At 34.6% G+C, this 288,358-nt stretch overlaps 20 protein-coding genes, 3 long non-coding RNA genes and 1 pseudogene across 37 annotated transcripts; 13 read left to right on the top strand and 11 right to left on the bottom strand.

Moving 5' to 3' along the window:
• The first annotated feature begins 4,875 nt into the window (after positions 1–4,875).
• LOC131614604 (probable glutathione S-transferase) lies at positions 4,876–5,923 on the top strand. Its single transcript, XM_058886171.1, has 2 exons — positions 4,876–5,321; positions 5,432–5,923. Exons 1-2 carry the CDS (start codon positions 5,013–5,015, stop codon positions 5,789–5,791), a joined length of 669 nt encoding a protein of 222 aa, XP_058742154.1. The 5' UTR covers positions 4,876–5,012; the 3' UTR covers positions 5,792–5,923.
• Positions 5,924–14,747: 8,824 nt separating this feature from the next.
• LOC131614610 (probable glutathione S-transferase) lies at positions 14,748–16,348 on the top strand. Its single transcript, XM_058886175.1, has 2 exons — positions 14,748–15,204; positions 15,306–16,348. The coding sequence occupies exons 1-2, from the start codon at positions 14,896–14,898 to the stop codon at positions 15,675–15,677; spliced, it is 681 nt and encodes a 226-aa protein (XP_058742158.1). The 5' UTR covers positions 14,748–14,895; the 3' UTR covers positions 15,678–16,348.
• Positions 16,349–19,195: 2,847 nt separating this feature from the next.
• Positions 19,196–23,155, top strand: LOC131643873 (replication factor C subunit 1-like). Of its 4 annotated transcripts, none has more exons than XR_009296317.1 (7): positions 19,208–19,546; positions 19,629–19,749; positions 20,596–20,649; positions 20,819–20,988; positions 21,556–21,646; positions 22,258–22,375; positions 22,494–23,155. XR_009296317.1 is itself a non-coding variant. In XM_058914218.1 (6 exons), the coding sequence occupies exons 2-6, from the start codon at positions 19,705–19,707 to the stop codon at positions 22,264–22,266; spliced, it is 369 nt and encodes a 122-aa protein (XP_058770201.1). In that variant the 5' UTR covers positions 19,208–19,546; positions 19,629–19,704; the 3' UTR covers positions 22,267–22,481. The 4 variants fall into 4 exon arrangements, 1 of the variants encoding a protein (XP_058770201.1); XR_009296318.1 differs by having other exon boundaries at positions 22,918–23,154; XR_009296319.1 differs by having other exon boundaries at positions 19,196–19,546; positions 20,596–20,720; positions 21,556–22,375.
• A 3,995-nt stretch (positions 23,156–27,150) lies between these two features.
• Positions 27,151–46,209, bottom strand: LOC131651802 (splicing factor SF3a60 homolog; annotated as a pseudogene).
• An 18-nt stretch (positions 46,210–46,227) lies between these two features.
• On the bottom strand, positions 46,228–47,007 carry LOC131651811 (uncharacterized). Its single transcript, XM_058921519.1, has 3 exons — positions 46,933–47,007; positions 46,750–46,851; positions 46,228–46,539 (listed from the first exon to the last, which is right to left on the bottom strand). Exons 1-3 carry the CDS (start codon positions 47,005–47,007, stop codon positions 46,228–46,230), a joined length of 489 nt encoding a protein of 162 aa, XP_058777502.1.
• An 822-nt stretch (positions 47,008–47,829) lies between these two features.
• Positions 47,830–52,162, bottom strand: LOC131614616 (uncharacterized). Of its 2 annotated transcripts, none has more exons than XR_009287656.1 (3): positions 49,250–52,162; positions 48,669–49,049; positions 47,830–48,519 (listed from the first exon to the last, which is right to left on the bottom strand). It is a non-coding gene; the product is annotated as an uncharacterized LOC131614616 (long non-coding RNA). The 2 variants fall into 2 exon arrangements; XR_009287655.1 differs by having other exon boundaries at positions 47,832–48,519; positions 48,669–49,090; positions 49,250–52,161.
• Positions 52,163–83,474: 31,312 nt separating this feature from the next.
• On the top strand, positions 83,475–84,714 carry LOC131643875 (probable glutathione S-transferase). Its single transcript, XM_058914220.1, has 2 exons — positions 83,475–83,941; positions 84,041–84,714. Exons 1-2 carry the CDS (start codon positions 83,633–83,635, stop codon positions 84,410–84,412), a joined length of 681 nt encoding a protein of 226 aa, XP_058770203.1. The 5' UTR covers positions 83,475–83,632; the 3' UTR covers positions 84,413–84,714.
• Positions 84,715–87,143: 2,429 nt separating this feature from the next.
• Positions 87,144–88,465, top strand: LOC131643876 (probable glutathione S-transferase). The gene is made up of 2 exons (XM_058914221.1): positions 87,144–87,859; positions 88,021–88,465. The coding sequence occupies exons 1-2, from the start codon at positions 87,551–87,553 to the stop codon at positions 88,378–88,380; spliced, it is 669 nt and encodes a 222-aa protein (XP_058770204.1). The 5' UTR covers positions 87,144–87,550; the 3' UTR covers positions 88,381–88,465.
• A 361-nt stretch (positions 88,466–88,826) lies between these two features.
• LOC131643874 (uncharacterized) lies at positions 88,827–94,739 on the bottom strand. Its single transcript, XM_058914219.1, has 7 exons — positions 94,608–94,739; positions 94,386–94,484; positions 94,006–94,140; positions 93,783–93,872; positions 92,250–92,399; positions 90,245–91,830; positions 88,827–89,885 (listed from the first exon to the last, which is right to left on the bottom strand). The coding sequence occupies exons 1-7, from the start codon at positions 94,668–94,670 to the stop codon at positions 88,922–88,924; spliced, it is 3,087 nt and encodes a 1,028-aa protein (XP_058770202.1). The 5' UTR covers positions 94,671–94,739; the 3' UTR covers positions 88,827–88,921.
• A 19,579-nt stretch (positions 94,740–114,318) lies between these two features.
• Positions 114,319–122,204, top strand: LOC131643877 (uncharacterized). 3 transcript variants are annotated; one of them, XR_009296320.1, is made up of 11 exons: positions 114,319–114,589; positions 114,744–117,442; positions 117,527–117,823; positions 117,921–118,007; positions 119,157–119,309; positions 119,658–119,821; positions 119,901–120,048; positions 120,359–120,481; positions 120,602–120,689; positions 121,542–121,829; positions 121,928–122,204. XR_009296320.1 is itself a non-coding variant. In XM_058914223.1 (11 exons), the coding sequence occupies exons 2-11, from the start codon at positions 114,912–114,914 to the stop codon at positions 121,727–121,729; spliced, it is 3,480 nt and encodes a 1,159-aa protein (XP_058770206.1). In that variant the 5' UTR covers positions 114,319–114,589; positions 114,744–114,911; the 3' UTR covers positions 121,730–122,204. The 3 variants fall into 3 exon arrangements, 2 of the variants coding, with proteins under 2 accessions (XP_058770206.1, XP_058770205.1); XM_058914223.1 differs by having other exon boundaries at positions 114,744–114,918; positions 115,218–117,442; positions 121,542–122,204; XM_058914222.1 differs by having other exon boundaries at positions 121,542–122,204.
• A 1,454-nt stretch (positions 122,205–123,658) lies between these two features.
• On the top strand, positions 123,659–125,948 carry LOC131614621 (uncharacterized). The gene is made up of 5 exons (XM_058886186.1): positions 123,659–123,817; positions 123,900–124,026; positions 124,189–124,429; positions 125,453–125,575; positions 125,663–125,948. The coding sequence occupies exons 1-5, from the start codon at positions 123,723–123,725 to the stop codon at positions 125,785–125,787; spliced, it is 711 nt and encodes a 236-aa protein (XP_058742169.1). The 5' UTR covers positions 123,659–123,722; the 3' UTR covers positions 125,788–125,948.
• A 16,337-nt stretch (positions 125,949–142,285) lies between these two features.
• On the bottom strand, positions 142,286–142,894 carry LOC131651830 (AT-hook motif nuclear-localized protein 29-like). Its single transcript, XM_058921539.1, has one exon. It carries the CDS (start codon positions 142,892–142,894, stop codon positions 142,286–142,288), a length of 609 nt encoding a protein of 202 aa, XP_058777522.1.
• Positions 142,895–146,821: 3,927 nt separating this feature from the next.
• On the top strand, positions 146,822–151,096 carry LOC131643878 (uncharacterized). Its single transcript, XM_058914224.1, has 5 exons — positions 146,822–147,166; positions 147,262–147,442; positions 148,649–149,054; positions 149,727–149,807; positions 150,093–151,096. Exons 1-5 carry the CDS (start codon positions 147,089–147,091, stop codon positions 150,586–150,588), a joined length of 1,242 nt encoding a protein of 413 aa, XP_058770207.1. The 5' UTR covers positions 146,822–147,088; the 3' UTR covers positions 150,589–151,096.
• Positions 151,097–151,801: 705 nt separating this feature from the next.
• On the top strand, positions 151,802–156,399 carry LOC131614629 (E3 ubiquitin-protein ligase SP1-like). Its single transcript, XM_058886191.1, has 10 exons — positions 151,802–151,932; positions 152,019–152,109; positions 152,199–152,251; positions 152,355–152,473; positions 152,563–152,691; positions 152,832–152,942; positions 153,053–153,118; positions 153,244–153,356; positions 153,438–153,509; positions 153,623–156,399. The coding sequence occupies exons 2-9, from the start codon at positions 152,036–152,038 to the stop codon at positions 153,502–153,504; spliced, it is 732 nt and encodes a 243-aa protein (XP_058742174.1). The 5' UTR covers positions 151,802–151,932; positions 152,019–152,035; the 3' UTR covers positions 153,505–153,509; positions 153,623–156,399.
• Positions 156,400–166,569: 10,170 nt separating this feature from the next.
• LOC131614637 (E3 ubiquitin-protein ligase SP1-like) lies at positions 166,570–169,503 on the top strand. 3 transcript variants are annotated; one of them, XM_058886204.1, is made up of 10 exons: positions 166,570–166,620; positions 167,087–167,180; positions 167,270–167,322; positions 167,592–167,710; positions 167,826–167,954; positions 168,197–168,334; positions 168,445–168,510; positions 168,956–169,068; positions 169,147–169,231; positions 169,378–169,503. In XM_058886204.1, exons 2-10 carry the CDS (start codon positions 167,098–167,100, stop codon positions 169,384–169,386), a joined length of 795 nt encoding a protein of 264 aa, XP_058742187.1. In that variant the 5' UTR covers positions 166,570–166,620; positions 167,087–167,097; the 3' UTR covers positions 169,387–169,503. The 3 variants fall into 3 exon arrangements, with proteins under 3 accessions (XP_058742187.1, XP_058742190.1, XP_058742182.1); XM_058886207.1 differs by lacking the exon at positions 166,570–166,620 and adding an exon at positions 166,660–166,816; XM_058886199.1 differs by lacking the exon at positions 166,570–166,620 and adding an exon at positions 166,884–166,983.
• A 4,916-nt stretch (positions 169,504–174,419) lies between these two features.
• LOC131643880 (uncharacterized) lies at positions 174,420–176,500 on the bottom strand. The gene is made up of 3 exons (XR_009296322.1): positions 176,385–176,500; positions 175,648–175,934; positions 174,420–174,691 (listed from the first exon to the last, which is right to left on the bottom strand). It is a non-coding gene; the product is annotated as an uncharacterized LOC131643880 (long non-coding RNA).
• Positions 176,501–176,610: 110 nt separating this feature from the next.
• Positions 176,611–177,754, bottom strand: LOC131643879 (uncharacterized). Its single transcript, XR_009296321.1, has 3 exons — positions 177,478–177,754; positions 176,896–177,365; positions 176,611–176,806 (listed from the first exon to the last, which is right to left on the bottom strand). It is a non-coding gene; the product is annotated as an uncharacterized LOC131643879 (long non-coding RNA).
• Positions 177,755–183,884: 6,130 nt separating this feature from the next.
• On the top strand, positions 183,885–187,526 carry LOC131643881 (E3 ubiquitin-protein ligase SP1). Its single transcript, XM_058914225.1, has 11 exons — positions 183,885–184,197; positions 184,296–184,348; positions 184,485–184,603; positions 184,724–184,819; positions 185,087–185,224; positions 185,361–185,426; positions 185,914–186,026; positions 186,099–186,209; positions 186,315–186,358; positions 186,439–186,541; positions 187,008–187,526. The coding sequence occupies exons 1-11, from the start codon at positions 184,118–184,120 to the stop codon at positions 187,108–187,110; spliced, it is 1,026 nt and encodes a 341-aa protein (XP_058770208.1). The 5' UTR covers positions 183,885–184,117; the 3' UTR covers positions 187,111–187,526.
• An 8,834-nt stretch (positions 187,527–196,360) lies between these two features.
• Positions 196,361–202,067, bottom strand: LOC131643882 (protein FAR-RED IMPAIRED RESPONSE 1-like). 7 transcript variants are annotated; one of them, XM_058914231.1, is made up of 8 exons: positions 201,794–202,067; positions 199,502–201,657; positions 199,328–199,405; positions 199,182–199,239; positions 198,949–199,091; positions 198,288–198,370; positions 196,920–197,691; positions 196,361–196,820 (listed from the first exon to the last, which is right to left on the bottom strand). In XM_058914231.1, coding segments are annotated over exons 1-5 (2,307 nt in total). In that variant the 5' UTR covers positions 201,795–202,067; the 3' UTR covers positions 196,361–196,820; positions 196,920–197,691; positions 198,288–198,370; positions 198,949–199,077. The 7 variants fall into 7 exon arrangements, with proteins under 7 accessions (XP_058770214.1, XP_058770210.1, XP_058770213.1 ...); XM_058914227.1 differs by having other exon boundaries at positions 196,920–198,370; XM_058914230.1 differs by having other exon boundaries at positions 198,288–199,091.
• Positions 196,484–197,468, top strand: LOC131643884 (uncharacterized). The gene has a single exon (XM_058914234.1). The coding sequence runs from the start codon at positions 196,571–196,573 to the stop codon at positions 197,210–197,212; it is 642 nt and encodes a 213-aa protein (XP_058770217.1). The 5' UTR covers positions 196,484–196,570; the 3' UTR covers positions 197,213–197,468.
• A 63,573-nt stretch (positions 202,068–265,640) lies between the features above and the next one.
• On the top strand, positions 265,641–270,396 carry LOC131643885 (RNA demethylase ALKBH10B). Its single transcript, XM_058914235.1, has 7 exons — positions 265,641–266,339; positions 267,886–268,016; positions 268,105–268,222; positions 268,385–268,486; positions 268,620–268,735; positions 268,823–268,977; positions 269,478–270,396. The coding sequence occupies exons 1-7, from the start codon at positions 265,859–265,861 to the stop codon at positions 269,959–269,961; spliced, it is 1,587 nt and encodes a 528-aa protein (XP_058770218.1). The 5' UTR covers positions 265,641–265,858; the 3' UTR covers positions 269,962–270,396.
• Positions 270,397–271,644: 1,248 nt separating this feature from the next.
• Positions 271,645–273,437, bottom strand: LOC131643886 (BSD domain-containing protein C22A12.14c-like). The gene has a single exon (XM_058914236.1). The coding sequence runs from the start codon at positions 273,252–273,254 to the stop codon at positions 271,818–271,820; it is 1,437 nt and encodes a 478-aa protein (XP_058770219.1). The 5' UTR covers positions 273,255–273,437; the 3' UTR covers positions 271,645–271,817.
• Positions 273,438–276,428: 2,991 nt separating this feature from the next.
• LOC131643887 (probable galacturonosyltransferase-like 4) lies at positions 276,429–278,288 on the bottom strand. Its single transcript, XM_058914237.1, has one exon. The coding sequence runs from the start codon at positions 278,102–278,104 to the stop codon at positions 277,043–277,045; it is 1,062 nt and encodes a 353-aa protein (XP_058770220.1). The 5' UTR covers positions 278,105–278,288; the 3' UTR covers positions 276,429–277,042.
• Positions 278,289–278,781: 493 nt separating this feature from the next.
• LOC131643888 (auxin-binding protein T85) lies at positions 278,782–282,936 on the bottom strand. The gene is made up of 5 exons (XM_058914238.1): positions 282,704–282,936; positions 282,472–282,578; positions 280,462–280,665; positions 279,215–279,282; positions 278,782–278,986 (listed from the first exon to the last, which is right to left on the bottom strand). Exons 1-5 carry the CDS (start codon positions 282,804–282,806, stop codon positions 278,881–278,883), a joined length of 588 nt encoding a protein of 195 aa, XP_058770221.1. The 5' UTR covers positions 282,807–282,936; the 3' UTR covers positions 278,782–278,880.
• Between the last annotated feature and the right edge of the window lie 5,422 nt (positions 282,937–288,358).

Below are 288,358 nucleotides of genomic sequence, written 5' to 3' on the forward strand. Positions count from 1 at the left end.
CCTCTCCTTTAGCCGTGGATTCATCAATGCATATGAATCTCCCCCATCGTTCCGCCAACGCCGTAAAAAAATCAGAACTCCAAGCATGGAGAGGTATCCCGTAAATCCGTATCCAAACGTCTCTATGCTGATCCACCGCCTCAGGTTCCCATTTTTTGATCTCCGAAAACCAAGTCTTCCACCACACCTCTCCTTCACCTATGAGGTCTTCAATAAATCCCTCCTCATTTTCTTCTAACAGACACCAATTGCTACCCATAGGGGACACTTTAACAGTGAATACTCCTTCCATTTCGAATTGAGTTTGAATGACATGAGCCGAACCCGGAATACGGACTTTGCCCACAAAAGCTCTCTCCAACCTGCCTCTTAAAGCTTCCGAGGATTGATGCACCAGCATGATTTCCGCCACTTTCGAAACGTTATCCTCTTGTCTCCCTCCCACTGCCTCAGCATAAGATTGACCCATCCTAAACTCAGACCTTGGGTTACCATTTCTGCCAGGATGAAACCTGTTTTGTGGAGCCCCAGACTTGCCCAACACAGACTCCCCATGAACCTTTACTCTCCTGAAAGAAGCCCTGTTGAACCTTGGCAAATTGACGTGTATTTTTTTACCACCTATAATGATATTGTCCAGACGCACAGCTAAGAGTCTACCATCGGTTACCTCCACAAACCGAGCAAATCCAAACCGTTTCCCAAAAGAATTCCTCTTCGGTGAAATCGCCAACTCCACCACCGAACCATAACACCCAAAGAGCTGAAACAGATCCTTAGCTGTTGACCCTTCTGGGAACTCCGACACGAACAAAGAGGTAACTTCCCCTAGCGAAGCTGACGGATTGCGATTACGCCCACCAAAAGGAAAAGTGTCCCATTTCGGAACGAAACGTTTCTTATAGAAAACATCTGTCCAGCCACCGCGATTCATCGAGAACAAACGGGCAAAGATACACACAAAACGGAAACAGAAATGAAGAAAGGAAGAAAAGGAGCCGGTACCGCCACAGAGAGAAAAAAAACCACCGCAGAAAGAAAGAAAGAAAAGCGAGAGTGGAGCTTCTCAAGACCAAATCAGAGCTATAACAACCCAACCCCTCAACAAGGTCCCTGACCCTAAGGCCAGGAGTTTAAACCAAAATTGAAGAGAAGATGCTTAACCTTAACCTGCCTCTAGAAACCCACCGCAAGAAAACAACGATAGCCTATGGCGCTGCACCGGCGGCCGCCCTACACCGGCTACTGAAGCGGACCATTCGCGTGAGAGATGTTGTTAGATAAAAAAAAACACACATTTATTATTAATGTTATATGTTATTTTTATTACTATTATTTCAAATTATTTATTATTTAATAATAATAATATATTAGTATTATTATTATTAATGTTTATTTAAAAAAATTTTAAGTAAAAAATTCTACACATTTATTTATTAGATCAAAATATTGTATTAATTATTTGTGTGAGCAATAATGAAAAGGAGAATACAAAGTCATTTTTTCCTGTAATGAGTCTTGTAAGACTGATTTCAAAGATTGCATTAATGTTTCTAATCTAATATGGTCATTATTTAAGATTTTTTAAATATTTTTTGCTTTATTCCAAACGGGTGCATTAATGTTACTAATAAGATATAATCATTATTAGATTTTCTAAATATTTTTTTTTCTTTTATTCCAAGGAGCCGCATTTTTTATCTCTTTGTTTCACTTAAACCATTGAGGCATTTGAATTTATTATGTTAATTTATTTAAACAGTTGTCGCCCTTAGTAATGATACACATTTTATTTTTATTGTTGTTATTTCAAATAAAAATAAGACTGGTGTCCGAGAATATAAAATAATAATAGGTTCGAATTAATCTAATTAAACAATTATTTTCAATTTTGTGAGATAAATATGTTATTAATAACTTTTTTTATTTAATGGGTTGGACTTAAAAATGGAATTTAATGTTAAGAGTCTTTTTTACAATTTTTGGTTAAAGAGTAATTTTCTCTTATTTTAAATATAATATTATTAAAAGATTAATAAATAAAATAAATCTATTTTATTTATTGACCATTGTTGTTTTAAGTTTTTCAATAATTGTTATTTGTCTAAGATTTGTCAGAGATGGTTATAAAACTTAACTATGTTTAAATTTATTTTTATTAGATGATAAAATCATATAATATCAATAGAATTCATACATTTACAATACAAAAGAATTTAAAAATTATAGGTATGTCTGACGGGCCGAACCTATTTTTTTGACGGGCCGACAAAATATTTACTTAAATTGATCAGATATTAAGGATGATGCACTTTTACAATGGCAGCCAATGACATTGACAACCATGCATCCCGCCAAGTCATACTGTAAATTTTAAAATACTTTTATGATTTGACACTTTAAAATATTCTAATTGAATGTCTGTGTAATATTTCTTTATACTGACGATGCACTACCATTAAATCATGAAATCAAATCAATTATTAAACAAATATGTTTTTTTTGGTGTATAATATGTTTTATTTTATAATAATGTTAATAGAAATTATAAAATTAAAATTATTAACAATTATAAAAATTATAGGCATGCCTGACGGGGCAAACCTATTTTTCCACCATATATTTAATTTAATAGCAATTATCAAATTTATGTATATCCTAACAACTACTACAACTTGATAAATTAAATTAATATTTACAATTTGATAAATTAAATTAATATTTATTATAGGATAATTAACATTGAAATATTTTTTCTGTTAATTCGTATAAATTTATATATATATATATATATATATATATATATATATATATATATATATATATATATTTTAACCATAACTATAAAATATTTATTTAATATTTATATCGACTTTACGCGACCCGTACGAATGCACGGGTCCTTTGCTAGTTTATTCTGAAAATGCAGTTCCGGTAAAAAACCATAAATGTATTTTTCGTTTTTAATAAAAGGCATGACCCAAATGTATTTCTCGAATAGATGTTAATTTATATGTTAAGTAACATTTTGTTAATTTATAATTAGTTAGTTAATAATATAATTGTTAACTAACATTTTCGGTTTTAAAAAAGGCGCGTATCACAAATATACTTTCAGTTTTTAAGGGGTATTTTAGGAATTGCATGAGTTTTTTTTCACCATTAGGTGAAATAAGAAAATCCCAAAATTAATTTGGTTTCATTCGTTATGAATCGGTGCTCTTGTTGGACTGTTAAGTATACCCACCGACTAGGAATAGAAATAGGGCAAATCAACTAACAGGAACCTATGACCTAGCATACATAGGCTCAGGTCATACTAGACTAGACTTTTTTTGGGAATTGCTTTTCTTAGCCTAAGTGGTAGAGAAGCATCGTAAGAAAATTAAAAAATGACAATACAAATTTGAAAATGTATTTTCAGACACACCAATTTCACGCCGAACATGCATAAATGAGTAACCTCTATTATTGCCTAAAATTGATTTGAAGATGCAATTTTGTATTAACCCTATGCACACTCCATGCATTCCTAACCGAGTCACAGTCATTTTGCTTTAAATTGATCTGGAGATGCATCTCCGTAGCAGGTTACGAAGATGAACTTCCATATTACTATGTGCAACCCATGCATTCAAAATCGAGACGCTCATTTTGGCTTAAATTGATTTGGAGAAGCATCTCCATAGTCATCTATAGATATGCACTTTCTTATTCACCTTAGACACTAAATCTTGACTTTTTTTATTGAAATACACTGATGTAATAGATCTTGTATTATAACTATACTATCATAATAATATTTTTTATAAATTAAACCATACACTTAATGCACAAGATGAAAATGTCATATATGAGTAAAATCAACCCATAATACACTCAAAGTAACAAAGTAACAAATGATAATAATATCCATAATTTCTAATACAAATACTACACAATGCTAATTAATATTGCACTACTGCGTATGTTGGACCCCCCTTATTCTTACGCTGCCTCATGTACTGCATTTTCGTCCGTGCCTTAGCAAGAATGACAACTACAATGTCTTTCTCAGGAGAGCCTTCCGGAAAGAATCTCATGTCTATACCCGCTTGCGCAAGATTCATAATACATCTATATCTAGACAACACATCAACAACATAATCTATCCTTACCTATTGCTCCTCTAATATCTCCTGATGAGCTAACCTAGATAGATCTTCCGGTGCATATGATATTACATAAGACTGAAACTCTGAAATATAACTAAATGTAGCAGAATGCACAAGAGAAATGCTAGCAACACTCTCTTTTAAACACTCTCTCAAACACTTTCTCTCTTATTGGTTGAAACATGTGTGGGTCCTACTACTTTATGTGGGACTTATTTTCAAAGTGAGAGGCCCACACCTGTATCAACCAATAAAAAAGCAAGTATTTGAGAGAGTGTTCAAAAGAGAGTGTTGCTAGGACTCCTCGAATGCACAATATCCCGTCGCTAGGAGCTAATGTATATTGTGCCTCGGTCTATTCTCACTCCTACCGCCTGCCCAAATGAAACAAGTATTCTACATGATTTCATAGCAAAATGAGATTCAATGAAGAAATAGGTTGTATTGAATTTGTTGAGAATTATCATTTAAAATACTTAATATAAGAATAAAAATGTATTTTCTTTCAGCAACCACTAACCAATATGAGTTCTCTAATCAACCACTATTTGATATGTTCTTAAGTACGTATCTGTTAGTGATGCAAGCACTTACGACGACAACGACACCAATTATGAAGAAACTAAAAAAATAAAGATTCTTTCCAAAATGAAAGTATAGTAATACTTAATACTAGTGGGGGGTCACATGGTGCTATAGTTAAGTCTGACTATTACTCTGTCAGATGTAGCAAATAACAAAACAAATTCAACTTTTTTTTTTTTTTTTTTAATTTGACTTGTTGAACAAACCAAATGACTCCATGAAAATCACCTTCTACAAAAGGGCTAGTCTTGAATTATGAAAACATAAGCTAAGATGGCAGAGGTGAAACTGTATGGATTTTGGTATAGTCCTTTTACTATTAGGGTTATATGGGCACTAAATCTGAAGGGTATACCATATGAGCACATAGAAGAAGATCGTTTCAATAAGAGTCCTCAACTTCTTCAATATAACCCTGTATACAAACAGACTCCAGTGCTAGTTCATGATGGAAAACCCTTATGCGAGTCCATGCTCATTGTCGAATACATTGATGAAATCTGGCCACAGAATCCATTGCTTCCAGCTGATCCCTATGACAAAGCTCAAGCCCGGTTTTGGATTAAATATGCTGATGACATGGTACCATTTTTTAAACCTTAATCATCATATATATGTATACTTGCACATATATGTTGTAACTGTTCCGTCTTGATTCAAACTAACAATAATATTTTGATTGATATTTAAAGTTTCCAGGAATTGAGGCGCACTATCGTAGCAGAAGTGATGAAGATCGAGAGAAAGCAAAAGAGATTATATGGGAGAGACTTGGAGTTGTTGAGGATCAGTGTCTGGGAGATGAGAAGAAATTCTATGGGGGAGACACCTTTAACATTGTAGACATAGCTCTTGGATCTTTTGTCCAAGTTATTGAGGTTCAAGAGGATATGTTTGAAGTGAAGATCTTGCAAAGTGAGAGGTTCCCACGCTTGAAGTTATGGTTTAATAATTTCAAGGATGTCCAAATCATTAAAGAAAACACCCCTGGTCAAGAGGAACTGATAGGTTTTTTAAAGCCTCTTATTGAAAAAATGTTGCAAAGGAAATGATGGCTTCTTGAAATGATATACTATCATCATGGATCATCTCGTCATCATGTGTATTCCTTTATGTTGTCTGGTTTCATTTGTTTTAATATTAAGAGTATGTACGTCAAGTTTAATAAAGTTATGGTTTACTTATTTACTACCTTATACTTTGGTTTGTATTTGGTGGAAGAATATTTAATAATTAAATATATAATATGATTTATATGAAGAAGTATGATGAAACAGTGATATTTAAATAATATGAAGAGGTGTTGTTTAAATAATATGAAGGGGGAGTTCAAAAGATTCTATTTTGCTCTCTCAATCCTAGTCGTCGTCATTTTTCTTCTTCTTTATCTCTTAGAGAGAGGGGTGATTTAGAATCGATTTTGATCCAAAATACCCCCTCCAAATCGTTTTTGTTTTTCTATTAATTAAATAAGTGATTTTCACATATATTTAGTATTTTTTTTAATTGTGACTTCGTCATCTTATTGCGTCGTTGTTTGTTTTGATTTTCCATCTTTGTGCGGTATATTTTTTTTTTCCGTCTTTGTGTGGTGTTCATTTGTTACAGGTTGAAAGATGAGTTTCAGTCTAGTGCAGATCCAATCTATGACCTTGGTGCCATTATCATTATAGATCCGGAGGCATGAATATTTCGGACATTTTAATATATCCATAGTTATATTCGTAGGCATATGCAATTTGCCGTTTTATGCTATTAACATGAATGAGTTTATTTGCAGATTCATCCTTTTTGTTTTTGGCAATTTTTAATTTGTATTGCAACAATGTACTCTATCAATTGAAATGAATGAATATTTTTTTAGTAAAAAAAAAAATGAAGGAGTGTTATTCAAATATCACGTGAATCGATGTTATTTAATAAAGTGAAAAAGTGTTATTTGGGGTATGAATAACATCTATAAATACTGATGATTTGATTGGAGTAAAACACAATAATTGAACAAAGGATTTTAATCCTTCCATAATAGTTTATCTATCAAATAGCCATCAAGAAAGGGTTTTGAGAAAGAACGAATAGGAAAGGGATATATTAGGTATCAATGAATTATGTCACAGAGAAAAAATAGAGATTAAGCTATTGATTAACTTAACTCAAAAAGCAAGAGTCGCCACTGAACTATATTGTTTCTAAAGGAAAGGGAAAATATCGATAAAATCCAACGTAAAAATAAAGCAAAAGAGAGATCTGGATACGGGGGTTGGTTATACAAGGGGAATGTATTAGCATCCTCTAACATCTATGATACTCCATAGGAACCTCTTGAAAATCTGTGTTATGATAAAACCAAGTTGTTTGCAAAAAGATTGAGGTGATGAGAAAAGAAGTATTTTATTAGTTTTTATTCTCGCCAAGACTTCAAGAGTCTTGTGCCTACGTATTCTCCATGTGCAATGAAGAAATTAGAGCCTTGTAGTTCATGGTAAAAATAACCATGAAAGTTTGTTGATTGATTTTAAATGGAAAAGACATTTCGTCGTATTCAGGTGAAAAACACAACTTACTACCCAGAAGTATGAGAAATTGAGCATTTGCATCATCTTGATATGAAGAACTTTTACTTAGACTTTCTCACAAGCACATCTCAACATTCAAGCGGAAAATGTCAATCACTTCACTACACCTTATAGAAGTATAGAGGTTTGCATCACTTCAAGAATAGACTAATGTCATTCCTTTGAGAAAAGGTATTCAAAAAAATGCACAAAAGCATAAAAAGAAGTTTGACGAGGTTTGTCTTTTTTTAGATATTTTTGAAAAGAGCTTGAATATGTTTAAATGTCTTAGTATTTATTAAGAAAAATATTTTCAGGATCACTTGACAAAGTCAAGGTTTATTGTGAAAATATTTGAAGCTTAAAATAAAAAGTTTTGAAAATAGGGAGGAATTTTAAAAATTGAAGAAGTGGGTAGGAGATGAAGAGACTATCTTAAAGCATAAAGATAAATGACATGAAATAAAAGGTCTCATTGTAAGGTAGCCCAAGAGAAAAGCTTTGTGTGTGCAAGTGTATTAACCACAAGATGGAGCAAGCATTTGACATTGGTTAAAATGAGCGTTCATTTCCCTTTGAATTAAGCCACAAGATAAGCAAAGTAAGCAAGAAATCACATGAGCAGATGAATCCTTAAGCAAGCAATGAGAGCATATGAACATCACAAGCATCAGATGAATATCAAAATCACATTGTAACTGAGGAAATCCCAAGTCTTCAAACAAAGATCACAAGTTTCTCAGAACAAAGTTAAATCTTGAATTGAAATCTAAAGGTCCAAATGAATCTCAAAGTCTCAGATACAACATATCCAAGCAAGGGAAAAAACTAAGTTCTAAGGTCTAAAGTCCTAAATATACTCCTCAAGTAAGGGATAGTAACATCAAGTCCACAAGATTAGAAAGAAGTTTTTAAGGGTTTTATCCATTTTATAATGTTTTTGGTCTTTTTGGAGTAATAAAACTATAGAAGCAAAAAGAAGAAGCATAAAGTAAAAGGCAAAATAAAATGGAATATAAATGATGTTGTGAAAATAATGTCGGAATAACAAAGCATAATTTGTTTCTTTATCGGCAAGAAACACACAAGGTAGAAAAGAGGGAAGCAAGAAGAACACAACTAATTGATTATAAACGGTTATTCTTTACTTTCTCTTTTAAACAAGATTACAAGCGTTACAGAATAACAAATAACCTCTCTCACCCTAATTAGGAATTGAAGTATGCAATGATGAGAGACTAGTATGCTATTTATAAGAAAACCAACACACTAAACAAATGAGATTTTACACACATATCCATTACAGAATCTAACTTAGAAAACAAGTTAACCTAAACAATCAGACATAACAAACAGACCCAATTCGACATGCTAACAATCCTAGCATACTTCGACAGCAAAATCAAGAGTGCACATAAGAGGGAGGTGAATTAGGACTTTGAAAATTTGTCAATTTTTAGAAACAAGTTGTTCTTATTTTTTTGGTTTGGTGCAAGAGTTTAGAAATGTGTTACTTTCTTTTTTGGTTTATGATTTGTGATGAAAACGATAAATGCAAAAAAGTAAAGAACACGGTGATGTATTCTGGTTTCCCTCATAATTTGAGAGTGCTCTAGTCCCCTTTCAACATAAAAGAGATTTCACTATTGTTAGATATTTGTACAAGCCCTATACCAAGACTTCTTCTACAATCTTCTAACAACAACACCACCAAGAACAATCCTCTTGAATCAACCAAGTTGAAATGAGAACAATACTCTCACTTTCAACCTCTTGCTTCCAACAATCCTGGACAGCAAGGAAAATAAAACCAAGTAATCTTAATTTCAACAATCCTGGAAAATAAGATATGAACACAACAAGATTTTTTAAGAATATGAAATTTGTAGAATAATTATCACTTTGAGTGATGTATCAATATAATTGATCTTCCCTTCAAACAAGTAACTTATAATGATAGAATATAGTGCTCAAGTGTTTGTAAATATTATATGATTTTTTTTGGACTGATATGGAAATACATGCATAAAAATTCTTTGTGAAAGTTCAAGAACACAAACACTTGTTTTGAAACTTGAATGATAAAAATGATGTTAAATTTATATTAAAGAGGTTAGGTTTTCAAATCTAAAAATGTATAGTTTATATAGTGCCTTAACACCCTTTTGAAAGTGTACAAATCATTGAAACAATGCAATTTTTAAAAGGTGTTATTGTGAAAACGTTCATATTTGAAAACAGAAAAAAATGGCTCTGTCGACTCAGGAAATTGATTTCCATATATGAGTAATCGATTTCCTTTGAAAAGTTGCAATTGAAAATTCAAATTTTTGTGACGGAAATCGATTTCCAAAAATGGGGTAATCAATTTCCATGCCTAAAAAATGATTTCCTGAAAAGACATGCTTGCTAAAAAATGAAGGGGAAATCGATTTCCACTATTAGGGTAATCGATTTCCTGAAGTAAAAAATGACAAATTATTTTGTCTTGAAGCCAAAAACAGTTTTGACACTTAACCAAATGGATCATGGATCAAGCATGCAAGTGAATATTTGGAGTATTTTTTAGCACTAAGTTATCAATATATATTGCATGCTTGTACCTTAATCAATCAAGATCCATGCTAGTCTTCAAAGTAAAAGTCTTGAATAATTTGATGCTAGCTTTCACACATGATGAGTCTTGAATACTTGAATTGATAAAATGTACTTGAAGCTTTTTCCATACTTTTTGACATGATCATTTTGTTTGTACTTTGTCTTCATCAAAACACATTGAATGAAGAGTCTTGACTTCACATTGACTACAACATGAGAACAGACTTTGACGACATGTTATCATAATGTTGAATTCTCAAACCATGAAGCTACCTTTCAACCATACTAGCTTTCTTCATGCAACTTTATCAACGACATACAGTGGAAAAACTTGCAACTTGGCAATGTCTTGGTGATCATATCAGTAGCATTGTGATTTGTTGAAACCTTCAGCACTTGGACTTCTCCATGCTCAATTACCCCTCTACCGAATTTTAGCCTCACATTGATGTGTTTGTTTCGTTCATGATAGGATGAATTCTTTGACAGTTGTATAGCATTTTGACTATCACATTTAACAATGATAATTTGAACTTGAAGTTTCATCTCCTTAGCAAAACCTTCAAGCCACAATGCTTCTTTTACAGCTTTAGTGAGGGCGATATATTTTGCTTCAGTGGTTGATAAGGCAAAAGCATTCTGAAGTGTCGCTTTCCAACTGATTGTTGTGCCAAACATAGTAAAAACATATCCAAAAATAGATTTTCTGGAATCCATACAACCTGCATAATTAGAGTCGACATACCCTTCAATTAGTGCTTTTATATCTTTAACACAAGCTCCGCCAAAAATTAGGACTTTGTTCACATACCCATTTATGTACCTTAGAACCCACTTCATTTCTTACAAGTGAGCCTTTCCAGGATTCACCATGTACCTGCTTACAAGACTTACTGCATATATTGTGTCGGGTCTATTACAGACCATCACTTACATAAAATAAACCTAATATGTTAGCATATGGGATGCTATTCATATAAGCTCTTTCGACCTCAATACTGGGACACTGATCTATACTCAGCTTGAATCGAAGGTTTGTTTAAGTCACCACAAGCTTTGAATTCGACATACCAAACTTGTCGAGAATCTCTTGTAGGTATGTCTCTCAAGATAAGCATAATTTTGACTGTTTTCTATCTCTTCGGATGTAAATCCAGAGAATCCTGGATGCAGCTCTCAGACCCTTCATTTTGAACTCCTTATTGAGTTCAACCTTCACCTTCATCACATCCTCGACATTATTGCTTGCTTTGATAATATCATCCACATAAAGCATCAAAATAACAAATAAATTTCTAGGTCAAAATCTTAAGTAAACACAGTGGTCGAACTGACTTATAATGAAACCTATGTGTGTCATGAACTTACTGAATCTCCTATTTCATTGTCGAGGAGATAGTTTCAGTCCGTATAAAGATCTATTGAGTTTGCACACATAATTTTCCTTTCCCTTTTCTATATACCCTTCAGGTTGTCTCATTGAGATTGTTTAATTTATATCACCAAACAACAATGCAATTTTCACATCCATCTATTCAAGTTCTAGTTCGAACTTCGCCACCATAGCTAACAACATTCTGATGGGATCTATGTTTTACAATAGGTGAGAACACATCATTAAAGTCGACCCCTTATTTATGAGTGAACCCCCTTGCGACCAATCTTGCCTTTTATCTTTTCGACATCAATCCTTTGATTCCCTCCTTAACCTTGAAAATCCACTTACAACTGACTAACCTGACCCCTTTAGGTTTCCCGATCAGCTTCCAAGTGTTATTATCATGAAGAGATTCCATCACATTATTCATGAATTTCATCCATTTAGTCTTATTTTGACTCCTCATAACTTCCTTATAGTCTCTAGGTTCTTCATCTAGAACCTCACATGCACAGATTAAGGCATAAGCTATGAGATCTGCATACTCAAATCTCCGAGGTGGTTTGATGATTCAACCAATAAATAGAACATGGGGCCTACTATGATGCCAACTGAAATTCTGGCACTTGCAATACATGCCAATATTGATGTTGCAACATCAAAACATAATATCAAGACAGATGTTACAACATCTGTTGACAGACAAAACCAATACATCAAAACTGTAACTTATGCAGAAATAAATTGCAGAATAAAAAATAAAACAATCAATTGCTAACCCAGTTCGGTGCAACGTCACCTACTCTAGGGGCTACCAAGCCAGGAAGGAAACCCACTATGATAATATTAGTTCAAATCCTAAACAATACTAGCTTACAACTTCTCGCTTAATCACTACCTTGTGCGACTTCTACCTAGAACCCTTCAGATATGAGATCCCCCTCTCATTTCCTACAACCAATCACCTCAGTGATAAAAACAGTCACAACCCGTGACAATAACCGAAACAGAAGATTACACTTCCAATATAGAAACAACTCAAATTTGCTTAAAAGCTTTTACTGAGAGCAGTACTCAACTTTGTGCTTAAAAACTTCAAGAGTGGGAACAATAACTTGACAAACAATCAAGTAACATTCAGTCTATCTCATTGTATCAAAAGATACATGGGTGACATACTAAAACACAAGAAACTCTTAAAATCTAAGACTCTAAACTTCCCTTAATTTTACAATTGTCAAAGCTTGATTACATTAGATTTAGGTTTCTCTTGAAATACTACTCTGCAATCCATGGACTTTGAAATCTTAATATTACTTGATCCACAAGTTGAGGGTTGCACCAATTATGCAGAAAAATATCCTTAAATCTTGGAACTAAACATTATGTTTCCTAAATTGTCTCAACATCCAAATTTAGAAACTTATGTACAAGTGAAGATCAAATCACTTGTTCTAGATTAAATCTTCTTGACTTGCGAAAATAAGTGAGATATATCCAAAAGGAGTCTCACAAAATCAAATCAAATTTGTCAAGAGATAAAACAACATGTACTAATGTTATGGTACAACATTTATCATAACATCTATCTTCAATGAACCTGACCAACATGTTAGGACATCTTCCATAACATCTTGTTGTGAATCATATTTTAGCGAGATTGTTGTCAATCCTAAAACCATGATAATAACAAATACAGTCAAAATAACAAAGTAACAAACGATAATAATATCCATAATATACAATACAAATACTACACTACCGCGTATGTTGGAAACCCCCCCCCCATGTTCTTACGCTTCATCCTGTATTGCAATGTCGTCCATGTCTCAGCAAGAATGTCAACTACAATGTCTCTCCTACGAGAGCCTTCCAGAAAGACTCCCTTGTCTATACCCGCTTGCGCAAGATCCATAATACGTCAATATTTAGACCACCCATCAACAACATGATTTGCCCTAATATGTTGCTCCTCTAATTTTTCCTGATGACCTGTCCTAAGTGGATCTCCCCATACATATGGTGTTACATAAGAATGTAAAATTCTATAATATAGCTGGACGTAGCCGAATGCACAACGTCTCGTTGCAAGGAGCTAGTGTATATAGTGCTTCAGCCTATTCTCACTTCTACCGCCAACTCAAATGAGTCGAATGCACGACGTCTCGTTGCAAGGAGCTAGTGTATATAGTGCTTCAGCCTATTCTCACTTCTACCGCCAACTCAAATGAGTCGAATGCACAACGTCTCGTTGCAAGGAGCTAGTGTATATAGTGCTTCAGCCTATTCTCACTTCTACCGCCAACTCAAATGAGTCGAATGCACAACGTCTCGTTGCAAGGAGCTAGTGTATATTGTGCTTCATCCTATTCTCACTTCTACCGCCAACTCAAATGAGTCGAATGCACAACGTCTCGTTGCAAGGAGCTAGTGTATATAGTGCTTCAGCATATTCTCACTTCTACCACCAACTCAAATGAGTCGAATGCACAACGTCTCGTTGTAAGGAGCTAGTGTATATTGTGCTTTAGCCTATTCTCACTTCTACCGCCAACTCAAATGAGTCGAATGCACAACGTCTCGTTGCAAGGAGCTAGTGTATATAGTGCTTCAACCTATTCTCACTTCTACCGCCAACTCAAATGAGTCGAATGCACAGGGCCGGCCCAAGGGCCAAGCTGCTCAAGCTAGGGCTTTAGGCCTCAAAAATTTAGGCTTAAAAGAGGCCTCAAAAATTTAGGCTTAAAAGAGGCCTCAAATTTTTTTATTTAAGTATAAAAATATATAATGACATTTCAATTACATATATTATTCTAGTTGAATTGGTAAAATATATGTCTCTTTTTCTTTTGGTCTTTAGTCAACTCTTAACAACCACAAAATTAATATTTTGAAATACATTTTAAAGGTCTCACTTTAAAATTTGCTTTAGGCCTCTAAACGGGTTGGGTCGGCCCTGCGAATGCATAACATCTCGTTACAAGGAGCTAGTTTATATTGTGCTTTCGCCTTTTCTCACTTCTACCGCCAACTCAAATTAAACAAGTATCCTACATAATTTCATAGGAAAATGAGATTCAATGAAGACATAGATTGTATAGAATTTGTTGAGAAATATAATTTAAAATACTTCATATAAGAATAAAAATGTATTTTCTTTCCGCAACCACTAACAACCGATACATAAAAAAAAGGAGATATAAGAATTGCATAAGTTTTTACCCTTAAAACAAAATGTGATTGGTTACATACTTTATATACATATATAATATGACGATATAAAAGTCTCCTTATAACATAGGATACGAAACCAATACGAATTCTCTAATCAACCACTATTGGATGTGTTCTTAAGTACTTATCTGTTGGTGATGCATGCACTTACGACACCAATTATGAAGATACTAAAAAATAATTATTCTTACCAATATGAAAATATAGTAATACTAGTGGGGGGTCACATGGTACTAGTTCAGTCTGACTATTACTCAGTCAGATGTAGCAAATAACAAAACAGATTCTTCTTTCTTTTTTTAATTTGACTTGCTGAACAAACCAAATGACTCCATGAAAATCACCTTCTACAAAAGGGCTAGTCTTGAATTATGAAAACATAAGCTAAGATATGGCAGAGGTGAAACTGCATGGATTTTGGTATAGTCCTTTTACTATTAGGGTTATATGGGCACTAAATCTGAAGGGTATACCATATGAGCACATAGAAGAAGATCGTTTCAATAAGAGTCCTCAACTTCTTCAATATAATCCTGTATACAAAAAGACTCCAGTGCTAGTTCATGATGGAAAACCCATATGTGAGTCCATGCTCATTGTTGAATACATTGATGAGATATGGCCACAGAATTCATTGCTTCCTGCTGATCCCTATGACAGAGCTCAAGCCCGGTTTTGGGTTAAATATGTTGATGATATGGTACCACTTTTCAATGCTTAATCATCATATTTGTATATACTTGCACAATACATGTTCATCTTGATTCATACTAACAATAATCTCTTGATGAATATTTAAAGTTTCCAGGAATTGTGGCGCACCATCGTAGCAGAAGCGATGAAGACCGAGAGAAGGCAAGAGAGATTATATGGGAGAGACTTGGAGTTATTGAGGATCAGTGTCTGGGAGATAAGAAGAAATTCTATGGTGGAGATGCCATTAACATTGTAGACATAGCTCTTGCATCTTTTGTCAAATTTATTGAGGTTCAAGAGGGTATGTTTGAAGTGAAGATCTTGCAAAGTGAGAGGTTCCCTCGCTTGAATTTATGGTTTAATAATTTCAAGGATGTTCCAATCATAAAAGAAAATAGTCCTAGTAAAGAGGAACTGGTGGCTTGTTTAAAGCCTCTTATTGAAAAAATATTAGCAAAGGAAAGGATGGCTTCTTGAAATCATATATCATGGGTCATATCGTCATGTGTATTCCTTTATATTGTCTGGTTTCTTTTGTTTTAATATTTAGAGTATGTACGTCAAGTCTAATAAAGTTATGGTTTAGTTTTTTTTTTTTTTTTTGATAATCAAAGAAGGTATTATAAAAAAGCACAAGGGGTGCTAACCCATGGTTACAAAAGAAAGAGGCCTAAACCACTCCCAAAAACACAAAAAAAGAAGCCTCCAACCACACCCAACTAGCAAGAGAAACACCTAGACGGATTCGCACACCAATCCACCCATTTAATGGATTCTCTACCAATATAAGAACATAAAAACCATTCCCACGCTACTAGTTTCATCAACCCAAATGCATCAAAATTTTGCATCAAAACATTATTAAAGGAAATCTCATTCCTACACTTCCAAACCCCCCAACAAAAAGCTAACCCAAAAAGCCAACTACTAGCCATCTTAAAATTTACTCTACAAAAAAACTCCAAGGAACAAAGGCGGTTAAAAAGATTACCCGAAAAATTTGCTTCATCAATCCGGAGCCAATCACAAAACTTTTTCCACCAAAGACAAGAAACCGGGCACAAGACGAAGAGATGCTCAACATTTTCCTCTTCCAACCCACAAAGCGGACACAACAAAAGAGACGGATCCACCAAAATCTTCCGCTTCACCAAATTGTCCTTCGACGGAATTCTATTTAATAAAAGTCTCCAACCAAAAATTAAGACTTTACTAGGCACTTTTGATTGCCAAAGGCCATCTAAAGCCTTCAAAATAGAAACATCAATAGGAGGGCTCCTACCATTTCCTTCCAAAATCATAAGATAAGCATTCTTCACCGAAAACCCCGATGAATGTCTCCACCAAATGAAAGTATCATCCACTCCAACTTTTGGAACATGAGCACCTAAAAAAGAAATTAAAGAATCAACATTTTCAACTTCCGTTTCCCTTCTAAAGGCTTCCATAAAATTGATGCGCCAAGCCCACGCTCCGGAAATCCAAAAACCATTATCACTCACTTTTGAGCAATAAGGATCGGCAAAGCGAAAAAGAGACGGAAAACGATCACAAAGGGGAATACCACCCACCCACCTATCGCGCCAAAAATCTATAGAATCGCCATTACCAAGTTTGCAAAGAATAGAGGGAACAAACCAATTCTCCAACGGACCTTCCCCACCCGAACCAACCAAGCAAATATCCTTCCACCAAAGGGAGACTTTATTTCTTTTATGAATCACCGAATCGGAAAGCAAACTCCTAATTAAATCGCCATACCTGCAAGAAAGAATGTTAGTCCATAAAAGATTTTTTTCGTTCAACATCCTCCATCTCCACTTACTAAGTAACGCCACATTAAACTTCCCACAATGCTTCACTCCTAAACCTCCCTCCTTCTTAGAACGACAAACCGTATTCCAACCAATCCAACTCACCTTCCTCTCCCCTTCCACACCACCCCAAAGAAAGCACCTTTGAATCTTAATGATCTCCTTGATAACCACTTTCGGAGCTTTATAAAAGGAGAAAAGATAAATGGGAATACTAGACAACACCGAATTCAAAAGAACAACTCTACCACCAATAGAAAGATGCTTATATCTCCACGAAGCCAATCTTCTCCGCAACTTAGAGACAATCGGTTTCCACATCTCTTTCCTTCTATGATTAACACCTACCGGAATCCCAAGAAAAGTAAAGGAAGTGGAACCCACATCACAATTGAGAAAAGTAGACGCCGCTTGAACTAAATCCGCCTCCAAGTTCACCCCCACCAACCGGCTCTTAGATAAATTCACACGGAGACCGGACACTAATTCAAAACCTCTAAGAATGGCCTTAATACTCCAAAGATTTTTCCACGATCCATCCCCTATTAAAAGCGTATCATCCGCGAATTGAAGAATATCAAAATGCAAATTATTACCAACTTTGAAACCACCATACTCCCCCAAAGACGAAGCCTTTTTTATCAAAGCCGTCAACCCCTCCGCTACTAAAAGAAAAAGGAAAGGAGAAAGAGGATCCCCTTGCCGAAGACCTCTAGAAACGCTAAAATCTTTAGTCGGACTACCATTGATTAAAAGCGACATTGAACTATTAAACACCAAAGCTTCCATCCAACTCATCCACCTACCACCAAACCCCATTTTTCTCAACAAAAAACGCAAATAATCCCACGAAACACAATCATATGCCTTCTCAAAATCAACTTTCACCAACATACACTCCATATTGTTCCTTTTGGCCAAATCTAAAATTTCATTAACCACCACCACACCATCCAACATATTCCTTCTCGCCACAAAAGCCGATTGACAATCCGAAACTAACTTTCCAATCACCTTCTTCAATCTATTGGCAAGCACCTTTGCCAAAATCCGATACAAACTACCAATTAAACATATAGGTCTAAACTCATCCAAACAACTTGGATTTTCCACCTTAGGAATAAGAGCAAGAAAAGAAGCTGTAATTGCTTTTGGGAGAGTAGCAAAAGCAAAGAACTCAGACACACAATCCATAATATCATTCTTTAAGAACGGCCAACACACCTTATAAAAACCCATATTAAAACCATCCGGCCCCGGATTGATTACTACCTTATACTTTGGTTTGTATTTGGTGGAAGAATATTTAATAATTAAATATATAATATGATTTATATGAAGAAGTATAATGAAACACTGTCATTTAAATAATATTAAGAGGTGTTTGTTTAAATAATATGAAGGGGTTTTTCTTTTTCTTCTTTATCTCTTAGAGAGAGGTGATTTAGGATCGATTTTGATTCAAAATAACCTCTCCAAATTATTCTTGTTTCTTTATTAGTTAAATAAGTGATTTTTGTTATGAATAAATATTACTGTGGATGTCCATATATATTCTTATCTTTCATCTTCATATTCCCTATTAAGTGGTATAGTAAGGTTATGATTTTTCACCTTCCTAATGTTCTATAAATAGAGATCACTTTGCAATGTAAAGAGAACTACTTGAAAGATGATAATACAATATTACATTTTCTCTTCTCTTTCTCTCATTCATCTCTCCTTCATCTCTATATTTTTTTGGTTAATCTCATAACACGTTATCAGCACGAAGCTCTACCAAAACTTGGAAAAAAATTTCACTACTAGAAATATGGTCTACGGCCACGCTAAATTTTTCCACAACTCAGAAACTGTGGCCACATATATGATTTGGCCATGGTTATCAAAGCGTAGAATTATGTTATAAAATATTGAATCCGGAGTATGAAACTGTGGCATTTACTTTAATTGCTACGGTTATACAACTGTGGATATTTTAAGCAGCAAAGAAAAACCGCGGCCTTATAATTTTGACTAAAAACCGTGGCCCAAGTCCAAAAAGTTAGTGTCCGCCATGTTTTTCCCCCTCTTCTTTTCGTTTCCCTCTTTTCTCTTGTTTTATATTTTTTTTAAGATTAAAAAAAAACTAAAACAAATAATACATTTCTCTTGTCCTCTCTCGATCATTTCCTTTCCTCTTTTTTTTAGTTTCCCTCTCATAGTTATTTTCTTTTCTAATTTTTTTTAAGATTAAAAAAAGAAAAAAAAAATTGAAAAGGTAAATATATCTTCACCTCTTCCATCGAATCATAATACTTCTTCAGATTTTCCAAACCCTAAATTCATCTTCGCCTCCTCCACCGAATCAAACCCTATAATCAATCTTCGTCTCTTATCATTTCAAATTCATGTGTGTTGTTTCAAATCCGTAACTGCAAATCTCTCTCTCACCTCACGCCGCTGTGAAAGCTCTCGCTGCTTCACTAAGATCTCTCCAACGACTGCTACTGAAGAGAGGATTCAACAGAGAATTCGTCGTCGCAATCATGGGTAAGTCAAATCACATTGTAATGTGATTCTGCTATTTTCCTTTGTTCATAATCAATATCGATTTATGAAATCAAATTTTCAGGTAAGATTCACGGATCACTCGCTCGTGCCGGTAAGGTGAGAGTCCAAATAGGGCAAGAAGAAGAAGCCTCGTGGTCATGCCCACAAGCGCTTGCAGTACAATCTCAGATTCGTCACTGCTGGTATGCATTGAAACCCTAGTTTGTGTCTTTAATTTTTTGAGATTTGCAAACCCTAACAAATAGTTTTTATATTGATTTATAAGTTAGAAATTTCTGGTTTTTGATTTGTGATGATATGACTTATTGTAGTGGTTGGTTTTGGCAAGAAGAGAGTACCCAACTCATCTGAGAATGTGTAATTCCTTAGGTTTGAAAGTGTGTTAAGAACATCAATTTTATTTTCCTTTTTATTAATAAACTACACAATTCAGTTCCAATCCATGAGCTTCATTTGTGTTTCTTTCCTCCTTGTGTTCCCACTACTGTACATATTTTGTTTTGGTTTTATCAGTGTTTCTCTTCACAGGCATGCCTGGGTCTCTGTCTCTATTTACATGAAGTTCATGATAGGGTTCCAAACAAAATTCCTTAAATTCATGTACATTGATTAATCTCTAATATTTTAGTGTTGTGTATGATCTTGACCTTGAATTAGTTTGCAATGATCCGAGTTTTTTTACCATTGATGACTTAGTTTGGCTGTCTGTTACCCTTAAGTGAATCTAGATAAAACTAGTAAATCTTATATAGAGAAAGTAACCCAGTCTCTATCCCACTGTTTTCACTCTGCCCCCTAATAAAAGATGGGGTGTATTTCTGAGTAATTTTTTTGGTTACATCCTCATGGAAGCAACTTTCGTTGCTACTCAATGACATATGGTCTATCATATATGAGTGTATAGTTAAGTTATTTATTTTTTTTATCAAACCCGTTTACTCTAGCATGTATACAACTTGTAGCTTTACATGTTAAAACAAACATGCTGAGGTGTGGTAGCTTATAACTTAAATTTTTATTTATGCCAGATGGCAAAGAAGTTTATGGAGGTTGCAAAGGCTGAAAGGCTTCAAGTTAATGAGGTGATTTTTGCAGCATAGTTCATCTTATATCTTGGAGAGTTTTACTCTACTTGATTTTGTGGGCTATGAGGGTACACATTTACTTTGAATCACTGATATCCGTCTCAATTTTTTGTAAGTTAATATTGAATAAAGTACTTTTTTGAATCATTCACCATGTGTGTTTTAGATTGCTCTTGAGGAATTAGCAGAAAGAGTTAATGGAGATATGCGAATGGCACTAAACCAGTTACAATATATGGGCCTCTCCATGTCAGTTATCAACTACGATGATATCAAGCAGCGCTTACTTACCAATGCGAAAGATGAAGACATTTCACCATTCACAGCTGTTGATAAGTATGACATATATCATCTAAGTGCTGCTCTTAAAGTCTTAAACCATGCTTCAATGTCATACTCTTAATTCTAATTTCTTGTTGGCCTGCATTAGTGTATTTCTTTATTTGTGATTACTTGTTTGACTTTCTATTTTTCTTCTTCATTAAAACTGTTGCATTTTATTAACCTTTTTCAGTGGCCACACCCCTAATGTCTGTTAAATCATGCAATCAGATTGCTCTGATATATGCTAGTAAAAATAAGGATGGCTGATGAGGATATATTTATATAAATTGAATGAATATTTCATGCTTTCATTCATAACATTGCAGTTTCATTGTGCTTATAGGAGGCCATTTATAAATAATATTACAGGGTAATTAAAAGTGCGTTGAAGGTAAGGGCTCAATTGATGTGGCCATGTGTAAATAAAGTAGGGTTTTATTTCATGTATAAAATTCTTATAGAATATGGTTTGGTTTCACTATCTTTTGTTCCAGTAAACAACAGTTGTCATTCTGGGTAGGCTTTTTGGTTCATGTATAGAATCCTTATAAGATTTATGATTCTTTTCTTGTCTTGTAGGCTTTTTAATTTCAATGCTGGAAAGATGAGAATGGACGAGAGGATTACTCTTAGCATGAGTGACCCTGATCTTGTTCCTCTACTTATCCAGGTTCTCTAATCATTTCCAATTTCGTATGCTTGTTTTGTTTTGGGTTATCTTTTATGCCCAATTATGTACTGGAATTTATACTTAGTAGCAGTCTAGTGTTTTATTCCATCTCTTGCATTAACCTCATTCAACTTTGATAGTCTAAATAATTTGGCTTCTATCTTGTAACCAATTTAGCCATATATGTCTGCATTTAACCACATATCTTATAAATAAAAGCTCTGTTGTTGAAAACCCCAACTCCACTTTTTCTCAAGTACGAGTTTATGTTTTGTTTTGATAAAGCTCTGTTTCTGAGTAGAAGTTTAATAAACCATGATTTTTGATTTGAAATCCTAAACTTCCTCTGCTCAAGTTCGAAATTGTTAGATGTAGGGAAAATGGATATCTAGTTTGTTTTATCTGGTTTGCTTATATCATACTTGTCTTAAGTATGTCAAGATTGTGTGGTGAATATATAATTAATGGCAGGTTTGTTGTAGAGGCCAATCACAGGTTTTTGCATATAGAATCAAAGCAAAAGTAGTTTCTTTATCACTTTGGAATCTAATATTACATGTAATTCAGTCTCATTTTTATGTTGCTGTAAATTTTAAAACATATATACTCAGGTGATATAATAAAGAAGCTTATACTCAGACTACTGCAAGCATCAAAGACAGGTTGCAATTGGTTTCTTGATTCTAGTTTATAGTAATCAAGAAAATGCCCAGCAACATCATACAAAAGGTAAATTTATATTAACTAGAGTTTGACAACAATTCAATATTTGACGACATAGTCCTGCTGAATTGAATGCATTACTTATTAGATAGACTCTTACCGCATTAACCTTGATTCTTCACAGGTGTTGCTGCTCCTTTCTTCCTCCAATCAACTGTGGATGAAATTGCAGTTTATTTTGTTATTCTGACTACAGTTTAATTAGTCACTTTTATTTGTTTATATTATGTTTGTCTTTTTAATTAGTCACTTTTATTCTGACTACAACTATTGATTTGTATCTTCAACTACATGGCAGCTAGCTAGGTTAACATGTATTTTCAATCATTCAACAAAATATTAAAGTATTGTGAACGAATAATAGAATGTGGAGAATGTTTCTTTTTCTTTTATTTCTCTTCATTTCTTATTTTAAGTATTGTTTTTCTAATCTATAACAATGCTGCTAGTATATGGAAAGCAAAAGATATGCCAATGAATAATGATATTTGTTTGTTTGAATGAATGAATTAGTTACACAGTGGCAGCTTCTAACCTTTTCGATGCAGGCGGTGAATTCGTTGAACATGGAGGAGGACGGTTTCGAATGGAATCAGAATGGGGATGGAGTTTTTTCGGTTTCGAGCGTGTCCAGACATAGTCCTGCTGAATTTAATGCATTACTAGTGATGATAGGGTTCTATCTTAAAATATGTAAATTAATTGAGGTCTGCTAAATTTACAGGAGTCAGCCCTCTTTGTAGTTCTGCCAAATTAAAGTTAATTATATATATATATATATATATATATATATATATATATATATATATATATATATATATATATATATATATATATATATATATATATATATATATATATATATATATATATATATATATATATATATATATATATATATATATATATATATATATAATGACATATTTATGTAATGATACAGAAATAAACCGTGGCAAGATAAATGGTTTAGAAAGCATAACATATAACAACGGTTTTAAATAGGTGGTCATAACCAAACTGTGGCTATATCTTGAACTAATACTGTGTCGTAAACGTTAAAATGAAGCCGTGCTTTACCATATAGCCACAGTTTTGCAGTCATGGCAAATACAAACCGCGGCCTTAATCAAGCTGCCTAAACCGTGGCCTAAAAAAGCCACGGTTGTAAAAAAGGCGTGGTCTATACCAAAAAACCGTGGACTTTACTTTAGGCCACGGCCGCATACTCCACAGTTGGATTTCCGTGGCCTCAGTGTTACGCCACGGTTATTTTGCATATAGCCTCGGTTTCCTGGGCGTGGCAGGAGACTTTTTTTTCTGTAGTGTTTGAAGCCCTAACTGTTAGAGGTAATATTAGGTAATTATTTTATTATTTTTCTTTCTCATTATCCGTGTTGAATTTTGATATTATATCTTATTAGATTATTAATATTCTCTAAAGGATTACAAAACAACGTGTTTGTTATATAGTTCATGAAGAACTTAACAAATATCCATTAAAGATAGTATTAAGTTTGTTATATAGTTCTTGAAGAACATATCAAATATCCTAGAAGGATAATATTGAGTTTGATATATAATTCCTGAAGAACTATAGAATGTGATTAAGTTCCTGAAGAACTATTGTGATTGAGTTCCTGAAGAACTACACACAAAAAAAAAAAACTTGTTATCACTACGAAGATCATTTGTGATATATAATTCCTGAAGAGTTAAAGTTTTAAAATAAGGATTTATCACACCTTAAAATATTGTATCTATAATATTAGAATAATTTCATCATGATATTAATGAATCCCAGAAGGATTGCATCTATACTAATAACATATCCCTGAAGGATTGGACAAAGAATAATTTTTCTTGACCGTTGTTTATGGAAATAGTTTGTGATGTGATATTTGTAGAACTAAAGATTAATATTAAACTATCTCCAAATTATTGTTACAAGATTGAGTTTAATCAATTATTGTGTTTATAATAATTGATGAATTCCAGAAGAATTCAACGTTCAATCACCTTTAAAAGGCCGCATCTATAATATTATTGAATCCTAGAAGGATTGTATTAATTATGTTAAAAATTAACAAAATGATTGCTTCAATAATATTATCGAGTTCTAAAATGATTGAATCAATAATAGTGAAGTATCCCAGAAGGATTTCACAAAGAAATTTGATTTTTCTTTTATTGATGATGTAAAGTTGTAACCTACATTTTTGAGAAATAAAATTTCATAAAAATGATCCAATTTTCTTTCATAATTTAATGGTATGCATCTATGAAGGATTGCAAATATTGTAATTTTCTAAGTAAAACGAAGCTCTCAGGATAATATCAATTGTGATCTTCATGCATCCCAAAAATATTGCAAAAGTAATATTAAAATATCCCTGAAGGATTTCATAAATTTTTGTTGTTGTATCAATCTAAAAATTTATAATTTATAATATGCTCATAAAAGATTGTCATTTCAGAAGAATAACACAAATAATTTTAACGCATCCCAGCAGGATGGTTATATGTTTTCAATCATTATTTATAACAAATTATTTATATAGTTACTGAAGATCTTATCAAGCATCCATGAAGGATAGTAAAACAACATAATTATATGATCATATAATTTTGATGATATAATTTTGTATAATTTTGATAATTATATGATAATATGTTCATATGCGTGTGTATGATTAAAATTATTAATCATGGGATACTATCATATTGGTTTTGAATATATTGCCAATCATTATACAAATTAGATATAGTTCTTGATGCTCCAAAATTAGGATGATCAGTGTTTAATTTATGTACTCAATTGTAATACCTCATATTAAACAAAGTCTTGCTGATATAATTTCTTTATTCATATTATTTCTAAATATTGATATTTTAATAAGAGAATTAAGACATTGCAATCTATTAAAGAATATATCAATAGTCTAAACTTGCTACATATTTTAAAGTTGTTATAATAGTGCTTAGATTTCTCATATAAATCTTAATTATACTATTCTTTTCTTTTTACAAGTATAGTGTATGGATGACATTTGTTAGTCCATCTTAAAGGCACACGAAAGTAATCTCATATTTTGATAGAGTCGAGATTCGAATGAACTTTGATCCTTTATATTTTCTTTTTGTGTGTTCTCTTTATGTCTTGCCAAATATTTTCGTCATAGATAATTCACATGAATTATATTGGAGGTATTAAATATCTTTGTATTACACAAATGAATTTGGACATAAAATGTATAATAGAAAAGCTATCGACTTTTCCCTCGGGCTTGTACTACACTTATATTAGTACAATCGAAGCACATGTCATTGTAAACCAGTAGTTTGCAAATTACACTTAAATGTATTGTTGGTAAAATCGGTTGGGTCATCTAGGATATAATACGATGCGAATAATTTGTATTGAAGAACTAGAAGTTTCTTCAATCGAATCAATTTTTGTGTGTTTCTAAAGGAAGATAAAAATTTGAGAAAATGCGTTTTTATGACATTAATTGTTGCATTGACTAAAATATCATGCATATGTCTCTATTCACAATCAGAAGTTTGTGAAATTATTTTCTCAACTAATTAGACTAAGATCTTGTTTTCTGGATTTTTTAGAAATTCTTGTATCAGTATCACATATATTATTAAAATTGATATTGAATATCATGTAATATATGTTCATAAAAAGAAAATGGACCCGAAGATCCATTCTTTAGACGTCTAAAGTTAATTATATGGTTGATACTTATGAGATCATCAATTCTAAATTATATATTTGAAACACCCAAAGTATGATATTAAGATATTTATTCGCATTAAGCCAACAAGATACTATATCTTAGTCCTCCCTAATTTATTCTAATATTTCTCATCTTAGTGAACATTTGGATGTGTTGTGTATATTCCAATTGCTCCAATATAATACATTAAGATGAGTCATGAAAGAATATTGAAAAAATATAATTAATATGAATCTCAATTTTGAGGATATAATTTGAGAAAATAATCAAATACTTGATTACAGCCCAGTAGGCTGATTATCACTTGATAAATTAATTTTCCCAATATTAGGGGGAGGGAATATAAGCAGCTAAAATCATGAACAAGAAGTTCAAATGAACAGCTGAAATCATGAACAAGAAGTTCAAATGAACAAGTTAAAATAAATTGTTGTCTTGATCCTTGTACAAATCAATATGAACCAAAAGTCACTATGCCATAAAAGACCTACGACAACGCTTTTTTAGGCTTTAAAAGCGCTGCCGTAGGTGGCGCTGCTATAGGTATTAGCAGCGCTTTTTGTTTAGGCAAAAGCGCTGTCGTAGGTGGGCCTAAGGCAGCGCTTTTTCTTGAAAAGCGCTTTCATATATTGGCCTAAGGCAGCGCTTTTTCTTAAAAAGCGCTTTCATATATAGGCCTAAGGCAGCGCTTTTGATGAACCTATTATTAGTGTTTTTAATAAACCTATTATTTTTATAATTTCTAAACCTGCATTTTTGGCAGCATTATTTCAACAAAAAAGCGATTTCAATTATATACAAAAAATGCATTATAAATTATACCATTACATTATATACCATTGTAATTAATTCAAAATATATATACATCGATTCACATATTTCTAACATGACCAAAACAACTAAACCAATTCACATTACATTATAACAATAAGAAAATCATCCCTAAACAACTAAATCAACTAAATCGGTCCTGGTCCTGCAAAGTATGAACATCATTCCCATCATTCCAAGCCATGTTCAATAAAACCTTTTGATTCAGCAAGACCTAGTAGCCAGGACTAATGCAGCAACAATGTCCCTAAAAGGCAAAAACAAACACAATGAAACAAATCGATTAAAATAAAATTAGAAAAATAAAATAACACCAAAATTAATCTAATGACGTAAAAATAGAATTTTGAGAATTTTTTCGATTTTTTTTCGACTCTATGAAAACAGTAAATAATTCATTAAAAATAGGAAAAAGGGTTTTTTGGCGATTTGAAGCTGGAATCTCGTTTCTTGATTGAGCCTATGATAATCAACTTGGAAGGACATGGTAAGAATACATCTCTTATTGAACTTGTTTTAACATTAGTGGGTAAAAATCACCTTGGTGAGGAAGAGCCTATCTGCGCGTTGCTGCACAGTTCCGCCAGTTTTAAGTCCCAATATGCAGCCAGTGCCTAGATGAAAAGTCGGAACAGAAAGGCGTAAGAATTAGTCAGTTACCAAATATAGAGTTCTGCTAAAATTAGTGACTGGCAAGAAAAGATGCTTAATCTTTGTAAATGAATATTGAAATTCAAGATATTAAGTTGATAAAAGAGAGTGTGAATCCTTGTATTACATATAATTGATTATAATGTTGATGGAATATGAACACCTACGTTGCATGGATAAAGGCACCTGGGTATGGTACTGATAGAGTTCTTAAAAGTCTAAGATACAGGTGCATTAATATAAACTTTAAAAAATATACATACACAAGAAAATTGAATTTTATATAAACATCTAAATTGCATTAAAGATTAAAAGAAAAACACAAATAAGCAGAATACAGATAATAAAAAGTACTTATATATAAAATAAAAGAGGCTAAATTATAAAACACGACGACAAAACATGTCCTAATGAAAACTTCAAATGGATCCCATAAATCTCATATCCCATATTTTGCTTTCACACTTATTTTGCCAAATTACATTGCTTTTTTATCCATCAGGACATGAGTACTTAACAGTCTTACCCATTAACCCAAATTGAGTATCCAACTGTTTTTTAAAATTTGAAATTGTACTGTTTTTTAATATTTTGAAATGTAATCATTACATAGATGCACACATCATGTACAACAACAAAACTAATATGTGTACGTCTTCAGTGTTAGAATACCAGTGTTTCACACGCACACACAAACACAATCTTCAATTTACCTCTTTTAACCTTTCAGGACCCACTTCCACAAGCTCTTCCACTGTACTGTAATAATCAAGATCAATTGCAGTGTGCTGAGCAGGTACATGTCCATTCTCCGGATTGACATTCTCCCATCCATGTACCGTTCCAGTGGCCCAATTTTCTTCAAACTCGTTTGTGACCTGCCATAACTATATCAGATTCCAGAAAAATAGAGAAGTGCAACAAACTCACGAGAAAACTCAATTATGCTAAAAAACTACAAGTTGAAACCATGGCAAAATAAAATAGATCACCTTTGAAAAGATTCGATCAAGATCTTGCAGGGGTTCTGTCCGCTGGAAAAAATATATCAGATACTCCAAGAGATTCTCCAGGTACTCCCTGTACTGCCTGTCAAATTGAACATCAAGGATTTAGAAGACGTTAATATAAATACTCCATATAAAACTACGATGCCCATAAATGCCAAATGATCCACATATTAGATGAATATAGAACACAACTCACCTGGTCGTTTTCATTTTTCATGGAATCTTATCTGTTTCAGAAAAAACATCAAGGTATGCAGAATACTCAGCTGGCTCTCCAAATTTGGAATTGACATACTGATGGTATAATTCATGCATGTCTAAGTATCGACCAAAAGCTTCCTGGAAAGCAATTTTCATATAATCAGTGATCAGAAAAAGTTGCAGGAGCATAAATTGTAAGTATTTTACATGAGATATTGTCTCTCTTAACAATATAATATTTTAGATTTTGTCCTACACAACCAATGTAATTGTTTTCTACATTCCGAATGTATAGACATACTATTAAAATGTTCAATCACAAAGTCCGGATTTGAGGTAAACCTAAAAACCCTAATGATCTGTCACTACTATTCTGAAAAGGTGAAGAATTCTGGAATTCACCATTCACTACAACACGGAAGGCCTTCTAAAGCGCTTATTTTGGGCTTTAAAAGCGCTGTAAAAGCCAGCGCTGGCGTAGGTAACAAAAGCGCTTTTGAAAGCGCTCTGGTAGACCCCCCTATAAGAGCGCTTTTTCAGAAAAGCGCTATTGTAGACCCCCCTATAAGAGCGCATTTTTGGAAAAAGCGCTCTGGTAGCTCCCCCTATAAGAGCGCTTTTTCCAGAAAAGCGCTCTGGTATCCCACCCTATGAGAGCGCTTTTTCTGGAAAAAGCGCTCTGATAACCCCCCCTATAAGAGCGCTTTTGCAAAAGCGCTTTCGTAGGTTGCGTTTTTTTTTATTTTTTATGCTTTTTTTTTAATATTTGGCAGCGCTTTTTGTTATAAAGCGCTTTCGTATGTGGCCCTTTAAGAGCGCTTTTAAAAGCGATGTCTTTGCTAAATGAGGTATTTTAAAGTGCAGCCTGTAATTTAAGCCTCCCAGTTCGACCTGTAATATTTTCGACCTGTAATATATTTTCAACCTGTAATATTTTCGACCTGTAATATATTTTCGACGATATATTTTCAACCATAGGTAGGACAATATATATATACTAATATAATACCATTATAATTAATATCCAAAATTATATATATACATCATTATAATTCCTGTCAAACAAACTATTCTCTGTAACATCAACAATATTATACTTCAAATATTGGCAACAGTATGAACAAAGTTAGTAACCATATATCCTAGAGTACTATAATTTGATACTTCAAATCGACACAAATCCTACATGAATAGATGATGAATATAAAATTGACACAAATCCTCTTTGATTTCTTCCAACTTATGTTTCGTGTAAGAAGCAGCACGGAATTCGTCAAAGTACTACAGAACAAAAACATAATATCAATGATTTAGTTAAATGTAATAAATTATAAGAAGTTAACTAATTAAGTTATAAATCCATACCGTGATTGGAATCTCTAATTGATTCATTTGAAGGATTTCTTTCATAAATCTCAAAACATAGTATCCGTAATCTGAACTGTTTCGCTGTATCGGACACTACATAGAAAAACAAATAACATTTTATAGTTGTACGTCTTGTTTTATCAAGTAGCATAAATATTATAAGCAAAATTGTGAAAAATAATGTACCTGCACTTTGATCCAAGTAATGTTGTTTGATTTTGTCCGGGATACCTGTGCGTCTCGTTGACTTCGGGACACTTATATTGATCTAACAAAAATATAAAAGCAATTATTTAGATCAATCTCACAAATAATTAAATATATAAATATACAAGAATATTTAGAACGATCCCACTTACAAATCAATCATTTCCTTCATAGCCGGATAATTGCTCCACTCACCATCTACCGAATTCAGAAAATATACCACTTCTCTTATCGGGTTGATAGCAAGCAACAACCAGTGTGCTCTATAAATTAAAACAATAGGTTATATGAAAATTTTGCTACGCAAAAGAAAAAAAGATTAGATGAACCAAGAATGAGAAACTAACCCTACTGGTCGGGTATTATACGCCCAAAGAATCAGACTTTCTGTATTGCCGGAGGACATGAATCTATCGAATAAGCGCTGTCTAACTGATTCCGTTTCCGAAGCAATTGTCATTCCGCTGCAATGGGCGGAAGACACGAAACGGAATCTGTTTGACAATGCAGTCCCGCGCAACACTCTGTCATGCAACAACCTTAAATAAAAACATAATAAACATATTAGATTATTTTCATTGAAATGTGTAAATAAATTGTTCGACTAATTAAATAATATATCGGATGAGTGAATATTACCGGATGTATGAGTGCATATTAGCGACACCTAGTTGTTCATGCGTAAAAACCTCTTCCAAGTCATCTATTGCAATATGTGACATGAATTCAACACCAAAGATACCTTCATCCATATTGATATTACGGAGAGCACCATCCTTCAAATCAGACATATCAACAAGTGTTCCGAGCGTCGTCCGGTATCGAGGCACAAAAGCACCACCTTTTTTTGCCGCTTGCTTCGGAGGACCCTTAGGTGGTACGCTACGAACTTGCTGTGTCACTTGTTGTGACCCCCGAGCAGATGCCTAAAAATCATATAACAATCGGTAAAATATAAAATCATGCAGTTTTAGATTCAAATTATATATTAACACCTTAAATGTACCTCTTTTAGTGATGCAACAGACTCCTCCTCCTGTAAAATCCCTTTACCCTTAATTGCGGGTTTTGTAGGAGCAGTCTAAAATTAAAATGTAAAAAATAATTAACGTAACGGTGCAGAATTGACATTCGAAAACTAAATGATTCATAATGGTTTTCAATATACCTCATCACCAATGATAATGAGCTCCGAGGGCCATGCAACAAATGACCCTATTGCATCTCGCATCAATGTTGTCTCTGAGACCATGTCAGGTACCGGTAGCACCGCATCATGATCTAATACAACATCAACTGATACTTTTAGGTGTCCATCCGGGAGCGGTCTATGGTGAAGTAAATCTCCCATAGTGTTGTGCACTTTTGCCTTGCCAACTAGGCGATAATTCGGCGACGATAAGTATAGTTGGCAAGAAGAAATGCCCTAAACCAATAGTAAATATAAAGTCATTATCATTAATAAAATAGAACAATTTGTAAGGAAAAGAAATTTATAATTACCTCGGGAAGTTTTCTTTGACAGTTGAAACTAGGTTTATCACTAGTTTCTTTCACCGATGCAGTATTGCACTTTTCTCTCATATACATATCTTTATCTCTTTGCAATTCAGAGACTTGTGCTTGCAATTCCTGCAATTTTTGCAACACTTCTTCATTGGAAGGATTTCTTCTCCTAGGATGCTTGTAAAAAGAGGTTGGAGTCACACCATGACCCTTACCCCTCACCCGACCGAGGTACTCAGGAGCATCTAGTGCTCTACTAAGTACACTCCTATCATCCTGGTCCTCACCGGTGGATACCGATTGCGACAAGGTCTCCTGTAATTCATTTACATTTCAATAATTATTAGTGGAGACAAAAAATCATTTATATATTAAAAAACATTTAATTTAATTAAAGACACAGTATTATACTTACACATTCAGCATAAACTCTTTGACCATCGGGATCGACAGCTTGATTCTTGCCCACACGAGCTTCCTTCCACAACACATGTACAAGAAGTGAGGTTTCCTCACTTTTAGTCTCCTCTAACTATGCATTGACACAAATGATAAAATCATCAAATAAAACACATTTAGACAATTAATTAAAACGCATTTCTATTTACTTACAATTTTATCCTCTAAGCGTGCATATCCCAAACTCCCTTTTTTGTATGGATACGCGGGTTTTGATGCTCTCGCACTATTTGTGGCACTCCTTTTCCGAAAAGCTTCATCTCTTTGCTCTAAAAACTTAGCCCAATCATCTTCATCAATGAATAGCTCATATTTTTTTGGCCGTCCCGGTGCCTCTTCAAGAAAGTTTCCATTTTTATCCTTAAGATAGGTGTTTGTCAAAAAAGCTTTCCACCCTCTATATCTTTTTCCGGCCAAATTAAGTATGTAGCGTCTACGCTCATCTGGTATGTCAAAAGTCCTCTGCAAAAAAACATATGCATAGAGTATGTTAGTATAAGTAATTTAAACAAATTATCGTCAAGATAATAAGAACAACCATATATGATACCTTAAGCTCGTCCCAAATCGCTTTTTTTTCCGCATCCAACTCTTCGCTTTTCAGATTCCATTTAGCTACGGAGACTGGAATATGCATACGAACAAGTGTACCAATATAGCTTGTCAACTTTGCAGAATTAGGACCAATTGGTTGGTTATCAGAATTCCATTCCAAATGGTATATTAATCCTTGGTCTCTATGTCGAATGATTCCCTTCATAATGGTGATGCCTTGTGCAACTTCTTTTGCTTCAGTATCAGGTGGAGCATTTGTATCCGGAGCATCTCTTTCTTGAGCATCTCTTTCTTGTGAGTTTTCTTGTGAGTTTTCAGGTGGAGCATCTCTATCCGGAGCCATTGAACCTGTATCAAACAAACTAAAGCACATTAGTACACTATTAATAAGATAACAATCTATACAAGTCAAATCGGTGAAATCAAAATAAGCGTCAAAAAAAGAAATTTGTCGGAATTGAACGAAATTTACATGGCTATGGTAAAACGTCCCCACAGACTCAAAAATAAAGTCGGTTTTCCGAAATTCAGACCCTAAGCCCGACTTTTGATTACGGGCAGAAGCAAAACCGATAAAAAATAGTCTCGAAATGTAAAGATAAGTGCATGAGCAGCTCCGAAATCGTCAAAATAGTATAGTTACATGTAAAGAAGTCGACAAACGGATACATGGTTCAAAAGTTATGTACAAAACGAAAATATGCACCAAAATTGAATAAGTATACTATTGAATAAAACAATCAGTACAAATTGAATAAAGCAAATTAGTCGGAATATGTATACATGGTTGAAAAAAACTATACAAATTGAATATATAACAATCGGTACAAATTGAATAAAGCAAATTAGTCGGAATATGTATACTATTACCTTTATCACTAACGTCTCTTTCTTTTCTTGGTAGGATTGTGTTCTACGCGTCTCTTAACAACGCGAACGGTTGGATTGATCCAAATACCCTCATTATGATCATTTCTAGTACAAGATTCATTCTCATTTTGATCGTTTCTTGTACAAGATTCAATGCCAACACCAATATCACATTGATCTTCAATGTTTTCATCAACTATTTTGTTAGATAAAAGCACTATAGACCATTTCGTACTTGTCGGATCATTGACATAGAACACTTGTTTAGCTTGAGAGGCTAGAATGAAAGGCTCATCTTTGTACCCTACCCTATTGAGATCCACTTGCAAAAATCCTGACTTATCCATTCGTATGCCACTATTATTTTCAACCCACTTGCAACCAAATACAGGAATCTGAAACTTCGCGTAATCAAACACCAAAATGCGCTCGATAACCCCAAAATATGACAAATTTGCAAATTTCGGATTTAATTCATTCGCACTTGATATGTGCATTGCTTCAGCTACCAAGGTAACACCACTATTTTGCATAGTACTTTTATCATCATGTTCTTTGGTATAAAATGTGTATCCATTAATTGTGTATGCGCTATAAGAAAACACATTTAAACTTGGACCATAGGCTAAACATCTCAACCTTTCTATTACTGAAGCAGGATCTGAACGATACTTTGAATAAATATGTTCCCTAAACCACGGTATGAAACTTCGATTGTGCTCTCGTACTATCCAGTTCTCATTTCTATTCGGATTTAAATCTCGGAGAACAACCTTGTGCATTTCAACATACAGCTCAACCTCAATCTCATTGTGCAGAACATACAAGTGCGCTTGATCCCGTTCGACCATTGATACTGTCACAACTTTATTTCCAATTAGCCTTTTTCCTTCTTTTTTTTCGACAATATGAGATTTGGGGAGTCCAATTGATTGAACATTTGACAAATATTCAGTACAAAACTCAACCGCTTCTTCAACAACGTATCGTTCGGCAATACAACCCTCCGGTCGACTTCTATTTTTCACGTACCCTTTTAATATTTTCATATAACGTTCAGCAGGGTACATCCATCTCATATAAGCTGGTCCGCACAATTGTGTCTCTTTCACAAGATGAACGACTAGATGAACCATTATGTCAAAAAACGAGGGAGGAAAATACATTTCAAGATCACATAAAGTAACAACTATCTCTTTTTGCAATGTTGGTAAGATCGCGGGATCGATCACCTTACTGCAAATTGACCTGAAGAAAAAACACAGTTTAGTTATTGCGCTTCTTACTTTTTCTGGCAGAATAGAATGTATACCTATTGGTAAAAAATGTTCCATTATAACATGGCAATCATGCGTCTTCAAACTCTTTAACTTGAGGTCTTTCATGGACACAAGTCTTCTAATATCTGAAGAGTAGCCTTCTGGAACTTTAACTTCACTGAGGAACTTACACAATGTTTTCTTCTCCTTTCTAGATAGAGTGTAAACAGCAGGTGGCAGATATGTTCGTCTTCCTTTCGTCACGGGTCTCAATTCAGTTCTCATCCCCATGTTTACCATGTCATTCCTTATGTTAACGCCATCCTTAGACTTTCCTTGTATATTGAGTAACGTACCTATAACGCTGTCAAATACATTTTTTTCAATATGCATAACATTTTTTTCAATATGGAAGTTCAAAAAAAATTGACTTCTTCTTCCACCCACCCTTGACAAGTGAATGTGCAAAAGGCTTGCCAAATTGAGTGCTCACATCTTTCACCTTTTCAAAAATTTGATCACCTGACAAAAAAGGCGGGGCTGTACGATGTTCGGCCTTTCCATTGAATGCTTTTCTCCACCCACGGTAGTGATGATTAGAATTTAAGAATCTACGATGGCCGAGAAAGACATTCTTTTGACAAAGCTCCAATTGTGTCGTATCGGTTTCATCTTCACAAACAGGACACGCTTTTTGACCTTTATTGCTGTACCCGGATAGATTTCCGTATGCTGGAAAATCATTAATTGTTCCAAACAACATTGCCCTCAAGTTGAAACTTTCTTTCCTATACCCATCGTAAACCTCCACACCGTTCTCCCACAAAAATTTTAAATCTTCGATTAAGGGTGCCAAGTATATGTCTATGTCATTCCCTGGTTGTTTAGGCCCAGAAATTAGCATAGATAACATCATGTACTTACGCTTCATACATAGCCACGGAGGTAGGTTATAAATCATAAGAATCACAGGCCAGGTGCTATGCGAGATACTTTGAATACCATGCGGGTTCATTCCATCAGTAGACAATGACAAGCGAAGGTTTCTTGCTTCTTTTCCAAATTCCGGATAATCAGTATCAACTTTCATCCACTGTGGTGAGTCTGCCGGATGTCGCAACTTTCCATCAATAATTCTTTCATCTGCATGCCAAGTCAAGTGTCTTGAATCGGTCTCACTACGATACATGCGTCTAAATCTCGGAATTATAGGAAAATACCATAAGACTTTGGTCGGAGACAACTTTTTCTTATATCGAGGGGCACCGCATTTAGGACACTCATTCAACGATGCATACTCATTTCGAAACAAAACGCAATCGTTTAGACATGCATGTATCTTATCATAGCTCATGCCAATAGAGGACAACATCTTTTTGGCTTCATACGTTCGATTGGGAAGAACATTATCCTTTGGTAGCATATCTTTTATAAGGGCTAAAAACTCTGTGAAACTTTTATCCGACCATCCATTGTCCGCCTTTAAGTTGTACAACTTTAACACCGCAGACAATCTTGTGAATTTTGAACACCCATCATACAACGGTTTCTCTGCATCGCTTACCAACCTCTCGAACATTTTGGGACAATCCTCAAGATCTTCTTCAAGCGCTTCTGCAATCTCTTCGACTCGATCGCAATCATATGTGTCTGTGCAATCGTCGTTTGAAGCATACTTCCTATTACACCTCGACTCAACATTCTCGTTACTTTTCTCACCATGCATTGTCCAACATGTAAAACTTCTATCAATTCCAAACCGTAGTAAATGCGATGCCAACTTATTCCCGTCAACCTTATCCCCATAACAGCAACCCAAGCAAGGACACGGCATTCGAATCGGGTCTTCGGAGTGCGCAACCGCAAACTCAACGAATTCCCATACCCCTTTCTCGTACTCTTTCGACAATCGGTTTGAATTCATCCATGTCTTATCCATGTCTTAATTAAGCTAAACAAATGCTTCTTGGTTTCTCTATCAGGTACAAAGGAATTCTGTCAAGATAATAAATAGCTATCATCATTATGTCTTGATCAGAATACCTAATGAGATCTTATAAAGTGTGAATAATAGAATACCTAATCAGAATACCCGATTTCTTAAAGAAGACATTACCTTATTTCAAGGTAATATAAGTCCACAAACCAAAAAATTGATTGAGAGACACTAAATTGAAATTAAATAGAACCATAAACAATAAACTATAAGCAGAAAACAACAAACTATAAGCAAGAAGAAAGGGATAGTAACCTGAGTTAGACTTGATGTGGGAGATGGGTAGGTTTGAATCGGCGTTGTACAAGTAGAAACCAGAGACTTCAAAGTAACTGTAAAATTAAGCACACACACGATGCAGTTAAATACACCACTACTAACAAATATCAAAATAAACCCAATCTAGAACTCAATTATTTAAAATGATATGAAATCAATTATCAATTAGCTAGTAACTACAAACAAGAGAAAGAACAGATGCATACATGTGTACCACGGCTTGTTCAACATACATTGGTTCGTAAATGAGAGGCTAGTTCATTAGTCCTAACAATTAACCTCAACTAACAGTCTAACTTTATAACTAACTTACAACATAACCACTAGTAGGATTAAGTGACTTAGACTTTTAAAAGTAAAACATGAAAGTTGTATTATAAAAAGAATAGACAGGTGGATTCTATTGTAAGGTAACTCTATTATAAATGCTTAAATTTTTAATAATCGGATTTAGATAAAAGCATGGATAACTTATGAAGTTAAGTTGTGCAACCTACTTAGTTGTTATTTGTTGCTATCTTTTTAAAATAGAAGAATAATTTTTTTTCATACATTACTTTTAATATGAAATGAAATAAATATCGAATTAGTAATGCTTTGAGAAATAAAACAAATGATTATTCTCTTAATAATCATTTGGTGTAGACAAGTTAACCCTCAATTGAACTACCCATTACAATTCAAATAACTCAATGATATGAACTGGACTTTTTGAAGACATAACAATTGTTTAATCTATCATAAAGTCAAACCACCTTGGATTCTTTTAATCAGATTAGTATTATCAGATTGACTAATATGTGTTCTTGGCATGTGCAGATCAGTTCCACTTTGTAGAAAATAATGCAGTAAGTAGTTCTATATCATAACAATTGACAAAGAAGAAATTGACAAAGAAGAAATTATGCAGTAAGTAGTTCATGCTTTCATAATATACTATAGCTTTCATTTCATATCATTTCCAGTAGTATGTGGTTTATGGCTTAAATCAATACGTGTCCCAAATCATTAAAACATATAAAAACGAAAATGGCACTAATGTGTTCTATTCTTGACAAATGAGTTTGCAATTTAGATATAAAAATATCAAAGTTCTGTTTTTAGCTAAAAAATGTTTTGTTTTTAGCTATAAAAAAATTGTGTTCTTCAGCACAACACATTCAGTACCCAACAACAAAGCAGCAAGAGATTTGATTTGTTCATGGATTATAACCTATTAAGAAACATAGCCAGTCGAACAAAAACAATTACAAATAAAGCAAAAGAAAACAAGCTGACATACATGAAGATGACGGCGGCGGCGGCGGCGAGATGGTACACGGCGGCGGCGGCGGTGAAGAGCTTTGATATACAGAGTTGTGGGAGACGAAGTGGGGGCGACGATGGTTTTCTGGGTGAATGGTTTTTGCAGATTCGAAGTTGAATTTGTGGAAGATTGGTTTTCTGGGTTTTCTGGGCAGTTAGCGTCAATGGGAGAAAAAAGATGAATTAGGGATTCTGAAGCGCGTAATATCAAATTTTGGTTTTAAAAATTTTAATTTAAAAAGGCTATGAGAGCGCTTTTGAAAAGCGCCTTAGTAGACATAGTTATACCAGCGCTTTTAAGGGAAAAGTGCTCTTGTACCCTACCCCCTGTAGCAGCGCTTTTGAAAGCGCTTTCATAAAGCCACCTATAAGAGCGCTTTTGAGAAGCGCTTTCGTACCCCCCATATAAGAGCGCTTTTTGAAAGCGCTTTCGTACCCCCCCTATAAGAGCGCTTTTTGAAAGCGCTTTCGTAACCCCCCTCTTCCAGAGCGCTTTTTTTGCGTGTTTTTTTAGCGAAACCTATACCAGCGCTTTTTCCTAAAAGCGCTTTAGTAGGGGTGCTACTAAAAGACAAATTTGGCATAGTGATTTAACCATGTATCCCACATGCCATAACCCAGGGCAAAGTTAAATTTCAGCAAGTGCAACCAGCAGCCTTTTAATGTTCACTGAAGCAATGATGATTTAACATACACAAGTGAAGAGAGAGATAGAGAGAAAGAGCAATACCTCTCCGCTGAACTCAATTTGAGGTTCCTCTTTAAGAATAGCTTCAGAATCGTCATTAGCATCAACAACACGTGCAACCGGATGCTTCCTATGATACTCTCGTATCTACACATACCACAAAACAACCAATCTGTTACACACACAATGGATTCACAAATAAATGAGAGAACTCATCTTCACCACATCCAATTATTTAACCTAAAATCTAATATTACAGTTTCCTTCCCCCTAAACAGAAAAACATGTAAAGCCCTAAAAATCACAACAATTAGAATAGTCCAAACTCCAAAGTCCCAATCAATGCTTCATCTCTTGAAACTAAAATATTATAAGAATAACAAAATTTGAAGAAGAAAAAAAAGTAAAACCTCTTTGAGTCTATCGTAGAAGGCGCTGAAAATATTAATTCCAGTAGCAGTTTGTCCTCCCAGTGCAGTAATCTCATCCCTCCTTGCACTGTCTTTGTCCTCGTAAATCTCAACCTAAAACAAACGACCATCATGATAGGAACAGGATGTAATAAAACCTAAAGAGCAAGCAGCTTACAAGTTCTTTGGTGGTCGAGGTGATGGATTGCAACCGTCAAGGTTAAGCTTAACATCGGCGTCACGGTTAAGCTTCTCCGATTTAATTTCTCTGGCATCAGTCGTCACACATTCCCCAGTCGGCTTCACCGGCTTAGCGGAATTTCTCTCCCCGGAGAAAACCAAACTGTACAACACAAATAAACTCAAAACGGAACTTAAAATCCAACCGAGCAAATACAGATCCACTATAAACCGATTCAGATAAACCTCGCTGGAAAAACAAGTTACGACGGTAACGACGCCAGAGATGAAAACAGGTTTCTTCGTCGGAGAGAGTGTGATGGGGTTTCAGCGGCGGAGAAGAAGAAGAACTGAGAAAATATGGAAGATGAAGAACGGTGACTTTTAGGGTTTCAGCGTCAGAGAAGAAGAGGAACTGAGGAAGTATGACAAAATGCGTGTTTGTTTTAATTTGTTTTAAAAATTTTAATTTTAAATGAGCTACGAGAGCGCTTTTCAAAAGCGCCTTTGTAACCAGACCTATACCAGCGCTTTTTAGAATAAAAGCGCTTTCGTATCCTACCCCTATACCAGCGCTTTCATAACACCCCCTATAAGAGCGCTTTTAAAAAGCGATTTCATAACCCCCCCTATAAGAGCGCTTTTTTCCGTGTTTTTTAATTTTGTTTTTAGCGAAACCTACGAAAGCGCTTTTTCCTAAAAGCGCTTTCGTAGATGTGCTGCTAAAAGACTAATTTGACGTAGTGAGTTCAAAATATTATTCATTTGCAAAGATTATGAAATAAATTATCAGCTGGTAATACTCCACTCAAAGTGGATTCTCCTATTGGATAATATAATATTGCGAATGAGTTGTATCTGCGCCTGAAGCGTGGTATGAAAGTCGGTTCCAATGTTAAAAGTCCTCTACTAAGAAAAGAAACTAAAGATGACCCAAGTGAGGATATGAAAATGCTAAGAGCACTTTGATCTAATTTAATTTTCAGTTCCAGAAGAACGGATCAAGTACTTGAAATATGAAATAAAGAGATCTCGATAAATTATGTCATGGATGAAATGGAATGGAACCGAAATTGAGATAACTAAATAAATTGAATATTTACAATGTCTTTGTATACAATATAGCGCTAAAAGTGATCAATGATAACGAGGATCATGAGTCAAAGTCTATTAAAGATTGTAGACTAAGTGAGAATTGGCCAAAATAAATATATTCAATTGAAGAAGAATTAAACTCACTTTACAAGTGACTCACTTTTGGACATGTAGTCCGAACACTTCAAGGTGTGAAACTAATTTGATATAAATGAGTTTTTGTGAAAAAGAAAAATAAGAATGATATAAAGTTTGATTTATTGCTCAACGATTTTCACAAAGACCTAAGATTGATTTTGATAAAACATATTCACCTGTTGTGGATTCAATCGACTTTTGATAATTAATTAGCCTTGTAACACATGAAGGGCTTAATTCGAACATGATGAATGTTATGACATATTATTTATATGGTTCACTTAATAGTGACATTTACATGAAACTTCCTGAAAGGTTCAATATACTAGAGGCACATAATTTCGGATCTCGAGAAAACTACTCCATCAAATTGAACAAGTTTCTCCATGGACGCATGTGGTATAATAACCACAGTGAATATTTACTAAAGGATGGATATACAAATAACTCAATTTTCCCTTGTATTTTCATAAAATGATGTGGAAAAGTATTTGCAATAATAGTTGTCTATGTGGATGACATAAGTATTATTGGAACTCCTGAAGAGCTTCCAAAAACTATAAATTGCTTAAATAAAGAGTTTGAGATGAAGGGCCTAGAAAAGATAAAATATGTCTAGGTTTGAAAATTGAGCATGTGGACAAAAGAATATTTGTACATCAAGAAGGCTATATAGAAAAGTGTTGAAATGATTCTATATGGACAAATGTCATATGTTGCCTACTCCAATATGGTTGTTAGATCATTAGATGTGGAGAAAAATCTTTTTAGGCCTCGAGAAAAGGATGAAAATTGCTTGGTTCTGAAGTACCATATCTTAGTGCAATTGGAGTACTAATTCAACTTGCTAATTATAAACATGATATATCATTTGCGGTCAATCTATAAGTAAGATAGAATTATTCACCTACACAAAGAAATTGGAAAGCGGTCAAACATATACTTCGTTTATCTTAGAGATGCAGGTTACTTGTCAGATTCTCACAATGGTAGATCAGAAAGAGTTTGTTTGTTTACATGTGATGGTATAACCATTTCATAGAGATCTATGAAACAAATCATGGCAACAACTTCATAAAGTCTCGCATAACTATTAGCACTACATGAAGTCACTTCGAAGAAGACATTTTAAGTAACTACTACAAATAATATCGTCTCACATATAAATGTATGTATGAGGGGGAGAAATAAATATTTTCTGCACTCTTTTTTTCTTCACCATGGTTTTGTCCCACTGGGTTTTTCTGGTAAGGTTTTTAACGAGGCAGTTCACACTTAAAGGATATTGTACTCTTTTTCCTTCCCTAGATTTTTTCCCACTGGGTTCTCTAGTAAGGTTTTAACGGGCATATCCTCAATGGACATCCAAGGGGGAGTGTTATGAATAAATATTATTGTGGATGTCCATATATATTCTTATCTTTCATCTTCATATTCCCTAATAAGTGGTATAGTAAGGTTATGATTTTTCACCTTCCTAATATCCTATAAATAGAGACCACTTTGCAATGTAAAGAGAACTACTTGAAAGATGATAATACAATATTACATTTTCTCTTCTCTTTCTCTCATTCATCTCTCCTTCATCTCTATATTGTTTTGGTTAATTTCATAACAATTTTCATATATATTTAGGGAATTGGATCCTCTCCAATTTTTTCTCTCATGCCTTCTCTCATGTGCAATTATGTACCATTGGATTAATCTAATGGTTGACAATAAAGAGAAAAAACATCATTTAAAGAAGAGAGAGAAATATATACTAGTTTTAATTTTCTTTTATTTTATTTTATGCAAAAATGAATAAATATATTGATTGTAGCTAATTAAATAATTGTTTCAAAATTAATTTATAAAAATTAAAATCATTTTCACGGTAGATAAAGATAAAAAAATTTATAAAAAATTAAAATCTATTTTCAATACAATAAAAAAACGATGGTCTCTCATAATCTCATTTTAATGCTATGTGATTAAAAACTAAATATTATAATTAATTCTTTAGTTACAACATTTGCTACGTGTGTATTTTTATATACATACATATTATAACAATTCTTGTTTTTAATTAGAAAATATATAATAATAAATTAACTAATTATTTATGATTTATGATAAATAAAAAATTTTAATGTGTAAGTTATATGTTTACAAATTCTGAATGACTCATTTTAAAAAAAAAAAGTTATACAATGAAGTATAGTAAATTATAATTGATGTATTATGATTGTTTTTTTATTTTGACAATATTATAAAATATTAAATTTAAATATTTTTTACTTACATAATTTTCCTATGATGTGATGATAAATAATTATTTTTTTCATTTTTTATTAAATATAAAAATTAATTTAATTGATTGATTAAATATATATAAAAATAATTTCTTTATTATCAAATTAAAATATATAAAAAAAAATTATTTGATAAAGACTATTAAAAAAACGACATACACACAAATTATCCTCTTGTCTTTTATTTTTTCAATTTAAGTTATATAGTAAATAAAAAATAAAAAGAAAATTAAAACTCAAATATATTTCTCTCTCTTCTTTAAATGATTTTTTTTTCAATTGTTATCAACTATTAGATTAATCTAGTAGTTCATAATTGCACATGAGAGAGGGCATGAGAGAAAAAATTGGAGAGGATCCAATTCCTATATTTAGTGTTTCTTTTGTTTTTTTTAATTGCGACTTCGTCATCTTAGTGCGTCGTTGTTTGTTTTGATTTCCCATATTTGTGCGGTGTATTTTTGTTTTTCCGTCTTTGTGCGGTGTTCATTTGTTTCAGGTTGAAAGATGTGTTTCAATCTAGTGCAGATCCAATCTATGACCTTGGTGCCATTATCGCTAGCTACAGATCCGGAGACATGAATATTTCAGACATTTCAATATAGTCATAGTTATATTCGTAGGCATATGCAATTTGCCGTTTTATGCTATTAACATGGATGCTGTGAGTTTTTTTTGCAAATTCATTCTTTTTGTTTTTCGCGATTTTTTAATTTGTATTACAACAATGTACTATATCACTTGAAATGAATGCATATTTTTTTTAGTAAAAAAAATATATGAAGGGGTGTTATTCAAACATCACGTGAATTGATGCTATTTAATAAAGTGAAAAGGTGTAATTCAAATAAAATGGAAAGGTAATTATTGTGAATCAACATGAATAATATCTATAAAGAAAAAGTGTTATTGGGGTATGAATAACGTTCTATAAATAGTGATGATTTGATTGGAGTCAAACACAATAATTGAACAAATGGCTTTATTCCTTCCATAATAGTTTCTCTATCAAATAGCCATCAAGAAAGGTTTTTGAGAAAGCACGAATAGGAAAGGGATATATTAGGTATGGATTATGTCAAGATGCAAAAATTGAGAATAAGCTACTGATTAACTTAACTCGAAAAGCAAGAGTTGCCACTGAACTTTATTGTTTCTAAAGGAAGGAAAATATCGATAAAATCCAATGCAAAAATAAAGCAAAAGAGAGATCTGGATACATGGGTTGGTTATGCAAGGGGAATGTATTAGCATTCTCTCACATCTATGGTACTCCATAGGAACCTCTTGAAAATCTGTATTATGATAAAACCGGATTGTTTGCAAAAAGATTAAGGTGATGAGGAAAGGAATATATTATTATTTTTATACTCGCCAAGACTTTAAGAGTCTTGTGCCTATGTATTCTCCATGTACAATGAAGAAATTAGAGCCTCGTAGTTCATGGTAAAAATAATCACGAAAGTTTGTTGATTGATTTTAAATTGAAAAGACATTTCGTCGTATTCGGGTGGAAAACACAACTTACTACCCACAAGTATAAAAAAGTGAGCATTTGCATCATCTTGATATGAAGAACTTTTACTTAGACTTTCTCACAAGCACATCTCAACATTCAAGTGGAAAATGTCAATCACTTCACTACACCTTATAGAAGTATAGAGGATTGCATCACTACAAGAATATACTAATGTCCTTCCTTTGAGAAAATGTATTTAAAAAAAATGCACAAAAGCATAAAAAGAAGTTTGTTGAGGTTTGTCTTTTTTAGATATTTTTGAAAAGAGCTTGAATATGCTTAAATGTCTTAGCATTTATTAAGAAAAATATTTTCGGGATCACTTGACAAAGTCAAGGTTTATTGAGAAAAGGTTTGAAGCTTAATAAAAAGTTATGAAAATAGGGAGAAGTTTAAAAATTGAAGAAGTGGATACACTACAAAAAAAAAAGCTAATTAGTGACGTGAAATTCACGCCAAAAACAGAAAAAACACATCACAAAGCATAATTTACGACGTGAAAATTCACGCCGCGGGAGGTAAGGTGGCAGCTAAGTAATGACGTGATTTCCACTTCACTAATTAGTGAAGGGAAAATCACGTCGCTAAATCTGGACCATTATTTTATGCAACTTGAGTCAGAGCATGCGTTGCAGGATTTTGGCAGAAAGAGAATCTTAATTTGCGACGTGATTTTCATGTCACTAATCAGTGACATGAAAATCATGTCACTAATTTTTTTTTTAAAATTAAATCAAATTAAAAGCAGATCTTGAGTTGCGTATTCAAAAGTTGCGACGTGATTTCCATGTCACTATTTAGTGACATGTAAATCACGTCACTATTTTTTTTTTAAAATTTAAAACAATTATATATATATATATATATATTAAATTAATAAACTAAATATATTAAAATTAGTAAATTAAATTAATAAACTAAATATATTAAATTTTATAAATTAAATTAATAAGCTAAATATTCTAAAATATATAAATTAATAAACTAAAATTATAAACCAAATATTACTAAATAGAATTATAAATTAATTAATATTTTACACAAATTCAAAATCAAAAGTAACAACAAAATAAAAATTAAATTAAATCAACAATCAGTCTGGGTCGGGAAACTCATCATCATTTTTGTCCTCCTGATCAGTCGGCGCATGACCACCTACATTTCGGTTTCCACCAAACGATTGCATAAATTGTCGCATTTGGGCCTCCATATCCGCTTGTCTCTTCGCCATGACCTCCATTTGCCGCTGATGCTCACTCTGCATTGCCTCCATTTGGGCCTTCAAAGCCGCTTAACGTTCTGCCGCATCGCGTCTCGCCTCATTTACCGCCAATTGTCTTACGGTTTCTTGTTGTTCCGGTGTCAAAGTTACGAGACGTGAACCTCCTTCCCCGTCAATAATTCTTTGATATAGAGTTCTATCATCTGGTCTCAAGGTGCCTGCCAAATTTCCACCACCAAAAAAATACCCGTTAGGCCCCTTGCCTCCAATGACTTTACTCCAAAGATAAAAATCCACATCCGGATGAAGCGGCTCTCCCGGTCTTGGAGTATATTGAGGATTAATATTCAAAAATCGTACAAGCAATGTCTGATAATCATCCTACGCATACAAAAACAAATTTAAATATAATTTAAATAAAATTAATTTGACTTAATTAATATATGAAAAATAGCCATGTGATTTTCACGCCGCAAATTTAGTTGCCACATGATTTTCACGCCACAACTTCTCACATGCCACATGAAAATCACGACACAAAAGTTGCCAACAAATTAAAAAAATTTGAACAACGTAAATTAAATAACTTACCATAGCTTTTTGTGTACGCTCGTCAACAAAACCTCTTGTTTTCTTTGTCCAAGTCCTTGCAATCAACTCGGTCATCAGAGGTTGTCTATTCAATTCCTTAGCCTAAATAATACAATTAACTATAATTAATAATATCTATTATTAAATGAAATTATAACTTTAAAAAATGGTAATAATTATTACCAGGCGTCGAAGATGCTCAGCAGTGCTTATACTTCCAACAGCATTAAGGCACCCCCCTTTTTCAGATGCTCTCATCTTTTTTGCATTTTCAGATTTATCCAGAAACTTATCACTCTCCCAGTATTTAAGAAGTTGCTCAAATACTTCTTCTCCTATCCAAATGGGACGGATTCCATGAAGTTCCTAACGCTTTCTAACACGTCGTAGCATGTCAGAAAGTCGTCTTGAAGTTCTGTCATAAAAGTTAGATAACTCTAATGAAAAAGTCATTTAAATAACATAAATTAAACAATAAATTAAGTATATCTGAAATTGCTTAAACCAATGTTCTCTATCATCTCCCTTAACATCTTTAAAAGTCTTTAGAAATGTTTTATAATTCTGCTGAATTACATAACTTATAACTTTGACAGCAGTCCGACTCGGCGAGAATCTAAACAACATTAATTGAATTAGCATTAATTATAAAGTTATTAAAAATGAAAACGTATATTAAATACAAATTGATAAATAAGAAACTTACGAGCTTCCTTCGGGCTTAATGAAAAATTTCCCATCAATGATATGAATCTGTCTCGGATCATTATTCCCTCGAAGATCGCTCTCATCCAACTCATCATCCCCAACCTCATCCTCATCCTCCACCTGATCATCATCCTGTGTGGGCGGTGTAAAACTAGATCCTCCGGTTGTTGCACCCCAAAATTTGCCCTCTTTCCCTGTGCTATAAGTTATCAAAGACGTTTATTTCGTCTCTCAAAAATCCAAAGAAATAATAAAGAGTTTTTATTGTTCGAGGTCATTAAGTCAAGAGGCTTGTAGTGTGAATTGCAAAGGAATGAGTCATGGTACAAGGTTATGAGCTTAAGGATAACATTGTGTTCAAGACGCCGCTTGGTTTGAATTAAGGGATTGAGACTGAATTAAGGTCACAATGATTTGAGGATGAATTTGATGATCTAATTGCCTTTATTATTCAAATTTTGTTCAAGGTATTTTGTTCATTAAGAATCTAATTCAAGCTAAGGTACAGGATGCAAGAAATAAGGTCGTGAATTACTTGTGATCAAAGCTCTATCATTTCTCTCATTGATTTGTTGATTGCGATGCAAGGAGAATTGTGTTGAAGATTGAATTCAGGTTTTTATGCGAATTGAAATGGGAATACAAAGTCCTGTAAGGCTTTTCGTTGATTTCATTCATCAAGTCATTATTCATCACTATCCATTACAAAGTCAAATATTCCATTGCAAATTACAATCAAACACAATTTCAAAAGTCCAATTAACATTACATCATGAGAAAATATACATCATTATTCATCCAAAAAATTCAAGTTCTCATTCAAATGTCCATTAGAAAACAATCAAACTACAAAAGAAGTACACAAAAAATATTCTTAGTCTATAGAAGTTCCATGCCATAGCTTGAGCTTCATCAACGACTCTACATAAAAAATCCTGCATACTTCAAAAACGAACCAAAATTACAGCAAGAAGGAAAGATTGAACCGCATCAGTGAACCACAACTAAATCGACCCTACACTTCTCCAACAAACCGTAGCTGCAACAAATTCAAACAAATCCCTGCATAACCATAAAAAACCGGTTCACCCATTGGTTCAAGAAAAAGACGGTTCAAAGAGGAAAGAATTGGTATCAGAAAAGGGGAGAAAAAAATCAGTAACGAAAGGTAACAAACTCAGAGAAAAATTCATAACATAATGGGGACTCACCAAAGAAAACTTGTAACAAACTTTCTGAAGCTTTGAATCTTCTTTCTCCAGAAACCTTCAACCTCTTCACGATTCCACCAGATAATCATCTTCTCCCTCACTCTCTCTAAGTCTCTGAACCGAATTCACTCTTCAATCTTCATAGGATTCTTCACACAATCACGTAACATACAAATCCTTAACTTCTCTTCATCATCTTCATCATCTCTTCTTCAATCCTCAGAAAATCACCAAACTCTGTGCTTCATCATTCGTTCTTGAACCTGCAGAAGAATCACAATCTCCATACACAAAAATATCACGTGAACTCTTCACAGCGGCAATCGCTCGACGTCATCATTGCTCCACAAGATCTTCGTCTTTCTCCATATCTTCAACGCACTGCAAATAACAATCGGTAATCATTCAACGCTTATCATCACCTGCAATAACGTTCCAGAACACGCACGAAGATTCAATTCAGAGTAAAGAAGAAGAGAGCGCGTCTGAATTTTCATCAACGAAGCAACAACAACGTATCAACGGTGTTGAACCTATCGGAATCGTGAAGAAGAAAAAGAGAGGTCAAGGGAGGCACGCACCTGGAGATCTTTGCATTTCTGTTATTAACATCTTGAAGAGTCACTGGAGACTCCTTCGGTCGGAGCTGTGAGACAATAAGATTGAATCGAAGAGAGTTGATGAGACGGGAGAAACGTGGTTGATTCCGTCTGTAATATGGTGAACTGACTTTATCAAAATGTGTGGATAGCAAGAGTCGCCACTGACTTTTATTTTATCCAAATATCAGAAAGGCTAAAAGAACAGGAAAAACCTTTTAAATAAAAACTGAGTTCGGGGGTAATTATGCAAAGGGAAGGTGTAAAGCACCCTTTGCATCCATGGTTATCCATGGGCTCTTAATTGCTTTGCTCTTTAGTTTTGAAGCCAAAAGTTTCAGAAATGTAGAAGAAGAGAATACGGACTTTAGCTCGTAAATGAGCGTAGCCATATTGAAGGTTTATGAAAAAGTGTAAGAAAAAGATTTTAGCCAGAGCAAGGCAATTAGGAGCAATTACCTTAATAATGTAGAAAAACAAGTCTTTTAGCCTTTCAGGGTGAAAGGGTATATCCATGCCATAAGAGGGCAGGAAGCCTTTCATTTGGAGGTTGAAGGGTCGTCGCAATATCGTTCGCCATAAGACTGTCCCATGCCATAGAGAGGCAGGTAGTCTAAGGGAAGGATCAGAATAGCCTTTCGTTTAGGCAACCAGAGGATACCTCAGCCTTTCGTAGGCAACTTCCGAGGGAAGAGATCATATTAGTGTATCGAAGGCATCATCATTAGGGACTTATGATCTTTGCATTAATCGAGGCAACATGGCTGAGATATCCTCGTATTCGAGGGACATGGCTATTCTGCAAAAAAAAACACAAGGCAACAGGCAACAGGCAGTAAAAGAGGTTACCAAAAAAGTGTGTGTGGGTGCAACAATCATGTGATTCAATTCGAAATATATTATCTTGTAATTAAATGGCTCTAATTCAGTTCAAGGTTGCACTCCATAAATTACTAACCATGGCAGAAAATATAAAACAGTCTTAAGTGCCTTTAAGGCCAAACAATACAAACCAGGAACAGATACATGAGAATATGGGGAAGGGAAAAAGAAACCAGCGGGTTTGACATAAGTAATAATTAAGCAGAAAAATAAAAGAGATTAGAGTTTTAGGGTTACCGACTATTTGAGCTTTGGCGGTTGGCAAACCCTGAAAATGTGGGAAAAATAGAAACCAAAAAGGGGTGAGTGCATTATTAATTCAATGGCAGGTACGGTTAACCCTAATCAAAATAAAAAGGATAAAAGAAAAAAAAAGAAAATAAATATAGAAACTTAGCTTTGATTGATAAGGTTGATAGTCGGAGGTTGCCTCGAGCATTGACTCTGAACATCTGAGAATTAACAGGAAAATAATAGGAAGTGAGTGTATGGACAATTCTTTTAAATTAGCAAGGCAAAATAAATAATTAAAAAGAATAAAAGGCAAAAATAATATTGTATTAAATAAAAAAAGAAAAGGAAAAATAAATAATAACGAGAGTTGAATCGGGACTTAGCTTTGTGAAAGGCGTGGCGCGTAATCGGAAAGCATCTGAAAACAACCCTGAAAAGGACACACAAAAATATTTTTTTAGTGTAGGGCAATATTCTCGCTAACCCTGATTCGGGCGTAAGTTAACTCTAGTTAATAGAATAAATAACATTGATTTAATTAATTATTGGTTTTTCAACCTAATTAATTAAATCAGTGAAAAGACAGGCTTCGATTAAATATCTAAACCTAAAAAATTATCTACCTAATTAAATAAATAACTTAAACAAATTAAATCAAATTTAAAACAATTAAAATAAAATTATTTAATAATAATCAAATATATTATGTTTTTTTATGAGAAAAAAAGAAATTTTAAAGGAGTTTTATTCCTTAAAAAGATTTTTTTTAAAAGGATTTACAAAATAAACAAAAAAAACAAGTTATATAATCAAATGAATAAATAAAACATGAAATAAAATAAAAAAAATTAGAAAAATGTGCTTAGCTGATCCCGTGTGGTGCATTTGAGAAGTCCATGGTAGACTTGCAGTTGATGAGCGTTGGATTTGCATCTCAGGTGATCGGACGGTTTTGATATGCAGGCGTATGGTGTTCCTTCAGAGACTAGGGACGCTGGATCCGAAACAAAACATTATGAAAAAACATAGCACGACGCTGGGATCGAACCCAGGTCGTCTCAGTTCCAAACAAACGTGCCATGCCAATTCAGCCAAACATGTTCGTTGTTAATTATATGAATCAATTAAATAATATATAAAAAATACATAGCAAAATTCAAACCAGAAATAATGGCGCCAGATACCCTTCGTCTTCAACCTTGGTGTTCTCTTAAAACACAAACTTTAGGCCACGGTTTTTTAACATGGCTGTATGTCACAAAGCTCTGATCCTGCAAATTAAAATCAACAAACACAATACAACAACCCAGATCGAACCTATGCATCCCCACGAATTCAATGGGACCTCTAATTTGGTCTGAAATCGGGTATAACCAGGTTTCCCCAAAATCACTAACCTAAACCCTAGTCATGGCCGAACGTGATCCCGTGAGTTCTACAGCGTGATTCTGAACGCGTTGATGATAGGTGATGGTCTGAAACGCTTCAGGGAGTGCCAATGGTCGAGTTGCAATCTTCAGAATGCTTTTAATCTACCCCAATCTCCAGAACCGAGCTTCAAATTTCTTTGAGTTTCTTGAGTTTTTCTTTGATTCTTTTGCTGCAAATCCTTGTCAAAAAATTCCCACCATGCTTTTGATCAATAACATATATATAATGGATCATATTAGGGCACTAAAAATATGGGTGAATCTCTATTGAATCAAGACTTGAATTTGATTGAGATTTTATTTTTATTCTTCCCAAATTTGGCCAAAATTATTCTTTTCTATCACCAATCTTGTACTCCACGAAATTGACTTTAAATATGTAGTATTTGGATGATAGAAATTGTTTAAGAATTAAATCCTAATCAAATATCTTCATGCCTTCTTCATCATTTGACTTAAATCATATTTTTAATGAATAAAAATTCAATAAAAAATAAAATAAAAATCAAATGATCGTGGATTTGGACATGGAGCTTCTAGATGACTTGTATAGCAAGATTGGGTCATAAAATATCGGGCCTCTTTGCAAAGAAATCAATTTTGAAGCCTTTTCCTTCACATTTTTCCTTTTGAAATTGCTCGACTTTGACGAGGCATATCTCCCTCAATTTTTAAGATATGGAAGAGTTCTAGGACTTTTTAGAAACCTCAAGATGTCCCCTACAAGCCACTTTGGAAGCTTATTTTCATTTGAAGATTTTATCTTGATGATATTGGCTTTGACAAAAAACTGCTTTCGGTTGACTTTCAAAAAGGACCTATAATCTTTTGATCCATATCTCTCAAATGAAGCATTTTTGGACTTGGCTTGTGAGAGACAAAATTGTAGAGAATTCAATTTCCTTCAAGATAGGCTTTGGTTGGGAAATTTCTGATGTTCCATGTAGGAGTTATGGCTGGTCAAAGTTTAGTTGACTTTCTCCTATGAAAACCCTAATTTAGAAACTTTTGGAATTGTTGATTTCTGATCTTTCCTTGATGAACCATGATCAATTCTTGATCAAATGGTGAATGATACTTCAAAATGAGGATGTTGACAAAAAATCGGGAGTTTTGACTGTACTTTGACCACAATTGACTTTTAAGTCAACTAAGTCGACTGTTGAATTTTTGAACAATTGAGTGATCAATCTTTTGAATTGAGATCTGAAACTTGTCATGGAGGTAATGTGGGGTATCATAGACCATGTGGGATGCCTTGGAGCTTTTGATCCATTAACTTCTTCGCAGAACAACAAAACCCTAATTCTTTGAACTTTGTTTAGGAGAGGGTGTCTTTGAACATTGTACCTTGATTTGAATTTGAACAAGGGAAATAGCATGGGCAAATTTTAGGGTATGACACCGTCATTGTTGTTTACGGCGGAGAGCGGAGGGTCGAAGGAAATGTAGTGAAAAGATGAGTGAGACATGGTTGTGGTGGTGGCCGGAGCACTGTTGCGATGAAGCTCGTCAAAGGATGATTGGTGAAGATGGCTTGCTGTAACCGGCGTCGTCGTCGTCGTGGCCGGAGCACTGTCCCCATTTAATTTCCTCTTTGTATCAGCATGAGCTTTGGTGTGATTAATTGGACTTAATTAGTGTTAATGATTATGATTAATGAAAAACCTGTGTATTAATCAGTATTACATAGAACTGGATCATCCTGGATCATCATCAGCTTTGGGCCTCACGATTTTATTGCTATTTCACACCCCGAGGGAGGCCCATGCGCCACTCCTTTTTCTGAATTGCAAACAATACTCTTTGGGCCATCACAGAAAATGCTATCCATACCTCCATGAGCCCAATGCACATCTGTTTTGACACAAAAATCTGAACAAAAAACTGTTGGGCTTAATCCCTTGGGCCCTTGCGCCAGTTTGCTGTATACACCATTGTTTTACACAATGAACCCCTCTGTGTTCATAGTTTTCTATCTTAGATTTGGTTTTTTTTATCTAGTTTGTTCTCCATCATTTTTAGTGTAACAAAAACATAAAATCATAATAAACTTTGTTAGACTTAGGATTTTAATCTTGATATTGTTTTGTTAGATTTTAGAATTTAATCGAATAGTTTGTTTCGGTAGCTTTTGGTTGAATAAAATAGCATAAAAACAATTCACTTTGTTAGACTTTTGCTTGATAATAAATGAATAAAAACAAGTACTATATTTTCCTTATTAGAATTTAATTGTCTTGTTATATAGTTTAGTCTTTATCGTTTTTACCCGATTTTACCGTTTCGGTGTACCTTTTGACTTGTAAATACTTGCTTTGGTTTCCATAATACTTGTGTACATATTTGACTAACATTTGAGTGCTATTTTTGGTTGTTATCTTACTTTCACTCGATTTATGTTTAAAAAGTGTGTTAATGTCAAATTTCTCATTTCGTTATCTTTTTTCGGTGTAAAGCACCGACGTAATTCCGATTGCGGTGTTTTTTATCTCTAACTTGTGTGCTAGTGTGCGAGGCATTTGGATAGTCACTGATCGACGCTTGTTACTTGAGTGTTCCGCTTTACCTGCGGGACACAATCTCATTCACTTGTATCTTGTTCTCATCCTGGAGACATGCCTTTATTGCTTTATATCTGCTTGTTTGGTTTGCTTGTTCCTTTTGCAGGTGTATTGTGATTATGCTCGACGCGCATGTCGACCTTTGTGTGATTTCATGGCTAATCGGTGTGCTGACTATCTGCTTTTGCTTTGCTAGCTCGCTCGCGGGATCCTAGTTTCCTTGCTCTCTTTGCTTTAGTTTACGGATCATCATCCGTTTGGTATTGATCCCTTTTTCATTTTATTTTTCTCTCACTTTATCGCTTTCTCGCATCATCCTTTAACATGAGAAGTAGGACTTAGACATGCATCTGGCCAAGCCCTCGAAAGAGGCTCTGTTTTTGTTGGTGTGTTTACATTTGTGCTTCGCTGCAGGGAGTCACGGTGTAATAAGTCCTATATGGCGCTCCGTTAAGTCCTCATGGAAGGCACGCGGAAAGGGTTAGTAATCAACCCCCGCCTAGTCTCATCGAGTCCGTTCGGTATGCTCACGCTACGCGTTGCTCGCTTCCGAACCTGCACAAGATCTTGTTATCGAGTATGTCAGGAAAAGGGTTCATGTAGCCGGACCCCCGCCTTTCCTATAGCTCGCGTCGCTCGACGTTGATGCTCTGTGTACGCACGCACCGTTTTCCTTTCAGATCCGTGACGGCTTGGTTGCTGAGAGGGACTCGCTCCTCTTGTCTATGGCCCGGTCATTTTTGCGAGGTCTAATGCTTGGTTGACTCCGGTGATTCGCTCCCCCTGGCTATGGCGGGACCGCTTTTCTACCACTCGGCCAGTGTCGTTGGTTTGTTTGTTGTACGAGTGAAACTCGTTTGTGTGTGTTATACCCCAAAATTTGCCCGCATCTTTTTTCAAGAAAACTCCAATCTGAAAATTAAGAGTCTCATATAATCATGGATTTTTTTCAACAAATATCCTGACATATGAAATACTTAGTTTTTAGAATTTTTTCTTATACAGTAATTTGGCTTGCAGTTGAATTTATTCTTACGCAAACGCCAAATACTGTTTATTACTTCACACATGCTATTTATTTATTTACAGATAAATAGTACTGACACAATTGGTACAGAGTTAAATCTTTTTGCAGGCGCAGAATCAGGAAACTCAGACTGTACTGGTAACAAGTAGATTATTATTATCTTTTGTTTCCCACTAATTTTTGTACTATATTCCATTATTTTCAAAAATCTTTTTAAATCTCTTTTTCAAAAATCAAATCCTAACTTTATTCTCCACATCTCTCTTTTTCCCAACACTATCATACACTTTCTTTCAAATCTTACTTCCACTCAAATTTTCCTTTTGTACGGAATCACATCATTCCCCAACGTCTCTATCCTTCTTTCCATTCTATAAATACCTCCCATTTTCTTCCATAAAATCTCACATCAAATTCTAATTCATCTCTCAAATTTCCACTTCATAATCCATCCTTTCTTCTTCCCCGACAAAATGGCAAAGCGGTGGGAAACGTGTTTTCTTATGGTCATCACCATTGCTACGGTGATCATGTCTTTCTTCTGTCTACATAGCCCGGAACACTGTGGACCTGGGATGCTTATGCTCCCAATCATCTACATGTTACTATTTGTAGCATGGGTTATCAATCGTCATTTTTAAGATTTGCCGTATTTCTTAAATGTACCGTTTATCCGTCGTACTGTTCAATATAGTATGTAATATTTGTACTGTCAGTATTAAATGTTGTACTATTTGTCATAATATTGCTTAATTACTCAGATAATATTTTATGTGTTTTCTGCCAGTCAAATATTCATTTTTCTGGGCATTAAATGATTTTCAGGGTTATTATCGGTAATTTTGCCCGCATACAGTAAATATTAGTTATTTATTATGTCTGTGTTTTTAACAAGTCATGTAAATAACTTTCATTTTTCACATAAAACAAAAAACAACAAAAAAGAAAATTAACTTTGACTGTTGATTTTTCACTCTAACTGCTACATCAATACCTGAACAGTCAGTCGACAGCCAAACTGCTGGCAGTACAATTCTCAGTGTTTTGTACCATCAATCAAATCAATCTTTCACAATTCAAAATTCCAAGATTTTTGTTCTAGAAGTCTTCTGAATATCACGCGATTAGCAGAGACTCAACACTGCACAAAAATCAGGTACGCTTAACTGTCTCCTACATAAACAGTCCCTGACTAGGGTTTTCTTGTTTTTACAGGAGAAACAAGTTTTTGAGAGCTCAAATGGATTTCATACACATCCATATATCTCAAAGTACCATCATACAAATTTTCAAACTTCAATTCACTCAGACGCACCGTCAGCAGCTCAAACAGTCAACAGACGACCCGTTTGACCAAAAAAGTCAACAGACAGTCAAAAATGAATATTTTTGTCAAAGTCCATATTTTGTCAAAGGATTCATCATTTGATCATTGGATGATCATAATTCATCAAGGAAAGATCAAAAATCAACAAAACCCTAAGATTCAAAATTAGGGTTTTTGCCTGAAAAGTCAACTCAACTTTGACTGGTCATAACTCTCTCATCCTTCATCCAAAAAATTCAAACCAAAGCTCATTTTGAAGGAAATTCAATTATCTTTCAAATGCCATTGATCCCATGGTCATTGGATTCACCATTTGAAAAATATGATCAAAGACATTACAGGTCATTTTCAAAGTCAACAAAAAGACACTTTTTTCAAAAGGACACACAAAGAGCATCAAAAATCATTTTGACATGAGACCAAAGACATTGGTTATAGGACTCTTTGAGGTTTCCAAAAAGTGCAAGATCTCCTTCATATGACAAAAATTGAGGGATTTACACCTTGTTTAAGTTGGCTAAATTTTGGGAAAATGCATGAAATCAACATTGCTCAAAAATGTATTTTTTCCAAATGGGGCCAAGTTTTCATGGTTCAAACATCTTTGCCATGTTATTATGGGCCTCCCACGACCAAGACAAGGCCCACACCATTTTTATTCATTTTTTGCTTGATTTTATCTTATTTTAAGATTAAATAAAAAGTAAAAATGGAAGGATAATGGATGGCTTAATTTCTAAGCATGACTCATCAAGGGAATCAATTAAACTCTGCCCCAAGCCAAAGTACAGCAGAAGGAGAGTTGAAAGTCAAGCCATGGTAGCTTGAATGCAAAGCCATAAGTGTTGAAAAAGTCAAGAATTCAACAAAAGCCCTTAATGCTTTTAGCTTAGTTTTTAAGCACTACAATGTCTATATAAGAGCTATAGAGCTTCAGTAACAAAGGTCCACAGAAATGGCGACTCTGCTGGGGAGATACTTTCAAAAACAAAATGTTTTCAAAAAGGGTTACCTTAAGAGAATAGATCACTTCGATGTTTTCAATTGTTTGACTTGATTGCTCTATTTTTCAGAGGTTTGTTTGGGTATTTTGCTTGTGTGAAAGATTCTAACCCGAATCTCGAGATACCTTAAGTATATGACAATAGACCAAGGAAACTGTACAGCATGTACCGATACGGTTGATCTGGTAGTCATCATTAGTGCGATACTTTGGTTTATACTGATGTCCCTTGAAAACGATCAAGGAGTATATTAGGCTTCCGAAATGTCATTAAACACTAATTTGTCTTAGAACCTTTTTAGTTGAACTTGACTTGTGGCCTATTAAGTGGCTAGCTTTGAAATTGATCGAAGTTAGTTATCCTCGAGGAATATTTTGATCGGCCGCTCGAGCGCCGTATTGAGATGTTACTTCCAAGGATCATAGAACCCGAATACTATTCTAGGACAGGTTTTAACCAACTCAACTTCAGTGGGGAGGGTATCACCTATCAGCTCCATGCAAGCCTTTAAACCTAAGGCTATTGTTTGATTTGTTTTTGTGTGCCACATGTTTGCATCATAAGCATATCATTTTCTCACAAAACACTTCAAGGATCAAAGAGTTTACCTTTGTTTTTGCAGGTAATGGCTCCCGCCACCAAAGATTACATCCGAATCAACATCTCAACGGTACCATCTGAACTAAAAGACTTAGTGTCAGAATTCCCCAGGAATGTTCAATTCACCGAAAGGCATGGTCACCTACTCCATTTGGTTACCTCAAAATTTGAAGAAGACATGATACGGGTCCTGTTCCAGTTCTTTGACCCTGAACATCATTGCTTTACCTTTCCTGATTACCAGTTGGTACCCACTTTGGAAGAGTTCTCTGAGCTAATTGGATTACCTATTCGAGATCAATTACCTTTCACTGGTTTAGAAAGGATTCCAAAACCTGAAGTCATTGCTGCTGCTTTACATTTGCGGAAATCAGAAATCGAGTCCAATTGGGAAACAAAGAGTGGAGTTAAGGGTTTGCTTGCCAAGTTCTTGTTGGAAAAGGCTCGACTACTGCTAGAAAACAAAAGTTATCCAGCTTTTGAGGAAGTTATGGCACTTTTGATCTATGGGTTGGTTTTATTCCCAAATCCCGACCAGTTCATAAGTGTACACATCATCAACCTTTTCCTAATCCGTAACCCGGTACCAACATTGCTGGGAGACATTCTACATTCTCTACACACTCATACCATGAAGAAACGAGGAACTCTCATGTGCTGTATACCACTACTGGCTAGGTGGTTTACATTTCATCTTCCCCGATCAGTGTGGAGAAATGAACAAAGAATGCAATGGTCTCGCAGGATTATGTCTTTGTCTCATTCAGACATCCGGTGGAACAACTTCTTTCAAAGAGACATTACTATCATTGATCATTGTGGAGAGTACCCTAATGTGCCACTCCTTGGCATCAAAGGAGGCATAACTTACAATCCCTCTTTAGCTCTACGCCAATTCGGATATGCAAGGAGCAACGGTCCTCATGACATGATTATCCATGGCATTGTGTTTGATTACGAGAATGATTCTCATAGACACCGACGAAGGTTCATACATGCATGGGGCAGTGTCTATAGAATAGAAAGCAAAACTCTGGGGCAATGGAATTCTATCCCTATGGAACCCTACCTCAGATGGGTCCGCACTCATGCTCAGAAACTCCTTATGCCATATCCTGCTGTTCTACCTGTGACTATTGAACCAGAGGTCGAAGGATATGAACCTCAAGTTATTCTACACCCGGACATGCCAAATGACCTAGAAGAGTTGCAAAAATCTTGGGTTCAACTCAAAGAGGAAAGAGACACCTTCAAAGCATACTGTCAGGACTATGAGAGAAGGATATTGGAGCTCACCGGACAGCTTCAAGAAGAACAGCAGGTCAACACATTCCTGGGGGCAAAGAGAAAGCGTCCACGGGAGACCTGAAGGATCATTTATTTTATTTCTGTCTTGTAAGCCCAAATGAGGCAAAGAAAAAAGAAGCAAAAAAAAAAAGAAATAAATTGATTAACTAACGTTTGTTTCTTCTTTAACAAATCTAAACTCTAAGATCCTTGAAACATTGCACACACATTTCACTTCATGCATGGCATATACATTTCATACATTGCATTCATATACATTGCACATACATTTCATACATTGCATACACATGGCATCCAGTCATACACATTGCATAACAGGTTCACATGACGGATTTCTCATCTTCTCGCTGTTTATTTCAGTCAGAAGAGATGGAATCTGAAATGAGCATCAAGAATCTCGAAGCACAGAATGCCCAAGTTCAAGTGGCAATTCTGGAACTGGCAAAGGGGCAACAAGAACTGAAAGCCCTGATAATCAAGAAGAAAAAGAAACCCAAAGGATCTGTAGGCGTGAGTCACCTGAAAAGGAAGATCAAAATCCCAGTCAAAAAGTTCAAAAAGCCACCGATCCCTGAAACAGTCGGTGATGATGAACAAGAAGACAATCAAAGCAACCAGGGTTCTGCTAAACCCTCTCTCTCTTCAAATGAAGAAAATGATCATTCTGGGGACGAACCGGATGATGAAAAATACCAACAGCTGGAAGACCGTATGAAAGCTATGGAGATACAAAAAATACCTGGCTTAGATTTCAATGATCTGGGGCTCATCTCGGATGTTGTTATCCCTCCAAAATTCAAAGTTCCTGTCTTTGCAAAATATGATGGAGTTTCTTGCCCGAAACTACATCTGAGATCCTATGTAAGGAAGATACAACCTCATACAACGGATAACAAATTGTGGATTCACTTCTTCCAAGAAAGTCTGTCGGGTACACAACTCGAGTGGTACTATCAGCTGGAAAATACCAAGGTTCATACTTGGGAAGAATTAGCTGCTGCTTTTTACAAACAGTACCAATACAATGCTGATCTTGCGCCAACCCGTACTCAACTAAGGGGCATGTCTATGGGACCAAAAGAAAGTTTCAAAGGATATGCACAAAAATGGAGAGATATGGCTGGAAGGGTTCAACCACCCTTATCTGATCGCGAACTAGTCGACATGTTCATGGGCACTTTAACTGGCCCTTTCTATAGCCATTTGCTAGGAAGCTCATCATCAGGTTTCACTGACCTAATACTGACCGGAGAACGTGTCGAAAGTGGCATTCAAAATGGAAAAATTCAAATAGGTTCCACCTCTGGTACTATAAAAAGGCCCATCAGCGGGAGAAATGAGGTCAATGCAACACAAATTCAGAAAAGTCGCAAAAGTGAGCAGCATCAATCTGTAGGGGCAGTTCTGATCTCCGCATCTGCACCTCAAAAAGATCAACAGCCAAAATATACGCATCGACCAGATGCACCAAGAAGAAATTTCACCAGAATCAACATGCCAATCTCTCAGGCATTGCAGCACTTGCTAAAAGCAGATCTGATCACATTAAAAGGTCCTCCAAAGAATGTCAACACTTCCTCTCCAAATTATCGCCATGATGCGACATGTGCCTATCACTCAAACTGTCCAGGACATGACGCAGATCACTGCTGGGCCTTGAAAAATAAAATACAAGATATGATAGATGCTGGGGAAATTGAGTTCGATCCTCCAGAAACTCCAAATGTCATCACAGCACCTATGCCAAAGCATGACAAAACTGTTAACGCTATCCTGGACACTATTTACATCTATGATGTGAACGAATTATCAACTCCACTCTGCGAAGTCAAAGGGAAGCTAATCCGAGCTGGTTACTTTCCAGGGTGTGACCCCGATTGCTTTTATTGCTCATGCCTGCCCAATGGTTGTGAAAATCTGAGGATGGGAATTCAAAAATGGATGGATCGCCGTATCATTATGTTTGAGAGGCTCCCTTATATGGACGTGTTGTGCGAAGTCTTTGCAAACGGGATGAGAATAGAGGATGCCTCAGTGATCTCCAGCTTACCATTCAAAATCTCTACCAAGGCTCCATTCAAAATTTCTGCTACACTCAAAGTGGCATCAGTAGTCATTGCTAGTCCAACTCCATTTCCATACTCCTCAGACAAAGCTGTCCCATGGGGATATGACACTAATGTTTATGTTCATGGAATTAAGCAGGGTACCTCGACTGAAGAGACCGCAAAGTTATCTACTCCAACTATGGGTAATATTGTGGGTACCAGCAAGATCACGAGAAGTGGAAGAATCTTTTCACCAGAAATTTCTCCAAATGTTGCTGCTGGTCCAGTCCGAGTCCCAGTTCCTAATCAAAATGTCAACGCTCGAGGCAAAGAGCCACAAGTTGAACAAATTCAAACCCCGGTGGAGATCACCGCTGAGGATCCATCAAAGCAAGAAATGGAGGAAATATTGAAAATCATCTGCAAAAGTGATTACAATATTGTTGAGCAACTGGGGCACACCGCTTCAAAAATCTCAATGCTATCTCTGCTAAAATATTCAGAAGCTCATGCCAAAGCTCTGATGAAGTTCCTGAAAGCTGCGCATGTGCCTCAAGAGATCTCAGTCGACCAATTTGAGAATTGTGTTGCCAATCTAACCGTGAGCAATGGTCTCGGTTTCTCCGATGTGGATCTAACCCCTGCTGGAAAAAATCACAACAAAGCCCTACATATCTCCCTTGAATGTAATGGCACCACTCTATCTCATGTGCTAGTAGATAACGGTTCTTCTTTGAACGTGTTACCGAAAACAGTACTAGAAAAGCTTGACTTCGAAGGAATTGTGTTACAGCCAAGTGATGTTGTGGTAAGAGCCTTTGACGGATCAACCAGAACGGTATACGGAAAAGTGAATCTCCCAATCAGAGTGGGTTCTCAAATCTTTGATTCTATCTTTTACGTAATGGAAATTCACCCAGCATACTCCTGTTTACTTGGACGCCCTTGGATACATGGGGCAAACGCTGTAACTTCTACCCTGCATCAGAAGTTAAAATATCCCGTAAAAGGAAAGATTGTCACAGTCTATGGCGAAGAGGAATATGTGGTTAGTCACCTAAGCAATTCCAAATATGTTGAGTTGGAGGACGAATTCATCGAAACTCCATGCCAATCATTTGAGATGGTCTCTCCAGATGTCTCTACCACCAAGCATATTCCTGCTACTCCAACTACAACTATGGCTTCTCTCAAAGATGCCAAAGCCGTGATTGAACAGGGTGATTGCACAGTATGGGGACAACTTCCCGATATACCCTACAAGTCTGACAAACTAGGTCTGGGCTATGATAGTGAAAATCAAAAGAATGATCAAAGTCCTCGTTCTAAAGGATTGATGTCACACTTTGTCCGCCAAGAAGTAAACGCTATTGAAGATGAAGGAGTGTTCATGAACCATATCCTTCAGCCATATCCAGATGAGATTCCACCCATTTCCATGGGAATGTGGGATGCTGTGGGAGAACCAAACGGCGGATATAACTATCAGTATGCCGCACCTCAGAATTCTTATATTGCTATGGAAGACCTTACCCCGACTGGATGGGGTGATCAAATTGGAAATAACGAAAGTTTCACAAGTCCTGTCACTGAGCAATATCAAAATCCACCCAAAGAAGTATGGGACACGCTAGGAGAACCCAGCGGCAAATATGACTATATGGTGAAATATTCCGCTCCTCCGAGCTCACAAATTGCCATGGAGGACATTGTCCCAACTGGATGGGATGAACATTATGATGACAATTTCGCTTTCAAAGAAGCCAGGGAAATACCAAATAACGAGGGTTGCTTTCTGTCAGCATACACTCCTCATCAGGATGCACAAGTCTCTATTCAAAACATCATCCCGACTGCATGGGACGGCCTTATCAAGCATCTCGCTCAGCCAACAGAGATATCTCAGCCTGGGCTCTCGTATCCAGCAGAGTATATCCCTTATCCCGAAGGATCACCGGCTCATTTTCCCACTAATGAAATCAATGCTGTGGAAGATGAAAAATGCAACTGCAACTGGAACAGCTGGATACTCCCTGCTCACAACAGTGGATTGAACAATTGGAAAGCTGAGGATGTGATCTCCTTTGACCAGGAGTAAATGCCATTTCCTGTTTTCTTTGTGTATATTGTGCAAAGATAAAAATGGTTCTTGAACAATCGAACCATGAGCTTGAAAGCCGTGTGCCTTAGCACACCGGTCCTTCTATAAGGGCTTATCATATCATGATCATGCGCATTCAATAAAATCATGGGACGCTTGCATATTTAAATTTTGTGATCCTTTTTCCTTCTTTCTTCGCTTTCAAATAGCTATGTTTTTTCTTCACACATACTCACATAATTAACATGTAGATTCACATACACTCTGGATCCAGTCAACAACGATTCTGCTATTGCCCGTCATGACTTTGAAAATCCGATCTACCAAACTGAGGACGAAAGTGAGGAAGATTGTGAAGTGCCAAGAGAACTTGCAAAGCTGCTAGAACAAGAAGACAAGGCCATACAGCCTCACGAGGAGCCAATTGAGGTCATCAACTTGGGCAGCAACGAAGAAAAGAAAGAAGTCAAAATAGGGGCTGATTTAGAACACAGCGTCAAGCAAAGACTGATTCAAATGCTGCGAGACTACGTCGAGATATTCGCCTGGTCCTATGAGGATATGCCAGGCCTTGACACGGACATCATAGTTCATCGCCTGCCAATCAAAGAAGGTAGCACTCCAGTCAAACAGAAACTACGAAGGAGTAGGCCTGATATGTCAAAAAAGATCAAAGACGAGGTTGAAAAACAGTTCAATGCCGGATTCCTAAAAGTTGTAAGTTATCCTCCTTGGATAGCTAACATCGTCCCTGTACCTAAAAAAGACGGGAAAGTCAGAATGTGCGTGGACTACAGAGATCTAAACCGGGCAAGTCCCAAAGATGATTTCCCTTTACCACATATCGATGTACTGGTTGACAATACCGCACAATGCAAGGTATTCTCCTTTATGGACGGATTCTCAGGGTACAATCAAATCAAGATGGCACCCGAAGACATGGAAAAAACAACCTTCACAACACCCTGGGGAACCTTTTGTTACAAAGTAATGCCCTTTGGTCTGAAAAACGCAGGAGCAACCTATCAACGTGCAATGGTAGCGCTATTTCATGATATGATTCATCAAGAAATAGAGGTGTATGTCGATGACATGATTGCAAAATCCAACACCGAGGAAGAACATCTGGGTCATTTACACAAGTTGTTTGACAGACTCAAGAAATACAAGTTGCGACTGAACCCAAATAAGTGTACCTTTGGAGTAAGATCCGGCAAACTCTTAGGTTTCATCGTCAGCAGCAAAGGTATTGAGGTTGATCCCGCCAAGGTTAAAGCCATTCAAGAAATGCCTATACCTCGTACCGAGAAACAAGTCAGAGGATTCTTGGGACGTCTAAATTACATCGCCCGATTTATTGCCCACATGACTACTACTTGTGTGCCGATCTTCAAACTGTTGAAGAAAGATCAAGTGGAAAGGTGGAATGACAAATGCCAGTTAGCCTTTGACAAAATCAAAGAATATCTCCAAAAACCTCCAATCTTGTTGCCACCTGTGGAAGGCAGACCTCTGATAATGTACCTAACTGTGTTAGAAGACTCAATGGGGTGTGTACTAGGACAACATGACGAATCCGGCCGAAAGGAGCACGCAATCTACTATCTTAGCAAAAAGTTTGCCGATTGTGAAACAAAATACTCACTACTCGAAAAAACTTGTTGTGCCTTAGCTTGGGCAGCTCGCCGACTAAGACAGTACATGCTAAATCACACCACTTTCCTAATCTCCAAGATGGATCCCATCAAATACGTGTTCGAAAAACCTGCTCTCTCTGGAAGAATAGCGAGATGGCAAATGATCTTAACAGAATATGACATTCAATACACTTCACAAAAAGCAATCAAAGGAAGTGTGGTAGCTGATCATCTGGCTCATCAAGCAGTGGATGATTATCAAGCATTGAACTTTGACTTCCCAGACGAAGACATTATGCTAGTCAATGACTACAAACAATCAGGACCAGAAGAAGGACCCGAGCCAGGATCCCGGTGGACTATGGTTTTTGACGGAGCTTCTAATGCACTTGGCAATGGCATCGGAGCTGTGATCATTTCCCCCGCAGGAAGTTACACACCGTTCACTGCCAGATTATGCTTCAATTGCACTAACAATATAGCCGAATACGAAGCATGTATTCTGGGTCTTAAAGCTGCAATCGATCTAAGAATCAAATTCCTGGAAGTCTACGGAGACTCGGCCTTGGTAATCTACCAAGTCAAAGGGGAATGGGACACGAAGCACCCGAATCTAATTCCTTACAAAGAATATGTGCTGAGTTTGATTCTTTACTTCGAAGAAATCACTTTCGAACACATCCCACGCGAGGAAAATCAACTAGCTGATGCTTTAGCTACCATGTCATCCATGTTCAAAGTCAGGTGGGACAACGAGGCGCCTATGATCACCATTTACAGGCAAGATGAACCATCCTATTGCAATGAGATTGATACCGAAGGAACCGAGGAAAAACCATGGTTCCATGAAGTAAAAAGATATCTCGAAGCTCAGGAGTACCCTGAAGGGGCATCCATTAACGACAGAAAGTTTCTAAGGAGATTTGCTGCCAAATTCTTTCTAAGCAATGGAACCCTATACAAACGCAACCATGACTCGACTTTACTTCACTGTGTAAACAAGAAGGAAGCAGAACAGATCATGGAAGAAATACACAATGGTGCCTTCGGTACTCATTCCAGTGGACATACAATGGCTAAAAAGATCCTGAGAGCAGGTTATTACTGGTCTACCATGGAAACAGACTGCCATCATCACTCCCGAACATGTCACAAATGCCAGATATACGCTGACAAAGTACATGTACCTCCAGTTCCATTAAGCGTCCTGACGGCTCCTTGGCCTTTTGCAATGTGGGGTATTGATATGATTGGAGAAATCAAACCTACTGCCTCCAACGGACATCGCTTTATCCTGGTCGCTATTGACTACTTCACAAAGTGGGTAGAAGCAGCTTCATTTGCTTCTGTTACCAAGAATGTGGTGGCCCGGTTCATCAAATACAATCTCATTTGTCGGTACGGCATCCCTGAACGGATTATCACGGACAATGGCACAAATCTAAACAACAGAATGATTACTGAACTTTGAACACAGTTCAAGATCAAGCATCATAATTCCTCTCCATATCGACCAAAGATGAACGGCGCGGTGGAAGCTGCCAACAAGAACATCAAGAAAATCATACAAAAAATGACAGTAACCTACAAAGACTGGCATGAGATGTTGCCTTTTGCTCTTCATGGTTATCGCACATCTGCGCGTACTTCAACAGGGGCAACTCCATTCTCCTTAGTCTATGGTATGGAGGAAGTTCTTCCAATTGAAATTCAGATTCCTTCCCTAAGGATTATGAAAGAAGCCAATCTAGACGAAGACGATTGGATTCAAACACGGTTGGACCAGATAAACTTGATTGATGAGAGAAGGCTCGCAGCTATTTGTCATGGTCAGCTATACCAAAAGCGTATGATCAAAGCCTTCAACAAAAAAGTCAAAAGTCAAGCATACCAAACTGGTGGCTTGGTTGTCAAACGCATCATCTTACCACAAGGTGATCCCAGAGGCAAATGGACTCCCACCTACGAGGGACCATTCATAATCAAGAAAATATTCTCCGGCGGCGCCATGTTGATTACCACCATGGATGGCGAGGATTTCCCACACCCTGTGAATGCTGACATAGTCAAAAAATACTTCTCTTAAAAAAAAAAAACAGCTCGCTAAGTTGAAAACCTGAAAGGGCAACTTAGGCAAAAAAAAAATGAGCGTCTCGGTGGATTGAAAACCCGAAAGGGCGGTCCAGGCAAAAGTTAGAGACTAAACAAATACTATCCCGGTAGGCTGAAAACCTGAAAGGGCAGCCTAGGCAAAAGTTAGGGAATGAAGCATACAACTGTGTTCCGTTCAGCTGCCTACTCACCATCAAGATTCAACACCTCAAAGACGCCGATCAGTCCAATCACTTTCTTCCAACAAGTGAGGGATGAGATGCTCGAAGACAGATTGGCAATAGCAGAGTTGAAACTTGACTGGCATCATTTTCACATAGCTATTTATCTTCATAAATATTTTCCAAAACTTTCTGACAGTTTCCTACTTCTAGGATTGTTGTCTCCCTGTGCTAACCAGCCTATCATGGCTCTTTTTCAAAAATCAATGCAGCTTAGGCTCAAAAATCACTATTTTCACTTTTTTCTGTTTTAAATACGTAAACGTCCCAATGATAATTTTGAATGAACATGTGCATTTGAATATGATTGATGTTTACCAGGAAAAACAGGAATAGCATTCAAGAAATGTCCCAATTATCTGGACATCATCCCATCAGAAGAAAATCCCCAAGAGAAACGCATTTCTCAGCAAAGTCCTCAAAAAGATTTTCTCTTCAAAAGAAGTCTTATCCCCCAGCAGGGTTGTTCCAGATTACTATCTTCAGAAGGTGTGATCCCCGCACCCGGACTTGGTCAGATAGTGCATCGGAGGATTATGTATCTTCCTCATTCCCATTTGAAAGGGCATCAGAACTTCCAGCTACCTTTCATTCTCAAGAGATATTCAAAGATCCTTCAACAGAATACCAGGGTTCTCAAAGAATTTCCCCAGCCAAGGGTACTCAAACAAGACAAAAGATCATCAACGATCACAATATAGTCATATCCAGATGACTGGTGGAAATTTATTTTCCCAAATAGAAGCTCGACATCTCACATTCATACATCACATATTCATATTCATACACCATATTCATACATCATATTCACACATTCATATTCACATTCATACATCATACATCATGCATCATGCGCATATTCATACACAACATCACATGCATATTTCTCCGGGAATATCTCACATTTACATGCATCATAAACATTGCATATCACTAACTTGATTTTTCAGGTAGACGGATATCTTCAACAAAGATGTTCTCAATCACATGCAGTGTTCACCTGAATTCCATGAACGGTTCTCTCAGATATAATCAAGTCGAAGATTCATTCTGATCACTTACCAACTCAAAAACAGACATCACAGATCTAAAGTTGATACCTCAGACGGTTCCAGAACGATCTAACATCGCAGATCTAAAGCGATACCTCAGACGGTTCCAGAACGATCTAACATTGCAGATCTAAAGTTGATACCTCAGACGGTTCCAAAACGATCTAACATCACAGATCTAAAGTTGATACCTCAGACGGTTCCAGAACGATCTAACATTGCAGATCTAAAGTTGATACCTCAGACGGTTCCAGAACGATCTAACATCGCAGATCTAAAGTTGATACCTCAGACGGTTCCAAAACGATCTAACATCACAGATCTAAAGTTGATACCTCAGACGGTTCCAGAACGATCTAACATTGCAGATCTAAAGTTGATACCTCGGACGGTTCCAAAATGATCTAACATTGCAGATCTTAAGCGATACCTCAGACGGTTCCAGAACGATCTAGCATCACAGATCAAAGCGATACCTCAGACGGTTCCAGAACAATCTAGCATCAAAGATCTAAAGCGATACCTCAGACGGTTCCAGAACGATCTAACATTGCAGATCTAAAGCTGATACCTCAAACGGTTCCACAATGATCAACTTTCAAAATCTAAAGCAGAAAAACTTTGGACAAGTTCCGTAGCAATCATCCTCCAAGACTTAAAGCGGTAACCTTGGACGGTTCCGAAACAGTCAACACAAAGACTTTCAAATCCTTCATCAAGATATAATCAATGGATTCATTCTGATGAACAAACCCTCAACCCATTTACCAGGTGGCATCTGAAAGCCCATCTCAGGTAATGTGTCAATCTGCCAACAACACTTCGCAGACGACATTCAAATGCAACTTCCAACATCTCTTCTGATCAAGGTAAGTGCAAATTTTCAGGGCATCTAAATATTCAATCATCTTCTACCTTCAGATTTCAGACAATCTCTTCAGGTTTAAGAAGATTGAATAGGGGCAACTGTTATACCCCAAAATTTGCCCGCATCTTTTTTCAAGAAAACTCCAATCTGAAAATTAAGAGTCTCATATAATCATGGATTTTTTTCAACAAATATCCTGACATATGAAATACTTAGTTTTTAGAATTTTTTCTTATACAGTAATTTGGCTTGCAGTTGAATTTATTCTTACGCAAACGCCAAATACTGTTTATTACTTCACACATGCTATTTATTTATTTACAGATAAATAGTACTGACACAATTGGTACAGAGTTAAATCTTTTTGCAGGCGCAGAATCAGGAAACTCAGACTGTACTGGTAACAAGTAGATTATTATTATCTTTTGTTTCCCACTAATTTTTGTACTATATTCCATTATTTTCAAAAATCTTTTTAAATCTCTTTTTCAAAAATCAAATTCTAACTTTATTCTCCACATCTCTCTTTTTCCCAACACTATCATACACTTTCTTTCAAATCTTACTTCCACTCAAATTTTCCTTTTGTACGGAATCACATCATTCCCCAACGTCTCTATCCTTCTTTCCATTCTATAAATACCTCCCATTTTCTTCCATAAAATCTCACATCAAATTCTAATTCATCTCTCAAATTTCCACTTCATAATCCATCCTTTCTTCTTCCCCGACAAAATGGCAAAGCGGTGGGAAACGTGTTTTCTTATGGTCATCACCATTGCTACGGTGATCATGTCTTTCTTCTGTCTACATAGCCCGGAACACTGTGGACCTGGGATGCTTATGCTCCCAATCATCTACATGTTACTATTTGTAGCATGGGTTATCAATCGTCATTTTTAAGATTTGCCGTATTTCTTAAATGTACCGTTTATCCGTCGTACTGTTCAATATAGTATGTAATATTTGTACTGTCAGTATTAAATGTTGTACTATTTGTCATAATATTGCTTAATTACTCAGATAATATTTTATGTGTTTTCTGCCAGTCAAATATTCATTTTTCTGGGCATTAAATGATTTTCAGGGTTATTATCGGTAATTTTGCCCGCATACAGTAAATATTAGTTATTTATTATGTCTGTGTTTTTAACAAGTCATGTAAATAACTTTCATTTTTCACATAAAACAAAAACAACAAAAAAGAAAATTAACTTTGACTGTTGATTTTTCACTCTAACTGCTACATCAATACCTGAACAGTCAGTCGACAGCCAAACTGCTGGCAGTACAATTCTCAGTGTTTTGTACCATCAATCAAATCAATCTTTCACAATTCAAAATTCCAAGATTTTTGTTCTAGAAGTCTTCTGAATATCACGCGATTAGCAGAGACTCAACACTGCACAAAAATCAGGTACGCTTAACTGTCTCCTACATAAACAGTCCCTGACTAGGGTTTTCTTGTTTTTACAAGAGAAACAAGTTTTTGAGAGCTCAAATGGATTTCATACACATCCATATATCTCAAAGTACCATCATACAAATTTTCAAACTTCAATTCACTCAGACGCACCGTCAGCAGCTCAAACAGTCAACAGACGACCCGTTTGACCAAAAAAGTCAACAGACAGTCAAAAATGAAATTTTTTGTCAAAGTCCATATTTTGTCAAAGTATTCATCATTTGATCATTGGATGATCATAATTCATCAAGGAAAGATCAAAAACCAACAAAACCCTAAGATTCAAAATTAGGGTTTTTGCCTGAAAAGTCAACTCAACTTTGACTGGTCATAACTCTCTCATCCTTCATCCAAAAAATTCAAACCAAAGCTCATTTTGAAGGAAATTCAATTATCTTTCAAATGCCATTAATCCCATGGTCATTGGATTCACCATTTGAAAAATATGATCAAAGACATTACAGGTCATTTTCAAAGTCAACAAAAAGACACTTTTTTCAAAAGGACACACAAAGAGCATCAAAAATCATTTTGACATGAGACCAAAGACATTGGTTAGAGGACTCTTTGAGGTTTCCAAAAAGTGCAAGATCTCCTTCATATGACAAAAATTGAGGGATTTACACCTTGTTGAAGTTGGCTAAATTTTGGGAAAATGCATGAAATCAACATTGCTCAAAAATGTATTTTTTCCAAATGGGGCCAAGTTTTCATGGTTCAAAAATCTTTTCCATGTTATTATGGGCCTCCCACGACCAAGACAAGGCCCACACCATTTTTATTCATTTTTTGCTTGATTTTATCTTATTTTAAGATTAAATAAAAAGTAAAAATGGAAGGATAATGGATGGCTTAATTTCTAAGCATGACTCATCAAGGGAATCAATTAAACTCTGCCCCAAGCCAAAGTACAGTAGAAGGAGAGTTGAAAGTCAAGCCATGGTAGCTTGAATGCAAAGCCATAAGTGTTGAAAAAGTCAAGAATTCAACAAAAGCACTTAATGCTTTTAGCTTAGTTTTTAAGCACTACAATGTCTATATAAGAGCTATAGAGCTTCAGTAACAAAGGTCCACAGTGTGATATTATTGTTTGCTTTCGCTTTTCCCCGTAGGTTGATAGGTTAGTTTAGACTTGTACCCTTTGTATGATAACATTAGGTAGCAAGCTTTCCCCCTTAGCTTAGGTCTTCCTCATGCATTCTTTAAAATACAAACCACACTCTTTGATTTTCTTTTCTTAAGAGCTTGTTATTTCCGCTCCATTCCCAAGCCTAAGCCTCCAAAGGTCGAGCAGCGGGGTGTGAATGTAACTTGTTCACCTAAAAAACATAAAACAAATAGAAATTAGTTAGCCGAGCTACGGTACCTCTGATTCCTCAAAAAGGATACGTAGGCAGCGGGGTAGGGCCCGTGCGAGTATAACTCTTTCTTTTCCCTACATTTTGCATGCATTTTAGTCCAGATTAGCGTAGTTTGTTTACACATCCATAGATTTAGACACTAGCGTGGATACCATCGAGTACGATGGGCGTAAGGGGTGCTTGTACCTTCCCCTCGCGTAACCGACTCCCTTACCCTTTTTCTCTGGTCATGAGACCGTTGTGTTTGTTTTGTGGTTTGCTGGCATTCCCTTCCTTTTCAGAATAAATATGTTAGTGGCGACTCTGTTAATTTTCGCGGTAGCGACACCGGTCTCCTGGAATGATGGGGGCACATGTGGGGGATGTGGGGTGCGACCAGTCTGTATGGGCGGTGAAAAACTAGATCCTCCGATCTATTTAAAAAAATAATTACATTCAATTTAAAAAACTATTTTAACTATTTTGTATTCAATCTAAATATAAAACAGAAAATTTAAAAAAAATCAAATATTTTTATCAACTCCAAAACATATAAATCATATAAAATAAAATTTTATAACTAATATAATATTTCTAACATATATATTAAATTTATAAAAAAATAAAAAACAAAAATACCTCTTCTTCTCCTTCAACCTTCTTCCTTCTTATCAATCTTCTTCTTTCAACACTCTTCTTCTTCAATCTTCTCCTCAAAATCTTTAAAAAAAAAAATCAACCACAAATAAACAAACAAAATTACTTATTGATATGATAATATAAACGAAATAATCGACAAAATTTGAATATAAATTACCTTAAATACAAGAATGGAAGAGATTTGGGGTAAAATTTAAGGTAAGAATGGATGAAATATGGAGAAAGGGTTTGTTTCTGTTTCACAAAGAAGAGAAAGGGTTTGTTTCTGTTAAGAGAAAACGCGTCTGGGAGGGAGAAAGAGAAGGGTGTATATATAAGCCTATCAGCGACGTGAATTTCACGTCGCAACCTAGCCACGTGGAATTCACGTCGCAACCTCCCCAACAGTAAATAATCTTCTCTCATTGCAATAAAGGACTGCATGAGTCAGCCTTAATTGGAAGGCGTGAATTTAGAAGCCAATTAGTGACGTGAATTTCACGTCGCAACCCAGCCACGTATAATTCACGTCGCAACTTCCCAAACAGTAATAAATTATATTCTCTCTCTGCAATAAAGTCTGCACAAGTCAGCCTTATTTGGTAGACCAAAGCCTGCAAAATGGTAGCGACGTGATTTTCACGTCACTGCTCAAATTTTGAAAATGTTCAAATTGCCCCCATGTGAATGTCCCCGCCTATTTAATTTTATATATTAGTTTTAAGGTTGCGACGCGATTACCACGTCACAACTATTTTTTTAAAAAATAAAAACCTGACACACAATATTTTCGTTATGTGTGATATTTTATTATTAAAATTATTAGTGACGTGATTTTCATGTCGCAACCAATTTATTTATCTCACGTGTTTTTCACGTCACTAAATCACGTGGCTAGAGACCACATTTCTTGTAGTGATAGGAGATGAAGAGACTGTCTTAAAGCATAAAGATAAATCACATGAAATAAAAGCTCTCAATGTAAGGTATCCCAAGAGAAAACCTCTTTGTGTGCAAATGTACTAACCACAAGATAGAGAAAACATATGACGTTGGTCAAAATGAGCGTTCATTTTCCTTTGGATTAAGCCACAAGATAAGCAATGTAAGCAAGCAAGCACACGAGCAGATGAATCCTTAAGAAAGCAATGAGAGCATATGAACACCACAAGCATCGGATGAATATCAAAATCAGAATGTAACTGAGGAAATCCCAAGTCTTCAAATAAAGATCACAAGTTTCATTTATATTCGTTCATGCTGTCTGGTTTCATTTGTTTTAATATTAAGAGTATGTACGTCAAGTTTAATAAAGTTATGGTTTAATTATTACTACCTTATACTTTGGTTTGTATTTGGTGGAATAATATTTAATAATTAAATATATAATGATTTATATGAAGAAGTATAATGAAACAATGTTATTTTATACGGAGAGGTGTTGTTTAAATAATAGAGTTAAATTTTATTTTGCCCTCTGCCATTTGGGGCAAATTCCAAAAACAATACTGTAAAAAAAACGCAGATTCCATCATTACCATTTCAAGATTTTCTCATTTTAAACCTTTAGTGGATTTGATCACTTAATTTATTGAGTTGGAAATGACACGTTGGCAATGCTTTTTAAACTGAGTCATATGTGTTATTTATTCCAATTATTTATTTCTTTAAAAACAAATAATTTTTATATTTTATTAATTTATACAATTAAAATCAAATGGCAACTAATCCCCTTCACTCACCCCTATGAAACCCTAATTTAGAATCCTACTCAGCTTCAGCTTCTCCATCGCCTCTCTTCATCGCTTCTCCATTGGCAAGTTCCTGAAGGTTTGTAGTGAACGATTTTCACTTATCCTAACCGTGTATTAATTATGATTCTTAATGCATGTTTTCCATTTGTAGGAATGACACTATTCAACTTAAGCTTTCACCATGGTGGTGAGTTCGTGCGTGATAGCTTCGTTTTTTATAGAGGAGGAACTGAAATGATTGTTACTGGGCAAGATTTAGACACTTGGTCATACTACGAAGCTATGAGCTTAGTTCTCGAGTTTGGCTTCGACGATAGTGGAATCCGAATGTGGAGGAAAATAGAATGTATTGATGAAAACTTCTTTCACTTGACTAATGATGTCCATGTTACAGAAATTACAAATCATTCTATTTTGCACAATGTTGAGGGACACATATGGCTTGAACATTTTGTTTGAGACAACACAAAGAGGGTTGAGAATTCGAATATAGTTGAACTTGATGTTGGTGAAGTGAGTGAAGATGAAGACTCTGTAGGGATAAGGTTTGGAGACAGCGAGGAAGAAAGAGTGAATAATGACAATGAAGGATTTGTGGTTGTGGAGGTTGATAGACTGGATGAAGGTAATAGGGTTGAAATTGCAGGTAAGAAAATAAGGTACAAGTTAAGAACTATCAAGGATACAACAACTTTAAGGTCACCTAAAAAACTGAAGTTGCGTGTTCCTTCAAGGGTGATTGGTGGTAAACCTAGTTCATCAAAGGTTGTAGAGCAAGATGGAGATTATGAAAGTGAAGAGCTTGGTAGTTCTGATCCAGATGTTAGTGACAATGAAAGAGGCCCAAGTATGAGAAGTTTAGAGGAGACTTACTCAACAAAGACTATGAGTTCAAACTAGGTATAGAGTTTAGCTCTCTTGTTGAATTTAAGGATGTCATAAGAGAATGGTCTGTTTTAAATGGAAGAGGGATTAGGTTTGTGAAAAATGAAAGTAATAGGGTTAGGGTAGAATGTAGGGGTAAATGTGGTTTTTTAGCCCTTTGTAGTAAAGTTGGCGACAAACACACTTTTCAATTAAAAACTTGGGTGGGGACCCAAACATGTGCTAAGGTTTTGAATAACAAATCAGCAAATTTTAAGTGGGTGTCTAAAGTTGTGGTAGAAAAGAGGCCTCATAGTGGCAAGGTCAAGGTTTCAAATCTAATGGTTGAACTAAGGAGAAAATACTCAGTTGAAATTTTCAAGGGGAGGGAATGGAGAGCCAAACATATAGCTGAAGAAATTATTGAAGGAGACTCTTATAAGAAATATTCTATGTTATATAGTTATGATGCAGAACTTAAGAAACAAAATGAGGGAAATACTGCAAAGATAAATGTGGAGAGGCCAATTCCAACACTTCCACCAAGGTTTGGTAGTTTTTATTTTTGTTTTGATGGCTGCAAGAAAGGATTTCTCCATGGTTGCAGACCATTCATTGGTGTAGATGGCTGTCATTTGAAGACAAAGTATGGTGGCCAGTTGCTTATTGTTGTGGATAGAGATACAAATGATTAGTTTTTTCCTCTAGCATTTGGTGTTGTGGAGACAGATACAAAGGAAAGCTGGAGATGGTTCTTGCAACTCCTTATGAAAGACATTGGGCAGCAAAGAAGATATGTTTTCATATCTGACCAACAAAAGGTATCAATTTTGTTGTATTACTATGTATAGTTATGTATATGTGATAGTTTCTAGACTAATTATGGTTGTCATTATCATAGGGACTTATGGCTGTATTTGAAGAGATGTTTGAGTCAATAGAGCATAGAATATGTCTAAGGCATTTGTATGCCAACTTCAAAAATAAATTTGGTGGAGGCAGTGCAATAAGGGATATTATGATGGGAGAAGCAAAAACAACATATCTATAGGCTTGGGAGAAAAAGATGTCTTAGTTGAGGCTACTTGATCATAAGGCTTGGGAATGGCTAGTGGGTGTTCCTACTAAACTATGGTGTAAGCATGCTATTAGTTATTATCCAAAATGTGATGTCTTGAGGAATAAACTTAGTGAGTCTTTCAATAGTACCATATTGCAGGCTAGAGATAAACCAATTATCACTATGTGTGAATAGATTGGGAGTTATCTCATGAATAGGGTATCAGTTTGTTTAACTAATTTAGACAAATGGAAACACAAGATTATGCCTATGCCTAGGAAAAGAATGGACAAGGAAATTGTAATGAGTGGTAATTGGATTCCTACTTGGTGTCAAAACATGGTATGGCAGCTTAACCACACATTTGATGATCATCAATTCATTGTAGATCTTGGTAAAAAAAACATGCACATGCTGTTTTTGGGAGCTTGTGGGTATTTCATGTAGGCATGCCATAGTTGCCATGAGCTATCGGAAATTGGATCCAGAAACATTTGTGGATGATTGTTATAGTAGGGAAGCATACACTAAGTGTTATTCATATAGTGTGAGTCCCACTAATGGCATGGATATGTGGCTAATGTTGATGTTGAGGATATGCTTCCACCTTCATACAAGAAAGGTCCAGGTAGACCAAGAAAACTTAGGATTAGTGATAAAACTGAATCTCACTATGTTTTTTACTCGAATATCACATGTTTTCTGTATTTTTTTATTATTTTTTTCGGGTATTATGCCCGTATCTCCTTTGTTTTCAGGTTTTATGTCCATTTGGAGCCCTTTATGAAGAAACGAGCGAATTACACACATGGCGTCTAGCTCCGCACCAGCTGAAGGAGACGCGGTGACGTGGCCCACTTCACCCAGTGGCCAACTGCCATGTTCCCCACGATTTGCCTATTTGCACACTCCGCGCCCGCGGCTTTCACAAATTGGTTCCCGCTCAAAAGGAGTTGAGGGGCATCCTGGTCTTTACGCAGCTTCCAGAACTTATATAAATAGGAAGTTCATTTCATTTTCGTTTTTCATCCAACCTTAGTGACTTCTTAGGCATATATTACTACATCTTGTAAAGTGATAATCTTCTCACATCGGGGAGTTATCACACCATTGAGTGAGTTTGTAATCAAGTTTGGAGCACTTTGGTTGAAGTTCATCATACCATCTTTTACATTTCCGCAATTTACCTTTCGTTGTACAAGATTGAAAAACTCCGATTGAAGCAGGTTCTATTTAATTGCATTTACTTAATTGCTCTTATCACAGCCTACACGTTTTATAGGTTCGAAATATTTACTTAATTGCTCTTATCATAGCCTACACGTTTTATAGGCTCGCATTATTTACTTTCTTGCTCTTATCATAGCCTACACGTTTTATAGGCTTGCACAACTTCTTACTTTATTTATTTTCTCGCTCTTATCATGCCTACACGTTTTTATAGGCACGTATTTATTTCCATGTCTGGCTAACTTTATAAGGGTTAGAATGTAAGGATTGTATCACAATTGTGTTTCGATGTTATACTAATAGAGACACTAGTGGGGATGTTTTAACCTTTAATACTAGTTTACTATGTTTAATGTTTATGGGTAAAATCGAAAGTCGTCCATACTTAAGATCAAATTAGATTAGTTCTTAACCAAACGAAAAGAGCGAAAGCAGTTCGTTTGGTTAATTAGGAATTTTTAACACCTTTTTAGAAAACGATTTTGAAACTGTTTTTGGAAACGTTTATAGCTTTAAAATTTGACTCTTGGTCAAAAGCCAAGAGTCTCTTTAAGTTAAGTTTTCCAAGTTAAAACCACTTTTCTGCTAAGACAAGTAATTAATTTCTTAAAAATAGGCTTTCATATTTTAACGCGGAAAGCACCCTTTTTTAAGTGACAATAAAAGGACATGATTAAAGTGTAAACTCGGTTCTTAGTACGCGAAAGCGACAAGTTCCCGTTAAATTATTTCTTTCTATAAGTAGAAAATATTGCCCCAGAAATAATTCTATACATGTATAACTGGAACATTGTCTGATCTACGTGATTTACATTCAATCTCGTTGTTTTTTATCTGCTATTAAGATCGCTTTTAACTGGAACATTATAACTTTTGACTGGAAGGTTGCTTGGCTTCAAAAGAACCGCCTTGACGTCTATCTCATTCCATGTGTTTGAATCGAGAATCGATTCTTTGAAGAAGATCTCCGAATTTACAATTTACTTGAAGTTATACAGTGAAAAAGTGTGTTGAACCACTGTTTCTCGGACGATAAAAAATTCATAACTTCTGTACCGTTTATCGTCTCCGGGTGAAATTTTAACACAAATTCCATCTCGATGTCCCGAAATTTCATATGTTCGAACCGAAGGCTAATTATGCACCAGAAATTTCAGAATATTGCAAGATGAGATTCTACATAATTCCAGAATACCGCCAACTCAAATGAAACAAGTATCCTACATAATTTCATAGCAAAATGAGATTCAATGAAGAAATAGGTTGTATAGAATTTCTTACATGAAATATTTTAAATTATATTTGTTGAGAAATATAATTTAAAATACTTCATATAAGAATAAAAATGTATTTTCTTTCCGCAACCACTAACAATCTATACATAAAAAAAGGGCTTAATTGCAATTTTGGTCCCTCTATTTTCTCTTTTTCTGAGTTTTGATCCTTCTATTTTAAAATTCGAAATTTTGGTCCTTTTTTATGTTTTTTTTTTTAATTTTAGTCCCTGGATTTATTTTAGAGTTATTTTTTATGACGTGGCAATTGAATCAATGATGTGGCATGACTTTAGTGACAAAAAATAATTTCCACATAATTCATAATTATTTTTTATTCTTACTCTTTTTTTTTTATTTCATATTATTTAGGTTAATATTTTTTAAAAAACTTATTCATTTATTTTTAAAAGAAAAGATTAAAAAATTGACATTCATGTACGAATACCTCTCACCTTCCTGTTCTTCATCCAGATTGTGTTCCTTTAAAAATAAACTCTTGCAAAACCCAATATCAGTCTACTACTAATTCATTTTTAAATAGCCAAACAACAAAAACCCCTTCTCTCTCAAAACCCATTAATCTTCTTACCTCCACTCCATACCCATTTTCATACCTCCAATCCATACCCAGAATGTCTACTCAATAAACATTGAAATTAGCATTCTCTTGTTGAGATTTGAAAGAAGAATTTTTTAGAGTTTGTTTTGTTCCAAATAGAGTGTTAAGGATTTCAATTTTTCCTTAAAACCTTGATGTGGTGGTTGTTGTTTTTGATTTCCATTGCTCTTTTAGTTAGATCAAGTTGAAAGTGTCACCGTAAGACTTGTTTTTGCAATGTGTTCATCAATTTTTAAGAGTTTTGTTAGTGTTAAATGAAATTAAGTTCAAGATTTAGGTTATGAAATATATCAGTGTTTTGGGAAGGAGAAAAAGAAATTTAATTTATTGTACTGGTTATTAATTTTACCAGTTTAAAAATACAACCCAATTCTCATTTTTTGAGCTTCAATGTAATTGCAACTTACAACAGACGACGCCGACGTCAAGTTTTTTTGCCTTTGCTTTCCATGAGCTTCAGGATAAACGACTACGGCGAGGCACCATTTCCGAGAGAACAAGAAAATTTGAAACGACCCATTGTGAAAAATTTAATCAATAAATAGAGCAATCTTCAATTTTAAAAGAGTTTAAATATTTTTAGATAGGTAAGTTTTTTTTGGATGTGGTGATTAGATTTTTTGGGTTTGGATGTGTATTGAAGGGGTTGAATGAGAATGGATTAATATTAAAACAAAAAATAATTATTTAATCTAATTTTTTAATCATCATAATTTAATTTAAGTTTTTTTAAACAAATATATTTATTATTATTATTATTATTATTAAAATAAAAATAATTATAAATGAGGTGGAATATCAATTATGTCACATAAGGTATGCCACCTCATCAATTCAATGACACATCATAAAAAATAACACTCAAATGAAGTGAGGGACTAAAATTCAAAAAAAAACTTAAACAAGGAACTAAAATTTCCGATTTTAAAATAGGAGGATGAAAATTAAATGTAGATATTAGAATTGCGTAAATGTAGATATTAGAATTTCTGATTTTATAGGCCGATTTGTTTGGTGGGATGCATGTATAAATTCATGGCGAAGATTTTGGCGGGTCGTTTGAAGTTGGTGTTGAATTCTATTATTTCTCCGTGCCAAAGCGCTTTTGTGCCGGGGAGACAATTGCTTGATGGGGTTTTGGTGGCTAATGAAGTGGTGGACTTTGCGAAAAAAGAAGGTAAACCTTGCTTACTCTTTAAAGTTGATTTTGAAAAAGCTTATGACAAAGTTTCTTGGAAGTTTTTGAGACAATTATTATTATTTATGGGTTTTGGTGCTAAGTGGAGGGGTTGGATGGAATTATTGGTTTTCAAGAGTGATATGTCGGTATTGGTTAACGGGAGTCCTACTAATGAATTTTCGGTGAAGAGGGGATTAAGACAAGGTGATCCTCTTTCACCTTTTCTTTTTGTCATTGTGGCGGAGGCTCTTTCAAGGTTGGTCAGGAAATCCATAGAGGTTGGTGAATTTGAGAGTTTTCATTTTAATCGGAGGTGTTGTGTAGATATTTTGCAATTTGCGGATGACACGTTGTTAGTGGGAGAGGGATCTTGGAAACACGTAAAGGCGGTCAAAATTGTGTTGAGAGCCTTTGAGTTGATTTCGGGCCTTGGAATCAATTTTCACAAAAGCAAATTAATTGGGATTAACGTTTCTCCGAACTTCTTGGAAGCGGTTTCTTTTTACCTTGCTTGCAAGGTTGAAAAAAGTAACTTTTATTTTCTTGGAATTCCGATTGGCTTTAATCCGAGGAAGGTTTGTACTTGGACCCCGCTTTTAGATAAGATGAAGATCCGTTTGATGGGATGGAAAAACCGTTTCTTGAATCTTGGCGGGAGGATTACCCTTTTGAAGTCTATTTTGAGTTCTTTGGCCATATTCACTATGTCTTTTTACAAGATGCCGCTAAAAGTGGTCCGAACTTTTTCCATGATGCAAGCGAAGTTTCTATGGGGAGGAGTGTCCGAGAAAAGATGTATCCATTGGGTTAGTTGGAAGGAGGTGACATTGCCTTATTTAAAGGGGGGATTAAATATTAAAGACTTAAATGATTTTAATCTAGCCCTTTTAAACAAGTGGAGGTGGAGAATTGCTAATGGGGGGAGACTTTTGTGGATAGAGGTTTTGAAGGCGCGATATGGAGATATTAATATGTACTTATTTGGAGGAGGGGGTCATCATAAATTCTCATCTTCTTCCTTTTGGTGGCGTGACTTGTTAAAGGTTGGTAATTTCTCCTCTTTGCATAAAGATCCTTTTCTTGAGAATAGTTGTTTTATTGTGGGTAATGGCTTTAGCACTCCTTTTTGGGAAGTTTGTTGGTTGAATGACATTTGTTTGTCGGAAGTGTTTCCGGATCTTTATGGTATTTCGTTGTTGAAAAACGTTTCCGTTGCGGCGATGGGGGGGTGGAAAGATGGGTTGTGGAGGTGGGGGGATTTGGGAATTTCGTTGGTTGATGTGGGGGAGGCGGGTTTATTAACCGAGTTTTTGTCTTTACGGAACCTTTTGGAAACTTTTGCGGGTTGTAATTCGGAAAAGGATTCCGTAAGATGGAACATCGAGAAGGATAAGATTTTTTCGGTTTCTTCGTGTTATGGTCGGTACGCTTTTCGTCGTATTCCTTTTGGTCCCATACATAGGAACGATGAAGTGTTGGAAAAGATTTGGAGGATGGAGATTCCTTTTAAAATTAAAGCATTTGCATGGAGACTTTTTGTGAATAGGCTTCCAACCAAAGATCTTTTGAAGGTTAGAGGTATCGCTTTTTCTACTCCTAATTTTAATTGCATTTTTTGTGGGACACATGTGGAGGATAGAGATCATATTTTCTTCAATTGTTATGTAATTAAACTTGTTTGGAAGGACATTGGTGAGTGGATGGAATTTTCGGGTTGGAAGGAGGAGGAATGCATTCCGCTTTTCATGGAGTGGTACGCTATGTGCCGTTCGAAAAGAGTTAAAGAAGGTAAATTGGGAGTGTTTTGGTTGGCCACTTGTTGGACTATTTGGTTGACAAGGAATGGATTTTGCTTCAAAAATGAAGTTTGGAGTATAAATGATATAGTTTGGAAGATCAAATTCTTGGTGTGGAGATGGTCCTCTTTGGGTGATATTACATACTCCAAGTGTAACTTTTACGATTTTTGTAAAGACCCGTTGTCTTTTTTATCGTAATTGTATTTGGTTTGTAATATTACTTTTTTGTCGGTTTTATGCCGCTCTTGTGTATCAAGGTTGGAGAACCCTTAGTTCTCCCATTAATATATCTCTTGCTTAAAAAAAAAAAGAATTGCGTAAGTTTTTACCCTTAAAACAAAATGTGACTGGTTACATATTTTATATACATATATAATATGACGACATAAAAGTCTCCTTATAAATTATAATAGGATACGAAACCAATACGAATTCTCTAATCAACCACTATTGGCTGTGTTCTTAAGTACTTATCTATTAGTGATGCATGCACTTACGACACCAATTATGAAGATAAAAAAATAATGATTCTTTTTGTAATACTAGTGGGGGGTCACATGGTACTAGTTAAGTCTGACTATTACTCAGTCAGATATATGTAGCAAATAAGAAAACACATTCTTCTTTCTTTTTTTAATTTGACTTGTTGAACAAACCAAATGATTCCATGAAAATCACCTTCTACAAAAGGGCTAGTCTTGAATTATGAGAACATAAGCTAAGATGGCAGAGGTGAAACTGCACGGATTTTGGTATAGTCCTTTTACTTTTAGAGTAGTATGGGCACTAAATATGAAGAGTATACCATATGAGCACATAGAAGAAGATCGTTTCAATAAGAGTCCTCAACTTCTTCAATATAACCCTGTATACAAAAAGACTCCCGTGCTTGTTCATGATGGAAAACCCATATGTGAGTCCATGCTCATTGTTGAATACATTGATGAGATATGGCCACAGAATTCATTGCTTCCTGCTGATCCCTATGACAGAGCTCAAGCCCGGTTTTGGGTTAAATATGTTGATGACATGGTACCATTTTTCAATGCTTAATCATCATGTTTGTATACTTGCACAATACACATTCATCTTGATTCATACTAACAATAATCTCTTGATGAATATTTAAAGTTTCCAGGAATTGTGGCGCTCCAGAGTAGCAGAAACGATGAAGACCGAGAGAAGGCAAAAGAGATTATACGGGAGAGACTCGGAGTTGTTGAGGATCGGTGTCTGGGAGATGAGAGGAAATTCTATGGTGGAGATGCCATTAACATTGTAGACATAGCTCTTGCATCTTTTGTCAAATGTATTGAGGTTCAAGAGGATATGTTTGAAGTGAAGATCTTGCAAAGTGAGAAGTTCCCTCGCTTGAAATTATGGTTTAATAATTTCAAGGATGTTCCTATCATAAAAGAAAATAGTCCTAGTAAAGAGGAACTGGTGGCTTGTTTAAAGCCGCTTATTGAAAAAATCTTGGCAAAGGCAATGATGGCTTCTTGAAATCATATATCATCATGGGTCATATTGGTGGAATGTACATTACCCATCTTTTTGTGATGGGTAGAGAAGTTGTCCCATTCCTTTATATTGTCTGGTTTCTTTTGTTTTAATATTAAGAGTATGTACTCAAGTTTATTAAAGTTATGTTTGGCTGATTACCACCTTATACTTTGGTTTTCCTCCAAAATAGAGGTATTTGGTGTAAGAATATTTAATAATATAATTTATAATATGACTCGTGTGAAGAGGTATTATGAAAGAGTGATCTTTAAATAATATGAAAAGATGTTATTTAAAAAACATGAAAGGGTATTATTCAAATAACGTGAAGTGATATTATTTAAATAACATGAAGGAGTGTTATTCGAATAATATGTGAATTTGTGTTATTGAAATAAAGTGGAAATGTGTTATTCAAATAAAGTGGAAATGTGTAATTGTGAATGAATATGAATGACATATAAGAAAAAGGTGTTATTGTGAAGGGTACGAAAAACATATATAAAGAGTGGTGACTTGATGGGAGTCGAACACAATAAACAAAGTACTATACTCCTTCCATAATAGTTTTTTTTTTTACCAAATATCCATCAAGAAAGGGTTTTGAGAAAGCATGAATAGGAAAGAGATAAATTGAGTATCGGTGAATTACCATCGTCTTTAATCATCATCATAGAACAAGGTACACATTTTAATATATTTATGTTTGTGAGAATCATATATTCTAAGATTTATATAATGATGATAAGTTCTTTATGAATTATATATTATGAATGAAATATAACTTATATTTGGTACACAAGATTACTTCACAAATCTGACTAATTATCATAGATAAGAGCTTAAACAAGAATGTCACAGTCCAACTAAATAATTATAAAAAAAAATTTAATGTGTTCACTTAACTTAAACATCGAGTAAATGAACGTTGGGAGTAGTTGTTTTGCTACATAAATATTGCTCTGCACCATAATTATATTTGATCAGAGAGGATGAATTTACGGCCTGTTGTAGTGGTTCAAAACTTATGATACAGTAGAGAGGAGGTTGATCTGCAAGATTAACACTTCAACACTTAAATCAGTAAGAGAGTGAACGAATTTGATTATGTATGAAATTGTGTGATTTCTTGTATAAATAGGAGAATTTGTAAGTAACCAAACACGTGTGATGATGCGTGAGATACAGTCAGTTGTCAGATAGATTTGGACAGCTAGGATAGGGCTCGCGGGAGTGATTATCTGCTTGGTAGGGAAAAGGAGCACATATGTTCTGTTCAAAACATCGCCCTTCATCATTATTGGAATTTCACGCTAATGGGCCTTATGGGCGGCCCGAAACATTTACCTCCCAAACCATTGTCTTTGTTTTTTAGGGTGAGGGTTTGTGGCATGTGTCTTTGCACGACCGTGGAATCTAGGGACGTGGAGGTCTTTGAAGGGATGTCATCGCTCTTGGGAACAAGTTCATTAAATGTCTTTCTTGTAAGAACAATGTGATGTAGGGAATGATTGACTTGTCCCTTTACTCTAATCAGTAATGACGTTTCTTCTTCCTTTAGGGTACTTGAGGTCTTTTTGAACCATTTTGGGGAAATATCTATCATTGATAGTATGAAGTAATCATATGATCCTATTAGCCTGAGAATTTGAACTTCAATTCTCGATATGAAAAGTGTAAGAAAGAATCTGTAACATCCCTATTTCTCTAAGCATGAGAATAAGTTTGTGAGACCTAATGACAATTAATGTCAAGATATTATTATTTAGTTGGAATCAAAATGGTATGGTTAGAAATGAACAAGGGAAAACCAGTGAATACCATATGGTGAAGGGGTACTATGGTCATTGACCATATTAAATGAATAACATAAAGGGTCGTTTGGTTGTGCACTTATGTCATTCTTTTGGACAAAACATTTTGTTGGAAAGAAAGAAGAAGAGAATGTGAAACAAGGAAAGGAAACGAGGAAGCCCAACTTCAACATTGATCTTGCATGCATCAAGAGTTCACCATAATCAAATATTCCTCTTCATCTCCCTCTTTTTCAGCATCATCATCTCTATCTAAGGTGAGTCTCATAGTTAGAGACTTTGGGGATTTGGGGAAAATTGTATGAAATATGGTTTTGGGAAGTTTTGGTGATTTTGCTATTGCATGTTGTTAATCTATGCTCTTCCTGTTGAAAATCCTGCTATATTAGTGTATGAACACGTTTTGGATGATATTGGAATGTTGGGAGCATTTGGATTGAAGTTGGGTTGGAGTTAGTACCTTAAAAATGCAAAAAACTTGGGACTGTCGGCGATGTAACCGGTTACATGGTTGATGTAACCGGTTACATGTGTGAAAAGGGTGAAAAATGTAATTTTTGGGTCATGTGACCGATTACATGATTCATGTAACCCGTTACATCACTGTTTTTGGCAGTGATTTTTTAGGAGTGATTTTTACTAATTTTTTTTAATTAAAACATGACAAATGTATTTAAATATTATTTAGGAAGTGAAAATAGGAAGAAATTGCATGTGTAGAAGAAAAGTATACATTTATCATATTAATGAAAATAGTAAAACCCACACTTAAGAAATTGTATCTAAATTTTCTCCATGTTTGTATAAACTAGGAGAAGCTTGGACTAATTTAAAATAACAACTAACTTATTCTAACAAACTTTGAGAGAGAAACAAATTAGTAAGTAAGTTATAGATAAATCTAATCTCTAATAGATGTACTCCTTATGGTAGTAAGAAACCTAGTATGAATTCTATAATTAACGTACTCCTATCTCTATCAAGTATTTATCTCCTAGTGATGCAAGCACTTACGACATCGATTCAGAAGACACCAAAAATAATACTTGTTTACCAAAATGAAAATATATTAATGCTGGTGCCGGTGGGGCTGAAAAATAAGCGTGTGGAAAACAATGCCCCAAGAAAGGTAGTTGAAGAATGAATGAATCTTATTAAAAAAAGTTGACTATTACTCTGCTATCTTTTTATCTGTTATAATTTCATGTGGTTAGGCTATCACTTGATGAAATTTCCATGGGAGAAAATTTCTTCCCATATTCTTCTGTCCATGAATCACCATCTATAAAAGAGCTAGAATTGGTTTAGGAATACATAAGCTAAGATGGCAGAGGTGAAACTGCATGGATTTTGGTATAGTCCTTTTAATTTTAGAGTAGTATGGGCCCTAAATCTGAAGGGTATACTATATGAGCACATAGAAGAAGATCGTTTCAATAAGAGTCCTCAACTTCTTCAATACAATCCGGTATACAAAAATATTCCAGTGCTAGTTCATGATGGAAAACCCATATGTGAGTCCATGCTCATTATTGAATACATTGATGAGATATGGCCTCAGAACTCATTGCTTCCTACTGATCCCTATGACAGAGCTCAAGCACGGTTCTGGGTTAAATATGTTGATGACATGGTAACCATTTTTCAAAGCTTAATCATCATATTTGTATACTTGCACAATACATGTTCTGATTATTTTATAGATCTAATCATTAATAATTTATTTTACTATATATGTTGTAACTATACCAGCTTGATTAAAACTAACAACAATATCTTGATCAATATTTAAAGTTTACAGCAATTGGGGCACTCCTTGATAGCAGAAGTGATGAAGAACGAGAGAAGGCCAAAGAGAGTATATGGGAGCGACTCGGAGTTGTTGAGGATCAGTGTTTGGGAGATCAGAGGAAATTCTATGGGGGAGACACCATTAACATTGTAGACATAGCTCTTGGATCTTTTGTCAAAGTTATTGATGTTCAAGAGGATATGTTTGAAGTGGTGATCTTGCAAAGTGAGAGGTTCCCACGATTGAAATTATGGTTTAATAATTTCAAGGATGTTCCAATCATCAAAGAAAACACTCCTAGTAAAGAGAAACTGGTTGCTCTTTTAAAGCCACCTACTGAAAAAAAATTGGCAAGGAAATGATGGTTCTATGAATTGATATATACAAAGCATTAGTATGTCTTTTTGTTGTCTACAATAATAAAAGATTAAAATGGTTTTATTTTAATATGGTTTTCTTTCTTTTAATATTAAGAGTAAAAGTTATAGTTTAGTTGAATAGTTTTGTTTTAATATTAAGAGTAAAAGTTATAGTTTTGTTGTCTTATACTTTTCTTTCTTTTAATATCTAGAGTAAAAGTCATAGTTTGGTTGTCATATACTTTTGTTTTCCACCAAAATAGAGGTGTTTGGTACACAAGATTACTTCATAAGTCTGACTAATTATCATTATTTTTTCCAACTAAATATTTATTCATTATTTTTTAATGTGCACACTTAACTTAAATATCGAGTTAACGAACAAAGGGAGTAGTTGCTACATAAATACTAAATCACTAGAATGTAAGTTAAAAAGGGGTAAGCAAGAATTAAAGTTTGCTTAACATTTGACACTTCAGAAACATACAGTAGATTCCGTTGATGTATCAGATTTCTTTACAATAAAACATGCATCAACAGGCAATCAACCTCGCAAATTGCTTTGAATAGGAGATAAACATACCTCACCACTCCCAGCCAACTCCTCAAAGTGCATAATTGCATCTTCAAGTTGAGAAAACTGGGTGGAATATTTGACATGCAGTTCATTGCTTTCAAATTGATTAAGTTGCCACTCTGAAAGGCCGTCACTAATAATCTTCAAACCACTTTTCAGCAATTCCACTCCTTTGCTAATTCCATCTGGAAGTTTCCTTTTTTTATTTGATTGGTTTTTGTCGTCAACTTCCATGTTATTTGATTGGTTCTTGTCATCAATTTCCATGCCCTCACATCCCTCTCTCTGTACAGCACTGACTGGAATGTTATGAACCATCTGCTTTAGTATAAGACCTTCTCTTTGTAGCAGCTCAAGCTGTTCAGGACTTGGTGCGATTGTCAGAAGAGCAATTTGCTTACTATAAAATGCTTTAAGCTCAGCCATAAATCCCTCATTACTTGCCTCTAATCCTGAAACTATATCATATGATAGTGTTGCATTCTGTGGAAGAAATCTCCATAGCTGAGTGCAAGTTGTGTTGGCAGCAAAATGTCCAAATGCGGTTATTGCCAAGTGAGTGAATGCCCAGTGCCGATCTGTCAAGATCAATTGAAATAATTTCCATGCACCACGGCTTTTTGCATCAGAGTCGTCACTTTCTAAAAACTCCATCTTAACAAGTCCCGTGAGGAAGCGAGCCAAATGCGGTTTACATTTGTACAGAAGGACCGGAGGCTCAGTGATAAAGATATTTTCAATCTCCACTATGGCTTGTTCAATATCATTCAACATGTACAGATGTTTCAGATATGAAATGATCACTAGAATTTCACCAAAAAGCCAAAGAGAATGGTCCTTTATTTTTTTGTCTACTGTACTTTTGCAGATAGAACTAATTGAAACCAAAAACTTTAAGGTCCTTGCATCAATCTCAGGTAGTCTATCCTGGCTGCAGAAAATGGGAACACAATTCTTAGAGCTGGAATCAGTTTGATAATTCTTGTTCAGTGAAAGAATAAAAGGAATCGGTTCTAAATGAATGCAAACCAGGCCTATCAATAAAAATTCAAATCAGTTTGAAACATGCCAGGGGAAGATTAAACTCAATTCTGATTTCTGCTTCCAAGATTTAGGAGTCTTTGATATAAAGAAGCAGAATAAATTTATGACAAACTGATCATAAGAATTGTGCAGACATGCTGTAAGAAGACTACAATTAACTGACGGAATGATACACAGGAATTAATAGAAAATAAAGTTATATATATAGGCATACAATAATGAATATAACAGAGGCAAAATACTTACAGTGATTGCAAAGAAGATTGCAAAGAAGCAGAAAAGATAAAAATTGGAATGCCTAACAAACCAGAGGAAGATGCCATCAATGCAGCTTCATCAAAGTTGTTGATTAAGTCAAAATAGTTAGATGTAATTCTTTGAATGGTAGTTTCTCTCAATTCATCTGAAAGCAAATCAAGTGAGAACCCTTCGATGAACAGAGCCAAGCACAAAATTGATGACATCTGTGATTTCCCATCACCAACAATAGACATGAACACCTCATCAACCACTGGTTTTTCACAACAGGTTAGAAGCAAGCAAATTGATCTTGTCAATTTCCTGAAGGAAGAATGAGGCAGGAAAACCGAGTCGGGGGATGCCAGCAGCTTAAGTAATGAACATAGTTTGTTAATAATGTTATTTGCCATTGGTGTTTCAGCATGTTGCAGTACGAAACACCAGCATTCCATCACAATCTCCCAACAAAGGAAGTGAGGATGAAAGAAATTCTCTAGTAAGAATGACTCCAACTCCCCCCAAGCTGTACTTGAAGAGATCACAATCATGAAAATTTTGAATGCTTGCAAGAGGAGAGAAAATATAGGCTGCCACACCAGTTCAACTGCTTTTCCAGAGCCAGAGCATAAAGGAAGTTGCAAAACAAGCATTCGAGAATATACATTTTCCTCAACTAAAGTTTCCAAAAACCAATTAAGCTTCTTAGTAATTGCTAATTTCATATCTCCATCAAGCTTTAGAGAATATTTAAGGAGATTAATAAACAACACAACTCGGCCAAGTATTAGTACTCTTGATCTGTCTATACCTTCACAACTACTTAAAAATACTTTATTAACCAGTGTAAAGTTACAATCAGTTAATGCTGGATCATCATCAAGGCCGGAATAAGAATCACCTTCATTAATGAATAGAAATTCAATTAACTCAAGCTTCTGTTTCAGTTTCAGTTTATCAGAATTTATCAAAGACACCACCAGATCCAAGGTTGTTTCCTCCAATAGCTCTGCAATTACTGCAGTTGCATTTTTCAGAAGATTTTCATTACTTGCAAAAATCCAAAAAGAAGTGATAATGAGAACACATTGAGTAATCTCCCTGTACATTATGTAGGCCTGATGAGGATATAGTGAGCATATTTTAACTGCATTAATCAGGTAAAATTTCACTGGGACAAATATCCTTTTAGCTTCAGTTACGGAAATGGTTTCATTCAGTGATGATGACCAAACCTCAGCAGCACATTTAAAAGGCTCAGTTATTAATGCAAGCAAAGATGCCACTATATTTGCTATATTCACTTCAGTTAAATGTCCCCCGCCAATTTGAAGCAAAGAAACAACGCCTTTCCAAGAGATACTAAGAATATTGACTAAACTTCCACCATCATTTGCAGCAAGAACACCGATTTGAGACAGCTTTTCTATAGTGTATTTTGTCATGTTGATAGCATGGCAAACATTAATAGGTTTGTGGTTTTCATTGCAAGCCATCCGGTTTATTAATTCAAAACGCGCCTTGCATAGTTTTACAACCACATCAATGACCATGTGTGCGACCTTCAATATTTCTGATCCAAATGATTTAATTTTCTGCTTAGGATCAAAAACAAACCATGCTTAACAACACATACAAAATTTTGCAATGTAAATATGAAATGAACAGCAGAAATTTCATCAATGGCACAGTTTTTTGCCCTTACTGATACTAAGTTATCTAGCATTCACTACCATCGAGCATCACCCGACTAAGAATATTGAAATGATAGATTTAAACATTCAAATACTTCATTGAATTTTGGAGACACAAATGTCAATATTAGAGGAACGTCAAAGGACTGATAAATCATTGGGTTCAATTTTGATTCTCAATCAGAGTTTTATTACACTGCACTGAATCATGTATCCACATACAAACTTCATATTTAAGCAATTGTTAGGAAAAAATATCTGACAGAACTACAATAATAAAAATTATATCTTCATATTGCCAAGTTTCATAAACACATTACCTTGGCTTCTGATACGGAATCTTTAGTTAAATTTAACACTTCTATAATGAAGGTTTCAACATTGTCCATCAATTCCTTGTTACTATTATCGGTGAATTTTAACAAGGCTGAAAAAGTTGATGAAGAAAACCTAAGGATCTCCAAAAGAAGCTGCACAGAAGATATATAAATGACTCAGGTAAAATATGATGTCACTAAAATGAATGTTTAGACCAACAAACTAGTAGATTCCTCAATGACCTTTGCAAAATTCTCAAATCAGTCAATACCATCAAAATAACATTCCTTGTTAGAAAAGGTGTTCACACTTTGGACCATTGTGTTTATATTTGTTTAAATTATAGGGATTTGACATAAAAGACTAAGCACTATCCTTATTAAATACGGAAACATACAACAACAATCAAGCCTTATCCCATAAAAATGGAGTTGGCTACATGGATCAACAATGCCATAATGTTCTATGCAAAATCATACTTCTATCTACCTAATTAACCTCGAAATCTTTCTTAATAGATTCTCTTTTAGTTTTTATAAGTCTTCTTCTACCTATAGCAGTTTGACTACTATTTATCTGATCTACTCTTGTAACTAAATAATTCATAGGTCTTCTCTCTACGTACCCAAAACACCCAAGTCAAGTTTCCCCCATATTTTCTACTCCAGGTGTTACCTGAACTCTCTCTAATGTTGTTGTTTATAATCCTATTGTGTCTAGTATTAACACACACCCAACACAACATTCTCATTTCCGGTACACTTAATTTAATTTTGTGTTGGTTCTTTACAGCCCAACACTCTGTTCTATACAACATTGTCAGTTCAACCGTTGTCGAGTAAAACATAGATGGCATATAGGACAACCAAAGTTACATTATCACATATAATTATACACTAATGTTTTAGTTTATATTGCTTGCAAGAACATTTGACAGGGAAAAAAAAAAGCAAGTGTAGATGTGGGAAGTTTTACATGAATTCATAATTTGAATAGTAGATGCAGTTTTTGGAAGAATAGTACTCCCTCCGTTCCTTTTTAAGTGTCATTTTAGCAAAAAGCTCTTCTACCAAGATAGTGGATTATTAGAGTTACTTTTCCTATCATACCCTTATTTATTTTTCTCTTTCCAAATAAATTCATTCATACATTCTCTTTTTCCAATAACTAATTAAAAAATGTGAGGTGGAGTTATTGAGAAAATAAGGGTATAATTGACAAATTATAACATTAAATTATAAAACGACACTTAAAAAGGAACAAAAAAATTCTTCTAAAACGACACTTAAAAAGGAACGGAGGGAGTATTTATTAACATTTAGTTTATGGTTATAATGTTAGATAACTACAAGTAGTAACACAAGAGAAAATAAAAACGCAAATCCAAAAGATGAACACAGTTGTTTGGCTACACATTTGGCTAAAAATATGCCTAGATTAGCAACTACAGAATAGTTATAGTTCTGTACTATTACTTGAATGAATTAAGTTTCAAGGACTATTTGAGATCAGAATTCATTAAAAAAAAATCCTACCTGGTAAAAAACAGAGTTGTGTTCGTCATCTTGAGATCCTTCTGTCGACAAAAGCGTCATTTTTAGATGCTTGCCACACCATATACTAGCCTAATCATCAATATCACATTATCAAAAGTCAGAAAAGACATATCTTCCTGAATAGGTTAGGAGATATAAAACTGTGCTGTTGTGTATAAATGATTAAAGAGAGAATAAAAACAACACACAACTAAAGAAATACCTTGACTCCAAGAGTGAGAGTTTGAAGTAAACAACTAGGAAGATTAAGATCTATATTTCTTAAAGCAACCTGTAGAATGCTTCTATTTAGCATGCACTGGGTAACATCCAAACATGTGTAATTTTCCCAATAGGTCAAGCTTGCAGTCAAGGTGGAAACAACAATGCAGACAATTACATAACTATATATAAACTATAGACGCTACTTAACTAACAAATTTAATGATAATCTATAATAATTAACATATTAATAACAATTCCTAATACTTGATTATCCCAATCTACATGATTAATTAATTGAATAAATTAATCTAACAATAATTAGTAACATATAATTAAACATAACAAGTAATTGTGGAAGATGAAGTGAAGAAAGGATACTACAAGGCAATTCATGATGGAAGCATGATCGAACTCAGATACGTCCTCGAAGTTTAAAGCTCCTAGATCGGTAAACAATTGAACACGATCCTCAACAACCTGCAACGAATTTGTAGAAGAAAAACGAAATGAAAATTAAGCGTGAAACCCTAAAATGTGGGAACGGAATGAAAGAGTAGTTGATAGGTAAGAAAATGGAAACGAGAATCGGAAGAAGCTTGCCTCGGAAGATTTGATGGCGGTGAGAATTCTCTGGATATCGGTGCAGGAGCTTCCTTCCGCCATTTTTGAGTGACTATTATCTTTGAACTTTTTCTTTATTTGCTATTTATATTTCGATTTCGGTGTTTGAATGGCTTTGTTGTTTTTTCGTTTGGCTCTCTTTTTTTTCCCGCTCTTTTCCCAAGGTGTGAAACTGTGGGTGATCACGGTCCGGTTCAACCCGGTTCAATATAATGTGAACTATCCATAAATTTAGTTGATTTATGTTCGATTTATGCTGATTTCACACTCTAATATCAAATTACACCTTATGTTAGCCTTTTAAAAATTCAATTATGTCCCTAAATTTCTTTTCGTTCTTCGTTTTCCTTTATTTATTGTTTAGTTTTATGATTGGTTCTTTTAATATAGTTTGAGTTTTTGTGTATTTCTCTAAATTTAGATTTTTTACGTAAAATATATTTTCTCCGTCCCAAAATAAATGTCGCATTTGATAAAATTATTTTTCCCAAAATAAGTGTTATTTTAAATTTCAAATGCAATTTTAATTTTTATCTTCCAATTATGCCCTCTAATTAATACTCTTAATTTATTATTCTCTCACTTTACATTTATGATCATTCAAATACACCAATAATAGTTTTGTAAAAATATTATTTTCTATTTCATTTATCACATTTTCTTAATATGTGTGAAATGACCAACTATGACATATATTATGGGACGGAAGGAGTATATGTTATGGTATGTGTATATAAGACTCAACTCAAATATATTACCTATTATTTGTTAATAAAGGAAAAAAAATTTAAATAACCAGGTTTGATAAAAAAAATACGGAAAAAACCATGTTTTCGGGGTATTTACCAAACTGTCTAGGTTTGGGATATCAGAATACTGAATGCGCCAAATAAAATGGCGTATAAGTGTAAATTTTGGGTGCATGCGCCAAATGAATTGGCATGCCCTAAAATCCAATATGTTTGCGCCAAATGGAATGGCGCATAAGTCTAGGGTTTTTGCCCTAGAAGCCAAACCATTTGGCGCCTTAGTTCTAGGGCCTTTTTTTTATTTTTTTTTTCATTTTTTTTTAATTAATTTTAGTTGAATATATTAAACTTAAATTTTTTTTTTATTTTATTTGTTATGATATTTACAGAAATAAATTTGTAAAATATTTTTTTCGCCTTATAAATGTAATGCAGAAAACGAAAATCAAAATTGTAACATCGATTACAATATAATTTAAGAACTAAACATCGATTACAATATAATTTAAAAACTAAACATCGGTTACAATTAATTTCAGAAACGATACCAAAGATTAATGAAAAATACAACAACATGATCAATGACGTCCATCACCAAGATAGCCATCCGTTCCGCAACCTGGTCTTGTAATGACACGTTTACCGCGATCGTTGATTCCGCCGCGAATATTGACACCGCCTCTTGCCCTAGCTCTACCCCTACCCCTGCCCCCTTGTGCTTCTTGTTGGGTTTGTGTCACGGGGGCTGGTACTGGGATGTCGCGTGGATCGCTTTCTATGAATTCGTCGACGCCCCCATAATTATCCGGAAAACCGCTGTTGTAAAGTCGGCTACCCATTCCCTCAAATGTGTTTATTCGTGGTGGTGGAGTGGGGTGGGAAAAGACCTCCGGTTCATAGCATCCCGCAGCACTAGAACTACCTTGGTTAAAGCCGAATTGGTTCGAAGGTGTTGCGAATCCGGAGGGGGTGCCACGGTAAGAGGATTCACCATGAGGACCATCGTCGGGACTAAGATGAAGGCTAGATGAACCGGGAGTTAGGTTTTGGCCGAATCCCCTTGAGGACCCAACAAATGTTGCAAATCCGAATGGTTGTGAGTGGGTCTGATATTGGTCCGAGGAAGGATGGCGGTCTTCATACCCTTGTAATGGTTGAGATTGGGATTGGAACATATTTGATTGGCGGATGTTGCGTGCGGAACGGGATGGAGTACTGAAAATATTTTGTTGTTGTTGCTGGATTTGTTGTTGTTCCTGGAGTTGTTGTTGTCGTTGCTGTTGTAGGAGTTGTTGTTGGCGGTGTTGCAGGCTTTGTTGTTGTCGCTGCTGAAGTCGTTGTTGTTGCCGGAGTTGTTGTTGTTCTTGTTGTTGTTGTTGTGGTTCTTCTTCCGGTTGTTGTTGTTGTGGCAAGATGTAGTTCTGTGCACGGGGATCAATCAAATAGAATGGAGCTGCAAGAAACAGGTTAGGGGTTGTGGCTGTACGATACCAACTCATGTACTCAGGAGAAGGTTTCATTTCATGGTCACTAACGGGGAAGTTTAGGACATACTGGCGACGGTTCTTCCACATCTGGCGATGATCGGGTGCAAAATCCTTCCAGTGTTGGTGTGTCCATTGATGGTTCACTCTTTTTAGGTGCCACACTCCCAAGTCAACAGGAGGGTCGGGTATCCGTTGACGCATCCCAAATTGAAGCATCACCCGGTCACTTTGATGCATTTCTATTATGTTGTACCGGATTAAGCAGCACTTTGTCGTCCAGATTTCTGCATCCTGAGCTCTAGGCTCATACTCACACTCGAGATACGGTCGCCATATGAACTGGATGCATGAGATTTATACATTACTTCGGGAAAAAATATTTAAGGAAAATACTTATAAAAAAGAAGAAAAGAATTAGAGATAATACTTGATGGGGTCCAAGGTGATCAATTAGCGTGCGGTACATTGTGATATTTGACCGCGGATTACGTGTGAAGTCCATTTTTTTCACACAATATCTACAACAAAAATATAATGATTTAGTTAGAATGGAGTAGAATGTGTAAGGAGAAAATGGTATACTAAAAACTTACCTCAAGGCATACGGAAAGTCCCAACTTCCGTTGTTAACCGGGGCCAGTATGGGCATCCTCCACCACCCCACACCTGCACCAACAGGGCGCATCCATAGAATGTGCAGGACTCAGCAACCGCGTTTTTGCATAGTGACTGGTACAAGGTAGCCAGTACCGCAGACCCCCAGCTGTACAGACCTACTCTACTAAAATCCATTAGCAAACGAAGATACATAAAGTTAACCGTGTTACCCGTGCTATCCGGGAACAAAACGTTTCCAATAAGCAACAATACATAACACCTAGTTTTCTGCAGTATGGTCTCTTGGGGAGACGCATCATTCAAGTGAAAATTTTTATAATGCTCCTTTAACCTCTTGAGGTTAACACCTTGCCCCCTAGCACCAACGGCTCCTTCTATCAAGTCTATTCCAATTGCCTCTTGGCATAAGCTATTCGCCTGCATAACACAACCATTAATTGCCTTACCATCAACAGGAAGGTCGAGTAGCATATGAACATCTTCAAGGGTGATGGTGCACTCCCCTGTTGGAAGATGGAAGGTGTGTGTCTCGGGCCTCCAGCGTTCTAGCAAAGCAAGAACAAACTTGTGGTCAATAGAAGACTCGGCGATCCTGCTAATCGGACCGAAACCAGCAATGTTCAGGTATGGTATAATGCGGTCGTCCGGAGCGATGGTATGTTTACTACGAGTGCGAAAACGTTGAACGTTCTGAAAAGAATAAGCATGCCCAAAAAAATCAGTTAGTTTATCAGGGACAGTTGCATGATTTTAAAGTAATACTAATACACTTACGAAGGTTGCGATGTTCTGGGGGGTTCCTCTGTGTGTTTCGCCCATGGTTAGGAGAGACATGGTTGAAGGCTGAAAATTCGTAAGCTGATTGCAAAAGGATTGTTCTAAGAGTAGATGAGTGATAATGGTGATGTATCTCCAGAATTCCAAGTGCTTTATATATTGATGAGGAAAAAACGGTAACATCATGCATGCTTGACATGTCAACACAGCCATAAGTGTTTGGTGTTGCTTCTGCAGGATGTGTTGGCATGCATGCAGTCAAACTATCGGTGACAAGGCATGGTGGGATGCATGCAGCTCAGGTCTAGGTGACAGCTCGGGTAGCATGCATGCAGGAGTAGGAGGAATCCTGGCAGGAAGCTGATCAGGAATCTTATCAGAAATTTTTGCAGTCGCATGCTTGTTAACAGTAACTCCATGCTGGTTTACAGTAACTCCTGGAATCGTTTCAGAACATGCAGGTGGGGACCATGTGGGACCAGGTGGGCCCCTGGGGGTCCACACATAATACATATGCGCCAAATGATTTGGCTTATTCTCCAAAAGTTCCTTCTTATGCGCCAAACCATTTGGCGACTTGCAGTTGATTTTTTTAACTAATGCGCCATTCCATTTGGGTTTACGTGTATGCCTTGTATACGAAACCCTAATTGCGATCCAGACCTAAGGCAAGACTTCAGACCCTCTATAAATTAGGGTTTACTGTGTGCATTAGTACACACAAGCAAAAAATGAGATCTCGAATAAGGTCAGATAGCTCGCACTGGACTACAGAGCCTCCACCCCCTGTGAGGCGTTTCGACTATCAACCGGACTATCGTCGAAGGACTGGATACGTCATTTTCTCTGCCGTCAAACCTCCTATGCAGGTGTTGTTTTGGAACATTCAAACCATGGACCAGCTTAAGAGAACCCTCTTAAGGTTTTTGGACGGAGAGTGGAGTCCAGGCGAACAAATCAGATCTATCAAGAGACTTAGAACAAGGGGCGGTGTTTTTCTTGAAAGACAGCGTTGGTGGGAGACTATGGAGGACGACATTCAATGCACTCGAATGATGGAGGACAGAGAAGACATTGTCCTAACCGTTGTAATTTCCTAGATGTCGCAATTTCTTTACCCTTTCTATTACTTCTGTACCGTCCAATTAAATGCTCTGAGCATATATTAATAAAATGTTTTTTTAACATTACCAAGTTTCCTATTAGTATTTAAGTTATTAATAATTAACAAAGTTATTTTCCTCAGTATTTCACCCCCTATAAATATAGGTATGAGTGCGTGGAGTTGAAGTACCAACTCTTTCTTCATTCTTACTGCAGACACTAAAAAATGAACTCAGTTTGGGCTGTCGTTTTTTTTGAGGAAGGTAGGCACATGCGTGTCTGCCTTAACCCCCACTGGAATTTCCAGAGAATTGTTAGAGCCATCAACACTGGGTTTCGTCAACTAGATGGTCCAACCAGAAAAGTTAAACAGATAGATTACCGTTGTCCATACATTACGTTGACGGATAATAATCCAGAAGGCACCTACATGTATTATTGGGACCGTGTGAAAGACGATGTGGACGTGGATCTAATGTTTTGGACATACAGTGGAGAGGTTAACCGAGGCGTTGAAGATCCACTTGTTCTTGCAGTGATACTTGAGTAGTTTAGATTAAGTGTTGTTTTCTTTGTTACAATGATCGAGCGTGTACTACAAGTTTTTATTTGTTATTTTGTGGATCTAATATTGTGATATACCGGTTGTTTTGGGTTGCCAAAACCGGATCGTTCAATTAAAATTAATGTGGTCGTTGTGTTAATTATGGTTTTTTGAAGATTAATTACGCTATATAAATAAATAAATAAATAAACATATATATATATATATAAATATATATATATATATATATATATATATATATATATATATCTATATATAAATATATATATATATATATATATATATATATATATATATATATATATATGTATATAAATATATATTATGTATATATATAAATAAAAACATATACATGAATATAGAAATAAATAAATATATATATATATATATATATATATATATATATATATATTTATATATATATATATATATATATATATATATATAAATATTTATTTCAGAACTAGCTGCTAGATGTAGGGCTGCATGCATGCTTTGTCTAGGGGAAATCGTTGCAGGAATCTTACCAGGAATCGTTGCAGGAATCTTATCAGGAATCGTTTCAGGACATATGCAGACGCATGCTAGGGTACATGACATATATAAATAAATAAATAAATATATATATACATAAATAAATATTTATATATATACATAAATAATTATATAAATATAAATAAATATTGATATATATATATATAAATAAATAAATATATAATTATAAATAAATATAGATATATATATATATATATATATATATATATACATAAATAAATAAATATATAAATATAAATAAATATTTATATATATATATATATATATATATATTTATATATATATATATATATATATATATATATATATATATATATATATAAATATTTATTTCAGAACTAGCTGCTAGATGTAGGGCTGCATGCATGCTTTGTCTAGGGGAAAATCGTTGCAGGAATCTTACCAGGAATCGTTGCAGGAATCGTTTCAGGACATATGCAGACGCATGCTAGGGTACATGACATATATAAATAAATAAATAAATATATATATACATAAATAAATATTTATATATATACATAAATAATTATATAAATATAAATAAATATTGATATATATATATATAAATAAATAAATATATAATTATAAATAAATATAGATATATATATATATACATAAATAAATAAATATATAAATATAAATAAATATTTATATATATATATATATATATATATATATTTATATATATATATATATATATATATATATATATATATATATATATATATATAAATATTTATTTCAGAACTAGCTGCTAGATGTAGGGCTGCATGCATGCTTTGTCTAGGGGAAAATCGTTGCAGGAATCTTACCAGGAATCGTTGCAGAAATCTTATCAGGAATCGTTTCAGGACATATGCAGACGCATGCTAGGGTACATGACATATATAAATAAATAAATAAATATATATATACATAAATAAATATTTATATATATACATAAATAATTATATAAATATAAATAAATATTGATATATATATAAATAAATAAATATATAATTATAAATAAATATTGATATATATATATACATAAATAAATAAATATATAAATATAAATAAATATTTATATTTATCAGGAATCGTTGCAGGAATCGTTGCAGGAATCTTATCAGGAATCTTATCAGACGCGTGATGGGGTACTTGACATAGATCAGCGTGTCTATGTGTTGGCAAGGATGTAAGAAGCACAATTTATAAGGCCACCCAATATTTTCTAAACGTTACAGCCCACACCAACAATTTTATCCAATCTGACTTGAGCTTACAACACCCAAACACTTTCCCAGTCAAAATGGCTTCATCAACCCAGTACCTTGTGCATGCCCATCTGAACGGTGAGACCTACTCTCATGAGATAGCCGGTTTTGTGATGAGAAACACTCAGGTTGTACCATTGTTGTTGAGCAAACGAGCAACATTTTCGTACTTCATTCAGCGACTATACTCTAAGATTGCAATGGGTCCTATTGCAAGCGTTTTTTACCAATGTCCCAATTTCAATGAAGACAACACCGTCAAGTTTTACGAGATGGAGATTGCCAATGACGAAGACTTGCAAGATATGTTTACCACCCACGAATACTCTGGGTTGGATTCCATCGAGCTGTACGTTACTCTTCGGGTTGAGACACAAGAAACTAATGTTGTCCAGTCACAAGTTATTGACCCCCTAGTCAACGAGCAAGACGAGGTTGACGTCATTGACGAGGAAGAAGACGATCTGGAAACTGAATTTGACGACATGGTCAACGAGGAATCCGACGACGAGCAGCAAACGTTGGTGCCTCCAGCTCATGCGTACGCACCTCCAGCACATATGAGTAACTTGAACCTCCAAGGTGACGAACCATCATCTGACATCTTCTTCACACCCTACATACAAAATGACGAAGAATTAAAGGAAGGAGACAAGTTTCCTTCTAAGGAGGCATGTCTGAGAAGAATAAAAAAATGGCACATGGCGAACAACGTTGATTTTGAAGTAGACCGTTCAAACCTGGAACGGTATGTAATCACTTGTAAAAATCCAGAGTGCGGGTTCAGACTGTTGGCCTCTTATAGGAAGAGAAGTAATGCATGGAAAATAGGGTCGATTACGCATAAACACACGTGTGTCAACGCTAACAATTCCCAGGATCATACAAAACTCAGTGCCGATCTTATATGTCAGGAGATCTTGCCTCTCATAAGCTCTGATCCGTCTCTGAAGGTTAAAAATATAATATCACACATCGTTACAACCTTCAACTACACTCCATCTTACAGAAAGGCGTGGGTTGCAAAAACAAAGGCAATTGAGACAGTCTACGGCAACTGGGAGGAGTCATACAAAATTCTTCCCCGATACCTCAATGCGCTACACAGTTACGCACCTGGCACTGTTACTATTCTAGAGACACTGCCCGCGCATGCACCGGATGGTAACCCTGTCCAAGGAAACGGAATATTCCATCGGCTTTTTTGGGCGTTCAAACCTTGCGTCCGAGGTTTTGCACACTGTAAACCCATACTTCAAATTGATGGGACATGGTTATACGGCAAATACAAAGGAACAATGCTCATGGCGGTTGCACAAGACGGGAACAGCAACATATTTCCAGTGGCGTTTGCTATCGTCGAAGGAGAAACTGCGGCGGCTTGGAGTTTCTTTCTAAGGAACCTCCGAGAACATGTTGCTCCCCAGCCAGACATATGTTTAATCTCTGATAGGCACGCTTCCATAGAGAGTGCTTACAATAATCCAGCGAACGGATGGCATGACCCCCCTTCAAAACACGTCTATTGTATTCGCCACATCGCCCAAAACTTCATGCGGGAGATCAAGGACAGACATCTAAGAAAGGCCCTAGTCAATGCTGGTTATGCATTGACCCAACCCACATTCCAGCATTATAGGAGTGAGATTGTAATGACAAATCCAGAGGCAGGTACTTGGGTAGATAATCTTTCCAGGGACAAATGGACAAGGGCATACGACAATGGCGTGCGATGGGGCCATATGACAACTAATCTTGTGGAATCCATGAATGGCGTTTTCAAAGGCATCCGTAACCTTCCAATCACAGCACTTGTGGAGGCCACATACTTTAGGATGGCTTCACTCTTCTCAACAAGAGGCAGGAGATGGGGTGATGTTAGGCAAGCTGGTCAACTATTAAGCGATAGTTGCATGAAATTTATGCAACAGCAATCGGCAAAAGCGAACACTCATCAGGTGACTTCTTTCGACCGATTCAATCGCACGTTCAGTGTGCGCGAGACAATTGACCACAATGAGGGACTGCCAAGGCAACAATATAGGGTTCTTCTCGACGAAGATTGGTGCGACTGTGGAAGGTTTCAAGCTTTTCGTATGCCTTGCTCACACGTCATAGCTGCATGTGCGTATGCCCACTGCGACGCTATATCACTACTGTCTCCGATTTACAAGACTCGGACATTGCTCAGAGTTTACAGTGTTGCGTTTCCTGTGGTGGCCAAGGAGGATTACTGGCCTGAGTATGATGGAGAGGTAGTTTGGCACAACGACGCAATGCGGCGAAAGAAAAAAGGGCGTCCCAATAGTACACGGATTAGAACCGAAATGGACGTCCGCGACAAAATGGAACGAAAATGCAGCATTTGCCGTCAGGTGGGGCACAATATCAAAAGATGCCCTAATCGTGGCTCGACATCGTCGCAAGTTTAGTATAATCTGTATTTTTTTTAATGCAACGTATCAGTTTCGCTTACCGCCTCTTGTAACCTTGCCTCCGTTTTTCATCAATAAATTGTGCTTTAGTGAATAACCGAAATTGCCAAGGCAAACAATATTCAGACATATTCTTCTGTTTTTCCAAAATCGATTTTTCAGACCCTTTCCAGAATCGATTTATCAGATATATACCCGAACCGGTGTGCGAAAATACAGGAAACAAGTAAAATTTTAAAAAAAAAAGACACAACACATAGTAGCCAAATGAAATGGCGCCTATGTGTTGTTATAGGAGTGCATGCGCCAATTGGATTGGCTACTCCCATTTGCCCTAATTTTTTTTAGGGTTTACGCCAAATGGATTGGCTAGTTGGGTATATATGCGCCAAATGGTCTGGCGCATTCACTTCCAATCAGTCCCAAACCTAGACAGTTTGGTAATTTACCTGAAAACATGGTTTTTCTTGTATATTTTTTATCAAACATGGTTATTTTAATTTTTTTTTCTTAATAAAGTGTCTTTTAAAAATAAAACATACTTAAACTTAATATAATTGAGGTCTAAAGTCACAGTATCCAGCTTGATGTTTAAGGATGACATAAGGCATTAATCTATCCCTGATGTCATTTTATAAAATTATAAAACTAGACAAAGCATATATTTAAAAGCATTGACATCACCTTTTTTTAAGCTATATAAAGCATATTTAAATTAGATACTACATTTGTCTTACAATTAGTGATATGTTATAAAAATCTCTTCTTTCTCCCTCAAAATTTTAGTTATTGTATTCATATCATAATTCCCTCATAGATGGAAGTATGCGCTACACCTGCCTCTTAATAAGGATCTTGTGTATCAGAAAACATCTGACCATTGATCCATACTACAGTCCTTGTTGTTATGAAATTTCAGTTTTAATTGTTAGTCTGTGTTATGTCTATGGTTGGCTTTTGATGACGAAACAGTTAATGTTGGGTTTCATGATATGTAAGGCTCCCGAACAGTGTGGTATCAGAGCCTGCACAGAAGGAAGGGGTGCATATGATATGAATATAATAGAGAGAGTGAGTAAGGGAGAAAACCTCTTATACATGGAAACACCTGAAATAAACACTCAACCTATTACTACTACCTCTTATTCATCGCTTCCAAAACTCTGTAAAAAGACTTTGTCCCATAAAATAGAAAACCTTGTTGAGTACTCTCACGTTCCAGAAGATGCTCAAATTGCCGAAACAATACCTCCTCTCTTAAGTCCGTACAACATCTTCAAAAGACAAAGAAGTGTCACCAGAACCATCCGAAATCTCATCTCTACAAATTGCCCTCATATCAAAGAATACGTCCAGTCATCTCGATTAGACCAATGCAGCTTAAGAGCTACAAACCAGGAACAATATGTAGATCTAGAAATTCCTCAGTATCTCATTAACCACTGGAAGACTGAAGGATAGACAGCCTTACACTTTGGAGCTGTTAGACTCATCCTCTCTCTTCATGGAAGGAAGAACTAACCTGTTTTTTGCAAAATAGCTCTACTGGACTCCAGCTATCTCCACTATGAGAATGTTGTGATAGGAACTGTTCTTACCACACTTCATGCAGGAAGCGTGGTTCTCACCATCTTTCCAAACTATAATGTGAGTCTTAATGATAGTACTTTGTCCACCAGACTGAAAGTACAAGTCCAGATCACCGGATCTGACCAAGTTCCAGAAGCCATGTCAGCTACCCTCCATCATCAGATAATATACCGCTTACAAAATCACTCGATAGATCTTCCTCTCTCAGGATGCTCTTCTGATTCACTATTAGTTGTCACCAACAGAGAAGAAGATGTACCATCCATAGTTCATATTCCAAGAAGAATCACAAGGGAAGAATTAACCCAGCTAATTCCTCTTGAATGGATAACCAACTACGAGAAACTCCATGCTGACAAGAGACCTATCCAATCTCAAGAAGCTACTTTCAGAAGATCTGTTGACAAGAGAGTCAAAACGATTTGCAAAAAGCCAGACGAAGGATCGAGCTCGATATCTCCGATCTTCCAGACAATGATGACTCAACCAATTCTCAAAGAAGACTGATGTCCTATCTATGTTGTTACAACAGAAGGAAAACCCATCTACACTGATAAAATAGATGGCCATTTGGGATGTTGATCCAACAAAGTGCGACCCAGATTGTGACTGCTGGATGCACGACAATGATATTGACCGAGATATCATTTTTCCCAAGACAAAGAAAAAAGGAAGGTGTAAACCCTCCCCATCTCCTCAAATGAGATCTGATCAAGACAATGGTCCATGGGTAGGAATCCATGGGAAAAAGAAACCCCTCTGCATCTATGAGGAAGGACTTAAAATCCTCAAGAGAGAAGGGTTGTTACCACCAGATGATCCAACTCTTATTACATGGTCACCAACAGACCATTGTAAGCCACTACATCCTCCGGCTGTTACTCAGCCAATTCCTTGTTTTATGTATTCCAACGCAACTCAGGAGTACGACCGACAATTCCCTACTTTGGAAAGAAAGATGGATCCAATCACAGGAAGAACATATAAACCCTTCATTCATCCAAGTGAAGTCCAACCTGATGGGAAATTTAAACCATCAACTCAAGCTGAAGAAGTTCTCAACTGGCAATCAGAAAATATGGTTTCTCAAAACGAAATTCTTCAAAACCTTGATAAAAAGGTAGATAAAATTGCTGAAAAAATAGACGAGACTGATGAGAATCTCACAGTCTTATCCTAAAAAATACATAAACATTACAGAAGCCTGAAAGCCCAAGTTTCCCAGCTGGATCGAGACTTGCGACAGATGTTAGAAGAAAGAACTTTTGGCAAGACATTTGACCAAAAGGAAAGAGAAATTAGAAGTCTACAAGGCCAAGTAAAAGAAATAGATGATTTCTTAAGAGCCTCTCATGAATGAAAGCCCAAGCCGGTTGAAAATTCTTTCTTTAACCCTCCTTCTTTTCCTACATATTTCAAACAACTAGAAAGGCCTTCTCCTTTCTATCCCACCTATATTTCACCACCACCAGACCAGGCAAAATACATACCTACAGCCTACAGACCAAGATCTTCCAGAACCACCTCTACCTCAACCTTCAAGACGAAGGGGAAAGTTGCCTGCTTAAGCGCTTCATCCTCAGACTCCCTAGATATCACTGAAACACTTCCTCCAAATATCCAAAAGGAAGAAGAAGCTCCTGACAAAGGTTTCCAAGCCATGGCAATCACAACAAATTTTGAGTCTCCCCAAAAAAATTACTCCAACACATCAAAACAAAAGGCGGATGAGTCCTCCTCAAATGGTGACAACGACTCTGATCAAGAATCATCTTCTGATGAAACATTAAAGTCTTTTTCAAATAGATCAGAATCTGAAGACAACTACATTCCAAGACTCTTCATGGCAAATGTAAAAGATGAAGAATCTTATTTTGAAGAGGAGACTCCTGAAGAAACCTTACTCCCTAAAAAGACTAAACCAGATGGCGGTCCTTGTTTCACCTTTGATGATATTCCGCCGAGCCGTTGGAGAAAGAGACTACTTGAATTTGGAGCCTGGATTGACACCCAAATGATGAAAACAAGTTCCGACAGCTATAAGATCATTGAAGAATTTTGCTGTAGAATGACATGCACGATGAAATAATGGTATCACAACCTTGGAGCCTTCAAACAAGATGAGTTACATCGTCTAGAAACTACAGCTAATATTCTTGGAGTTCTTCACCAAGAATTTATCGGTGACATGGAGATATTTGATAGGAAAAACAGACAAGAATTCTTTGAGATGAAGTACTGCTCTCTCAAAACAAAGGACCTCGACAAACATTATCACAGGATGGCACATAGGTATTACGTCCTTAATGTATACAATGACCCCAGTCTCAAGAATACATATGTATCATCCCTACCACAAGAACTCCAGCCAGAAATTCACAGGATGTTAGCCGCAGCTCAAAAGGATATTAAAACCATGAGTCTTAGACAGATTCATCAGGTGACGTTAGAAGCACTTGAAAAGCTTTGCAGTTTTCATCACCAATTTTCAGAAGTGATAGAACAGAAGTCAAGGTTCACCCAAGCATGTAAGAAGCCTTACTTGGAGATTAAATGTAAGGACAAAAGGTGTAGCTGTACAACAAAAAAGAAGTATAAAAAACACACCAAATCTCACAGAAACTTCAAAGGAAAGAAAAGAAAAAATATGAAGTTCTTTAGAAGAAAGTCTTTCAGAGGGAAAGGGAAAAATCAGAGATGCTTTATTTGTGGGAAAAGGGGCATTTCTCTAAAGAATGTCCTAATAATACCCATAAAGCTGCAAAACTGATTAACTCTCTTCAGCCTCTAGAAGGGGATTTGAAATCTTTATACTCTGAACAAAGCTCGGCTGATGAAGAAACAGTCTTTGCACTTCAAGACTCTTCGTCTGATGAAGCATCATTTTCAGAGTCAGAAGATGACAAACATCTCCCTGTTTATTCCTTCAAAGAGATAAGCAATTCCTTTCCTACTACCCCACTTCCTTGTGTTGAAGTTCACGTCCTTGCAACAAAGTATTCTCGTCTGAAGAAGGTTATAGCTTATATGGACACTGGGGCTCAAATTACAATGATGAATCCCAGCATTCTCCCAGCAAAATCATGGGAATCACATGCCGCATACTTTGTAGCAGCAGATGGAAAAGTTTTCAAGACAAATTTAATGACCAAGGAAAAAATAGGAATTAAATTTTTCCCAGACTGCATAGTCTGGACCAAGGTCATCGGCAGTAATCTCCCTAACAAAGACATTATGGTAGGAATGGATGTCTACTCGGCAACAAGTAAGCTTCAGATTCTCCCCACTGGAATCAAATTTAAAAGAGAATTCAAATCCTATTCTGGGATATTGAAGTTATATTCACTTGCTAAGATTCCTGCTGGCTATGAGGAAATCAAGTCCAACCTTCTCAAACTATGTGCAGATAGCCATGAAAAATTCCAACACCCAAAACCTCTGTGGAAGAATAAAGACTTTTTTGTTCAACTTCCTTTCAAGCTCAACGAAGATGTTAATCCAACCAAGGCAACCCATCCAGGAATGAGTCCATCAGAATACAAATTAGCCAGAGAAGAATGCAATCAGCTGCTCAAACAAGGCTTGATAGAACCCACTAAATCAGAATGGGCTTGCCAAGCATTCTATGTAGAAAAGAGGTCTGAAAAGTTGAGGGAAAAAAAGAGGCTAGTATTTGATTACAAACCTCTAAATCATTTTCTAAAAGATGATAAATTTCCCATTCCAAAAGCCTCATCCTTGAATGTTTTCATCAAAGATGCTCAGATCTATTCTAAGTTCGACCTCAAGTCAGGATTCTGGCAATTAGGTATTGATCCCGAGGATCGTTACAAGACGGCGTTATGCATTCCTAACGCCGAGTATCAGTGGACGGTATTACCATTTGGACTTAAGGTAGCTCCATCACTCTTTCAAAAGGCCATGACCAGAATTTTTGAGCCCATCCTCAACTGTATCCTCATCTATATTGATGATGTACTGTTATTCTCCAAAAAATGAAAAAGCCCATAAACAATTATAGGGCCAATTCCTTCAAATAGCCCAACAGCATGGAATGATGCTCTCTGAAAAGAAAAGTCAATTAGGACGGACAGAAATTGATTTTTTAGGCATGCACTTCTCCCAAGGGAAATACCAACCCAACCTCATATTGCTCAAGAATTGTTAAACTTCCCTGATGAAAATCTCACAGTTAAACAAATCCAACAATTTCTCGGTATAATTAATTATATTCGGGATTTCCTGCCAAAACTGGCAAAGTACACTAGTCCTCTATCCCAAATGCTAAAGAAGAAACCTCCGCCGTGGGGAACACAGAAAACTGAGGCGGTGAAAGCTTTGAAAAAGATCGCACAAACTCCTCCTGCACTGAAAATCCCTGGAAATGGCAAAAGAATTCTACATACTGATGCTAGTGATCACTATTGGGGAGCAGTTCTGATAGAAGAACTCGAAGGGAAAAGATACTATTGTGGTCATGCCAGTGGCCAACTTAAAGAAGCTGAAAAACATTATCACACCACCTACAAAGAAGCCCTTGCAGTAAAAATGGGAATCCAAAAGTTTGACTTCCACCTAAGAGGCTACCAATTTGAAGTCCAGATGGACAACTCTTCATTCCCTAAGATCCTTGAATTCAAAAACAAAATGCCCCCTGGTCCTCAAACTCTCAAGCTCAAAGATTGGTTTTCTAGATATGATTTCTCGGTAAAACATATCAAAGGAACTCAGAACCTAATCCCTGATCTACTATCTCGACCCATGAAACCTATCCAAATCATCACGGCCAAGCACACTTTCCCTCCAATTCTTATGGTTAAACCACTACCAACCCGTGCATCCAAAACAAAGAATCTTCCTCCAGGAATAACAATGTCTTCTTCACCGTCCCAGCTCAAACAATATGTCAGGAACAACCTCTTTTATTACATGACAAAGATCATAAGGAATAAACTGCCAGATCATAATCCTTATTTCCCAGATACACCATTCCTCCTACCAATCCTGATAAACCCAAATACTAAATTCACAAAGAATCATTTGTGGTATATCTGGTGTGCCACCTGTTTGTATTATATGCCTGTTCTTATTCCCACTGAGGCCATGTATCAACATATAATGGATCCTGAGAAACACAAGTCTTTGATTTGGACTACTCTTGAATGGCATTCTTCCATTAAAATGGTGGAAGGATCAATTAAAACTAGTCATGGATGAGGTCACAGAACGAAGATTATCTTCTGAAGATATTGGTAAACTCAAGTCTGTTTTCTTTCTACACAGGCCCTATATGACAGATCCTACAACAAAGCTGCTTAATTACAAGAGTTATGTTCACCTATGGGAAACCATTGATGAATATCCTCCCAGTCTAAAAGTTACAAAGGAATTGTTGGAGTATGTTAACTACATCAATCTCCATGATCCAAAAAGCTAAGATGATAGTTCTACTTGCATACATCATGAAAAGTCCAGAAAACCAGAAATTGGGGAATGCTCAGCCCAAGCTACACAAGAAAAACCAGATTCGCCAATGGAAGCTGAATTCTCTGAAGGACAGGTGGCAGAAGCTAATGCGGGATTAGCAAATCACACTTACATGATGGACGACATCTGGCTGAGTGAGTCATCTCAATATGGAGACTGCTCTTCTGATGGAAACTTATCCGATCAGAATATGTCCCCCTCTTATGAACCCATTATCAAAGACTAAATGGACAAGTGTTCATTAAAAATCACAATAAATGGACAAGTGTCCTCCAAAAATCTCTAGCATGTTCATGAATAGTAACTTTTGTCTTTTTGTATAATAAGACTACAATAATGTAATCCATAAGGGATAAGTGTGTCGTAAAAGGCATTTATATAATTTGGAATGCCATGTTTGTGAATAGTGTGACTTTTGTCTTATTTTTCTCTCCTTGGCTATAAAAGGAGCACTCTTGTAACATATTTTCATCAAGCAATAACAAATAAATTCTCTTGTGTGCTTAAGAACAAATATGTTCTAAAAATCTCTTCTTTCTCCCTCAAAGCTTTAGTTATTGTATTCATATCATAATTCCCCCATAAATGGAAGTATGCTCTACACCTACCTCTTAATGAGGATCTTGTGTATCAGAAAACATCTGACCATTAATCCATACTACGGTCCTTGCTGTTATGAAATTTCAGTTTTAATTGTTAGTCTGTGTTATGCCTATGATTGGCTTTTGATGACGAAACAGTTAATGTTGGGTTTCATGATATGTAAGGCTCCCGGACAGTGTGAATATAAGAAAAGTTACTTTCTGGATTTCCCAAAAATATCCTTAATCTAGCTTAGTCTAAAATAATAATTTTGGGGCAAAAATTGTCTTTTTCTTAGTTCTAATGTAATAATTTTGGGTGTTCAATTTAGTTGGTTAATATTATTCTAGCTTTTAATTTTTCTTCACGTTTTATTTATTACCCCTCAGGTTTTTTTCCACTCTTAATAATTATGCTTTTTGCTTTTTTTCCTCGCCTTTTTCTCACTACACGAAATCCTAAACCCGTGCAAACCAGATACCACTCTTCTTCCCCAATTTTCTCTCGAAACCATAACAAGTTCTGCCAAAAAACTGCTCCTCCGCCGTAAACATGAGCATTTCACACGCAACCTTCATCATTTTTATGCTACACACTCAACTCTACGGATTGTCTCACCAACAAATACTCTAATCTGTCTCCACAACAAATACATCCATCTCTTCTCCATCTTTCTACGCAATAAATCCAAACCGCTGTGAGCTTCACAATGGCAAGACCTTGTGCTAATCTGAAGGAAATCAATGATAGTAAGGAACTATGGAAAATCGAAGTCAGAATCCACCACAAATGGACAGTGTTGTAAAAGACCAAAAAGCACTTCGAATTGATTCTGGTTGATAAAGAGGTATGTCTATTTTTCCTTTTAAAAAATATAAAAGGGTTGATTCTGGTAGATTAATGTTACATTGTCAACCAATGACGATCATGTATCCCGCCAAGTCAAATTGAAAATTTTAAATTACTTATATGACATGACAAATTGATATATTCCCATTGAATGACAATGTAAAACTTTTTTACACTGTTAGTGCATCTCCACTAAACCTTTTAAAAAATGTGATTATTCATTAATGATCGCAGAGATCATTTCAATGAAAATAGAAAATGCATGGAGTGGATATAAGTCATACAACCTTATAAATAAGAGTTTACTCTTAGGTATGATCACTCAATTAACACGCATATATGTTATTTACTTACACCTCACTTTTGTTTGTCATCAAAGTGTTTATGCATGTAAACACTTATTATTTGGAGAAGAAGCGTAGTACATGAAGAAGACGAAAGTATCAAAGTACCATTAAACAAATCAGAACATGTGATGATATGATTGCATCACCTACTCGGGTGATCTGTCTCGTAATTGTATACAAAAACATTTGATTCCACCATATAGCATAATCACTATTATTAAAATCTTGACATTCAACCACCATATTAGTAACCAAAATCGAAATGTGGGTCACGCCCGAACCACTATAAGGCATATTGAGTCAATGGAATCATAACTCCTAGATTAATTAATCCATACATAATAACTCACCAACTCAAAAGTGTGTTGACGGAGATGAAAATTCCACCTCTCACTATTTCCGGTCACAAAGGAGAAATTGAAACTAAGGGATCCAAAAGATATGGAACGTGGCAACTCGCGTAGCATGGGTGCGACGAGCAAATATCATATAATATCATGGGTGTGATGAAAGTCCATATCAAGCAGGTAAAAAAGAAGGTAAAGTTGATCAAGAGGATCTGAAATTGCCATAACAACTCATCCCCTGGAATATGACGACTATGACAATGACTCTAGTTGAGTTTGGAAGTGAGGCATATTCCGTATGCGTAACAAGGAGAAAAGGGGAGAAGGAGACAATATCAAGGCAAATTTGACTTCCACAATAGAGAAATACAACAAAAATATAAAGAAATAAATATAAGTATTTGACATTTTTCAACATCAAGATCAAACTTCAACGGACATTTGAAATGCATCGATTACACATGTGTCCTACAAAATATTGATATCTTATGGTTCTCGAATGTCCCAAATAAATCCATTAAATTGTGGAAGAACATGGTTGAGATCTCTGTGTCCAAATTCACCACAAACATTAAGAGGATTTGGTTTTAGTAATAACATATTGATGTAATTTAGTCTAATATAACTTTCAAGCACGTGAATCATTTGCAATCTTTCATGATAGTATAATTTTCAAATACTACTTTATTAATAATCGTCAATTTATATTCCTCACGACTTTATTTTCCATACTATTTTTTTAATAAGGAAAGAGAATCCACAACCCAACAAACCTCACAACAATTTTTATTTTTATATTTATTTTTACAACTAATTGACACCAGAAATAACTGCCTTTCATGTTTTTGTTTTCATAATTTAAAAAAATGGTAATAAAAGATAATTTTCCCCATTTAAAACAAACATGATGTGTGCACATATAGAAGAGAAGAATATCCCCTTGTTTTTCTCAACAGTCCAAATCCATTCCGCGCCATTTTAAGCAAATATTCTTCTCCAACATCTCCGATCCTCATGGAGCATTTTCACCTCTCTCTCTCAACGACCTCCTCTCAAACAAACCCTCTCTTTCTCTCTCCCAATTCCCAACAAAATCTAACCTTCAACCCCATTTTCCCCTTTGGGTTCCTCCAACCCTACCCCAAAACCTCGCATCCCCAACACAACTACATTCCCATCTCAATTCACCTTCTCTTCATGGACACACAATCAGGTACATTTTCGCAAATCATTGCTCTGCCGCGAACGCTTCCTAATATTGCTTCGTTCATAATTTCATTGTTTCTTCCGATTTAATTTGAAATTAAACGGGTTCTTCTACATTATCTCAATTTACATTGTTTTGATCAATGTCTATGTTATTGTAGGGTTTAAATTCTCAAGCCCGTTTATGGAGCTAGGGTAGGGTGCAACTTCATTTTCAGGACAATGTACATGATCATGGTGATTTCAATGATAATGACGAGCCTTCGTGTTTCGGATTATGTTTTTAACGGACTGATTATGTAGAATTCCTTGGTTCTCCATTTTTTTTAATGAAGGGTAAACATAATTTTCAAGTTTCTCCGCAGATTCTAATTTTGTTTACAGAGGGATTTGGTTATTATGTCACCTTCAGGATATACCAGTTGAGACTGGCACAGATAACATAGGCCAAATATTGAATTGTAGTGTGTTGTATGTTGCTGCGATAAAAATTAGCTTGAGTGATAGGGTTAAGGATTTATCTGTAAAATGTGGATAGGCATTGAGAATGTTTTAACAGTCTATTGCAAAAGGTTGTTAGGTTGAGATAAGTGTATAATCTTCCACCATGAATAATGAGGATCCTGGAATTTCAGGAAATCAATATAGAGTGAATGTTGGGTTTAGTGACAGAACACCTGATAAAGATGATGAGGACAATATATGTCTACAGACTGGTGAAGAATTTTCTGCCGAGTTCTTACGCGACCGGGTTGGCTTAAGAAGGTTTCCTGTTATAACTGATGTAGAGCAGCAGCACATGCCAAACAGAATGGACTTCAATATTAATATTAATAACAATTATCAGCCGGTTTACGAGGATCAAAAACATGTCCTTGGGCTAGGGAGAATGAATTCTGATAGCAATTTGGATTTGTCTGATATTGCTTTTGCTAGAGGCTATGTTGCTGAAGCTGACAACAGGGCATATCATAATAATTTGGGCAGATACCAGTGTGAACATGGTGGTATCAGACAAGCATCAAGTGTGTTTTCTAGACAATTATCAACTAGGTTATCTGACGGATGCGATCAAGTTGCCTCGGGATCAAATACTCCTCATTCATGTCAACCTTATGGAACAGTATTCTCAGAAGGTTCCTTCTACAAAAAGATAAAGTTTCTTTGTAGTTTTGGAGGTCGAATACTGCCAAGGCCAAATGATGCGAAGCTCAGATATGTGGGGGGAGAGACGCGGATTATTTCGATCAGAAAAAACATCACACATGAGGAACTTACGAGGAAGACTTATGATATTTGCAATCAAACTCACATTATCAAATACCAGCTTCCTGGAGAGGATCTTGATGCTCTTATTTCTGTTTGTTCTGATGAGGATCTTCATCATATGATTGAGGAGTATGAGGAGCTTGAAAGAGGTGGAGGCTCGCAACGACTGAGAATTTTTCTCATAGCTTCAAATGAATCAGAGAGTCCTAGTTCTAATGAACCAAGAGTCAATCAGCAAAGTGATGCTGATTATCATTATGTTGTTGCTGTTAATGGTATACTAGATCCAAGTCCGCGAAAGAATCTTAGTGGACCGAATCTGGCAAGCCATGGAAGCCAGTTTACAACTGCCTCTGATTACAACAGTCCACATTTCCATAGGGAATCATCCACATATGCATTTGCTTCAGAGGGTTTGGATTGCAGCCCAACCTCTTCGAATTTGGCAGGCATAATGTCAAAACAAAGTCCATTTGTAACATCAATGGCGGGCAAATCGTTTAATCAAACGCCACCATCTCCCATTTGTGCACAGCCTAAAGATCCAAATATTTCTAATGTCCAGTTATTTACGGATCAACCATACAATGTTGTTAATGAAAACATTATTCCCTATGTCATGGAAAAAATTCCACGTGATAGTTCTTTGTATGTAGACAGTACCAGTTATGTTGATCCCATTGCATATTATAACAATCTCCCCCAAGGGCCTCCATGTGTGAACCACCATCCTAGTAATCAATATCCATTGGAGTCTGACCAAATCAGGAAGTCTAATGCTGATTTTCATTTTCACAGACGAAACAATAGTAAAGAATTTGTTTCTTCTGCAATTTCTAATCAGACTGATATGAAATTTGAGAGGCCTTTAGTAAACAAAGAAGGTTCATACCATTTTAACAAGATTGTCACTCACCCACATCAGTCATCGGGTGTATTCTCAGTGTCTGGTGATAAGGATGTTTCTCAGTACAGAATGTTGCATGCACTCTCTGACTCAACGCTTCTGGAGAATAGTGAGAACTACAAAGGTCACCTGCATTTTCCGCTTAATGTTGAGAGAGACAAATTGTCGTCACTGGGAACTTCAAGCTCTTTGGAAGAATGTTCAATGCAGCCAGAAGAGATAAGTGATGGGAAAGAACGTACAGTTTTGCATCAAAATTGGCCGACTTTTGGAATGACTGATAGTTGCAAGCGATTGTCAGAAATCGGTAAAGAGAACCTACAATGTGCAGGTAAGAGCACTGATTGGTTTGTTGAAAAAGTTGGAGCTGTGCCACCACAGTTACAGTACATCTACTATCAACATGGTGCTTGCTCGTCTTCACCAGATTTACAAAGCAGTGAATGCAGTGATTCTGCTGCATCACTTATCTCGTCACATTTGGCTAGATGCATGACAGAGCAACCAAATGGTATACCGTTCGACACAATTGCTTCTGAGTTTTCTATGATAAGCCAAAGTTCACCAATGCATCACCAATTTGCTGTGTCAGAGACCAAAGATGGTCAACCACCTCCCCGTGGCTTTTTTGAGATACCGCCTATTGACCCCCAAACTGACACTGAATCTGTGCTACCTATCTCGGTAACTATATAACATAACCTTTGATTTATCAAATCAACTCCGTGCTTGCATATAAGAATAACAATATTTTCATTTGTAATTCAGTATCCAGATGTGGTTTCTTCTTCGATAAGAGAGGTTCTTGGCTCTGACGACAATCCTGCATACTATCAGAACCAAAAGGAAGAAAACATAGTCACTAAGAAACAATCTCACGAATACATTGATGAATTTCGCATCAACAAGGCAGAATCAGCAGCAGTTGTCAAAGAATCAATTGATTATATTTCTTCAAGTATCCAGTCATGCTTACAAGTTGTTTCAAATACAAATGAAGAGGGCAAACATTCACATTCTGAAAAAGCAAGGGTAGTGTGTGTTAATCCAGAATCTGAAAGTAAGGTGAGAATCTAAAGATGAAATGAAACTGTTGTGTCAGTGTTTCATATATGGTAACTGATTTATATAGCTGACTTGAGGTTATTGTCTACAATGATAGCTTGCAAAAGCTGATAATGAAAACTTCAATAAGCCTATTGGTGATTCAGAAACTGCTGAAACAGAGTCGGAACTTTATGGTTTACAGGTACAGAACACCACATTTTGGTATATTTGAGCATATTCACCTATCCATCTTCAATATTATCATGAACACTCAAATTTCATTAGGTGTTATTTGGTTGATTAAAACCACTTATTTACTTATCTCCATTTTTCATCAATTGGTTTTGTCGACTAATATGAAACATGAGGTTTATGATAAATGTTTTATACTCTATAAACTATATTGTTGAAGTTGAATTCTAGAAATACGAGGTTTACACGTAAAGAGATACTTCAAAGTTACTCCCTCCGTCTCAAAATAAATGTCGTTTAAGGTTGTTACACACAGATTAAGAAAAGTAATGATTGAGTCAATAAAGATAACGTTTTTACAAAATTACCCTTAATTACTATTGATTGTTATATATTGACATGACTTGAAAAAAGTGTAGATAAGGGGTAAAGTTGGTAAAGGTTCGTTAATGTTGCATTGGAAAAATAAAGAGACTATTATTTTGAGACAACTTTTTATGGCTAAAAAGACACTTATTTTGGGACAGAGGGAGTATTGTTCTGAAAGTAACACCTGCATTATTATAATTATATAGTTGTTAATCATATGAAGACTAATGTCAGTCTTCACTTATAAGAAAATTCTAATAGGACTAGCTTCACCTGAGATCTAATTTCCTCTCTAGATTTTGGCTTCTTATTTTGTTTTTTTTCTTCTTTCTTTTCCATCCTTTTTGTAAAATTACCCTTAATTACTATTGATTGTTATATATTGACATGACTTGAAAAGAGTGTAGATAAGGGGTAAAGTTGGTAAAGGTTAGTTAATGTTGCATTGGAAAAATAAAAAGACTATTATTTTGAGACAACTTTTTATGGTTAAAAAGACACTTATTTTGGGACAGAGGGAGTATTGTTCTGAAAGTAACACCTGCATTATTATAATTATTTAGTTGTTAATCATATGAAGACTAATGTCAGTCTTCACTTATAAGAAAATTCTAATAGGACTAGCTTCACCTGAGATCTAATTTCCTCTCTAGATTTTGGCTTCTTATTTTGTTTTTTTCTTCTTTCTTTTCCATCCTTTTAGTTGTTTTAGTAGGAAGACTAAAAGAAAGCAGATCAAAATCCACAAGTATCCACAGTTAACCTAAATGCTTCATGTGTTAAAATACAGATTATTGAGAATGATGATCTTGAAGAATTACATGAGTTAGGATCTGGAACCTTTGGAACCGTTTATCATGGAAAATGGAGAGGAACAGATGTTGCAATTAAGAGAATAAAAAGTAGCTGTTTCGCTGGTAGAATGTCAGAGCAAGAGCGGTTGGTAAGTCTGCATAGAGTATAAACAAATTGAATTTGCTATTGCTCTTTATTTAGTTTTTCTTTCAAACTTATATTTTATAAAATTACTAGTCAATAGTTATGGGTGGGAAAAATGCTACTAAGAATGAATGAATGAATTTGTTAGTGTCATTTATTTGGTTTTTCTTTCAAACTTATGGTATAAAATTACTTGTAATATGCCTGGAAAAGTGCTTCTGTGGTGAATGAATGAGGAAGTGAATTTCATTGACTTGAAAGATCTCATATTTACCGGCCATTAACATAAATTCAGAGTTATCCTTTTTTATGATGTTTCTTAGTTATATGCTTATCATGTCTGTTTCTCCAGACTAAAGATTTTTGGAGGGAGGCAAAGATTCTATCAACTCTTCACCATCCAAATGTGGTGGCATTTTATGGGGTAGTTCCAGATGGCCCAGGTGGAACATTGTCAACTGTAACAGAATACATGTTGCACGGATCACTGAGAAATGTTCTCTTGAAGAAGGAGAGGTAAGCAAGCCCTCACATGTATAGGATGCAACCTATTATTAATTTTAAATTTATCACTCTTACTAAAACATACTTGCAGAGTGCTTGACCGTCGTAAAAGGATCATGATTGCAATGGATGCAGCCTTTGGCATGGAATATTTGCATTTAAAAAGTATTGTTCATTTTGATTTGAAGTGTGATAATTTGCTTGTCAACTTGGGTGATCCTGAGCGGCCTGTATGCAAGGTATTTTGCAGCAGAATTAAGTTTCTTTTTCTTCTTCTTCTTCTTCTTCTGACTTGTGAGCCTTTAAAAGAGTTGTCCTCAATCATTTGATGTCATGTTAACTAAAAGGAAAAATACACAATTATTGTAAGAATTTTATTTTGTTAATTTAATTATTTAAAAAAAGTCCCATCTATTGATACCAAATTAACCCCAGTTGTTATCCTGTTTCAATACCATCAAGATATACTTGATTTTATTTTTCTTTAGAAACAACTTTGTTTAAACAAAGTTATTGGACTGATCTCTTTCCGTAAAATATGATTAATAGGTTGGAGATTTTGGGCTATCGAGAATTAAACGCAACACACTTGTTTCTGGTGGTGTCAGAGGGACTCTTCCATGGATGGCACCAGAACTACTGGATGGTAACAGCTGCAAAGTATCTGAGAAGGTTAGGAACTTCATCTGTCTCTCTATGTTCTTTTCAATTTTGACCATGCACTTTCTAGTGGATTAAGCAAGTACTTTCCTGGAGATTGTATTATTGAGCTGTCTATTTTGTGATCTTTAGGTCGATATTTTCTCATTTGGTATCACAATGTGGGAAATCTTGACTGGGGAAGAACCTTATGCTAACATGCACTGTGGTGCCATCATAGGTATGTTTTTGTCATGTGTAATTCCAAACTAAACCATTCATTCATTTTTTTCCGAGATCCTTCAGTTACCTGTCTTTTCCGTCATGGATGCGGCAGCCACTAATTAGACACTTCGACTAATTAGACGTTTCTTTAGTGTATTTCACAGTTGAAAAAACAACCGCTCTAGTGAACTTGTCACGAAACTAAAACAATAACAATGTATCCATCCTTGGATTTTATAGGCGGGTTAATATTAAAATGCACTTTTAATTAGATCAACTATGGATATAATCTTACTTATTCACTTTAGAGGAGCTTAATCCTTTTGCAATTTAATCTTGGTAAACATAATGTTTATTGCACCGCTCCTCCCCGCAAATAAAATACAATTTTATATGCTTGCTAATCCATACATCCTTTTGGGAAAACCATTGACCAAGAAGTTATATATTTCTTTGATACATTCGATCTGCTAATTTCCTGTTGTAAAACTCCTATACATGTAATTCTTTTATTTATTTATTTTTAATTTCTTTTACAAAACTTAGTTGATTTGATTGGTGGTAAGTGTTCAAGAAATTGAGTGCTTAAAAACAGAGTCCCTCCAATTTTCCACTTGTGTCTGGCCCTATCACAAATGAAGTCTTCTATTTCTTTTGAAAAATGAAAGAGAATCTCAACTCTCGGTTATGTACCTATAAGTAATGCTACTTGTGTATCTCTAGATTATGTGTGGCAGGCAATGTGTTGCAAATAATCAATACTATAGTCATACTGCATCATCTCTGAACCTTCGTATATTTTTCATAAGACATAAGTTTTGTTTGAATTCTAATGATGAGTTTGTTTACTACTAATTATTTGTTGAAGGAGGTATTGTTAATAATACGCTTAGGCCGTCTATTCCGAAACGCTGTGATTCTGAGTGGAAAAAGTTGATGGAGGAGTGTTGGAGCCCTGATCCTGAAGCCAGGCCAACCTTCACAGAAGTTAAAAATAGACTCCGCAACATGTTAGCTGCACTACAGAAAAAGAGACCTAATGTCGGGATTCGGTGAAAACTAAACATTACTTGTAAATGAAGGCAAATATGACAGATGAATGGAATGGGTTGTTTGTGTTGGCTAGCATTGTTTGTATAGAAAACATAGTGCAGAGGTATATGCTGAAATTGAGTTAAAGTCTTTTATAAACTCCACTGCTTCTTTACCGGCTCATTCTAATATAATGGTTGGTTGTTGTCTTGTGATTCCCAGAACCAGTTAAACCGGGAAGTGAAAACCATAACAAACACACTAATACTCATACATGCTTGTCATGGGTAAATTTTACAGATATCTATTAAACTTCATATTTGATTGACATGCCTAAGTATTTATGAGGGTAAAGAAAACTAGAGGGAAAAAGACGGAATAAGGGTTCTAAAATTTAAGTTTGATTTTCAATCCAACACAATGTTTTGCATGAAAGTTAAATACTGTCAGATGTAATAACGAGGATATTTAGTAAAAATATATTAACAAATTATATTCATTTTGTTGTGTTCAGATTTTCAATATCAACAATTTGAGATTTGCACGTTGATCAACCCAACCATCTTTTTTACACTAAGATTTTTTTAACCAAATTTAGCATGCAACCTCAGTCAATTAAAAATGTAAAAATGCAAAAGAGTATTAAGTTCTTGTATTAAAATATCAACACAATAACTGAAATGCACAACTCTCACTATAATCCTTAATACTTATCTTTTTGTTTGTTCTAAAACAAAATCAATAACAATAGTTCAAAATATTTCATTATGCAGTATTCATGAAAGGTCTCAAGATATGATCTAAATTTTTTTGAAATCACTTTGAAATATGACATGATTTTTCTTGAAATGCAAGTTCATAATCAACATTATAAGCATTCATAAACCATAACATGAAGAACTATTTGCTTGACCAAAGTATGGCTTAAAATATGTTCAAATCAACAATCAATTGTTCATCAGAATCATTATCACACGTGTGTGTTATGAATCAATAAAGTCTTTCTTTTGGTTGTAATATAGTTGGGCTTTACAAAAATATTAGTTTTTCTTTGGATTCAAGAAACCTAAAGATAAGAGAGTATAAATTATTTTTTTCAAAAATTCTCTTTCTTTACATCCACTTTCTTACGGCCATCTTCTTTTGGTGTTTTCTCTTTTGTATGCTTGACTTTTAATTTTTGGATTGTTTTATCTCAAAGCATTTTCTTTTTCTTTCATGATACCGTTACTAATTGAATTTTCTTTTTCAAAACATGTCCTTTTTTTCTTTTTTTTCGCAACTTTTGATTTTGAAATACCCTTTCTTTTTTATGCTATCATATCCTTAAGATAAGGTGACAAACATTGTTTTTCTTTAAAATCAACTAAAGGTTGTAACATTTGAAAATAAATTTTTTTGTAAGCACCTTATAGAAATCCAAAAATGTTCTTGAATATCTGAAAGTGTATTTTCGGGCGCACCCTCTTCACACCAAAATAGGTCAGTAGTGAGATTCACCCCCTCCCAAATTTAGTTTAGAAATGCAGTTCCGTACCCTATACACACCTCATGTATTCCTAATTGAAACACACTCATTTTGAGATAAACTGATTCGAAGGTGCATTCTCGTATTCACCTTAGACAAAATACGGAGATGCACTTCCGTATTCACCCTAAATAGTACATTCTTATTTTGTTTTAAACACACATCGATGTAATAGACCATGTAGTATAACTATACTATCAATCTATCATAATAAAGTTTATATAAATTAATCCATACACTTATCAAATAATATAAAAATGTCATATATATAACTGAATAAATTTGGAATCCATACACTTATCAAATAATATAAAAATCCACTTAAAAAAAGTATTTTTCTTTTCAAGGAAGCCTATTATTTTGGCGCGAACCCCAAAATTGAATTTTTGAATTCCCTTTTCTCATAACGAAGTTTCGCGAGTGACCCACTCATTCACACCTACAAATCAAAAACCCCTCAAAAATCGACTCAATTTCCCTTTCAGCGCAATGAACTCAAAGCCAAAACCCAAAAAACCCACACCGATTAGGGTTTTCGGACAACGATCCATCACTTCAACATTCCGCTCTCTCCCACCAAATCCGTAAGTCATCTCTACCCTCATTCCATTCCTGATCTTCAATATATCAACTTTTCAATAACACTGTCACTCTCGCTGAATCCAGCTCTCATGATTCCGATGCAAGTTCGAGAAATCAAGCTTCGCGTAAGAGCGAGTCTGCCCGTTTATCGCTTTCTCACTTCCTCGATCGCAAATTGCATCATTCTTCAACAGCCACTCCAACAGTTCCGGTAATTTTATATAGTTTTTTGAATTCTGGATCCAAAACTACTCTTAGGGTTTTGGGCTGATTTAGTATATACGGGACATGTTGAACTGTGTTGATTTATTTGTTGTTCACTTCAAAAGCACATTTTCTTTTTGTGGATGAAGTTTTCTATTTTTTTTAATAGGGGAAATTGACGCCTTTTCAATCACCTTTGGGTTTGAGAATACCTTCGAGTGAGCAAGTTGGAAGCGTCAAACAAACTGAAGAGGAGGGAAAATGTGCAACTGCTGATGAGAAGTTGCTTTTGGGAATGTTCAAGCAAGAGGGAAAATGCGACTTTGGTATTCCGTTAGATGTTGATGAGTTAGAAAATTCAGTGGCAGATAATGGTCAAGGATCTAGGAAAAGGAAAAATCCTTTTGAAGGTTTGGAATCCTATCCCAGGTTTTTAAAATTAACGTAGGGAAATAATCCAATTAAAGTGTCGCTGTCTTTTACTTTATCGACTAATTAATGATTGCAAGCGAGGTTCTTTGTTTAATATATTGATGTTGTAGAAAGATATTTGTTTCGGTCTACTTTACTTGGAATGTTCATGAAAAAGATTTTACAGTGACAACCATTTTAAGTCCATTTTGGAAAATCAATTAGGCACCATGTCTCTGATTTCATACTTTGCCGTTCATTCTCACATGCTTCTTTAGGAACTTCACTGCTTCCCATTATATTAGATTTTTGAGTTGGTTCAGTTTGATATTGAGTTTCGTAGCAAGTATGAGTCTTGCGCTGCTCTTAGGGTTTTATTGTTGGCAACCCTCTTTTCGAACGAATATATTGATCAACTATACATTATTCAGAGGAGGACAAGAGAGTTGTATGTATTGGGTACAGGGACTGGACAGCAGCATAAGACTGATTGAGAAGTTGGTCTAATGCTAAAACACCTTCTTTTTTTCTGTACCTAGATTGGTATCGAGACTCAATAACATATCAAGATAGATTAGATAACTTATGGTCAAACTAATAGAATATGCAGATCATAACATTATAAATTTCAGTTAAGGTTAAGACACCAAAAACTATGGTATAGGATGCAAATGTGTTTCTTGGGCTGTGGTGCAGGCATGATTTTGAGCATAACTATTACATGATACTAGTTTTCACCTGGATGAAAATATTGGATAGTTGATATGGATGTGAATCATGTGATATGATTCATGAAAAGATATCCATGAAGGCATCTGATAATGGCGTTTGACATTGAATGGACAGAAATGGTAATAATAAGATAACAGATAGATACTACCTTTCTCTGCTTGCAGCTCTTTAAAAACCGCTAACTTAAATATGACTAAAAGGTTTTAAATTGAACTATCAAACATCTATTGAACTCTGGATCATTATTTTTTGCTTCTTCTATGGATTCTCTTTGTTCTATATGTTAATAGGTGGAAATGAGGGCCAAACTGTTCGAAAGCATGTGGTAGTTCTTGGAGGTGAATCAAGGTTGAAGCCAAAAAAGCAGATGAGAAATGACATTGATGGCAAAAAACAAAAACCTTATAATCACTGTAAGATTTACATGTATACATATATTTTGTTAGAGGTCGTGTTCGAAATTTTGCATCGACATTACTATTTATATTTTTGATGCGCAGATGCAAATGGCTGCGGCTGGTGGGACTATGACATGGAAGGTGTTGATAACGAGGCATTGGGGGTCACTGAAGTATGGGAGGGAGTGGGATCTACCACACTTGGAGGTATAGCTGACTGGCATTGACGTTGATATTATTATATATGTCTCTGTATGCCACAAACGTTTGTACTTTGGCTTAGCTTAGCTTTGATATTTTAATACAATCATAAACTCATTTGTCCTGAGAAAGTTCCTCAATGTGTATAAATTCTTAATTCACTTTGTTCAATTTTACTCCAAATCGTATGTTTATACTTGTATGTTTTAAGTAATGTAAAAAAATAAAGTAATTCAGCACATATTGTTGATGGTGCCATGTAATTGCAGTTCTTGATCCACATTGATTCCTAAACCAATTAGGAGGATTCTACTAAACTTTCTACTAAACTTTTGCATAGCTTAGGGAAAACTTAATACGTTTCCCCTACTATCACATTCTTGTATAATTACCATTTTGTTACAAAGGCATGCAGAATGCGAAAAAGAAATAAGGAAAGAGGTAAAGAAGATACCTGTGGATGCTGGGGTTTGGAGAGAGTTCAAGGTATTCTTTTGGAGGAGACAGATGAGTCCTTCAAAATAAAAAGCGAGTGATTTGAATTGGAAGAGGTGGAAACTTTAAATAAAGATCCTTGGAAAATTGGAACGATAATTAGGGGCAATTTCCCATAAAAAGTCATCATTATGGGAGGAGAGAGAAAAAGGCTATATGAAGTGTCACGACCCCTCACGTGTGTTGCTTGTCCATCTAATGGTTAAGCCAAATTGGTAATGAGGGTATCTGAGTTCACAACCTGGGCATAGAGACGAAGGAGGTATGAGCACGATGTCCTGAGTTTAAATCCCACAATGGGCATTATTCTTCTCTTTCTTTGAAGTTAAAGGAGTTGAAAAGGCATCCTGGATCACCATTAGCAGAAGAGCTTCCTCTAAATGTATACCACCAACTATAAGGGTTTCACAGACAAGTTTCTTCGCATCAGATGCAAAGTGAGATATCCTAATGTACTGTATGATGTGGAAGAGCATTGTCGTTTTCTGTTGTACTGGAGTCATCGTGCTCAGGGACCGCCACCCTGACGGTCATTGGAACAAAACAATGATTACACACCACTGAATACCAGAAGAGATTTCGACTGCGCCTATCGAACATTGAACAGGCTAGTTGTCGACACCTTACGATGCTTACTCTCCGAGAAATGGTGTACCATCTTCTTGGTTAAGTCTTGATAATTAAAGTGAAATGACGCAGGAGGCTCATATACCACCTCAAATCTACCTCTTTGAAAGTGTCGACCATGAGTTTGCACTTTAACGAGTCAGAGGCTCCGACTATTGTCATTTGATTGTTAATGGCAATAATATGCTCCTGAGGGTCGGTCTTGTCATCAAAAGAGACCAATGATGGTGGTTTGAAATTCTTTGGAACTTGGTCGTCCCATATCGCCTCGGGGAGTGGCTGGGGATCCAGAAGTGTTTCTATCCTACACGTTGTCATTCTGCTGTCCCAAGGCTTCAACCACATCCAACATATGAGCCAAGTCCGGTGGTGGGTCATCGCTTGTGGGTGAAGCCCCAAACATATCCAAGAACGAAAGGAAAAAAGAAATGTTGTGTGGCATGAGAAAGTTTTACCTAGACCCCACAATGGGCGCCAAATGTTCTTGCAAAAAACACTAAAAGACTGACTTTCTTAATAAGAGTAGGGAGAGCCTTAAAAGTATGGTAACGGTGTCTATTTTGCGTAATGTTTCAGATGATTTTCTCCCTCCCGTGAGTGCCTTTATATAGGCCTTGTAAAGATCTTCATTGCCTCATGAAAGACGTTCACATACGCCTCCTTAAAGCTCCTTAACGTCTGTCACTACCATAATCAAAGACAAGAAATTCATGCAACGTTTTTAACCTCACAAATGTGACAGTTACAACTCTCACACTTCCTCAATCCAGCTCTGTATCCAGATCTCGGCTACCGGCCCTCTACCTGACACTATGTCCGTTCCATTCGTCCATGTTCTATACTGCGACTCCTTGGCTACCGGCACACTATAGACGACTTCATGCCCGAATAAGGCATAAGTCGACTAGTCGGATCTGGCCAACACAATCAGTGTCGCGTACCTATCTACACCTCATCCTCCATCCGAGTTTACACTCCAACCTAGGTAAAATTTAACCCGACATGTACACGCATGTTAGATTTGGTTTTATAAAATTGTTTTTTAGTTTTAAAAATTGAAAATAATAAAATTTGTTTGGTAATATAATTTTACAAAACTATTATCCATTCGAGAGTTTTAAAAACTAAAAAACTTAAAGAAGTTTTAGGGATTAGTTTAAGACCTTTTTTTTCCCGTATATTAATCTCGAGGTTCATTTTGGTCTCTTAATTTATAAAAGGTCCACATTGGTCTCTTAACTCTTGAAAATATACTATGTTAGTCATTTTCATCTAATTAGAGATGAATTTAGCGACCGATTTTTTAATTTTTTCGTTGCTAATTAGACAAAAAAAACTAGCATTCTATATTTTGAAGAGTTAACGGATCAATATGAGTCTTTTTTAAGTTAAGGGATAAAAAAAATCCCAAGGTTAACATAAGGGGCCAAAAAGAATATTAAGCCTAGTTTTTGGTTGTTAGTTTTGAAAATTAAAAAGAGGGCAAAAAGAAGGATAATCGGTACACTTTTCATTAATGACAAATTTGTAATACTTAACAACTTTAAAATAATTTTAAAAATAAGATTACAAAACATAAATTATTTTATTTTTTCTTTGAAATTCTTTTTTAAAATTGATTTACAAAATAGTTTTTAAAAACTAAAATTAAAACGAGCTCGTATTCTATGAAAAATTGAAGGATATTTCTTAGTAGGGATGACAATGAGCAGGATTTGAGCAGGATACTATAGTACTCATCCCCATAAGTATAGATAGAAAAGATCTTCGTACTCGGGCCCATACCCAATTGGACACCGACTTTAGTACTTGTACATGTGCTCTATGGGTATGTAAATGTCTGAACTCGTACCCATTACCCACATTTTTAAATAAAAATAAGTAGATCAATTATAAAATATCATACCATTTTAAGTTTTTAAGAACATTAAAAAGTTTTCAAAAATTATTTTGTTAAATTATGGAATAAACAAACACATATATTAAGTACATAATGATTTAACATTGAAGTATTTTTTAAAATTGATTGACATACATTTTTATAAAATATGATAAATTAAAATATATAAATATATAAATATATATATATATATATATATATATATATATATATATATATATATATATATATATATATATATATATATATATATATATATATATATATATATATTTATAGTGTTCGGTTATGGGGCGGGTATGGTACTAAGATGCTCATACCTGCACTCATACACGTTTATTGTAATGGATAATTACTCGAACTCATGCCCGTACATATTTTGCAAGCTTTTACCCTACTTATTGTGGGTATTATTTGTTGAAACTGCTGTTTTTTAGCACTTCAGTTGGCGTAACCGGTTACAGGCCCGTGTTTTGCCAAACAGTGGCGCTGTGTAGTGAAGCATAGCAGTTTGGCGTAACCGATTACGCTATTTGCCGTAACGGCTTGCACTGAAGCACATCATTTTTTTTTCTTTCTATTTTGGCTGTTTTTTTAGTTTCCAATCATTTGTAACTTTGTACTATATAAGGGACTCACTACTCCCATTTGATGTTGATGCCAATTTGATCACTCACCCTCAATTACTCTCTCTCTCTCTCTCTCTCTCTCTCTCTCTCTCTCTCTCTCTCTCTCTCTCTTTCTCTCTCTCTCTCTCTCTCTCTCTCTCTCTCTCTCTCTCTCTCTCTCTCTCTCTTAATTTCTCTCAATTTTTTTAATCTTCATCTTCTCCAATTAAACCAAATTCTCCATTGATACATCTTGATTGTTTTTGTATGTTCTAACATTTGGCATCAAAAGCCTTGGTTCTGATCTAATTTCGTTGCGACAATGAGTAACGTTACCAATGATTGAATCCCTGCCAACCTACCGATTCTTGATTCGAAAAATTATGACAAGTGGTCAAAATAAATGAAGGTTTTGTTTGGGTATCAAGAAGTTCTCGATATCGTCAACAGTGTTACACCACTTGGGGCTAAACCCACAGCTGCACATCAAGTTACATTCAAACAATAAAAGAAGAAAGACTACCAAGCTCTCTTCTTGATTCACTCTTGCGTTAATGGTGATAATTTCGAAAAGGTCGGTGATTGTGAGTCCGCGGGGCAAGCTTGGGTAATTCTAGAAAAAGCTTATGCTGGGGTTGCGAAGGCGGAGGTGGTGAGGTTACAAACTCACAAGAGGCAATTCGAGTTAACGCAAATGGAAGAGAAGAAACGATCAATGATTATGTGACGCGCATTACGCGTTTGGTAAACCAAATTATGACATGTGGAGAAACCATTCTAGAGCAAATTATTGTGTCTAAAATCTTACGTTCGTTGACGTCAAGATTTGACAATATCGTTGTGGCTATCGAAGAGTCGAAGGATCTTGCAATGTTGAGCAAGGATGAGTTTCAAAGTTCTTTAGAAGCACATGAACAAAAAATGGACGAGAGAGAAAACGATAAGGCAAAGGAGGAGATAAAGGATCAAAAGGAAAATGGGCTTCTAAAGGGAAGCAAGGTTTTTAAGAATTTTGGTGGAGGAGATTCACAAAATTCGAAGGTCTTGATGGGCTAAAAGGGTGAGAGCAGCAACTCCAATGGTTATGGTGATCGTAGCAACGCGAAAGGTAGAAAACTGATCGGAAAATTAGCAAGTGTACTACTTTCTACCGATGTAGTTATTAAAGTGGAGATTATCCAAGCATCGATCTCGAGGACTGCTGTGGCAATATAAGTGAGAATTATAATTCAAGTGAACAAAAGATCATCAGGTGTGGGTTTTGTTGGTTTGATTTAGTTAAAAAGACTATCTTTAAAAGTAATAATAAATAAAAGTTGACTTGGTACAAATATGAGAAGATATGCTAAGGTAGATGTATGAACCGCCTTGTAATTCACGTAACTGCTATCTTACGAAAGAGTTGTCTATATGATTTAGTATCAATTCTCAATGTTAATTTTCCCTAATTCCTTAGCGGAAAATCTATTTGGCACTAAAATTCAGTTTCAATTCCTTAACAACTAAATTGTTGCACCAAGAACCTTGTAAAAAAAACCAAGAATAGAAGATCAATACCGTCAAATCCTTATTCCTAAGCGGTTTACCGGTAGTGTTATTATTCAAAAAGCGTTAAGGTGGTTTTTCCGACCTAACCTTAACCGTAAATCAACATAATATTTTCCAATAGAATGAAGCATGAGATACTTAGAAAATAAACTAAATTCATAGAAACTTCAAATTCGTAAAACAACGGTACTCAATTCATTACATAAAAGCGATTCAGGGACATCCCCTTAACATAAATATGTTTAGCTACTCATAGTAATTAAGAAATCAACAAAGGTAATTGTAAAAATTACAAGAGACGAGGATTGCTTCAATCTTCAATTGCTTCCGCTCTTGAAGATCTCCCTTTTCCAAACCCTTGATTGCTCTTCTCTCCTTCGTAGAAATCTCCAATATGATCCAAGATAATCCTAATGCTTTCCAAAAACTAGGTCTAAATATTGTTAGGTTGTTCTTTTGTGATGCAGAATGTCAAAAACGCCCTTAATGAGTCAAAAATTGCAAAAACTGCAAAAGCTGAAAATCTGTCCGGAACTGCTGACACGGCCGTGTCAATTGACACGGGCGCCCGTGACAGCTTCTGCCTCACACACCCTTTCATCTCTTCTTGCCCAGCCAAATTGACACGGGCGTGTCAATTGACACGGGTGCCCGTGTCAGCTTCTGTCCACTCTTTTGTTTCCATTTTTCCATCAGCAACATTGACACGGCCGTGTCAATTGACACGGGCGCCCGTGTCATTTATTTTTTCTTCTTTTTCTTCATTTTTTCATCTCTTCTTGACACGGGATGATTTGGAAAACCACGACTTTATGGAATTTTTCCGTCTACTTCTTTTGGTGCGCCTCAATTGCATCTGAAATCACAAACAACTACCAAACCAAGGTATCAAAAGCATCTAATTATAAATAAAAATCAAACAAGTACGAATTTGCAAAATACGAAATAACTAAGTTAGAATGATAAAAAGCTAAACTAAAGTGTTACCGAAATGAGAGATTTTTCATCAAATAGTTAACAGAAAGTATGTAGAATTGGTGACCGATCACAACCCCAAAATTAGCTCGTTGCTTGTCCTCAAGCAATGCCTGAGACAACAAACAAAGGTCACCCCTGAATTTATGCTTACACAATACAACCGTGCTTTTCACAACTCGACTTCCACCCTTCTGGTCAATCGTGATAGCTTTTATTACCCGAATTTTCCGCTCCACTTTCACATTAAAAATTCTCCTTCACCTGTAATATTTTTCACACTTCTCACCAAGTCTCTCACGGTTAAAAGCAATTCACTCATAAATCACGATATGCAATATCAACTTTTAAATTTGAATAAATTCTACTTTCATACACAAACACTATGCACACACTTTTTGAGGTCTTTTGGGTTGTAACGGGACAGGTGGGATAAACAAAGAAACGGATACACAAAGGTTTTGAGGGCTCGGCAGTCATGTTGTCTTTCTTGTCATTGTGCTTATTTTAATACGATGGGGTTTAACGTTGACTCTTTACTTTCACTCAATTATTCGAGTGTTTCAAATATAACCAAGTCGTTTAGCCGGGACAAGTGTGTTTTTATGAGTTCTATATTTTTTTTCTTCTTTTTTTTTTCGGAGCATTCAAGAGTCTCCATATTTTGTTTCTTTTCACACTTGCCCTTTTCGTATAAGGTTCACCACCCCAAACTTAGAACTTTGCACAATTTCTACATCCACAACGTTTATGCCGAGCACGGGTAAAAGGGAATATATTTTTTTCTTTTTGGCCGAGGGGTAATATGTGCGGTTTAAAAACAAACAAGGGATACAGGCTCAAAAGGGTTTGCAATGGGTAAACATAAATAAGGGACGGCTAGAAAGGCTCGAGGGGAAATAAAAAAACGTGCCTCAGTGTGTGTTATCATGTAGTGTTATATGAGTAAAACTTACGCAAATTCAAAGTGATAAAGTCATACCTGACTACTCTCTCATGATGATAAATTTCTGGCTTTTTATGATCTCACCATGTTGGGCATAGCTTACAGGATCCCGAGTGCTTATTGTGTAATGTCGCTTCTTTTCCGGTTCGTAAGTACCAACTCTCAATCTCGGTCCGGTGTCATCAAGTTGCGTCCAACAATTGTTTTTGGTTGTATCAACTTCCAGGGATGCCTGGGGTGCAAGCTTGGGTTGGATCTTTCATCCTTTTACTACCACTCCATCAACCATCCGGTAAATCTCATCAATCTGTAACACATGGTAGACATAATAGCATAGAAATACTAGGAAAAACAAATACTCAAAATAAAAACGGAACGCAATAAAACTCCCCCACACTTGAACCAAACATTGACCTCAATGTTTAAATTCGAGATAGCGAGGGTGAACTCACAGAGGGTACTGCGACTCCAGTTGCCGCTTCCCAGCTTTCACCAGAGAGACCCACTTTTCTTTATTTTCTGAAAAATAAAACAAAAAGTAAACCGCATTATTAAAACCATGGGTTGCCTCCCACGAAGCGCTTCGTTTAACGTCGCATGGATCGACAGTCCATTACCCTTTATTAAGGAGGGTACTTCCTCCTCCAAAACTGGTTGCTTGTCACTTCTCCAAACCTGGTTGCTTTTCTCTTCAAGTTACTATCCACTTTCATCTTCTCACTTTGATTGTCCTTTTTTTTCTTCTTTTTGACCTCTTGAATGAACGCAGAACTTACGATAGATGCTTGAGCTGAGCCCACATGAGAGATTATGCTCGAGACTTTTTCTGGGAGAGGTTTTGGACTTTTGCTTTCTTCCTCACTTCTAATCATACCAACCGACGATTTATTATTTCCAGATGCACCTTTCTTTTTGACGTCCAAGACCTTCATTGTTACCTCTTCATCAAATGATTTTACTGTTAGTGTCCCTTTCTCGAGATCCAGACTGCATCGACTAGTAATAAAAAATGGCCGTCCAAGAAGGATAGGAGTCTCTTCATCTTCGGGAATGTCCATAATATGGAAATCAACAGGAAAGATAAACTCACCGATCTCCACCAATACATCTTCAACTATCCCATATGACTGCTTAATGGTGTGATCAGCAAATTTCAATTTGGTCTCACTCTCGCTTATCTTTCCAATGTCAAGCTTTTTGAAGATAGACAATGGCATTAAACTTACACTAGAACCAGAATCAATTAACACCTTCTTAAACGATCTGTCATTAATAGTGCAAGGAATTGCCACTGCTCCAGGGTCTTTCTTCTTAATTAGGATCCTCCTTTCTGGTGAGACTTTACCACACTTTTCAGTTACCACTTCAGGCTCCACTCCTACTGGTCTCTTTTTAGAAATCACTTCTTTCATAAATTTCTTGTACAAAGGCATATTCTCCAGTGCTTCGAAGAAGGGTAAGTTAATCTCTAACTTTTTGAACATTGCAGCAAACTTCTCAAAATCCTTCTCTTTCGAATCCTTCTTGGCTACTCTAGAGGGGAATGGTAATTTAATCACCGGTTTAGCCTCATTTTTATTTTTCTCTTCAAGTGGCTTAACCGGTAGTGCCACTACTTCAGGTTCTTTCACATTCTCTCTTATTTCAAGATCTACATCTATTACCAAGTTGTCATCTATTTCCTTTTTTTCTTCATACTCTGGTATTTTATGACTTCTTGTTGTGACAACATTGATATTCTCTTGGTTTTTAGGATTTTTCACAGTTGAGCTTGGAAGGGTACCTTGTGCCTGTAGAGTGAGATGCTGTGCTATCTGACCCACTTGAACTTCCAGATTTTTGATTGAAGCTATGGTGTTCCTATGGTTGTTTCTCGTCTCTTCTTGAAACTGAGAACATTGTCCGGCCAGTCTCTCAATAGCTACTTCCCATTACGCCTTCTGAGGCACTTGTTGTTGTTGATCTTTCCAGGAGAAGTTTGGATGATTCTTCCACCCCGGATTATAGGTGTTAGAATAAGGATTGTTCTGCTTCAAGAACTTGATCTCTTCAATTTGTTGAGGAGTTGCCAAACACTACAAAGTTTGGTGAGGGCCATTACAAATCTCACAACTGACAGTTTGAGCCGGTTGAACTTGAGCCACAGTTTGAGTCTCAACAATCATCTTCTTGAGTCTTCTCTCGACTTCAGCTGCAATTTGATCTTCCATTTTTATAACTTGATTAGCCAACTTCAAATCAATTATCCCTTCAAGCTGGCTTACACTACGGTCATATAATTCCAAATGCTCATTCGCAGCAATAACTTCAATGATCTTCTTGATACCAGTGGCTGTTGTAAAATTAGATGAGCCACCGGCAGCTGTGTCAATTAGTTGCTTAGTCTTCATCTTGAGGCCATTCATAAAATTCTGCATTTGTTCAGTTGCATCCATGTTATGAGTAGGACATGCAACCAATAATCGTTTAAACCTCTTGTACGCATCTCCAAGTGATTCTCCTTCCTTCTGTTTAAAATTAACGATGTCGTACCTCTTGCGAATATACACAGAAGCAGGAAAATACTCGTTGAGAAATGTCGTCTCCATCTGTTGCCAAGTTGTAATGCTCCCAGCAGGTAAAGAGTAGAACCACTCTTCAGCATCTTCTGAAAGGGTAAAGGGAAACATTACCAATTTTTTTTCTTCTTCAGAGTGCCCTTCAATTTTCAACGACGTGGTCATCGTAAGAAATCTCTGTAAATGCTTATTTGCATCTTCATTGATTTTTCCCGAAAAAGGTCTCCTTTCGAGTTGCCGGATCGTTGAAGGGTGCAATTGAAAATGAGCCACATTGACCGGTTGATTTACTATTGTCAACCGTCCAGTTGGAGCATTTTCTCCTCCATAGTCACCCAGAAGTCTTTCCACTGGAGGTGGATCTGCAGCCATAGTTTCAGACTCGGTGTCTGAATGTTCTGAATAAGCAGAAATTACTTCCTCTTCTTCGGATTCAGAAACTGTCAGTGTTGCTTTGGGCGTTTTCAGTCTTTCTTGTCTAGCTTTACAGAGTCTGGTACGCAATAATCTTTCTGGCTCTGCGTCAAAAAGAAATTTAGCTGAGGTCTTACCTCGCATCCACAGATTAGACAATTATTAGTAGTAATAAATCAAAATACAGAAAGAAAAATTTTGGTTGCAGAGCAACAAAATTTCAATTGAATTACAAATTGAACTTATATTTTGGCAGTCCCCGGCAACGGCGCCAAAAACTTGATCGGAAAATTAGCAAGTGTACTACTTTCTACCGATGTAGTTATTAAAGTGGAGATTATCCAAGTATGGATCTCGAGGACTGCTGTGGCAATATAATTCAAGTGAACAAAAGATCATCAGGTGTGGGCTTTGTTAGTTTGATTTAGTTAAAAAGACTATCTTTAAAAGTAATAATAAATAAAAGTTGACTTGGTACAAATATGAGAAGATATGCTAAGGTAGATGTATGAACCGCCTTGTAATTCACGTAACCTCTATCTTACGAAAGAGTTGTCTATATGATTTAGTATCAATTCTCAATGTTAATTTTCCCTAATTCCTTAGCGGAAAATCTATTTGGCACTAAAATTCAGTTTCAATTCCTTAACAACTAAATTGTTGCACCAAGAACCTTGTAAAAAAAACCAAGAATAGATGATCAATATCGTCAAATCCTTATTCCTAAGCGGTTTACCGGTAGTGTTATTATTCAAAAAGCGTTAAGGTGGTTTTTCCGACCTAACCTTAACCGTAAATCAACATAATATTTTCCAATAGAATGAAGCATGAGATACTTTGAAAATAAACTAAATTCATAGAAACTTCAAATTCGTAAAACAACGGTACTCAATTCATTACATAAAAGCGACTCAGGGACATCCCCTTAACATAAATATGTTTAACTACTCATAGTAATTAAGAAATCAACAAAGGTAATTGTAAACATTACAAGAGACGAGGATTGCTTCAATCTTCAATTGCTTCTGCTCTTGAAGATCTCCCTTTTCCAAACCCTTGATTGCTCTTCTCTCCTTCGTAGAAATCTCCAATATGATCCAAGATAATCCTAATGCTTTCCAAAAACTAGGTCTAAATAGTGTTAGGTTGTTCTTTTGTGATGCAGAATGTCAAAAACGCCCTTAATGAGTCAAAAATTGCAAAAACTGCAAAAGCTGAAAAATCTGTCCAGAACTGCTGACACGGCCGTTTCAATTGACACGGGCGCCCGTGTCAGCTTCTGCCTCACACGCCTTTTCATCTCTTCTTGCCCAGCCAAATTGACACGGGTGCCCGTGTCAGCTTCTGTCCACTCTTGTGTTTCCATTTTTCCATCAGCAACATTGGCACGGCCGTGTCAATTGACACGGGCGCCCGTGTCATTTATTTTTTCTTCTTTTTCTTCATTTTTTCATCTCTTCTTGACACGGGATGACTTAGAAAACCACGACTTTATGGAATTTTTCCGTTTACTTTTTTTGGTGCGCCTCAATTGCATCTGAAATCACAAACAACTACTAAACCAAGGTATCAAAAGCATCTAATTATAAATAAAAATCAAACAAGTACGAATTTGCAAAATACGAAATAACTAAGTTAGAACGATAAAAAGCTAAACTAAAGTGTTACCGAAATGAGAGATTTTTCATCAAATAGTTAACGGAAAGTATGTAGAATTGGTGACCGATCAATAACCGAGAGACATGAGCAAATTACAATGCGGGAAATGTAGGAAACTTGGCATTTCGCGGCAAAATGTAGTGCTATATAGTGGGAATCTAAAGGGGATGAAACCAAGGTTGCAAGGCAAGAGGTGGATGGTGAAGCCACACTCTTAATGACGATTTTCGAGGAGTTTGCTGGAAATTCAGAGGTTCTGGACAACAGTTGCAAGTCACGGCATAACAACTACAGTAGTGCAGAAAACAGGGCAGATTTATGCTCGAAACAAAATGTGATGATTTCGGTTCGAGATGGAACCCAAGGCAACGATGAGTGGTACTTGGACTCTGGTTATTCGACGCATATGACGGGGATAAGAGATTGGTTTGTGCAAATCAATCAAGTGGCAAAAAATAAAGTGAAGTTTGTGGATGATTCCACTCTTACGGTTCAAGGTGTCGGTGATGTTTTGATCGAGAAGAATGGTGGACATTCTATGATCAAAGATGTGCTATATATTCCAGGAATTAAATATAATCTTTTGAGTATTGGGCAATTGCTTGAGAAAGGTTACAACATACGTTTGGAAAATAAGATCTTGCATGTTGTCGATGTTAGTGGTGTGTTGATCCTTAAGACTCCCATGACTTCCAAGAGGACTTGAGTTGAAATTATTGGAACATAGGTGCTTAGATACAGCTACAAGTATAGAGGAGTGGTTATGGCATTTCCATCTCAGTCACTTGAATTTTCGTGATCTCAAAGCGTTGCAACAAAATGGTATGGTTACCGGGTTGCCACACGTTAACATTTCAGTTGAGTTGTGTGGGGAATGTGTGAAGGGAAAGAAACACAAAGGGAGTTTTAACAATGATGCGGGTCATAGGACCAAAGTGCATCTTGAGGTGATGTACTCCGACGTTTATGGGCCTATGCACGTCGACACATTTGGTGGAAATAGGTACTTTGTCACATTTATTGACGATTTTAGTAGGAAGTTGTGGACTTATATTATCAAAAGAAAGGATGAAGAGTTTGATGTATTCAAAAGGTTTAAGTCCATGGCGGAAAGGCAATGTGGTCACAAGTTGAAGATTCTCAAAACGGATGGCGGAGGTGAGTATACCTCGATTGTGTTTGGGAAGTATTATGATGATGAGGGTATAATGTGTAAGATTGTGCCACCTTATACGACATAACAAAACGGTATTGCTGAGAGGAAAAATCGTTCGATAATGAATATGGCTCGAAGCATGTTAAGAGGTAAAAGCCTACCGAAGGAACTATAGGGAGAAGCGGTCTCTACAACCACTTATTTGTTGAATAGATATCCTACGAAGAAGCTTACACCGGAAGAGGTATGGTGCGGATTCAAACCGAATCTAAGCCATTTGCCAGTTTTTGGTTTGGTAGCGTATATACATGTGTCGGGTCAATTTAGAAAGAAGTTGGACGACAAGGGAGAGGAAATGGTTTTTGTTGGATATCATTCTACAGGTGGTTACAAAATGTTTGATGCGAGAAATCGGAAGATTGTAATTAGTCGGGATGTCATTTTTTATGAAAATAGCAGCAGCAGTTACAGTGTAACCAATTACAACCAAACAGTACAATCTGGCGCAATCGGTTACCAGCAGGAAAAACAGAGTTCCAATCCTGCAGAACATAGTGTAATCGGTTACAGCCAACCAATGCAATCTAGCGTAACCGGTTACCAGCAGAACAAAACTCCAACAACACTATTTTTTATGATCTAGTCAGCCCCGAAACTGTTCCAAAGCCCCCGAATGAAGTTCAAATTGAAGAAAATCCTAGAAGATCAACAAGGCAAAGGGTGTTGCCTTTGATACTCCAAGAATGCGAGAGATTCCAAGATAATGAAGTCAATAATGAAGGTGGTTTCGTCCATTTTACGCTTATAGCTGAATCTGAACCGGTGAACACGGAGGAGACTCTAAGCGATTCAAAGTGGATTTGTGCAATGAAAGAGGAGATGAAATCAATTAAGAAGAATGTCACTTGGGAGTTGGTTGATCTACCTTATGGTAAGAAGCCGATTGGTGTGCATTGGGTCTATAAAGTGAAGGCAAATCCTAAAGGCGAGATAATCAAGTATAAGGCTCGATTGGTAACGAAAGGGTTTTTCTAACGTGAAAGTATAGACTTTGAGGAGGTGTTTGCACCTGTGGCTAGGCTTGAGACCATCCGTTTGGTTGTTGGTATTGTGAATAACAACAATTGGGGCATTTATCAAATGGACGTCAAATATGCGTTTTTGAATGGTCTACTTGATGAAGAGATTTATGTTAAGCAGCCCCCCGGGTTTGTAGTGAAGAATCAAGAGATGAGATACTACAAGTTGCACAAAGCATTGTATGGATTTAAACAAGCTCCAAGAGCTTGGAACAAGCATATTGATGGCTTTCTTGTTGATATTGGTTTCAAGCAATGTGTGTGCGAACTTGGCGTCTATGTGAGATCGGATGCGAATGATGGTGTGATCATCCTTTGCCTATATGTTGATGATCTTTTGATTACCGATAGCTGTGAGAAGAGTATCTCAAGGTTCAAGAAGGAACTCATAAATGAGTTTGAGATGATGGACCTTCGGATTATGAGATACTTTCTTGGCATAGAGTTCCAACGGTCAAAAATGGGACTGCTCATGCACCAAAGGAGGTATGCACTTGAGATCTTGAAAAGGTGTGAAATGGAGCATTGCAATGCGGCCATCACACCATGTGAAGCTAGGCTACAACTGCCCAAGAGTGAGGATGAGCAAGATGTAGATCCAACTCAATATCGGAGATTGATTGGATCATTACATTATTTGTGCAATATGCACCGGACTTGGCATTTAGTGTCGATATTCCTAGTAGATTCATGGAGAGACCTAAGGTGTCTCATATCGCATCGGTCAAGAGGATTCTTAGATATGTTAAATGAAATCTTGGTTGTGGAATTCTTTTTTCCGGCATCGGATACGGGCCGAAAATGTGATTTACTTGGTTTCACCGATTTCAATTGGTGTGGTTTTAGAGATGATAGAAATTCAACGACTGTATACATCTTTATGTTTGTTAGGACTACAATCTCTTAGTGTTCGAAAAAGGAACCGGTGGCAGCACTCTCATCTTGTGAGGTCGAGTATATTGCGGCATCGTTGTGTGCTTGCCAAGCCATGTGGCTTATGAATCTATTGAAAGAGTTGGGTAGTAATGAGGGTGAGGATATTACACTTCTTGTGGATAGTGTTTCTGCTATTAACCTTGCAAAGAATCCGATTGCACACGGAAGGAGAAAGCATATAGAGATGGTGTTTCATTATTTGAGGGAGCTAGTGAGTGATGGAAAGTTACGATTAGGATATTGTTGGAGCGAGGACCAAGTGACTGATTTGTTGACCTAGGGAGTAACAAATGAAGTGTTCAAGAGGCTGAAGATGAGCTTGAGCATGTTGGACTTGGACCAAGTGAAGTGAGGTGGTGTGTTTGCTGTTTTTTAGCACTTCAGTTGGTGTAACCGGTTACAGACCGGTATTTTGCCAAACAGTGGCACTGTGTATTGGCGTAACCGGCTACACTAAAGCATAACAGTTTTATTTTTTCAGTTTTGGCTGTCTTTTTTAGTTTCTAATCATTTGTAACTTTGTACTATATAAGAGATTCACTACTCCCATTTGATGTTAATGCCAATTTGATCTCTCTCTCTCTCTCCCTCTCTCTCTCTCTCACACACACACACTAATCATAATTAATATATTGCATACCGAAGAGAAATTGATAAATTAAATAGAAAAGAGTAAGTATGAAACAACAAAGATAAATATTTGTACATAAATTTCATTTCATGCACCAGATTTTTTTCTAAATAAATTTAGTGTTTTTTTGAAAATCATGCAATAATTTTCCATATCTAGCTAGAAGCGGGGGATTTGGATTGTGAAGCTATAGTTGCATTACTACAATCCTGAGCAGAGGAGGATGGAAAATTGAGGTCGATATTAATCATATTCCTCATCTCATTTTTTGATCCTCCGACATTAAACCCAGAGGTTCATCTTGTTCATATGACACCAAAATAATGTTTTAAGACTCGGATTGACCTGACCGGTTGAACCGGCTCAACCTTGAACCGTTGTCTAATTCAGTTTGATTTGGACTAATAAACGGTTAGGTCTATAAATTTGGGATAAAATTGCTTCAAGCGCAAAAAACCAAAATAACCATAAAATCGGGACCGGTTTTGGTGAACCAGACGGTTAAAAAAATTAAACATAATTTGTTATGTTTTACTTCATTGTATTTCTTTGTTTAAATATAAAAAATTAATTATAGCAAACATTTAAAATTGTATAGATGGAAAATAAAGAATAAAATTGAAAGACACAGGACAATGTATATGTAATAGAAAGAGAAGAAATAATGTAATGTTTGTGGACACGGGATAACGATGTTGGTCTTTAAAGAGATGTGAAAAATTATATTCATGAAGAAGTTATGGATTTGAGTTAAGCAATTAGGACAAATATATACATATTGGTCCTTAACTAATTTTATAATTTTTTATTGGGTCTTACATTGCATTCTTCTTATTTTGTAAGCTTGTTTATCATTATCATATTTATTTAAGAATATTATTTTACAAATTATGATATAAATTAATTTTATTAGATATTTTGTAACATATTTAATTTTTGTTAGTTTAAATTTAATATACGGTCAACCACGGTTGAACCATGACCTCTATGTTTTAACTATTCTTTCTTTCGGTTCGGTTTTTGAAACATTGCACCAAAGAAACCCTTTCAAATTCAGAGCTTGCAAAGGAAGCAACCATCAGCACCACCGGGCTCAAAGCCACTAGAGGGGGAATTACAGTCCCTCCAATTACTTGTCTTGTAGTTCCTAACAAGTTAATCATCAATCCTCCAACATTCCCCAGTGTCGTCGGTGAGGGAATTGTTCCAGATATCGAAATAATCTGGAACTTTCCCTGGAGAGTTACAACTTTCCCCGTGGATTGACGGAGAGTGACTTTTTCCACCATTCCTTTTCCATTGAAGATGCATATTCCCCTCCCTGGATGATGAACATAACCAAAAATACTATTTACTATGTCATATCCACTAGATATCTCAAGCTTGTGAGAACAGAGTACATTGTCATGTGTTTTAGTGATAGATGTCTTAACTTTGTTCTTGGATCCAACTGGACGACCTCGAGGACGAGGAACAATGTTTGGGAATGATGGGTGATTGTTGATTTTTGTTTTGGTATTTGTGTCTAGTGTTTGGTGTTGCACTTGTGGTGTCATGGATAAGTGAAGCTCTTGGTCTTTCTCAGTATTTTGGTCAGACATCATCTCTTTTCTTTTTCTACTCAATTTAATTTGTTTGTCTTTCCTTGACTTCCCCTTTTAATAGTGATGGTGAATGATCTAAAATTATTATTTTATTTATATTTTGATTTAACTTTTTGAAAATTATAATGAATTTTGATGATGAAATAGGAGAATGAAAAATTAGAAAATTTCTCAAGTAACTTCATGGATCTCTTACACACCACATGAATTTCCATTTTTGCCCCCAGCTTCCGTAGATGGATCTCCGGAAGCACCACATATTTTGAAAAAAATTGTCTCCTTCCGTGGATGCATCTACGGAAGCGTAATAAACTAGTACAATTGGGGGATAAATTACACATAATTTCAGTTCAGGGATTGTTCCGTAGACACGAAATGCTCTTAGCGCCACATTTTTCTGTAGATGCATCTACGAAAGTGCCCGATATAGTTTGAACCAGCATGATCACTCCCCCCATTGTTTCATTTCTCCAAACACCACATACTCCACACCCTAAAAACCCTACCTCATCAATACCTTATATCACTCCAAGACTCAAACTTTTTGGTGCAACAAATCAAAAGGAGCTAGAAGAGTATGAATTTCAGGTAAATAATCACTTTCAACCACTACATTGTTCACATTATCAATCATTTTTTGTGCAGAAATGTAACGTAGCTTCCGTAGGTGGATCTACGTAACGTGTTGCGGAGGATTGGATTTTGTAGCTTCCGTACATGAAATTAATCATCAAAGAACAATTGCGGAGGATTGGATTTCCCGAAACAATCGACATGGAACCCCCGTCTCTACCCGTTAAGACAAAGGGTGCTCCCAAGAAAGTGAAAACTTCACCAAATGATAACTCGACAACACAGTCTCCTTCATATTTTGAGCACGTCGACAAACGCTTTCCAGACTCACCTACTCCAAAATCTCAAAAATCTCAAAAGAGTTAAAACAAGGGAGCTCGCATAAGCAAACCTACTCCGACGACTATTCCACCACAAGTTGCAAAAGTTTCGACGCTGATTCCAACGCCTACTGCCCCAACAATCAAAGAGGTACAAATTGCTCCAAAAATTCCATTCAATAACGAGATGCCGGTTTTTATGCATAAATACATCGACCAGATCGTCAATGTAGTGGGGGACGGTAATTGCAGATTTCGGGCCATATCGGCTTTGCTTGGTAAGGGAGAGGATGATCATGAGCTTGTCCGTCATGATCTTATCAAAGAATTGGTGAACCATAAAGACTCGTAGACGCGGATATTTGGAGACGAAACTAAATTTGAATCGGTAAACGAGGCTCTTGTTCAATGGGGTGGCGCTTACGCACCAGTTTTACATTGGATGAGATTCCCAGACATGGGGCATCTTATTGCATCCGCATATGACATCGTATGCATTGACTTGACGGGTTACGGTTTTTCGGAAACCTTTTTTCCGCTCCGCATGACACCTCCTACAAATCCAATTGATCGTATTATATGTGTTGGATGGCTCGCCAAATCGTGTCATTTTGTACAAGTTTACTTGAAACCGGGATGCCCCATACCACCTACTTCACTAGAATGGGCACTTTATCACACCGAAGTTGCCGATATGTGGCCGAACTGTTTTGTGGAAAGAGTCTGACTTTGGAGAAGTAAACGTCTCAAGTAGTTCTCCATGTATTTATATAATTAATTCACAATTATATACAATCTCAGTTACTTCGGACCATCAGCCATCAGGAAGAAGGGTCAATTTTTTATTTTTTTTAATTATGTATGATGTGCTGGCAAATATTGTTAATGCCTTTGATTATATTTTGTTGGCATATTCAGAGAGAGAGAGAGAGAGAGATTTTTATTTATTGAATAAAATAAAAATTGAAGTTCCATGCCTAAGCACTATTTAAATCAAGATTAAAATAAAATAAAAAATGCCACATATATTTTCATGTGTGTGCGTAATAAGAGAAGTGAATAGACGGGAATGATAGTGTTCGACTAAACGTTAGTCATTATAATAATCATCAAAGATCTCAGCGATAAAGTATCTAATGACTCACTGTAATTCACTCTTAACTAATAGTAGCTTAGTTATTCTCTTTCTACTATATATAGATAAGGCACCAAAATCATGTAACAAGTTTCAAATATAATTCAATTTCACTCTTCTTTTTCATTTACTAACTTGAACGTTGGAGTGCTAACCTTGCACGCCCCACTCCACCACATAAAGTCACAATTCGTCATCACCGCCATTTAACTTGTCATTTCTGGTTCTAGAATGGAACACCTTTTGAAATGCAAATCTAGCATGACTCCCTATGATGTCACCCATCTCATTTTGAGCATCACCTGGGTTAGCTCCATAGTATTGCACCATTATGTCTAGTTCATCATGCCTAAATATTTTGGAGTGGTTTAACAGTCTTCCTCTAATAGAAAGATGTAGCAGGGATGACACATCATCAAGTGTGATGGACATCTCACTAATTGGAAGATGAAAAAATGATGCCTCTGAGTGCCATCTCTCTACAAATGTAGACAACATACCATGGTTAGTAGCATTATAACCATTCATGCATAAATTTTGCAACCTAGATATTTGCATGACATCACGAAAATATTGCTCTTTAGACAACATGGTTGATGCATTTTAAAGTCTCGCGGTATTGTAAAAATATACATCATTGCCAGAAAGTTCAAATATTACAACACATATATTTAAAATATAAATACAAATTCATTTTACCTTTTCATTCCACAGGTGCTTAGCAACATGGTTTGCATACAAAGGAAGTAATAAGGTGTCACAAGAGCCGCCTCTGAAATCCTCAAAAACGACATCAAGAACAACAACATCAACAACAAGGAGCAGCAACATGTGACACATGCCTCCGAAAAAACGAAGTCAAAGATACATAAACTCCAAAAGTGGATGCTTCTGCATCAAATGAAGTGAGACTAACTGGTGGTCGCGAGGGTCTAGCTCTCTTTATGCAAACAGATACATGCAAGGACATTTATATCATGTCTCAATCTATATTGGTTGTCAGTTATTTTATCTATAATTAAACTAAAAAAATCCTATTATAATCAAAGAACTCAAACTCAAATGATAGACATGCAAAATCAATCAAACTAAGGAGATGCGTTCAAAATAAAAAAAAATGCTTAGAAAAATCAAATTCATGCCTGCAAAATATGGAAGTGCACTTCCCTAAAACATGTCATAAAACACATAAATCCAACATTCCATATGCTCTAAACATAAAAAATGGCAATACATGTCTCAATAAACTTCATATTATGAGTGTAACTATAATCTAATGTATATTAAACAACCTATTTAAGTAATGCATGCATCACAAATAAAAAAAATAGAAGGAAATAAAAAAATTTATAAGTGTGAGAAGTGGAAGCTCTTAGATTGAATTAATTGAAGTGGGAGATTGAGAAAACTCTAGGATTAAGCATAATGTAGTAAAAAATTGTAAGAAATGTTGAAAAATGACTTCATTTCCCACAAATATTTACTTTCATAGTTTATATACTGAGATACATTTTTATATGGAGATTCATTTCTATATTAATTTGTGACAAAATAAAGATCACTCACTTACAAAATATTATAGTGCAAACTTTTGAGTATGTTCGAAATTTTTGAATACGTAACTCGAAAATGTATATTTTATATTAATTAATCTAAATATCTAAATACTGAAAATAAGAAAAAACACGAACGATTGAGATGAATTAGGAAAGATAAGTTAAACAAACTACTATTCTGGCCTGATTTATAAATAAAAATACTCTTTTTAAATTCATTGAATAATAAATATATTTAGTCTACATAAAAGACGAAGTACATTCATTATTCAATGAATTTAAAAAAAAATATTTGTTTATAAATAAGGGCGAAGTGAGGACCTAACAATTCAAAGGTAACGCCAGCCACGACCCTCATTCTTGTCATTTAGTGAAATCCAACCTGGATTTTCACATCAGCACGAGTTGTTGACACCTACCATTTCGGAAGTTTGCGCAACAAAAAACGGATCTTACAAAAAACAAAACCAGTTTTTTTAAAAAAATATTTCCAATATCTCCGGCACCACCCAAATTTCAGTTACTGAAAAAAAAATCGTGTTTTGATAGAGTCACAATAGGAGGGGAATTTTGGTTTACAAAAACCTAGTTCCCCTCAGAAGATAAAATGTTGCAGAAATTCTGTTTGACGGCTTCTTATGGATTTCCTTCAGAGCTTGGTTTCCAACAAGAATTTGTTATGAAGGTGAAATTGTTGTTTGTGATTTTAATTATACTGAAGTGGTTTTTGTTTGTTTATTTGGTTTGATTTAATTTTTTTTTTTGTTTTGTTTATGATAGGGTTGTCAACAATTTGTGCCTTATCATGTAGCAAAACCAGAAATTGTGAGATATCAGAGTCCTCATCTTAGGTTGAGTTCATATGAGGAATCGAGAATGACATCGAAAGAGTGGTTCGGTTCTAATCAGTTTGTCAATTTGGAGTTGTCAGCTTTGAAGCCAATGGTTGTTGATGTTAAAGGTGTGCTGATAGTTAGTTGAATTGTGTATTTGGTTCAGTTATTTTGATGGTTAACTCCTTTTACAATGTGATATTTATTTTTATCTATTTTTGTCTTTATTTCTATGTATCAATAGTATACTTGAATGGTAACCAAAAATAGTTGATGAGGAAGTGAAATGGGGCTCAGATGCGGCGGCGGAACGGGGTAGGTCTGGAAGGTTAACACTCCAATAGCTAAGTCAGCGAGAGAACGAGAAGTGGTTAGAATGTGGTTAGAATGTAAGAGGGCGTAGAATACCAGGATCTCGGCACATGTAGAGCTTTATATATGGAAGGCGCTTTAGAGCTGACAGAAAGTCGGAATTAAGCATCCCGTGCTTGAGTGAGGTTGCACCTGTCCCTCGCACCTCCTCTACGTGCTTGTTATTGGACCTTGATGTATGGACCTTGTGAGCAGTTCAGAACAGTTCCTTTAGTTGTAGTCTCCGTTCTCTTATGTGTGAATTTAGTATTCGAGCAATGGTTTCTTGGCTCAAAGCTCAACAGTGTCCTCCCACCTTAAATTCATGCAGTGGTGCAACAGAACAAAGAATTTTCAGGACTTGTGAGAGTTGAGACTTGAAGACTACTACTTGTAACATGGTTGATCGCAGTGAACTGTCTAGTTTTGTTGAGCAATATGGCAGTAATTCAAATTACTCTAAGAATATCACTATATCAATCAAGGCCATGTCGAAGATTGTCTGCGAGGATTTTTTTTTTATGCTCTCTATTAGAAAGCTACTCAAGAAGTGATGATCACCTAGAAAGGCTACTACTTAGAAAGATCGGAACCCATCCCTATGGATCATTGGATGCCCACCTTATTAAAATAATTTCTTCATTATTTTTTACTTTCAACTTTTCCCATTATATAGAAAGCTTGTGTATGTCTCTTGTTCATTTACTTAGTATTTTTCTTTTACTTGTTATTTTAATTGTGAAATGTTGCCAGTTACAAAAAGGTAACAATCGTGATACCTAAGGTTGGTTTTTTCTCTTAGATATGTGTGTTGTTATTTGCTAAAATATTGTGAGTAACTAGGATGCATATGGTAGATATTTGATTAACGAGCCTGTATATGTATGTTTATTATCGAGTCTGAGATGATTCATGTTGGTAACTCCTATTGATTTAATGTTGTGTCTTACTCTTAAGTAATTTCACTTATCCTTTGGCTGCAGCAACTTGTCCGAGCACAGTACTTTTCAGTTTTGGCGCCGTTGATCGATGCACTGAGCATGATAAAACTTTGCATTGTATCACATCGGAGGCTGCTGAAGCAGATATAGGCAGTGTTCGTAAAGCTTTGTTGTCTGACTTGATGAGTCTGCAACTTTCAGTCATTGATATACCTCAAATTTCATTGCATCCTCTCATCTACCCAAATAGGACATTCTATATCTCGAAGCCTTTGCTTGATATTTTTCAAGATTCAACTCTAAGTTCAAAAATTACTGCTCATCCAGATGGCCAAGTCACATTTATGGGTACAGAAATTGAGATGAATGATTTTCTTGCTTTAGTTACTGAGTCATACTTATCAAAAAGCGGTGAAAAACAGTTTATGCTTGTTCCACACTTCAGTAGGTATGTACATGTGGATCCATTATTTATGCTTCAATTTGATCACATGAAACTCTTTCTGTTTTGACTACTTTGAATTACTTTTTCATAGTAGAAAAAATAATCAGGGACCTCTTGATCAACACCAGATTTAATTATAATTTCAACATCAATTTTAAATATTTTGATAACGATGTGTTTTCAAATGTGTTTTTTCTAGGATATATCCAGAGTAATTAATATTTGCTGCATGATCAAATAAAAAAGTAGTACTTATTTTGGTCACTTTGAAAAATTACTTTGCTCGTGCTGCTTCTATATTACCGAGAGTGCTGTGTTAATTTGAGTCCTCCTGAAGGTTTAAAATTTGGTCATTGAGACAACAAACTTCTTTTTCACGCTAATATATTGAATATTTTTATCTATGCTGCTGTAAATACAAAAATCCAAATGCATATATGTGTGGTTTAACAACTGTAAGTTTAAAGTAGTTAAAATTGACAGTTTGCCAATGTTCTTGTATAGTAACTCTAGTGATTCCTTGCCTCAACTGATATTTCGATAAGCCTTTAAAGTTTCACACATACATGCTTCAGTTATAGATGATGCACATACTTTTTGATTCCCCATACTCAATATTCTATTTTTGTTATCTATCAAGCAACTGACCCTTTCTGAAAAAATCTACGTGGACAGGCTGAATATAAATGAAGTAGAGGCCAGAAGTCATTCCTCTACATTGGATATTCACTCTGCACTGACTGTTCCTATAAAAAGGTAGGCAAAATATGCTTTCCATGACAATTGGCCTTCTCCTGAATTTGATATGCTCAAAATACTGTTATAGGAAGTTGTTTTAATCCAAAAAAACTGTTCACAATCGCTCTATTCTCTGTAAAACAAATGGAGCATTTAAAAGTGGTTTAATTTTATGCCCTGCTTTAAGTTTATGCATTTCGTTTCCTTCATATGATGCAAATATTTGCATCTGCTGGCATGTAGCAATCACCGTAATTTTTTAAGAAATACATTAAAATTTAATGTTTTTCTCTTGTCTGGCAGTCCTGAGAAAGTCAAAGTCAAGCCGTCACGAAAAAAGAACAAGAAAGTAACCAGGGAGAGGGATCTGTTCAAGAAGAACTACGTTCATGCATGTGAAAGCCTTCTGTTTTTGCTGACTGATAATAGTCATCGTCGTGAAACAGCAATTCTTTCACTGAAGAAATCAGGCCCAGAGCTTCCTGAACTCCTCACCCAATTTTCTGCCGGCATTGCTGGTGCTGGTCTTGCTGTTGTGCTATCTGTGATCTGCAAGCTAGCTTGCGGAAGGGTCCCCTTTTGTGCATCTAAGGTCTTCAACACGGGGTTGGGTTTTGGGCTGGTTTGGCTTTCTTGGGGAGTAAATAAACTGAGGAATACAATTGTTAACATAAGCAAGAATACTGGAAAGAAGGGATTGAAAGATGAAGATATGATTCAAAAGGTGGATAAGAGCCTAAAAGAGGTTTACTTTAGAGCTGCAGCATTGCTAGTAGTGGCAGTGCTAAGGCTTGCTTGAGTATTATATGATCACACACATAGTTCGAAGAGTTGTAAATGCTACTGGTCCACGCGTAATCGGTTAACGCAATGACCATTAACTGTTGTATCTGATTTGTTGTATGTTCAACTCGATGGCTGCTGAAGTGATAACCAAGCAGAGAGTAATCTTGGTTTCAAAACAAATGAACCTTCACTTAACCTTTGACGTTTGACTTGATCTTCAATATGGTCATGTTTATCAGTTATTAGATAGTTTCAATCATCCAAGTAGCGGTGAGATAAATTGTAAAGTGTAAGGTAGAATTTTACAATAAAATGAACGGACTTATTTAGTAAAATATTTCCATTTTCTCATAAAGGTTAGATATCTTTGCATAGATTATCACTGCAACAGATCTCAGCTCCTTGAAAATGCTGTTTTGGTGTATCAGCGATTAATTTATGTCGGCAAAACAAAAAAAAGTTGTCTACATATCTTAAAATTAATGACTCTAATTTTTTTGATGATACGTTTGTTTTGTCTTTGGGTGAGAGTTCAGATTTCTTATAGCAATATGGAAGAACCTTCTTTCTTCTATGGAAAACTATTGAGATTATTATTTTTTTCTTTAAACTAGTAGAAGACCCGTGCGTCCGCACGGGTAAATCAAATCTTAAGATGAATAATATATTAGAAATGTCAAAAGAAAAATTTAAAAATTCAAATGAGAAATGTTAATTTAAAATTCACATTTGGAGAAATGGTAATAATTACTAGAAATTCACATTTGGAGTTCAAATCTTAATATTAATTTTTAACTAACGACTATAAATTTTTTACATTCTTCACACTTTTACTACTACTCCTCTACTTATATGTGTATTGCTTATACAAAAAATTTAAAATAATTTCATATGAAATCTATTTAAATTAATTTTATACAAAAATGTCGTACTACAAAATCATTTTTAAAAAACTAAAACAAAAAAATTTTCAAATCAAAATAACAAATGACTTGAGTATCGATAAGAAAATCATTTATTAACATAGGGTTTCTTGCTTTTATATCAAAGTAATTGTTATAAAACATTATTCAAAATAATTTTATTTTAAATGATTTTTACAATTTTAATATAAGAAATCCACTTCAAAAGAATAAATTTTAATATAACAAATGGTTTTATAGGTTACTAGTAGTTTTAGGTTTAATAAATAGCTTTCTTTGTATAACAATTAAAGAAAGAAAAGATCTCTTCTTCCCTGTTTGTAGTAGATTTCTTGCATGACAATTAAAATCCCTTTTAAAAAGTCTTTTTTTCACAACTCAAAACCCCGGCTAAAACTTCACTTTCCTATCCGATTTTCCCTCCTCACTCTCAGGTATCTTCTTACTTCACCGTTTTTGTGTAACCAGCAACGGTGTAGTTGATTTGTTCTATCTAATTTCAACCATTGATGTTGTGAAGGTGATTTTGATTTTGATATGGCATTTTTCGTGGGTGGCATCTCTTGCTTGACTGCTCTTGCTTTATCCATGAAAGCCATAGAACTTGAGAGGTATCACCTCTATCTCCTTACTTACTGTCATTCCATTTAACTTTTTTTTTTTTGTTTTTAATAATAATCATTATTTTTTATTTTTGCAGGGATGCAGAATTTCTTAAATCGGCTCCTCGGGTCAAGCAGTTAAGGGACCTCAGTATGTTTCTCTTTCATGAAACTGTTTAATTTGTTAAATACACGTTCATTATTGATATTACAATTTGTGCTACTGATCATGCTTGGGATTCTTCACTTTTCAGGGCAATTGCTGGATGCAGAAAAATCACCCTTGGTTGTTGCAGTTTCTGGAAGAGTTGTTTCTAAAACCCCAATTGAATGCCAGATGAGTCGTTTAAGTGGCGTTATAGTAGAAGAAAGGGTAAGCAGACCAGCATTGATAATGTCTTGCTTATTTCACTTTAGCCTTTCGCAACTAATGCCATACCGCTTTTGCAATTTTCTTTCAAGCTAGAGGAACTTAATCTTCATAAGAAAGTTGCTACTGAGCAAGAAATGAAATCTAATGATGATGACGATTCATGGACACTACGTACTAAGATGATATCATCCATTCCTAAAGAGGTTCCATGGTTTCTGGTGTGTTGTTTGTCTACTTTCTTCTAATGCAGATTTTGTTGAATTGTTACTAGAAATCAATGATGGGATTTATGCTTCTTAATTAAACTCAATATTTAGGCTTATAAACTAAACCCCCCTCCTTCTATTTCATGTGTTAGGATGACGAGACCGATCGTGTGCGTGTGGTTGGAGCTCGTGGTGCCACTGGTTTTGAATTACCCGCTGAAAACACAACACTTGAAACCTTGGGTAATCGCATGCGTGAAAAGGTGTGATCGTTAGGTCCATTCTCTTCCGTTCCCCTCTCCCTGCAAACATTTAAAAAAAATTAAAGCACAGTAAGCTCTACTTATTTTGTCATGAAATCATACATTCGCAGACGATTGGATTCAAGAGGATTGAATGGGTACTTCCAGTTGGAACTTCATTGAATGTTGTTGGTGAGGTAATCCAATTAGCTTCATGAATATAGTATTTTTATTCTATATATTATTCCATTTTTTACTCAATCCATTGCTGTTTCAAACCCTCATTTTTTTTGCAAGAATAATTTTGAAGCTATATTATCAGGCCTCTAAAGATGATGCCGGAACCATTTGGATTCAGCGACCTCCCAAAGGACCATTTTATGTCTCTTGCAAAACGATTGACGAACATGCTACAGATTTGGCGAAATCTTCAAGGTTGTTTTACTTTAGAGTAGTTTTTTTGTTTGTTTGTATTTTGGTCTACAAATTTTTTTATTGACTAAAATTTCTTATTAGCTGGCGTATGGCTACTTCTGCGTGCATGACTGGCTTTGGTGCTTGGTGCTTGTTTAGCCTACTATGAAAAAGGTACAATCTACTGGGTTATTCTTCTCGTTCGTGATTAGTTGTGACAAATTCACTTTGTTTATTATGCTCACACTGAGACTCTTTTACTTACCAAATTCTCTTTTTCTCTCCAGATTCACAGGTTGCATAGTAGATTACCGCTGGATTTTCAGATTTTTCTTCTTTTTGGTAGGCCTTAGTTTGTGCGGGGTTAAGATTTTGCATGATGAGATACTGGAATAGAAGTTGCCTTTCACTTTTAATTTGCTTGTTTATTTCATCATTTGATATGCTTAAGTAAAAAGAACTTCCTATTATAAATAGGGAAACTCTGATGTTAACCATTTCTGTTTCTGAAAAATGAAATGCATTGCACTCACAGCACATGCTATTATAACAAAAGTTTTGTTTCTATAAAAATTGCAATTTCTATTTTTATCTGTGTCTTATTTCCTATTTCCATTTTATCACATCTAGCTAACATTAAGGATTTAATTCATATGTATAAACATTGTAAGTCAATTTTAACAACAACAAAAAAAGGTTTAGATTTCATCATATATAATTTAAAAGTCATATAAATGATGAGTTGTGATTTTAAAAAGTTTTACACTGATAATGTATGAAAATTATTCTTTATATTAGTCTATCTATTTTAAAGTAACTGGTTTATTTGATAATTTGGCATAGATGAAAAAAATGTATAAATAAAAGAGAAATACAAATATTTTTATTATGTATGTATGTTAAGTGGTGGCTGTTATTTTACAAGTATGATGCAACTATTTTGATTAGGAGTTGTTTTAGTAGTTTGAATTATATATAGAAGTATAAGTTTTGAAGTTCTAGTATACTTTTGATCACATGAAAACTTTGGCCTACTATTTAATGAAAGTATTCCAATTAAGCCACAAAATGTCACTTCCGGTATCAATTTGAAGATTAAACATTATAAATAAAAGTAGTATACAGATTGAACAAAGTATGTGACAGTGCTGTGGGGTAGAGATTTTTGAGGAAGAGAGGAAACATGGGGAGTAGGGGTAGACATCCGAGGAAGAGATTGCAGAAGATAATGAACTGTCTTTGCTTAGGGGAGCTTATAAAAGAAGAAGATACAACGGTTCGTAATTCGTCGGAATCTCTTGCAACCAAGGATTATTGTTCTGCAATGGCGAGTGGGATTTCTGGCCAAAATGGACAAGTTGAGAGGAGACCGGATTCTGGTAACATAGAACAAGCTGAATCGCCTTTGCGTGAAAGTGGCATCTTGAACTATGAGGTTGACTTCATTTTCTCTTTGATGATATACAGTATACTGCATAAATAATATATGATTTCATCTTTCATGTTTAGAGGGTGTTTAGATAAACAGTTTAAGTGCTTAAAGTCATATAAGTTAATTGTATAGAGGGTGTTGGTGACATTTGTTTTCACTCTGACAGATAAAATTAACTGTGGATGAAAATCAAAGAGCTCACTAAGATCATAATCATATGTAATTTTTATCAACTTATTCAAACACTTACACATGTGTGAATGTCAGTCTATTATGTGTGTGTAATTTCAATCCACTTCATGCCTATAATCCACCAATTGTTAGCTTCAGTTTTTTTTATTTAACTGCTATATTTCTTTGTTTTAACTATCACATTCAGTCTGCATGCTTTCTCACTCTCAGGACCTATTATGCAAGTATTCTCTAGAAGTTATGCCCATCATACTGGGATGTATGATAGTTTTCTAGAAATTAACTTCAATGTTGGCGGCGGCGGCACGAGATAGAGACGGCGGGCATGAGCACACTGTAGCAGTGATAAGAGACGGCAACGGCCGAACACAATCGTGACGGCGAGATGAGACCATTCCATTCCATGTTTCTATTTGATGGTGGCAACAACAAATGTTAAGAAACTCTTATTTCACTCTTAGGGTTCTTAGGCTGTCTCTCCAAAATTATCCCTCAGCTTTGATCAAAATATTTTTGTAGATGCAACTCCGAAAAAAACCAAAGTTTGACAAAAAAAAAAGTGATTCCTGATGTATATCTCCGGAAATAGGAAACATAAATAGAATTGCATTAGATTTCTGATGTGTATCTCCCGCAGCAGGGAACATAAATGGAATTGCGTTAGATTCCTGATGTGTATCTCCCGCGGCAGAGGATATAAATGAAATTATGTTACATGCCTAAGATATCAGACTGTTTCTATTTGATCCAAAACAAAGTACGAAATATATGAACTTTTTAATGAAAAAGAAAATCCATGATAACATTTCCGGGCTAAAATGTCACTAAGCTCATTAGATGAGGATGATGGATCTGAATTCTCTCTGGTTGATCCATTCACGAAGAATATGGGTTAACGTGGACGAAGAAGTGAAAATAGAAGACTAAAGACATTACTCATTTCACCTTTATAAGTACATACCACACATTTGAAAAACTAAAATTATATTTCATGCGTTTGAAGATACATCTTCGTATGTTATTTGAGTGTATTCGGAGATGCATCTCATAAATATTCTCTGAAGTCCTTTAAAAAGTATTAGAATGGTGATTTATTTCAGAAATGCATCTCCGAAAATTCCTCTGAATCATTTTTGAGCAGCACCATTGTCCCAACATCATAATTTTTAGCGGCCAACTTATATTATAGTAAAATCAAAGTAAAATCCAGATAAAATAAAGTTAAAAAAAAAAGTCATACATTAATTCAAAAAATGACACAACATAATTCAGTTCATAACATTTGTCTAAAAATACAGAAAAAGTAATACATCAAAACATAAACTAACTACTGATTATGTCTAATCCCTTGCCTCCTCTGCCGCCTGTACTGCATACTATTCCGCAACTTGGCAACCAGGGTCTCCAAGAGGGCCAACTGTCGGTAATACTCAACCTACACATCATCACATTTGGCATCCAAAGCCCCCTTTAAATGTTCTTTATAACATTTTTCCAAAAAGCTAAACCGTGCATGAGCACCTCTAGTGTCAAATGTGTAACACCCTATTTCCTTGCGCGTAATATAACGAATAATTCAAAGATATTTCACATACTCACATAGGATGTCACACATTCTCAAAATCATCACATGTTCTGTAACACTTAGAAATTCAAGATAAATCATACAACACATGTCATCACATGCTCACCTTCACTTAGGGTATCATCGTAGCGGAATTATCTATTAGGCATGCTACTAAAAATCATATAAATATCATAAAATACTTTCTAGAAAATCAATCAATATGGTAGAAGTCTCTGTAAATCAACATCAGTATGAAGACGTTGAGAATATACCATTCAACTTTCTAATTAACACAATATAAATAAAAATAGCATCATTCGCCCGTATAGTGTTATATATCCGAGCAACGTAATCTAAAGACACAAAACAAAAAGGAAAAAAGAATAGTCTCTCGTCATCCTCTCGCTTTAAGCAGCTACTCAGTTACTTGCTTATTTTTAATCTGAAGAGGAGCACAGGCCACAACAACAACAAAGGGGTGAAAAATCACATCAATAAAATATATGGTATATATTGCAAGGTAGAATACAGACACATACATATTCTACAAACAACTGCGTCACAACAACTCACAACTCATTCTCACTCACATCTAGACAATCATACTCAAATCAACATTATGCATACAACTCAATTATGTAATTCAACCCGACTATGCAACTTGATGCACATGCATGTGGTACCAACTCAATGTTTGGTTCTCTCAGGAACTGGGTTCACCCTACTCGCACCCATGAGCCCCCTCTCTGGGCTCCAAGCCCTCTTTTTAAGATTGAGACAAGCAATTAGTCTCCTCTCTGAACTAGCGAGTATGTCTCTTGACACAACTCAATGATACATGCTCATATGCATCAATGAATAACAAAGTCAATGTGTTAAGACCCATATTTGATCTTAACATAATGCACTGACAAATCACGTAAGCCCCTCTCTGGGCTACTATACAACACCAATTCATATATGCACAACATAATATAACTCAGTGAAACTCAAGTGTACAATCATTCTCCTCAAGTAGATCATTATCTCATACATGCAACAACACAACAATCATAATTCAACATGCTCAATATATCATCAACCCTCTCATCAATCAACAATTACTCGATTAAATAATTTTAAATTATTAATTTTTATTATCTCAGTCATAACAGAGGTCAAACAGTTGCTTAAAAGTCAAATAATAAAATTATTCACTTTTATATTCTCAATACTCACTACGCAAGTCCCGACGTCATGACTGATAACCTGTCACCCCCTTATGCTCGGCATGGACCTAAAAATAAACCATAAATCTTTCCTCGACAGACAGCTTACCATGCAAGCCTGAAGCTTATGATGACTTTAATGACGCCCGTCACTGTGACCATCACGCCCTCCTAACCCATGACAACCAGGGCGTTACGCCATGACACCCGTCACGGACCTAAAAATCAAGAAAATATGTTTTCTTCAAAGGAGTTCTCTGTAACTCCTATACTTTCAGTTTAAATCACCAAAATCGACCCAAAACAATTAAAATATGACATATATTCACCGACCTCATGTTATAAAATCAATTTAACACATAAGATCCACAAATCTCTTAAAATCATATTAACCTTAAAACCTTACAATGTTCAACAATGGTGGAAAAATATATCAATAGCCAAAGCAGAATTTACAGTCAATATTCGACATGAAATTCATCATCAAATCACAACCTTAACATCTAAACATCATTAGAAACTCAAAATTAATCAATGCCAAATGTACTAATGGAGGTTAAGAACTTCTCTACCTTGCCCCTCATGGATATACTCTTTATTGAGATTATTCTCCTCTTTTACCTAGTGATTATAGCAGCAATGAAATCTCATACTTGGGTTCTTCTCAATTGTACGTACTGACATATTTTAGGTTAATTCTCTCTTAATCTTAAATATTAGGTTAATCTAATTAAAATCAGTTTCTACTCCCCACTTAATCTCTCATCTCACTCCTTCACCCCATTATTTTACTAATTTCTAATTCAGCCTCATTTTCCACTATTCTCTAATTTCTCTTTTTATTAAATAAATTAAAATATAATATCAATATTTTAACTATTAAATAATTCGAATTAAAATCTATCAACTTCTCATTACTTCCTACGTCCTCAACTCAAGTTCACACACCCTCACCACCCAAAATAATTCAATTAAAATGCTTAAAATTATAATTAAATCAAAATAATTAGATAAAATAATTTACTAAAACTGGGGTGTTACAAGTTGCCTCCTTGGCGGCCTTGCCAGGGTCAGCACCCAAATAGGTGACCATCAGATGGACGCATTCGTCTTTCCCGATCCTCACGTGGTCCAGTAATCTCACCTTGATGGAAAGATGGAGGAGACACGAGACATGTAACACCCTAAACCCTATATATATATATATATATATATATATATATATATATATATATATATATATATATATATATATATATATATATATATATATATATATATTTTATACAAACACATGCAAAAAAATATGAAGAAAAAACAAATCAGGGTGTCATACATATCTCTCAACATTTAATCCTTAATTAAAAAGTTGACTTTAACTTTGAAACAACATAACATCGTTATTCAAGTAAGCAAATTTGAAACGAAACATGGTATTTTCACCCAATGTTGCACTATCAGAGCGATAAGAGGAGTACTAAATAGCCAACAACAATGTGACAAACATAAAATAGTAAATAAAGCTACGAAGAGGCCAACTACGCCATATTTCACTATTAAGCACAAAAACTACTCCTCGGTCTCAACCAAAGTATCTGTAGAATATACATATAGAAAAACATTGAAACAAGAAGAAAGAGGTGATAATATATTCCATAAATCAAACGGTATTAAAATAACAAGGATAGTATAATCATCATACACAATTAAATCACAATCACACAATCAGATAACATCAATAATTATGCATGCAATGTTCATATCTTATACTCCCACGCATGTGGTATCAATCTCTTGGATATCAGAAGTGTCTTACTGAAGTATCTAACCAGTCACTAGACCGAAATCCTACTCGTCACTGAACCAAAGTCTTACCTATCTCAGATATACACGGTGCATGAATGCTACGATTAATGCAAATCGACATCCATAATACTCCAACTCCAATCCTCGTCACTGGACATAAGTCCTACACATCACTGGTTCTTTAGAGCCTAAACACATCATCGTCAAATAATTGTCAGTGAAAGGGCACGTCACTGGCTCTCATGAACCTAAACATCTCACCGCTGCTTCTTTTAAACCTAAACATACAACACATAAGTGCTTGCGTCCTAACCTTAATAACTTAAGTCATATAATTAATTTCCATTATTGTACTTGTGTCCTAAAACATTAACAACTTAATCACATAACATCTTTTTTAAAATAGCCCTAAAAACACGTTTCCTGCTAGTCATACCTTAGATTCCAATAATTATTTAAAATACCAAATAGTGTCAAAATCAATCAAATGAACATGTTTTGGAAAGCTTAGAATATGTATTTTTAAAACTATAATTTTTATTTGGATTTAAGGTCCCAATTGGTACAATTTAATCGAACAATGGAAACTAGTATATCGACATCGGACAAAATGTTTTGTCAGACTTATATCTGGTATTTCTTCTACTGAACTTAATGAAATGAGATACTCTCTCTATTTCTTATTATAAGCAAAATTCCAGAGGGTGATCAAAACCAGAAAGTGAGCCAGAGATGTAACATCCCATATTTTCTAATTTTAATTTAATCGGAAATTAAATTACTATTTAGAATTATTTAATATTTTGTTGAATTAATTGAAGGAATTATGGAATATTGACCTTTGGGCTAAGTGTGGTATTTAGTAATGAAGGGGGTGTTAAGTGTTGAGCCCATTACTAAATTATGTTATGTTTTCATAAAACAAGGAAATAAGAGGAAATTGGGAAATAGAAAAGGAAAACCTAAGAGGAAGAAGGAGAGAGCTCATGGAGAAAGCTATTTTCGTATTCATGGTGCAGCTCTCACAAAATGAGTCATAACTTTCTGCTTGTAACTCCAAATCAGGTAATTCTTGAAGATTCGGATTCTACACGAAATTTCCTTCGATTTGATATATTAATTTGTGTCAGGAAAGTTCTTGATGAGGGAGATAAGCGAGTTTGAAGATTAGGGATTCTTGTTGATAGTGAAGAAAAGAGGCTTACGGGTTTGATGGAGAAGAAGGAGAAAAGTCCAGATTCTTGGCTAAGGTAATGGATGACTCTTCCGGTTAACATCTTTTATCGTATTATAGATAATATGACTGATTTAGATGCATTGTTTGTGTCAATTGGTTATATGTGAGATTGGGGTTTTGGGATGATTTGGATGTGAATTGTATGATTTGATGAATTGCATGATTATATGATTGTTATGATGATTAAATTATCCTCTTTGTGTGTTATATTTATGTTATAACACCTATCTGGCTGATATTGTGGTATTTGAGGATCATGACATAATTCGATCGGGTTTTTGGGATTTTGGGATAAATCTCGTAATGCTGTCAATCGCTGTGAGAGCTCTGACTTTTGCCAGTTGGCGCCGCGAAGGTAGGTTGGCGCCGCGAAGTGCTTGGCAGAAAGTCAAGGAGTTTTGATTTGCTCAGTTCGCGCCGCGAACTAATCTTGGGGCCGCTTGCTGTTAGTGACAGTTGTTTTTGGAAAAGTTTAAAGATGCATAACTTTCGAACCGTTGGCCTGTTTTGAGTGTTGTTTTGAGCAGGATGAAGCTTATGAAATATTCTTTGTGTTATAATGATGAAATGAGCAGTAGCTCGAATTTATTTTTAAACCACGATTTTGCTTGTTTTGATAAATGCTGTGTTGTGGACATATATGATGAGATGTAACGATACAAGCTATGTTTAAAACATGATTTATATGATGATTTGTTGTTGGTATGATGAAGCTTATGAGATATTTTTGTGATGATGTGAGTATGATGTGAATATCTTGTCTGATGGATGGATGGCGTATTGTTGACATATATGATGAAATGTGACAATATAAGATGTTGTTTTGAAAAACATTATTATGTGATGATTGTTGAGAATTGTATGATGATGATTGATTGTTTTAGAATGATGTGGATACATGTATGTTCTTTCTTATTGATGATGATGATTGATGAAGATACATGTATGTTCTTTAATGATGATGATAAAGATTGAATTGTAATTGAATGATGCTAATATATATGAACATACTCGATGATGATGATGGTATAAGTATGTTATATATGTTGCATTCATTCATAATCATTTGTTGAGGGCTGAATCCTAATGATGTGGGGTTTCAGTGAAGGGCATAATTCTCATTGTGCGGAATTTGTGCTGGCAGGGCCGTATCTTGATGATGTTGGATCGGTCGGTGGGTTAATCCCATTGATGATGTTTGGTACCACATGCATAGTGTCAGTTGATTGCATATGCATGATTGTTATGATTTGTTTGGATGAATTATGGTGTTGTCTCTTGGTAATGTATTCTGTTGGTTGTTGTGTGTTGACGAGTATTTCCTGACAATCGGAATATAATGAAATTGGATGAATAATGTGACTATGATGTGTTATTGTTTATGATTCAATAACATTTGTTAATTGTGAATGAGACTCACCCTTACTGTTGATATTTTCAGATTGAGGATAGTGGCTTTCGACTTGGTGAGGATTACCTCATAAGTCAGGGTGTTAGTATAGCGTCAGGTGTCATGCTCTGATATTGTAACACTGGGGGAAACGCTAGTTTAGAGTTTATGATGATACTCTATTTTTGTTTAATTTATTTGAGGATTAATACATCGATGATGCGATGTAATTTGATGATGTCATTCCGTTGTGTAAAACATGAGATTTTGAATTATGAGTTACATTGATGATGTTCCTTGGTGAATGCATGACAGTGACGAATGTCGGTTATTTTAAATATTTAATTGTGACATCCTTGTTTTCATGTTTCACTCTGAATTTTATTTAATTGCCACGTGTTTTAGAAGGGTGTTACAAGAGACGTCTGCACGATGTTGGAGATGAAAAGGAGGGGGTGTACTTGCAAGATACTCTGACGAGCAAATAAGTTGGAGCACATATACGTTTTAGTGTTTCAAGGGTTTGAAAATGTGTTAGCCGACCCTCTCAAATGAGAGAGTTTTTATATTGTCCCCCAGCGCTTGACCATTGGTCCACGTTTTGGGCTGGATCATGGATCTTGGTTGAAAACGTGTGACTGTCAGGATACTAGGAGTATGTTAAGGAATCCTGGGAGGCTGCCCGAAACTAGCCGTTGGTTGGACAGAGAGGTGTATTTGGTCAATAGAGATGTCCAGCGAGCAGGGGTTATTTGTCCTCAGTCGAGGAGCAAAGTGGTTGCCTTGTCGTAGGTGCAAGGGCAAGCCTGGTCGAGTGTGGCGATGATGTGCTGTCCTCAGACCATCTGGAGGCGTGTGCCCGACGCAAGGGCAAGGGAGATGGCGCTCTTACTCCCCTTAGGTGATTGGGCCATCCTAGGAGTATACATGGATTGGGCCACCACTAGCCGTCGGGCTGGTCCAGAACACTAACAGTCTCAGTTTCACTCCTAAAAGATCTATGTAACTAAAGTTATAGGCAAATGAATAATAGGGTATACAAACTGCAAGTTGTAGAAATTAATCGACGTATGGTAACAACAATACTTAAATATTTATTATCACGGATAATCATCCTATACCATTGGTTCGACATCTAATTTCTCAAATTAAGTACACTTATGTTCAATTTCAACACTAAACTCACATCTTGTACACAGTTACTACTCTATACAATGTTATTCATATATACCTCGTAAGGATATACCATATTTAGAACATCATTCACACACATAAACATCACGAGGAATTACCATAATCACGACCCCGTCTACACATTTAAATCTTAGGAATTCAGTAGCTTAAGAAAGGTCTATGTCTTACCTTCCAATGCAACTGACCACACCTCAAACGGACTTATGAAATTCTATTTATGCTTGAAACAAGATGGCCAATACTCTATTGTGTTTTCTGCGGTTTATTTGGGTTATTTCGATTTATCGTGAATTATTCTACTTATTTCAACTTATTCGACTTATTTCAAGTTATTTTGATTTATTTCGACTTATTTGATATCAATTCAATAAAAACTCTATAAACATCAACGAAGAAATTTTAACACATATAATATCGATTATTCATATTAATTCAACAAAGAACTCTATAAACATCAACAATGAAATTTTAATCTATATAATATAAAATCATCGAGGTTTTGCTCAAACCCTAAATGCTTGAAATATCTCAAACCATGAATATTACAATATAATTAAATTCTACCGTTCCTCATGAATCTCCATAAAATAATTAATTAAATCAAGGACACTCTCTAAGATCAAATAAAATGTTATAATAAAAATCAAAGTGTTACCAGACATCGTCAAGGTAATGGTCATTACGCCTATAGGTAGGATAAAATATGACGTCTTTGAGTGCCACCTCTCAATAAAAGTCGCCTACATGCAGTGGTTTATGTTCATGTACACAGAAGAACATAAACTTGCAAGATCGGAATATAAGAAAGCATCAACGAACCAAGCAGCTGTGGGATGTTCCAGCTCCAAAATCTTACTGTCATGGTTAATCATTTTCAAACAATCATGTTCCTGTAAAAAGAAAATATAACCATCAATGTGGATTTAATTAGTTGACAACAATATGTATTATTGCAAAAGAAAATAAATATACCTCTCTATACCAGACATGTCTAGCAGCATGCTCTGCGTAATGATGAAGTAATGATGTGTCAAATGGCCCTCATGGATAACTCTCTAATAGGGCATAGGGATCGGCATGGGCTTCCTCGTGGACTTCAAGGGCTTAAGGGTCAACAGGATATGTATCTCCTAACAAACCTATGATTTTTCTCTTGTAGCGACAACTCGTTTTATATCCTACTAGTCCCTAAAATTACTAAATGCATGTTCTTCTAACCTACCATATCGTTTACACTAATGTCTATCATACCTAATACATCTAATGTAGCCTAATCAACTATCTACAAATAAAAATATTAATAAGAGATTAAATTTTGAAATACTTACCTAATCAAAATGATGAGAAGTAGCTTGCATGTTTGATATGAAATGGAGGAGAAGTTTCAATGTTGCAGAGCTCCAATGAATGTTGTTTAGATGAATGAACGAGAAAGTTCAATGGTGCAGAGTTCAAATGTTATTTTGAGAACTTTTTTAGAACGAGAAGGTCTGACGCGAGATATAAAACATTACCGTCCAAAGAGACATCTCCGGACCACCCATAAACTTTTGGATAAATGGTGTTTACAGATATGCATCTTTAAATGCATTTTTTACACATACGAAGATGCATCTCCAGATTAAATTTTAATGTAAAATAGGTGTCTCTTCAATTTGGTTTGATAAATGGCTAAAATAGGTGGATCCGGAAATAAGGGACATTGTGAACTTTTCAAGGTGGTGTGAGATAACACATAAGGGTGTAAAGAGTATTTCCCGAAGACGAAATCATCAACAAAAAAAACATCTAGTTGAAAAGCTTGGGCTTTTAACTACTTCAACATTAGGTCTTTCAATAGCACATTGATCCAAGTGTCGAAGTTTAAGAATCCAATCGATATACAAGATCTGGACAAAAACATGTTTTCCTACTTTGCTTCACTTCAAAAAGGAATATGAATAAATTGGTACGAAGGGCCCTAGAGCTTTGACAAGAACCTGCTTGTGCTTGAAAGATTATGTGGAGATGAACAATTGTCTAAAATCAAGATGCATTATGGAAGTTTCTAAGTTTGTGTGTATGACATCATCAGAGCTTTTGAAGAAGTTGATCCCAAAGAGCAAAGCAGAATAGGGAGATATATGTGATGTGAGGGAAGCATTAAAATGAGGTAAAATGTCTGATGCTAGCAAAATGTTCTTTTTTTCTAAATGAATTTTTTTGTCCGAGCAGTTAGGTTTGTAGTTTGAAGATGTGCATGGACATCAGATGCGCGGGGAATGTGACATCCCAGGTATTCACTTTATAAGAGTGAATTTCAGTTATTAGCTTACTCGACTAAAAATTTTTTTTTTTTTTAAATTTATAATAATTTTTATAAGATAAAATTTTAATAGTAAAAGTTATTTTAAATATATTTTTTTATATCATAAAATATTTGAGCTTAATGAAAATCATTTAATTTCAAAAAAATAAATGCCTAAAAAATAATTTTTATAAAAATTATTCAAAATGATTTTACTTTTAATGATTTTTTTTTATAATTTTACAATAATAATAAAGTCACTATAGAATAAAATATTTGAATAATTAAATTATTCAATTTAATTCTTTCATTAAAACATTTTTAAAAATTACCAAAAATACGTATACATTTAGGAGAAAACCTTAACTTTTTTTAATAGTATCCAAATAACAAACAGTTTTGTGGATTCCTGTGTTTTAGGTAGGGTGAGAAAAGAGAGTCGGCTCCATGGACACGTTTGTTTTGTTTGAACATTAGTGCAATGCGAATCAAGAGTTTAGATTTGCATCCTCTAATGTGTCTCTTTCGTTCTAGTTTTTTTTTTTTTTAGACTTTCGCGATCTCATGTATATACTTAATTTTGCGCATTTGCGGGTCAATATCTAATTTACATAATTTATTTATATTTTTAAATCTAAAAGTTACAGTATGTGCGGGTCTGCCCCACCCCATCCTTATTTTTAATGCTTTAGTGAGAGATGAATTAAGATTTTAAACTCACATCCTCAAATATATTTACTACCGTTAATTTTTATTTTATTTTTACAGATCTAAACGAGACGGACATGCTTGTTTCACCGCCCCGATTAAAAAAAAATAGATTTTCTTACTCAAAATGAAAAAAAAAATCGTTTCCTACTTATTAGCCGTAGGTTTCTTGCGTGACAATTAAAATCCTATTTATAAGAGTATTTTTTTTCTTCACAATTCAAAACCCTTGCTAAACCTTCACGCTATCGTCTTCACTCTCAGGTATTTCTTACCTCCGATTCTACCTTTCCCCTATACATTGCCTAAAGAAATCAAACTTTTGTCCTTTCGATTTCTTCATCCACTTCTCCTTTTTTTAAATCCCCTGTTTTAGGGTTGTTTAGCAACCTAATTGAGAAAACCAATCAAAAACCCACTTTTTGAGTCGTGAAAGTTGCTTCTTTGAAGCTAATAGAAGGTTTCATTATTAGTTATAATATATTATATAGTATAACAGGAACTTGTTGAATTTTCTCTCTTGTATAATCCATTCTTAGAATTTGATGAATCTTATTTACTTTTGCTTCCTTAATTGGATTAAAAAACTTCACAATAAATCAAATCTTTTCCTTTTGTTCTTTACAAGTATATAAAAAATTATCTATTCTTTACATATGATTGATTAATTGTGAGTGTGAGTTAAAGATTATGAATCTCTAATATCTCTGAATTTGCTTTAATTGGCTAGTATTGATTTTGATGGCGAAGATACTTTTTATCGGTGGCATCGCTTGCTGTGCGGCTGCTCCTGTTTTTTCCATAATCGGCAGAGCAGAAGAGAGGTATCACCTCTATCTCCTTAGTTAGTGCCATTCCATGTAATGTTTCTTCTTTATTTTTTATTTTTTATAATAATCATTATTATTTGCAGGAATGCAGAAATTCTTAAATCCGTTACTCGGGTCCGGCACCTGAAGGACCTAGGTATGTGCAAGTTTAAATTGTTTTTGTTGCTGATTTCAATAATAACATGATTCCAATCATTGATCTTCTTGATAAACTCTGTACACATTAGAGTTTAGACATTTATAAAACACTGGCCTTTTTTCATCATCATTTGATGTATGTTTCTATGGTGATGAAGATAGAGATTAGATGCACTTTCATATATTGTAGCTTACTATTAGTTATTGATATTGCAATTTGTGCTATATTATGGTTTCTGATCATGTTTGAGATTCTTCACTTTTCAGCACAATTGCTGGATGCAGAAAGATCACCCTTGGTTGTTACAGTTTCTGGCAACGTTGTTTCTGAAACCCCAATTGAGTGCCAGATGACTCGTTTAAGCGGTGTTATAGTAGTAGAAAGTGTATGTAGATTTCAATTTCTGACGAGCATTAATTTCTTCTTTAAAAAGGGTAATACTTATCTCACTTTAGCCCTTTGCAACTAATACTTTACCTGTTTTGCAATTTTCTTTGAAGGTTGAGAAACTTATTCTTCAGAAGGATGATGCTACTGAGCGAAAAATGAAATGCAAAGATGATGATGATTCCTGGACACTAAGTTCTAAGATAATATCATCCATTCCTAAAGAAGTTCCATGGTATCTGGTGTGTTGTTTGTCTGTTTTCCTCTAATGCGTTTTTTTTTTGTTACTAGAAATCACGATGATGCTTCTTAAACTCAATAGTTAAGCTTATAAACTAAACCCTCCTCCTACAAGATAAACAATAGTGGTAAATAAAATATTTTGACAAAATATATATTGTGAGCTAAAATCTAATTCACTTCGAATAAATGTTTAAGATAAAAGCTTTTAAAATAACTAAACTCTTTCTATTTCGTGTGTTAGGATGACGGGACTGATCGTGTATGTGTGGTTGGAGCTCGTGATGCCACTGGTTTTGTATTACCTGTTAGAAACTCAACATTTAAAGAATCAGGCGAGAAAATTGTACTTAAAACCTTTGGTGATTGCAAACCTAAAAAGGTGGGTTTGTTATGTCCATTCTCTTCTGCTCCCCTCTCCCTGCGAACATTTTTAAAAAATTAAAGCACACTAAGTTCTACTTATTTTGTCATGAAATCATACATTCGAAGACGATTGGTTTCAAGAGGATTGAACGAGTACTTCCAGTTGGAACTTCCTTGAATGTTGTTGGTGAGGTAATCCATTAGCTTCAAGAATATAGTTATTTTTATTCTATATATTACATAATTCATCATAATTGGTATTTTTAGTGTTGCAAAAATAGTTTGCTAATGATGCAAGATATGACAAGTTACTTGCTGGAACAATAATTTCATTAAGCATGCGTCGATGTGATTTATACCCGTGATATAAATTTGTGGTAGAAAAGCTTCTTGTAGATTTCATTATTTGATATGCTTAAGCAAAATGAACTTCACATTACTAATACTCAAACTCTGATCGTAACCATTGTTGTTTTGCCTCTATAAAAAGGATTGGAGTTTCTATTTTTCTTAGATGTCTTACTTCCTGTTTACATTTAATCAACTCTGGTTTATACTAATCCTTTTTTTTACTCAATCCATTGCTGCTTCAAGCCCTCATTTTTTTGCAAGAATAATTTTTAAGCTGTATGATCAGGCCTCTAAAGATGATGACGGGACTGTTCGAATTCAGCGACCTCGCAATGGTCCATTTTATGTCTCTTCCATCACGATTGATGAACATACTACAAAATTTCTGGATTCTTCAAGGTTGCTTTACTTTATAGGTTTTTTTTGTGTTTTGTTTGGTGTCTACAAGCTTTTTTATTGACTAAAATTTCCTATTAGGTGGTACAAGAAAACTTCTGAGTTCCTAACAGTGTTTGGTGCTAGTATAATAGTCCTAAGTGCTACTTCCTACATCTTGGAAAAGGTATAATCTACTATGTTATAGAAAGATTGGTTTTTGCTCAAGGCTTTTGCCATTTTTGTGCTTCTCCTCTATGTTCACTTTGTTTATTATGCTCACACTTAGATTTTTTGACTTACCAAATTCTTTTTCTCCCTCCAAATTCACAGGTTGCATAGTTGATTATCGCTGGATTTTAGATTTTTCTTCCTTTTGATTTGATAGGCTTTAGTTTGTGTGGCGTTTAATATTTTGTATGATGAGATACTGGAATAGAAGTTGTCTTTCACTTTTAATTTGTCTGTTTATTTCATCATTTGATAATGCATTACACTCACTGATGATATTATAATAATAGTTTTGTTTCTAAAATAGATTGTAATTTTCGATTTTTCTGTGTCTTATTACCTGTTTCCATTTTATCAACTCTGGCTAACATTAACGATTTAATTCATATAAGTATCAACAATGTAACGCAATTTTAACAATTCGAACAAAAAAAGTTTAGAATTCATCATATATAAGTTAGAAGTCATACAAATGATGAGTTGTGATTGATTGATGATTTAAAAAGTCTTACATCGATGTTGAATTAAAATTGTTCTCTATATTACTCTATCTATTTTAAAATAACTGACTTATTTGATTATTTGACTGAGAAATACAAATATTGTTACTAAAATACTTTTATCATTTATGTATGTTAAGCGGGCTATTATTTTACTATTGAAGTATGATGCAACTATTTTGATTAGGAGTTGTTTTAGTAGTTTGAATTTTATATAGAAGTTCCAGTTCTGAAGTTCTAGTATACTTTTGATCACATGAAAACTTTGGCATGCATACATATAGTACTGTTAATGATTGATTGTTTAAGATGTTATGAAGAGTAAGAGAGGGTTTTCTAACAACTTCAATCTTCATAAAGCAACTTCAATGATCAATGTAAGTTGGAGTAATCTTTGAAAATTTAACACATTGTTCATAAATAATAGTATATAACAGCACAGCACAACTTGGACCACTATGTGATTATGGAGATATAGTGACCACATGTGTGATGTGTGATAAATAGAGGAATGTGTAACCTCTGTTGTAGAGTATGTTGTAGCTGGTAAAACGATGAAGAGTGTAAGTATTATTCGGATGGGAAAGGATTGACTGATTAAATGATTGTGAGTGTTCGATCTTGATCGAACGGTCTTGATTTAAATTTAATATTTTTAAATTTACAAATAAAAATAGAATTTTTTTTTTAATCATCCAATCAAGATAATATATTTAATATTAATTTGGCTGCCTGAAAAAGTTGACTGCAATAGATTCATATTCATAAAGAAAATTTCTTTACCCACCTCCCTATGGGTGGTCACCTCCTGCGAAAAACCAAAACTACCCCTGCTTCGGAAGTTCATTTTCGAAAGCGTGTTTTTTTAAAAAAATTGACTTACTTCGGAAGTTCATTTCCGAAATAATTATTTCGGAAGTTCACTTCCGAAATACTGCGATTTCTGCAGATTTATCAAAACACTCCCCCTCCCCCAATCATTTACCCTAAATCAAAACAAAAAGTGGCAGAGGCGAAAATTTGTGCAAACAGAATTCCAAAGCTGCATCAAGGCTCCAATCACACTGCTAAACAACATTCAAAAGCCCTCAATCCTAACACTTTGTAAGTTTTGAAATTTTTAGATCTATTATTCAAATGCATGTTATTTAGGGTTTTAATTGCATAAATGATATATGGCTAGGTTGTTAGTAGTATTTAGGTTGTTTAGAAGCATTTTGATTTGGTTTGAAAGTTGATTTAGGGGTCTGCCATGGAAGTTGTAGGAAATTGCATCGCAGGGGTGTTTCGGAAGTTCATTTCCGAAAACACCTCCCTCCCAGTTTTCGGAAATGAACTTCCGAAATGTATCAGAAGTTCAATTTTTTTTGTTTTTTATTTTGTCTCGCATATTAATCGATTTCAATTGTTTACATGAACATGTCTTCTAGAGAGGGCGCTAAGGGAAGAAAGGATTCTTCAAAGAAAGAGGTGAAAGAGGTGAAGGAGGTGAAGGAGGTGAAGGAGGTGAAGGAGAAGAAGAAGGTTTCGACCGGCTCTACTTCTCGTTCCCAGGGGGCCCGGGGCCCGGATGCTCAAGCTCAGTCTTCAGGCGTGAGAGTCGTGATCAACGCTGATGGTTCTGAGACTGAGTGGGATGAGGATTGGTATAATTATCTTCATTCGGAGGAGTTCGCTCGTCGGGAAGAATAACGTGTTTTTTTTGTTTGATGTGTATTTTGTAACGCTCGTCGGGCAGAATAACATGTTTTTGTTTTGTTTTGTTCTGATTTCGGATTGTATCGCACAGTGTATTTGTATTGGATTTATCATGTTAGTTTTTGGAAGTGGTAACCGGGGTCGGAACATATGACGGATGAGGTGGATGTCTGGAGGAAGTAGAACTGGAGATACGTCCACCACGAGACAAAGTAGCCAATCAATGTAAGCTATAGTTTATGATTATCATCTGGGGAGGTCATTTCTAAAAAATCAAGATTAAAAATAATAAGATTTTTTTTCCAATTTTTTGTAATGACGTCCCCTGATGATAATGATAAATTATAGCTTACATTGATTGGCTCCTTTGTCTCGCGGTGGACGTACCTCCGGGTCTTCTTCCTCCGGACATCCACCTCCTCCGTCATATGTTTCGGCTCCGGTTACACCTCCTCCGTCATTTGTTACTTTCAGTTGTACGTATTTTTATTAAAATAATAAATAAACCTTTTGAAATTTGGAAGCCTTTTTTTCTCCCCACCACTCTCTCATCCCCACCTACCCGTGTTTAACAATATGTAACTTTAATTTTATGTAATATTATCGTTGTAATTTTCACCCGATTAAATAAAGCGAATTGTTCATTTTCTTCTGTCCAGACCTATTTTCGGAAGTGCATTTCCGAATTCCTCCAAGGGGGTGCGCTCGGAGATGAACTTCCGAAACACCACATTTTCTGAAAAGTGACTTTATTTCGGAGATGCATCTCCGAAATCAATATTTTATATTAAAAAAAACACGTTTTCGGAAGTTCATTTCCGAAAACACCTTTTTCAAGAAAAAAAGTACAGTTTCGGAAATGAACTTCCGAAACAAGGGGTATTATGGTAAATTCACCGGAGGTGGCCAAGAAGGTTGGGAGGTGGGTGAAGAAATTCTCTTCATAAAAATGGTGGGTAGATGTGAATGAACTTGGCTCAAACCAATTCAAATCGATTTGCATACATCCGTACTTTTTCTCTACTTTAATTTGCTTTAAGATTTACTTATTTTTAATTTATTAATATTTATCTAATGACATAACCATTAGTATGCTATAAAGCATTAGAGAGAAAAAAAATTTAAAAAGTTTTCTTGGGCGATATTGATTCCAATTAGTATTAGACTCATGGATAAATTAAGAGAATATAGTTTAATTATCATGAACACTAAAAACTTAAGTGTTTTTAGAGAGAGGTCAGACCTTCTCTCACTAAAATTTATTGTGTTTTCCCTTTATTTTTCTAAAGTTTCCTCTAGATTTCCTCTTGTTCTTGAACTTCATCTGGTGGTGGTTATCCCTTAGTTCCTAATTTTTTAGGTTCAATTATATCAGCTACATGCTTAATCTTTTGATGGAGAAATGAAAGATTGTTTCACTATCAAAGGAGGAGGAAGATAGTGTGAGGGTGGATAAGCAAGTGGAAATAGAAGAAGAAATCTTTAACAACAAAGAAAACCTATTTTAAAGTTATGGGCTTTTAACTCCTTCAGCATTAGGGCTTTCAAGATTACAATGATCCAAGCGTGAAGGTTTAAGAATCGAATTGACATACAAGATCTAGACAAAAATATGTTCACATTTTGCTTCTCTTCAAAAAGGGATGTGAATATGGTTACATACCAGCAAAAGAAAGTGAATTTGTTTTTCAAGTATGAACGTCTACTTGCGTTCTACTCCATCTATGGAAAATAGGATACCAACCGAAAGATTGTGATGATGTGATGATCAACAGCATTTTAACTATGTTTCTAGAGTATTTTATCTTTGAATCTTAAGTAGCTTGATCTCTATTTGGTGCATTTTACTTTTGTATCTTCGTTTTTCTATGTTTCAGATGAAAGAGAATGAGACATGATAAATTTGAGTTGAACTCGGACAGAATACACGAAGACAGCGCAAAGAGGAGGTCTCTAGTACAAAAAAATAAGAGCCCAATATGGTGTGGTTGTAGCAAGAATTACTGGCCGTAGTGGGAGCCCCCATACATAAAATCAGAGGGTGTTACGGTCTGCCTATAACCAACATTACGTCTCGTAGCCAGCATTACCACCTGCTTATAGCCAACACTACTTCATGCAGCCAACATTACCACGTGCCCGTAGTCAACACTACTTCATGCAGCCAACATTACCACGTGCCCGTAGTCAACACTACTGCCCGTTGCTAGCATTACCACGTGCCCGTAGTCAACAACATGCCCGTAGCGCACCATAGGCAAACCTCAAATTCCATTTTAACATCTAATATTTTATGGCCCTTCAATTAATGACTGTTTCAGCGGCTTGTCTTCTTCGTCAAGGCCTCATTTACATGAATTCAAGTTATTCCTTATGGATTAAGGCCTATATAAAGCCATCTAACATTTAAAAAGAACAAGTCGTTTTTCTACATACTACCATACTTATATCTTGTTTCATTTTTCCTGCATTTTTATATTCTACAAAGTGTTATTGATGTACTTTTGTTGAAGTCTCCTTGGAGAAAACTCTTGTCACTACAACGAATAAGGGCTTTAAAAGCGCTTATTTTGGGCTATTACAGCGCTTTAAAGCGCTGGCAAAGCCAGCGCTGCCGTAGGTAACAAAAGCGCTTTTGAAAGCGCTCTGGTAGGTCCCCCTATAAGAGCGCTTTTTCCAGAAAAGCGCTCTGGTAGACCCCCCTATAAGAGCGCTTTTCTGAAAAAAGCGCTCTGATAGCCACCCTATAAGAGCGCTTTTCCAAAAGCGTTTTCGTAGGTTGCGTTTTTTTGTTATGTTTTTTTTAATCTTTGGCAGCGCTTTTTGTAATGAAGCGCTTTAGTATTTTGACATATCTCAAATTCTCACTAATATTTTGAGAAAAACATTTAGTATATTAAACAAATAAAAATTTAAAAAAAAATACATTTAATATGAAACATTTTATGAATTAGTATTGCATATATTTATTATCAAAATACAAATAAAACATCACTAATTTTATAAGTGCTCTAGAAGCAAAGTTTACAATCAAATTCTCAAAACACAAAATACAATACAAAAATATATATATATATATATATATATATATATATATATATATATATATATATATATACTAATTTGCTCCCTAATAAAGCTAGTTCCCTCCAGTCGAACGTGACTCTAGATGGCCATAATTGACTTTCCAACAATGCACAAATCAACTTCTAATTTATCTTCAATTGTCCATTGCATGTATACATATAAGAATAAGAAGAAAAAGAAATAAAGTTAATATAGGAGTATATTGACTAAATGACTTATAGATAAACTAGATAATTAAACTTCATAAACTCAATTACTCACTTCACATTTTGAATGATTTCATCATTGAAACTTCATAAACTAGAGCATCGACCGTAATAGGGATTTAAAAATAGCAAGACCTCATGTTTAAAACTTCATGAAAATAGATCAACCATTGAATAATTACTTAATCACAGTTCACATTTGTCCATTGTTTAGTAAGTTCATCTTTAATCCCAATCATTTATAGATAGAAAACAATGCTCTTTGAATGTATTCACTAAATTTTTGAAACCAAATTCAAATAAGTGTATACCAATTCAATAAGTACAGCAGAAAAAATTTGGGCCAGTGTAAATTAAAATAGTGAATCACCACACCAACAAAAATATCTCCAACCATAGATAAAAAATATCTACTACTCAAATTTACTAAATTACGAAAATCAATTTCAGATTTTGAGAAAATGAAGATTTGAGGTTTTTAATAGAAAATTTGGGGTTTTCAAAATTGATAGTGGAGTTTTCAAAATTCAAAATTATTTTGAGCTGCTCTAAAACCTGCTCATAACAATTAACTAGCCATTGGAGACCTTTCAGCCGGTATTCTTTTAGACAACCTGTAAATAATTCTGGTGTTTGAGCAGTGGATGCTACTGGCGTGGTTGATTTGCAATATGACAACATAATATTAAAACTGACAAGTAATTGCCTAGTTTCAAAATCCTCAATAACATGCAGTTGAAGAACACCCAAATATGCTAATATACATGTAGTGTGTGCATTTATACATCCATGTAGCAAGAGAGGAGATATATATATATATATATATATATATATATAGAGAGAGAGAGAGAGAGAGAGAGAGAGAGTGAGAGAGAACTCACGGGGTTTGCAAATCAATATTACTCGCTCCTGCAACTTCATGCGTAAGTGAATCAGCTTCACCCACCTGTCGCAACCTCAAACATTCATTGTCAAAAGCATTGTCAAAACTCGCTCCTGCAACTTCCGGAGATAGTAAATCTGACTTATTCTTCATAAAGTGACTGTAGAGCTCAGTTTGTTGTATCAGAAAGGTAAGCCTTTGTTGCTGTCTCTTAGCTTCTTGAAGCTCCTGTTCACGTCTCAAAGCTTCAACCGCTTCTTTCTCCTCTCTTTTTCTCACTTCGGCCTGTAACAAATGAGATTGTAAGTTAAAACAAATTCAAGCCAATTGTATAAGTGACTGTACACTCGTGCTGACATGTTCACATTCAAAAATAAATCTAAGAAGAAATTGAGATGCAAAAGTCTACCAAAAAAACTATCTTTTTCTGTCAGATATAATAGGGTGCAATATATATACTAAATAGAGCATAATTCTTCCAAACTGGGTCTCCAAAGTCAAATAAGCTGAGCATTTTATAAAACATAATTTCACTCATGAGAAAGTTTTGGATCAGTCATTTCCAGATAAATATAGATAACATATGCTTCCTATTCAAAAATTTCATTGATACAGAAGATTACAAATTACAAACAAAGTAAGACTAAGAACCTATGCATAAACAGAACGAACATAATATGAATTAGGAAGCAAATCAACAAAATCAATAAACTTCACAGAGGAATTAAAAGGTACCATCTCCTTATCTATTCGTTTCCAGAACAGCAACATGTCTCTAGCTAGTTTCCAGGTGCGAATGCTAGCACCCCTATTCCATTTAAGTGATCTACTAATTTTCATTCTAACCTGAGGAAAAATTTATTGAAATAAGTTAAGCCAAAAGTACAAAACAAACACCATAAGCTTTGAATTATATAGAAAAAAAGAATAATTCATTGTGTACTAGGGATAACACATGCCTCTCTTTAACAGAACTCTGAGCACCTCTTAGCATCAATGAGTTGCTTTCGATGAAGAGTAGTAAAATTCCTATGATGCTTTGGTAAGTCTCTTACAATGTTTAACCAAATCTTTCCAATTTTATCCATTTCCTCCTTCTTAATTGATGCAGGATCTTTCTTTACCTTTTGCTTCTTGGGTAAGATTCGCTCAATGATCTGAAACAGTTATAATTCAAAACTGAATATAAAGGAAAAAGGAAGATAAAGGATTCAGAGAGATCATCATAATCTCAACCGATACATACCTCGTAAGTGTCACCTTTTTCCAAAACCTTTACTTAATAAACCTGCAATACACCTCCCTCAGACAAAATAGACCGCTTTATGCTTCCAGCAGCCCCTTCTGGAATGGATGAATTGAGACCAATATCAGACACATTCAGACTGAGATTTTGAGGTGAATTTGAAGATGACATGGCCTTTATCCGTGCCTGAAGAGATTCGTATTGAGATAGGGGTTCACCCATGCCAGCTTGGTTTTTATTTCCTAACCTTTTGTCACAAGCCATCATTTGAGCCAACGACCCCAAATCCAAGGTACCCTTCAAGTAAAATTCATCCACATGGATATCCGAGAAACTTGAAGGGTTCAACGATGTAGCCATTCGAACTCCGTCACGGTGGTTCCGGTGACCATTTGAACTCCGTCACGGTGGTTCCAGTTCAATAGGTTATGTAACCTAATGGAAGAACCTCGACTGCTATCGAACCTAACCTGTTATCAAAATCAAAGAGAATATGCGGATGAGAGAGACATAGTGAGGTGAAATTGAAATTGAAATTTCACCACAAATAAAATAAAATATTAGGGTTTATAGTTTACTTACATATATGAATGTGTACCCACCAAATTTGCATTCGAATAGAAAAGAAGAGGATTGTTTACAGTCAAGAAGATGATTGTTGCGATGAAGAAGAAGATCGTTGCGACGGTGAAGGAATTGAAGTGTTTGAGTTCTGGGTTAGAAGGGTTTGAGTAGTGGGTTGCGACGGTGAAGGAATGAAGGGCGGGGGAGAAGGAAACGAAGAAGAAAACCAAGATTTGAAGTCTGGGATGGGATGAACTTTTTTAGGGCTTATCAGTAAAGAGATGAACGAGTGGATATGGAAATTGTCTTCTAATTTCAATTTTAATTATTGTTTTTTAAAATAATTTAAATTAAAATAAAATCTAAACCCCTATAAGGACAGGGGTTCGATCCCTGTGTTGAATCTTTTTAATTTTAATTATAATATAAACCCTATAGGCTTTGCCAGCGCTTTTAGAGAAAAGCGCTTTGTAAGGTGTGATGTGAGTATGGTTTTTAGCAGCGCTTTTCAAAAGCGCTGGCTTAAGGCCCCATATAGCAGCGCTTTATATAAAACGCTTTCAACAGTTCACTTGCGTTACCCCTTTAACAGCGCTTTTTTAAAAGCGCTTTCGTAGGACCCCCATATAGCAGCGCTTTTTTTTTTTAGTTTTTTAGTTTTGTTTTTTGCGAAACATATAGCAGCGCTTCTTCCATAAAGCGCTGTCTTTGATGTGCTGCTAAAACACAATTTTGGCGTAGTGTGTATTACAGTTTACTGCATTTCATGTTTTATTTCAATCTTATTATTATGAACATGCTTGTATTGTCTGTTGTTTTATTTATGTTATTCATAAACATGTCTGAGTAGTTCTTTTTAGGATCTGAGACATGAGTACTGTCTAATTGATATACCTCATGTGAGTTATCTGATAAAAGATTCATAACAATTTTTTTGTCTGTTTCAGTCTTTTGGTTTTTTAAGAATACGTTCTCAACAAAAGTAAGAACACTTATGCATCAGTTATACACCAAAAGGATATAATTAATGTCTGACTTAGAAAATTGAACAGGTAAATTTAACACGATTAAAGTGTCCTAGAGTCAACTAAGAAATACTCTATTATTTTAATCGCTAAACTTTTAAAAACTTTAAACAAATGAGATACATTGCAAAAGCAAGTAAATGTTTCTTTTAAACACAATAATACGCCGCAAAAATGAGCATTACTACTAATTTTTATTATTGTGAGATTTTGTATAGAACTCTAGTATATCGACAAGGATAACTTCTTGGTTCGGCAGAATTTAAGCATATTGTTAAAGTTTGTTCACATGCTGATATTGAAGTCCTGCATGATGTAGTTGAAATATGTTCTAGCATGTAGTAGTCGATAATGTGAGGTTTGTTAGCATGTAGAACTAGGTCTGGTTGTTTAGCCTAATTGCTTAAGTTAGCTTGTAGCTTAAGTTGTCTTAGTAGTCTATAAATAAACTAGTTCTCTTAGGTTGTTGAGAGAGGCTGATTGTTATTATTCACTTGTATTCTGTAAACCCTTATTGAGTAAGTGAATAGAAAAATTAGTTACAATCAATCCTAATATTTCTTTTTCTTCTCTCTCTCTCTCTCTCGTGAAACCTATCAAGGTTTGTTGTGTTTGTTTAAGAAACTCAATCTTTCTCATAGTTTTGGTTTGTTCTTGACGACATCCGATACAATAAACGGGTGAGGTGAGCGTGGAGAAGAAGATGTCATCAACAAAGTATAAGATTAAGAAATTCACCGGTGTAAATTATCTCAGTTTGTGGCGCTTGAAGATGCGGGTGCGTCTTGCTCAACAGGGTTTGCTATAAGCGTTAAAGGGAGCTGCAGTCATGGATGTTACGCTAACGAAGAAGGAGAAAATGACTATGGTAGAGAAAGCCCTTGGCGCCATCGTATTAAGCCTTGGTGATAAGGTTCTCCGACAGGTGTCGAAGAAGAAGACGGCGACGGGTGTGTGGTCGAAACTCAAAAGTTTGTACATGACCAAATGGTTGGTCACTCGCCTCTACCTGAAGCAAGCTCTATATTCATTCAAGATGAGTGAAGAAAAAGTCTTGGCTAAGCAATTTGATATATTCAACAAGCTGATTCTTGATCTTGAAAATATCGATGTCAAGATTGATGATGTATATCCCTTGTGAATTTTTATATTTTTGAAAAGTTGTATATTTTTGAAAAGTTGTATATTTTAGTAAATTTCGAGTTTTTACCTGATTTTTGAAGAATTTCACGAGTTTTAATGAATTTTTGGAGAATCTATGAGTTTTTACCGAATTTTTTAAAAATTATCAATTTTAAATTACAAGATTTTTCAAATACACTATCGAAAATTTCAAAATCCTATGAATTTTTACCGAATTTTTCAAATAAACTATCAGATTTTTCAAAAGAGTATGAGTTTTTACCAGATTTTTCAAAGGTCTATGTGTTTTTATCAGATTTTTCAAAAAGTCTATGAGCTATTTACCGGATTTTTCAAAAAATTTATGAGTTTTTATCTGATTTTCTAAAAAACCTATGAATTTTTACCGAATTTTGTAAAAAAACTCTGAGTTTTTTCTAATTTTAAAAACAAAAAAAAATTATTGAATTAAAAAAAGACATAAATTTTTATCCGATTCAAATTCACTATTGAATTTTTCAAAAAATTCGATAAAATTATTTTTTAATTTTTTTAGGCAATTGAAAATGAACTACGAGTATTTTGAAAATATTCAAAAAGTTTCAAAATGTATCAAAATTTAAAAATACACTATCAGATTTTTCTATTCATATCAAAATTTTCAATTATATTATCAAATTTTTGGTTCACTCTTTTAAATCAAATTACTTAAAAAATATAAAAATACTTGAAGGTGACCTGTGAAATTTAGAAGGTGTTAGAATAAAATCTTGTTGAATTTATCAATGAGAAGGGTTGGTTTAATTTTGGACAATTTCTCAACATACCCCATGCATCTCTCACGCACCACCGAATTGACTATTTAGTCCTCGTGCTTTCGTAGATGCATCTCCGGAAGTACCCTTTTTATTGTTTAACGTTGCTTTGTTCCGTAGATGCATCTATGGAAGTCATCCGTATATGGATCTACAGAAAGGTTTGGTGTTATAACCCGCACCAGACATTTCCCCTCCCTCAGTCTCTTCATTTCAAACTCAAACTCTCCTCATACTCTCTCAACTTCAAATCTCTTTCAAGTTCAACTTCAAATCTCTTGTCAAAATCAACTTCAAAGTGATATTTTAATCGGTAAGTTTTTCGAATTTTTAGTTAATTTAGAGTAGTTTTGAAATTAAATTGGAATGTGATATTTAGGAGCAGACATGAATTAATAGGTTTAGCAATAGTGTTTATAGACAATGTAAGGTTTGTTTGTCGTTTTAAACGGACGATCAAACCACAAAAAAAGAGTTTATATTGGCTGGAATGACTCAGACGCCATTGTTGCACTTCTGAGTTTCAGTTGCTTCCGTAGGTCCATCTTTGGAAGAACCCAATGTTTTTGAAACTAACATACTTTCGTATGTGCTTCTACGGAAAGAGTATTTTTTTTTTAATTTCTTGTTTATTAATATTCTATTGTTCATGTACGGTTACATATGCAGACATTATGACTCACGGGCCAGATAGAGATATACATAGGAGGACTATGCAGCACGCATCTGTGCGTCGTAAACGGGCGCGTGTTATATCTCATGTGATTGATGGAGCTGCTGTTTCACCTGATACACCCGCTCCAGCCGGGACTTCTACATTTGTCCCAGTTGAGGGGGTCTCAACTGTTGTTCCAGTTCATACACCTGCTATAGCTAGGCATTCTACAGCTCTCCCAGTTAAGGGGCCTTCCCCGTCTACTACTACTTCACGGAGGCCCCGGGATGATGCAGAGGGTTCTTCACAGTAGGGATCCCTAGAGGTTCTACAACCATGGGCGGAAGATTAAAGATCTCGCGCAGCCTGACGAGCCATGGTTTCAAGAGGTACTGACAGCTTCAACCATGAGGGACCTCTATATGATCGGCTACGATACCATACATAATGGTAGGCTTACGGAGTTTGCGGAGAGATAGCATCCTGAGACAACCTCATTTTATCTACTCCACGGTGAGATTACCATCACCATAGATGATGTGGCATGCCTACTTCATCTACCTATCAGGGGTACCCTCCTTTGTCACAGTAGGCTGACAAAGGCGGAAGCTCAGGAGATGCTGATTGCTGAGCTGGGGGCTGATCCCGATGACGTCCTTGAGGAGGTGGAGAGGACACGAGGGGCCCACGTCAGGTTTAGATTCCTGTAGATACATTATGATGCGGAGCTCACTACGACACAACAGGCTGAGGGGGACGAGTTGGAGCAGGCTACACACAGAGAGCGGGCGCTGAGATGTTACTTCCTATATTTGATAGGCACTCAACTCTTTGTGGACACGATTTCGTCATACACAGACGTCGTCTACCTAACGTACTTATCAGATATAGCACGTATCCATGAGTACAACTAGGGAGCGGTTGTACTGGCGTACAATTACCATAGACTTGGAGAGGGATGCATGTGGAAGGCAAGGACAGTTGCGGGCAGCTGTACTCTTTTGGTGGTAACAATCTTATACTCTTCTACTTTTTTATAGTTTTTTATTGTACTTTAAAATAATCGTGTGTTTTTTTTTTCAGGATTGGATACTACAACACTTCCTAAACATTATTGGCTGGGGAGAGCTAGAGGAGTACACAGAGGTCATGTCGCGTGTCAGTGCTTTCACCCCCTTAGAGGGAACCAGGTGTCAGATCCCAACAGGCGGGCTCTTGACCGTATGGTCGCGGAGGACATCAGGTACTGCTGCTATGATGAGCACCGGGAGGCGCTTCTGTTTGAGGAGATAGCTCTGTATTCTGAATGGTTGACCGCCAGCTTGACCATTGTTATATGCTATCTTCCGGAGTGTGTCATGTGTCAGTTTGGATATGAGCAGACGATACCTCACGATCCTACAGTCTCATCTCCTCTCGTCATGACTCGCAGGCAGTTAGATGAGGTCTTTGCAGACTGGGAGCATCACATGGTCCCTGAGGAGGCACGGGCAACGCTAGCAGAGCACGACTGGAGCTGTGTCGAGGGGTACATCACATGGTACTATAGAGTCTCACAACCATACATGCTTCCAACTGCAGAGGGAGGTCCTCCCAGACCAGCCCACGAGGAGACTCTCCGTGCGCATCAGGCTCAGTTGGACCACACTCAGGATCTTCTTTCTCTGTGTCGTCAGATAGCTGACAGGGGCATCAGAGTCATTGCAGAGGGTTTATTCTCTGAGGGGACTGCTTCTAGGCTCAATCTCACTACTGAACAATAAGCTTATTCATACCTTATTTCTTTCATCACTGCTAATGAAGCCAACCTTGAACATGTTACCACCACTTAACGCTGTAACTCATCAACTACAACTCTGATGTCAAACCGTTCACGCAAACACCACCGAGCAACTCAGTTTTGCATCATCCTTCATCAACACATTCGCAGCTTCGATTTAACAAAAATCCACAAACCCAATATTACAACAAAATTAATTTCAAACACAGACGAACTCGCAACATCGAGATAACAACAAATCAGAAATCAATTCCAAAAAAAAAGAAGTGAACGAAAATTGAAGAGGAAGAAGAGAGGATCCGCCGCGGTTCCATGAGGAAGAAGAGAGTTGAGCGGAGAATGAGAGAAAGATAACGACTAGTTGTTGAATTTCAATTGGAAAAGAGGTGGCTGATTTCGCCGTCCTCTGTTTGTGAGAAGGAAGAAGGAAGAAGAACGTGATTATGTTTTAGTACCCTAATTCTCTTTTAATTTTTTATTTTAATTTTAATTTATTAAATTGATTAATATATTGTTAATTAATATAAGAGTTTAATGGATATGCACTGACAGTGTAAAATAGTTTTACACTGTCATCCAATAGAAAACCACAAATCTGCCATGTCATTAAAAACTTTTTAAAACAAAAGAGGGCTTTAATTGAATACATGGTTGTGATTGGTTGACAGTGTAAAACTATTTTACACTGTCAGTGCATCACCCATTTTCTCTTAATATAATTATTAGAAATATAAAAAGCTAGATAACTAAAGGTATTAATGTCATTGCACTGGCTGAATATATGATGTGGAAATTTCATTCATTAAAAAGTTTAAAAAAACACTCTCACATCAGACTTTTTGATGATGTGGCCTGATAAAAAGCCAAAATAAAACTTTTGAAAGTTGTTGAGACCATTCATGCAATTTTTTTTTTTCAGGGAGTTTTCAAACCAAACCCATATGATGGGGTGAAAAAAACATTAAATTTTAAAAAATATTTTTGAAAATTATGAGATTTATTTTGTGAGGAAGAGCCCTGCCACGCAGGCAGGGTGATACACTCTATCCTATTCTCTTTTTTCCTTTCTTTCATTTCCTTCCCTTTACTCCTTGCATCAAATTCCTTCATTTTCCCTCAATTCTAACTATTATTATTATTGCAAATTCTCTTCTTACCTAGTAAACCTAAATCCTTATAAAACTATCTCGATTTTCTCTCAATCCAAAACCCTTTTTCAATTCAAACGATCAATGACTCTGTGAACTTAATCTCGTTGAAGATGGCGATGGTTCCTTGGCGTGGTATCAGTTGCTGTTTGAGTGCTGCTGCTCTTTACTTTCTCGGTAGAGCAAGTGGCAGGTATTACTTTCTGCAATTTCATAACATTCATTCTTTTCTTCACTTTGTATAATAATATAATAAAATAATATTAATGATAATTTTTTGTTCTTGTTTAGGGATGCTGAAATTCTTAAATCTGTTAGCAGGGTTAATCAATTGAGGGAGCTAGGTTTGAAACTTTTACTGTTATTGATTTTGATTTTGGTTTTGGTTTTTCCTAATGCTTATTGAATTTACCTGGTAACTAGAAATGCAATCTGTGCTGTTAAGTTTTCTGATTATGTTTGGGATTCTTTGCTTTTCAGCAAAACTGTTGGATGAGGAAATACTTCCCTTGGTTGTTGCGATTTCTGGAAGAGTTGGTTCTGAAACCCCTATTAATTGTGAATTTAGTGGTTTAAGAGGTGTAATGGTTGAAGAAACGGTGTGTAGAATTAAATTTCTTAAGTGTGTGAATAATCTGTTCTCTTATAAGAACTTTGCTTGTCTCATTCTTTGCGTTTTTACGGCTAATACTTTACTTGTTTGCAATTTATTTTTTTAGGCTGAGCAACATTTTCTGAAGCACAATGAAAATGGTTCATGGATACAAGATTCTGCGTTAATGTTATCCATGAGTAAAGAGGTTCCTTGGTATCTGGTGTGTACTTCTTCTCTTTTCTACTAGTGTAGTTGTTGTTGGTTATATGGATGATTGGGTGCAATTTGCAAAGCACCCCCTTTCCTTTTTAAAGTCTATATTTAAGCTTCCGAACATTCCCCCTCCGGAGATAGAAAAAGGAAAATGATAATAAAAAATCAAAATTATTATAGTATGCGTGTGCGCGCACGTGTGTTCTATGAGTGGAAACCAAATTCACTTGAAATAATGATTTAATATGACGGTTCCTTCAATTTTATGTGTTAGGGTGATGGAACTGATCGTGTGCGTGTAGTTGGAGCTCGTGGTGCCACTGGTTTTGTATTGCCTGTTGGAAGTGAGGCATTTGAAGAGTCGGGTCGGTCACTTGTACGTGGAACATTGGATTATCTCCAAGGTTTAAAGGTGGGAGTGTTAGTACTTGGCGATGACATTCAAAAAATTGGAGCACTCAGATGCTTATTTTGTAAACTGACATAGTTGAAACTATATTTTCAGATGCTTATTTTGTAAACTGACATAGTTGAAACTATATTTTCAGATGCTAGGAGTTAAGAGAATTGAACGGGTACTTCCCGTTGGAACTTCCTTGACTGTTGTTGGTGAGGTAATTTAATTATTTTTAGAGATATAGCTAGTTACTTTCTCAAGAATATCATATATGAAAGGATTTCATTATAATTGGCGCATCAGCAGTGTTGTATTGTAGATAGGTAATGGTACAAGGTATACCAGGTTACTGGCTAGAATGATAGTATCAATAAACACTTGCTTCTATGACGTATACCTCATGGTGCAAGTTTTATGTGAGAAAGGTTTATTGTATTGATTATTGTTCACACATAAGTAAAATGAACTCCACATTATGAATCATCAAATTGCTGTTTCTCACAAAATGAAACATGTTACAGCTTGTGATATTATAATAAAAGTCTTTGTTCCAAAGAAAGGTCTACGAGGGCTTCATTAGATTTTTATTTGAGGTCTTCCTATATTCGATTTATCTACTCTGGTGGGTTTTTGTCTTTGTTAATATCAATCCTTTGCTTTTTCAAACTTTTTTTAAAGAAATAATTTTTAAACTATATGATCAGGCTGCTAAGGACGATGTCGGAACCATTCGAATTCAGCGACCCACCAAAGGGCCATTTTATGTCTCTCCCAAAACAATTGAGGAACTCATTGCAAATCTTGGGAAATGGGCGAGGTTGCTTTACTTTATATTTGTTTATTGTATGTTTTTTCCTACAGGATTTTCTATTGACTAATTTTTTATTAGGTGGTATAAGTGTGCTTCCATGGGCTTGACAGTGTTTGGTGTGTATCTGATAGCCAATCATGCTATCCGGTACATCATGGAAAGACGCCATCGCAACGAAATACAAAAAAGGTACTCATCAGTGGCGACAAAACTGAATACCTTCAATTTGGAAATATATGATTCCACTCCATTTTAAATTGCCTCACCTTTAATAATCTGAATAATTTTATGCAGGGTTCTTGCTGCAGCTGCTACGATGTCTGGACAAGATAATGGGGGTATATTGCACTGGTTCTACAATATTTAAGCTTGCAATAGCTATTTCATTAATTACCTGAAATTTATGATTCTGTCTCAGGTGAAATTGCTGACAACTTATCAGATGGTGCTAAAAGGGAACGCACAATGCCAGATTTATGTGTAATATGCCTCGAGCAGGAATATAATTCCGTTTTTGTTCCGTAAGCTATCAATCTTATCCTCTTCTCTAATTGTATGTCATACTATTTTACGAAGCAGTGGCACTGAGAAGGACAAGCATGCCCCCATGTTTGTGAATCTCTGCCCCGATTTTCCATTTTCTTTTATTCTCTCATTTATATAAAATATCCCAATACCATTTCTTTCGTGTGATCTTTATTGACTATTCTCTAAGATGAAGAAAAGTTGCTTATCCATTGTATTAGACTCAAAACAACACCATGTAACGCATATCAGTCTGTTTTCCATGCAAAAGAAAGTATGACTTTGCAGGGAATTTGTTAGCCGAGTCAAACTTTGTTACTTCGATTATATATGGATGCTTAACAACATAAAAACATGCCTGCTAAAACCACTTAAAATGAGATATTCAAAGCCCCTATAGCAGAACTATCTATTTAATTAACATTCCAAGTATTACTCTTAAGATCTATGTTGTGATTTCAGGTGTGGGCATATGTGCTGCTGTACAGCTTGCTCTTCTCACTTGACCAGTTGCCCTCTTTGCCGGAGACAGATAGAAAGGGCAGTAAAGACTTTCCGTCATTGAGTATCGACCATACATAGACCCACACGCGAGAACGAGGAATCATGCCATATGAATCCAACAGTAACAATTTGGTCAATGGTGATTATAGAATTTATGCAACTTTTCATCCATCATCTTTGTCTGTGAGCAATGCTTTGTCTATGAGAAATCTTGAAACCAATGACTTTCAAATAGGCATCAAGATGGTGACTTACTGTTGGTTCTTTTGGCATCTTCAACTGTAAATATTTAATATCCGAACTAGTTGCTCATTACTCCTAGTTATCGGTAAGTGCTATTTGCATATAGGTGTCTTCTTTTCAATTAGTGTTGAATGTTCTGACACATGAGATAACTTACTCTGTGGATTTGGTTAAATACTTATATGATGTATGTTAGTGAACACGTTTTGTTAATGTGACCAGGGACTTATTTTATTGTTTGCCCTTCATTCCTTAATATAATTATGCACTTGATAGTAGATTATTTCTTCAATTCTTTGTAGTTGCTTTTTTGTAAAACTAGCACATGGTTTTAATCCCTCCAAAACATGAAAGGTACTATGTTTGGTCTCTTGTCAAGTGACAAATGTTAACTACTTATGTTTCTATGCAGATGTTGTGTATATCAAGTGACATTGAATGATGTTATGTTAGCATGTGAGTACTGGAAAAGTTTTCGTTGACCCCTGTAGTAACTTTTGTTTGTCTGCCATAAAATGAATGCTAGTGGATCAAAAACTGATATTAGGTTTTAGAGGGATAAAAATCAAAGAAAAATATTTTATAGGAGAATCAAAATTTATTCATTTTTTAAGAGCAACTCACACAAGTGAGAACGTAATTGAATGTGAGACATTTCTGGTCTCTTGGGCCGAGTTTTGGAATGGGTGGGAGTTAGCCCGGATCCATTGGAGCTTTCCTTGCTTGTAGTAGTTTATCTAGAAGAATGTGACCGATCTAAAATAACTAATGGAATCGATTTGGTTGTGTCAGTCCAAGTCTGGCATAAGCCATTATCTAAAGAATATATGATTTCGAAGGGATTTATTATTGATGGAGGATATTAGGATCTAGGATTCGAGTCAATCAAGCTTAATTCTTGAATAGCCTCTAATAAACTTTTGTCTGGATCAATCATGTTGAATAGTCACTAATGAACTTTCGTGTAATACGAATCATAATTACTATATTTCGTGTAAGACGAATCATAATTACTATATTAAGAAGAATATTTTGTGTAAGACGAATTATAATTACTATATTAACATAATTAAATTTAGCATAATCGATTTATGTTTGGATATATTTATTTAAAAGTGAGTTGAACAATAAATTTCAGTGTAAATCACTTAGAATCAATGCTGGAGGTAGAAGCTACAAATTATAGCTTCAAGTAGAATTAATTCTAGAGGTAGAATCAATTCTATTTTTGATAAAACAAACATGTCAAAATCATCCCGAATCAATTCTACACATCTAGAATTGATTCTAGGTCTTCCAAAAGCCAATCCAAACATACACAAACACATCATGCTAGTTCTCATGGATAAACACAAGTATCTTACATGGTAGTAAGAACCTAACAACCTCTCTGAAAAGGAATATATTTCTTCTTATTAAAAGTGGAAAAATTAAATGATACTGTAAGATAGGAATTTTACTAAAAGTGGAAAATAGGAAATATTTGTTATGAGGATGAAGGAGAACAACTACAACTTAGATCAATTATTAGGAATGCTTTGCTTTAGCACTCAAATGAATGGTAGTCTTTCTGTTTCTTGAAATGGCTTGACAAATAAAAATTCCCTTATGCATTGGCAAATCAAATCTTAAGATTATAGCTAGACAGCATATCACAGCACTGAATCTGTCGGCAAGTTTTCGTAGCATTTGCATTACATTGTTGCATATATGAATAAGCATATTAAATCTCAAAACTGTCAATTGACTCATGCTATTTGTTCATTCATTTCAGCATCTAGGTGTCATGTTTCTAGACTTAATAATGTACAATTTTAATAAGGAAAAATTCTCTACCCATCATAAATAGTAAATTCTAAAGATATTATTTAATTTGACATATTAAATTATTTATTAAATATTATAATTATTTATTGTTTTTTAAAGTATTTTATACTTGAAATAAATGTATTCAACTTTTTGAATTGGATAAATAAGAATTAACTTTTTAATAATTACACTGTGATATATATGTAGAATATTTAAAAAGAAAAACTATGTTAAACTTCTTTACTCAAAAATAGTAATATAAAGTATTTTAAATGACGGGGACATAATATTTTATGATGTGAAATAATTAACTCACAAGAATTGCAAAAAAAAATTATTTCTATATTAAAAACTGTGAGATATTGGATCGAACTCTAGTATAGCCGAAGGGTAGCTTCTTGGTTCGACAGTTCGACAGAGTTAAGCATGAAGTCGAAGGTTGTTCACATGCTGGTGTCGAAGTGTGCATGCTGTAGTCGAAGATGAGTCTAGCATGCAGATGTCGAAGATGCTAGGGTGGTTAGCATGTTAAATTAGGTTTTAGTGTTTAAACCCTAATTTGTTAAGTTAGCTTGTGTATTAAGTTGGCTTGTGTAATGGGCCTTGCTGAAAAAGCCCATTAGTTAGTATGTTAGGTTTATTATAAATAGCATACTAGTCTCTCATCATTGCTAAGCGGCAAATCCTAATTTAGGGTGAGAGAGGTTATTTGTTATTCTTGTAAACTTGTAATCTTGTTTTAAGAGAAAGTAAAAGAATAGCAGTTATAACCAATTCTTGTGTTCTTCTTCTTCCTTGTCCTTTATTCATCCCTTGTATTATACTTTGTTTTTGGCATCGAATTCACAACAAATTGGTGCAGTGAGCGTGGAGAAGATGCCTTCAACAAAGTATGAGATTGAAAAGTTCACCGGAGTGAATGATTTCGGTCTGTAGCGCTTGAAGATGAAAGCCCTACTGGTTCAGCAGGGTTGTTTGGAAACGTTGAAGGGAGAGGCAGCCATGAATGCAGAATTGACGGCAGCGGAGAAGACGAATATGATCGAGAAAGCACACAGTGCAATTTTGTTGAGCCTTGGTGATAAGGTTCTCCGGCAGGTATCAAAGGAGACGACGGCATTAGGGTTATGGGTGAAACTTGAAAGTTTGTATATGACCAAATCGCTGGTAAATCGACTCTACCTGAAGCAAGCTCTGTATTCATTCAAGATGATTGAAGACAAAGTATTGGCTGAGAAGTTGGATATGTTCAACAAGCTGATTCTTGATCTTGAAAATATTGATGTGAAGATCGATGATGAAGATCAAGCGCTGTTAATATTGTGTTCTTTGCCTCAATCACATGCTCACTTCAAAGAAACCCTCTTGTATGGAAGGGAGTCCCTGACGTTTGAAGAAGTTCAATCAGCCTTGTACTCTAAGGACTTGAATGAACGAAAGGAGCATAAACCTTCGACTGTTGGTGAAGGTTTGGCCGTTAAAGGAAAACTCTTACGAAAGGATGGTAAGTTCGACAAGAAGAAAGGCAAAAGCCAATCGAAGTCTTACAGTGGCGAAGCATCTGGCATTCGATGCTACCATTGTAAGAAGGAGGGTCACACAAGAAAGGTGTGCCCTGAACGCCTGAAATATCATGGAGGTAAGGATAATGGCAACGCTGCCATTGTTCAAGATGATTTCGAATCATCTGATGTTCTTGTGGTTTCAAGCAGTGACTCTAAGAAGGAGTGGATTATGGATTCAGGTTGCACTTGGCACATGACTCCAAACAAAGACTTGTTCGAGGAATTATGTGATCAAGATGGTGGATCAGTATTGCTGGGAAACAACAAGGCTTGCAAGATTGCAGGTGTTGGATCTGTGAGATTCAAGCTCCATGATGAGTTAATAAGGTTGTTGACTGAAGTCAGGTATGTTCCTGATTTGAAGAGAAATCTGCTTTCTCTTGGTGAATTCGACAAGAAAGGATATGTTTTCCAAAGAGAGAAAAGTATCCTAAGAGTCATGAAGGGTTCGAAGGAAGTCTTGAGAGGCGTGAAGAAACAAGGCTTGTATACCCTTGAGGCTGAAGTTGTAAGTGGTTCGACAAATGTTGCATCCACGAAACCTTTGTCGAAAACAGAAATCTGGCACATGAGATTGGGCCATGTCAGTGAAAGGGGTCTGGTCGAATTAGGGAAACAAAATCTGCTTGGTGGAGACAAAGTCGAAAAGCTGAAGTTTTGTGAACCCTGTGTACTTGGAAAATCCTGCAGAGTGAAGTTAAACAAAGGCAAACAAAGAACACATGGATCCCTTGATTACATCCATGCTGATCTTTGGGGGCCTGCAAGATGTCCATCACATTCAGGAGCAAGGTATTTTCTATCCATAGTAGATGATTATTCCAGAAAATTATGGGTATTCATCCAGAAGACTAAGGATGAAACTTTTGAGAATTTCAAAAGTTGGAAGACTCTGGTTGAAAATCAGACTGGCAGAAACGTCAAGAGGTTGAGAACCGACAATGGCCTTGAATTTTGCAATGAGGCATTCGACAGTTTTTGTGCTGCCTCTGGTATTGCAAGGCATAGAACTACTGCAGGTACTCCACAGCAAAATGGTTTGGCTGAAAGGTTTAATCGAACTATTTTGGAGAGAGTCAGATGCATGTTGACTAGTGCGGGGTTAACGAAGGTTTTCTGGGATAAGGCTGTTTCGACAGCAACATATCTGATAAATAAATGTCCTTCGACGGTGTTAGATATGAAGACACCTGAAGAAGTTTGGTCGGGACATCCACCAGATCTCGACAAACTGAGAGTATTTGGCTGCGTAGCCTATGCTCACATTAGGCAAGACAAGGTCGAACCTAGAGCTCTGAAATGCATGTTCATGGGATACCCAGAAGGAGTCAAAGCTTATAGGCTATGGTGCCTAGAGCCAGGTCACAGGAGGTGTATCACCAGTCGAGATGTAGTTTTCAATGAAGCTGAAATGACTTTTAAGAAAACTGATGATGTTGGTCGAAGTACAGAAACATCTGACGAAGAGCTGGAACAGGTAGAGATTCCTGTTGAGGTGGAGCATGTTGATGCTGAATTGCATATCCCTGATGAAGTCGAAGAAGAAGCAGAAGATGCTGAGGAAGTTGAGGAAACTGACGATGACTACCTATTGTCGAGAGATAGGTCGAGAAGAGTCATAAAGGCACCTCAGAGGCTTGGGTATGCAGATCTTATAGCTTATGCCTTAATCTTTGCAAGTGAGGTTCTAGACGAAGAACCTAGAGACTACAAGGAAGTTATGAGGAGTCGAAATAAGACTGAATGGCTGAAATCCATGGATGATGAGATGAAATCTCTTCATGATAATCATACTTAGGAATTGATCAAGAAACCTGCTGGGGCAAGGTTAGTCAGCTGTAAATGGATTTTCAAAGTTAAGGAAGGAATTGAAGGAGTGACGTCGAAAAGATACAAGGCAAGGTTAGTTGCAAGGGGTTTCACTCAGAAAGAAGGTGTCGACTTCAATGATGTGTTTTCTCCTGTTGTGAAGCATAGGTCCATTCGAATGTTGCTTGCCATGGTGGCATAGTTCGATCTTGAACTGGAACAGATGGATGTGAAGACTGCATTCTTGTATGGTGATCTAGATGAAACGATCCTGATGAGGCAACCTGAAGGGTATGTCGAAAAGGGGAAGGAAGATTATGTGTGCAAGTTAAAGAGATCTTTGTATGGGCTGAAACAATCTCCTCGACAGTGGAATAGGAGATTCGACAAGTTCATGGCACGCATAAGTTTCATTAGAAGTCAGTTCGACCACTGCGTTTACTTCAGATTTCGACATGGTAATTCATTTGTTATTTTGTTGCTTTATGTGGATGATATTCTCATAGCAAGCAACAATGTTGAAGATGTGACGAGCGTGAAGGCTGAACCCAATAAGGAGTTCGATATGAAGGATCTGGGAGCTGCTTCCAGGATTCTTGGAATTGACATTCGAAGAGATAGAAAGAAGTCGAAGTTATGCATATCTCAAGAGGCATATCTACGGAAGATTCTCGAAAAGTTTGGTATGTCGAATTCGAAGCCAGTTGTGACTCCAACAAACCCTCAATTCAAGCTGAGTATTGATCAGTGTCCCAGTACTGATGTCGAAAGAGCCTATATGAATAGCATCCCATATGCTAATATAGTTGGTTCTTTGATGTATGCTATGGTCTGTACTAGACCCGACAGAGCATATGCAGTAAGTCTTGTAAGCAGGTACATGGCGAACCCTGGAAAGGCTCACTGGCAAGCATTGAAGTGGATTTTAAGGTACATAAATGGATCTCTGAACAGAGTCTTAATTTATGGTGGAGCCTTGGGTGAAGATAGTAAAGCAGCAATCGAATGATATGTCGACTCTGATTATGTAGGTTGTATGGATTCTAGAAAGTCTATTTCTCTACCCATCATAAATAGTAAATTCTAAAGATATTATTTAATTTAACATATTAAATTATTTATTAAATATTATAATTATTTATTATTTTTTAAAGTATTTTATACTTGAAATAAATGTATTCAACTTTTTGAATTGGATAAATAAGAATTAACTTTTTAATAATTACACTGTGATATATATGTAGAATATTTAAAAAGAAAAACTATGTTAAACTTCTTTACTCAAAAATAGTAATATAAAGTATTTTAAATGACGGGGACATAATATTTTATGATGTGAAATAATTAACTCACAAGAATTGCAAAAAAAAATTATTTCTATATTAAAAACTGTGAGATATTGGATCGAACTCTAGTATAGCCGAAGGATAGCTTCTTGGTTCGACAGTTCGACAGAGTTAAGCATGAAGTCGAAGGTTGTTCACATGCTGGTGTCGAAGTGTGCATGCTGTAGTCGAAGATGGGTCTAGCATGCAGATGTCGAAGATGCTAGGGTGGTTAGCATGTTAAATTAGGTTTTAGTGTTTAAACCTTAATTTGTTAAGTTAGCTTGTGTATTAAGTTGGCTTGTGTAATGGGCCTTGCTGAAAAAGCCCATTAGTTAGTATGTTAGGTTTTATTATAAATAGCATACTAGTCTCTCATCATTGCTAAGCGGCAAATCCTAATTTAGGGTGAGAGAGGTTATTTGTTATTCTTGTAAACTTGTAATCTTGTTTTAAGAGAAAGTAAAAGAATAGCAGTTATAACCAATTCTTGTGTTCTTCTTCTTCCTTGTCCTTTATTCATCCCTTGTATTATACTTTGTTTTTGGCATCGAATTCACAACAAAAACTTTAGTTTTAACTTAAAAATGATCTAAAATTTTGTAGTAGTTAAATTAATAACATGTAAATAATTCATATAAGTAGATAATTCTATATCTTGACCACAACATATATAGGCACACGCATAAAAGTAAAGGATAGAAAATGAAAATAATTAAATAATAAATGTTTTTTAAATATTTAAATGAAATGTAATTTTATATGTATATCTAAATAATTATTTGTTCGGGCTGTGCCCTTCTTTTTCAAACATGTCAATTACTATTTTTTAAATGTAGAAATAATATAAGGAAGAGATAAAAATATATGGATTTTAAAATAAAAATTAATTATGTGGAAGAAATTAAATAGGTTTAAACTATGTTTAGGATTTAATTTTTTATTACAACATTTATTTATATATATATATATATATATATATATATATATATATATATATATATATATATATATATATATATATATATATATATATATATATATATATATATATATATATATATATATATATATATATATATATATATTAATATAATATAAATCAACAACTTTTCAAAAAAGATGCAAATAAAAAATAAATAAAAGAGTCATAACTATAATAAATTAAAAAATACAATAAAAAACTTTGAGATTATAGATATGATTTTTTTATTAGCAATGTTATCTTGATATTTTAATTACCGCACTTAAAGCTAATAGGACATATGCTCTTAAGATGGATTTTTATACATTATTTTAGACATATCATATAAGGGCGTTCAAAATCAAATTTGCTGGATAGAAAACTGCAAAACTGAAACAAATTGAATTGAAACTGTAAAAAATTGTATTTTGGTTCAGATGTGTTTGAGTTATTTTTTAATAAATTGTGCGGTTCGGTTCGATTTGCGGTTTGTATTTTACAAATCAAATCAAACCACATTATGTTACAGTTACAGCCTCCAAACTTCACTTAACTTATATCTAATCCAAATTCAAACCTATTATACCTTAGCCTTACGATTAAGAATGTTTTTCTCTTCCTCACACTTAAAGTTTCAGTTTAAGTCTTCTCAAATCTCTCCTATCGATATTGCACCTTCTTCTCATCTTCTTTTCCAGTACATATCACCTCTTCTTTTCTAATCTTTTTATCTTCTTTTTCAAGTACATATTTCTATTCTTATCTAATCTCTCATCTCTTCTGCTCTTTCTTTTTCATCTTCTCTAATCTTTCATCTTCTTTTTTTTTTTTTTTCTATTTTATTGTAATGTTTTTTATATTGTTTTATGCTACTATTTTATGTTTTTTATTTCACTTTTCTTTAATCTTATTTTTATATATTAAATAGAAAGTTGTTATTCAAATATGATAAAATTTGTTGTTATTTGATAAGGTATAAATGATTGAATATAAAGTTATGTTGTCGTCTTTATGTGTATGTATAACTCAATAAAGTTTTGTAAAAAAAACCCAACTAACCCAAACCACATTAATTTAATTTGGTTTTATTTATAAAAGTCAACCGAATCAAACCGAATCGCACACTTTTTCCTCTTGCGGTTCAAATGATTTTTTACATCAAAACCGTTCAAATCGTACCACGAACACCCCTAATTTCATTGATGTTGGTTTTCATCAACAAAACAACAAAACCCTCTATTCTTAACTAGACATTCACCAAGAGATCACGTTTCTTGCATTTAAAGCAATAAGCTTCCGTAATAAGAGATTCTTGCAACTTGGATGTGTTTAGCTATAAGAGTCCTTGTCGAATCCTGTACCATTCAAGAACTCTGAAAAGCTCACAAGTTTCATTTTCTACCATTCTTTTTCCCATGAACAAACAAATGCCATTCAAATTAAGAAAAAGCAACCTCATTAGTGGGTGCTACCAATCTTATCTATATGGAATTCGTTTATACTAGTTAACTCTAATTACATTGATTAAAGAATCAATCAAAGGAAAGTTTATCTTGAGAATAAGTTAAACCTTTTTCAATGTAAAAAATTACATAGTTTTTCAAACAAACTTACTTTTTTTATTCTTTAACCACAATTGTAATAGCATTGTTAGCATTCTCATTTTCAAAATATTCTTGCTTTTCATCTTTCCTTTTCACACTTGGATAAACACTATATAATCTTAACCTTAAAACAATCTTTTGTGTGCACCAAAATCTTTTTAATCTTCTTAGCTTTAACTTCTTTTGAGTAGTAAACAATTCTATGGAAAACAACAACAGTTCATCAAATTCTTCTGTATGCACCAAAATTCGTCATGTCTTTACAAGCAATCCCGCTCTTCGAGCAATTCATCGAATCTCAAGCATCAATCAAGATCATAAACAAATCACCAATGGTTCAAATTATCCATCAACAAATCTTAAGACTAGTAGTGTCCAAACCAAATCACATCACAAGGCTCAAAAAGAAACATCATCAGAACCAATCCATACCAAATTTGATTATTCAACACCTACATACAAAGAGAAAGGACACTCATCAGCAGTTTCAACTGTTGTTGGAAATTCAGAAAGAGCAACAAAAGTTTCTGCCAAGAGTGAACTACAATTACCTCAACCACAGCATAATCCCAAGAAAGCTGTGGCATACACTGGTAATCAACAAGGCAAGGAATCGGTGGATATCAATGACACTTTCAAGAATTTCATTATAAGTGCTAAGAAGAAAATCAGAACCGTGTCGACTATCGGTCGGGGTCACAACAACCCTACAGCTGCACCAGATCATGAAGTTCATCATGGTACCACTACTGCAAGCAAAAATGAAAGCCATGACGACCATTTTCAGGACTACATTCACCGCATTGGGAAGAAGATCAGAGCCACAACCATGAGAAGAAATTAAGAATATGATTATTGAAAAAGGCTGTGTCAAAAGAATGTTGATTAGTAAGCTGGTGTTGGTAAAGTGTGTGTTAAGTAACTATTATCTAATATAGGCAACTGAATGCAGATAAAAATATGGTCATAGCCTAATATGGTTTGCAAGCCTAATATTTATTTCATATCTCATATTTGTGCTAAATTTGTAGACTTGAACTTTTAATTCAACTTGTGGATTGTGAAATTTAATGATTACAATATGACATGTTATTATTGAATGGAGTGATTCTACCAAGAGATACTACGAGTGACTTGATCCCCTATTTATATGTTGACATCTTAATCCATACATATATCTATAATATAGATGCCAACTTCAAGGGGATATTTCTGCTTCTATTTTTAAGAACTAAACATTCTCTTTCTGCTTTTCAATGGTCTCATCTCTTTTCAATAGTTAGAACAAAACTAAGAATGTTAAGTAGAATTTTTTCCAGGATCCTGCAAAGAAATAATTTGGTGAGACGAATTGTCACTTCATAGTGTTTCTATAACTTTTACTCATGGGTCATAAAAAAAATCTTTTACCCGTGCAATTGATCACTAGTATTGGTCTTACAATTTCATGTGTAACAAGAGAAAATGAAGCAAAACAAGTTATCAGCAATATACCTCTCTTTTCTCACAACTAGTAGGTTCTTTTATGCAGGCTTTAGAAATGGTTTTGGACCAAAAGCTACTTGGAAATTTCCTTCGATAACCGACTAAACGAGTTTCATCTAAGTTCAAGTTGATATTAAATGTTTAGATTATTGGCTTTCAAAACTCAGATGAGTCAAAGTGGTAATATTACCACCATACTGTAGAGGAATTACATCTGCATAGCTAACTTTTTACAAAATATGAGGAACTATTCTTTTCCAGACATGCTTCGTCTTTTTGTTATAAAGGATGGTATTAATAAAGGTGGTTCCTTCTGATAAGGTATAAAATTTAATACTACCATATAAGGTCCTATCCCTTTAGTACAATAGAGCATGCAGTTCAATCACATTCATAAAAAACAGCAATCCAATCATTCTAATAATTCTATATACCTGAACAATATTACATGATCTTGAGCAAGAGAGCATTACCAAGCAAGCGTGCCTAGTTAGGCCGAAGGTTCGGTTTCCCTAACCTGTGTTCCACTTCCACCAATGAGCCACACAACTTATTCATATAGAAGACAGAATCATTGTAATACAACTCATTCATGAAGAAGGCCGATTCATTGCAATAAACTGTGTTAGCTTCAAAAGGCAAACTCATGTTGGAGTTGGAGTTATAATATAATGAACTGAGAATATTTGTTGCAGTCAAAGCCAACTTAATGATGTACTACTGCAGAGCTTAGGTGCTACTAAATTGCAGTTGGGAATTTTGTCAAAACTCCATGGAGAGTTAGAAGTAGAATTCAAAGGATATGTTCAATTTTTTATTACAGATGTGAAAATCTCAGTTCCAAAAAGATTTGAAAGAAGCAACTTTTTGAGTCGATAAAGGCCAAGTCAAATATGCATCAGATGAATATTTTAACATAGCTATTGTATATATAAGCTAAAAATTTTGAGCATGCCATGCAAAAATTGCCATTGTATTTACATTGTTGTCATATTTGAATGTTAAATATAATGAAAATAGATACTTTTGAAGCCTTCAAGTTTCAATAAGATTACTTATCAAACATCCAAGAAGTCAAAAAATTTCTAAATTTACCTATTTAAATGGTATAAGAAATATCTACATATTTGCAAAAGCAATCCACTTCTTTTAACAAGGAACAACTATAATTGTCATGCCCAAGTAGTGGCTGATCTATGTCTTCATGATGATGGTTGATCATTCCTATTGTGTTGTGCCTGCAAAAAAAAAAAACACATGGGCAAAAAAATTACCAATTATTACATACTAAAGTTTGACCATGTTACCAGAAAATAAATAATCAATACCTCGCACAAGTTCAGAAGAGGAACCATTCTGGCTTATGGTTTGAGGACAATTTAAAACCTATGAAACAAATATATTACATCAGCTATTTCCACAATTTAAGGGTTTGGATAAAAATAAAAAGCACCGGGTCCTATATTTTAATCACCTGGACTATATCGCCAAGATGTTCTTCAACTTCTTGAACAATAGGTGTACACAAGCCCTGCCACAAAAAAATCCAAAACTATATATTTATTTATTATGATGTAATATTAATACACGTGCATATATAGTTCTTGTGTTTAACTATAGAAAATAAATTTGCGAATTACAAGATCACCTCTTCTTGACTTTGATCCTTTTCGTTTTCCTGGTTGTTCTTTTGAGTTTTATTTCTTGCAAGCTTCTTCTCCAAAATTTGATCAATGTCAGATGTCTTCCTTTTGGAAGGAAGACACCCATTACTTTGAGTTACTGCTGAGTCAAAAATCCTAGTTACATGGTTTGGAATTGAACTATGTTCTTCTGTAATCCTGGAGGACGGCCCTTTACAAGTTAATACATTTTTCAAGTCCTTGATCCAATTCATCATTTTCAGTAAATCAGCTTCAGAGTTTATGCTTGTAGAAGCAACTTCGTAAAATGCATCACATGCTTTATTAACACGTTGCAATTCTTCAAAACCACGTTTAATCAGTGTATATCTCCGCTTTACATACTTCCTCCACCGTGACAAGATATAATAAGGTGGCACTGACTCGGTTTTACCAATAAGCTTAAGCACACAAAGAATGTGCCTACATAAAATTCCTTTAAACTCAAATAAGCAACATGTACACTGTAATTTGAAGTCTTTTTCATAGAAAGATACCTTAAACACCATATCTTTAATTTTCTCATTTACTTTCTTATTTTCAGTAACAGAGAATATTGAATTCAAGTCCTCCAATCTCTCAAAACTAGTATTACAATACATCATAGAAGAAACTTCTACTTGAAATTCTTTGAATTTTGAATTGGTAAATGCTTTCTGAAATTGGACCTCAAAACCAAAATGACTTACACATGCAATTGTTGTGTTAAAGGAATCAAAATCAGTCATGCTTTCCTTTTCAATTTTATCATTCAATACATCATCATACTGTTCAACAAATTGCTTCAACGTTGTCTTTGAACTTACGAAACCATCAAAAAATGATTCTATATTTTCCCTCCTTTGTGTAGTTGACATTCCAGCCCAAAATGTGTCCTTCACATACACAGGAACCCAACGATGTCGCTCATCAAATAACTCTTTTAGCCATTCATTATCATGTAGTTTATAATGTTCTATCATATTTCCCCACCTCTCCATGAAATCACTTTTGCTTTGAGAATCATATACCACATCATGCATAAGTGTTTTGATAGACTCACAATAAGAGTGTTTACTCAACATTTCTGGGACCTTTTTCACTATATGCCACAAGCACCATCGATGACGAGCTTTTGGAAAGGCAACCTCAATTGCATTTTTCATTGCTTTATCATCATCGGTAATTATGCCATTTGGAGCATGTCCATGCATACATTCCAACCATCTTGTGAACAACCAAGTAAGAGTTTTAGTATCCACGTTCGATAATATTGCACAACCCAACAAAATAGACTGGCCATGATGGTTCACTCCAACGAAAAGGGCCAATGGCAAGTCATACTTATTTCTAAAATAAGTAGTGTCAAAAGTTATGACTTCACCAAAATACTCGTATGCAGCCCTACACCTCGCATCTGCCCAAAATAAATTTTGTAAATTCCTCTTATCATCCATATCAATTGCATAATAAAATTGACTATTTAGCTTTTGCATTCTAAAAAAAAAGCTATGAATCGCATCAACGTCTCCTCTCCCAAGTTTTAACCGCCTTACTTTGTGTACATGGTTTCTACAATCCTTTTCTCCAAAAGTAAATTTCTCACACCCATTCGTTCCAACACCCACAGATTGAAGACTTCTGCTAACATTGACTGCACCTTGATCGTTAAGTTCTAAATTCTTCTCTACATGAGGCCCCAAATTCTCGTCCAATATAAAATACCGTCCTTTGGTTTGGCCAAGTTCGTGATTATGCTCAAGAACAACTCTTGAAACAGTAATCGTTCCATCTAAAGCTATACACGCATTCAATCTAGCTCTACATTGTGTTTTCGAGGTAAGATATTGCTTTGAAGGATTCTTTGAAGTGCTCACATACTTCCTCGCACAATTACATGCTAGAGTAAAGTATTTCCTTCCATCATCACCATTTTTCGAACTTATTTTTCCAACTCCGAAACCCATTCGTTTAGCATAATTCGTGTAATATCGAGTAACATCTTCTTCGGAACCAAATATCATTCCAGTTCTAGGTTCTTCATCTTCATCACAAGCAACAATTGCAACTAAACTATCATCACAACTTTTATTTACTTGCTTTAATTCCTCTTTATCAGAAGATGCAACTATTTTTTCTTCCACTAATGCAATAAATTTTAACAAAAAAAAAATTTAAATTAATCAACTAAACAAAAAATAAATAAATAAAATCAATGTGCAAGAATTTTCTCTCTTATGATATGAAAAAGCAATAAATAGTGAAAAATCAGTACTTACTTATTTAAAGCGAAAACATTCGTGTGAGAGAACTGGTTGACGAAGAATTAGGGTACAGCGATGGTTTGGTAATAACGGCTTCCTCAACCGCTACGGTGGTGGTTGCGGCAGCTACGACGGGTTGAAGAGATGAAGAGACGGTTGTGGAATTATGAAGCGACGAAAACGGTGCAACTTCCAGAAGTGGTGAGGGAGGGTTTCGTAGCGGGAGAGAAGATAGGTTCGTAGGAGGTTACGATTTACCGATTCGTGCACTTCGTGCGCTTTCTTTCTTTGTTTTTTTTTTCGTTCGAAATGAAGTTACGTTTCAAGGCCGTGAAAATGGGTCGTACACGTGGGCTGAATCTAGGCCCAGTTGTTTGTGTACTCGGAGTTTTTTATTAGCACAATACAGTTGCACCTCCCACTCTAGATATTTGATATGAAAAGACTATTTTATCCTTATAGTAAATTAAACCAAACTTGAATTTTTACCGCAATTTAATAAGCATGGTATAATTTTTCCATATTTACCATAGTAAAATGTGGCAATTTTTTATCTATAAAATCATGTTTTTCAAAAAATTTATCACAATAACCATTTTTTTTCAAAGTACATGTGTTTCAAACAAAATTTCACGTCAAAGAGAAGGCACCAGAGCAATTGACGAATGCACTAAAAATTATACTGAGACTTCATATCAATTGGGCATGCACCAACAATGCGTCGGACCTATTAACGCCTATATTGTAGGACAAAGATGTGGCGTTAATAGGGTTGTCGCTTATGTGTATTCTCATTTTTTATAAATAGGTCATTCACTCCCCACCATTTTTCACACATCTTATCTTTTCAATTTAAATTTTTTTAAATTTTTTTTAACGTGATTATTAAAAGAGATAGATATGTTTGTTATTCGATCCTTAAACCTCTGATGAAGGTCCAACTTTGAAACACCCAGACTTTCGAGCATATTGAAAGGAGCTTGATATGTTGGTTAGAGGAAGATATTTAAGAGTGAAATATTAGAAGAATTAATAGGCTTGTTTCCATATTCAACATTGTGAAAGAGAATAACAAAGAACATCGTGCGTGGGAGTCAATTAAAACTGACAGTGATGCATGTGTTATGATGTATAGACCAAATGATATCTTTTTAAGGTTGTAATCTCTTAGAAATATTATAGTTTTAAGTCCTTTTATTTGTTCTATGTGATGTTGTTTTAGGTGTGTTTGTTTATGTTCGTTGTAACAGAAAATTGTATTCAATATTAAATTTAATGGCTACAAATGATAAATTACATATCAAGAGTGGATACAATATTTATGTTGTGGATCTTGTTTTAATATTGGGACAATGATTCCGCATGTGTCTGGACTGATGGCATTTACCACATAATCTTACCATTTTTCCAGTCGTATCCATCTCGGTTCTATTACGCGTGTTGTTGGGGCAATCCTTTTTCTTCTTTCGCATATTTTTCGTTGTGCCAAATTATGTCCATTGATATGTAGGCCAATATTCCTCCTTTGCTACCACCGGGAAGTTATTGTTATACATGTTGAATACGTTTATGACTTTGTAAACGACGGATAAGTGCTCGTAAGAGTCTTGGTGAGCATGTGAACATGTCGCAATAACATCGGAGTAAGGCATATGAAATGCTTGCAACATTTTTCAATCGCATCGACCTCTATTTAGTTCAACCCAATAGTATCTCTTTGGCCTCCCCTCATTATGGTCCATTGTTTCCTCTACACTAAAAGTGTGACTATGACGGAGAGCCCCTAGGTACATGGTTCGATTCCTGCGGGAGGCAAAAACAATATTTCCTGGGCAGCCGGTAAGCGGACCTAGGGGGGATTATTGATTAAGCCGGTAACATGCTCGGTTGGCCGACACGGTTGATGCGTGCAGCGGATATCGGGGTGTTACATTAAAAAAACGCCTTTTTAATGTAATACCCTGGATTTCCGCTTACCCCGCAGGGCTTCCGGCCTACCAAGCATGTCACCAGCTTAATCAATAATCCCCCCCTAGGTTCGCTTATCGGCTGCCCAGGAAATATTGTTTTTGCCTCCCGCAGGAATCGAACCATGTACCTAGGGGTTAAGTACATATTCATAGCAATTCCTGCTACCAATTGAGCTACATATGGTCAATTGGTAGCAGGAATTTCTATGAATATGTACTTAACCCCTAGGTACATGGTTCGATTCCTGCGGAAGGCAAAAACAATATTTCCTGGGCAGCCGATAAGCGGACCTAAGGGGGATTATTGATTAAGCCGGTAACATGCTCGGTTGGCCGACACGGTTGATGCGTGCAGCGGATATCGGGGTGTTACATTAAAAAGGCGCCTTTTAATGTAACACCCTGGATTTCCGCTTACCCCGCAGGGCTTCCGGCCTACCAAGCATGTCACCAGCTTAATCAATAATCACCCCTAGGTCCGCTTATCGGCTGCCCAGGAAATATTGTTTTTGCCTCCCGCAGGAATCGAACCATGCACCTAGGGGTTAAGTACATATTCATAGCAATTCCTGCTACCACTGCTCAATTGGTAGCAGGAATTGCTATGAATATGTACTTAACCCCTAGGTACATGGTTCGATTCCTGCGGGAGGCAAAAACAATATTTCCTGGGCAGCCGATAAGCGGACCTAGGGGAGATTATTGATTAAGCTGGTGACATGCTTGGTAGGCCGGAAGCCCTGCGGGGTAAGCGGAAATCCAGGGTGTTACAACCATAGCTAGAGCTTGAGGTTGATTTGCTGGAAATTTAGGTAAGGGGAAAACTACTTTAAATATAGGTGTATTTGTATGAAGGGGGAGAGACATCCTCATTATCCTCTAGGTTTAATTCTTCGTTTTGTATGTTATGAGTTCTTGATTATGAAAGTGTGAAGTTCATGCTAATTACCATGTTTAATGTATAATTTTATCCTCTCTTATATGCTGATTTTTATACATGTTAAGGACGTGTGGGTTTCCCCCCTTTCACATTTTTCTATAGAGGTTTTGAGGTTTCTCAACGTCGCACCTTCCCAATTGTTCCTTAACGGTTGGGATTTCATCAGAGCTTTTGAGATGGCCTGCGAAGACCTGGAGATTACTTCTACTATATGAGTCTTTTCTCTTTTTACACCACCAGACCTACAAAAGGTAGTTGGGTGTCTTTAGGTGGTTTGCTAGGGAAAGCCCTTTTTATGTCCTACTCCAATCACTACGAAAATTGGAGGGACAAGTTCGCCCAAGTGAAGGGCGAGAGATTTCTCTTGGTGTGATAAGGCTGATGGTGCCCTCTCTTTCCCTTAGCCTGGACAAATGATCATGTGGCAATCATGGGATATGACAAGAAGTATCTTACCTTTGAGGAGGTGAGGATTTTTTGCCTCCTGGGAAAGTTTGAAGTCATAGGCTCACATACAATAATTTCACTATGGCTGGAGGGCAGTATTAAACTCTTCGTTTACCTAGGAAAATTTTATATACCAAGTTTTCCTTTGTAGGTATTTTCAGACAACACCTGTGACCTTTGTGCATTATTTTACAAATCAAATGGTGAAGATTACCAATGAGGAGATAATGTAACACCCCAATTCTACCCCACAACAATAAGCGTAAATCAGAGTGCATTTAAAAATCTTCATCAAACAATGGGATGTTACAATTCAACTTAAACCAAACAAACATACTTATACTACATTTAATAAAGATACATAGCATTCGAAACAAAACTTCATTCACCACTTACAACTTAAACTTATAAACACCTTTCAATTCAACTTAACACAAATGTCATCATGGAATATAACAATTAAACAATAACGACTGATCCCCCCGAGTGCTACGTATCAGAGAAATGGACACCAACTCGACTTGCCATAAAGCAACGTAAAGACTTCACATAAATAACCTCGAACATCCACGGATAATCTTGAGTACCTGCCCATTTCCCATGGTAGGGGAAATATCAGCAAAGGGGTGAGATATCTTACAATATAAAGGAGTGCATGATAAATAATATAGGAGATATAGATCATACATAATTTCACCACTTCGCATCTAATAGCATCTTACAACAATTTTCATCGCAAAACAACTTATAAATATAATACGACTTTCAAAACGGCAACAATGTCATTAATCAATTGAGACAACATATTCAAATTCACAATTATACTATCATTACGTCACAACAACATATCATCGTATCAACAACACAAACACAATTCAAATGCAATTCAAATGCGACTCGACTTATGCAAATGCATGTGGTACCATTTGGAGTAGAACTCCCGTCTCAGTCATTGCCATTGGGCCATAGTCGTTGCCATTTTCAGGCTAATTTTCGTTTCCATTTTCAGGCTAATAGTCGTTGCCATCTTTCAGGCTAATAGTCGTTGCCATTCTCAAGCTAAAAGACACTTATGCAATGGATGTGACACAATGACACACATCCACAAAACACACATTCACCATGTACGACAACATCATCTAAATCACCATCGAACATTATTAATATAATGTAGAACTTCAACAACAACAACAAAATCTTCGTCATTCATAAGAATGCATCACTTCACAATCACGTCACTATGTTGCACACATCATACATCAATACTTCACTTCACAATACGTCACAAATACAACTTATCAACATTGACCATAGGGTCTACAACAACTAAGACAAATTCATCATGTTACGGCAACAACAACAGTTAGCATATAATCATTCACACTCATCATGAATATCATATCACATATCATGCCAACAATATTATTATCAATCAACACCAATTCACATATTACATAAATACGATTCAAGTAACATGTTATTACTCACATATAATTCATATTCATAGTATTCACCAATTCAACATCTCATTATACACGTAGCAAACAATTGCCAATACATTTGAGCATATCTTCATCAATTCATTACGGTATACAATATTAATAAATTACAACATACCATATCAACACATGTTATTCACATTTCATCAAGCCATAACACCTATTCACATACATACATGTTATTAAAACAACCACATCATAATTAAGTCATCAAGTAATCATTCTCCACAAGAACATTCAAATAGCACATACTCATTCACACACATCATGAATATTACACCACATCGCAATGTTATTCACAAATTATCAAACATATACTTAATTACATGTTAACCAAATCATAATTAATTCTTCATGTGATAACCATTTCACTTCTATCATATATATAATTTCATTAGCTTCCCAATGCTTCGAACGACGCATAAAACGGAGTTACGGATCAAAAGTTATGACATTTCAAAGTTTGGAAAATTTTACATACAGTAGAGTCCGCTCAGCAGACCACCAGCGGGACTGGGCAGAAGCGAACTTTGCTGAGCTCCGCTTAGCGGACCACAAGCGCGCTTCAAGCAGGGTAGTGCTCCGCTTAGCGGACGCGCGATTCTGCAGAAAAATAACAGAGCGAACAGACCTGTGTAAATCCATTTCTACCACCCAAAACTCATTCCAAACATCAATTAAACACACATAATCACAACATCTAACATCATTCATCATCAATCTGAAGGATAGAAAAACACTTAGAAAGGGGGGGGATTGAATAAGTGTGACTTTAAATCTTGGACGATAAAAATAAATTGCACAATTATTTTTATCCTGGTTCGCTGTTAACGAAGCTACTCCAGTCCACCCCCGCAGAGATGATTTACCTCAACCTGAGGATTTAATCCACTAATCGCACGGATTACAATGGTTTTCCACTTAGTCCACGACTAAGTCTTCTAGAGTATTCTGATCACAACTTGATCACTCCAGGAACAACTGCTTAGACAACTTCTAAGACTTTTCTAGAGTCTACTGATCAACCTGATCACTCTAGTTACAAACTGCTCAGCCAACTGCTAAGACTTCCTAGAGTATACTGATCACACGATCACTCTAGTTCCTTACAACTTAATGTAATCTATTCAAGAGTTTACAAATGCTTCTTAAAAGCTATAATCACAAACTGTGATATTTCTCTTATCGTTTAAGCTTAATCTCACTAAGATATTACAACAGCAATGTAGTGAGTTGATGAAGATTCTGAGCTTTGATTGAATAGCGTTTCAGCAAGTTTTTTTCGTTCAGAGTTGTTAAGAATTGGTAACCTTGCTTCTCATCAGAACTTCATATTTATAGGCGTTGAGAAGATGACCGTTGAGTGCATTTAATGCTTTGCGTGTTCCGTACAGCATTGCATTTAATGTTATACGCTTTTGTCAACTACCTCGAGCCTTGTTCACGCTGTGTCTACTGACGTTGCCTTTAGTAGCTTTAACGTTCCTTTTGTCAGTCAGCGTAGTCTGCCACCTGTACTTCCTTCTGATCTGATGTTTGTGAATACGACGTTTGAATATCATCAGAGTCAAAACAGCTTGGTGCATAGCATCTTCTGATCTTCTGATCTTGAAGTGCTTCTGTTGCGTGATACCATCTTCTGATCTTCAGTGCTTCTGATCTCTTGTTCTTCTGATGCTTCCATATACCCATGTTCTGATTCTGCTTCGACCATCTTCTGATGTCTTGCCAGACCATGTTCTGATGTTGCATGCTGAACCATTTGAGACACAACTTCTGAGCGCTGAATTATGCGTACTCTTTATATATATTTCCTGAAAGGAAAATTGCATTGGATTAGAGTACCATATTATCTTAAGCAAAATTCATATTATTGTTATCATCAAAACTAAGATAATTGATAAGAACAAATCTTGTTCTAACAATCTCCCCCTTTTTGATGATGACAAAAACATATATAAATGATATGAATTTGCGATCAGAAAGAGTAGACGGCAAAAGACAAATTACACAGCTATAGCATAAGCATATGAATATGTCTCCCCCTGAGATTAACAATCTCCCCCTGAGATAAATAATCTCCCCCTGAAATAAATACTCGAAGAACTTTGATAAAAGACTTCCCTGATTATTTCGGTAGAGACGATCATATAAGCTTCTGCCTTCAGAGAATTCATAGCTTCTGACTTCTGCTTCCATTGGACAGCTTCAGAACTTGAATTTCTTTAGATCCTTAGAACACTCACAGCTTCTGATTCCTGCTTCCATCGTGGACAGCTTCAGAACTTGAGTTTTCTGGATCTTTTAGAACATTCACATCTTCTGATTTCTGCTTCCCTCGGATAGCTTCAGAACTTTGAATGTCTACCAACATCACTTCATGCTAGATTTGTATCAGAACATTGTTGAATGTACCAGAGCATCATCAGAGCATCTCTACATCCTGAAATGTTACAGAACAAAAACTAAACGACAAAAGTCAGCATGAACGAGTTAGAACATAAAATGTATGTTTGAACACATTATATGTATCAGAGCCATATAGGCTGAAATAATGTATCAGAGCAAATAATGTATCAGAGCCATAACATTATATGTATCAGAGCAAATAGAATTTTGTCAGAACAGGATAGACAATGATATTCAAATTCTATTATCAGTGCTTCTGATTCATTCTTCTTTCTTGCTTCTGATCTCTGAAGCTTGACAGCACTCAGCTTGCTTCAGTTTCCATATAGTTTTGCTTCTTATGGTTTTGCTTCTAGTGTTTGCTTCTGAAGATTCACTTCACTTCTCTGTACCTGCAAAACACTTAAACCATATAGAACTTGCAGTTCTTGTTAGTGAATGTGTGGGAGCCTCTACCCAGCAACTGATAGATTTAATCAAATCATTTATCATTTATCTTCTCCCCCTTTTTGTCATAACATCAAAAAGAATATTTAAAAAGATTCAGATGCAAAAAAAACGACAAATAGAATCACTGGAATGTAAATCAAAGAGACTTTTTCATTGATAATCAAAAAAGGTTTACAAGAAAATTCCTATGTTTAACAAACAGAAGCAACAAGGAAAAGAAAACTACAAAGACCAAATCCTAGGACCCTAGCTAAGACAACGTCTGTGCCAGCATGCCATGAAGGAGTGAAACGCTTCATTGACTGCTTCTCGGGCTTTCAGGCGAGGAGTCAGGGAGACTTGGTTCTGATGCAGATCTTCCACCATCTTTACCAGAGACAGCATTCCCAGCAGGTGAAGATGAAGAGATTTCTTCAGAGGAGACTAAGGGAGAGGAAAGGTTAGATGAAGAGGAAGCTGAGTCTAGAAGGTCGAAAGACGAGGAAGAAGATGGAGATGATGGAGGGCTTTCACCAGGAGGATGAAACACTCGTCTAGAATAATTTCCAGACAACATTGCTTCGAATGGATTCACCTTGAGAGGATCATAGGTGATTTTGATCTTTTTGGGTTTGGAAGGTGATGTTTCAACAGCTTTTCTTTTGTTGTTTTGATCATTTTCATTATTTCCTGGGTTTGATGAAGAGTTCATGATGGGTTTGCAGAAAAATGAACAAGTAGGGTTTGATATGGAAGAGAGAGAGAGAAAAAAGAGATAGGAAACCGAAAACCATTTTGAAGAGTATTTAAAAGGAAAATAAAATGAAACGAATGATGAAAAGCATTTAATGTTACGTGACGTGAGGAGAGATAATAAAGACAAATGAGGTGACTAGCACAGTTACCTATGGTCGGCGTCCCTTCAACTGCACGCGCGTTTATCCATGAATAGTAACGACAGGTTTACCATCCCGAGATAAAACGTAACAGCTGTTTTGCTTTAAAAGAGGTTCTGAATCAACTTAGACAATGAGACGTTAGTAATAACCGAATCATAATTTCTAAAAGAATTCAATCAGAACTTCTGATTAAAAAAAAATTCCACATTCATTTCAGAAGATACTCATACATGAGAACTTCTCATCTTCTCATTCTGGGCATAAATCCATACTGATGTTCTTCAGAATGAACTTAAACCTATCTTCAGCCAGGGGTTTTGTAAAGATATCAGCCCATTGATGGTCTGTATCCACAAAGTTTAAAGAAATAACACCCTTCTGAACATAGTCCCTTATGAAATGATGTTTAATCTCAATATGTTTAGCTTTTGAATGAAGAGTAGGATTCTTAGATAAACATATAGCAGAAGTATTATCACAGAATATAGGAATGTTACTCTCAAATATCTGATAATCTTCCAACTGACTCTTCATCCAGAGCATCTGTGTACTACAGCCAGCAGCAGCGACATATTCTGCTTCTGTTGTTGATAGAGCAATAGTTGCTTGCTTCTTGCTATACCAAGAGATCAAATGACTTCCAAGAAATTGGCAACTTCCTGAAGTACTTTTTCTTTCAATTCTGTCTCCAGCATAGTCAGCATCACAGAATCCTACTAAGTTGTATTCTTTAGATTTTCTGTAAACTAAACCAACATTAGTAGTACCTTTCAGATACCTTAGAATTCTCTTAACAGCAGTTAAATGAGATTCTCTAGGATCTGATTGGAATCTAGCACACAAACAAACACTGAACAGAATGTCAGGTCTAGAAGCAGTCAGATATAGAAGAGATCCAATCATACCTCTGTATAACTTCTGATCTACCTTCTTACTTACCTCATCCTTACCTAGGATGCATGTTGGATGCATAGGAGTTTTGGCTTCTTTGCAGTCCAGAAGATTAAACTTCTTCAGAAGTTCCTTCACATACTTGGTTTGGTGAACATATGTTCCTTCTGATGTTTGATTTATTTGTATTCCAAGGAAATACTTGAGTTCTCCCATCATGCTCATTTCAAACTCAGCCTGCATAGACTTAGCAAACTCCTTTCCAAGTGTAGCATTAGATGTTCCAAAAATAATATCATCTACATATATTTGACAGATTAAAATATCCTTTTCAAAGGTTTTACAAAAGAGAGTAGTGTCCACTTTTCCTCTAGTGAAACCATTATCTAGAAGGAAAGAACTTAAGCGTTCATACCAAGCTCTGGGAGCTTGCTTCAATCCATATAATGATTTCTTTAGTTTAAACACATGATTCGGAGACATAGAGTCTTCAAAACCAGGAGGTTGATGGACATAAACTTCTTCATCTATATAACCATTTAAGAAGGCACTCTTAACATCCATCTGATAGAGAGTGATGTTATGTTGAGTGGCAAAAGAAATTAATAGACGAATAGACTCTAACCTGGCCACTGGTGCAAAGGTTTCTGTATAATCAATCCCTTCTTGCTGACTATAACCCTGAGCCACCAGTCTGGCTTTGTTCCTTACCACTTCACCTTTCTCACTGAGCTTGTTTCTGAAGACCCATTTTGTACCAATTATATTGAATCCATCTGGTCTAGGAACAAGATCCCAAACATCATTCCTTGTAAACTGATTCAGTTCTTCTTGCATAGCAATTATCCAGTCTGGATCTTCTAGAGCATGATCAACAGAAGTTGGCTCGATCAAAGATACAAGACCTAATTGACAGTCTGCATTGTTCCTAAGGAATGCTCTTGTTCTGATTGGATCATCCTTCTTTCCAAGAATGACATCTTCTGAATGACCAGAGATGAGTCTGGATGATTTTCTGACAGATGGTTCTTCAGAAATACTTAGATCCTCCAGAGAAGCTGATACTTGATCTTCAGATTCTTTGCTTCTGAGAAGCTCTGCTTCTGATGCATTGCTTCTTGGCTCAACAACTTCTGATATGTCAATATCATAACCTGCAAAATTATCAACCTGCTTTGGTTTTTCAGAACCAAGCTTATCATCAAACCTGATATTGATTGATTCTTCCACAATCAATGTTTCAGTATTGTATACTCTGTAGCCTTTTGAGCGTTCAGAATATCCAAGAAGGAAACATTTCTGTGCTTTGGAATCAAACTTACCAAGATAATCTTTAGTGTTCAGAATAAAGCATACACATCCAAAAGGATGGAAATATGAAATGTTGGGCTTTCTATTCTTCCACAATTCATAGGGAGTCTTATTTAGAATAGGTCTGATAGAGATTCTATTCTGAATATAGCATGCAGTGTTTATTGCTTCTGCCCAGAAATGCTTAGCCATATTGGTTTCATTGATCATGGTTCTGGCCATTTCTTGCAGAGTCCTATTCTTTCGCTCTACAACTCCATTTTGTTGTGGAGTTCTAGGACAAGAGAAATCATGGGCAATACCATTCTCTTTGAAGAATTCTTCAAAGGATCCGTTCTCAAATTCACCACCATGATCACTTCTGACCTTTATGATTTTACACTCTTTTTCAGATTGAATCTGAATGCAGAAATCAAAGAACACTGAATGAGTCTCATCCTTGTGTTTCAAGAATTTTACCCACGTCCAGCGACTATAATCATCTACGATGACTAATCCATATTTCTTTCCTCTGACAGATGCTGTTTTGACTGGTCCAAACAGATCAATGTGCAAGAGTTCTAATGGCCTTGAGGTAGAAACAACATTCTTAGACTTGAATGCAGGTTTGGAGAACTTGCCCTTCTGACATGCTTCACAAAGAGCATCTGATTTGAATTTCAGATTAGGGAGTCCTCTGACAAGATTCAGTTTGTTAATCTGAGAGATCTTTCTCAAACTAGCATGACCTAATCTCCTGTGCCAGACCCACTGCTCTTCAGAAACAGACATAAGACAAGTCACCTTCTGACTCATAAGATCTTGCAGATCTGTCTTATAAATGTTGTTCTTCCTCTTGCCTGTAAATAGGATTGAGCCATCCTTCTGATTTACAGCCTTGCAAGACTTTTGATTGAAGATTATATCATAACCATTGTCACTTAATTGACTGATAGATAAGAGGTTATGAGTTAATCCTTCTACAAGAAGTACATTAGAAATGGAAGGAGAGTTACCAGACTTTATAGTTCCAGAGCCAATTATCTTGCCCTTCTGATCTCCTCCAAACTTGACTTCTCCTCCAGACTTAAGCACCAGGTCTTGGAACATAGACCTTCTTCCTGTCATGTGTCGTGAGCATCCAGAGTCCAGGTACCATGACATGTTGTGCTTTGTCCTTCTTGCAGCCAAGGATATCTGTAATAGGAATAATCTTATCCTTAGGTACCCACATTTTCTTGGGTCCTTTCTTGTTAGATTTTCTCAAGTTCTGATTGAACTTGGGTTTGACATTATAAGCAATAGGAGGAACAGCATGATAATTTTTAATATGAGTTTCATGATATTTCCTAGGTTGTGTCACATGCTTCTTGGTGTGTGTTATGTGAAAACTTTGTGCATGTGAAGTGTGCCTAATATCATGAGAGTGGCCATACTTGAACTGATCATACAATGGCTTGTATGTGAGTTTCATTTCATCAACAGGTTCAAGTTTGTATGGGGTTTCACCCTCATAACCAATGCCAACTCTTTTGTTTCCGGATACGGCATATATCATAGAAGCTAGCTGACTTCTGCCAATACTTCTAGATAAGAACTTCCTGAAACTTAAATCATATTCTTTCAGAATATGGTTTAGACTAGGAGTGGATTTTTCTGAATTAGAAGGAGATCCAACATCATTGGATAATTTTAAAAGTTTATCTTTCAATTCAGAATTTTCCAACTCAAGCCTCTTTGTTTCAAATTCAAATAGCTTTTTCAGCTTTTTGTATTTAATACAAATCTGAGACTTGGATTCCAGAAGTTCAGTTAATCCGGAAACTAACTCATCTCTAGTAAGTTCAGAAAATACCTCTTCAGAATCTGATTCTGATGTAGATTCTGATCCGTCATCTTCTGTCGCCATCAGCGCACAGTTAGCCTGCTCATCTTCTGAATCATCTTCTGACTCATCCCAGGTTGCCATAAGACCTTTCTTCTTATGAAACTTCTTCTTGGGATTCTCCTTCTGAAGATTTGGACATTCATTCCTGAAGTGTCCTGGTTCATTGCATTCATAGCACATGACTTTCTTCTTGTCAAATCTTCTATCATCAGAAGATTCTCCACGTTCAAATTTCTTTGAACTTCTGAAGCCTCTGAACTTCCTTTGCTTGGTCTTCCAGAGTTGATTTAGCCTTCTGGAGATCAAGGACAGTTCATCTTCTTCTTCAGATTCTGATTCTTCAGGATCTTCTTCTTTGGCCTGAAAAGCGTTAGTGCATTTCTTGATATTAGATTTTAATGCAATAGATTTACCTTTCTTTTGAGGCTCATTTGCATCCAGCTCTATTTCATGACTTCTCAAGGCACTGATGAGCTCTTCCAGAGAAACTTCATTCAGATTCTTTGCAATCTTGAATGCAGTCACCATAGGACCCCATCTTCTGGGTAAGCTTCTGATGATCTTCTTCACATGATCAGCCTTGGTGTATCCTTTGTCAAGAACTCTCAATCCAGCAGTCAGAGTTTGAAATCTCGAAAACATCTTTTCAATGTCTTCATCATCCTCCATCTTGAAGGCTTCATACTTCTGGATTAAGGCTAGAGCTTTAGTTTCCTTGACTTGAGCATTTCCTTCATGAGTCATTTTCAAGGACTCATATATGTCATAGGCCGTTTCCCTGTTAGATATCTTCTCATACTCAGCATGAGAGATAGCATTCAGCAAAACAGTTCTGCATTTATGATGATTCCTGAAAAGCTTTTTCTGATCATCATCCATTTCTTGCCTTGTCAGCTTTACGCCTCTGGCATTTACAGGATGTTTGTAACCATCCATCAGAAGATCCCATAGATCACCATCTAGACCCAGAAAGTAACTTTCCAGTTTATCTTTCCAGTATTCAAAGTTTTCACCATCAAATACCGGCGGTCTAGTATAACCATTGTTACCGTTGTATTGCTCAGCAGAGCCAGATGTAGATGCAGGTGTAGGTGTAGACTTTTCACTTTCATCAACCATCTTTTACTGAAGCGTTTTTCTCTTCCTGAATCTTTTCTAAACACGGTTAAGTGCTTGCACCTTAGAACCGACGCTCTGATGCCAATTGAAGGATAGAAAAACACTTAGAAAGGGGGGGATTGAATAAGTGTGACTTTAAATCTTGGACGATAAAAATAAATTGCACAATTATTTTTATCCTGGTTCGCTGTTAACGAAGCTACTCCAGTCCACCCCCGCAGAGATGATTTACCTCAACCTGAGGATTTAATCCACTAATCGCACGGATTACAATGGTTTTCCACTTAGTCCACGACTAAGTCTTCTAGAGTATTCTGATCACAACTTGATCACTCCAGGAACAACTGCTTAGACAACTTCTAAGACTTTTCTAGAGTCTACTGATCAACCTGATCACTCTAGTTACAAACTGCTCAGCCAACTGCTAAGACTTCCTAGAGTATACTGATCACACGATCACTCTAGTTCCTTACAACTTAATGTAATCTATTCAAGAGTTTACAAATGCTTCTTAAAAGCTATAATCACAAACTGTGATATTTCTCTTATCGTTTAAGCTTAATCTCACTAAGATATTACAACAGCAATGTAGTGAGTTGATGAAGATTCTGAGCTTTGATTGAATAGCGTTTCAGCAAGTTTTTTTCGTTCAGAGTTGTTAAGAATTGGTAACCTTGCTTCTCATCAGAACTTCATATTTATAGGCGTTGAGAAGATGACCGTTGAGTGCATTTAATGCTTTGCGTGTTCCGTACAGCATTGCATTTAATGTTATACGCTTTTGTCAACTACCTCGAGCCTTGTTCACGCTGTGTCTACTGACGTTGCCTTTAGTAGCTTTAACGTTCCTTTTGTCAGTCAGCGTAGTCTGCCACCTGTACTTCCTTCTGATCTGATGTTTGTGAATACGACGTTTGAATATCATCAGAGTCAAAACAGCTTGGTGCATAGCATCTTCTGATCTTCTGATCTTGAAGTGCTTCTGTTGCGTGATACCATCTTCTGATCTTCAGTGCTTCTGATCTCTTGTTCTTCTGATGCTTCCATAGACCCATGTTCTGATTCTGCTTCGACCATCTTCTGATGTCTTGCCAGACCATGTTCTGATGTTGCATGCTGAACCATTTGAGACACAACTTCTGAGCGCTGAATTATGCGTACTCTTTATATATATTTCCTGAAAGGAAAATTGCATTGGATTAGAGTACCATATTATCTTAAGCAAAATTCATATTATTGTTATCATCAAAACTAAGATAATTGATAAGAACAAATCTTGTTCTAACACAATCATCATTCAAAACATGTTTTCAACCACAAAATTCATGGAATCTAGCATAAACCCTAACAATACAAAACTATGAAATTGAAAGGTTAAAGGTTGAACACCAATCACAACATCATCCATTCATCTAAACCTCTAATAATACATCCAATTTGCAGCAACCATTTATCAATTTCACATTCATCAACATTGCAACACAATCATGGATTTCAATTATGAAACCTAATCTCTACCATACCCATCATCATGCCAACCCTTAGAGAGTAAGAACTCCACCCTTACCTTAGCAAAAGCCTCATCTTCAATGGAGTCATTCCTCTTTTCATGCCATAGCTTTCTTCTTTCTTCCCTTCTTTCTCTTATTTCTCCATAAAAATAAGTTATGAGACCAAACTTCTAAAACCCTAACTCTTACTACTCATTCTCACTAATGGGCTTAACCCATAACTCATCCATTATGTTATATTTCTCCCACTTAGGCCCAATTCATAATATCTCTTTAATTACTCAATTAAGCCAAATAACACACATAAATAATTAATCACATAACATAAATGAATATTATTTCCAATAATATTCCGCCTCTACCATCGATCCATAACTTAAATATACCGACTCGCGAATTCATAATCCTCTGACTAATCCGACCACAACTTAATTGCACAAATCAATACATTAATCCAAATTACTCCTTTAGAATAATACTGATAAATTCCGACTTCGACTAATTTCAACGAATAAATCCTTGATCAATTTAATTAAATAATTAATTAAATTCGGGGCGTTACAGATAAGAAAATGATGGGAGAGGATACAAGCCATTCGTGGGGAGGGTGATAGCCCCCAAAGGGCTTCACCATCAAGGGAAATAAAATTATAAATGAGGATCCAACTCCAAATTCTACCACCATGAAGGCTCAAAGGCTAGAAATTCTCTCGCTACTAGTACCGTCTCGCCAGATTTTGGGTGGGCAAACATTAGCCGCCACCTAAAGGCGAGGCTCCCTCACCCAATGCTACTTTTTGGAATGACCCCGGTTTTGACACACTCCTATTCAATAGTTCTCACCTCCCTTTCTCAAAGGAGTTTTATGGTGACTATCAGGCCCTTCAATCTAAATCGACACCTGCAATCATAAGTATGAAGGATAAATTTTTGTTGATGGTGTTGATGTTGAAGGATGTCGATCGGGAGAGGCGAGATAAGATTGAGAATGAGATAAAGGCGAAACTTCATATGTATGTGAATGCCTATGATGAGATTTAGTGGTTGTTGAAGGAATGCAAAAAGACAAGGAGACCTAGGATAAGAAGTAAGCTAATGTGAATGTCAAGGCTACATAGATCATTGGGAGTCCCTGTTCACCCCGAATTCAATTAAATTATTTAATTTAATTTTGTTGTATTTTATTTTAGTATTTAAGTAATTTAAGATGATTTATTTTTATTATTTTCGTGAATATGTGTGTTAGGAGATGTTCGGGGGTCTATTAGAATCATTTAGAATTATTTATAATTTTAAATAACTAAAGTGATAGAGTGAAGATTTAACATAAATAAGAAATCATGGAAATTAGTAGTATTCTGTGGAAATTTGAATTATTATAAAAATAAGGAAAATGGATACAAGTGAGGGGTAAAAGGGAATAATCAAAAGTGAGAAAATAGGGTAATTATCCTTAGGTTAATATAAATACTAAACTGTGAGAGTAGAAGGAGTTTTTATAGTACGTAGAAACCTTTATAGGAGAAGAAGAGGATCACCATAGCTAGAGCTTGAGGTTGCTTTGCTGGAAATTCAGGTAAGGGGAAAACTACTTTGAATATGGGTGTATTTGTATGAAGGATAGAGAGAGATCCTCATTATCCTTTAGGTTTTATTTTCCATTGTTGTATGTAATGAGTTCTTGATTATGAATGTGTGAAATTCATGCCAATTACCATGTTTAATGTATAACTTTATGCTTTGTTATATGCTGATTTTTATACATGTTATGTTGATATAAGTTCTGAATTATTGTGTTACCATGGTTGTGTTTTAGAGGTTTGAACATAACCTTGAAAGCTATGAAAAGTAATGATTTTAATGTGTTAATAGATGAATAGACGTTGTTTAAATAGTGTATAACATGTATCCATGATTTTCTGTTTAAATTAGGGTTAAATTAAATTGTTTCTTGATTATTCAAGAAACTCTCTCTTTCTCACGGATGTGTGTATATATATATATATATATATATATATATATATATATATATATATATATATATATATATATATATATATATATATATATATATATATATATATATATATATATATATATTATATATATATGTGTGTGTGTGTGCTATGAAAAGTAATGATTTTAATGTGTTAATAGATGAATAGACGTTGTTTAAATAGTGTATAACATGTATCCATGATTTTCTGTTTAAATTAGGGTTAAATTGAATTGTTTCTTGATTATTCAAGAAACTCTCTCTTTCTCACGGATGTGTATGTATATATATATATATATATATATATATATATATATATATATATATATATATATATATATATATATGTGTGTGTGTGTGTGTGTGTGTGTGTGTGTGTGTGTGTGTGTGTGTTGTCTTCTCTTTTGCATTTTGCATTCTAGTAGAGGAGGCTACATGAGTTGTTTTGGTTATGACCTTTTCATTCGGTACTTATTTACCTCTAGGTATGTTGGTCGGGGGGTTTCATCATTCTCTAACTAGTTAACTCCCCATTGTATCATAGATTTATTTCATAAAGAAGGCATCCATTCCTCCATGGTAATTTTGGCTACCATCCTTTTTCCTTTAGGAATACGTTCTTACTTAAATATCGGAAAGGTTAGTTTCCCATTTCTTAAACGAATGAATGACCTCACACCTTAGCACTAGACGACCCATAACTTTCCATAACAACACACTATTTCACTAGGCCTTGAGTGATATGGCATATCTTATGTGTCTTTCTAATGTTATAACTTCTAAGCATTGAGACCAACACAATGGACAACCTAGGTAACAAGATTGTCTCATTCGTCTTCTTGCCTTTCTACATGGATTCAACTAGCTTGAGTTTAGGTCGTCATACTGGCCCCCCTCACAATAAGCCATGAACTCTATAGATTTTGAAAAAGATATTATAGTCATGTTAATGATTAGGAATGAATTAGTATCCAAAAATATCTCCTTCATCCCATTTTTAGGCCAAATTGAGTTTTCCTTTCGGATGGCTTTTTGAATGGCCCATCAGAAAATAACACAATTATCTGTTCAAAGGTTTTATATTTTATGCGTCTTGAAATACCCATTGCCTTTGAGTTCACTAGTTGGAGGGATCTTTTGAATGTCTAATATCCAAATCTACTCGTCTTTAAGAAAATGATCAAATATTGGGCATGCTTTTCTAATGTCAAATACATATTCTACTATGACCTTTGACACATTAGTTCCCTATCCTTTAGCAAGCTTCAAGGAAGGACTCAAAAAATTTTCTTCTTTTAGGATCTCAACTGATAATATATTTTTGCTGTCATCGACTGATATATCACTGTGATTTACCTATACATCCACAACATAGACTAGGTATGATCCTTTTCATTAGCTAATACACATTTTTTCCTATTCTTAGATGAATTGATCGATGCATGTTTTCTTGGAAGCCAATTTGCTTAATCAACTCTTTTTTTCTGAAACACTCAATAAATTTGACAACCAATTCATCTACTTGTTGTTTTAGGTTCATCTTATGGATGATGTAATATAAATGCGAGGCTAGTAAACCCTATCATAGAAACGCATCTCAATGCTTCCCAAGTTTGTATTGAGTTTGGTAGGAGAGAAGAATACCGCAAAAAACATTCTTTTATCAATGATAAAGGGGGGGAATACAGTTTGTGAAATTCATTTTGACTTCCCTCACTGTACTATACACTAAACCTTTTAATATGATCCATAACCGACTTTCCATCTCCCTAAAAAATGTAGCAAATTTAATAATCTTTTAATCTCTAAGTAGAATCACTAATTTGCTCAACCACCCATGATATGACTTAATATACATCGCCATATCCATGGGATTAAATTGGATGCTAAAATACATTGCATTGACAATTAGGCTGGGATATAACAAATGCTTTCAAGGATGTCTAGCATCGGTTGTAGCTGGTGGGCGCCACATATATTATCTTGTGGGATTTTGAAAACCATGTTGAAGTTGAATCTAAGGTGGGTAATTTCCTCATGCTTCTCTTGTTTCATCTATGATCCACGATAGTACACTAACGTAACTAATGGTTGGTCGAGGTGTCATCAAACTCATTAGGGTGGTACAAATTCATCAATTTATGGCACATATGTTTTAGGATTAGACGACATAGGTGGGAAACATGCACATGACTGCACAATTGGATAGCCTCCATCTGGTATTTGAAATCTTACTTCTAGGTCAAAGGTGTGTCTCCTAGTGGAAGACATGTTGTTCACCTATAAAGTACTTCCATAAAGTGATACTCAAAGAATACCAATTTTCACTATTGCCTCAAGTGGCCTTATTTCCATATGTACTTGTCTTGGTTGATGATTAATTTGGTTATATGTATCATTTGCCATTGGTTTCCCATATAGGAATAATTGTCAAAACAATACTATGTTATTAATAACAAGGAGTAAAACATACATATTATATAGAAATTAACTTGACCTAGGAAGGACCCAACATCATATAAGTTATTTGGTTTTGGATAAAAATGTCTTCATGGTCTTGGCTCCCTTGAATTTCTTGATTAGTTGATGTGACATAATTGTTACATGAGTTAGTTCATCCGGTCTCCAACTCTCTGTCTTGTTGGACATTATTATGAACCATATGTGTTACAACTTCATCAAATTATTGAGATAATGATACATAATGTCATGTATACCCAAGTCCAATCATTATCTAATAAAATAGTAGTCATTACCACTAGGTCCTCAAGTGGAACAAGTATCACATCTCTAGAAGCAGCGGGAAAAGGAACATTTATTGACATACCCACTGATTGTAAAGGTTCGTCTGATCCTTGTTGGCTTGACCTCTATGTAGATGATGGTGATGGTTTATGCATATGTGAAGCATAATCATGACTTGGTGATTAAAAATATCTAGTTGTATTTATCATAATATCCCATTGGGCATGCCAAATTTGTTCTCGATATGTGAAAGTTTAGTTGAGAATCAGATGATAGCTCTCACCAATGATTTTTTTCTGAGTGATTACACCGAGGAAGGAACTCTCTCCCTTAGTTGTAGAAACCTTAACTACTCAGAAAATTTTAAAGTATAAATATGAAAAGTTGTACTACTAAACTAAGAAATGCATAAAAATAAAGGAAAGTAAAAATTGATACACTGCATAATAGATAATTTGATTTATCGGATGATCTGATTAATTTATAAAGAGTGATAGTTATCATGGAAACTATCGTACTGATCATAACATTATGTCCTATAGAAAATGCATACTCATTTGGCTATTTACTTAGGTAGTGCATGATTGTTCCCTCAATCTTGGAATATACGATGTCCTACATTCGACTTATAGTGTTTTGCTACTTGACAATGTTCTATTGACCTCGTTTTTAGGTGCACAACTTGCCTAGCCCGTGGTTTCACAATATTCACCCTCTCTGAATAGTGACATTATAAACATGGAACGTGGTCATAAAACACAATTATTCATCCTTGTTGTGTTTATCATTAAGTCTTGACGACCAAGATAGACCTCGAACGACTTAAGAAAGATATGGATGACTTAAATTCGGTCGAGTTTATACTTATCTGACCTCGTATCGGGTGGGGACCATCGACTAACTCTAAAATCATTTGTATGCCGATTTTGATTGACACTTTAATTATTTTCTTATGCACATTCATATGATAACAACCATTAATAAATTTATTTATCAACAATTTAATTTCAAAATTGATTTGTTCACTTAAAAAGAGCTTATTCATAAAATAGTTATTTTTTGGTATTGTCCCAAAAAATTGTTTGTATATATTATAATAATTTAATATTAGCACTTTAGTCTGGGGCAGGCTAAGGATTAAGGTATGCGCCTCTAATGTAATCACCTTGCCCCGCTTCGTCCCGCCCTCACTTTTAGTACAGGATAGACCAAAGTTTTAGACTTGAACCCTTAAGTATGTTCGTCTCGCCCGCCCCATTTTTTGCAAGCTTTTGCGAGGCGGGCCTAAATGGAGTCGGCATGTCTGTTTGCCACCCCTAGTTAAAACTTGTTTACCACTTCATCCGACAATAATTTTATGATAAGAGTTATAAGGCCTAAAAATATATTTATAAGTGAAAATAATCATCAACGTATAAGTTGATGTAAGATTGATTTAAGTTCAAGTCATACTTTAAGATGACATCAAAATATATTTAAAATTTATTAGACTACTATTATAAAATTTATGCTAATAGACCACTACACACTAGATATTCAGTTTTGAACATAAATGATGTATGAAGAGTTTCACATTAGATAAGATAGGGTCGACAACGTGTTCATTAGTGAGGGAAGTCCTTATTTTACAAATCTGATTTATTAGGTCAATTTATGTATAATTCAAATTCTAAAATGACATTAAAGTCTATTCAACATCTATTAAGCTACATGTTATTAAATCATCTACAAATCGATTTTATAATATTGAGTTAAATCTAATCCAAACATGACTATCATCGTAACATGCAATGATCCTTCATAAAGATCAGTTCTTACTTTTAAGTATAGTTTGATATTTGTTTCTTTCTCTTGGCTACAATGCAGTTAAAGGAAAGTTCTCTAAAGATAAGAATCTTCCAAACCTTGCCACTTGATAAAATGAATGGTTATGATAACCCTATAAGTCATGTTTTGATGCACTTGCAATGTTCATCCCAAAAGAATGAAGGGTTGTTTCACCTTTAAATTCGGTACAAACTACCTATCCTAAATGGTCCAAGAAGAATGTTGAATCATATACTATTTCTTTGGGTTTTATATTTGATTCTCTATTTCCACGATAAAGCACATAAAGAGGTTTGGCACAAGCATATTAAAAGTATGTGCGTGCGTGGAGGGGAATGATTCGTGTTACAGTGATGTTCATCTTATGAAATTTGTAATGCCTTCTTGGTAAAGTTTTAATTCAGAATTTATGCTCTCTTTGGTTTTTCATAAAAGAAAAAGGGAAAGATAAAAGTAGTTTAAAAAGGAGGGATTCCCTTTTTAATTATTTAAAATTTGAATTACGTTGGATAGAACACTTTTATTTCATTTGAAAATTTATGTTTAAAGTTAGTTTTATTCTTTATTTTTCTGACTAATTAATTAAAAAAAGGCTCCCTGTATTTCTCATCACTAATTTTTTGTGTTTAATTTTGTTCTTCGTCAAATTGCTTGACATTATTGATGAAAATCAGCAAATGTCAATTATCTCTTATTTGTGTTTCGCTATATTGACAAATTGCTATACAAAGCATAGGCCCATAGTGGTAGTATTAATTAGCCTCTTTATTTCACAATAAATAACTCATTTGATTGTTGCAAATAAACTAAAGGAAGTTGTATAAATAAAAAGGAACCACTTAATGCCACAATTAACTCCCAAACCGGACTAAATCGGTGGTGATAAACCAAAAAAAGGAAATGATAATATTAGCAATCGCTAATGGTAATTGGCGCTGAATTTGGTGATGGCGCTGAACTAGCAACTTCTTCAAAATTCAAAATTTTCTTCCAATATAATAACAGGTTTAACATACTCATAAGAAGATGGAAGATACCGTATGAGTCTCAGAGCTTAATCTTCATCATCAACCTTGACTTTAGTATTTTCTAATTCGGAAACAATACCATTGAGAACACTTGAAAGATCAGATACTTTTGTATGTTCATCAAAACACAAGCTATAAAATTGCTCCTTCAACAATAATCGATTTGATATACCCTTTCCTTGATATATCCCTTCAAGTTTCTCCCAAAGCTCTTGGGCTGACGATGTACCAAGAACATTCACAAGAACATTATTTGCCAAAGACATGCAGATTGTACTCGGAGCTTTTAAATCTAGTTCCACCCGCTTCTCGTTGTCCATGTAGGAAATGTTACCTTTCAACGTCTTGTATAATCCTAATTGCATCAAAACATCTTTGACTTGAATTTTTCACAAGCCAAAATTATTTCTTCCATCGAATTTATCTAAGTCATTCTTCAATACACTTGAAAAACTTGACATTGCAGTCAAAATCTTTCCTGCAACAAAATAAAATTCTCAACCAACACAGAATATAAAATTTCTTTTCTGATATAGATGATCACACAAATGCATAGAGAAAAAGACGAACCCAATAACAACACAAAAGTTTAACGTGCAAACTTCAAAACTGAAGAGAAAACCACGGTCGTTGTCAAATACAATTTTAAAGTGTTTTTGACTGTTGCATCTTATAACGAAGAACTTGAATCATTTATATAACAATGAACTCTCTATTCCTTAAACAAAACTAAACAACGTGAAATTTTTTTAACATGTATATTTTGAATCAACCGCAACTATATATATATATATATATATATATATATATATATATATATATATATTTATTTACTCCAAGAGTAAGTTACTCCAAGAGTAAGTTATTATAACTTACTCCACATCTTGACCATTTATTATTTTCAATCTAATGGTTAAAAATAATAAGTAATTAAATGTGGAGAGAGAAAATTATTTCTTATTATTTTTAAGCATTAGATTGAAAAGAATTAATGGTCAAGATGTGGAGTAAGTTATAATAACTTACTCATAGAGTAAATATAACCCTCCTATATATATATATATATATATATATATATATATATATATATATATATATATATATATATATATATATATATATATATATATATATATATAATTTAATTGACATGCACCGACAGTGTAAAGATTTTTTACACCGTCAGTTAATCACAACCATTGATAAGTATAAAAGATTTGACTTTTATTTTAACTTCTTTTAAAGTAATACAATTGAATGTTCAGGATCTAATGATGGTGTAAAAAAATTTACACTGACAGTGTATATCAATTAAACTCATATATATATATATATATATATATATATATATATATATATATATATATATATATATATATATATATATATAACTTCAATAAATAAGATTAATATTTATTTACCTCATGTCATTTTGATTTTTACTATGTTTGTTCACAATATATTATTTTTCAATATCAAAAAATTATTGATTTTTATCATATTTTTTTTTTCACTATTTATTATCCCGTTTTTCAATTATTTTCTCATATTACTAACATTTTTCTAAAATACTATAGCATCATGGATCCCTATAAGGATATGCTTGATTATGAAAAAGACTCACATCACAAACAGTTTAGTAGTAGTAATGATTAGCCAATATGAAAATTTCGAATTGACTTTCTAATAAATATATATTTTGATTTGGAAATAGACTTTGTGATATTTTGAATTTATATAGATATTTTAATGGGTTTTGTATTTGTTTGTGGCTGTAGTGATGGGATAAAGAAGAATTTATTTTACACTGTCCTTTCCATTGTAATTGGGGCACTTTTATAAAGGGTACTTTTAACATGAACCTCTCGTGTATGTGTGTTCTTGAAACTTTTGACCTTAAAAAAGGGTCATGAGATGAGGCATTAGCACCTTCCCTTTTGGGCGGTGAGGTGAAATCCATCTCTTTCTTTATTCCTCTCATTATGTCTAGTTTTCAACATCAACTTAGCTTATCTAACTGCTCATCATCACCCAAAATGTCAAACTGTAACCAACATGTTTGCATCGACTTAATTGGAACTTAGATATCTATATTAAGTGTAACTTTTTTTTTTTTATAATATAGAAATTTAGTATCTTTTGTGGCATAGACTAATCTCTAAAATTGAGGAATACACAATAAACTGAGAATTATAATGCTGATAAATATTTTTTTTAAGGTTCTGTTTGACAAAGTATAATTTTGAACTTATGTCTTATAATTTATAGTTTATAAGTTTATATGATAATCTAAAACTGTTTGGTAACGGTCTTTTCATCATTAGTTTATAGCTTATTTTATTAGTTTATAGATTATTTTTCAGATGTTATTTCAAATAGTATTTTAGCTTATAATTTATCATTTTTTCTTCCTTTTTTATTCTTATTATTTTAGCATAAACTCATTTTTATTTTTTATAATTTATTTTTAATTTCAAATTAAATAATTATGCATCTATTATGTCATTTTACATTTGTAAATTATTTGAACCATTAATTTTACCAAACAATTCAATTAACTTATCAATTATAAGTCTCAACCATCAACCATAAATTATAAACTATCAGTTATCAAATCATAAATCTCTCGAACGGAAAGGGCTACAAAGAAAGATAAAAATCAAAACCTCGTTTAATTAGGAAAGAGATCTTTTATAATTTAATCTAAATATGTACTAACATAATTTGTTCAAGAGAATTTATAAAAAATAAATTAGGTTTAAATAGGTTTTTCTCTCTCTATTTTAATAATTTTATTGTTATAATTTTTATATTGAGGTGAAAGGTAGTGCACTGATAGTGTAAAATAATTTTATACTGTCATCCAATTGAGATTCATCAATCAGTCATGTCACATAACTTTTTAAAAATAATAGTGTGACTTGGCACTTAACATAATTGTGATTAGTTGAACGTATAAAATTATTTTACACAGTAAGTATTTATTTTTTTCTTTTTTATATTTTAAAATTCAGTTTTTTATTCTCTATTTTACAATCTTTGGAATTTTTTTATCGTTCTTCACTTTTACACATTTTATTTAATTGTGCCACTAACATGTCAATACTAATGTGGCACCAACAATACAAAATTTGACATGTCAATTAATTAAATATAAAATAATTATATAATATTGATTGAAATAATTAATTTAAAAAATTTAATCAATCTTCTTCATCTTGTCCAACTTATACTTTCCAAACCGATAAAATTATTAGTTTTAATTTCAACATTCACTTCAAACTTCAAAATACTTTATGATAGTCTTGCTGAATAATAATAAATACCTATTCAATATTTAAAATCCATACAAAATAAAATTCTAAGGTGAGCGACTTCGGAGTGCTGTCGTGAAAAATCCAAGTGTACAATCAAAGCAATCAACTTAATACTGTCAGCGCACAGATAAAACAATACACTCTAAAGTAGTGAATATAGGATTTGTACTTGTTAAAAGTATAATACGTGACAACCCTTTGAGTTGTAGGGTTGTAACAAGTTTTAAGGTTGTTGTGTGGTTAGAGATAGCTCACTCGGGAAGGGTGATAAGCTTCGTATATGATGTTTTAGTGTAATGGTGTGGATGTCTCCAACCTCATGGTTGGAGGTATTTATAAGAATCTTGTAGGCCTGGACCTTAAATTTAGAGAATAATAATCACTCTCCCAAATGTGGGAAGTGGATAGTCGATTCCCTATATTTCATGAGAATGTGACCTTCCCCTCTTGACTCACTCTTTGCATCGTTGTGGATCGGGACACCTCACTCCCTATGTTTTCACGAATCAGACAAATCATCTAGGGAATGGGTAATATAATCAATAAATGGGAGCTAATTTCGATAAATGGACAGCCATGGAATCTAGTGTGGGTGACGTACCAACTCGCCCATTTTGAGAGAACTCTGGCGCCCCCTCTAAGGGGGCGCTATACTTATATTATACACAAACCCTAAAGCACGAGGTTTTTTTAAAGGGCTAAGTGATTTAATTTGAGCTCCTTACTTGAAGTCGTTCACGCAAGATCATATATTGCGTCTCCCTAGAAAGACTTTATATTAAGTCACTTAGGTGAGAATTCATGTTGAGTCTCTTAAGAGAGACTTTATGTTGAGTATCTTAAAAGAGACTCTATGATGAGTCTCCCATGCGAGACTATATGTTAAGTCTCTCGGGAGAGACTTTATGTTAAGTCTCTTAGAAGAGACTTTATGTTGAGTCCCTCAAGCGAGACTTTATGTAGAGTCCCTCAGTCGAGACTTTATATTGAGTCCCTCGGGTGAGGCTTTATGTTGAGTCAGTCGAACGAGACTTTATATTGAGTCCATCAGGCGATATTTTGTGTTAAGTCTCTTAGGTGAGACTCTATGTTGAATCTCTTAGGTAAAATTCTATGTTGAGTGACTCAGGAGAGACTTTATGTTGTTGGTTTATACTCTCAAAGGGCTCTTCCCACAGAAGTTTAGTATTTATATTGCCCCTGGGGAGGCTAGGATCTTCCAATGAAAGTCTAACATTTGTACAGCCTCTTAAGGGAAACAAGGATATTATAGTGGAAGTTCAACATTTAGATTGCATTTTAAGGAGGCAAGGATCTTCGTATAGAAATCCAACATTTAAACTCCCCTTTAAAGGCAAGGATCTTTGCATGGAAGTCCAACATTTAGATTAACTAAGGAACGGAATAATATGCTATTAATAATAATAATTTTTTTAAAAGAGATTCGTACATTGGCAGGCCAATCTCCTTTTTCCTTAAACACACAACAAAAAACCAATTAATTATATTAATATTTCAGGTTTACTGAGTTTCATGTTCTGGGATGAGTCGTTCATCCAGCTCCTCGAGCTTGTAGTTCCATGAGGTAATTTTTTATATATGCGGTATGACCCTTCCTAGTTGGGTTGTAGTTTCGCATGTTAGGTGGGTACGACAACTTGCCTAAGTACTAGGCCGCCCTCTTGCATTTCCATATGAACCACCTTTGAGTTGTACCTTTTAATCACCCTTTGTTTGGTGGCAAATTCCCTAGTGTGGGTGACATCTTTCATTTCTTCAATTATGTCGGTTACGCATCTTAGCCCTTCCATGTTCTCTTCTGCATTGAACCGAGAGTGACACCAAGTGGGCGTCTCAATTTCAATATATAGCTTAACATCCACTCTGTATGCCATTGTAAATGGAGTATCTTTGGTAGTTGAATGAGGGTTGTATGATACTATCACCACACTTCGTGAAGTTGTTCAACCAAGAGTCCTTTGGCATCATCTAATTTCTTCTTTATGGCTTTTAAGATTATCTTGTTTGCTGATTCAGCTTGCCTGTTTATCTGTGAATAGACAAAAAAAATAAACTTCGACCACGGTAGAGCAATCAAACTAAGATCCATTATCTTGAATGATAAAACTTGGTAAACTAAACCTGCAGATTAGTCGCGGCCAATAGAAATGGAGGATCCTTTTTGTTGTAATCTTGGAGACACCTTCAGCTTTTATCCATTTTGTAAAATAATATACTCCAACAATTAGTTGGCCAGAGGCCACCACTGATAGAAATGTAAAGGTGTCGTGACGAAGTGAAGGAGTTCAATTGGTGCATGATGCAGATTAGCGTGCTTTTGGCGTTGTTGTGTTTCCTACCAAACACCATGCTATCCTTCATCAAAGTGGGTCAATAATAGCTCCTTCTTAGCAGTTTGTGGGCTAGGGCTCGTGCACCAATGTGACTGCCGCAAGCCCCTTGGTGCACCGCAATAAGGGCTAAGGCGACTTCATATTCCCCTAGGCATCATAGCATGGGGGAGGCCCTTTCCATTTTGTATTAATCTACTAACACCATACTGTACTTCATTACACGCTTGCGAGTCTTCTTCGCCTCTAACTCGTCTTATGTCAGTTTGTTTGATTGTAGATAGTGTATTATGGAAGTCATATAGTTGGTGGTATGTGCTACTTCAACAGCAGTGGTTTCACCCACCTCGATACTAGGGGTGACAAGAGTCTCTTGAATTACCGTCCGGTTGTCTATGCTGGTGAGTTTGGAAAGAAGGTTACCTAAAATCCAGTTCCTTGGGCACATACATTATCTCGAAAGCTTTGAAACGTTATGATAAGTCATGTAAATTTTCAAATATTTGATCTGTTAGGGCTCTTTATCCTGATATTCCTCGGCAATTTGATTGGCTACCAATTAGGAGTCGTTTTTGGCCTTCATATTTGATGCACTCATTTCGAGGGTGAAGACCGTACCGACAATGAGGGCTTCATACTCGGCATGACTGTTGCTATCCTTAAATTAATTTCCTATGAATGCTCGATTAATAGGCTTTATGTCTATCTAATACTATATCGTCATCATTTCCCTTTAAAATAGAGGTGTCATTTACTAATAGTATCCACGTGGAGGTGAGGGGCCTACTCGTTTACTAGAAAACTGAATTCTGCCATAAAATCAACTAATACATGTGATTAAATGCTTCTTTTGGGTATATAATGAATATCTTACTTAGATAGTTCAACAACTTAAGACATTATCCTTCCTGCTAAATTTGACTTCTTCAGGATTTGTCAAATGGGATAGTTGGTTTTTACCATTACTCAACGCCCATGAAAGTAGGGTCTGAGTTTCCTTATAGTTATCATAACCTCCAAAGAAAGTCTTTCAATCTTCTGATATTGAGCCTCAGTGCCCTTAAACACCCTGCTCACAAAATAAATAGGTCATTTAGGTTTATCTGTCTCTTGGACGAGCACCAAAATCATCACCTGATCAGTAACATACAAATAGAGGTAAATGGGTGAAGGTGCTATTAGGAATGTCAAAATGGGCGGCGATACCAAAAAGGCCTTTAGGTTTAAGAAAGCCTTCTCGTATTCCTTGTCCACTTGAAATTCTCTTTTTTCTTTAGAGTGGCAAACACATGAAAAACCTTGTCACCTGCACAAAAAGGGAAACGATATAGGGAAATTAAACGCCCTGTTAGTTGCTGAACCTATTTAACATTGGAAAGACTCCTCATTTCGATGATGGTTTGAAACTTGTATAGATTCTTCTCTATACCTCTCTTTGTTAACATAAAAGTTAGAAATTTACTAGCTTGTACGCTAAAGGAGCACTTTACAGAATTTAGGCGCATGTGTGGCTCTTGAATGAGTCCATAATATCTTCCAATTCAGTTATGTGGCTCTTCCATTATGAGTTATTTACTACCATGTCATCAATTTAGACTTTCAAGTTACGCCCTATTTGTCTCGAGAATAATGCATCCATGAGTGATATGTGGCACATGCGTTTTTTTAGCTTAAAGGGCATTACGTTGTAGTAATAGTTATTGTGATTGGACATGAATGTCGTTTTGGGTGCGTCCACAACGTCCATCTTGATTTGATTTTAGCCACAATATGCATCTATAAAACTCAATGTTTAGTAGCATGAGGATTCATTAATCAGATGATCTATGTTAGGTAAGAGATATGGATCTTTGGGACACACGACACTAAGGTCAGTGAAGTCGATGCACATACGCCAATTGATTGATTACTTCCTGGCTGGAACTATGTTAGCCAACCAGGATGGGTATTTTAGCTTATTGATAAAGTTGAATCTTCTCATCCTCTAAACTTCTTCATCAATGGACACTCGCTTATCCTCGCCTACCTTGCATTTCCTCTGAGACACTGGCTTCACATCGGTATCAATGATGAGGTAGTGGTATACCACCCTTGTATTTATTCCTGGCATATCCAAGGAGACTCAGGCGAACAAATTTATGTTCTTCCTTAGTAGGGTGATCAACTCTTACTCCTCGGAATCAAATAAGGAGGTGCCTAACTTGGTGACTTGATGATCCGAGGGCATAATCCAGACTTCTTTCAAGTCCTTTGTGGGACTGAGCATTTCATTTCCAGTCACCACTCCAGGGTCACGACTTGTGACATCTTCCTCTTATGCTTCTGACTGAGGGGCAACATCTGTGGCAACTTGTTCCCTCCTCATATTTAGGTTTTGTGATACCATTCTTGGGTGAACTCTTGGTCCGCCAAACTAATCCAACATGCTCCTTAGGTAACTAATACTTAAGGCTCAAATGAAGGGTGAACAGCACTGTCCCTAGCAAGTTGAGGGTGGGCCTCCTAAGGATGGTGTTTTTATGGAGACAAGACGTCCACCATATTGATATGTTAGCATGACCCATATAACATTAATGACTATTCAATTAATTTATGAGTAAAGATTTGAAACGGTAAACATATTAAAATGGGATTTATTCTGGTCTGGGCCGAGCAGGCCCAACGCTACATCATGGACGAGCAGGCCCAATCCCTCATCCAGGCCGAACAGGCCCAATCACTCTAGGCCCAATAACGCTTCCAGTAGCTGTTGTTAAGTCAGCTCCACGCAGAACCACGTGGTCAAACCAACTGCGAGGAATTCTGGTAACTTCCTCCGAACCCTACGCTGTGCTCATACTGAACGCGAAGTCACTTGCTGACTCAGCCCTAACTCAGGGGTTTTTGGCAATTTTCTAGCATGTGGGCCTCCAATTGGATTTGTCCCAATTAGGGAACCTTGGCCCAGCGCTGGAGGCTATAAATACCCTCTTTCAATAGAGGATCAGATATTCATTCATTCTCACATAAACCTTGTGCTTGCTCTCTCTGATTGCTTTCTCACTTTAGCATCGGAGTATCTTGCAGGTATCCCTTCCTCTCAATTCTTCAAGTCCACCGTAGCTGACTGTGACGATCCACTCTGATCAGATAAGATCAGGATTCAAATAAGATTTTAAGAGATAATATCTACTACCCTTAAAATCTTACTTGAATTGAATCTCATATTGATATCTAAGATACTTTAATTTTTACTCTTTAGAATCAGTGGCTTCACATTAGTAATTTAAACTCATTAATCACCATATCACAATCAGTAATAAATACGTTAATTTTTAATGGACGAAGGGGTGGATTTTTAGTTTTAAATAAAGGATTGACTTTTCTTTTGTATAATTTTTTATAGTAAGAGTTGGTTTTTCCTGTTATACATTTTTTTAATAAAAAAATTATATGCTAAATTCCTGACTATATGCGTAATGGTAAGTTATCTTTCAACTATATTTGTATAGTAGTTATTTAATTTTGATATCGTCATTTTCAATTGTTGTATTTTTTAAATTTTTAATATTTATGTCGGTTTTGATAGACACGTTAGAATCTTATAAAAGATATTTATATTAGCTGTAGAAAAATAATCTAATTGTAAAATTAGAGATGGCCAATTATAAATAATTTAAAATAAAATAAAATAGGAGAGCATGCCCTTTTCATGTATTTCAACGACCAAAAAAGAAAATTTCAAAAAATAAACAATTAAAAATAAGAAACTTTTCTCTTCCTTGCATAGTAAAAAAATATGAAATCATTTCATTTTTACTTTTAATTTTTTATTATTTATGTGTGTTGTCAAATATTACTTTTTATGTAACCAAAAAAAAATACTTTTTATTTTTGATGTAACAACTTTTTTTTTACTTGAGACCGTACCAAAATAAGTATTTGTCTGTTAATTTATTGCCAATTGTCATGCCTTGTCATTTTCGATATAATATTCCACGATGGTAAAGTGACATGAAATACACATTACAATTAAAATATATAAAGGATAAAAGGTATTATAGTATATATTTTGAAAAAGTTTAATGTCCCAATAATGTACATTGCATTATAAAAAATAAAATAAAATAATGAACATTGCAACTTTATGGAAACAAAATATAATAATGCCAATTACACCGATTGGTTGTTGGCCAAACTGAACGCCAAATATTTAACTGTGCATTTGTGTCAGGTCGTCATTTAAAAAAAAAAAAATTAAGAGTATCCTTTCAAAATAATAATACTCTAGAGTACTCCCACGTGTTTTAGAGAGAGAAGCTCTTCCTTCTCTCTAGAAAACTTATCGTGACTTTTTCTCTACTCTCTCTTAGGGTTTAGAGCGCTTTTTTCCCCAGACTCTCTGGTTTTGTCTTCCCAAATTGTGTTTTGGTTTCTTTTTCTCCTAGTCTCTAGTGAGAAGTTTCCTTCTGCTGTTTTTTACTTCTATCTTTCACCGATCTTTTAATCTTGCCTTTGGAGGTATGGAGAAATGGAAGGAGTTTCAGTTCTCAAAGGAAGAGGAGGAGGGTATTACGGCGGAGGTGGAAGAGACATGTGAAGATGAAGTTTTTCAACGAACGTTAGCGGCAAGGCTTTGGACGGACAACACCTTCAATACTCGTGCTTTTACAAATACGATGATTGGAGCGTGGAAGCTTAAAAATCCCGTTGAAGTTCAAGAGCTGAGCAGGAATCTTTTTCTGTTCCGTTTTGCCACTAAAAGGGATCTGGAAGGAGTTTTAAGGAATGGGCCTTGGAGTTTTGACAGGAACCTGTTGGTGTTAGCAAGAGTGTCGGGAGAGGAGCAGCCATCAGAACTCAACATGCATTTTGGTACGTTTTGGGTCAGGGTTTATGAGCTTCCACTAAAGCTCAGATCGGAAGCGATGGCCAAGAAATTAGGAGGTATTTTGGGGGAATACGTGGAGTTGGATCAGAAAGAAGCACATAGAAATGGGAGATTTTTGCGCCTGAAAGTAAAGATGGATCTGAAGAATCCCTTGAAGAGAGGCACCGTGGTTCGTTTCAAGGAAAAAAACCTAAGGGTGCATTTCAAGTACGAAAGGCTTCCTACCTTTTGTTTCGTCTGTGGAAAAATTGGGCACCAGATGAAGGATTGTGAAGCAGTGGGGGATCTCAGTGATGAGGGCTATGAAAACCTAGAAGAGCAAGACCTATCATATGGAGCTTGGCTGAGGGCTTCTCCCTTACCCAGGATTCAAGAAGAACCGAAGAGGAAAGATTCTAATTCAAGTTCCTGCAGCAAAAGCCTCTTTAATCTATCCTCGGGACAGAGTAGGTGTGAGGAGAAGGGACGGGACAAGGAAGGCGACGAAGGAGAAGTAAACCAAAAAGACAAAAGCCAAACACCACTTCTTATGGCAGGTGGAAAGCAAGAGGTTTCCAGAGGGAAAGAAGGTCCACCGAAGAAAACAGTATTGGAAATTGAAGCTATGGCGGAATCTTTCGGCGCAGTGGATATTTCAAATGTGGGACAGTCTTCAGGCAAAGTTCCTAAGGGTGGCTCCATCAAGAAAAAGAAATGGACTCGCAGACAAGGCACCAGGAAAGGAACTCAGGAAACAACAAAGAGGGTGGAGGTTGAAACCGGAAAACGAAACTTGGTTGACGTGATGATAATAGATGGGACTATAGACGAACTTGGGGTTGCTGAAAAGAAGATGAAGGGGCCAGAAACTACAGTTGAAGTACCTTTCAAAAAACCAGAGGTGGTGTTGGAAGACCAACACCGCCTAGAACAATGAAGATCCTGAGTTGGAACTGCAGGGGGTTGGGGAGTCCCCGTGCAGTTCGAGCCTTGTTAAGGCTCCTTCGTTTAGAAAATCCCGATCTGGTGTTTTTAATGGAAACACGTTTAAAGGAGGTGGAGGTCCAGAATATAAAGTATAGGAGCGGTTTCAATTGTTGTCTTAGTGTGGATTGTAGGGGTACGGGAAGGGAGAGAGCTGGAGGTTTGTTACTCTTTTGGAAAGATAGCATTCCTTTGAAGGTGTTATCCTTTTCTGAAAATCACATTGGGGGCTTGGTAGAAGATGAGGTTGATAACCAGGACTGGTTTTTCAATGGAATATACGGGTTCCCTGAGGAGGGCAACAAGAAAAATACTTGGAAGCTTATTGAAGATTTGGCCACTAGTGGAGGAGATAGAGCCGTGTTTTTTGGTGACCTAAATGACATCATTTTCGAGCAGGAGAAGATGGGTGGAAATGTCCGGTCCTCGACACAGCTTTCTTTGGGAAGACAGACCATGGATGTTTGTGGCTTAGCGGATTTAGGGTACCAGGGCTACCCCTTTACCTGGACCAATGGCAGGAGGGGTCATGAGAACATACAGTGTCGTCTGGACAGATCTATTGCTTCACTAAATTTTCTTAATAGGTTCTCTCCAACAAAAGTTATCCACTTACCTAGATACGGCTCCGATCACGCTGTGCTGAGGATAGATTTGGAGGCTGACTTGGGCAACAATGTTAGAAGAAGGAAGCACTTGTTCAGATTTGAGGAGGCTTGGAGCAGGGACGATAAATGTGAGGCTACTGTGAGGGAGGTCTGGAATAGTCTGTCGGGTAATGGTGTCTCTAAGCTAGCTGGCCTACAAGGTTTAGAAGATCATTTTAAAGAGTACAGGATCAGTGCAGTCTCACAAGAGTTGAGAAGAATTGAGAATGCTCTGAAGGAGGAAAGTAACTGGGAGGCAGATGAGCAGAATGTTGCAGCCTACAAGGCTTTGGAATCTCAAAGGAATAACCTTCTCCATGTTGAAGAGATAATTTGGAGGCAGAAAAGCAGGGCAGTGTGGCTAAAACATGGCGATAAAAACTCAAAGTTCTTTCATAAGAAAGCTGAGCAAAGGAGAAAGACAAATGCTATTCATAAGCTTAAGGATGCCAACGGTTTTTGGTGGAGAGGGGAAGAAAATGTGGAGAGGTTATTGGTCAACTATTATTCAGAGTTGTTTACTTCATCAGCACCTGAGAACATAGAGGCTGCCTGTGAAGTTGTGAGAGGAAAAGTTAGTGAAGACAATTATAGATGGTGTGGCGAAAGTTTTACTGCCCTCGAGGTCAAGGATGCTCTTTTCCAGATGGGTCCCCTTAAAGCACCAGGCCCGGATGGACTCCCCGCGTTATTCTTCCAAAAGTATTGGCACATAGTTGGTGGGGAGGTAAGTCAACTGGTTCTGGAAATTCTAAATAACAATCGTGATCCCGGAGATATAAATAGTACTCATATTGTCCTAATTCCTAAATGCAAAAATCCAGCAACCCCAAAAGACTTCAGGCCTATCAGTTTGTGCAACGTGGTGATGAAGCTGGTCTCTAAGACAATTGCCAATCGAATCAAAAAATTTCTGCCGGAGATTGTGGATGAAGAGCAGAGTGGCTTTGTTAGCGGCAGGTTGATTACGGACAATGCTATTGTAGCTATGGAGTGTTTTCATTGGCTTAAGAAGAAAAAAACAGGGAAGAAAGGAATGATGGCCCTTAAGCTTGATATGTCCAAGGCATATGACAGATTAGAGTGGCCTTTTGTGGTGGAGGTGCTTAGATCGATGGGCTTCCCAGCCAAGATGGTTGATTTAATTAAGAGGTGCATTTCAACGGTGACATATAGAATCCTCATCAACGGTCAACCTAGCAGAGTTTTCACTCCGGAGAGAGGTCTCCGACAAGGCGATCCTCTCTCCCCGTACTTATTTATTCTGTGTGCTGATGTTCTTTCAGGTATGCTAAAGAAGGAGGCTTTGGATAAGAAGATTCATGGTATCCAAATCGCGAGACAGGCTCCGGTGATTACGCATCTTTTCTTCGCGGATGATAGTCTTCTTTTCTCCAGGGCCAATGGCCATGAAGCTGACAGGATAATGACAACTCTAAAAGCTTACCAACTTTCATCAGGTCAAGTGGTTAATCTCGACAAGTCGGAGGTTTCATTCAGTCAAAACGTTCGTGAAGAGGATAAAGCAATGATCCGGAATAGGATGGGGGTAAAGACTGTTGGGAATCACTCTAGATATCTCGGCTTGCCAGTGATCTTCGGAAGATCAAAGAAAGAGGTTTTCTCGCTTGTTGTTGAGAGAGTGTGGAAGAAAATAAAGGGTTGGAAGGAGCAATTTTTATCCAGGGCAGGGAAAGAGGTTTTAATCAAAGCTGTAGCTCAAGCAATACCAACCTATGTGATGAGTTGCTACAAACTGCCAGAATCCACTTGCAAGGAGATCGAAGCTTTGCTGGCCAAGTTTTGGTGGGGAGCCAAGAATGGGGAGAGGAAGATTCATTGGTTATGCTGGGAAAAGATGTCTCAAGATAAAAACAGTGGAGGTATGGGTTTTAGAGGTATTAGTGAATTTAATTTAAGTCTTCTAGGAAAACAGTACTGGCGTTTGCAGGAATGTGGGGACTCCTTAGTCAGCAGGGTCTTGAAAGGAAGATATTTCCCTAGAACATCTTTGGAAAGTAGCAGCAGTGGCCATGCCCCTAGTTATGCTTGGAGAAGCATTTTGAGCTCTAAGGATCTTATTCAAAAAGGGTCAAGGTGGAGGATTGGTGATGGCCAGCGGGTGAAAGTCTTTGAGGATAGATGGCTACCAAACAACCGGGGTTTCAGAGTTAATTCCCATAGAAACCTACTCCCAGTCGACTGTAGAGTGAAGGACCTCATTGATGAAAATCTGGGTTCTTGGAACCGTGAATTGATTTTCCAAGCTTTCGACACTGAAGATGCCCGCCAAATTGTTAGTATTCCTCTTTCTAGAGGGGATTTGTGTGATAAGTTGATATGGCATTTTGAGAAAAGTGGAGAGTTTTCTGTTAGGTCTGCTTATCATCTCTGTATGCAGGTTAAACAATCCAAATCTCCTGGCCCTTCTAACCCCCCATCAAAAAAACTCTGGAAACAAATTTGGAAAGCCCCTGTCAACAATAGGATAAGAAATTTCTTGTGGAGAGCTGCTAAAAACATCCTGCCAACTAAGGCCAATCTGAGGAAGAAAGGCATTAGCTTAGATCCTGTTTGTTCAGTTTGCAATAAAGCACTCAATTAATTTGCACTATCCTGTACAAAACGTGGCTGGGAAGGAATCAAAAGCTTTATCAAAATAAGGTCACTGAACCGGTTCGGGTAGCTGAGGATGCAGTGGTAAGCATTGGGGAGTTTAGCAAATGGAATGTGCTTGAAAGAGGGAAAAGCAGGGAGATCACGAATCATGAGACGAATCAAAAGGACGCCCATTTCATTCATGTTGACGCCAGTTTTTCCTCTGAAGGTTTTTTGGCTATGGGGTGCGTTATCAAAGATCACTATTCTACCGTCTCGGTGGCAGCCTGTAGAAGAGAAGAGATTGCTGTTGACGTTGCACTTGGGGAGGCCCTGGCTGTTAGGTGGGGGCTGAGTTTGGCAAAAGATCTTAAGCTCGAGAGAATTGTGGTCAAGTCAGATGCAAAAACAGTTGTTGATTGCGTTAACGCGATCCAGAAGCTTGCAGTCCTAGAGCCTGTCATTTTTGATATTAGAACTCTTCTTAGTAGTTTCTGTTGCTCTTCTATTCTGTTCCATAGTAGATGTTGTAATGAGGAAGCGCATAATTTGGCAAGATTAGCGCGTTCTGTTGGATCTAGAACCTGGATTGGAGGTTATCCATCCATGGTTGATTATGCTGTTGTAGCTGATCCTGTTTCTTCTTAAATGAAACTATTTTACCATCAAAAAAAAAAATAAAAAAAATAATACTCTAGAGTACAACGTGCTGCTAATTTGTTTAAGATCTAAAACATATTTAAAAATTGTAAATACTAACTATAAAAAGTAATTTATTATATTAGTTTTTTTAATTGATGATAGTAAAATTAAAAGAAGATGGAGCATCTTGTAATACTCTGGAGTGATTACCATAACAGTTAAGGTGGAGTATCTTGTAATAGACGTCACATCTTCCAAAAAATCATTTTAAGAATGATGACTCTCAATTTGTTGGAGACGGTCTTGTCCACCATCCACTTAAGCCTAAAATATCCACTATCCAACGGGCGTGTGGATGCGGTTAGAGGGGGTCAAACGATCATTAAATAATGTTACCTAGGTAGACTGGAAGTAACGAGGGAACCCTTCATCCTGGTTTCCATCTTTCGTCTTGAAATGAAAGACACTGATACAATAAGTTGGGACCCAAGATTGGGTAGAAAGTAAAAGGATTACCCCGGCCAAAGATTTGAAAAAAGTCCATATTGGACCTATCCATCCTCAAGTAACTAAGTTAGGCACCTCATTGTTCGAATCTAAAGAAGAAGATTTGATCGCCCTACTATAGAAGAACATTGACCTATTCTCCTGGGCGCCATCGAATATGCCTAGTATAGATAACAGAGTGGTTTATAATCTCCTCGTCATAAACCTCTCAGTTAAGCCAATATCTCAAAGAAAGTGCAAGGTTGGCGAAGAGAAGAGAACAACCATTAACTAGGAAGTTCGGAAGGTGACAAAAGTTGGTTTCATAACAAAGGTCAAATACTCTTCGTGGGTGGCTAACATGGTTTTGGTGATAAAGGCATCCAACAAGTGGCGTATTTTGTTGATTTCACCGACCTCAATGTCGCATGTCCTAAAGATCTAAATCCCTTCCCCAACTTAGAACGCCTGATTGACGGACCTTCAAGTAACAAAACATTAAGTTTCATGGATGCCTATTCAGGGTATAATCATAAATTAAGATGGATCCCATTGATGAACCCAAGACGATGTTCATGTCCAACCATGGTAATTACTACAACATCATGCCTTTTGGGCTTAAGAACGAAGGCGTCACCTATCAGAGACTCATAGACGCGATGCTCTTAAAGTAAATAGGACACAACCTAGAAGTTTATATTGATGAAATGATCGTGAAGACGTACGTCATAAATGGATAGTCGTGCATTACACTTAATAGATATCCTAGGGTCGGTTAGGAATTACAACATGCACATGAATCTGGCCAAGTAGTAATTTGGCGTACAAGCAAGCAAATTCTTGGGTTTCATGCTCACTAAAAAAGGCATAGAGGGGAACCAATACAAATGCCAAACCATCATAGACATGAGGAGCCATTCGAATGTCAAAGAGGTTTAGCAAATAACCGGACACTTAATCGCCATTTCACGTTTTCTTCAAGGCTTTCCACTTCTTCGCTACAATAAGGAAAAAGGAGAGTTTCTAATGCTCAGACTAATGTGAACATGATTTCTCATGGTTGAAGGTGTTCTTAGCATCATCGCCTATATCTCTACTTGTCTTTTACTGACCAAGCGTTAAGCTCATTAATCATCTAGGAAACAAATAAGTTAGAATGATCTGTCTATTTCGTGAGCAAAGTGTTCAGGGATGATGAGGCTCGTTATTAGAAGATAGAAAGCCTCGTGTTGACGGTAATTGTGACCACAAGAAAGCTCTATCGATATCACCCTGATTGGCGACTGAATGACACCTATAGTCCATTATCTACAATCAGGCAAGTTACCACAAGATGATTTAGAAGCAAAGAAAACCCACAAACGTGCAATAAAATATATATTTATATTGCGAAAGCTCTACAAAATAAGAAGAGTCACTTTTATGTTAAGATGTATGGGGAACACGAGATTGCTCTAGTCTTAGCTGAAGTTCATCAAGGGGTTTGTGGCAACCATATTGGTGGGCGAACCTTGACCTATAAGCTAAAAGCAGGTTACTGCTAGCCTTCGTTAATGAGAGAAAGTATGACTTTCGTTAAGAAATTTGACAAATATAATAGACATGCAAAAATATTCTAAATTGTTAAAGATTTATAATATTATTCTATATTTAAAATCATGTGAAACTTTAAATTAGTATTCTAATCTAATACACTAATTAAATCTAACAATGATTATTAAAATTTAACAAAATACTCATTTTGCTCCCTTAACTATACTTTTAGATTCAGATTGGTCCCTTAATTTTTTTCGTGTGACTTTGGTCCCTTAACTTCTAAAACATTTCATTTTAGTCCTTTTGTCTAATTAACAACGAAAAACTTTGAAATCGGTCGCTAAATCCGTCTCTAATTAGATAAAAAGGTCTAAAATGAAACGTTTTAGAAGTTAAGGGACCAAGGTCACATGAAAAAAAATTAAGGGACCAATTTGAATCTAAGAGTATAATTAAGGGATCAAAATGAATATTTTACTTTAAAATTAATAACACAATAAATATCGGTCCGCATTAGAATCTCTAAAAAATTTATATATATATATATATATATATATATATATATATATATATATATATATATATATATATATATATATATATATATATATATATATATGAGAAGAGATCATTTGACACCAGTGTCAAAGAATTAATTTTGACACCAAATCTTATCAATTTACTATTATTAATTTAAAGATTAAGATACATTCACTTATAACTAACACATGAGTTTTTTAAAGAATTATATCTTAACCTTTAAATTGTTAAGAATAAAGGGGTAGGATTTGGTGTCAAAATTAATACTTTGACACCAATGTCAAATGATCTCCTCCATATATATATATATATATATATATATATATATATATATATATATATATATATATATATATATATATATATATATATATATATGAGTAGGGATATATTTACTCCAAGAGTAAGTATTGAAGACTTATTTCAAATCTTAACCATAAATTATTATTAAACTAACGGCTTTAATTAAGTTTTTATATATAGGGTTAAATATGTTTTTGCCCCCTATAAAATATCAAATTTTGTTTTTGGTCCCTATAAAAACCAATGTCATGTTTTGGTCCTTACAAAATTATTATGCACGTAGTTTTAGTCCCTACTATTAAACCAATGTGTATTTTTGAATGATTATTTTTACAAACATTTTTAGAACGTTTTAAAAAGTTCCTTGAAAAAAAAAAACTTAAAATTTGACTTCTATGTCGAAATTTTAATTACATTTGTTATTATCTTTTGAAATTTGAAAAATTCATATTTAAATCTTATCATTTTAAAAAATTCTAAGTTTGGTAAATAAATACTTTACAGTATTCTATACATGTATAAAAAAATTGTTCAAAAATTAAAAAATTAAAGGGTAATTAAACAATTTTTAAAAAATAGCAGGGACTAAAAATGCATGCATAAAAACTTTAGAAGGACTATTCATTGAAGCAAAATTTTTTAGGAACTAAAATTGAATGCTGGTTTATTTATAAGGACGAAAAACATATTTAACCCTTATATATATATATATATATATATATATATATATATATATATATATATATATATATATATATATATATCATTTAATATAATAAAGCAAAAGGAGTATTTTGGCAAGTTTGACAAGTGTCACTCCCTTATGAATTCTAACATTTTCTTTTCATTCTATTTATAGTAAATTTTATTACTTCTTTATTTTTTTATTTTATTTTATTTACTTAATTATTTGATTATATTTACTTAATTATTTATATAATAAAAATTGATTGAAACACGTGAAGTTGTTATTATTAGTTTCACTATTGGAAATCTCAACAATCTCTTATCAATGATACTTTGTTTTTATTGTTTTTATTTTTCCACGTGAAATAAGAAGTGGTTGGGCCATTGGAAAGATCAAACATCGCTCATTCTGTTTTGATTCTCACGTTTGGAATTTATTGAGGCAAAAATTAATCAATGCAAAGCTACCCAAATTCCCTCATTCCTCATGCTATAAAACCATACCTTCACTTCCTTGAAGTCATCTACAATTCTAATAACAAACCTCTGCCAAAATCCTCCAATCCAAATTCGCTCAACCATTCACCATAAATCCTCTTTTTGTTGTGGTTGGAAACGTCACCACAACACCATCACAAAAACACCATCATCAAGGAGAAATTAAGAAGACGTACCTAAATTTTTTCCTTTTTGTTTCCTTCGATTTTGTTGTCTTATTTTAATTTTTCATCTGCATCAAGCCATGTAATTGTAACATTAAAATTATATAATGGATTGTGTTAGGGTTTATGTGGGATGAGGGTATTTTACTTATGTTTTGATTGTTAAATAGTAGAGAGAACAAGGCAGGGAATTAGAGGAAATGGGCACGCGACACGTTACAGACAGACAGAGATGAATTGTTTATAATTGGTATAAAAGGAAAAAGTTAATATATATTTATTTTATTATGTTCCAATTAATCTAATTTAACCATTATTTTTATGGGAAATTGTCCATTATCAATTTAATGGGAAATTTATAAAATAAAATTTGATCGAAAATTTTAATTATTAGGAGGAAAAATATTTATAATGATTTCGCTCTAATTTTTATCACGTTAAACAAACAAATCATTTTTCAATGTATCTTTTTGGCATTCTATGAATTATGACAATATTTAAATATTAATGAATTTTATAAAAATCAAAAGAATAATAAATAAAATAAGGGTATTAGTTATTTATCACATTTTCTTTTTATCACATTTTCTTAATCCGTATGAGAAGCTCAATTACTACAAATAATATAAAACGGATTGAATAATAAATAATTTTAATAATTAATTTTAATATTACAGCAGCATATTAGTTATTTATTTAGTAAAATATTTTTCCCTCATTTATTATTTACATTAAAAAATTATAAGATAATTTAATTTCAAATTCATATAACTTATTAAAGTTTTTGCTATGGTAATAGAAGAAATAAACTTTTTTTGACTAACCATTTTTATTGTAAAAGTCATAATTATTTGTCCGGTCATATAAAAAAAATGTTTAAGGCAGTAATAATGATGAAGTCAATTTTATCTTTTTTATTTAAATAGTAGATAATAGAATGCAAAACATAAAAATAAATCAATATAGATTAAAAACAAATAATGCACTTATTTAAGGAAATATATTATTAATTTTGACGTTAATGTTGTATTAAATTTGACAATAGTAATTTTATAATTAGTATTAAACAAAAATGTATACTGATTAATAGAATCAAAAATATATGATACAAAAAGATCTCATTTTATTTAATACAAACTAAATAATTTTTTTACGATTGTTATGATACACAAATGATGACTAAAAAGTTGAGAAATTTTTTAAACGAAAGTTTACCAGTTATAAATAAAAAGATCTGAATTTAATTGTGTTACACTGACAGGTTAACCCATAGATTTAATAAAATAAATATGATTGTAATAGTAAATTATTTTATTACCATTATTACATATTATTATTTATAATAAAATATAGTTAAAAAATCAAAGTCAAAGGGAAAAGATTTAAAAAATAACGTGGAGACTCTATGGTGAATGGGTCCTCTAAAATGGTAACATTTATACTATATTTGTTTTAACAAAAAAATGTAAGATAATATGATGTATAGAAATCACAACTTTTTCTTATGAAAAAAACAAATGGACAATTATATATTTAATTTATTTTATTATGTATTAAATAGTTATAAGAAAGATGAATAAATGTAAATGTATAATAAATGAATTTTATATTCGTATGATATTTTTGTTAATGTAAATTCATACTATGTGAATCTTATGTATCTTTGTTAAAAACAATTCTTAATTTTAAAACTTGAGTCAATAAATAAAAATTATTTTTAATATTTGAAAAATTCTATCTCAAAAGTCAATATTTTCGAATAATAAATGAATTATCAAATACTTTTTATTGAATGTTTGAAATGAGAGTAAATGTTTTTATTATGTATAAAGTTATATTGAATCTTTTTATCCCGTGCCTCGCACGGAGACAATCCAAGGCCGTGAATATACTAATCATTATATAGTTATTTTGAATTTCGTTATAGTCATACTGATCAATCATACTAAATTTAAACTCGTGCCTCGCACGGGTATACAAACTAGTAATAATAATAAAGCAAAATGAGTTTTTTGGCAATTTTGACAAGTGTCAAGCTCACATCAATTCTCATGTTTTATAAACTTTCTAAAAAAGGAAATATTTTATTTAAAGAATAATTACCTTTTTATTAATTATTTATATTAATTTATTTTATTTTATTTATTAATTAAAGGATATGGAAGGATTTTTGATCCACTAAAAAATAATTACCTTTATGAAATTCTATATGGGGAAGACCAAAGAAATCTACTTTTAATATAATCTACTCTAATTTGAAAATAACGTTTAAAAATATTGGACCTCCAATCCATCAATGAAATTATGCTCTAATCAATGTGTTGTAGCTTTCCAAGTGCAACCTTTCATATTCTTAACAATTACCCATGGTTGTACAATTTATTGTTTCATCTTATAAATTACTCCAAATCAACACTATTCCTACTGCACATCTTCACTTTCATTTCTGATTCTTTTTTAGTGTAACTTATTAAAATGCTTTTCTTCTTATTTCATACTCTAAATTTGAGGAGAAATCCTAAATTTGTGTTTATCTGTAATTCAATATCTGTTTAATCAATCTTTAGATTTTGTTTTAGTTGCTCAAATTTTTCTTCACACATGGTCAAAAAGATTCTTTGTATATTATTTTTCTGTTTTGCGTTCTTGTGTTTAAAATTAAAGATTTAATTTTTATGCTTTGTTTCATGTATGTGTTGAAGGAGAAGGAAGAATGAATATTAACTTCAAGAAGGCATGCTTTTTTCTTCCATGAAACCAAGAAGGTTCCCATTATCATCTATATTTTTCCGAGGGTTTTCATGTAGTTGTGGTTGATACTGTTTTTGTTGTTGCAGGTTTTGAGAAATTAGATCTGATTGATCTAAATCATGGTAGTTAAAATCGGACCGAACCGGCGGTTTGACTGGTTTTCTATGTTGGACCGTTTTTTCATCTCGGATTCGAAAAGAAGTGTTAATGACATATTTTGAGGAAATATATAGTATTTTAACTGGAAGGATGTTGATTTGATTTGAATCTAAAACAAAGATACAGTGTTGCTGATATATGAGAAGAAAGATATAACCATGAGTGAGAAGAAAAAATACAGCTTCTTGTGAGAAGAAAGAAGAATATTGTGTCAACAGACGACTCATGTAACTTTATTAAATGGATTAGGTTACTATTATTTTTATTATTATTTTCAATTAGAATTTAGGTTTATTGTATGCAGCCCAAGGTACATATTTGTTTATACCTAATGTTTCTTTATGTACATTATAAAATTTAAAAATGACAATAAGAAATTAAATAACATACATATTTTCATTTATAAAATATCTATTGATATTGAAAAAATGTAATATAATCTTTTTATATTTAGACGTGTTTACCATTATTTTTTTAAATTTCTTTTTCTTATCTAAATTTGTTTTTGAAATTTAATTTTAAATAGTGTGAAATACATTTATTATTGTTATTATAAGAAAAACAGATGTTTAATTATTACCGATTCAAACATGGTTGAACCTCGGTCCAACCTTTAAATCTTTAATCTTTATATAGACCGGTTTGATCTCTGATTTGGTTTTGATTACCTTGATCTAAATCATTTAATTAATGAGTTGTTAAAAAACTACCTTAGTTAGTTACACTATAATAGCATCTTTCTGGATTTTCCTAATGTCTACATGTGTATAGAATGATCTCTATCATCCTTTTTGGGGTCAAATGGAGAATATGTTGTTGGTAGATAAAAGGGAGGCAACTTCTTTTAATGTTATGCCAACATGAGGCTGATCAGCTTGAGGTCTGGGCACAACCCACTTACACGTCTCCTCTGTTTTTTTCATTCCTCTTTGTTGTTGATTTTCCATTTTGTATTAATTAAAATTTGTGTGTGAAACTAATAAGTTTATTTATAAATTAACACAAATTAAAAAAATCATCTTGATCTTTAAAATTAATTGATTATTTATACTTTAAATGTTAAAATAAATTACACTAATGTTGTTTTAATGCGTTGTTTTAATGCTCTTTAGTAAACAATAGCTGATATAATTGAAATTCTAAATAAATATTTTCTATAAATACGTAAATCTCATGAATAGAATTAGACATTTGTTTTTTTTCATAATTAATGAAAGCAAAGTGGGAAGAATTGTTTTTTTTCTTCATAATTTATGCAAGCAAAATTGGAAGAGTAAATTACAGATTTAAATATTTGTAATAAATTGTATATTTTTTTAACTAAACATGCTTTCTTTTAATGTGAAAATTTTATGAAACGAAAAAAATAAACAATTTATACAAAAATTATAAAATGAAAAATTATCGACTATATTTGAAAATATTCTAAAAAAATTAGTGGTGCTGTTAAAAAGATTCAATCAATTTGATATATTTTATTTCCATTCAATTTTTTAACATAAAATATCATAATAGTCATCTTATTGATTATAGTAGTAAATTAATGGCGATTTGTTTGCTAAATAAATGGCGATTTATTTTCTATGTTTACTTTTATAGTATGAAATAAAAATAAATTTATTTTAATATGTGAATATAATATTTTATATATTTATTTCTTTTTTAATATGTGTAAATGTGTTTTTTTAGAAAAATATTCTATTATTAATTTTAATTTAATATCATTTATCATTGTTATAATTATTATGGATAGTATTGGATAGTAAATTTTTTTCACAATTTTCCTATTTTTATGTTTGCAATTAATATTATTTTTATATCATATTTTCATATTTATGAAAGAAGTTTTTATAACGATAAAAATAAATAAAAAACTAAAATTTTAACGGGTGATCCATATATATTTATTTATATAATATAAGTAAATATATTTAAACGTAACACGGAAAAAATGTGTTTTTTTTAATTATTTAAGTTACTAATACGCTTAAATAATTAATAATAATTAATATATGATCAAATGAGATTAGAATTATATCATAATGAGTATTTTGGCAAGTTTGCCAAGTGTCAGCATATTAGACTACATGCTATTTTTTCTCTTTTTCTATTAAAGGAAAGGTTTTCATAATTAACAATATTATTTAATTATTTAATTAATAATTATTATAAAAGATTAATACACGCTTGAAAGATTAATAATTAACAATATCAAAAAGTCCTTGTCTCTCTCCTGAACTCTTTATATCAACTTTTCCATCTTCAGTCCCCCACCCTTCCTTCACTACCCTAACAATCCTGTTTGCCACATTTCTTCTCTACGATATTAATAAAAAACCAAATGGAAGCTCAGACCATAGTGGTTAATCTTAAAAAAAAATTTCCAGTTCGTCAGTTTTGTTTATGTTAATTTCATCTCATATTTGTTTCATTGTGTTATTATAATTGATGAAGTTAGTTGGTTATGATGATGTTATTGTTATTATCATATTAAAGTGGTTATTTGAATTTGTCGATTGTTGGTTTGTGGTTGATTAGTGAATATTAATCTGGAAAAAAGTGACATATAGAAAGGATGGTCAGTCTTTGGTCACTCTTTTGTAAGAGTTGAGAAACATTTTTATTTGAAATGTTTATAATTTTTAGTTGTTGGAATTTTATTTATTTGCCATAAATCTTTTTTGTATATTATATTAAATCTTTTTTGTATAAGTGTTTTTTAAATATTATATGTTTATTTAAAAATTATTTAACCCGATATTTAACCCGTGCCTCGCACGGGTCTAAGTACTAGTATATATATATATATATATATATATATATATATATATATATATATATATGAGAAATGCTAGCAACACTCTCTTTTGAACACTCTCTCAAACACTCACTTTTTTATTGGTTGAAATATATGTGGGTCCTACTACTTTATGTGAGACCTATTTTCAAAATGAGGAGCCCACACCTGTTTCAACCAATAAAAAAGTGAGTGCTTGAGAGAGTGTTGCTAGCACTCCTCATATATATATATATATATATATATATATATATATATATATATATATATATATATATATATATATATATATATATAAAAGTTAATTGTGAAAAATATTAATATTGATTTGAAATTTATGTAACCCTTGGAGCTATATACGCCATTTATTTATAATACATATTTAACATTTATCTTGAATTAAATGTATAAAAATAATTCTTCTCTCATCAAAAAATTAAAATAATTTAAAATAAAGGATTAAATAAGTTTTTAGTCCGTATAAATATTGCAGTTTTTATTTTTAGTCCTTCCCTGTCTTTAGGTAACGGTTTTTACCAAAAGAATCGTTGACAAAACCAGCTAAAACCGTTGTCAAAACTCAGTAGGGAATAAAAATGAAACTGCAATATTTATAGGAACTAAAAACCTATTTAACTCTAAAATAAAATATATTTATTTAATGTATTAAATATGTTTTCATTTAAATGTGAGAACATATTTTTTTTAATCAATACTAAAACATTAAATATTCGATTATTTCACACAATACTAAAACATTAATATGTATAAAATGAAATAATTTCTCTTGAATCAATTGTATAAAAATAATTTCTTCTAATTTTATTTAAAATGAACTAATTTAATTTTTGTATTTAATATGTTTTCAGTTAAATACGATAACATATTTATTTTTAATCAATACTAAAACATTAAATATTTGTTTATTTTACACAGAGGTTTTTGTTTTACAAGAATTGGTGCACAAAGGTTAGAAAAAAAAGTCATGGAGTTTTATAAGCTAAGCCGAGACTGATGTCACTTCAAAAACAGTAGTTATGTGCACATGAAGTTGGGTGGGAACAATGCACCCGGGCCAAGGCACACCAGCCACCAGGCACGCCGCACACCAACAACAATAGTGTTTGTGTTTCAACCTCGCGTCACATGTAATGTATGGATGTTGACGTGTTTCAAGTTGTTCAATTTCAAGCTCACTTTACCTTGACATTGTGCTACTTTGACCCCACTCACCTTCCCTTTTTAGCTTTGTTTATTGCCAACCAACAATTGAGTTTCTCACCAGTTCTTCCCACCATATATATAGCTTCAACCTCTTTTTAAAGTGTTCAATTGTATTACTGAATTAATAAAATCAATTAGTCTAAGTCAAACTTTATCTTTATATATACACGTTTTTTTTTGGCATATCAAGTGCATAATAATTTCACATTTAATTTTTAAAAAACATTATAAACAAAATACTAATAAGTTAATCTTTTGCTTGGTAATCAATCTCTAAAAGATCCCTTTTCATAAGTTTCTGAGGAGGCCATTGACAAGTTTGGGGGCGTAGCAAATGCGGGATGGTGGGAAGATGGTTTGCGGCATTGGAAGCGTCTCTGTTTTGTTGTTGTCACGCGCCCAACAAGAGGAGGAAGTCATTCTTTTGTTGAACGAAATTGAGCCTAAGCATATTGGTGATGACGAGTTCAATTGGCTAGATAATGGCGGTGAAGTTTTTACGGTTAAATCTTGCTATGAGAAGCTTTATTGCATCAGATCAAAGATTGTTGGCGGAGGTGAAATGTTTGTTGTCGGTTTTGTGGAAGACGAAGGTTCCATCTAAAATCCATGTTTTTGGATGGAGGATGATTCTTGATAGGTTACCGACTAGACAACAATTCATCAAGCAAGGAATTTTTAACGGGACCAATGATTCTTGTTGTGTGTTTTGCTTTCGGGAGGCGGAAGATAGTGTCCATCTTTTTTAGTCTTGTGTTTTTTCGATTAGAATTTGGGAGGCGGTGAAGAAGTGGATGGATAATCAGCTTAATTTTAATATTCATAGGTCTCATTCTGTTTTGTCAGCAATTCAACAGGTGAAGAATATTATTGTTAGAAATTCCATTGGGATTATTGGGCTAGCCACTATTTAGAATATCTGGATAATGCGAAATGCTATCTTATTTAAAGATAGTATTTTTAGCTTCGACGAGTGTTTTTCTTTCATTGTCTTTTTCTTAGAAATGGAAGGGGTTGGGTTGTAATTATTCCAGTTTTTGTAGTTATTATGATAAATACACTTCTCCTCTGGATTGTGTTAGGAGGAGTGACTAGTCTCCTTGTTTGAGTACCTCTTATACTCAATTTTCTTAATATAAATCCATTGCTTATAAAAAAAGTAAGATAATTTATATACTTAATATTTTATAAATATAAATGAACATTTGATGTCTAAACTCATTTGTAGAGTTGCTCTCAATTTAATGTGATAATTTTTAAAACTCTCCTCATAGCTCAACAATAGTATTAAAGTCGATAAATGAGTAAAAGTGATTTGTTTTAAGTTTTTTTAGAGTTCGAAAGAGACGAGAAAAAATGATTTTTTTTGGAGAAGATTATAAAAATAACATATCTCTTTTACTTTTGGTGGGAGAGTTCTTTTATATAAAAAGAGAAATGAATTTTTATTATTAATATTAATTTTTACTGAAATAATATTTGTTAAAGTATATGTGATGTCAATCATGCTTAGATGATTTTCGAAAATTTGTGTTTTGCAAGTCTGACGTCTAAGATACATACAAACAATTTAACATCTAAGTCAAGGACGATCCGAGGTAGCAAGAGATATTTTAGGTTAAAAAAGTGTGTACCTTTGATTTGATATATTGTATCTTCTTTTATAGTCAGATCCTAGGTTTTTAAGGACTTATAACCTTTTTGTTTAGGACAATTGTCCAAAGAGACAAGTTTCAAAATATTATTTGTGACATATGAGGTTTTTCTTCCATCAACTACCTTGATCAAGTATTTTGCTAGACTTGTTCATGCTTGTTCTTGAAGTCTTTTTCGGATCCATAGATGAGAAGTTACATCTTTGGCTTGACATCAGCAATCTGACGTCACATCGACGATCTTGATCTTAATCAAATAGTCCTTAGTCTTTGTAGAATGGTAAATGATTAATTTAATTATATCTGTTATAGGTCAACACTCTAGTTGGACCGTTAAGAATGTATGTTGGTCCAAGCGGGAACAAATATATTTTGTGTATTAAGAGTAATCTAACATAGATAAAACATCATGTTACACATGCTCGAATAAAAGGTATTTAATATGCGCTTATTGTGTCGAGTTAGACCGATATGAATGGCTCCTGAGGACAATGAATAGACAAGCAACTTTATGGATTAATAAGTAAAAAAGGATAAGATAAGCAAACATTCCAACAAAGTCAATAAGCAAAAAAAAAGTAAGGCGTTAAGATGAAATGATGTATACTCTTTTATGTTTCATAATTCTTATACAATTTTTTCGAAGAGGTCAATGTTATTATTGAAGTCATGAGCATTCATCAATCGTTCCCATTATCCTTGCCTTGTGTCATATCATTTGTCTCTATCATTGTCTTCTGCTGACTGACTGATGAAGACGAGGAGGAAGACTATTCTTTGAATCATAAGTTATAATTTTAGTTACTGATGAATTAGACTTAGGCCTAATCCCTAACAACAATAAAATTCACTTTCACAAATCTTAGAATCTGTATTTTAAATGTGATGTTTAAACAAGTTATTCGTTGCCAACAACATGTCATTCAAAATCTTCAAACAAATAAGAAAAATATATCATAGAACAATTTTATTTCAAACAATAGCAACTATTTTTTAATGTGACACCGCTAGGGCTAGAATAAATCAGTTCGAGTTAAGTTTTACAAGGTCTAAATTTTAATTGTATCTTTTAATTTATTTAAAAATTAATTTCATACAAAATTAAATAATCGCTTCATACAATTAAATAGAAGAACAGATAGTAAATCAATAAATTAAACTTTATTTTAATATTTAATATGCAATTTTACAAAATTATTTATATATTATATTATATTTTAATCTAATATATAACTAAATTTAAAGATGTGAAAAATTCAATATAAATCTTACTAAACATTAATCTAATTTATAAAATTTAATACTAACAATAATATAAAAAATGTTATTTATATTATTTAAGTTGTTGACTTAATTTTTTTCTTATTAATATATAGTGTAACATATTTATCTTACTATACTTTAAAAAAAATATAAGTCTTTTTTATTTATATAACATCACTAGCTAGTAAGGTGAATGAAAGACATCTCATGAGCCTAACCTGATGCAAGACCATACAGAAGCCTAATAATCCATAAAACATCAGTTATTATTAGTAGCATTTATGAATGTATGTTAATTTAATTTGTTCCTTTAAAGACAATCATTGCATTTGAAGAAAATTAAACATGCCACTTTTTGTACCTATTTTTCATTTGTGGTGAACTTAAACAATGGTTCTGATTATATTAGTTTTTTATTGAAAAATTATACAATATCTAAAGGGTCCACACACATGGGGACATGCTTTTTACATATTCCGCCATGTCGTTTATTTTGGCCTAACAGACTTGATATAAATTTGATTAAGAAAAAAAAAGGCCAACGTGTTGGTTGTAAAGTTGAGAATTGAAGTTCAAGTTTTCTTTTGAATAATAGGTGAAAAGTAAAAATAAAACTTTTTTTTTTGACTTTATTTAATTAAAAGTCTTCACTATAGAAGGATGCAAAAGATTTGGTTCCTGAATTTTAAATCATCGACTTCTCTCCTTTAATGGAAAAGAAAGTTGTGTAATAGAAAATTTTGCATGACAATAGTGCAAAAATGTAAAAAGAATGCTTTGTAATTTTTTAGATTAAAACAAATAATCGCTTCTCGTCAAAAATAAGACAAAATAGGATTTCACTATATAAATAAATTTCAACTAATTCAATCAATGTTTCTAGGGGTGACAACCCGCCCCACCTTAAGTCCGTCAAAAGGTAAGCAGGGCGGGGAAGCCCGCCTAGTAAAATAAACATAAAAAATATGTCTGTCCTGTCAAGGTGGCGGGATGGCGGGCGGCGAGCTTGACCACATATTTTTTATTTATTTTTCTTTCATTTTTTAATAGATGGGTTGGCCTAGCGGTGGAGGCTTGTGTCTTAATAGTGTGGTCTTCTCAAGGTCCTGAGTTCGAATCCGGCTAAGTGCTATCAATCCTTGTGTTAGACCAGTTCATACAAAAGGCGGGATACCAAGATTTCCACAAAAAAAAAAGTCATTTTTTACCTTTCAATTAAAATTTTTTCTTATTTTTTTGAATAATTTTTTATAAAGCATTTTTTAAACAATTTTACCTAAAAAAATATTGCATATATTTACAAATAAATATATAAAATAAAACCATCAATAATTTGAATTACTATAATTAACTAAAAAAACGGGTTTAAGGTGAGACGAACTTAACGAATAGGTAAGGCGGGTTTAAAGCGAGACGAACTTAACGAATAGATGAGACAGACTTTAGCAGGCGGCCGATTTTGGCGGGACGAGCTTTGGTAGGACGGGCTTTGGTGAGCGGCAGACCCAAAATCCCAACTCAGCCAGCCATTTTTTAGCGGGCGCCTGGACCAATCCAGCGGACCCGTTTTGCCACCCGTAAATGTTCCTATAAAATATTTCTCCTTTGAAAAATTAAAGGAAGAAAAAGTATAGCTCTGAAATTTGGGAACACACTCAAAACCATATAAAATAAAATAATTCAATTAAATATTTTTCGTAAAAAAATATTAATATTAATCTAATAAGTCAATTGATGAAAAAAAATTGTACCTAATGTGTGCAAACCCAATTGACCAATCTGAATTTTAAATTATATAACTGAGGATTGGATCTAAATCAACCAATTCATCATTGTATATTAGTGTATTAGCATGCTTCGTGACAGGTTTTACAAAAATAATTAGGGTTAAAATACAAGAAACTCCATTTAACAATAATAAAACATCTCACAATAAAATATTGTAGAACAAAACCTTACCAATATTGATGAAGATGGTTCTAATTTAAAACTCATACAAAAAATTTCAACTAGTTGACATGTCCTCACTGGGTTATATTATAGGTACTTGGTGTGCTTTATGATCTCATTAGCGTTCCTTATACAAACCCATAGTTAGAGAGAAAAATCATTTTAAAAAATCCCATAGTTTTGAGGTTAAAGGGTGTCCACTAACATCTAGTCAAATTATATTTGATTGATTTTAAATAAAAGGCAATTGTGTACTTCACTATTTTGTTTGGGAATTTAAAGAAGGGGAGAAGAGAGGACTTAAAGAGAAATTTAAAATTATTAATTTTTTTTAGAAAGATAAAATAACACTTATTATTTACTTATTTTTAATTTTTGAAATATTATAATAATAAAAATTATATTTGAATAATTTGATTGAGTCTTCCAAAACCCTCAAACAGTACTACTACAAATAATACATTTCATGACAAAATTTTCACTTTAACCTTTGAAAATCTGAGGTCAAATAACCTGAAACGCGTCATTATTTATTATTTTTTTAAAATATATATCTAATACCTCGGTTTTGGCCAAAACCAACATAAAATGTTGCTCAGTATTTGAGCTTCGATTCCAAGTTCCTGCAGTTATAAGTTTTATTTAGAATAAAAAAGGCACATATATTTGACTAATCATCTTATCCCTCAATTTTTGTATAAAATCGAGAAAAAAAATCATGTCACCTAGGAAATGCAGTTTATCTTTTCATTTGTAAATCAAATTATCTAATCCTTCGGTTTCTCGAATAAACAAGAGAATATATAATCGGATTTTACTATAAAAGCACTCGTTAATAAATTTCTACCATAACCTTAACTTATATGTAGTCACTCCGCTCCAAACTCGTACACATCAATCTTTTGGATGGATTGCAAGACAGAAAAAATCTTCAATGCTCTTCTATCTTTTTTGAACAAAACATTTTTCTGCCCTTACAATCTATCTCACATGTTGATGTTGTTGTTTTAAAATAACCTTCATATGTTGTTAATCAAAATCTGCTGCAGATATTTCCAACACTATATATCTTGTTCTCTTTCTTGTGAAAACATTTGATCTAGAAACGCTCAAGAACTTAGGGAACAAATCTCTATGATGGATTGTGTAACACCCTAAACCCCGAAACTTACATATAAAGGATTAATCGACAATTTAAGGTGTCAATAACAACAACCATTCATCAAAACATAGACATTCAGATAACATGCAGCGGAATTATAAAAAACATTCAACACGTGTCATCGCATGCTCACCTTCACTTAGGATGTCGTCACATCGAAATTACATTAAATTCAATAATAAAACATAACAATTTCAAGTTGGTCTTATATAGACTTAACTGTCATAAAATGATTCAAATGGAGTTGCAATATTCAACTCGTAGCAACTTCAAACAACAATAAACAATATTAAACTTCAACAAAACAAAGTAATCAACTTCAAACATAATAAAAACTCCTCAATAGTGATGTTACAGAATCAGAGCACTAAACCATTAAGAAAGCGATAACAAGTGAAAATAACTCCAAGAGCTATCTTCCACTTACATAAGCAACTTCTAATCCTGATTATCTGCAAGATGTCCCGGTGGACAATATTAAAGCAAAAGGGGGGGTGAGAATACACTTCCAGAATTTAGCGGTGTAAACAAGCGAAGGTACAATGTCACATAACAACAATTACCCATGTTAGTCATGACAATAAAATCACACCAAAAATTCTAATCTAAACAACACATCATCAAATAATTATTCACAAATGCAACACCGATGCAATGTACTCGACAACTGACTCAATATGCATGTGATACCATTATGAACACACAGGTTCATCTCACTCCTCGATCCCCACCATAGAATCATATTCCCTCCTGGAACCAGAGCACACCAAAATCTATACCATCACCATAGGTAAAAAATCACCAATCCCTTTATGAAATTAGATACTCTCACCAGATACCCATCATAGGACCCGACCTCACCAAAACGAACTGAAGTTCAGACACCATGATGCATGACTTCCAACATGGACATGCAAATAAACATCACCACAATAACATAATATGCATATTTTTAGGGTTTGAGTTATTGGTTGTATTTTGGTAAAACAATATGTTCAGCAAGATGTTGGGCAGGATGTCATAAACATGTTACTACGACATTGCAACCACTGTTGTTTCTATTTTTGGAAGATTAGTTACTATTGTACCAGAAGATTTGTTTTGTTATTTTTGAATCAAGTTGCGCATTGAATATTGGATTCTCTAAAGATTTGTTTCTAAGCTGAAGAGATAACAAGATGATGTGCTTAGGGAACTAATATTGTGCTACCGCTGATATGTGTGAACTTGGACAGTTCATGATTCTTTGGTTTGTACTCTTTAGGGGGGGTACTGTGACAGAGGGAGAATAGTGTTTGTGTACTATGTTATTGATATTGTGATGTCAGACAGGATATCATGACATCTGGTCTCTGGAAATTTCTGGAGTTTGAAGAAGTTGTAATCTCTGGTGATCTGTGTGTGAGGCTGAATCTCTCTGTAAGAGGTTGCTGCGTATAACTCTGAATGTTTTTGTTTTCCTCTAATTGTGTGAACTGATGTAGTTCATATTTTTTATTGTGCATTATTATTATGAAGATGAATATTTGAAATAATGCTGATTGTGTATCTCTCATAGTTTTATTTTTGGATGTTTTGTGTAAAGACTACTTTGGCCAAAATATTGCCAAAGGGGTAGATTGTTAGAGTTTGAATTATAGGCTGCATTTTGGTAGAACAATATGTTTAGCAAGATGTTGGACAGGATGTCGTAAACATGTTGCTACGATATTACAGACTGTGTTGTCTCTATTTCTAGAAGATCAATTACTATTGTTCCAGAAGATTTATTTTGTTATTTGTGAATCAAGTTGCACATTGAAGATTGAATTCTTTGAAGATTTGTTTTAAATCTGAAGAGATAACAAAATATTTTATTTGTTTCATTGAATGTTAAAACCTTGTGCCTTTCATTTTAATATTTGATATGATTTGATTTGATTTGTAGAAGGTTATAGCCAGAGAAATAAAGCTTGGAGGCCCTGTCGACCTCTTCGTGACCCTGCTGACGGTCGCCAACTGCATGATGACCTGTTCGTTGGACAGGTGTCGATCGTCGCCCCGATGCAGAAGGCAAAATCACATTTTTTGTCCTAGAAGCTCCAATTTTTTATCCCAACCACTCAAAACACTCCATAATACAATGTATTTTAATATTCTGTGTAAACAATACAATTTATGGAGTATTTGTAGGGAACAAAAGGTATACAACTAATTCTAGAAAAAGAGCAAAGATTTGTCAAAACCTGATTTTGTTGTAAACAATGTATTTTAATATTCTGTGTGAACAATACAAATTTTTTTAAAATAAAAGTTTATTCACCTCGGTTTTCAACTGAAACCGAGGGGTATGTGGAAAGGAATATTTGTTACCTTGGTTTTTCTCATAACCGAGGGGATATTTAAACGTGTTTATTGAGGATATTTATCGTCCTTAAATTAATCGTAGTCGTCCATTTAATGAGTATCAGCTCTTTTGACATTACCATTAGTGATCCGCATAAAACCTAACGGACATCTATTATAAAAGCATTATGAATTTAAAAAAATGTTAATGAAACATATATCATGAAAACTTTGAAGCGTAAAAAAGTTTGGTAAAGTTCTATATGACAGATTACAAAAGCAGAAAATAAATCGGGTTTAAGGATTGTGTTCTTCAAGAAAGATATAATTGTATATTTATTTTATTTAACTAACCATTTTTTTTGGTTTTATATCATAAAAAAATAAATACAAAAGTCATATGGAATATATTGCACCCAACATTTTCTCTTCCCCAATATTTCAATGAAACGAGGATCCATCATTTGTTCTTACTGGTAGTGATAACCATGAATCAGATTTATAATTTGTTATATATTTTTACTTTAATATCCTGTCTAAACAATGTAATATTCTGGGTAAATAATGAATTTATTAATATTCTGTAGGTTGTAACAAGTTTTTTTTCAAAAAAATAAATTTATCTTACCCCTCAGTTTTATGCTTAAACCGAGAGGTATGATGCACTAATTTTGAAAATAATAAAAGTGCAAATGATATGATTCGAACCCATGTGCAGATAACTTTTCCCCTCGATGTTTTAAAAACTGAGGGGTAAAGTGGCAGCTTTTCACGACGCCCTTTGTCACCTCGCTTCTGTAGCCGTGGTTAGATGCATTTTGCGTCTGAGGTGAAATGTGTTTTTTGTAGTAGTGCAAACCCTTCCCCCAATATTATTGTTTAATTCCTCCAAATTAGGGAGATTTTGTTTTTTGAATAAAAATAAATCCTCCAAAACCTTTCCCACCTAAATCCTTATATTATTTTTCAGCGATATTTGTTGAATGCAGTATAGGGCAAGCAACAAAAAAGATTTGGAAATATTGATCCGGGATTTATCGTCCTCAGAGATGGAGAGATGCCATTCAACAGTTTCTACGGTTTCGAACTTTGAATTGAATGAGCAAAAAGTAAACAAAGATATAGACAGGAAAAGAATAAACACATTCTTAGAAGAGAAATAACTTATCAGAAATGTAAATATATTCACTCTTCACAAACATACACTTACCAACCCGTTATACTCAACCCACGATACTCATCTATGTCATCACGTATCTCTCACATAAGCGTCCATCTCTGGAGCACAAACGAGATCATCTCACAACTAAGGTTATCTCTAACGCGAAGTTGCGAGAACATCCGTATTCTCGCGTCGGTGATCTCTCGCGCGCCACTCAAACACGAAAGCATTAAGTACAGATACCCACAGTGAATGCTAACTCTAAATCTATCTCTAGAGTTCAGAACTAACAGATTATCATCCTAGATAAGGATTCAAGAAGTTTATCTCTAAAGCAACCCAAATCCTCAGCATAGAGCAAAAATCCAGAACAACATCAACACAGATTTGTAAAGCAAGTTAAACATAACATTATAATCGGTAAATATACATAAGATTCGAGTAACTATACAAACAAACCCAATACGAAGAAATACACAGAGAATAGAAGAGATAAACCAAACATCTCGCGGGTTGTCAGCTCCGGTTGATGAGAAATCTACCTCCGATCTTCCAAGTGCATGACCCTGTGTTGTTTTCTAAGCCAATCCTACTCTAAGAATGAAGTTGATGGAGTTGGAACCAAAAACTCTCCCAAAACCATAAGCTCGCTGAGCGGGCCACCTTTATTCACAAAATATCTTCAGCTGTACACGTAAGCTCGCTGAGCGGGCTAGCCTTCGCTAAGCGGACCCAAAAATATGGTTCTCCTCTGGAAAGCGCGCTGGACGGCCGCTTAGCGGACTGTCCTGCATAATTTTGCTTATTAGCTCCAAAATTGCATAATCGAAGTCGTGTCTTCTACACTTTATTCCTCGAGACTCCGATAAGCATAAATACCTATAAAAACAAAGGAAAAACTATTAAACGGTACATAAACGCATCAAAACTCAAATATACACATATTTACACAAAAGTTGGGCTTTTATTACAAAAATTATACGAATAGAATCGATAAGTGCCACAATTATATACTCAAAATATCGATATTTTGGCACTTATAAATGTTTCCTTTTTTTTTTCAAAGTCCTCTCCTCCAAACTCCCAAACAAAGCCTGAGAGTTTGGAGTGGAGGGAAATGGAGGGTTTCGAAAAACTTTTTTTAAAAATATAGAGAAATCTTTAACATTTTTTGAAATTTTTTTTGTATAGATTGATAAAATAATATTTATCATTAATCTATTTTTAATTTTTGGAATACTACAAAAGAAAATTTATATTTAAATAATTTTTCCAATAAACCAATTATTCTCTAATCAGCCATATTTTTGGGGAAACCAAGCCTTTATACAATGTGATGCACTATGAAATTGATAATCTCATTTTTTACATATTTATCATTGGTTGATCCTCCACCAATTTTGTGAAGTAGTCAGCAGCTGCAATCATAAAGTATGCCTATAAGATGAAATCAGGTATATTTCACCAATAAGACCCATAGTCCATTCCTTGAATGACCAAGTTACAATTACAAGATAAAATACTTTGGTTGGTGCTCTTTATATTAGATTATACACTTGACATGCTTTGGAAGTAATCATATAACCACTATGTGAGATCTTCAAAGTCTTTAGCAAGCGTATGAAGTATTGTTAACATATTTTTCCTTTCTCGTACACTTAATAAGAACACCATTATATCCCTCTCTTATATAAATTACCTTCCACTAACACGTAATCAAATTCTATTTGTTTCAACTTAAATTCAGATGGAGTGGACGGGTCCTTCCAATAGTTCACTTGGTATTTGATCCATGCATCAACCACTTGCTTACATCATTTCAAAGGATAATTTTTGTATGTAAGTTCAAGTAGAGTTTCCTTATTTTATGAAGTATGTCGCATGAAGTAATTAGTTTCATCACTCTCCTCATAGGGTACATGTAAAACAGTTACGTTAACAATCATTCATAGCAAGGATGTTGTGCAATAATTTTAGGGTACATAGTTATTCTGTAGCTTATTTGGAAGGGTTGGTTTGACTATCAATTTTAGACTTTGACACAAGGATGTTGTACAATAATATCCTATAGAGACTGGCCTTTTACTATTCGTAAATGCACATATTTCAATTCAAAAGAATTAAGTTGGTGGCCTACTTCATTAGTCAACCCTACGATACAAGTATATTGAGAAAATACATAACCATGTCAATTTTACACAAGACTAATATCTTTTTGGGTAATAGATAATATTTAATTTTGATATATGAGTGATAAAGCGATAAACATAATTTCTCAATAGAAATATACCTAGTTTCATCATAATTTAAGGTTTGACTGAGGTAGTATACAACTCTTTATATTTTGTCTTTAAAATCTTATGTTTGCTAGAAGCCGATTGATTCCTCTTTAACTAAGATGTACAACTTAAGTGGTTTACATGGTACATGTGGTATCAATACCATAAAATTGACGAAGACATCTTTGATTTGATTAAAAGCCTTTTTTATCGTATTCTCATACCATTTCTTCTTAATCCTTAAAACTAAGAAGTGGTGAAAATACTTTCACATTACCCTCTTAACTGGAAATGAATCTTGGAAAAAAGTTAATTTTCCCCAAGAGGTATGTAACTCTTTCTTAGTGCAAGAGGGATTTTCTTCCATGATAACCTTCACTTTATTCTTGTCTATATCAATACACATATTATGTACAAAAAAAAACATACAAAATTAATATTAAAAACCCTTGTTAGGCAAGGTCAAATACATATAGGTTAAATCGATTGTTTGACCTTTCGCTCCACCAATTGTGCAGGGATCTTTAGATAACCTAGAACCTTGCATATCAAATATTGCTTTACTAGGTATTGAAAGAGATGTCAATCCTTGGAGCATTTCAATATTATTGTAATGGTCAACCTATCAGGCACATATGTTCCATTTTTTACCGGTCTCCTTGTAGGGATTCACATGGTCTAACTCTAGGCTGTTAAACTTGTTTTTCCTTTGTGAGTTCTTCACTACCGCCTTGAATCACGTAGGTTATAAGAAGGACGCCATATTCATGGTTAGAAAAAAATCACTAAGAATAACCATCTTTGTAGTTTTCCTATCAACCAACTAAAATATCCTTTCCTTGATAGCCTTATTAATGGATTTTCATGAATTATTGCATTTTCCTATAGCATGCCTTAAGGCCGAACACACATAAGTTTTATCTTTTATGATATCAATTTTTAATACAATTGTTGTTGAAATGATAGACATATTACCATAAGTTTATGACCTTGATTGATAAATGATGCAATAAAAAATCCTTTGTTAAGGTTTGGTGATCGAAATGTAAGATTTTAAAGCAAAAGTTTTAAAATGATTTTGGATGACTTAATTTAAAATTTTGAAAGTAATTTAAAAGCAATTTAAATTATTCAATTGAAATTTATTTATTTTAAAATTCTTTTGTTTGAATAGAATATTGCAATTATTTATTATTACATTTTTGTAGTCATTTTTTTAAAATTAAAATTTTTTAAATCAAATTTAAAATTCTAAATAATAGAGATTAAATTACAATTTTTAAAAATTTAAATGGGCCCATTTTTAAATTTTAATATTTATTTACTACTTTTTGAAAATTTTAATATCCAAATTGTAAAATTTAAAAATATGAATACCAACTTACAAAATTTAAAATAATAATAATATTCAATTTGACATTCACATTGTATGAGTATAAGAGAAATTAAAAAATATATATTTTAAATATTATTTTAAAATTATTAAATTTAATTAAAAAAAATTTTATAAATTTTTGTCATTTTAGTAATTTTTATTATTTATTATTTAAACAATAAGTCTTATTTAATAATTTTAAATTCCTCTAAAAACATTATTTTTTTTTATCAAAATGCACAATTCCTAACGCACCATTATTAGAATTTATAATTTCTCTTATCTTTGGTGAGGTTTAAGGTCGTCTTTGAAAATGTGTAAGACGACATATAGCATAGAGCTTCATACTTTTTACGATTAAACTACGACTAAAAAATATCTATACATATATTTTACAATTAAATAAGTTTTTAAAAAAATTACAATTCTCTTGAAGTTAATTTCAACTTTTTACATAGATCCTCTCAAAATTCAATAGGGCTCTGGTTAAGCTATCTAGAAGATATTTATTTTGTAAAGTTGGGTCTTCTAAGATGGATTGACATAAATGCACATTTAAATGTTCCTCATTTTGTTTATTGACAAACATTGATCAGTAATAATTATATAATTTTTTTCTAGAATTTTTTAGTATGTTTTTTATTTTTATTCTGTTTTTGTTTTTTTTCCATGACGAACATTTCACCAATTTAGAGTGAATACATAAGGAGTTGTTGCAGATTCAAACCTATATTCTTATATAATTTTTACACAATTATCAATTAAATTGATTTAACAAAATGTATTTATAATTGTATTTATTAAAGATATCTTTCTTTTGTTTTATATTTTGAATTGTAATAATATGATAAATGACATAATTATGAATGGTTGCAATGCCTATGTAAATTGTATCTATTAAAGACACCTTTCTTTTCATTTTTCTTGAGTTATACTATTATATGATTGTTAGTTGAAATAAAATGACATAATTATTGGTGGTGTCCATTTAATAAAGATTTCGTTGAAAAACAAAGTCTATAATAAATACTCATTAAATCACAAATAGACAACATATATTAGCCATGGCATAAAACAAGTTGCCCCAACTCATAAAGTGATTCTCACATCTCACAAGATTAATAACTTTTTTTTTCTTAAAGTATTAAAAAACAAAAGCAAAAAATAAAATAAAATAGATTCCTATAAATATTAAATTAGCCACGTCAAATGGTGTGTGATAGTGCCACGTTAAAAAAGAAGTCTGTATAGAAATAAATTCAAGAGTGGGCACAGTAACTATACCATATAGCAATATATCATACCATGAGAAGCCACCTTCATATCATCACATCATCATTATCATAAACCTCTTTTTCTCTTCTCCCTTTTAATATCAACCTGTCTTGTGATTCTTTCTGTGAAAATTCCAAATCGAGATTTCGGAACAACACCATTGCTGTTCCCGATATCTCGGATCACACATCACTCTAACAATTTCTTTCTTCCATGGCGGCCGGTCCTACTTTACCAACCGATCGACCTTCCGTCGCTCCAACCACCGTTCCTCTTCAACCACCACCGCCAATGCTCGTCTCTGATTCATTTGCCAAAGACGCTATCCTCGCTTGGTTTCACGGCGAGTTTGCTGCTGCCAACGCGATTATCGATGCTCTCTGTTCTCATCTCTCTCACCTTTCGTCTGGCTCTGATTACAGCTCTGTTTTCGCTGCTATTCACCGTCGGAGACTCCATTGGATCCAAATCCTTCAGATGCAGAAGTATCACTCCATTGCGGATGTTGCTCTTCAGCTGAAGATTGTTGCTGAGAAGAAAGCTTCCGTTGAGGTTGTTAATGAAAACGACGTCGTTGCGGCGGAGGAAGAGGAGGAGGAACCGAAAACAGAGGAGAAAGTGATCGACGGTGGTAATGGTAATGGTAATGAACATGAAGAGTATGATTCTCCTGAGAGTGAGATTACTGATTCAGGTAAATTAAATTCGTATTAAAAATTTATAAATTACAGAGTCAAATTGTTTTTCTATTTTTTCGATCTTCAATCATTATTTTATTTCATTTTATAAAATTTTCCGATGTTTTAATTTTCTATAAATTCTTCACGGATTTGAGTTTTTCGGGATGGTAAAATTAAAATATTTTCTGCAATTTGTTTTTTGTTTTTTGTATAAGAAACATTGGGAAATGGAAGAGGTTTTTTTTTCTACTCCTATTTGTTTATTTGCGAGAAAAAGTAAAGTATTACTACTTTTTTTACACCAAGTTTATTTAATAATTTTTTTATTTTACCTTTTCGTTGAAATAAGAAATAAACAGCGGCTTTATTATGTATCTGTTTCTTAAAAGAACTTTTTTTAATTCTTTATTTTGTTATTTTTTGGGTTTCAAATTTTGGGAAAAGAAATTTTTGTACTAATCTGTCACCAAATTTGATGTTGGAATTTCCTTTTGTTTATTATTTCCCGTATTTGAAGCTAAATTTCTGACTACTAGATTCAATTTCATGATTTTCATAACCCGTTATTTTTTTATTGCTTGTATTAGAGGTTTTTTTTTAATTATAAAATAAGGATTTTTTTTTTGGGTACGAGTAAAATAAAGTGATTAATTACATGCACGGAATGTGGTTGATAATATTACTAAGTGGGGTTTAGCGTTTTGAAAATAAGAAGTTGTATGAGAAAAGAAAGAAAAGGTTTGGTGTGTGTGGGTTGAGGTTGAGGGTTATGGTGGTTAGTTGGGGACTAGGAAGTGACAGACAAATACAGCACTATGTTAAGGTTGAAGTTTTGGATCTAGAAACTATAAAGTGTCTGCAATGATTTGTTATGTGAGCCGGCGGGACCACCACACAGAGGCGACTACATGATGTGTTGGTGACCTCACTTGGTTCTGGGTCGTTTGGGTTGGTGGGTCAAAACTTGGGTGCTCAATTCAAGTTATTTTCCTATGAAGGAATATATTACTAGGTGAAGAAGAATATGCTATCACGCGTTAGAATTCATAGTAGTTTGATGGATACTAGAGTTACTTTAATTAATACAAATTTCTGACTTTTTTTTTTTCTTAATAAAAGAAGTTTGTAGCAGCTTCTGTGCTGAAACAAAAAAATGGGAGGAAAAAGACAGGTGGGGTCAGTTTGATGCATTAATTCTGAAACAGACATGTAACCAATGGTAGTGCTTGTGCTCACAATGGTGGTGGACGCCGCTTTGTAGCAAAAGGACAATTGTTTCTCAATAAACACAATCTTGAAATGTGTTACGCAATAAAATTTCAGTTAAAATACTCTTCTAATGGTAATACCAGAATGCAATTATTAAGGAGTGACAAAATCATATAATAACAAAAAGATGAGATATTTTGGGGATCATGGCATATGCTGTGTAGTATATACTAGTATAATACTAAAAGAGGGTAGTAATTTCTCACTGTATTTGTGAATACATTGCCTAAGGATAGAAATTTGTTGTTTTTTACTGAGGGTTATAAAATTTGAAGGGATTTTTATATGCAGGATCTCTAGAAAATCAAACTAGTTCGATGAATAGTGATATATGTTCCAATCATGAAGAGTGTGAAGGACGCCCTTCCCAGTTTAAGTTGACAAAAGGTTTCTCAGCAAAGGAGTCAGTGAAGGGGCATATGGCAAGTTCTTTATTTATTTCACGAGTTTAAAATACATGATTTACAAATGCAATGCTTCTGATTAACAACAGCTGATTGCAATTGGCAGGTGAATGTTGTGAAAGGATTGAAGTTATATGAAGATGTTTTCACTGATTCAGAATTGTGCAAGCTGACAGATTTTGTGGATGAGATACATACTGCTGGTCAGAACGGAGAACTGTCTGGTAATCCAATATTGAATTTTGTGTCCGGATATTCTCATTTCTAAAAGTTTAATTCATGATAATTTTTAGGTTCAGCATATCTATGGCAGCTTCAATTTATTTGTGCGGTTATATAATGAATCAAATATTTCTTAAACTGCTACCTCTCTTGCATACTTGTAGGTGAAACTTTTATACTATTCAACAAACAGATAAAGGGTAACAAAAGAGAGCTGATTCAGCTGGGTGTTCCAATATTTGGACAGATAAAGGAAGACACAAAAAGTAAGAAGAATTTATTGAAAGAAATTGTGATTTATCAAGTAGTTTTACTTTGCCTAACAAATATTACATAAGTGAATCTAAACTAGAGATATACACTGTAGTTCTTTTTTTCATTTCGGATTTTTGTTTTTAGGTAATATAGAGCCAATTCCAGCACTTCTGCAACATGTCATTGATCACTTTATTCAATGGCACTTACTTCCAGAGTACAAAAGACCAAATGGTTGTATCATCAACTTTTTTGAAGAGGTAAATTTCTCACCATTTCCCTCTTACAAGTTATACACCTCCTCTTATCCATTTGGCAATATTTATAGAATTTTATAATTTGTTTAGGGGGAGTATTCTCAGCCATTCCTGAAACCACCACATCTGGATCAACCTGTGACCACTCTTCTTCTCTCTGAATCAACCATGGCTTTTGGGCGTATCCTTATGAGTGAAAATGACGGGAACTACAAGGGACCACTCATGCTCTCATTGAAGAAGGGGTACATATCAAAGAACTTATTCTCTTTGCAGTCCTAATCTTCCATTTATTAACTAAGATTCTAGCACAGTGCTGGAATCAATGGAAGAAGTACATTCAACATTTATAGGACGGATGTAAGTGAATAATATGAAGTGCTAGCATTTTAGAGGATGCAGTTATGTGCTCGTATTATATGCATACTATTGGGTTAGATTAGATATTGCTTTTATACTTCTCATTTTTTTCCCTTGAATATCAGACAAACTTGGAAGCACTCAAGCTAGGGACAAAAATAGATTGTTTGCATCTGGAAAATAACAATGGCTAGATTGTAGTTGAAATGGCACCTAGTTTACATTATCAATAGCCTTATTAATGTTCTCAGATCTCAGTTCAAGCATCAATTTATATTGTTGAATGTCTAATTACCTGCTGAGATATTTCTTTGAATGTCTTGTGCAGGTAAATTGAGCTAATCATATATAATACTAACTGATGAATAATGGCTTGGCTTTACAGGTCGCTTGTAGTGATGAGAGGAAACAGTGCTGACATGGCCAGGCATGTAATGTGTCCATCTCCTGACAGAAGGGTGAGCATCACCTTCTTTAGAGTGAGGCCAGATTCCAACCAATGCCAATCACCAACTCCTACAATGACAAGCGCAGTGACTCTGTGGCAGCCTGCCATTGCTAACCCATATGCTTTGCCAAATGGAGCTCTAAGTTGCGGCTATGAGGGTATGGACATGATGATGCCTAAATGGGGAATGCTTCCCAGCCCAATGATGATGCTGACCCCTATGCGTCCTATGGCATTGAATCCCCGCAAACTTGCTGGTGGTGGTACTGGAGTCTTCTTGCCCTGGAATGTTCCGTCCAGAAAACCTGCAAAGCATCTTCCACCACGTGCACAAAAGGGGAGGCTTCTAGCATTGCCTTCTCCTGTTGAACCACACATTGGAGAGTCCACTTCTGAACCTAGCATTTGTGTTGAAGGATGAGAGCAAATTTGGTTTTGAAGCAGCCTTGGGTTCAAAGACATGTGAAACATGATAGGTGGCTTTTAAGCCCCAGTTATTTGCTCTGCCCCCTGGAGCTTTCATTTTGTTGTACAAACAGGGTCCCACTCCAGGAGCTGCTACAAAAGTTTGGTTCTTTTTTTCTTCTCCTTTTTCACACCCTTTTTTCTACTTTTCCCCCCTTCTGAATAGAGTAGCTTCTAGTCGAGTTCACAACGGTTTTTTATGTTTATCGGTCAAGGTAAGAGCATTAGTAGAATACAAGCTTTAAAAATTGAAGAGTGTGAATTATCTCTGGTATATCAGTTTGTAAGAATGATATTTTAAGTTAACCATCTTCTTAGGCGAATCAAATCGTCATTGGGATGCTTAGTTATTTATTTATGATTCTATTTGATATGTTATATCTGAAGTTCAGTTTTTTGTGTGGACTGTTTTAATTGCTTTTTAAATCAATATGGACTATTAGCCATATCGGATTCAGAATTACAACGCCGCCTTTTCTGAATATATATTTATAGAAGGCTTGAAATAACTGGTTCACCTAATGTGACAAAGACCTCACCTCCTTAGAAGTATGAGAGACTTGACTATCTGACATTTTCAATTTTGAATTTAGCTACTTCATCCTAGGAAGAACTGCAGCAAATGTGTGCATTCATTTTATTTTAATTTGATTATTATTCATCTTGCTTTCTGATAAGAGAACATGATAAATTGAGAACCCAGTATATTTAGTAAGCTTATTTTGTTAGCATCAAACGATCCCGCCCAATCAGTTAACAAGAACAATGAAATAGAAGTAAACACCTAAATCAAAGTCAAGAGCTCAAATCTGCCACAGCTATAAGGCCTGTAATAATCCATATTTTTGCTTATATCAGCGGCAAAAAGTTATAAACACCAACACAATGCTGCTTTGAATGATTACACCTTATAATTAAGACAATTTGTTTAGTGTGACTTGAAATACTTAATTCAGTCTTCATTTTAGCTGGCTGAAGCACTTGTAGGTTAGAAGATGCATACCTTCCTAAAATGGATACAATTCATATCTCAAAGAACGGTCATATGACTCAGAACTATGGCACCAATTGAGGCCATATAGCAACCACATATATTCTTAAGGCACTTTTCAGACACCTAATGTGATCATTGGTAGACAAATTGAAGATAACATTATTGACACGCATTCTCCAAAACAACTTCGGCATGGGGATTGAGTTGACAATATCTTCTAATGTCTTATGCAATTTAGGCAAGTTTAAATTTTTAACATTCAATATTTATTTCCAGGCCATCAACCCTACCTTGACCAGTCCCAGAAGATGTGATATGATAAGGAAGTTGAATCATTGAAGGGTAGAAAAAGAAGGAAGTTGTTTAGATTGTTCAGAAATGAACCTCTATTTGCATAGCCTGTGTAACAAATTTAGTATGGAGGTCAACCAAGGAAACTACTGAAAAGAAAGCCAGATAAATATGGTATGGAAATTGTTCAAAAATGTATCAACCTTTTTCTCAGGCTTAATATCAAAAGATGATGCAATTACGCAGAAGCGACTAAGTTGGAAAATAATTCAAGGTGATCAATGGAATTGGATTGGAGGGGAACTTACAATTATACAACAACTAATGTTTAAATCAAATAAGAGATATTCGTCATAACACTATATAAATAGTTGTTTTTGATGCATTTCATGTATAGAAATTATATCACAAATTCACAATATTACTTCTATAGTAGTTCAACAGATAAAAAAACATGCAAATTTCTTTTTGATAAACATGGCACATATATTTCTTTTGAGAAATCATAACAGAATGAATCAAATATGTCAAGGCTTAACAGGCTCATCGTCTTCTTCAATGTCCCAACTCAAGTCTTCATCTTCCTCTGCAGTACTAACGCACTTCAGCAAATCAACCTTGCTGGTGCTACCACTCTGACTCTCAGATTGAGCTCCTTTCTTATCATCAATACTGCTAAGATCCTCTATATCATCCCACCCAAGATCCTCTTCCTCCTCATTTTCCATGGGCTGACTTTCAACCACTGATGATGACTCTTTATTCTTACCTAGAGATTTTACATCAGAAGACTTCGTTTCCAGCATTACCACTTTCTCATCAAGTATCACTTTCTCATTGGACGCAGCCGTAAAACTATTCTTGTTAGCAGCATCGCCCACTTCCAACTTCGATGCTTTATCAACATCACCATCCACATTCTTTTCTTCACTTCCACCACCCATCTCACGAACAACTTCAGCTTTTTCAACAACAGGTGATTCTTCAACAGACTTACCCGTCTCATTACCATGTTCATTGCTTTGCATTGAATTGTCTATCTTTTCTACTTTAGACCCTGAATGCTGCACCTCTTCCACACTCAATCTCTTCTCATCACTAGAACCAGCACCCGAGCCAAAGGCAGCAATTTTCAAATCAGCATCTACACTTTTCACCAAATTTTCACCACCAATTTCCTTATTGATCACATTCTCGGGTTTAACTTTACCTTCATTCTCCTCCTCCTCCTCCTCCTCCTCTTCATCATCATCTTCAACATCCCAACTCAAAAACTCTTCTTCCTTGGATATTCTCCTAACAAGCCTAGCCCTAACATCTTCAGCTTTCTTGAGTCTATAAACCTTATAATAATACCTATACCAGAAAGTTTCATGATCAATATCATTTGGAACAACCTTCTTATAAACACTCTCCATTGCATCATTCTCCCTAAAAAGACTCTCCATTTCATCACTTTTCCCATCCAATTCAAACCCTAATTTCCACTCATTGAATTCATTCAAATCCTCAGGAACCTCAGTGTAAGTGCTAACGTCCCCTTGCATAGCACCAACCTGAGCATCAAACCTACTATATCGCTTCGTATCCAATCGGCTCGAATCGCGACTCGCTGTGGCGGTGCCATTATCGGAATCTGAATCGAGGTTAACGGCGAGGATGGCTTCCTTACCTTGAGATATGATCTGAGCCGTTGATTTAATGACGGTGCTACCGATCTCGCCAACCGAATCATGTGCAACTTCGATCTCGCTCTTCAAGCCGGTGCTGAATTCTTGTAGATCGCGACGGTAAGTCTCGATTATGGATTCGGATTTGGTTGTGAGGGTTTTGATGAGTCCACCGAAGTTCCAAGCGTCGCCGGCGCCGGAACCGGAATCGGGATCGGAATTGGGGTTTGCATTGTTGGGTTCGGACTGAGGAGGATCTGGATCGTCAGAGAAAACGGATTTGAAGAAATTCATGAGAAAAGTGTTAACGAGAGATCAGAGAGGAAATGGATTTGGCTGAAGCCTGCAGGAGAGGGGTTTGGTGTCTACAGCAGCGAAGAATGCCATTTTCAGATTTGAAGATTTTGAAGATTATTTTAAGAAAAATTACAGCAGGTTTTGTTTTGTTCTTTTTACAGCCCACTACAACAGTGTTTCCTTTTTACAACAACTAGCAAAATACCTGTAATATATAGGATAAATTTTATTTAAATATAGATATAAATTTAAAATTAATTATTTAATTTTAAAATAGATAAAGGAAAAAAATTAAATCCAAAAATTGGCCTATAATTAATTATTTAATTTTAAATAATTATATCCAAAAATATCTGTGAAATAAAGGAAAAAAATTAAAAGATTAATCATTTGAAAATAAAATTGTGTGAGAACGAAAATAAAACAATAGGGAATGAATATTATTCAATTTAATAAATAGATATTTGAAAATATATCAATTAAAATAAAATAAATATTTTAACAATAGAGAATGAATATTATTCAATTTAACAAAATAAATCTTTAATTTTATTAAAATTTAAAAATTAATTAATTAATATTTTTAGCAATACATATTACTAGTTAAGATGTATGGGCGCGTGTGTGGTCTAGGGTGAAACGCTTGGGTCTTAAGAGTGTGTTCCTCTCAAGATTGATTTACGAATTTAATTATGCTAGGGGTCCGTTTGTATAAGCTTTTTTTAAAAATGATTTTTATAGTGTTGCATAATTTTGTAAAAAAATTTTTACAGATAAACTTTTTATAAAAGCTTTAAATAAAAATTTTGTTTGAATAGTTATTCCTAAAATGTGATTTTAGGTATTTCATCTATTTTTGGAAAAAAATTGGATATCAAAATTTCAAAAAATCACTTAATTTTTAAGCTATTTCAAAAAGATTATCATAAAAATCATTTTTGAAATACAACTTTTTTAAAAAATTGCAATTTCGACTAAGTTTTGGTCTTCAATAATGTATGTTTATGTTATAGATAGGGGCGGAAAAGTTTAATGCGTTCAATTTCAGTTGCGAGTTACCTCAAGGGAAGTGTGGCTACCTCTCTTCTCTTAAAGGATAGAGCAGAGAAGTTTTATGCTTTCAATTTCAGTTGCGAGTTGGCGACATCAAGGCTTTTGCCTTTGGTGATGTTTTGTTAATAATGGTCGGCTCAAGTAGAACGACTTAATTTCCTTGGAAGGACTCCTCTCACACAATGATATTCCTTGGAGTAAAGTGTTGCAGCCTTTATTCAATTATGAATAACCTATTTGCTACGAATTGTGAATTATGTTGGTGCACCAAATTATAAACGTTATTCAGCAAGCTTGTGGCTCCATGTACTCCAAGATTGGCCTGTAATAGCTGAAGGCAACGACAGATAACTTTCTATCTAGGTATAATTTGTAATATAGGATGTAAATGCAACGATTCGCCTTCGTGAATTTGTTATGTAGATCTGAAGAACGGGCGAGCTTCGAATGCTCCTTGATCAACTCTTGTAGAGCAGAATCTTGTTGCATAGTGTTAGAAGGAGACGTTCCCATAATTGGATCGTCTTTTGCTTGAGGAGGATGAGGAGAAATATGCAGAGCTATAATAGCTTCAAAGATAGCAGCAGTAGCAACTTGTGATTGAACGACGAGTCGAGTAACTTTGGATGCCACTGTGATTAATGAATCTGAGGGTGGATCTATTAGAGGAAGAGGTTTAAACTTCAAGGAAAAAGATCGAGAAATAGAGATATAACCCTTATAAGAAAGGAGATCTGAATCTTTGGATCGGAAGAAGTCTAAAATGTAGGAATTCACGGGAATCAAATGTGGCTTTCCACATTCAATGCCATTGTTCTATTATATAACCAAAATGTTCGATGAACACAATAATGAAATCTTGGTACGGTGGAGCAAGTTTCTGATGTGACAGTGAGAATTAGAATGGATTTGAATACCTGAAATGACGTATTTTTCCCTTTATATAGTAAGAAGAGTTTAAACGGTTTGCATAAAATAAGGCATGTTGTACAGACAGTTGTTGGATCTAATAAAACTGTTGTAGACATGTCTTGAGAGTGAAATTATCTTGTCTTTGATGAATGAGAGTTTATCTGCTCTATTCGCTTTATAGCCTTATGCATTGGACCTTGTGAACGACCTATAACATACTTACAAAACTCTCCTATGAGCTTAAATGTTATTTCTAATATTTAACTTGATTATCTATTTCAAACCTGACAAGTTAATTCACATTAAATTAAACATATTTCATCTTTATTAATTTTCAAACTCAAAAAACTAAGAGTTTAATAACTGACAATGTAAAATAATTTTACACTTTCGTCCAATAAAAATTTATCATTCAATCATATTATACCATTAAATTGAAATTTTCAATTTGATTCAATAGAATACTCCTTGGTGACGCCCTTGGTAAAAGAACATCCTATTTTCTCAAAAACTAACATTAAAACCTAAGTGATCAAATTAAATTATAAAGATATAACATTAAAATAATTTTCTTAAAAGTACAATATGTCGCATCAACTTAATCAAACATACATTGATGAAGACTTCATTATCCTTGACTAAATAAAAATTTAGCTCACATTGAGTTTGAGTTTAAGATCTAAAATAGAAATGGAATATAGTGAAACGTGAATGAAACTATTATAAAGATATTTAAGATAGAAAATAAAATTACAAAAAAGAAAATTACAGGCCAAAATGACAAGTGTCCGACATGTTCAAGATGAAAAATATTTATAGATCTTTTTAATTATCGAAATGCCTGAAACTAACAGAGAGAATTGTGTAAAATGGTCATGAACTAGATAGAAATAGAGAGAATTGTGATTCTAATTATTTCTTACATCTCATAAACTAATAATATCAAACATAAAAAGTTTATTACTATGAATGCATTTCTTGATGGATATGAACTTAAAAAATTTAAACTACAACTACTTCATTTATATTTTGAAAATCATCCACAACTGCTTTGTACATATTTAAACTATCACCTCAAATTTGGATTAAGCTTTCAACTTTCAAGGTTTTAAACAATTACTATATAGCTTTGTGTGTAAATTTTTCGGAATCAATTTTATAGACCTTGACTATACAAATTACACGCACAATATTCAGTCAAAAACATGAACTGAAACGGCATAATCTTTCACCAGCAATTGAGCTGGGCACAGAAATGTACAAAATCTATCCAGATAATAAGAAAATATTAAAAATTCATAGATATCATTTTTCACAGACACTTAATTTTGGACGAGGTTCATCGATCCGGCAACCAGTCACTGATGCAGATGATACTATCATCTGCACAATCAATGCCCAAGGTTCTTATTTACCCCCCAAAACCCAGAAAACAGAAGAAGAAAAAAACATATACAGCACTGCTCCAAGTATATATTTATTTATATTGGCTTCTTGAGTTGTGGGTAGATCGATCCCTTGAACAAAGACTTTTGCAAATTAGTCCCTGTGTTTTCCTTCTCTAGCTTTCTTCAATAGATTCTCTCAATTAATATGTCCTTTTTGAAAGGACTAGATTAAAAACAAAAAAAAAAGTATTAACAAAAGTATAGAGTTAAAATTACTCAACTCTTTTATTTATTTAATCTCTTCCACCCCTAACTCTCCCTTTTTTTTAATAATGACCATTTTTTATAAACAATGCGTGCTTTAATAGAATTTGGTTTTTTTTTTCTCGTCTTCTCCCCATACCCGCCACTCACATTCTCTTAAAAAAAAACTCATTCTTCCAAAGAATGGGTATTTGGACGATAGAGATCATAAGGAGCCCATAGATGATCAACAGAACAAGGTCTCCTTGAATCCAATCTCAACCATGGCTTTCCTTTACCACTCCAATGAAGCAAACTAATTGGACCAGGATGCAAACTTCTACATTTTCCTTCAAGGTTATCACCTCCAAGTCCATGTTGATTCCATCTATGATCCACACTCTTCAAATCCCCTGCCAAAACCAAAAGAAAAGGTGGCAAAGATCCTAAATGATATATCCTCTTTCGTTTCTGCACTGACATCCAATGTTCCACCTTTTGTGTATAGCCTCCTTCTCTCCATTTCTCTACATCCATAACCATCACCCCCGTGTTAAAATAACACGGTTTCCGACCTTCGAAAGTACGACGTAGCTCAACATCGTTCCAAAATAAATCTGTAAAATAATCTGTGAAATTTGCATGGCAATATTCTGGTGCAGCCAATACCTTGCCCTGCAAGTCAACCTCCCATAGCTTTGCAATGTCGTCCACAACAACAATATCAGAATCAAGGTATATAACTCGCTTGACATAAAGAGGGAGAATGTCAGAAAGGTATATTCTTGCATAGTTAAGAGGCTGATCCAATGCTTGACGTATCGATTTCGAGATTTTACCGCGTACCCTATTGGATTCAAAGCGATAAATCTTGAATTTGAGGTACGGGAAGGTTGATCTTATGCTTAGGAAAACTTGAGGCTCAAACCTTGCCCAAAGGAAATGAAACTCAACATTTTCAGGACATGTTGAATGTTGCAAAATGGAAAGGACAGCAGCCATGGTTCCTCTGAGATAATTTGAGTCCAATGTCATGGAAATATGGATGCTTTCTTTGTTGCATGTGTCTCCGTTGCGAAAAGCAGGGGCTTCTCTAAATATAGGGACATTAGGGGCAGGCTTTCGAATGACATCGAGGTGGATAGAAGTTGTTGTGACGGTGATTGCAGTGGCAACATGATGGAGAGAGGAGGAGAAGAAGAGAAAGAGGATAGACAGGAGGCCATGGAGTGGTGAATTTCCAAAGGCCATCCCGTCTCCTTTTTACTTTAATGAGGGAGGTAACCAAGATTTTCTCAAGCAGCAAAAAGGGGTGAAAGAGTTGGAGCCATAATCTCTTGTTCTGTTTTTTTTTTTTGCGTGTATGCTAGTTGGTTGAGACAACTTTTGGAGGGAGGTTAGAGAAAACGAATGAACGTTTGTGTGTGGTTGGTGGGATTGTAGGGAAGAGAATAATTCTCGGAGGATATTATAAATAAGATAGGTATTAATATCAAACATACTTGCCATTTTTGTTGCTATTGTCACTGTCGTATAAATTTTTGCACAATAAGAATTTAGAATTTAGAATCTCCCTTTACTTTTGTGTTATTTTAAAGAGATTTGTATATGGCTACCATATTTTTTTTCCCTAAATAATTGGAGATTGAGATTTTTTGGTTTTATTGAATCATTATCATGTCTTATCGTATTACCTTTTTCCCTTCTTTTCAGGTTTGGGTGAATAAATTTTTAGATGCATGTAAATAAATGTTTAAGGATTTTTTTATCAACTCTATATTTATTTCATCACATTTTTTTTAAAACTCAAACATCTTTTCATCACAAGTGAGATTAGTGCAGCCTTGATCGCAAAAGTTTCTATATTTTACAAAAGTTATCAATAGAAATTAACTCTATTAATAAAACACTGATTTTGGGGTGCACCATATTATTAATTTTGCCATATTGATATTAAGAAATGCTTTACAACAACAGAAAAACTCAACTATAATAAAATGTGTTAAGTGTAAAAACCTTGACTGTAATCATAGTTCGTCTTTCAAAGGTTCTTGAGAACACTGCTCATCCCAATAGTAGGGGAATTTCAATTTCGCAGCATTGTGGGGCATGGACCAGTCATCATAGATAAACCTAGTGAAAAACAAAAACATACATAAGAATTAAAGAGCACCTAAAAACAGGAGACAGACATTTTTAAGAGATAGTCCGGCAGTTGTGTCATTTGGGGAAAGAATGCTAGCGCCGAGTTCCAAACCTTTGTTGCTTTTTCAATAAATAAACGGGTAGACAAACTTATGGGGAAAAAAAAAACATTGTAAAGTATGAAATCTAAGGAGAACTGGAATAGAGGTCACTTACACTTTAACTGGTGGACGAGATATTATAACTAGAACTTGTAAATCCTCATGCTCATTGGTGTTCCAAAGCTGCAAGACACGTTCTTCATAATTATTTAAAAATACACAAGGGAACACTGTCAACTCATAATTATTTAAAAATACACAAGGGAACACTTACACTGTCAACGAAGAACAAATACAAAATATGTAATTTTGTTAATTATTTACGAAATAATGTGCATCATTCATGTGCTAATGCTTGCTGAAACATTGTAAATATTTTTCCATCTTACTGAGCATGCATTACTTTATATATTTAAAACAATCTTGGGATATCCTGTTTTTCATCGTGTGTTAGAGTAGAGTACAAGCAATGAAGATGGAACTAGGAAGTAGGAAGTTCCTAACAAACTCCCTAGAATTACTTCACCAACTTACATCATTTGAATCTGAAGTCTACACACGGGTCTGACCAGAATTTATACTCGTTCAATCAACTCATGAGTTAAAGTTCACAATTGACAAGGTGAGGTTAACTCTGCATGCCGACCTGCTATAATATCTCGAATAAAAATTTAAAATCTAAACCCGTGGCATCCCTAACTCTAAAGCAAAACATAGTGACACTCATTATAACCTTTCTTCATCAAGTTACCATTATCGTTGTTTTACTCAGCAACAACTGTATGCACTACTTACAGCCATAAGTGCTAAGTTTTACAATATTCAAATTGCACATGTGTCTATGTGCATGTGGACAAAGATACTAGAATCCACAGCCATCTCACTGTTTTGTTCTGTTTAAAACATATCACCGTTTTGTTCTGTTTAAAATACACAATCCCATACTCAATAATGATACTAAAGAATGTTTTTGCTATTTTTTGTTTGCTATCATGTCATTTTAAATTTTATAAGTTTTTAATATATGAGGCACATCACATGCATCAAAAGGTGTTTTTAAACAATTTAAATGTAGTAAAGAAATTATTAACAGGATTGGATCATAAGATACAAATCTCAAATTCCCCACCCCCTAATCGAAATCAAGTTGGAGAAATATCACAGTACTTAAATGGTTTACCTGATGAGCATCATTAAGGAATATGAAATGTGTATGGGTTTCCAGGGTATTTTCCATGTGAATTTGATGCAATATAAAGAGTGCTTTTAAACTACTTAGATCATAAGATACAACTCTCAAATTCCCCCCAACCCCAAAACTAAATCAATATGGAGAAATCTTACAATACTTAAATGGTTTACCTGATGAGCATCATTAACAGGAATATGAAATGTGCTATTTGGAAAGATAAAGTGCTCCTCTGGATTCCCGGGGTATTTCATATGTGAATTTGATGCAATATAAAGAGTGCCACTGCCTTTGAGAACAATAAAAACTTCTTCACAAGAATGCCTATGAATTGGGGTGTGTGTTCCTGGTGAAAAGGTTTGAAGCCATACTTCAACCTGTTCCAGAAAAAGTTCACAAAAATTATCGATTTTCTTAACTAGAAACAGATCATTGACCACACAATTGGCCGAAAAACAGGATGCATTAACTTAAATGATCGATTTTCTTAACTAGAAAGTATAGAGTAACTATCAACAAGAAATCTTCTATTCCAATCTATGAAGCACGGATACTTCAATATTGTTGCCGAATCGTATCCGATACGCTCCGATACGTCGCCGATACGTATTGAAGGAGTATCTGAATTTTATTATTTAAAAATAAAAAAATTCCGATACGTTCCGATACGGTGGCGATACGGTCCGATACGCTGTTGACACATCTTCGATATGGGAGGGATACGGTTAGTTTATCTCATGACTGTACATGTTCTTCAACCTTTATTCTTTTTAAATAATCTTCTCTCAACTTTAGTTACCTCTTGACTATTCATTTTCTTATAATAAATATCAAATCTACTCCTATTTAATTACTCCCGTGTAAACTTTATTTACCTCTTATCTTTCCCAGGTAATTTGTAATACGCCCAATTTAATATTCTTTAAATATTAGTATTATTTTTAACGATAGGATTTTCTTTTTGATAATTCTTTTATCCATAGTCAAATTTTGCAAATTCAATTGGTTATTGTTGAACATTGATTTAACTAGTGTATAATTTTAAATTTTACATCCGTACCTAAAACGTATCGTATCTTATATTTTTCAACGACTAACGTATCGGCGTATCGGATACGTATCGTATCCGATACCCGTATCGTATCCATGCTTCATTGATTCTAATAAACAAAAGGCATGAACACAAAGTATGGCCAAAAATCAAGATGCTATAACTTAAATGATCAATTTTCTTAACTAGAAAATATAGTGCAAGTATCAACAACAAATCTTCAATTCCAATAATCAAAAGGCACGAGCACCAAGTATGGCCAAAAAACAAGAAGCTATAACTTAAATGATCAATTTTCTTAACTAGAAAATATAGTGTAACTATCAACAACAAATCTTCTATTCCAATAAACAAAAGGCATGAGCACCAAGTGTGGCACATAGACCCGGTTTGGATAAAGTTTTCAACGCACACATAGAAAAAGAGAGAGATGAAATAGCCTTGCAATGAACTATGAGTCTTCTAAATAACAAATTCCCACATAAGTTGAAGTTAGCTTGCCCACCTGAACTTTTTCATATGCTCTCTCATTTAACTTCTCCACAACCACCTATAAACTTCTAAGAACTTTTTCATAAATTAGAAACCAGATAATATCTCAGTTGAGAAGTTCCAATTAACTAGAAAATATTCCAAATTGGGCCAAATCTGTCATTCCTTTTGTTAACTACTTAACTCCTTTCTACATTTACAACTTGAAACCTATCATGCAAGACAACTTAACAGCCTATTTTCTCGATGTCAATATTTTAGTAATAACTTCACGTTCTATTCTATGATAGTACATTTGTTATTATAAGTCAAATAAAACTATAAAGTTGAAGTCACGATATAGTCCAAGAAAATGTTGAACCCTTCTTTAAAAAATCACACCGGACCTGATTGTTCAACCGGATTGCAGTGCCGCCAACATAATACTAACAATACAAAATTTCTACTTGAAACTAGGATTTATAGTTTTTTAGTCTAAACTGATTTTTACACCAAAATTTACTGTTCAACTCAATTTCGCAAGAATTTTTCCAAACATAAACCACTTTCCCTTCAACTTACTTAATAAGCTTCCAGAATCAATTCACTCATAATCAATTTTTTACATCGCAGAACCAAAAAGGTAAACTAAGTTGGATACCTCATTCATTCCGTGCAAGATTGAACCTGCAACAGTTACGTGAGAGAGGCCTGGTCTACCGTAGTTATCCTGAGGAATCTCGCTGATATTTCTCACCAGCGGTAACCCTGCATAATTGTTGATTTCCAAAAATGAAAGGAATAACAATGTGAATTCAGCAAAACCTAATAAGAACTTTTTACAGAAGAATTGAAAAGGGAACAAAAATTAAGCATGCGAAGTAGTGACTAACCAGTGATACTGGTGGAGGAGCATGGTGGAGAAGAAGCGAAAACGGTTGAAGAAGATGAGATGAGGCTAAGGAAGAGAGTAGTGATTAAAAAACGTTCTACCATTTTTTGAACTGTTTCTTCTTCTTCTTTTTGTTGGAACGATTTCTGAAGATTCCAGTTGCGCGCCACGGTACTTCAGTAATATCGAGTGACACGCTTAGTTTGAAGAACATTCGAGATTTCTTCCCTGCACCTCTTTCGCTTTTTTGGTTTTCTTTTTGCTAAAACTAGTAAAGGACCCGCACGGATCACGTAAATTCGATATAAACAATAAATAAATATATAAACGATGGTTAATAAATATATAAAAGATACACAAATTAAAAATAAAAAACATTTGAAATTATAATTGTCATATAAATATTAATTTAATCTAGTTAGAAATATATACTTTAGTAGAAAAAATAAATAAAATAATTAAGTAGTCATTTACCCGTGCGTTCGCACACATCATAAAATATAGTTATAAATCTATCGTGAGTAGTTATCTATCCGTGCGTTCGCACGGATTGCACAATATTATCAATAATCAATAAATATAATATATGTGAATATATTTATTTGATTTGGTAACTGGTATCAAACTTTTTGTCCAAATTTTGTTAACTGTCACTTATACTCCTATCTTATTATAAGCATTTGTAATCTTTTTACTTATTTTAAATAAAAATTTCAATATATTTAATAGATTTATTTTTTCAAAATATCAGTTATAGGTTAATATGTACGTATAAAAAATAAAGGAAATAATTAAGTATTTATCTATCAGTAGTAAATAAATATAATATAATGATGGTTAAAAATATAAATAAAATATATACACATTAAGTAGCCTTGCCCCGTCAAAAAATGTATATTTTAGTAGAAAAATAAAGAAAATAATTAAGAAATCATTTACCCGTGTGTTTGCACGGTTCATACAATGTCATTATAAATAGTAAATTAATATAATATAGTGATGGTTAAAAATGTATATAAAATAAAAAAAGAATAACATATTTTTTTTTAGGGTCATGCTAACGAGTGCCCCAGGGGCACTCTTTAAGCATTCTAAATAAAGAAAATATTCTTTCAAAAGTTCACCATTTCAATTTTCGATGCATTAATTACGCATATTTCCAGGAAAAACTTACTTTTTAAAGCTATTAAAGAGTGCCCCTGGGGCACTGGTTAGCATTTCCCTTTTTTTTATATAATAAATTATGTATTTATCAATCATAATTGTCTCATGTTAAATGTAATTTTATAAGTAGGTTCGGTTAGTCGAAAAATGTATGTTTTTCATAAGAAATTTATGTATTTATACATCATAATTGTAGCATGTTTTTTTTTTGTAAAAAAAATACTAATAGCAATTTTTTAGTATAAATGTTAAATTTTATCATAAAAAATTGCTAACATTTTTTGATAATTGAAGTTTTTAATATCTTTTATTATACTTTAATAGTATCTTTAATTATAATTAATATATTATATATATTTTTAAAAAGAACATAAAAAATAAATAATATTTATAGATAAAACTATATTTAGTATTATTATATAGTATTATTGTCAGTAGTTTAGATTAATGAAGCAATTCTGACAATAAATTAATTATTTGATTTATTGATCAATAAATAATTCATTCAAATATATAATTATTTGGTCATTATTTAATTATTTGATTTATTGATCAATAAATAATTCATTCAAATAAAAAAAATTAAACAACAACATTGATTATAATAAAATAATAAAATAAAATGATTATATTGGCCGATAAAAATTTATTCATTCTATAATTTTGATTATATAATTTTCTAGGTCTTCAATTGATCGTTGGGTAACCAATAAATGAATTATCTCAAGGTACTAAGGTACTATATGGAAGGTAGAGATAAATATATTCTAATTAAAAAATGAGATTAATATTTTATTTTAAAAATAGTTATTTTGTTAATAAATAAATAATATTAAAAATCTTTATTTCATTGATATAACTTCAAATAAAAAAAATTAAACAACAACATTGATTATAATAAAATAATAAAATTAAATGATTATATTTGACGATAAAACTTTCCTTATCAAATTGATAGGATTTCACGGGTCTTTTAAAATTCATTTTATAATTTTGATTATATAATTTTCTAGGTCTCCAATTGATCGTTGAAGGTACTGTATGGAAGATAGAGATAAATATATTCTAATTAAAAAAGACAATTTGAAGATATAAAAAAAATTAGAACATAACACGATGCAACATCTTGGAATTTGAAGATTTTACGGTAAAAGAGGTGTGTAGGTTTCTCAAGAAGTTGTGGAGGCAGGTCATAATGAATTTTGTTTTATCAATACGTTAATGAATGGTCTGCAATAAATAAAATTATTAAAATAGTTTTTTTTAGTAAAACGTATAAAATTAGTTTCAATTATCAATCAAAGATCTCTAAACTTTTCCCTCCTCTAAACTTTTCTCTCTTTTCATTATTCCAACGTGGGGTGGTTTTTGGCCATTTTTGGCTAGAAATCACCCCTCCCTCAACACCGTTTTCTTTCTCTTTTTATTTAAATAAGTGGTTATCCATATAAATTTGCTTCTTCTTTTGTGTGTTTTTAAGTTTTCATCGTCTTGTGCGGTGTTTGTTGGTTTTCCCGTCTTAGTACGGTGTTTGTTGGTTCAGATTGACACATTTACTTCAAATCATTGCAGATTTGAGGAAGACTTGGGCGTCAATGTTGCAGATCCAGAAGTATGAATATTCTGGTGACTTTTATTTTGTCATATTTGTAGGCACTTTCAGTTTGCCGTTGTATGCTATTAACCTAGGTGTTGCAAGATTGTTTGCAGATTCACCTTTTTCCGTTTTTAGTGATCTTGAATTTGTAATGATCGATGTATTTTTCAATTTGAATGAATGAATATCTTTTTAGTCAAAAAAAAAAAAAAGTAAAACGTATAATAGGTAATCATGGTACTACCTCTTAATGATTACTTTGAAAATAAATATACTATCTTAAAATTAAAAATATTATTTAATATTGTATTAAATAATCATTTCCCTTAATATTTTTTAAGGGAAGATAGTTATTTTATAATAAAGAGTAAGTTTTTAAAAAATGGACTCTCTCTTTTTATATATATTTTAGAATTTTTTTTCTACAAATAAGATAGTTATTTCATAAATAGATTATTTTATCATTTTTTTAAGATAAGTTTTCTTTATTTAGGTCTCATTACATTATAATGAATTTATTACAATAAATATATTTATTATAATAAAAAGTAGACTACTATAATTTTATAATTAGTATTAAACAAAAACTATACTCAAAAATGCAATAAAAAAGATATGACACAAAAGGATCTCATTCTATTTAATACAAAATAAATATATTATTATTGGCCCCATATCACATACATAAATAATAATAATAATAATAATAATAATTATTATTATTATTATTATTATTATTATTATTATTATTATTATTATTATTGAAACAAACACAACAAATTAATTTTAGTTTTGTTGATTACATTTAATGAGTAAGGACAACAATAAATGTAAGGATTGATTATTGATTTTGAATATCGATAGTAATAATGAAATACAACATTAAAAAAATTAAAATAAATTTGTTTTTATTGTTTTTATTGGAATACATAATGAGGGACTTTGCCTTTTCTAAGGCAAAATGATAATGATAAATGGGCATTGGAACGGGTGTATTTTGTAAGCATATTACTTTTAGCGTGAAACTAAATTTTGGGAAAACCAATGAAACATAATAATAAAAAAAAAATATGTAATAAGAATGTGGATTATATAAATTTAATGTGATGAGTAGTAATAAATTGAAATTTATATCAAATTAACTATATTATTGTGAAATTCAATTATATTAACCAACCATATTCTAATATGAAAGATAGACATCTAATAAAAATGCAATTATTTTTAAGAAAATCAACTTTTGTTCAAATCGTAAATAATATACTTTGATCGTTGAAGGTATGGAAGGTAGAGATAAATATATTCTAATTAAAAAAGACAATTTGAAGATATAAAAAAATTGGAACATAATTGGATTGAAAATCGTTGAAGCATCTTAGAATTTAAAGATTTTAACGTAAAAGGGGTTTGTAGGTTTCCCAAGAAGAAATGAAGATTTTACCCCTCGTATAATAGGTAATCATGGTACTATCTCTTAATGATTATTTGAAAATAAATATACTATCTTAAAATTTAAGAAATTTTATATTATAGGTTTGATTATATATTTTATAAGTAATTTATTAGTTGACATAGTATATTTTTATTTGTAATTGAATTCGGAAAAAAATTAAATTTATGTAAATGAAATGAATATTATAAAGCAAATACAACTGGATTCAACGTATGAAAAAGAAATCCAAATATATGAGAAAAAATACAACCATGTTCTTGTTATTGTGAACCAACCATGTTCTAATATGAAAGATGGGCATCTGATAAAAATGCAATTATTTTTAAAAAAAACCAACTTTTGTTCAAATCGTAAATAATATACTTTGTAACAAAAAACTTCCTTGTAAATAACATAAAATAACCATCTAAATAAATGATTTCACTGTTAAAAGCCATTTTAATATTAAATTAAGAAAGAAATGGTGTAAAAATTTAGTTTGAAGATGCCTAGAAATTTTATCACCCTTTTTACATTGATTTTTTTATTTTGATTGTAAAAACAATTGTTTGATTTATTTACAAAATTATCACTATTTTTTGTTCTTCATATTTTATTATAATTGATCATACTTATTCTTTAATATTCCCCTTCTAATTTAAATTAGTCAATATCTAAATGAATACTGGTTAACATTATCAAAATAATGAAATCGTCCAAAATTAATTGTTTTGTTTTTGGTTTTTTTTTTTTGTTGCAATATCATAAACCTCTCAAACAATAACTTATCATCAAAGCATAACACAAAAATCTCTAAAAGAGACAAACCCAAATCAAAAGATTCAAAAAAAATAAAGAAAGCAGTAATATTTAAAGCATAAAAGAAAGAGAAGATTGTTGTTCACTCATTGCTTGCAGGTTGTTGTCAAAGAGAGTGAGTGCATATGCTCTTGGCTTGATAAAGAAGAAGAACTGAAGAAGAGGATCTGAGCTGCCATAACTGCGAACCCCTGCACAACTACGGCCCCCACCGCAAAATCACCCTCCAAAGCAACCCCCTGCTAGACACTGACCGCCGCGGGTCTTCCAGCACTGCGCCGCTCATCGGAAACATCATCGGTAGATGTCGTTCCACTCTTGGCTTCATATCCGGTAACATTTTCTTCTTACATCTGCATGGAATCTAGTTGTGTATTCTTTGAGTTCAATATATTTTTGTTTTATTTGATTCATTGGGTAAGAGATTGAAGAGAGAGATGACGGTAAGAGTGAAAGAGAGGATTTTGTTCAGATTCCTAAATTTCACACGTTATGAACGATGGGAAGGAAGATGAAAAGAAACCTTCTCTTTGATTGTTATTCACTCATTGCTTGCAGGTTGTTGTAGATTAAAAGAGAAAGATACAAAGATTTATTGAAGAGAATGAATGTATAGATGGAGTGAAGGAATTGGAAGGGACTCT

The sequence above is a fragment of the Vicia villosa genome, linkage group LG1 (genome assembly GCF_029867415.1).
Source record: "Vicia villosa cultivar HV-30 ecotype Madison, WI linkage group LG1, Vvil1.0, whole genome shotgun sequence".
Taxonomy (NCBI): domain Eukaryota; kingdom Viridiplantae; phylum Streptophyta; class Magnoliopsida; order Fabales; family Fabaceae; genus Vicia; species Vicia villosa.

Excerpts from the sequence above, each read along its gene's own strand:
- LOC131651830 (XM_058921539.1), bottom strand. The coding sequence starts at position 142,894 with ATGTCTGACCAAAATACTGAGAAAGACCAAGAGCTTCACTTATCCATG.
- LOC131614610 (XM_058886175.1), top strand. The coding sequence starts at position 14,896 with ATGGCAGAGGTGAAACTGCATGGATTTTGGTATAGTCCTTTTACTATT. Across the intron at positions 15,205-15,305 it reads TTAAATATGTTGATGATATG|TTTCCAGGAATTGTGGCGCA; the intron begins GTACCACTTTTC and ends GAATATTTAAAG.
- LOC131643875 (XM_058914220.1), top strand. The coding sequence starts at position 83,633 with ATGGCAGAGGTGAAACTGCACGGATTTTGGTATAGTCCTTTTACTTTT. Across the intron at positions 83,942-84,040 it reads TTAAATATGTTGATGACATG|TTTCCAGGAATTGTGGCGCT; the intron begins GTACCATTTTTC and ends GAATATTTAAAG.
- LOC131643873 (XM_058914218.1), top strand. The coding sequence starts at position 19,705 with ATGCCCACAAGCGCTTGCAGTACAATCTCAGATTCGTCACTGCTG. Across the intron at positions 19,750-20,595 it reads TCTCAGATTCGTCACTGCTG|ATGGCAAAGAAGTTTATGGA; the intron begins GTATGCATTGAA and ends TATTTATGCCAG. Across the intron at positions 20,650-20,818 it reads AAAGGCTTCAAGTTAATGAG|ATTGCTCTTGAGGAATTAGC; the intron begins GTGATTTTTGCA and ends TGTGTGTTTTAG.
- LOC131643885 (XM_058914235.1), top strand. The coding sequence starts at position 265,859 with ATGGCGGCCGGTCCTACTTTACCAACCGATCGACCTTCCGTCGCTCCA. Across the intron at positions 268,223-268,384 it reads TCAGAACGGAGAACTGTCTG|GTGAAACTTTTATACTATTC; the intron begins GTAATCCAATAT and ends GCATACTTGTAG. Across the intron at positions 268,736-268,822 it reads TCATCAACTTTTTTGAAGAG|GGGGAGTATTCTCAGCCATT; the intron begins GTAAATTTCTCA and ends TAATTTGTTTAG.
- LOC131643887 (XM_058914237.1), bottom strand. The coding sequence starts at position 278,104 with ATGGCCTTTGGAAATTCACCACTCCATGGCCTCCTGTCTATCCTCTTT.
- LOC131643888 (XM_058914238.1), bottom strand. The coding sequence starts at position 282,806 with ATGGTAGAACGTTTTTTAATCACTACTCTCTTCCTTAGCCTCATCTCA. Across the intron at positions 280,666-282,471 it reads TCTTGCACGGAATGAATGAG|GTTGAAGTATGGCTTCAAAC; the intron begins GTATCCAACTTA and ends TTTCTGGAACAG. Across the intron at positions 279,283-280,461 it reads CTGTTAATGATGCTCATCAG|CTTTGGAACACCAATGAGCA; the intron begins GTAAACCATTTA and ends CGTGTCTTGCAG.
- LOC131643881 (XM_058914225.1), top strand. The coding sequence starts at position 184,118 with ATGGCGATGGTTCCTTGGCGTGGTATCAGTTGCTGTTTGAGTGCTGCT. Across the intron at positions 184,604-184,723 it reads GTGTAATGGTTGAAGAAACG|GCTGAGCAACATTTTCTGAA; the intron begins GTGTGTAGAATT and ends TTATTTTTTTAG. Across the intron at positions 185,427-185,913 it reads CCTTGACTGTTGTTGGTGAG|GCTGCTAAGGACGATGTCGG; the intron begins GTAATTTAATTA and ends CTATATGATCAG.
- LOC131643884 (XM_058914234.1), top strand. The coding sequence starts at position 196,571 with ATGGAAAACAACAACAGTTCATCAAATTCTTCTGTATGCACCAAAATT.
- LOC131643878 (XM_058914224.1), top strand. The coding sequence starts at position 147,089 with ATGTTGCAGAAATTCTGTTTGACGGCTTCTTATGGATTTCCTTCAGAG. Across the intron at positions 147,167-147,261 it reads AACAAGAATTTGTTATGAAG|GGTTGTCAACAATTTGTGCC; the intron begins GTGAAATTGTTG and ends TGTTTATGATAG. Across the intron at positions 149,055-149,726 it reads CTTGTTCCACACTTCAGTAG|GCTGAATATAAATGAAGTAG; the intron begins GTATGTACATGT and ends CTACGTGGACAG.
- LOC131643882 (XM_058914231.1), bottom strand. Across the intron at positions 199,406-199,501 it reads AGGATCAAAGTCAAGAAGAG|TTTTGGATTTTTTTGTGGCA; the intron begins GTGATCTTGTAA and ends ATAAATATATAG. Across the intron at positions 199,240-199,327 it reads ATCTTGGCGATATAGTCCAG|GTTTTAAATTGTCCTCAAAC; the intron begins GTGATTAAAATA and ends TTTGTTTCATAG.
- LOC131643876 (XM_058914221.1), top strand. The coding sequence starts at position 87,551 with ATGGCAGAGGTGAAACTGCATGGATTTTGGTATAGTCCTTTTAATTTT. Across the intron at positions 87,860-88,020 it reads TTAAATATGTTGATGACATG|TTTACAGCAATTGGGGCACT; the intron begins GTAACCATTTTT and ends CAATATTTAAAG.
- LOC131614621 (XM_058886186.1), top strand. The coding sequence starts at position 123,723 with ATGAACTCAAAGCCAAAACCCAAAAAACCCACACCGATTAGGGTTTTC. Across the intron at positions 124,027-124,188 it reads CAGCCACTCCAACAGTTCCG|GGGAAATTGACGCCTTTTCA; the intron begins GTAATTTTATAT and ends TTTTTTTAATAG. Across the intron at positions 124,430-125,452 it reads AAGGAAAAATCCTTTTGAAG|GTGGAAATGAGGGCCAAACT; the intron begins GTTTGGAATCCT and ends ATATGTTAATAG.
- LOC131614604 (XM_058886171.1), top strand. The coding sequence starts at position 5,013 with ATGGCAGAGGTGAAACTGTATGGATTTTGGTATAGTCCTTTTACTATT. Across the intron at positions 5,322-5,431 it reads TTAAATATGCTGATGACATG|TTTCCAGGAATTGAGGCGCA; the intron begins GTACCATTTTTT and ends TGATATTTAAAG.
- LOC131614637 (XM_058886199.1), top strand. The coding sequence starts at position 166,902 with ATGAATCTTATTTACTTTTGCTTCCTTAATTGGATTAAAAAACTTCAC. Across the intron at positions 166,984-167,086 it reads TTTCCTTTTGTTCTTTACAA|TATTGATTTTGATGGCGAAG; the intron begins GTATATAAAAAA and ends TTAATTGGCTAG. Across the intron at positions 169,069-169,146 it reads AAATTTCTGGATTCTTCAAG|GTGGTACAAGAAAACTTCTG; the intron begins GTTGCTTTACTT and ends ATTTCCTATTAG.
- LOC131651811 (XM_058921519.1), bottom strand. The coding sequence starts at position 47,007 with ATGAGAGCATCTGAAAAAGGGGGGTGCCTTAATGCTGTTGGAAGTATA. Across the intron at positions 46,852-46,932 it reads CTGAGCATCTTCGACGCCTG|GCTAAGGAATTGAATAGACA; the intron begins GTAATAATTATT and ends TGTATTATTTAG. Across the intron at positions 46,540-46,749 it reads AGCGTACACAAAAAGCTATG|GATGATTATCAGACATTGCT; the intron begins GTAAGTTATTTA and ends TTGTATGCGTAG.
- LOC131643877 (XM_058914222.1), top strand. The coding sequence starts at position 115,190 with ATGAATAATGAGGATCCTGGAATTTCAGGAAATCAATATAGAGTGAAT. Across the intron at positions 117,824-117,920 it reads ATCCAGAATCTGAAAGTAAG|CTTGCAAAAGCTGATAATGA; the intron begins GTGAGAATCTAA and ends CTACAATGATAG. Across the intron at positions 120,690-121,541 it reads GCACTGTGGTGCCATCATAG|GAGGTATTGTTAATAATACG; the intron begins GTATGTTTTTGT and ends TATTTGTTGAAG.
- LOC131614629 (XM_058886191.1), top strand. The coding sequence starts at position 152,036 with ATGGCATTTTTCGTGGGTGGCATCTCTTGCTTGACTGCTCTTGCTTTA. Across the intron at positions 152,110-152,198 it reads AAAGCCATAGAACTTGAGAG|GGATGCAGAATTTCTTAAAT; the intron begins GTATCACCTCTA and ends TTATTTTTGCAG. Across the intron at positions 152,252-152,354 it reads CAAGCAGTTAAGGGACCTCA|GGCAATTGCTGGATGCAGAA; the intron begins GTATGTTTCTCT and ends TTCACTTTTCAG.
- LOC131643886 (XM_058914236.1), bottom strand. The coding sequence starts at position 273,254 with ATGAATTTCTTCAAATCCGTTTTCTCTGACGATCCAGATCCTCCTCAG.
- LOC131643874 (XM_058914219.1), bottom strand. The coding sequence starts at position 94,670 with ATGGCGGAAGGAAGCTCCTGCACCGATATCCAGAGAATTCTCACCGCC. Across the intron at positions 94,141-94,385 it reads CCATCATGAATTGCCTTGTA|ACCTATTGGGAAAATTACAC; the intron begins GTATCCTTTCTT and ends ACTGCAAGCTTG. Across the intron at positions 92,400-93,782 it reads ACAACTCTGTTTTTTACCAG|CTTCTTTTGGAGATCCTTAG; the intron begins GTAGGATTTTTT and ends TCTTCTGTGCAG.